This window comes from Hyperolius riggenbachi, chromosome 3, assembly GCF_040937935.1.
Source record: "Hyperolius riggenbachi isolate aHypRig1 chromosome 3, aHypRig1.pri, whole genome shotgun sequence".
Lineage (NCBI taxonomy): Eukaryota > Metazoa > Chordata > Amphibia > Anura > Hyperoliidae > Hyperolius > Hyperolius riggenbachi.
Genome location: NC_090648.1, coordinates 455,445,330 through 455,725,382, shown reverse-complemented (window position 1 = coordinate 455,725,382; position 280,053 = coordinate 455,445,330). Strand labels below are relative to the sequence as shown.

The window sequence follows — 280,053 nt, the reverse complement described above, 5'->3', positions numbered from 1 at the left end:
GTCTTAGGGTTAGGCACCATCAGGGGGGTCTTAGGGTTAGGCACCACCAGGGGGGGTGGTTAGGGTTAGGCACCACCAGGGGGGTGGTTAAGATTAGGCATCACCAGGGGGGTCTTAGGGTTAGGCACCACCAGGGGGGTGGTTAGGGTTAGGCACCACCAGGGGGGTGGTTAGGGTTAGGCACCCCCAGGGGGTCCTATGGTTAGGCACCACCAGGGGGGTCTTAGGGTTAGGCACTTCCAGGGGGGTTTTAGGGGTTAGGGATAGGTACAGAGAGGGTCTGTGTATTAACGCTAAATCACAATAAGGATTTAGCGTTAAATAACAATAAGGCTTTAAATAGCAATAAGCGGCAACCGTATTAGCGGCAACACCGTGCGCCATTATTCGCAGGCGCCATTTTCAGATGGATCCGCCCCAGTATGGGGAGTTTAGTTGGCCCAGTACAGGGAGTTTAGTTGGCCCAGTACAGGGAGTTTAGTTGCCCCAGTATAAGGAGTATAGTTGCCTCAGTATACCTAGTATAGTTACCCCGGTATAGGTAGTATAGTCGCCCTTAGTGCCCTCCCCCTGCAGCACTCGTGCTATCTTAGCACAAATTTTGGGAATGTTTTTAAAGGGGAACTGAAGAGAGAGGTAAATGGAGGCTGTCATGTTTATTTCCTTTTAAGCAATACCAGTTGCCTGGCAGCCCTGCTGATCCTCTGCCTCTAATACTATTAGCCATAGCCCTTGAACAAGCATGCAGCAGATCAGGTGTTTCAGTGGCTCAGACTTTAAAGTCAGATCTGACAAGACTAGCTGCATGCTTGTTTCTGGTTTTATTCAGATACTACTGCAGAGCAATAGACTAACAGGGCTGCCAGGCAACTAGTATTGCTTAAAAGGAAATAAACATGGCAGCCTCCATATACCTCTCTCTTCAGTTCCCCTTTAAGGCTGCCCTCTTACTGCGAATCTTCCGTGTAGAGCTAAGTCTCCCCAGCAGGCACTAGCCAGGAGTATTAATTCTTTTTTTTCTATAAAATAATCACATAAAGTTAGCAGAGGAACTCATCTCCAGGAAAATGCTGAGAGATGCCACGGCGGAATCGAGATCAGAATATCTGGCAGTCTGTATTGGGATTCTTGGAAGTCCTTCAGCGTGGACCTTTATTTTGCAGCCTCAGCAGGTGAATAGTTATTATCAGACTCCCAAGGTTAGGCACAGTCCTTTTCAGAGTCTTAAAGTAGACCTGAACAGGACAGAAGGAAATGTTTAGTCTGTCTAATTCCCCCTCATCTGTGACTAATCACAAGTTGTAATTCGATCTCTCAGTTGTGTCAGCTGGCTGCCTCAGCAGAGCAGCTAATTTGTAAACACAGGATGTTAACCCTATGTCTGCTTCCATGAAAGCAGGAAGTAGACAGACTGCTGATTTATTGCACGATTTGTATCTGCTGTAACAAATTAAATTGAAATAAATGTCATTTTTATTTAAAAAAAAATATTTAAATGAACAAAAAGAAAAAAGTCGCAGCAGCAATCAGATGCCACCAACAGAAAGCTCTGTTGGTGGCAAGAAAAGAAGGGCAGACTCATTTGTGTGCTTAGTTGTACGGCCCTGCATCAATCGGTTAAAGCTGCCGTGGCCTGCATTGTAAAAAATGGCCTGGTCACTAGGGGGGTGTAAGCCTGTGGTCTTCAAGTGGTTAAGTTATTTACTGTTTGTGAGGATTAATAACAGGTGCGCTTCAGCTGTAATGTAAATCCAGGCTGGCAGTCTGCACTACAACACCAATGAAACTCATCCAGATTCTGGACGCAAGAGCATCATTCAGTAAACAACAAAAATGTTTTGTTTCTTAAAGAGGAACTGTAGTGAAATTAACAAAACAAATAAAATTTCTTATTTTTTTTTTACAAAATTCACTTATAAATGATTTAGTTGGTGTTTGCCCATTATAAAATCTTTCCTATCCCTGATTTATGGTACATTTTGAAATGTATCACTTGTGGTGACGTATTTAGTTCTGCCAGATGATCTGTACGGAATGAGTCTACTGAGAGTTCTATGCACAGAAGGAGAGTGCTTGCTTGGCAGTTGGAAACAGATGTTATTTCCCACAATGCAACAAGTTCCACAGGCAGGAAACTGTCGGGACCATGGTCATGACATCACACTGTGGGAGGGGTTTTACCACAATATCAGCCACACAGACCCCTCTGATGATCTATCCGAGAAAAGGTAAAGATTTCTTGTGGGAAGGGGGGTGGTATTGGCTACTGATTGGAATGAAGTTCATACCTTGGTTAAAGTTCCTCTTTAACTCCTATAACTAGTTGCTTTATAAACCAAAGCAAAATGAAGACATACATGTAGACAGATGTGCAAACAGGGTCTCATTACTACCAGCCAAATATGTTCTTCATTGCGCCTGTTCTATTTGGTACAGTGCGCAGTCTCCCAATTACAGGGACTCTCTATCCAGATAGGCTTTAATGAACCCTGACCTTCCAAACTCCCAGTACTAGTGATATTTGTAAACCTTGCCTTTCTAAACTCACACAGGCATACCACATAATGTTAGTCTATGGAGCCCAGAAGCAATGGAAATAGTAGTACTGCAAAAGTGGCTTGCAAAAGTATTCGGCCCCCTTGAAGTTTTCCACATTTTGTCACATACTACCACAAACATGAATCAATTTTATTGGAATTTCACGTCAAAGACCAATACAAAGTGGTGTTCATGTGAGAAGGGGAACGAAAATCATCCAGGATTCCAAATTTTTTTTACATATCAATAACTGCAAAGTGGGGTGTGCGTAATTATTCAGCCCCCTTTGGTCTGAGTGCAGTCAGTTGCCCATAGACATTGCCTGATGAGTGCTAATGACTAAATAGAATAGAGTGCACCTGTGTGTAATCTAATGTCAGTACAAATACAGCTGCTCTGTGATGGCCTCAGAGGTTGTCTAAGAGAATCTTGGGAGCAACAACACCATGAAGTCCAAAGAACACCCCAGACAGGTCAGGGATCAAGTTATTGAGAAATTTAAAGCAGGCTTAGGCTACAAAAAGATTTCCAAAGCCTTTAACATCCCACGGAGCACTGTTCAAGCGATCATTCAGAAATGGAAGGAGTATGGCACAACTGTAAACCTACCAAGACAAGGCTGTCCACCTAAACTCACAGGCCAAACAAGGAGAGCGCTAATCAGAAATGCAGTCAAGAGGCCCATGGTGACTCTGGATGAGCTGCAGGTTGGCTGAATTTTGCTACTATTCTGAATACACTACCCTTATGTTGTAAGTACTTTATTATCTTACACCCATTTATGGAACTCTGGTTTCCTCTTCAGGGGGTCTATTTGGAACCTCTGTGGTCTATTGTACTAATTTTAACAAGGTACAAATCATTGTATCAGCTTACTTGAAATATAATCCAAATACCAGACGAGCTGCCAACTACAAGACACATTTCAACTAGTGTTGGGCGAACAGTGTTCGCCACTGTTCGGATTTGCACGGACATTTTGGTGTTCGGGCACCGTTCGGGCTCGGCCGAACACCTCATGGTGTTCGGGCAAAAGCTCGGCCATATTGCCGAACTGCGAGCGCATGGCCGAACGGTCCCCCGAACATTTGGCTAGCGCTGTGATTGGCCGAACGGGTCACGTGGTTCGGCCCGAACGCGCTCTGATTGGCCGAACGGGTCACGTGGGTCGGGTAAATAAATACCCGATCCGCGTCATTTCCCCGTCATTTGTCTGTGGGATTAGCTTTGGGTAGGCAGGCAGGTTAGATAGAGTCTCTCTCGCTCTCCAGCCAGGCTAGCCAGGGTCCCCCCCCAGTCAGTGTGTGTGCTGCTGCGTTCAGTAGTACACCGGCGCTCAGTCACCCCATTACTATTTAGCATTCTGTACTCTGCCAATCAGTGTTATATTGCTGCGATCTGTAGTACACCGGCGCTCAGTCACCCCATTGCTATTTAGCATTCTGTACTCTGCCAATCAGTGTATATATTGCTGCAATCTGTAGTGCACCAACGCTCAGTCACTCCATTACTATATAAAGCATTGTGTACGCTGCCAATCAGTGTATATATATTACTGGGATCTGTAGTACACCAGCGCTCAGTCACTCCATTACTATATAAAGCATTGTGTACGCTGCCAATCAGTGTATATATAGCTGAGATCTGTAATGCACCAACGCTCAGTCACTCCATTACTATATAAAGCATTGTGTACTCTGCCAATCAGTGTATATATTGCTGGGATCTGTAGTACACCAACGCTCAGTCACCCCATTACTATTTAGCATTGTGTACTCTGCCAATCAGTGTATATATTGCTGGGATCTGTAGTACACCAACGCTCAGTCACCCCATTGCTACTTAGCATTGTGTACTCTGCCACTCAGTGTATATAATATTGCTGGGATCGTTAGTACACCGGCGCTCAATCACCCCATTACTATATAGCATTGTGTACTCTGCCACTGAGTGTATATAATATTGCTGGGATCGTTAGTACACCGGCGCTCAGTCACCCCATTACTATATAGCATTGCGTACTCTGCCAATCAGTGTGTATAATATTGCTGGGATCAGTAGTACACTGCCGCTCACTCAGTCACCCCATTACTATATAGCATTGCTGGGATCTGTAGTACTCTGCTCACCCACCCATACCATTGTACTGCCAGTCACTGTGTATATTGCTGGGATCTGTAGTACTTCACTCACCGTCAACCACTATATAGCATTGCGTACTCTGCCAGTCAGTGTGTATATTGCTGGGATCAGTAATACTCCACTCACCATCAAGTTGGGGGGACCCACCTCCATACTGTCCGCTGCAAACTCCCGTCCTGGCTGCTACCCTCTCCAGCATGGTGGCCCCCTCTCTCCCCACAGGCAGGGCTGGGACACAGAAAACGGATCCGTTTCTGTGTCCAAAAATGCCTGTGTAGAGGGAGATCCATTTTACGATTCATTTTTACTACCCCTGCGTGTATCAGGATCCATATGCGGTCCGTGAAAATGCAGCAAATACGGACCTTCCATTCAGGTTTTGAAAACGGGTCCCCGCAAACGCAGACGGATCCGTTTTTGTTTGGGTAAAGACGGCTGTTATTATTAACATTGCTATCCGTGGCTCCGGTTTTCATCAGGTTTTAAAAATGGAGCCACGGATATGTTCCCGGACCTAGTGTGGACCTACTCTTATAGGGCAATCAGCATCAAAACCAGGAAACCCCTTAAAGAGAACCTGGACTGAAAATAAAAAGTAAAAATAATCATACACAGGTCATACTTACCTCCTGTGTAGTCTACTTCTCAATCTCTTTCTCCTCTCCTGCGTCCCATTTGTCCACTGTGATCAATGGATTTCTCCATCCTCCATTTTAAAAATGGCCATTACCCTCTAACAGCTTCCTGGTCAGCACACTGTTAAACTGTAATATCACCCACTTGAGCCATAGGAAAGCATGGACATTACCTTGCACATCCAATTGTAACTGACAGCTTCTGATGTATAACCGACAGCAATTGGTATATTTCAGTTCTGACAAAATATTGTCAGAACTGGAAGGGATCACTGTAAGAAGAAAACGGTGAGCTTCTGAGAGGAACTGCAGTGAGGTTAGTGTGTAATATTAATTTGCAGCTACAGCATATGTTTATTTTAAATAATTCTCCTCTCTTCAGGTTCCCTTTAAAGGAAGACTCGATCAATCTATTTTGGTACCATTGGAGCCAGAGCCGGGACAAGGTCCTCCAGCACCCAAGGCTGAGACAGCAAAGTGCGCCCCTCCATCCCTCCCACCCCAGCCATCTCACACTGAGGGCCCTTTTCCACTAGCGCGTTTGCGCTAGCTGAATCGCAAAACCGCAAACCGCTAGCGATTTTACAATCGCTACGGTTTGCTTTTTAACATAGGAATCGCGGTAGGTCATTTCCACTACCGCGATTCGTTTTTTACTTGATCGCGATCGCGCCGCGGAGCGACTTTTGCCGCGATTTTGCTATGCAGTGCATAGCATAGCAAAATCGCGGCCGCAAACGTCGGGAAAACGGCGGAATTGCGATTCAGCAATCGCTAGCGTTCAGCGCGAACGCTAGCGACTGCTAGTGGAAAAGGGCCCTGATTGCTATTAGACTAATAGGTGCCCCAGGGCCCCCAACCTCCCCAACACCTTAATCTCTAGTTATCTGGCTTGCAGTCACTGTCATGTATCCCCTTTTCTTATTTCTTTCTGCTTCAAACACAATTAGGAATGACAGCTGAATGAATTGTGCGCCCCCTCCTACACTGCGCCCTGAGGCTGGAGCCTCTCCAGCCTATGCCTCGGCCCGGCTCTGGTCAGAGCTGTCGGTAACTTGTTAAGACCTCACCAGAGGTGTCGGTAACTACCGCCAGGCTTACCGCATGTTGAAGGCTTTATGAATTGACATTTGCTGACAATTTACTGACATGTGTTGTCGGTAACTGCAGCCAAGTCGGTAATTTAGCTCCCTGGTCGGTAATGTCAGCTTTTCATGCAGTAACAGCCTTTATGAATTGACATTTTGCTAAATGGTCGGTAAAGTCTGCTGTTTTCAGCATTACCGCATGAGGTAATGCTTTATGAATCAAGGCCATGATGTGTATTTTCTTGAGAAAACCTGCACAATTATGTGAATTTTCTGGGGAAAGGGTCACCAAAACTTGGGCCCACTGTCTTTGCGTTGCACTTTTCAAGGGAACCTGAGGTGAGAATAATCTTGAGGCTGCCATATTTCTCTCCTTTTAAGCAATACCAGTTGCCTGGCTGCCGTGCTGGTCCTCTGCCTCTTATTCTTTCAACCATAGACCCTGAACAAGCATGCAGCAGGTCAGGGGTTTCTGACAATATTGTCAGAACTGAGAAGATTAGCTGCATGCTTGTTGCTGGTGTAATTCAGTTTATTACTGCAGCCAAATAGATCAGCAGGGCCTCCAGGCAACTAGTATTGTTTAAAAGGAAATAAACCCTCACCCCGGGTTCGCTTTAAGTTACAGTTAGCCCCGCCTTCATCCGGTCATTGCCACGCCCATTTGGTTCTATCCGCACCTGTTTTTTGCAGCGGCGCTGTAGCCACGCCCATATTTTGCCTCGGCGCGAGGAGGGAAGGGATGCGGGCGGGGACCGGAGCTATGGAGGAGGCGGGTAAGCTGCAGAGACTGACAGATGCAGAGGTAAACAGCTGGCTGCAACACACTGTGTATCGACAGCTCGGCGACTTATGGGAGGCAAGCAGAGCGCGGGGGGAGGGGTATGCAGAGAGGAGCAGTATAGCAACAGAGGCTGGGCAGTATATGCAGACCAGTGGCGTACCTAGGGCATTTGACACCCGGTGCTGGGTATTATAAGACACCCCCCCCCTCAAAAAAAAGTAAAGGAGCAAAAAACGGTTGGTGCTATAACAAGCGCGCCGCGGCAAAAAAATGGGCGTGGCCATGACCGGATAAGGGCGGAGCTAACTAATTTAACGTGAACCCGGGTGAGAGTGATATGGAGGCTGCCATATTTATTTCCTTTTAAACAATACTAGTTGCCTGCCAGCCCTGCTGATCTATTTGGCTGCAGTAGTGAACTGAATCACACCAGAAACAAGCATGCTTGTTCAGGGTCTATGGTTGAAAGAATAAGAGGCAGAGGACCAGCACGGCAGCCAGGCAACTGGTATTGCTTAAAAGGAGATAAATATGGCAGCCTCAATATTATTCTCACCTTGGGTTCCCTTTAAAAGTGCAACGCAAAGACAGTGGACCCAAGTTTTGGTGACTCTTTCCCCAGAAAATTCACATACTTGTGCATGTTTTCTTAAGAAAATACACGTAATGTGTGCAGATTTGCCCAGAGAATACATTCAATCATGTCGGCAGATTTGCCCAGAGAATACGTTCAATCATGTCGGCAGATTTGCCCAGAAAATACATGCAATCATGTCGGCAGATTTGCCCAGAAAATACATGCAATCATGTCGGCAGATTTGCCCAGAAAATACATGCAATCGTGTGGCAGACCTGTCCAGAACATAAACGCTACACCTGGCTGCTAATATAAATAATAAAAAAAAAAACATTTACTCACCTGCAGCAGAGCTCCTGATCCGGCCTCCATCCGGTGCGCAGCTCCCACGATCCTCTGCAGCCAGCAACTGAGACTCCCAAAGTCTCCAGAGCAGGGCTTCGGACATTTTACTATAGCCCTGCTCTGCCGCTGCGGTGAACTGACACGTCATCTATTAGATGTCTAAAGTCAGTTCACGCTGGGGGGTGCTTGGAGAATTTTAGGGGGTGTTTCACCACCCAAAGCACCCCCCCCCCCCCGGTGCCGCCACTGCCCCCAGTATAGGTAGCTAGCAGTTGCCCCCAGTATAGGTAGCTAGTTGCCCCCAGTGAAGGTAGTATAGTTGCCCCCAGGATAGGCAGCAGCTGCTGCCCCCAATGTAGGTAGTGTTGCTGCCCCCAGTGTAGCCAATATAGTGGCCCCCGTACAGCTGCCCTCCAGTATAGGTAGTATAGTGGCCCCCATAGTTGCCCCAGTATAGCTAGTATAGTGGCCCACAGTTTAGATAGTATAGTGGCCCCCAGTGTAGCTAGTATAGTGGCCTAAAGGTAGCTAGTAAAGTTGCCCCCAGTGTAGCTAGTATAGTGGCCTCCATTGTAGCTGGTATGGTGCCCCCCCCCAGTATAGGTAATATAGTGGCCCCCCATAGTTGCCCCCAGTATAGCTAGTATAGTGACCCCCCAGGCCCAGTGTAGCTAATATAGTGGCCCTCCGTATAGCTGCCTCCATATAGTGGCCCCCCAGGCCCAGTGTAGCTAGTATAGTGCCCCCCCCCGCATAGCTGCCTCCATATAGTGGCCCCCAGTATAGCTAGTATAGTGGCCCCCAATTTAGGTAGTATAGTGCCCCCCCCGTAGTGTAGCTAGAAGGAGGGGTGACAGCAGGGATAGCGGTGAAGAGGGGGGGACATACGTGAGTATTCCCCGCGCCCGCCTGCTCGCTGCCCACTGCCGCTGCCCGCATTTTGGGGGGGAGAAGAGAGGCAGAAGGAGGGGACCCAGGTAAGGGAGGGGGGGTATGTCCCCCCTCCCCGCCGCTATCCCTGCTGTCACCCGACCCCTCCTCCTAGTGCTGCTCTTCCCCTCCTGGCTCCTGTCAGTCCGGATCTATGGGGGGTCGTGGCGACACCCCCCTGGCTGTCTGGCACCCGGTGCACCACGCCCCCCTGCGCCCTGTGGTAGGAACGCCACTGATGCAGACCCAGCATCTGTGTGCTGATAGCATTCTTAGAACCCACCTCGGGTTCTCTTTAAAAGTGTAAGACCAGCCATAATGTCTAAAGTACCCCTGAACTGGAGGCAACCATAATTACTTACCTTTTAATAATACCAGTTTCCTGGCAGTCCAGCTGATCTCTTTGGCTGCAGCAGTGTCTTAATCACAAACCTGAAATAAGCATGTCAGCACGGCTGCCAGGCAATGGGTATTGCTTCAAAGAAAATAAATATGGCAGCCTCCATATCCCTCTATGCTCAGATGTGTGTTAATTTAAGTTGTGGATATAATTTGTAGGGCCGGATCCACACTATAAGCGCTTTTGTGAGTGCTTGCGTTTGATTAGCGCTTGCTAATAAAGAAAAAATCACTCACATTCACTTTCATTAAAATCGTGTTAAAAATCGCGTACAAATCGGCACGATGACTTGCGCATTTCAAATATATGTGATTGCGGCAATTGCGTAGATTTTTTTTTTTTTGCCGTGATTTTAATGAAAGTGAATGAGAGCAATTTTTTAAAAAAGCGCTCTGCAAGTGCTAATCAAACGCAAGCGCTCACAAAAGCGCTTACAGTGTGAATCCGGCCTCAGGGCTAGACCTGCAGTCAGGATTTTCTTAAAATGGTTTTACTTTCCCCCACGCTGGTATTTTATTGTATCTGTGTCACGACTGGTAAAGAGTTCTTTTCACTTCCCTTTCTTGATGGCTGTTACTGGGGAAACTGAACCAAGGTGGCAACAATAGTCTGACACCAGGTCTAAACTACACCTATGACTCTGAATCTAAAATGAAAAAAATTGGCTTGTGTTTCACTTTTGCAGTGACTACCAGACCCACAGTACCTGTAAATCCCCCAAGGAAGGCTCTCTGCTGGGTTTTCCCAACAATCTACTCTATACAAACAGTACATCAATACCCACCATCCAGTGCAGTCATTGGGGAGCTTCACTACTGGGGGTTTGATGAGAGGTCCACAAAGTGCAGACACAGTGTGTGGTGACCAAAATAATTTTTAGTGATAAGTCTCAGATAAAAGTTTGATGTACACCTGTACACACTTGGAATAGGCATCCAAAATTATTTTTGATGATCATTTCTGGTTCCCTAAGTTGCAAATGTGTTGAGGCTTTTAACACACTCTAACCACACAGGCAGGTATCCCCAGAGGAGACACACACGGCACACAATTTATCCCTAGACGCACCACAAGAGGAGGATTTACACATAGTTGACTTCAATGAAGACACAAACATTTAGGCCAATTCGTTCTAATTTTATTTTATACTGCCTGAATACAGGTAAAATTGTATTTACAATTGTCATGGGGTCATCTCACCCCGGGATCCAGAAGAAGGCGAAAAAACCCCCAGAGGCAAGTTAGGTCTGATTTGTGCCTCGGAGGGGAAAAAATTCCTTCTTGACTCCTATGTGGCAGTCGGCTTTTACCCTGGATCCCAGGAATCTCCCCAGATCATGCTGCCTCGCTGTCTCTGCTGGGCATCTTCTGTCTTCTCTTCTTATCTGGTTGGGAATCTTCTGTCACCTCTTGCAGGGACATCCACAGATGGTGGGGGGATTCTGGCTACATATACAAGGAGGGGGGAAGGATCAGCCTACCTATACAAGGGGGGGATTTGGCTACCTTTGCTGTGGGGGATTTGGTTACCTAGGGGGGACTCTGGGGAAACATAAGTGGCAGAATGCTACCTTTATTGGTGGGAATTTGGCTACTTATACTGAGGGTAGGAGGCACATAATGTTACTTTTACTGGGGGGGGGGGGAATACAGCTACCTATACTTAGGGGGGACTCTGGCTAACTATACAGGGAAAGGGAGGGGGAGGGGATCTGACTACCTATACAAGGGAGACTATGGCTGCCTGTACATACCTCTCGCTATTTTTAATGGAGTCTCTTGTTACTTATACATAGGAGCGGACTCCTACATATCGGAGGGGACTCAGACCTACCTACGCTAGGGTTGTTTTTGCCCAACTATACTGGGTGGGGGGGGGGGGGGTATAAGGCTCCTTAACTGGTGGAATATAAGGCTACCTATACTGGTAGGAGTCTGGCTACACATATGTGTATGATCAGAGCATCTTGGTCTGATCTAGACAAGAGGGGTCTGAGCCCCATAAAGTGTCTGCCACGGGGCTAAAAAGCCTCCTGTGGCCATGCGGTAAAAGAATGTCAAATCCGGTAATATGGAAATCCATGGAGGGAGACCCAGGTGCACTCGATATGAGCGGATGTTCCGCCATCTGCCCTAATCCAGGAAGCGCCCCTACGTCTTCATGCACCGGTTACATCACCTCAACAAGGAGATCCACTATGTGTCTGACCAGAGAGTCTAAATCTGATCTATACAAGAGGGGTCTGAGCCCCACAATGTGTCTGACCAGAGCGTATAGCTCTGATCTATACAAGAGGGGTCTGAGCCCCACAATACGTCTGCCACGGGGCTAAAAAGCCTCCCATGACCATGCGGTGAAAGAAAGTCAAATCCGGTAATATGGAAATCCATGGAGGGAGACCCAGGTGCACTCGATATGAGCGGATGTTCTGCCATCTGCCCTAATCCAGGAAGCGCCCCTATGTCTTCATGCACCGGTTACATCACCTCAACTAGGAGATCCACTATGTGTCATGTCCGATAATAAAGTGAATATTCGGTGTTTGAAGTGGCCTTGATGGAAATAAAGTTGCGAGAGCTCTCAGGATGTTTCTGGCCCTCCCACTAGCCACATAGCATTCTGATGGTTACCAAGGACTCGCCATGCTGCTGCTGCTGCTGCTGCAACCCCATTGGTGGAATAGGCTCTTCACCCAGAGAGTCCTGCACATCCCCCCACTGACCACCTGGGAAAGAGCTGTAACCCCCTGCTGGCCACTACACTCTACCTATCACTACCTACTGGCCATTATAATCCACCCATCATTACCTGCTGGCCACTACAAACCAACTATTACTACCTTCTGGTCAGTACAATCTACCTGTAACCCCCTACAGGCCACTACAATCCACCTATTACTTCCTGCTGGCCACTATAATCCACCTAATACTACATGCTGGCAACTACAATCTACCTACCATTACCTGCTGGCCTCTACAGTCCACCTATTACTACCTGCTGGTCACTACAATCTACCTGTCACTACCTGCTGGCCACTACAATCTACCTGTCACTACCTGCTGGTCAGTGCAATCTGCCTGCCACTACTTGCTGACCACTACAATCTACCTATCACTATCTGCTGGCCACTACAATCTACCTAATACTACCTGCTGACCACCACTACAATCTACCTATCAGTACCTGCTGTCCAGTACAATCTACCTGTCACTACCTGCTGGCCACTAAAATATACCTGTCACTACCTGCTGGCCACTGTAGTTTACCTATCAGTACCTGCTGTCCACTCTGCCTGTCACTACCTGCTGGCCACTACAATCTACCTGTCACTACCACCTGGCCACTACAATATACCTGTCACTACCTGCTGGCCACTGTAGTTTACCTATCAGTACCTGCTGTCCACTCTACCTGTCACTACCTGCTGGCCACTACAATCTACCTGTCACTACCACCTGGCCACTACAATCTACCTGTCACTACCTGCTGGCCACTGTAGTTTACCTATTACTACCTGCTGGTCAGTACAATCTACCTGTCACTACCTGCTGGCCACTATAACCCACTTATTACTACCTGCTGGCCACTACAATTTACCTATGACTACTTGCTGGCCACTATAATCCCCCTATGACTGCTTGCTGGCCACTACAATCTACCTGTCAATATCTGCTGGTCACTAAAATGTATCCATCACTACCTGCTGGCCACTGCAATCTACCAAGGTATAGATAAAACCTTGATGCTGCAACCACAATTTTTGTTTAGCACCAGGGAGTCAACCAGTCCACACCCGCATTCACCAAGGGTTTAACAACAGTCCAGAATAGAAAAAGACTGGGTCTCGACCTGGATTTTAGGCCGATTGGCCAATTTTATTATGCAGAAACCACAGTGCAAAAGCACAACGTTTCGACCTAGTGGTGTTTATCAAGTGCTTGATAAGTAAGCACTTGATAAAGACCACTAAGTCGCAGTGGCGTTCCTACCATAGGGCGGCATGGGGCGCCCCGCACCGGGTGTCGGGCGCCCCAGGGGGTGTCATCAAGGCCCCCACAGAGGCCTGTGCCGGCCGGACAGGAGGGGGAAAGCAACCCGGAAAGGAGGGGTGGCGGGGAAAGCGGCGGGGAGGGGGGCCGGACCCCCCACCTCCCTCACCTGGGTCCCCTCCTTCTGGCGCTTCACCCTCCTAATTAGCAGCAGCTTGATGAGCGGGCAGGAGCGGGCGGAGAAGACTTACTCACCTACTTCCTGCGTTCCAGGCGATGGCAAATAGCGTCATCGTCACCTGACGCTGGTCTCCACCTTCTCCACCGCCCACTGTGCTTCCTGATTTGCGGAAGCACAGTGAGCGACAGAGAGACCAGCGTCACGTGAGGATGACGTTATGCGCCATCGCCTGGAGCAGGTGAGTAAGTCCTCCCCGCCCGCTTCGCTAAGCTGCTGGCTGCTGCTAATTAGGAGGGGGAAGCGCCGGAAGGAGGGGACCCCGCCACCCCACCTTCCACGCTTCCCTCATACCGGGGGCCACTATGCTACACTGGGGGCACCTATGCTACACTGGGGGCCACTATGCTACACTGGGGGCCACTATGCTACACTGGGGGCCACTATGCTACACTGGGGGCACCTATGCTACACTGGCGGCCACTATGCTACACTGGGGGCCACTATGCTACACTGGGGGCCACCATGCTACACTGGGGGCCACCATGCTACACTGGGGGCCACTATGCTACACTGGGGGCACCTATGCTACACTGGGGGCCACTATGCTACACTGGGGGCCACTATGCTACACTGGCGGCCACTATGCTACACTGGCGGCCACTATGCTACACTGGGGGCCACTATGCTACACTGGGGGCCACTATGCTACACTGGGGGCACCTATGCTACACTGGGACCACTATGCTACACTGGGGCCACTATGCTACACTAAACTATACTGGGGCCACTATGCTATACTGGGGCAACTATACTAGCTATACTGGGGCAGTGGCGGTGCCAGGGGGGTGGTTTGGGTGCTGAAGCACCCCCTAATATTGTCCAAGCACCCCCAGCGTGAACTGATTTTCGGCGTCTAATAGACGCTGTGTCAGTTCACTGACAGCAGCAGCCCGCAGCTCCAACAGCGGCAGAGCAGGGCTACAGTAAAATGGCGTCCGAAGCCCTGCTCTGGAGACTGAGTCTGCAATGCAGGGCTTCGGGCGCCATTTTCCCGTAGCCCTGCTCTCACCGCGGGAGTTTCAGTTGCTGGCTGCAGAGGATCGTGAGAGCTGCGCGCCGGACGGAGGCCGGGACAGGAGGTCTGCTGCTGCTTCAGGTGAGTAAATTTTTATTTAATTTATATTAGCAGGTGTATCGACTGTTCTGGCCAGGTCTGCTACATGATTGAAGTGTTTTCTGGCCAGGTTGCCACATGATTGCATATATTTTCTGGGCAAATCTGCCGACATGATTGCATGTATTTTCTGGGCAAATCTGCCGACATGATTGCATGTATTTTCTGGGCAAATCTGCCGACATGATTGCATGTATTTTCTGGGCAAATCTGCCGACATGATTGCATGTATTTTCTGGGCAAATCTGCCGACATGATTGCATGTATTTTCTGGGCAAATCTGCCGACATGATTGCATGTATTTTCTGGGCAAATCTGCCGACATGATTGAACGTGTTTTTTGGGCAAATCTGCCGACATGATTGAACGTGTTTTTTGGGCAAATCTGCCGACATGATTGCATATATTTTCTGGGCAAATCTGCCGACATGATTGCATGTATTTTCTGGGCAAATCTGCCGACATGATTGCATGTATTTTCTGGGCAAATCTGCCGACATGATTGCATGTATTTTCTGGGCAAATCTGCCGACATGATTGCATGTATTTTCTGGGCAAATCTGCCGACATGATTGCATGTATTTTCTGGGCAAATCTGCCGACATGATTGAACGTGTTTTTTGGGCAAATCTGCCGACATGATTGAACGTGTTTTTTGGGCAAATCTGCCGACATGATTGAACTATTTTCTGGTCAAATCTGTTCACATTACGTGTATTTTCTTGAGAAAACCTGAACAATTATGTGAATTTTCTGGGGAAAGGCCCACTGTCTTTGTGTTGCACTTTTAAGGGGAACCCGAGGTGAGAATAATATTGGGCTGCAATATTTATCTCCTTTTAAGCAATACCAGCTGCCTGGCTGCTGTGCTGGTCCTCTGCATCTAATTCTTTAAACCATAGACCCTGAATAAGCAAGCAGCAGGTCAGGGGCTTCTGACAATATTGTCAGAACTGACAAGATTAGCTGCATGCTTGTTTCTGGTGTAATTCAGTTCACTACTGCAGCCAAATAGATCAGCAGGGCTGCCTATTGTTTAAAAGAAAATGAATATGGCAGCCTCCATATCACTCTTATCCCGGGTTCACTTTAAATTAGTTAGCTCTGCCCTCATCCGGTCATGGCCACGCCCATTTTTCGCCGCGGCGCGCAATGCGCGCCGCATGTTATAACCGCACCCATTTTTTGTTAGCTATACTGGTGCCACTATACTATACTAAGGACAACTTTAGGGGGGGGAGCGAGCCTACACCTGGCATTACCCGCCGTGTCACGTTTAGCATGCCACATTTGCTGTTTTTTTTTTTTTTTAATGGGGGGGGGGGTGTCTTTTTAATACCCAGCACCGGGTGTCAAATGCCCTAGGTACGCCACTGCTAAGTCGAAACGTTGTGCTTTTGCACTGTGGTTTCTGCATAATAAAATTGGCCATTCGGCCTAAAATCCAGGTCGAGACCCAGTCTTTTTCTATTCTGCACTGCAATCTACCAGTCACTACCTGCTGCCCATTACAATCTACCTATCACTATCTGCTGCCCACTACAATCTACCTATCACTATCTGTTGATCACTATATTTTACCTATCACTACTTGCCAGCCACTAGAATCTAACATTTGCCCCTTACTAGAATTTAATGATCAATATCTGACTGTCACTACGATCTGCCCATAACTACCTGCCGACATACCTATCTGCCCATACCTACCTGTCAGTAGAATCAGGTTTTGACTTTGTGTGTGGGGTGGACACAGGTTGCCTCTCCTGGGGAGCCAAGTAGGTCACACATGGTCTTGCAAGCTGGCAAGCCACAATCACTGAAAGAGATCAGAAAGACAACATGTTAGTTTAGTCCAACAACGAGATAAAATTAATATTTCAACATTCAGTTGCATATTATGCATACTATTATGCATGGTCAAACTGACCATCCCTACTGCTGATCTTAGTGAAGGTGGGGGGAATCAGACTCCAGGGAGGTCTTTCCTGGTTAGTGTAGTTAGGATCCCATTGAGCAATATGTACAGTGTGCTGTACTCATCCGCTGGATGTATATCTACAACCTTATATGGAGATCATATATTATTTATGTTGTGGATACTGTGCTGGAGTGGCAGAACTGTGAATTATGGGACAAACTGAAGACTTACCACCTCTATGTCACCAGTCCTCCAGGAACAGGCCCGCCCGGGAGAAGGGGCCGCCAAACGGTCGCGGAGTCTCTGTCAGGGGGGGAGAAAACATGTTGATTAGTCATACTGTTCACACAAAATAATGATCTCAAGATCAATTGAGATTACAATGAAATAGTTCTAGTTTTGTAAAGGAAAGTGTCTTTTTCCCCCCTAGTAGGGATGCTCATTCGGATTCCGCGGAAATGCAATTTCCGAAATTCCGATCGGAAATTGCATTTCCGTATCGGAATGCGGAAATCGGTAATGCTAGTGCTGTAGGCGGATTTCCGCCGGAAATCACGGAAATTTCCGCCGGAAATCGCGGAAAATCCACCCGACTTTAACATCGATTTTCTCAAAAACTATAAGGTCTTTTTGAAAACTTTTTTTTGCATCTTGTTCACAAGATTTGGTTTAATAAACGCTGAAAATTTGGTGTTTCTAGGACTTAAGGGAGCTTTTCTATTAACCACTAAATTCGGCGGTTTTTTACTGTAATGTAAAATGCAGAAAATCTGCATCTGCCTATTTTCTGCATTTTGCATTACAGTAAAAATCCGCCGACTTTAGCAGTTAATGGCAAAGCCCCTGTAAGTCCTAGAAACACTAAATTTTCAGGGTTTATTAAACAGAACCTTCTGAGCAAGATGCAAAAAAAAGTTTTTAAAAATACCTTATAGTTTTTGAGAAAATTGATGTTAAAGTCGGGCGGAATTTCCGCGATTTCCGGCGGAAATTCCGCCTTGGAATGCGGAAATTGGTAGCGGAAAGCGGAATCGGTAATCGGTACATGACGGAATGCGGAATTACCGCGGAATCGGAATTTGGCATTCCGACCATCCCTACCCCCTAGTTATTACAGTTCATATTTTGCATACAAAAGATGCTCAACTTTGCTCAAAGCTGCTCTAAAAGTCTCACTAAATGTTGCAGCTGCATGGTATAGTGCAGTCAGCATGAAATCTAAATCTATTGATATGCAGCTGTGACTGATTGATGCAGTGCAATGCTATGTGCCACTGATCTACCGCCACGCCTCCCCCACCTCTATTTGTTCAAGTAAAAATCCATAAAAATGATGATTGATGTGTCACATTGTGCTATAGATTCCCATGACAGGGAAATTTGATGTGTGTATGGCTCACTTTAGTATTGGTCTGTCAGAGGCAAAATACTAGACAATGTGACAGAAATCCCTATTTATCACTTTAGGGTAGGTATGATCCTAGCACCAATTAGATTCAGCTGTGGGGATAAAAATGTATGTTGCAGTTACCATTACTCCACTATATAAGCTTTGTAACACATTTTTCATGTGCAGTTTTTGCTCTCCTTCCCCATTGCTCAACTCAATCTGCTTAATCCTCTTACAGAGAGACCTAATTTCTCACACCTGACCCTAAACTCCCATCATAAGAGGTAACCTGTTTCCTGACAGCTAGGACTGACCTCTTTCCAACATTAACCCCTTCCTTATGGCTAATCCTAACCTGCCCCCCTAATATTAACGTCTTTCTGATGCCTAACCAGCCTAGCGTCTAAAACTTACTAAACCTAAATCCCCCCCCCCGCAGCACACACTACCTACCTAATGCCTAGACCCCCCCCCCCACACACACACATACAGTACCTGCCTAATGTCTAAACCTAAACTCCCCCCCCCCCGCACACACACTATCTACCTAATGCCTAGACCCCTCCCCCCACACATACAGTACCTGCCTAATGTCTAAATCTAAACTCCCCCCCCCCCGCACACACCTATCTACCTAATGCCTAGACCCCCCCACACACACACATACAGTACCTGCCTAATGTCTAAATCTAAACTCCCCCCCCCCCCCCCCCGCGCACACTATCTACCACACGTCTAACCCCTAACCCGTCTGCACAAACAACCTACCTAATGCCTAAACCTAAACTCTTCCCCTGCGCACACTGCCTACCTAATGCCTAGACCCCCCCTCCACACATACAGTACCTGCCTAATGTCTAAACCTAAACTCCCCCCCCCCCCCCCGCACACACACTATCTACCACACGTCTAACCCTTCACCCGTCTGCACAAACAACCTACCTAATGCCTAAACCTAAACTCTTCCCCTGCGCACACTGCCTACCTAATGCCTAGACCCCCCCTCCACACATACAGTACCTGCCTAATGTCTAAACCTAAACTCCTCCCCCCAGCACACACTACCTACCTAATGCCTAGACCCCCCCTCCACACATACAGTACCTGCCTAATGTCTAAACCTAAACTCCCCCCCCCCCCCCGCACACACTATCTACCACACGTCTAACCCTTCACCCGTCTGCACAAACAACCTACCTAATGCCTAAACCTAAACTCTTCCCCTGCGCACACTGCCTACCGAATGCCTAATCCTTTTTAACCCCCCCACACACTCAATCTACCTACCTACCTAATGCCTAACCCTTAACCCCCCCCCCCCCCCAAGCACACACACACTACCTGCCTAAACCCCCACACATTAACTACCAAAGTGCCCATTTCCACTAGCCGAGATACGATGCATTTGTGGAAAAAAAAAGCCAAACAAAATGCTAGTTCTCGGGCGCCACCATAGACACCTAAAAAGATCAGCATTTGGGAGCCTGCGGTGCCCGATATATAGCGGGTGCCGTAGCATCACCTGCTATTTACCGAGTGTCCATATTTCTGCTCCGCCGCGCAAATACTGATATATTTCACATTGCGCCTATTGTGGCCCCCCAATTAGTCCACTTGCCGCATGCGCCCTTTTTTATCCTTTACTTATGTGCAGGAAAGAAACTGACATCCTGCTGCATAATTCTGCACATTCTGTGCATCTTTTTTTATTACATTAGCGGCTGTGAAAAAAATGTGTGCGTTTTTCTGCATACAAACACACATGGTGTGAAGAAAATACACACAGAAAACTGAAAGCCAAGTGTCCCGTGCATTATAGTGGATGAAATACGGTATTCCCTTCACAAGTCTCTTACGTGTAGGAGCAGGTTCACTCAACCGGAAGAGTGGGTGCACTCTCCGGCCTGTCTTCTGATCCCAGGACTTCTGGATAGCCAGGGCAGTCGGCATGGCATTCCTGGTTCTTTCACGGTGCTGGAAAGAGAAATATATATTAAATGTTGAATGAACACAGAGAACAATAAATATTCTACCTGATTAGCACTAATTAAGGTTAATTAGCTGCAATAGGGAGGAATAATAATACTCACCAGAGATCTCTGCACTTCAATGAGCTGTGAGTACAGCAAGATGGCGTCAGGGCTGGGTGTGATGATGAGAGGTGGTCTGGAGAAGAGACGCCGCACTGCAGACAAAAAAACAAAACATCACATTAAGCACAAGAAAATGTAAATTCCTTATGGACTTTTGATGAGAGATATAATAAAGGCATGTTTCTTGCTAGTTTTGCCCTAAAAGGCATCCATCCCTCTTATTTGACAAAGTTGGGAGGTTTGCTACAGACACACTGCCAAGTGTTTTGCAAGTGTTTTTGATGCATTTGCATTTTGAAAAACGCATTCCAATTGACTTGAATGATACTTGCCGCAAAATCACCATGATTTTGAAATACCGCAGCAAAATCGATTTCAAAACACAAACACATTGCAAACGCTTGGCCGTGTCTCTCAGCCTAAACTACTATGGTACATTACCCTGAGGATGCAGTTGCTATGGCAACATAGAAAAGCCTCAGTGGCCTCCCAGGTGGTAAGGCCGACCTGAGCTCGGGCTGGGAGAGATGAGCTGCGAGCGGTAAGCCCGAGCTCAGGTCGGGCTAGGGAATTCTCTGCCATTTAGGAGTCCCGCGCACGATCGCTGCTGCGCAGCGGGACTCCAGCATCTCCCCCGGCTCTCCCCGGCCTTTCTGCGTACATCGCTGGCCGCCGGGCTCCCCATAGCCCTGCTCTTGTTCCAGGGGCCCGACGACCAATCAGAGCAGCGGCGTGATGTCACGGGGCGGGACAAAAATGTAAAGTGTCCCCAGGGCCGGTTTAAGCAACAATGGGGCCCCAGGGCAAAATAAACCTGGGGGGCGCCCCCAACAGATATCCCGGAAAAAAAGTCGGCATTAAGGGTCCTTTTTTGCAGCTGGTATAGTCAGGGTGTGAAGCCCCAATCGGTCGGGGCTCCACAATCTGGCTAACCCAGCCTGCATGGGGACAAGGGGTTAAAAAGTTTCAGGATGGGGACCCCACATAATTTAAAAAAAAAATTCCCGCACTCTAAAAATAAAAAAAAAATTGGGAAAATAGGAAAAAATGCCAGAGATCTTCATACAGCCATATTGCGGCTGTATAGCGATCCCTGGCCAAAGCGCTGCGGCTGCGTATGGACCCCTGGAAACACCGTCAGGAAATGTATTGCTCTTTCTTTTGATGCATGTAAAATTACACTATTGTTAGGTTTGCTACTAAAAGTGACATTTACCGCATTTAAAAGTATACTTTTTTCCTTCGAAACTTTAAAATCGATTTTCTCAAAAACTATAAGGTCTTTTTGAAAAATAGTTTTTTCCTCTTATTCCCAATGATCTCCTTAACATATCCTGCAAATTTAGGGTTTATAGCAGTTAAGGTGGATTTGCTATTAACCTTTAAAGTCGGCAGTTTTTTAAATGTGTATTTTTTTTCCTTTGAAACTTTAAAATCGATTTTCTCAAAAACTATAAGGACGATTTGAAATTTTTTTTCCTCTTGTAGCCACTGGGGGCCCCTACAAGCTCTGGGGCCCTGGGGGCAATTGCCCCCTTTGCCTCTATGGTAGCGCCGGCCCTGAGTGGCCCTGAAGAATCGCACAGGGCAGAAGAAGAAAAAACAGATCTGCATGTGTTTTTACATATATACTGTGTAGATATATATATACTGTGTGTGTGTGTGTGTATATATAGGTGTGTGTATATATATATATATATATATATATATATATATATATATATATATATATATATATAATATATACAGCGGCTTGCAAAAGTACTCGGCCCCCTTGAAGTTTTTCACATTTTGTCCCATTACTGCCACAAACATGAATACATTTTATTGACATTTTATTGGAATTCCACGTGAAAGACCAATACAAAGTGGTGTACACGTGAGAAGTGGAACGGAAATCATACATGATTCCAAACATTTTTTAGAAACAAGTAACTGCAAAGTGGCGTGTGCATAATTATTCAGCCCCCTTTGGTCTGAGTGCAGTCAGATGCCCATAGACATTGCCTGATGAGTGCTAATGACTAAATAGAGTGCACCTGTGTGTAATCTAATGTCAGTACAAATACAGCTGCTCTGTGACGGCCTCAGAGGTTGTCTAAGAGAATATTGGGAGCAACAACACCATGAAGTCCAAAGAACACACAAGACAGGTCAGGGATCAAGTTATTGTGAAATTTAAAGCAGGCATGGGCTACAAAAAGATTTCCAAAGCCTTGAACATCCCACGGAACACTGTTCAAGGGATCATTCAGAAATGGAAGGAGTATGGCACAACTGTAAACCTACCAAGACAAGGCCATCCACCTAAACTCACAGGCTGAACAAGGAGAGCGCTGATCAGAAATACAGTCAAGAGGCCCATGGTGACTCTGGACGAGCTGCAGAGATCTACAGCTCAGGTGGGGGAATCTGTTCATAGGACAACTATTAGTTGTACACTGCACAAAGTTGGCTCTTATGGAAGAGTGACAAGAAGAAAGCCATTGTTAACAGAAAGCATAAGAAGTCCTGTTTGCAGTTTGCCACAAGCCATGTGGGGGGACACAGCAAACATGTGGAAGAAGGTGCTCTGGTCAGAAAAGACCAAAATAGAACTTTGGCCAAAATGCAAAAATGCTATGTGTGGCAGAAAACTAACACTGCACATGACTCAGAACACACCATCCCAACTGTCAAATATGGTGGTGGCGGCATTATGCTCTGGGGGTGCTTCTCTTCAGCAGGGACAGGGAGGCTGGTCAGAGTTGATGGGAAGATGTATGGAGCCAAATACAGGGCAATCTTGGAAGAAAACCTCTTGGAGTCTGCAAAAGACTTAAGACTGGGGCGGAGGTTCACCTTCCAGCAGGACAACGACCCTAAACATAAAGCCAGGGCAACAATGGAATGGTTTAAAACAAAACATATCCCTGGCCCAGTCAAAGTCCAGATCTAAATCCAATCGAGAATCTGTGGCAAGATCTGAAAACTGCTGTTCACAAATGCTGTCCATCTAATCTGACTGAGCTGGAGCTGTTTTGCAAAGAAGAATGGGCAAGGATTTCAGTCTCTAGATGTGCAAAGCTGGTAGAGAAATACCCTAAAAGACTGTCAGCTGTAATTGCAGCAAAAGGTGGTTCTACAAAGTATTGACTCAGGGGGCTGAATAATTACTTGGTTTGATTTGGAAAAAAATGTTTGTAATCATGTATGATTTTCGTTCCACTTCTCACATGTACATCACTTTGTATTGGTCTTTCACGTAGAATTCCAATGAAATTGAATCATGTTTGTGGCAGTACTGTGAGAGAATGTGGAAAACTTCAAGGGGGCCGAATACATTTGCAAGCCACTGTATGTATATATATATATATATATATATATATATATATATTTATATATATATATATATATATATATATATATATATATATATATATATATATATATGTAGGCGCTTGTGGCAAGTGGTGGACAAGAAAGGAGCCGCCATTCACTCCCATAATAAATATAATTTGATGGGCGCCGAATAGGAAAAAAGGTCGCCGGAGATTATTAACGTTTTAAAACTGCGCTCATGATGATTTACGTTTACAGAATGCGCCTGTAATGAATAACATTTATAAAAATACTAAACATATCTATCGTATTTAACTAAAACGTTATTTAAAATTTTATCCCTTACTGTTTGTAAAACATTATTATACACATAATAAAGTGATCAGTAAATATATTGTAATATATTTTTTACAGTCACTATTTGTAAAACATTATTATCCACACAATAAAGTGATCACTAAGGGGGGTTTTAGGGTTAGGCACCACCAGGGGGGCACCACCAGGGGGGGTCTAAGGGTTAGGGATAGGTAGAGGGAGGGCTATAAACAATATTTTCCGATTTTATTGCATGAAGAAACGATAAATGAACATTACACACAATATTATACAATTATAATGATTATACATATATTATCGTTTTTTAACAAACGTAATTATAAGTTTTACTTTTAAAACAGGGAAAATTATCATTTTCACAATTTGCGATTTCATACACATTCTTAAATGTTTTATTAATTTGTAAAACATTATTGTAAACGAAATACAACACAATATTTGTATATGTTACCGCTTATCGTTTACCCCCCCCCCCCACCTTTTTCCCCGACGCCCTTTTTGCATGTATGCCTCAGTATCTATTATTTGACATAAGGGTGCAGTTGCCACAGTAATGGTAAAGTCCCTTGCACACATTTTACATCAGCAGGAGGATGTTGCTGTGGCAACATGGAAAGGCAGTGGCGTAGCTAAGGAGTTGTGGGCCCCAGTGCAAGTTTTCCATTCCCCCCCCCCCCCCCCAGCACTCTATACGTAACAATTGATACGGCACACCTAAACCTGCCAAGAACAAGCACAGTGTCAGAGGTGCAAGAAGGGGATAGGGAACAGTTTGATTACTGATGATGATTACTACTATTCAGAGCATCTATAGAAGTGATTATTACCGTCACAGGACCAATAAAGAGCTAATACTGTGGCTGAAAGTGGATCCCCTGGGGACCCTCTGGCCCAAGGGCCCTGGTGCGGTCGCTACCTCTGCATCTCCTATTGCTACGCCACTGTGGAAAGGCCTAGATTTAAAAAACAAATGGACCCTTGATAGATAGGGGTAGCCATTTATTATATAAACGCTAAATACTACTAATAAATCTCCTCCCTTGGAACCCCCCTATGGCTGATAATGTGAACATCTAGTGGAGATATGTGGAAACATAGTGTCATATTGTGTGTACTGCTGATACTTACAGTGTCCAGCCAGAGTCCAGATTCTGCCACAAATGATGAAAAACTGCCAGGCAAGGACTGGTGGCACTAGGCAGAGCCAAACGTAGCAGAGCAGTTGGAAAAACATGTTTTAGAAGTAAGATATAGCCAAATTCAGGGATCAGTTCAGAGAGAACACCAGGTATGCTGCTGCATCAAATGCTGCTAGGCCTGGAGTGACAGTTGAGGTGGCTCATGCAGCAGCTTGAGACTGTAACTGCCACTGCTGGAGGCTGGCTCATGCAGCAGTGTGAGACCATAACTGCACATGCAGCATCATGTGACCATAGCTAATGACAACAGATAGCACAGCAGTGATAATGATTAGAATGGTGCTTTTTATCTATTATAATGTGCAGAAAATAGAAGCAGTGAGTACAGTGCTCCTCAGAAGCACCTCTTTCAGGCTTTATATACAAGTCTGTGTAAATAAATGTATTATTTAAAGCCCAGTTTCAGGATTTTTAAATAATATTTTTTTGTATATTTTCCTGTATGTGAAAACACATTAGCTCTGACAGCACATGTTAATCAATAGGCTGGTTCACATAAAAAAAAATTTTTTGTATGCATGTCAAAAAAAGCCTTAGTAACGACTACTTTCCATGAGGATGCAGTTACTACAGCGATAGTAAAGGCCCTGGTACCACTACATCAGTAGGGTGTTGCTATAGCTTCTAGCTCAGGGTGCAGAGGCCTAACAATGGCGGGTAACACATTCCCTGGGGAATACAAGCCTGCATGGGGCACAAGTGGTTAGCAGTGGGAGGGGGGACTGTAGGCTGTCCATTTTCTTATTTATTGACAAATATGTTGAAATCTGGCATTTAAGGGGTTTATACATCACTTTTTCATGCCAAACTTTAAAATCTGTTTTCTCAAAAACTACAAAGGGCCTTTTTCCACTACAAAGCTGAATCGCAAAATCGCAAATCGCTAGTGATTTTTAAATCGCTAGGGTTGCTACTTTATCATAGAAATAATGAGAAGTATTTTCCAGTATAGTGATTCGATTTCTAAATCGCAAATCGCGATCACTTCCTGGACCGATTTTCAGGGATAGTGCAATGCAAATCGCAATCGCATAGCAAAATTAATGAAAAATCGCAATCGCTGGCGTTTGTGATTTGGGATTGCGATTGCTAGTGGAAATGGGCCCAAAGTGTTTTTTCTTTGCCATAAATAGTTAATTTGTGTCGGGGGCTTCGCAATTAACGTGGACAGTCAGCACCATAGGCTTCAATGCAAAATTCATGGAACTCTAAATGTAACTCTTGAAGGATACCAGAGCAGAATGAAAAAGTAAAAAATACCTCCGCTCCCCTCCATTATTGCGCAACCACCCCTCCCCCCGCAGCCAGGTCAAGCATTAGTGCGCAGGCGCTGGCACAGCTAAGTTCTGGGCATGCGCAGAGCCGGCTGCGGGTGCATGATTAATGATGCGTGCTTTCTGATTCCTCTAATCTCCCCCCACCCTAACTAAAACTTACCTCCCCCTACACTTCTCACTAAGCCTATAGCTCTTTGTTGCCTCTCCATGGGTCTGATTTGAATATAAGGTGTTCCCTATACCTCTATACTGTGAGTCAGACACACTTATTTTTGTGCACATTTTTTCTGCATTGAAAAACTGATTTAAACTGAACACTCATGTTAATCAACGGCCTAGTTTACAAATCTATCAAATAAAGGCGCCTGGAAATTTGGGCGTGTAGTAAGGCTGATGGTAAAATATTGGTATTAAACACCAACATTTTACTATGACTATGTCTACCCCCCCCCCCCCCCCCCCCCCCACCCCCAGCCCCGATGCCTATCCTTAAAGAGTAACTGCCAGGCATAAAATCAAAAATCAGTTCTTAATTTTTATCTGGTAAACAAGTAATAAGGATGCTAATCAGGCAATCCAATAGTTAGAATCACTATTACTTTTCTTGTTGATAAATTGTCATTCCCCAGTTTACATGACTTTTATTTGGTACACAGAAAATATGGTACACAAAAGAAAAGTTGCAGGGCATGCTGGGTTGTCTTTTTTTTGCTACTCTACTTCCCCTCAGACTTAACTAATGCAGCCTGATTGGCTGAAGCCTCTTTCCCTCCTGTTTTCCCCTCCCACACCTCTGTTCCTCTATGATTGGCCAAAATTTCTCAGGCTGAAACAATGCACTTTCTATAGTGAAGGGCGGGCAAATCAGGCAGAGGAGACTAAGGGCGGATATTACATCACAACTGGCTTCAAAATAGCCAGAGTAAATATGGAAACTGTCTAGAATAGGATTCTCTACTTTTCCTTTATAAAATTCACAGGAATCATAAAGGGGACAGTGCAATACATATGTTATGTAAGTAGAGCAAGTATTTATCTATTTATATCTTTAGTTTTTTTTCCCCTGAGATAGTATAGCTGACAGCTCCTCTTTAACCCGCCAACACACCTCTCACACATATTACGTGCCTAATGCCTAAACCTTAATCCCCCCCCCACACACACACACTACCTATGTAATGCCTAACCCTTAACCCCCCGGCACAAACTGCGTACCTAATGAGCCCCCCAGCACACACTTAACCCCCTTGGCATACACTACCTGCCTAATGCCTAAACTTAAACTCCCCCACCGCACACACTATCTACCTAATGCCTAACCCCTAACCCACCCACCTGTACAAAATACCTACCAAATGCCTAAACCTAAACTCTTCCCCGCGCACACTAACTGCCTAACCCTTAACCCTCACAACCACTCAAACTACCTCTACATAGCTAATGCCTAAAACACACACACACTGTACACACACGCACACACGCACACACACACACACACACACACACACACTGTACACACACACACTGTACACACACACACACACACCATTTGCAGCAAAAAAAAAAAAAAGCTAATCAGGCGCCCCCATAGGGGCCTAAAAATATCAGCATTTGGGAGCCTGCAGTGCCCGATATATAGCGGGTGCTGTACCATCACCTGCTATTTACCTGGGGGCCATATTTCCTCTCCGGTGCGCAAATACTGATATGTTTCACATTGGCGCCAATTGCGACACCCAATTAGTCCATTTGCCGCATGCACCCTTTTTTTCCTTTTTTACTCATGCGCAGGGAAGAAACTGACGTCCTGCTGCAAAATTCTGCACATTCTGTGCATCTTTTTTTTATTACATTAGCTGCTGTGAAATAACGTGTGGTTTTTTTGTGCATATAAACACACATGGGTCTTGATTCACAAAAGCGTGATAACTGATATCACGGTCATGCTATGCAGTTATCCCGCGATCTGCCGCGTGCGAAGGTTTGCACGCGTAAAGGATTACATTCATGTGTAAACATGTTTGCACCTGAAAGCGCGCGTCAGCGCATGCAAACCCTTGTTTAACATGCACACGTAATCCTTTAGGCTAGTGCACAGCAGGTTGCGTGATAACTGCATAGCACGGCCGTGATATTAGTTATTACGCTTTTGTGAATAAAGCCCCTGGTGTGAAGAAAACACACACAGAAAACTGAAAGACAAGTGTCCCGTGCATTATAGTGGATGATGTACCGCAGGGGTCCCAGCCTTTTTCGGCCCGGGGACTACTATCTAGACCAAACTTTTTTTTTTGGGGGGGGGGGGGGGGTTATAGGTAGCCAGGTAAAGTATGGGTAGCCAGTAGAGTTGCCCCAGTATAGGGAGTTTAGTTGCCCCAGTATAGGGAGTATAGCTGCCCCAGTATAGGCAGTATAGCTGCCCCAGTATAGGGATTATAGCTGCCCCAGTATAGGGAGTTTAGTTGCCCCAGTATAGGGAGTTTAGTTGCCCCAGTATAGGGGGTTTAGTTGCCCTAGTATAGGGAGTTTAGTTGCCCCAGTACAGGGAGTTTAGTTGCCCCAGTACAGGGAGTTTAGTTGCCCCAGTACAGGGAGTTTAGTTGCCTCAGTACAGGGAGTTTAGTTGCCTCAGTACAGGGAGTTTAGTTGCCCCAGTAGAGGGAGTTTAGTTTCCCCAGTATAAGCAGTTTAGTTGCCCCAGTCGGATCAATGAATAATGGCGCACAGCGCCTATGCATATAAATGGCGCCGCATTAAAAAGATACGCTTATCGCTATTTATCGTTAGTACTGCATAATAATGGCGCACAGGAAAAAGAAAAAAGAAAAACGGTACACACTAACGTTATTTATCAATAATGGCACACACTAACGTTATTTATCAATAGTGCTGTTCATTTGCCAAACAGCACACTTTATTGCCCACAGTAGCGTTATTTATCAATAGCACCCTACATAGGCCAAACTGCAGAAGTTATTTAACTGCAAAATGGTGAATGGATTTAATGTAACACTGTCAAGGTTAGGATAAGGCACCACTGGGGGGGTGGTTAGGGTTAGTCACCACCAGGGGGGTCTTAGGGTTAGGCACCACCAGGGGGGTGGTTAGGGTTAGGCACCACCAGGGGAGTGGTTAGGCACCACGAGGGGGGTCTTAGGGTTAGGCACCATCAGGGGGGTCTTAGGGTTAGGCACCACCAGGGGGGTGGTTAGGGTTAGGCACCACCAGGGGGGTGGTTAAGATTAGGCACCACCAGGGGGGTCTTAGGGTTAGGCACCACCAGGGGGGTCTTAGGGTTAGGCACCACCAGGGGGGTGGTTAGGGTTAGGCACCACCAGGGAGATGGTTAAGATTAGGCACCACCAGGGAGGGTCTTAGGGTTAGGCACCACCAGGGGGGTGGTTAGGGTTAGGCACCACCAGGGGAGTGGTTAGGCACCACCAGGGGGGTCTTAGGGTTAGGCACCACCAGGGGGGTGGTTAGGGTTAGGCACCACCAGGGGGGTGGTTAAGATTAGGCACCACCAGGGGGGGTCTTAGGGTTGGGCACCACCAGGGGGGTGGTTAGGGTTAGGCACCACCAGGGGGGTGGTTAGGGTTAGGCACCACCAGGGGGGTGGTTAGGGTTAGGCACCACCAGGGGGTGTTTAGGGGTTAGGGATAGGTACAGAGAGGGTCTGTGTGTTAACGCTAAATAACAGTAAGGCTTTTACGCTAAATAACAATAAGACTTTAACGTTAAATAACTATAAGGCTTTAACGTTAAATAGCGATAAGCGGCAACCGTATTAGCGGCAACACCGTGGGCCATTATTCGCAGGCGCCATTTTCAGATGGATCCCATGTCAGAGGCCTCAAACCTGATACAGTCAGTCATTGGGTAAGTGGGGTCCAAATTCACTAAAAGGGAGGAGACACAAACAGCCAATCAGATTTGTGAGATTGATTTCAGCCATTCTGTTATTGGCAGGGTTCTCAAACGTGACACAGTTGGCTACTGGGTGACTGGGACTAATATTCAGGAAAGTGGGTAGAGCCTACAGCAGCCAATCAAAATTCACTTGTTTATTTTCAAGGGGAATATTTACATTGCTGCCATTCATACACTCTTAATAGCAGAGGCCTTAAATCTGGGACAGTCAGTCACTGGGAGATTGGGGTTTAAATTCTGAAGGGGGCGGGCCAAAAACAGCCAATCAGATTTGTTTAATTTCAATGGTAAAATGCAACTTATTTTTGCCAAAGACCCCAAAGCTCATAAACTTGGTCATTGAGTGACTGTATGTCAAGGTTAGAAATAGTGGGCGGAGCCAAAAACAACTAACTTTTTACATGGGAAAATATAAACTGCAGCTATTCTTACACTGTTAATGGCAGGGTTCTCAAACTTGACACAGTTGGTCACAGGGTGACTAGGATTAATATTTGGAAAAGTAGGTGGAGCCTACAAGAGCCAATCAAAATTCACCTATTGATTTTTAAGGGGAATATTGAAACTGCAGCCATTCTTACACTGTTAACAGCAGAGACCTCAAACCTGCTACAGTCGGTCGTTAAGTGTCTGGGATTGTTATGTAGAAAAGTGGGTGGAGCCTGCAAAAGTGAATCAAACTTCACCTATTGCTTTTTAAGGGGAATATTTAATTGCTACCATTCTTGCACTGTTAATGGCACATGCCTCAAACCTGGTACAGTTGGTCACTGGATAACTGGGGTTCAAATTCAGAAAAGAGTGTGGAGCCACAAACAGCCAATCAGATTTTTTTCATTTCAATGCAAATTATTGATACCAAAGACCGCAAAGCTCACAAACTTGGTCATTGAGTAATTGTGTGTTAGGGTTAGAAAAAGTATGCGGAGCCAACACTAGCCAAATACATACCCGGGCAACGCCGGGCAATCAGCTAGTGGTAATATAAAAAAATGCATACAAAACGCATATGCGTTTTGTTTATGCGAACAGCAATCGCATTAAAACGCATGCAAAACCCATGAAAAACGCATCGCAAATGCACCAAAAACACAGTAAAAACGCTAATGAAAAGTTCACAACACTAACATAAAACATGACATAAAACGTAGCCATAAAACGCAAAGATATAGTTCCAAAGCGAGGGTGACGGAGGGGGGCGTGGGCTTTTTTGGGATGGTAGGTGGGAGGAGAAAAATGACAGTTACTGTTATAATAATATATTTTTTCTTAACCCTGAAATACATACTTGTGATAATGTCTATTCCTTTGACAACTACTGTTTACCTGCTAATGTTTGTGGGTGGAAATTTTCTGGAAAATTTTGAAATAAAATATGGTAAAAAAAAAAAAAAAAAAGATATTGTTCCGGATCGTCACCTTTATACCACCCTGCACCCTGTCTACAATTATGGAGAGCTTTGTTGTTATAGGACCACTCCAGCGAAAGAGGTAAGCAGTTTAAATCTGACAGAACCGACAGGTTTTGCACTGCTCCATATCCTCATGGGGGGATTCTCAGGGTTTTATTTGTTTTCAAAAGCATTTCCCGAACAGCAGTTTATCTGCCAAAATAGTAAGATACCAGCCAGCCTCACTTGCACACAATTTTGTCAGTTAGACTTAGCAACTGCCTGTGAGAGAACGCGGAAAAGCCGCCGCGTGTGCTGACAGCAAGGCGGCTGATTCCGCGTCTAGTGTGGCGGTTTGCACGCAGAAGCATGCGTCTGGTACTGTGAGTGAACGCGGAAAAGCCGCCGTGTGTACTGATAGCAAGGCGGCTGGTTCCGCGTCCAGCGCGGCGGGTTGCACGCAGCGGCATGTGTCTGGTGTGGCTGGGTCTGTTAGTTCACACAGATTCAGGAATACGCGTGCGCGCGCTGAGAGGCAGAACTTTTATGACGGCCAAGGGGGGATTAACTGACCAGGCTGGTCAGCTGACCACAGAGCAAGTGACTATTGGTCCATCACTTAGGGGTGGCGCCAGAGAGCGCTGCTCTATATATAGTTACCGCTGGCCAGTCTCAAGTTGTCTGCCGTTGCGATCACTACATGGAAGCACTCAGACCTTAGTCAGATCCAACAGTGTGTTTGAACCAGGAGGACCTGGGAATTCGCACTGAGCCAGATTACTACTGTGTTATTATTCTGTTATTCTTCAGACTAGTTCCAGGGTGAAGAGACCACGGACCTCACACCCAAGATTAGGGAACTTGTGTTATCATTCTGTTATACTTCAGACTAGTTCCAGGGTGTAGAGACCACGGACCTCACACCCAAGATTAGGGAACTTGTGTTATCATTCTGTTATACTTCAGACTAGTTCCAGGGTGTAGAGACCACGGACCTCACACCCAAGACTAGGCATTGTTTGATATCTGTTATGACCTATTGCTTTCCTGACTATCCCTCCGCTCTCTGATTCGGTACCACGCACATCTGATTATCCGTTGCCAACCCTGCCTGTCATGGATACCGAATCAGCCTTCTGTCTTTGTACTTTGTCTGTCCGTGTGTTACCGACCTGGCTTGCCCGACCTTGAGAGCTATCTCTCTCCTGTAAGAGACTCCAGACCAGCTAGTGACATCCACCTTCAGGTGTCACTCACTCACTGGCCCTTCCTATCTTCAGCCTGAGACTCCACTCCTTGGAAGGTCTCAGGCTGCTGGAAGGTTCTCGTGCTTCTCAAAAGAGCAGTATTGCCCATACTGCCAAGGACCACCTGCTCATCAGGTGGTTTACTCAAAGTTATTACTGTTGCACCAAACACTCAATATATATACAGGTGTCCAGAGGTTAGCGATATATCTGTATTATTAGTGATTCTGCAGATCATCCATAATCAGGTATATATCTGTATTCTTGGTGATACTGCAGATCACCAATAATCAGATTCTCTCTGTGTGCTGACACCGATCGTTACAGAATGGCAGACCAAAACCAAATGGATGCACTTAACAGCCGTCTGAATGTACTCACCACCTCGGTGGAGAATTTCATTCAAGTGCTGGACAGTCATCAGACCCAGATCAACGCCTTGTCTGGGTCTGCACGCGTCCTACAGACGGCTGTGGATACAGTGCGATCTCCTCCAGGGACAGACTTACGTATGCCTGTGCCCGAAAAGTTTTCTGGCCACAGATCTGACTTTCAGAACTTTAGAAATCGAGTGTTATCGTACTTTGAGTTGAGACCTAATTCTTCGGGAACCGTGGCACAGAGGATTACGTTCATTAAGACTCTGTTGTCAGGGGATTCCCAGACCTGGGCATATAATCTTCGGCCAGGGAATGAGGCTTTAGCCTCAGTTGAGGAATTTTTTAAAGCTATGGCTATAATTTATGATGTCCCGGACATTGCCTCTACCGCTGAGCGGAAGCTCAAGACGTTGTGGCAGGGCAAGGATCCGGTTGAAAATTACGCAGCTGAGTTCAGAAAATGGGCAGTTTCGGCTAGATGGGGCTCATTCGCACTTCTAGATGTTTTTTGTCAGGGCTGTCAGACGCGGTCTCAGAGCTAATGTTGGGTCATCCTGAGCCGAAGTCTATTGATCAGGCCATTTCGTTAGCAGTCAGGGTTGATCGTCGCCTACGTTACCAAAGACAGACTCGGAGTAGGAACAATGTGAGATATGTTTCCTACGCCTCACCTCCACCCGTTTCACCTCCACCAGAACCAATGCAGATTGGTCGGTCAAAATTGTCCCGGGTGGAGAGGAGTCGCAGAAAAACAGAGCAGCTCTGTCTATACTGTGCAGAGGAGAGTCACAGAGTGCAGAATTGTCCCAAGAAGTCGGGAAACGCTGCCGCCTAGGTGTAGACGGAGGTAATACCCTAGGCGCGCAATCGTTACCTCTAGATGATAAACGTTTGCTCCTCCCTTGTACTATAACTTGGAGGGATAAGACAAAGACCACTGAGGCCTTCATTGACTCTGGCTCAGCAGCCAATTTTATAGATTACGAATTTGCTAAGAGTAAACACCCCCTGTCTCAGACCCCAGAGTTAAGGGTTACGGTGGGGGTGTTACATAGAGAAAATCTACACTTTCTGGTCTTGCGGATGACAACCTCCACGATCATTCTTGGTATGCCCTGGTTACAACTTCACTCTCCTCAGATCAATTGGGCTTCAGGTCAGCTAACGAGCTGGTCTACCCATTGTTATCATCATTGTCTAGCGAAGGTAACATTGGGTAAAACCAAGATTCACATGGAGGGGTTGCCAGACCAGTATTCAGAATTTGCGGATGTGTTTTGTCCCAAATCAGCAGATAAACTTCCTCCGCATCGTCCTTTTGACTGTCCCATTGATCTCAGGTCTGGTTGTATGCCCCCTAGAGGTCATCTCTATAATTTATCTGGACCAGAGAAATTAGCTATGCAAGAATACTTCCGAGAAAATTTAGCTAAAGGCTTTATTCGTCCCTCTCGGTCACCAGCAGGGGCAGGATTCTTTTTTGTGAAAAAGAAGGATGGAGGCCTCCGTCCATGCATTGATTATCGGGTCTTAAATAAAATAACAGTAAAAAATCGTTATCCTCTGCCCTTAATAGACGATTTGTTTACCCAAGTCACCAATGCTAAGATTTTCTCGAAGCTGGATTTAAGGGGTGCATACAACCTTGTGCGTATCAGGGACGGTGATGAATGGAAGACGGCCTTTAACACACCCGACGGGCATTACGAGTACCTAGTGATGCCCTTCGGGTTGTGTAAAGCCCCGGCCGTCTTCCAAGAGCTAATTAACGAGGTTTTCAGAGAGGTATTGGGCAAATTCGTCTTAGTGTACTTAGACGACATACTAATTTTCTCATCCAACCTCTCAGAACACAGGAAACATGTTGGGTTTGTGTTGCGGAAGTTAAAGAGCACCCGAGGTGTGTTTTAAGAATGTTATCTGCATACAGAGGCTGGATCTGCCTATACAGCCCAGCCCCTGTTGCCATCCCAAACCCCACTAAGGTCCCCCTGCACTCAGCAATCCCTCATAAATCACAGCCGTGCTGTGAGCCTGTGTTTACATCTGTAGTGTCAGTCTCAGCTGCTCCCCCACCTCCTGCATAGCTCCGGTCCCTGCCCCCGTCTCTTCCCTTCAATCAGCAGGGAGGGAAGGGAGGCAGGCGGGGACCGGAGTTCTGCAGGAGGCGGGTAGAGCAGCAGACTGACACTATAGAGATAAACACAGCCAGCTCTGACAAGCTGTTTGTCAGCAGCGTGGCTGTGATTTATGAGGGATTGCAGAGTGCAGGGGGACCTTAGGGGGGTTTGGGATAGCAACAGAGGCTGGGCTGTATAGGCAAATCCAGCCTCTGTATGCAGATAATATTCTTCAAACCCACCTCGGGTTCTCTTTAAGACAAAATATGCTGTATGCTAAGTTGGAAAAGTGAATTTTCGAAGTGACCTCTGTCGCCTTTCTGGGGTACATTATCTCGACCTCTGGCCTCTCTATGGACCCTGGAAAGGTTTCAGTTGTCTTGGAGTGGCCCCAACCTGTAGGACTGAAAACTCTCCAGAGATTCCTGGGGTTTGCCAACTACTACAGGAGGTTCATAAAGGGGTACTCTACGGTGATTTCGCCTCTCACCAGTCTCACCAAGAAAGGGGCAGATACTCACCACTGGTCCCCAGAGGCCCATGCTGCTTTCTCCACTCTGAAGAAATTGTTCTGTTCTGCACCCATACTGAGACATGTTGACGTCACCTTTCCCTTTATTGTGGAGGTATATGCCTCAGAGGTAGGGGTTGGGGCTGTGCTGTCTCAGCGTTCCGGGTTGCAGGGGAAACCGCATCCTTGTGCCTATTTCTCTCGTAGGTTTTCACCCGCAGAGAGAAACTACGATATAGGCAATAGGGAACTTCTAGCCATCAAATTGGCCTTTGAGGAATGGCGACATTGGCTAGAAGGGGCAGAACATACCATTACTGTTTACACTGACCACAGGAATTTGGAGTACATTGAGGGCGCTAAGAGACTTAGCCCCCGACAGGCCCGGTGGTCGTTATTCTTCTCAAGATTCAGATTTGTAATCACGTATACCCCTGGTAGTAAGAACATCAAGGCTGATGCCTCATCCAGGTGTTTTGAGCCCGAGACAGCACAGCCCTCAGACCCAGAGACCATTGTCCCTCAGAAAGTGGTTCTGGCAGCCACTGAGACTTGGAAAGACTGGACTGTCACTTTAAGTCCATTCCAACAAGATGTTCCAGAGGGGAAGCCTGAGGGGGTCATGTTTGTACCATTGCCTTTTCGCCTACAACTGTTGCAGCTGTTTCATTCCCACAAGAATGCTGGGCATCCTGGGGCCACCAGAACTCAGGATCTCATTGCTAGATGTGCTTGGTGGCCGTCTTTGGCAACAGACTGTAAGGAGTATGTAAGAGAATGTGCAGTGTGTGCAAGGAGCAAACCCTCCCGTCAGGCACCTGTTGGAACATTGCAGCCTTTACCAGTTCCGAGTGAGCCGTGGACCCATTTGTCCATAGATTTTGTGGGCGAACTCCCCAGGTCTGAGGGCATGACGGTTATTTGGGTGGTAGTCGATCGATTCAGTAAGATGGCATATTTTGTCCCTCTGAAAGGACTCCCCTCGGCCCAGGAATTGGCTGATCTCTTCATCCAGCACATTTTCCGGCTGCATGGCATTCCGGAAAATATAGTGTCAGATCGGGGAGTCCAATTTGTATCCAAGTTTTGGAGAGCATTCTGCCATCAGTTAGACATGGAGCTTTCTTTTTCATCAGGCTACCACCCACAGACCAATGGCCAGACCGAAAGAGTCAATCAGTCCCTGGAACAGTTTCTGAGATGTTATGTTGCAGATGCTCAGACCGACTGTGTAAAATTTTTGCCTTTTGCAGAATTTGCACACAACAACCTGAAAAGTTCCTCTTCAGGATTTTCCCCATTTCAGGTGGTGATGGGAAGATCACCTAAGTTCACCCCATTGCCAGTGGCTTCTACTCCGTTTCCAGCCCTGGAGAATTGGCAGAGGTCTTTAAGACAGATTTGGGGAATGGTTAAAAGAAATCTGGGGAGGGCTTTTCAGAACCAGAAGAAACAGGCTGACAAGAGACGTTCCATAGAATGGGAATTTCTCCCAGGAGACTTGGTCTGGGTGTCCACACGACATTTGGCTCTAAAGCAACTGTCACCCAAATTAGGTCCCAGATTTGTGGGTCCCTTTCCAGTGACCCGAAAAATCAATAATGTCACTTATGCCATTGATCTCCCTACCAGCATGCGAGGTGTGAGATCATTTCATGTGTCCTTGCTCAAGCCGGCAGTGCACGTGGATTCCGCTCCCCCCCCCCCCCCCCCTGTGTTGATTGAGGACCAACCTGAGTATGAAATTGAGAAGATTTTGGACTCACGGCTTGTGCAGAACTCCGTGCAGTATTTGGTTCACTGGAAGGGGTATGGCATAGAGGAAAGAACTTGGGTGCCAGGCTGTTGTATGCACGCAGAGGAATTAAAGAAGGAATTCCATAACTTGCACCCTGGAAAGCCTGGTGGGAAGTGTCCGGAGTCCACTCCTCAGGGGGGGGGGGGGGGGTACTGTGAGAGAACGCGAAAAGCCGCCAGGTGTGCTGAGAGCAAGGCGGCTGATTCCGCGTCTAGTGCGGCGGTATGCACGCAGAAGCATGCGTCTGGTACTGTGAGTGAACGCGGAAAAGCCGCCGAGTGTACTGATAGCAATGCGGCTGGTTCCGCATCCAGCGCGGCGGGTTGCACGCAGCGGCATGCGTCTGGTGTGGCTGGGTCTGTTAGTTCACACAGATTCAGGAATACACGCGCGCGCGCTGAGAGGCAGAACTTTTATGACGGCCAAGGGGGGATCAGCTGACCAGGCTGGTCAGCTGACCACAGCGCAAGTGACTATTGGTCCATCACTTAGGGGTGGCGCCAGAGAGCGATGCTCTATATATAGTTACCGGCGGCCAGTCTTAAGTTGTCTGCCGTTGCGATCACTACGTGGAAGCACTCAGACCTTAGCAGGGGTGTAACTAAGCCCCACCGGGCCCCCCTGCAGAATTTCAGAGCGGGCCCACCCCCCCCGAGGGGGGGCCCGCTCGTGGCCGGTTTTTGGGGGCTGGAGGGGTGGCAGCATGAGGGGAAGGCCTTGCCCACAGTCGGTGGGGAGAGGGGAAGGTTCCTCCCTCTCCCTCACCTCGGGGCTCTCCCCTCTGCGCTCCTCTCCAGCTAGTTACCATGTGTGGGCAGCGGGCAGCAGCGGCGGCAAGATACATACCTTCTTCCTTGCGTTCCATCGCAGCCTTCTCGCTCTAGCGGCTGACGTCACTTCTGGAAGCAGGGGCGGCAGATCCTATTGTTACGCCCCTGGACCTTAGTCAGATCCAACAGTGTGTTTGAACCAGGAGGACCTGGGAATTCGCACTGAGCCAGATTACTACTGTGTTATTATTCTGTTATTCTTCAGACTAGTTCCAGGGTGCAGAGACCACGGACCTCACACCCAAGATTAGGGAACTTGTGTTATCATTCTGTTATACTTCAGACTAGTTCCAGGGTGTAGAGACCACGGACCTCACACCCAAGACTAGGCATTGTTTGATATCTGTTATGACCTATTGCTTTCCTGACTATCCCTCCGCTCTCTGATTCGGTACCACGCACATCTGATTATCCGTTGCCAACCCTGCCTGTCTTGGATACTGAATCAGCCTTCTGTCTTTGTACTTTGTCTGTCCGTGTGTTGCCGACCTGGCTTGCCCGACCTTGAGAGCTATCTCTCTCCTGTAAGAGATAGTCTCCAGACCAGCTAGTGACATCCACCTTCAGGTGTCACTCACTCACTGGCCCTTCCTATCTTCAGCCTGAGACTCCACCCCTTGGAAGGTCTCAGGCTGCTGGAAGGTTCTCATGCTTCTCAAAAGAGCAGTATTGTCCATACTGCCAAGGACCACCTGCTCTGTTGCACCAAACACTCAATATATATACAGGTGTCCAGAGGTTAGCGATATATCTGTATTATTGGTGATTCTGCAGATCATCCATAATCAGGTATATATCTGTATTCTTGGTGATACTGCAGATCACCAATAATCAGATTCTCTCTGTGTGCTGACACCGATCGTTACACTGCCATTTAGGAAATGCTTTTGAAAACAAAAGAGACCCTGAGAATCCACCATGAGGAGATGGACTAGTCCAAAACCTGTCGGTTCTGTTATATTTTAACTGTTCTCTTTTTCCGCTAGAGGACCACTATCGCGAAAATCGGAAAATTTAAAATGCAGATCAACACATACAAATAAGAAGTGCATTTCTTCCAGAGTAAAATGAGCCATAATTTACTTATCTCCCAAGTTGCTGTCACTTACAGTAGGGAGTGTAAATTTTACAGAACCGACAGATGTTGGACTAGCCCGTCTCAGGGTGTTCTTTATTTTCAAAAGCACTTAGTGAATGGCAGTTGCTCTGTTCAACTGCCAAAAAAGTGCGCAGTGAGCAGGGAGGCTGGCCAGCATCTTTCTATAAATTCTTTTCAGGGAGTGTTTTTATAAAGAATAAAGGCCAAAACCTGTCGGTAATGTCAGATTTCTACTTCCTGCTGTAAGTGACAATAACATAGGCGAAAAGTAATTTATGACTCATTTTACTATGGAAGAAATGTACTTCTAATTTGTATGTGTTTTGTTTACGTGTATTTCAAATTTTACCATTTTTCACCATAGTGGTCCTTTAACCACTTCTGTGCCAGGGGGTGGTTTTGCTGATCGGTGCTGCGTGGGCTCTCCAGCCCGCAGCACCGATCAGCTAGCAGCCAGGGCGATCGGACTTCCCCCCCTTTTTTCCCCACTAGGGGGATGTCCTGCTGGGGGGGTCTGATCGCCGCCGGCTGCTTGCGCTTGCGGGGGGGGCTCTTCAAAGCCCCCCTCCGCAGCGCTTCCTGGCCTCCTTCCCCTTCCCTCCCTCTCTCTCCCTCTGTGAGCGGCGCAGGACGGAATTCCGTCCTGCGCCGGATAGGATAGGCTTCAGCCTATCAGGTGCCGGCGGTCCCCGGCCAATCAGAGGCCGGGGATCGCCGATCTCCTCTACGGCGCTGCTGCGCAGCAGCGCCGTATATATGTAAACACCGGTGAAGATCTTCCCCGTGTGTTTACATTTACCCTGCGAGCCGCGATTGGCGGCTCGCAGGGTGTTCACGGAGACACGCTCCGTGAACTGACATGGAACGGCCGCTCATGCAATCCACTTCAGGATTCAGGGGCGTAGTTAAGCGTACGCCGAATCCTGAAGTGGTTAAACCACAACTGGTAAAATGGGTTAAAGTGGACCCGAACTCTTTCACAGGACAGAAGGAAAACAGAGAGAAATGCACCCTGTGTGTATTCAGAGAGTTTAGCCTGTCTAATTCCCCCTCATTTGTGTCTAATCTCAAGTTGTAATTTGATCCTCCCCCGTGTCACATGACTGGCTGCCTATGGCAGATAAGGCCATTTGAAGGCACAGGCTGTAAACAATATGTCTGCTTCCATGACTCAGGAAGTAGAAACTGTACAGGTTTATTTTAGGATTTGTATCAGCTGTAACAAATACATGTTTTTTGTTTAAATTATGCTGTTGTGCATCTTTTAGAGCAGAGAGGAGGTCTGAGTTCAGGTCCACTTTAAGACAAGGGTCAGCTATGGCCAGAAGGATCAACATTTATACTCTACAAAAGTACAATGCAACCCAAGATAAGTATCTGCGAGGCATTTGGCACAGTACAGCAATCAGGGCTGGCCTGACCAGGAAGCCACCTGAATCAAATATTCAGAGGGCAAGCTCTCAGCGCTGGAGACATCTGAATGGCATAGTGCACACTGCACAATTACCTAGTTCAAGGTTGGGTCCTTTTCTCTTCTTTACTACAGCCTATCATCATGCAGCAGTGTCTCTTTGTTGGCTCCCAGTGTCACATGACAAGCTTCAGGAGCCTACAGAGGGACGCTTCTGCACAGTGATAGGCTGCAGTGCAGAAGAAAAGAGGACCCGGCACTGGACTATTTTGGGTTTGCTTCAGGCGACAAATAGGCTAGAACCTGCCATGACATCAATAGTCTAGACATCAATAGTCTATCTATACATATGCAGGTTATCATAACTCATAAAACAGTGTACAGGTCCCAAAACAGATTTTAAGGGTTGGTTTATATAGTTTTCTGCAGGCGGCACATTTAACCGATGCTAAGCGCTTTTCTGCAATCTAGCAGAAAAGCATTTGAAATCAGTTCACATCGTTTCATTGGTAATCGCACTGGTATGAACACTCCCATTCATCTCAGTGTGGGGATTAGTTGATCCTAGCAGCCAACAACGTCGCAGAACACCAGAAGTCGCCCATCTGAACCCATACTCCCCAACCTTTGAGATAAGAAAGAGGGACATATATATATATATATATATATATATATATATATATATATATATATATATTTATAATTCAAACCATACTGGTCCTTTTTATGCTGGTTCATTTTCCTTCATGTTAACATTAGAAAATATAAAATTGTACACAAGAAAAATCCCGCTGCACCAATGAGTAAGGTGAAAAAATAGAAAATTCTTTATTCCAAATCCAGCATCTCAGAGTACAGGTAAAAGGCTCACGCGTATCGGAGCAAGAATGGCTCCTTAATCATTTGGAATAAGGAGCCATTCTTGCTCCGATACGCGTGCAGCGGGATTTTTCTTGTGTACAATTTGATGCTGGTCTGGACTTCCTGCTCCCATTGCTGGGTGAGTGTAAGTGCAGCAGCCCTTTTTCTACATGACAATATAAAACATATTAATTTAACCATCTTAGCGGTATGGACGAGCTCAGCTCGTCCATCACCGCCGATGGCTTCCGCTCAGGCCCTGCTGGGCCGATTTTGTTGAAATAAAAAGCAGCACACGCAGCCGGCACTTTGCCAGCCGCGTGTGCTGCCTGATCGCCGCCGCTCTGCGGCGATCCGCCGCTAGCAGCGGCGAAAGAGGGTCCCCCCAGCCGCCTGAGCCCTGCGCAGCCGGAACAAATAGTTCCGGCCAGCGCTAAGGGCTGGATCGGAGGCGGCTGACGTCATTGCGGCCTTCCGTGTTACTTCTGGCCGCCGGAGGCGATCAGAAGAACGCCTCCGGAGCGCCCTCTAGTGGGCTTTCATGCAGCCAACTTTCAGTTGGCTGCATGAAATAGTTTTTTTTTAATTTAAAAAAAACCCTCCCGCAGCCGCCCTGGCGATCTTAATAGAACGCCAGGGTGGTTAAAGGATGGGAATAAAGTTTAAAGTTAATTAAACACATTTTTTGAATAGAAAAATACATTTATTTACATAGATCTGTAAATCAGTCCTGTAAGATGGACAAATGAAGAAAAAAGAGGGACAGAGGGACAGGGTTCCCAAAGAGGGCCTGTCCCTCAAGAAGAGGGACAGTTAGGAGCTATGCTAAACCAACCAAACCGTAGATGAAGCCTGTATATACAGTATCTAGGCCATAGACTTGAACAAACGGAGGTTATATTACAAAGGCAAAACATTCCACAGGATATAACAAGAACCATGCTAAAGAAGTAAAAAGAGGTCAACACAAACTAAAGCTTTACACATAGCAAGGGCGAGCAAGAAAATGTCTACAAAAAGTGTAACAGAGATAAGTAAGGCACATCCTGGACTAGGATAAGACTCGGTTCACATTGAGCCTAAAATACCTTACGTTCCTCTCCGATGAGCGGAATGCAGCAGCGGAAGCAATGCTTTCCCGATGGGAAAGTTCACATTGCTACGTTGAGCTCAGTTCCGCTCCCTGCGTTCCGCTCGTCGGAGCGGACATTCCCAACCTGTACGAGCCTTCCGCTCCGCTTCACGGAGCGGAACGCAGCGCAGGAGCGTATACGTGGCTATGTGAACCTACCCTAAAGTGAATTGCATCAATACTTATGTGTTGTTGCTACTGATATAATCTCAGAAAGAAATTAAAGGTTTGGGTTAAAGAGGTGCAGTCAACAGGAGCACATGGCCACCAGCGGATATTGCCATTTTCTAGTGGTTATTAGGTTTATAGTTGTACTACTATTTTATATTGTACTACTGTATCGCTTACTTAGTTTAAAGGGACTCCGAGCAGTGCAGAAACTATAGAAAGATGCATACCATTTTGAAGCTCTCTTTCTCCTCTTTCCAACAATATATAAACCGCCGCCCTACGCCTTTTAGTTTTCGCTATTTTCACGATCGAAATCGCGGCAAACGAAAAAATAAACGAAAACTAAAAGGCGTAGGGTGGCGGTTTATGTGTCGTTGGAAAGAGGAGAAAGAGAGCTTCAAAATGGTATGCATCTTTCCATAGTTGCTTGTATTACACAGGACGACTTACATAAACCGCCGCCCTACGCCTTTTAGTTTTCGAAATATTTTTGTGATCAAAATCATGGCGGCCGCGATTTCGATCGCGAAAATAGCGAAAATTAAAAGGCGTAGGGCGGCAGTTTATGTGTCGTTGGAAAGAGGAGAAAGAGAGCTTGGTATGCATCTTTCCATAGTTTCTGCACTGCTCGGAGTTTCTTTAAAGTGAACCTTAACTGTATTAAAAAAAAAGTTTAACTTACCTGGGGCTTCTTCCAGCCCCCTGCAGCTGCCCTGTGCCCGCGCCGGGACAAACAGATCCTCTGGTCCCACGCAGCACCTTACCGTCGTTTCTATGTCTGGCCCTGGTCTGCGTGCCTCTGAGCAAGTGCAGTACGAAAAAATCTCTACTGCGCATGCGCAGAACGCTACTGGTGATGGGAGCGTGATCGAGGACGCCCCCGGCCCTGCATGCGCTGTAGCCCATCGACTCGCCAGTCGGCCGGCCGGAAGAGCATGGGGACTGGAGGGGCACTTAGTGACAGCGCGGGCACAGGGCAGCTGCAGGGGGATGGTAGAAGCCCCAGGTAAGTTAAAGCCATGTTTTTTTATTACAGTTAAAGTGTAACAGAGACGACGGATATTAAAGATTTTTTACTTCCTCCAGCCCCATAAGCACGGATGTGTCCCTCGCCATCCTCCTTAGTGCCTCCGTTAAGCGGCAATCAGCTCGGGTATTGGGCTCAGTGACATCAACAGGGGACCTGCTGCGCATGCGCGGACCTTTTGCGCAAGTGCAGAGGACTCCCTGCTGACGTCACTGAGTCAGACTGAGCCCGACTGAGCTGAATACCGGGAGCTGATCGCGGCCTAACGGAGGCAAGCGGGAGGATGACGAGGGACACATCCATGCTTATGGGGCTGGAGGAAGCCCCGGGTAAGTAAAAATATTTAATATCCATCGTCTCTGGGTCACTTAAGGTTCCCTTTAAACCTCATATATTGGCTTTATAAACAACATTGCTGGAATCATCCAGAAGATCATGGATACATTTCTCCTCTTTTAGATGCGGCAGTAGGATGTTGTGCCTCTTGTGCCTTCTCAGGTTCTTGCACAAGTAAAGGGAGCCACTTGTACCAGCATAAGACTTATTTAATTAGCTCTCATACTTAGAAAAGTGCTCTTTCTTCTAACACTTTCTTTAATATAGAACTTATTTTTAAAGGGCCTGAAGCTTTTTGAGATTCATTTTGATTCTTCTTCTTTGTTTAATTCTTGGAAGGTAAACGATTGCTATAAATATGGATCTGGGCTGCTGGGAGCTTTTTTATGAATGCTTTTTCTATCTGCACTCAATTTGCAAGTTCTGAAACTAGCAGTAAGCTTACTTTGCACTTCCTTGCAACCATAGCAAGGGCAGTGTGTTTAACTTAAAGAGGAACTCCAGTGAAAATAATGCAATAAAAAAAGTGCTTCATTTTTACAATAATTATGTATAAATTATTTACTCAGTGTTTGCTCATTGTAAAATCTTTCCTCCCCCCGATTTACATTCTGACATTTATTACATGGTGACATTTTTACTGTGGGCAGGTTATGCAGCTGCTGCTTGCTGTTTTGGCAGTTGGAAACAGCTGTAAACCGCTATTTCCTGTCTGTGAACCTTGGTACATTGTAACAAACTGCCAAAAGTACCGCGGTCCCAGAGCTTCTTGTGGGAGGGGTTTTAGCACAAAATCGGTCATACAGCGCCCCCTCATGCTCTGTTTGTGAAAAGCAATATATTTCTCATGTAAAAGAGGGTATCAGCTACTGATTGGGATAAAGTTCAATTCTTGGTTGGAGTTTCTCTTTAAGAGTACAAACTGCTTAGAAATGATCAGTTTCCTGCATTACCATTTAGCTGTAGAGAGCAGGAAGTTTTATTAACAGAGTGGTCCATTTGGAGTGGGCACATAAAATCGATGCTTGTCATCAGTGAATTACTGTCACTCTTTATGGGGGTTATAACACTTGTGGGCAACATCATCTTAAGTTCACATTGTTTATACAATGGTCAGAAATTCAGTGTATTAACAAGACATGAAGATAGAAAAAAGGGCTATAAACAAATCATCATGATGGCCATTTGAACTGCCAAATAGTGTTGTGTCTTTATTTCAGTTAAGATAGAAGGGTCATACGGTATTAACCATATCACTGCAAGGAACCTGTGGCCTAGCTGACTCTTCAGAGGACTGATGAGCTAGGGAGCGGAAGAAGACAAAATGAGAGTGAGATAGCTGTAGCATAGCTCCCAACATCCCTTGGGAGCCCTGTCCCTCTGTCCCTCTTTCCTGCTCATTTGTCCCTCTTTCAGGACTTTGTCCCTCTTTCTATGTAAATATATATATTTCTCTACCAAAAAATGTGTTTGATTGATTGACTCTAAACTTTATTCCCATCCTTTAAATTGACATATTACTAATTTTAAAACTGTTAATATGAAGGAAAATGAACCAGGATAGAAAGAACCAGTGTGGTTTGAATGATAAAACAACATATTTTTCTTATCAAATCTTTATGGTAACTGGGGTGTGACGAGGGCGTGATCAAGGGTGTGGCAGGGGCATGGTTTAAGTGTCCCTCTTTCTCATCTCAAAAAGTTGGGAGGTATGCTTCATGGAGTCGTGGCCAGCAGTGACAGCTTGTAGCCTAAAACAGGTCTTGAGATCTGTATATGCCACTCAGGCAGCGGCCCAGGGGAGCTGCTGTCCCAAAAAGTAGGCCATTGTATACTGAATAAGAGCTGTTATTTATGGGAGAGGGCTGCACACGGAAGTGCAGGGTGGCACTAGAACGTGTCTTTGGAATATTCTGAAATCTACTAATAAAAATATCTTAAAAATCCTACCTGAATCCTTGAAGATCGTATAGAGCGAGTTCAAAAAGTCTGAGACCCGTGGCTACAACTGATCAAACAGTAACACGCGTTGCTGGTGTGGGGCAGAGGGATGTTGCCAAGCAGACCAGGACATTCCTGCAATCTTCTTTTTCTTCTTTATATGGATGCTCGTTCGGATTTTGCGGAATTTACATTTCTACATTTCCGATTGGAAATCAGAAAACAGAACTGGGAAATCAGATTTCCTAAACGATTCAACAAGTCCCTAATTTTTTTCTGTGATTGCAATTGCAATTTTGCTATGCAATGCATAGCATAGCAAAATCGCAGTAAAAATCGTACCGCATCGCGATTGCGCTTTGGTAAAAATCGAATTGCGGTAGTGGAAATTACCTACCACGATTAATATGTTATTTAGCAAACCCTAGTGATTTGCGACTTTGCAATTCAGCACCTAGTGGAGAAGGGCCCTAACAGCAACTCAGTAATTTTAGACGAATAACAGAGCTTGGAAGCACTGGACCAATCAGAGAATGCAGTAAAAACTCGGAGCTATTTGGTCAGTTAGAGATTACAAAAATTACCCAAAAAAGGCAGCTCGGAAATCAGAAAATGAAAATCGGAAATCCGCAATCGGTAATTGGCATTGGTGGAAATTGGAATTTCCACAGATTCGGAAATAGGCATTTCCGACCATCCCTACTGCTTTCCTTCTTCCTGCCTCTGCTTTTTTCTTTGTGTTTCTCTAGTCTGATCCTTGATTACTCCTATTTCTTTCCTCTGATCCCACGGAGTCCAGGTTCTACCCGCGGTAGCGTCACTAGGGGGTGCGGTAGGTGCGGACCACACCATTGTGTGTCACCAGCATAGGGGGTGACAACAAGCTCCAAGATAAGGGAGTGTGGAGTAAGCTATGTAAATACTGACCAGGCTAGTGCCTAATGTACTTCTCCCTCCTGCTTTTCTCCCTTCTGGTTGCGCTACGATGAGATGATAACGGAGTTCAGATGTCACCAGGACCACATAGTGATCACCTTAACATTTTCCCATAACAAACAACGTTACTTCACTTTACATTAAAAGAAATAGCCAGCACATCAGCATTTAGAAGGACCGGGATAAACTTCCATTATATGGTCTCAAACATCGTGCCACCGCCAAAGCACAGTATCCTCATTTCTTAAAGGGAAGGTTCAGGGAGTGGGAAAAAATAATAAAAATCCATATCCACTTACCTGGGGCTTCCTCCAGCCCGTGGCAGGCAGGAGCTCTGCCCTCGCCGCCGCTCCGCAGGCTCCCGGTGGTCTCCGGTGGCCGACCTGACCTGGCCAGGCCAGCTGCCAGGTCGGGCTTTTCTGCGCTCCAACGACGGGCTCTTCTGCATTCCACGTGAGCGCGCTGACATCATTGGACGTCTCTGGGCTGTCCTGCGCAGGCGCAGAACGCCTGCGCAGTACAGCCCGGAGGACGTCCGATGACGTCAGCGCGCCCCCGTGAGGCACAGATTGGAGCGCAGAAGAGCCCGACCTGGCAGTCGGGCCTGGCCAGGTCGGGTCTGTCACAAGACCCCTGGTGGGCGGAACACAAATTGCCTTCCAATCGGTTTCAGCACACAAATCATGCAAGCTGTGGTCGCGATCAGTGGGCAGAAACCGACGGAATTTGGGCAGCATCCTGACTAGAAGGGAGCCTGTGGGTTACGGTAATTACAACTTACACACTATTTCAGGGTATAACTGCCACCACTTCTGCTTTCCTGGGCCAGAAGCACCCACTGACTAGCTATTTCTAGACCTGCAATTAAAACGGTTAAACACTCTATTCTGTCTAGCTAACAACAAAAGTAGCGTCTCTTCAGAAGTCTGGATTCTGTTTGTGTGGCTGAATAGCAGGGTAGCTGAATAAACAAAGGACGTTTGAACGTCGTTTATTAAGGCAATATAAATAATTAATATATACAGACAACCATTAAAATCAACAATTATTGAAACATTAATAGCCAGTATGAAATAAAAAGGGAGAAAATACTTAGGGTTTGTGGAAATATGTCCGTTCTGGGAAAGTTCTTGGTTCAGTTCAGTTAGTAACAAAGTTCTTTTGTTCCAGAGCAAGTCCAAACAAGATGGCTACCACTTGTTCTTCAAAGTGGCAGCAGCTTTCATGAAGGTGGAAAATGGAGGAATGAAGTCCGCCTGCCGGCCATTAGTGTTGGGCCGAACCTCCGATTTTCGGTTCGCGAACCGGGTTCGCGAACTTTCGCGAAAGGTTCGGTTCGCGTTAAAGTTGGCGAACCGCAATAGACTTCAATGGGGATGCGAACTTTGAAAAAAAAAATAATTATGCTGGCCACAAAAGTGATGGAAAAGATGTTTCAAGGGGTCTAACACCTGGAGGGGGGGATGGCGGAGTGGGATACATGCCAAAAGTCCCCGGGAAAAATCTGGATTTGACGCAAAGCAGCGTTTTAAGGGCAGAAATCACATTGAATGCTAAATGACAGGCCTAAAGTGCTTTCAAACATCTTGCATGTGTATACATCAATCAGGTAGTGTAATTAAGGTACTGCTTCACACTGACACACCAAACTCATCGTGTAACGCACCGCAAACAGCTGTTTGTGTAGTGACGGCCGTGCTTTACTGGTGCGCACCATGGCGAGAGTGCAGGTTTTGGTGGCTTTACAGCCCATATGGTCACCTGGCTGATGTAGCTGAATGACAGAACAGTGACTGTCCAGCTGATCAAATTTGGTCTGACCACAATGAGGCAACGACCTTATTATCGTGGGTGTGCCCCCCGAGACACTCATCTAGGCGCCGGTCATTGCTCCATTGTGATACGCAAGCCCCTTCACCACGGCAAGGTAATGATCACGAAGGGGAATGGGCGCATGTACATGCCTTTTCTTTTGTTGTTGCAGCTGCCCGCAGTGCAGCCAGAAAAATTAGGCAGTCATGTACACGCACCAGAAAAATTATTACAGCGGCCGCTGCTAGCAGCGGCCTAAAAAATTCAGCAATCCGCCTGGAGTCCCGGACCCTGTTGGTGGTGGCGGAGAAGGTAGTCAAGCGGCCTGCAGGCAGACATGCTGTGTGGAGGGACTGGGAGCGACTTAGTCTTCTTGGGGCAGGCCAGGCAGCCAGTCACACGGCTTGCAGGCAGAGATGCTGTATGTGCGGGGACTGACTTAGTCTTGGGGCGGGCAGCAGCCCTCCGGGATCCATGCCTCATTCATTTTGATAAAGGTGAGGTACTTAACACTTTTGTGACTTAGGCGACTTCTCTTCTCTGTGACAATGCCTCCAGCTGCGCTGAAGGTCCTTTCTGAGAGGACGCTTGCGGCAGGGCAGGAGAGAAGTTGGATGGCAAATTGGGACAGCTCTGGCCACAGGTCAAGCCTGCGCACCCAGTAGTTCAAGGGTTCCTCATCGCTGTTCACAGCAGTGTCTACATCCACACTTAAGGCCAGGTAGTCGGCTACCTGCCGTTCCAGGCGTTGGTGGAGGGTGGATCCGGAAGGGCTACGGCGAGGCGTTGGACTAAAGAACGTCCGCATGTCCGACATCACCATGAGATCGCTGGAGCGTCCTGTCTTTGACTGCGTGGACACGGGAGGAGGATTAGTGGCAGTGGTACCTTGCTGGCGTTGTGCCGTCACATCACCCTTAAAGGCATTGTAAAGCATAGTTGACAGCTGGTTCTGCATGTGCTGCATCCTTTCCACCTTCCGGTGAGTTGGTAACAGGTCCGCCACTTTGTGCCTGTACCGAGGGTCTAGTAGTGTGGCCACCCAGTACAGCTCATTCCCCTTGAGGTTTTTTATACGGGGGTCCCTCAACAGGCAGGACAGCATAAAAGACGACATCTGCACAAAGTCGGATCCAGTACCCTCCATCTCCTCTTGCTCTTCCTCAGTGACGTCAGGTAAGTCAACCTCCTCCCCCCAGCCGCGAACAATACCACGGGAAGGTTGAGCAGCACAAGCCCCTTGCGATGCCTGCTGAGGTTGTTCTCCTGCCGCTGTCCCCTCCTCCTCCTCCTCCTCCTCCCCCAAAGAAACACCTTGCTCATCATCCTCTGAGTCTGATTCGTCTTCTGCACACGACTTCTCTTCTTCCTCCTCCTCCCCCCTCTGTGCTGCCGCAGGTGTTGAGGAAACAGCTGGGTCTGATGAAAATTGGTCCCATGCCTGTTCCTGCCGTAACGGTTCCTGGTCACGCTCATTCACAGCTTCATCCGCCACTCTACGCACAGCACGCTCCAAGAAGTAAGCGTAGGGAATTAAGTCGCTGATGGTGCCCTCACTGCGGCTCACCAGGTTGGTCACCTCCTCAAACGGCCGCATGAGCCTGCATGCATTCTCCATCAGTGTCCAGTTGTCGGGCCAGAACATCCCCATCTTCCCAGACTGTTTCATTCTACTGTAGTTGTAGAGGTAGTGGGTCACGGCTTTCTTCTGTTCTAGCAGGCGGGAGAACATGAGCAGGGTCGAGTTCCAGCGAGTCGGGCTATCGCAAATGAGGCGTCTCACCGGCATGTTGTTTTTGCGCTGAATTTCCGCAAAGCGTGCCATGGCTGTGTAAGACCGCCTCAAATGCCCACAGAACTTCCTGGCCTGCTTCAGGACATTCGCTAAGCCAGGGTACTTTGCCACAAATCTTTGAACCACTAGATTCATGACATGTGCCATGCAGGGTATGTGTGTCAGCTTCCCCATATGCAAAGCGGCAAGCAGATTGCTGCCGTTGTCGCACACCACGTTGCCTATCTCCAGGTGGTGCGGGGTCAGCCACTCATCCACCTGTTTCTTAAGAGCAGCCAGGAGAGCTGCTCCAGTGTGACTCTCCGCTTTGAGACAAGCCATGTCTAAGATGGCGTGACACCGTCGTACCTGGCATGCAGCATAGGCCCTGCGGAGCTGGGGCTGTGTAGCTGGAGAGGAGAACTGCCACTCAGCCAAGGAGGAGGAGGACAGCGAAGAGCATGTAGCAGGAGGAGAGGAGGTGGCAGGAGGCCTGCCTGCAAGCCGTGGAGGTGTCACAATTTGGTCCGCTGCGCCCTGCTTGCCATCGTTCACCACCAGGTTCACCCAATGGGCTGTGTAGGTAATGTAGCGGCCCTGCCCGTGCTTGGCAGACCAGGCATCCGTGGTCAGGTGTACCCTTGACCCAACGCTCTTCGCAAGAGATGACACCACTTGCCTCTCAACTTCACGGTGCAGTTGGGGTATGGCCTTTCTCGAAAAATAAGTGCGGCCTGGCATCTTCCACTGCGGTGTTCCGATGGCCACAAATTTACGGAAGGCCTCAGAGTCCACCAGCCGGTATGGTAACAGCTGCCGAGCTAACAGTTCCGCCACGCCAGCTGTCAGACGCCGGGCAAGGGGGTGACTGGCCGAAATTGGCTTCTTCCGCTCAAACATTTCCTTCACGGACACCTGACTGCTGCTGTGGGCAGAGGAGCAGGAACCGCTCAAGGGCAGAGGCGGAGTGGAGGAGGGTGCCTGTGAAGGTGGAAGGGAGAAAGCGGCAGAAGCAGATAATGCACCTGATGGAGGAGGAAGAGGAGAAGGAGGGTGGCTTTGCTTTTGTGTGCTGCTGCTGCTTTTGCTCAGGTGGCCATCCCATTGCTGTTTGTGCCTTTTCTCCAGGTGCCTTCGTAAGGCACTTGTCCCTACGTGAGTGTTGGCCTTTCCACGGCTCAATTTTTGTTGGCAGAGCGAACAGATGGCTTTGGTCCGATCTGAGGCACACACATTAAAAAATTTCCACACCGCTGAGCCACCCTGGGTATCCAGTGGCGGTTCACTGAACAGAACAGGTATGCAGTGGCGGGTTCACTTAACTGCACAGGTATGCGCACTGATGCGGTGGGTTCACTGAACAGAACAGGTATGCAGTGGCAGGTTCACTAAACAGAACAGGTATACAGTGGCGGTTCACTAAACAGAACAGGTATGCAGTGGCGGGTCCACTGAACAGAACAGGTATGCAGTGGTGGGTTCACAGCACAGGTATGCAGTGGTGGGTTCACAGCACAGGTATGCAGTGGTGGGTTCACAGCACAGGTATGCAGTGGTGGGTTCACAGAACAGGTATGCAGCCAGACAGGAACAAGCTAAGCCTAACTAATCTTTCCCTGAGACACAGTCTGCAGCAGCTCGCCCTACTCTGACTAATGCAGGCACACGAGTGGCCGTAATGGCCGCCGCTGCCTGCCTTATATAAGGGGGGGTGGGGCTCCAGGGGCTAGTGTAGCCTAATTGGCTACACTGGGCCTGCTGACTGTGATGTAGAGGGTCAAAGTTGACCCTCCATGTGCATTATGGGGCGAACCGAACTTCCGCAAAGGTTCGCCTGCGGGACGCGAACGCGAACCACTGAAGTTCGCATGGAACCGTTCGCAGGCGAACCGTTCGGCCCAACTCTACCGGCCATGTGCTTTTGATGAAGCTGGTTCGGGGGTGTGGCAATGCCCGCCCCCTCTGAATTACCCACCAATGACAGTTCATTCCCTCTGAGAGTTTTTAGGTTTAAACTTATAAAATGCCGTAACTCATGAACGATACATGTCATATTTAGGTGGATAACACTAGTTTAAATATAATTGGGAGTGTTAAAGCTTTTACAGAGGGGAAAAGCAAAAAAACCATAAGTCCTTTTTGGGGTCATCCACTTCACCCTTCACAACCTTGGATTGTATAGAAAGGATTCTGAAAAAACTCGTACAAAATCTTCAAAGTACAAAAAAGTATCAAAAGATTTTATTGACATAAATTTCCAAAAAATTCCATTAAAATTCTCTGTGAGAAATTCCTTGCAGGTGCTTCAAGTCAAAAAGATATAGCACAGACATGTACTTCACTCATAAACTTAATGCAATATAAAAGGGCAACGACACGCTCGTTTCGGGCCCAGCAGGACCCTTCATCAGGCCAAGTTGCAGAAAGTATTGTCTATAGAAAAAACACATAACAATTACATATGAGTAATGTTACTGTGTAAAACAATATCCACCACCTCACAGAGAAAAAGAAAATCCAAAGAGTGATAAAAAGACACAGTGTACACACTGAAATCCATATACATGGTTTTCAACACTTGTCTAGAAAAAGTAGTGTCAATAAAGGAAAAGAACACATGAGAACATGAAGAGGAGGCAGTGTATGGACCTGGCGTATTGAGAACCATGCGGGCTAGTAAATATCAGTCCGCAAAAACGCCTAGGATCCAAAGACCAAAAGACACATAGCGAAGTATAGCATGGCAACAAACCCCAAAAGGTCTATAAATATCGACCTCGTTGTTGCCATAGAGACATAGTGCCTAGGATAGAAATTACAAATCATAAATATGTCTCTGCAAACCTGTTAGCCTTGTATGCAGTGCACGGTTGAAACATCAATGTCTCTATGGCAACAACGAGAACACTGCCTCCTCTTCATGTTCTCATGTGTTCTTTTCCTTTATTGACACTACTTTTTCTAGACAAGTGTTGAAAACCATGTATATGGATTTCAGTGTGTACACTGTGTCTTTTTATCACTCTTTGGATTTTCTTTTTCTCTGTGAGGTGGTGGATATTGTTTTACACAGTAACATTACTCATATGTAATTGTTATGTGTTTTTTCTATAGACAATACTTTCTGCAACTTGGCCTGATGAAGGGTCCTGCTGGGCCCGAAACGAGCGTGTCGTTGCCCTTTTATATTGCATTAAGTTTATGAGTGAAGTACATGTCTGTGCTATATCTTTTTGACTTGAAGCACCTGCAAGGAATTTCTCACAGAGAATTTTAATGGATTTTTTTGGAAATTTATGTCAATAAAATCTTTTGATACTTTTTTGTACTTTGAAGATTTTGTACGAGTTTTTTCAGAATCCTTTCTATACAATCCAATATTTAGGTGGATAACAGATTCATACTTGTCGGAAAATACAGATTAATATGATATCAGACGTGACTTGGGTAGCTTCTCAGGTTCCTGAGAAGATTCATACCGCAATAACTTGACGAGATATGGCCATGAATTTTATATCCGCACGTTGGGCAGACTTTAACGAATAAGACTATATGAATTTTATAGCTGTGTGATGTACGGTCTCCATATAATAGGTAAGAAACCATACATCCCATGCATTCATATCTGTCCTTATCAGTGCCTCCCTGGCTGGCTTCTCATGGCCCCCCTGGGGAGCACGTTTACTGGCTCTTTTCATGGAGCAATTTGGGCTGTGGGGGGAATGAGCTGGTCCCTCCGGTGAATCTGGCCAGGTGCGACATTCCTGAGGGGTGAGGAGATGCTTTACTCAGAGGGGGACAGATCTCTGGTTTTAAAAAGAATACAAAAATGTCATTTCCTGATCGCTTGCACGACTACACAACCAATCCAGATTCTAGCACGTCAATGGCAATCGGTGCAATAAACCAATTGCGATTGCGTTCTCGTTTCTCACGGCTGTTCCGTGACAGGGTCGGCCACCGGAGACGACTGGGAGCCTCCGGAGCAGCGGCGAGGGCAACTCCTGCCTGCCACGGGCTGGAGGAAGTAAGTGGAGTAAGTGGATATGGATTTTTATTTTTTTTTCCCACTCCCTGAACCTTCCCTTTAAGAAAAGAGAGAGGGCGGGCACCAATGTGTATGTACCATAAAACAAATTATTTCAGGCAGATGGATTAGCCAGAGGAGGCCCCCGATAGGAAGCGCTCCCCCCTACCTTACAGCTGTTTCACAACATAAGTTGTTTCCTCAGAGGCATCACAGAGGGTGCAGGGAGGCCGGTGACTGCGCCATTGTATTGCTCAGCTTTGTATAGAGCCGCTGCGTCTGACGTCACTGGCCGCCCCTCCCATCGTGCACAGCGTCCCATCCACTCCAATCAGATTGTTACTATTCTGCCCGCACATTACACTAGCAAACCACCCACGGCAGACACTGAGGTGGGCGGGACATGGGACGGTCAATCCCCACTCTCCATTCATGAGCGAAACACTGGGAGGCCGGCCCATGTATGCATCCCAAATCTCCCACCACGGCCAAGTGGATACAAACCTATGCGGGCATAAACATTGGGAGAAAAAGAGGAGAAGGAACGCAGTGCATAAAACACCAGACTGCAGGAGGCCAAAGTGAAAGTGGAGCAGATACTGCTGACACCAGCATATGCCTATCACTGCACATAATACCAGAAAGTGCGGAAGAAGAGTGCATAAAATTCCTTCAAGGGACCATAATACCAATATGTCACCGAAGGTATGTGGGAGAGAGGGGAAGGAGGATGCCAACTAGTCTAACTAGCGGTATACATGAACAGACATTTGAACAATGCGGTCCAGAGATACAATACACAAAGAATGTATATCCATGTATATATAAATACACACACCTGCCAAAGGGCAGAACGACCAGACCTATTTCAGTAGGGCTCCAGGAAGCAACTCAACTCATTCTTCTCATTAAGACCTAAGTTCCCCAATGCATGTGTCTCAGCAATAATTTTTGCTTCCCTTTGCAACAGTATTATTTCTCTATTCCCACCTCTGTGGAGAGTTTTCACAAAACACAGACCCACAATCTTCATTGCCGAGAAATCACCTCCATGCACATCATTAAAATGTTCAATCACCCTTGGACAGCTGTGTCCAGAATCAATCGATCTCTTGTGCTCCTGGAACCTTTCCCTCATCGGTCTGGTTGTCATGCCCACATAGAATCTACCACACGTACAATAGAGTGCATAGACAACAAACCCTGTACTACAGGTAATAAAGTCCTTGATTATAAAGAGTTTTCCACCCAATATGATATTCTTGCGTCTCTCAGTAAAGGAACAAGTAGAACAATGTCCACACGGAAAATTCCCACTTGGTACATATCCTGATAACCATGTTGTCTGTTTTTTCTTCTTAAACATACTTGCTGTAACCATGTCCCCAATCGTTCTACATCTTCTAAAGGAGACCACTGGTGGATCACATACCTTATCTTTCAAAAACGGGACATCTTTCATCATGGTCCAATTTTTATTGATAGTTTCCTTAATTTTCCCTGCCATTGGTGAAAAGTCAAAAGTAAAAAAGGGCCTACTTGGGGAGTCTTTCCTCTGATTTTGTATCGGTTTCCAATTCCTCGGTTTCATCCGAGCTTTCTGTAATGCATCATCCACAATTCTAACAGGGTAACCTCTCTGGATAAAATGATCCTTCAATTCATTTGCCTGCTCTAAAAAATCTTCCTCTCTTTTATTATTTCGCCTCAATCTCATGAATTGGCTAAACGGTATTGATTTCCTGGTGTGGTGAGGGTGATAGCTATTCCAATGGAGTACTGCATTTGTTGCAGTTTCCTTACGAAATCCTTTTGTGGAATAGCCCTGAGATGTTAGTCCCACCACCACATCCAGAAATGGTACCTCCTTCCCACCCCATTCACTTGTAAATTGCATATTCATATCATTTGTTTGTAAATACAACAGAAAAGCATAAAATTCATCCCTGGTGGATGACCAAACGACCAGGACGTCGTCTATATTCCTGGACCACACCCTAATCGAGGAGCGGAATGGATTGGTTTCGCTCAAGACATAACGCCTCCCCCATTCAGATAGGTACAAATTAGCGAACACACGTCCCCATCGCCGTCCCAGATATCTGTCGATATCAAGTACCCTCAAACTGGAAAGCGTTATGTTCAAGAATGAATTGTAGACCTCCACACACAAATGCAACCAAATCCTAACTCCAATCCGCCCGCTGCATAAGGCCCCGTATCGTCTGGACCCCCATCACCTGAGGGATCCGACTGTATAGACTTACCACATCGATACTGGCCACCGACCAATCTCTGTCGTATGGCCAATCATCAATTCTTTACAACAGATCCATAGTATCCCTCAGCAGCGATGGTACTCCGGACAACAGGGGCCTAAGGGTGTGGTCCAGGTATCGGGACAGAGGCTCCGTTAGAGACCCCCGTCCCGACACGATCGGCCTGCCCGGTGTCTCCACCAGGGATTTGTGTATCTTGGGAAGGGAGTACCACACTGGAGAGATAGTGTAACGATTGTGGAATTCTCTCCGTGATCAGCGCACAGGACGTGCGCTGACACTGCGGAAATCCTCCACAAGCGTATAATTTGAGGGAACCCATCAAAAGGTGCAACGCACCTGTAGAGGGAAATTCCTGTCGGCAGGTGGAGCTGTGGAGTGCAGAGGAACAGCTCCTCTGCCCTGCCACAGATGCCAGACAGGAATTGTACAAAGGGAAGAAACGCAGGGCAAGATAGCCCTGAAAGAGAGAGATCAAAGAGACAGAGGGTATGTGTGTCCACCAATCTAGTCGCCACCCTGCGACGATGAACACACAACCATGAAGACCAGGTGAGAAGGCAATCGCCAGAGATGGCGATTGCTAACAGCGACACAAGACCGAATAACCACAGATGAGGAATGTATGTATGTCCACCAATCTAGCCGCCAACCTGCGACGGTGGACACACAACAGAGGAAACCAAGTGAGAGCGCAATCGCAAGAGAAGCGATTGCGAAAAAGAATGAGCACAGGGACAGAATGTATGTATGAGCCCCAATCTAGTCGCCAACCCGCGACGGTGCAAATACAACAGCAGAAACCAAGTGAGAACGCAATCGCAAGAGAAGCGATTGCGAAAGAGAATGAGCACAGAGACAGAATGTATGTATGTGCCCCAATCTAGTCGCCAACCCACGACGGTGCACACACAACAGCAGAAACGAAGTAGGAACGCAATCGCGAGAGAGGCGATTGCCCAAGGTGACACAAGGCTTAAAGAGAGTCTGAAGCGAGAATAGATCTCGCTTCAGACCTCATAGCTAGCAGGGGCATGTGTGCCCCTGCTAAAACGCAGCTATCCCGCGGCTTAACGGGGGTCCCTGTCCCCCCAAATCCCCTCCGTAATGCGGGGGAGCACTTCCGCATTGTGGCAGGGCTAACCGCCGCAGCCCTGCCCCACACGCGTCTGTCAGCGCGTATCTCCACCTCTCCCCCGCCCCTCTCAGTCTTCCTTCACTGAGAGGGGCGGGGGAGAGGCGGCGATGCGCGTCTGATAGACGCGCTGTGAGGCAGGGCTGCAGCCGTTAGCCCTGCCTCTAGGAAGGGCTAATCTGCGACCAACTTGCGACCAAGGTATGCGGGGGGTGGGTTGGGGGGTCAGGGACCCTCGTTCAGCCGCGGGATAGCGGCGTTTTTGCAGGGGCACACATGCCCCTGCTATGTATGAGAGCTGAAGCGAGATTTAGTCTCGCTTCAGTGTCTCTTTAAGCAAGACAGGGCATGAGAGTACCAAAGGCACAGCAATAATACATTGAGAAGATAAGGAAAATAACAAACTCTAACTAAACGCGAACACCGCACTCACTCGCAACAACGAACGCGTTTACTGCGCGGTCTCCGCGTGTTAAGCACAACAGAGACAAGCACGCCTAACTAACCACCGACAGACAAACATGAAACAGAGGACGCGAGCGCTTGCTTAACGGTTACCTCACCGAGCCTCCAGCAAGCGTTCGTATCAGACAAGACAGATACACGAAAACAGGAATAAGTGAGAGATACGATCCACTGCTCTTTCCGCCAGAGCGAGTGCGACCCAAGTAAGGCAACAGGGCTAGCAGGATCCACTGCTCTTTCCGTCAGAGCAAGTGCGATCCCAGTATAGCAAGAGAGCTTAGCAGGATCCACTGCTCTTTCCGCCAGAGCGAGTGTGATCCAAGTATAGAAACAGAGCGAGCTGGATCCATTGCTCTTTCCGTCAGAGCAAGTGCGATCCAAGTACAGCAAGAGAGTTGTAGATCAGAAGGATGCACAGCCACTACTGCTAGAGGCTAGTGTGATCCAAGCACGACAGACAGACAGAACAGGCAATACAAATAATACAATCCTGACTGCTCTAGCAAGGATGCCTAACGCAGTCCCAGGAATTACTCTAAGTTAATCTTCAAACGATAAGCATGGCTGACACTCCAGGAGTGTTTCACAGGACAAACCCTTATGACCAGCGACGTACTGTGGAATCACATGGTATATATAGAGCAAGCCTACAAAGGATGTGGCTAGGCAATTTGCATGACAAACATATGCAAATTCCTCAGCAGCAGCAAGCTGCAAAACTGACAAAAGGTCTTCTTTCCAGAGACCTGCAGAATGCAGACCTGAACAGTGGTCAAAAAGCTGCCTGTCTGCGCAGGCAGCTGAGCGGATCATTACAGATAGGAAACAAAGGAAGTAGCCCTTCACCCATCGATTTAGAGATAACACGATGCTCTACACCTACTCTTAAAAAGGAACTTAACTGTCACTGGTAGGTCAGGGTTGGACTCAAGTTCAATTTAACGTAACAATTAGTATCGCTTAATTGGGGATTTGCCTCCTTTTTGTAATATTCTACACTCATAATAACAATGTTCCCACGTTTGTCCGCTTTTTTTTACAATCAAGTCCTCCTGTGACCCAAGCCAGGACAGAGCCCTCAGTTCAATTGATGTAGGAGTAGATCTCTCTTCTGGCTAATCCATCTGCCTGAAATAAATTGTTTTATGGTCCATACACATTGGTGCCCACCCTCTCTCTTTTCTTAAGACAAACAACGTTACTACCTGGTGAGGTTGGAGGCAGGGATGAGCTCGTGAGTAATCACGAGTGCTTACTCATGATTCAAACGAGCACTCCACTGAACCCGCCCGAAGCCCGGCAGGTCCAGTAGCTTCAAAGTATGATATTCCTGCACTTTAATTGGTCCAATAGCCTGACTGTCAAGTGACAGGAAGCCTACAAGGCCAATCAAAGTGCAGGAATATCGTACTTTGAAGCTACTGGACCCGCCGGGCTTCGTGCGGGTTCAGTGGAGCGCTCATTAACCCCCCTGGCGGTATGAAAAATTCCGCCAGGGGGCAGCGCAGCAGTTTTTTTAATCTATTTATTTTTTTAAATCATGTAGCGAGCCCAGGACTCGCTACATGATAGCCGCTGCTCAGCGGCATCCCCCCGCCCGCTTCGATCGCCTTCGGCGATCTCCGATCAGGAAATCCCATTCAAAGAACGGCATTTCCTGGAGGGGCGGGATGACGATTCCCGATTGTCATCGGTGGAGTCCCGATCCACCCCTCGGCGCTGCCTGACACTGATTGGCTAGACAGCGCATGGGGTCTGGGGGGGGGGGGGGGGGGGCGCGCGCTGCAACGGATAGCGGCGATTAGGCGTGGGCCGGCGGCGATCAGTGTGCTGGCGCAGCTAGCAAAGTGCTAGCTGCGTCCAGCAAAAAAATAATTATGTAAATCATCCCAGCAGGGCCTGAGCAGCACCCTCCGGCGGCTTACCCCGTGTCACACACGGGGTTACCGCTAAGGAGGTTAAGTAGAGCAAAGTGCTCTTTAAACTATCTGAGCCGAGCGTAATTTCACTGTGCACGCTATGGCTGCATATTGTGCGCAGGGCATTATAACACTATCTGCTCTCATTAAGCTGCACTGCTGTAGCAGTGCAGCTTAATGAATCATCCTCGTAGTGTTTAGTTAATTATTAGTGTGCGATTATCATATGATTATGATACGCAGTTGTTCCGCGACATTGTTATTTGAATCTTCATTTCAAAAAATTTCAATAAACATTTTTAAATAGAAAAATCCTACCTGAATAATGGCTTTAAAATGTTAAACCATTTGTACACAGTTCAAAGCGTACCTGAACTGACATGTGACATGATGAGATAAACACTACATGTAGTACTAGTCCTACTAAGAAATTATCTGAAGTCCCTTTCTGTTTTCCTGGACAGCAAGTGTTAAAAAATTAGCGCTGTTCTCTATGCAAAAGAGCTTGTGGAACAGCTTGTCAAAATCAGCCCAGTTTCCTGAAAAGTAAATAGAAGCCAAAACAGCTTTATCTTGCTGAAGAAACACTGCTGATAGGATGTTAGTGCTGAAAAGTTCAAACGGTCATTACTTTTGTTTGTTTTGCAGATTTTACATCTGTCACACCTGCTGTTTAGAATTCAGTATAACCAGAAGGAGCAGGACCGGGTACCCCATGATGCCACGTGATGCAGGTGTATCAGGCGGCATAGGCCCAGGGGCTGCAGGAAGTTTGTATATTGCCGCTACAGGAAGTTGCTCGCTATCCTGCTTCCTGTGCACACAGCATCTGCGGGTCACGATGCTGTGACTGCAGCTGACTGAGGAGAGGGAGTCAGCCGGGACTATGCTAGAGGAAGCGGCCGACAGCTCAGAAGGTAAGAGGAGCGGCGGGTGCAGGGAGGGAGGAGCAGGCACTGGGGCACCTATACTAGCTATAAAGCAGCAACTATACTAACTATACTGGGGCAACTATACTACCTACACTGGGGGCACCCATAATATCTATACTGTGGTAACTATACTAACTATACTGGGGCAACTAAACTACCTACACTGGGGGCAACTATACTAGCTATACTGCTGCAACTATACTAACTATACTGGGCAACTCTACTACCTACACTGGGGACAACTATACTACTTACACAGGGGGCAACTATACTAACTATACTGGGTAACTATACTACCTACACTGGGGGCAACTATACTAACTATACTGGGCAACTATACTACCTATACTGGGGCAACTATACTACCTATACTGGGGCAACTATACTAGCTATACTGGGGTCAACTATACTAACTGTACTGGGGCAACTATACCACCTACACTTGGGGCACCTATACTATCTATACTGTGGCAACTATACTAACTATACTGGGGCAACTATACTACCTACACTGGGGGCACCTATACTATCTATACTGTGGCAACTATACTAACTATACTGGGGCAACTATACTACCTACACTGGGGGCACCTATACTATCTATACTGTGGCAACTATACTAACTATACTGGGGCAACTATACTACCTACACTGGGGGCACCTATACTATCTACTATATACTATACTGACTACACTAGGGGCGACTATACTAGCTATACTGCTGCAATTATACTAACTATACTGGGCAACTATACTACCTATACTGGGGCAACTATACTACCTATACTGGAGCAACTATACTACCAATACTGGGGCAACTATACTAGCTATACTGGGGAACTATACTAACTATATTGTGGCAACTATATTACCTACACTGGGGGCACGTATACTATCTATACTGCGGCAACTATACTAACTATACTGGGGCAACTATACTACCTACACTTGGGACATCTATACTATCTATACTGGGGCAACTATACTACCTTCACTAGGGGCACCTATACTAGCTTTACTGCGGCAACTATACTAACTATACTGGGCTACTATACTACCTTCACTAGGGGCAACTATACTAGCTTTACTGCGGCAACTATACTAACTATACTGTGGCAACTATACTAACTATACTGGGGCAAACTATACTACCTACACTGGGGAAACTATACTAGCTATATTAGCTATTACTGTGGCAACTATACTAACTATACTGGAACAACTATACTACCTACACTGAAGCACCTATACTAGCTAGACTGCGGCAACTATACTAAACATACTGGGGCAACAATACTACACTGGCAAGCCACTATACTAGCTATACTGTGGCAGCTATACCACAGTTTTGGGTGCTGTGCGTGGGGGGGCAAACTATACTAACTATACTGGGGCAACTATACCACCTACACTGGGGGCAACTATACTAGCTATATTAGCTATACTGTGGCAACTATACTAACTATACTGTAACAACTATACTACCTACACTGAAGCACCTATACTAGCTAAACTGCGGCAACTATACTAAATATACTGGGGCAACTATACACTGGCGGCCACTATACTAGCTATACTGTGACAGCTATAGCACAGTTGTAGGTGCTGTGCGGGGGGACGCTTGGGTAGGCGCATATGCAGTTCTAGCCTTTCAGGCAGCGGAAAGGCTAGAACTGGTCCGGAGAAAGTTATATATTAGCTATATTGCTAAAATAAGTGTCATCTAGATACAGATAAGTACAAGTGATCTTGCAAAGAATATGAGGTATTTATGGCAAGTAGATAAGACCTTGGTTTACTCAACGCCTGCTTAGACTCAGGCCGAAATGGCAAGTTCTTTACAGACCCTATCCTGTTCACGGTGCTGCTGCTGGAGCATGGAAACATTTAACTGTATGTTAGTGAGCAGGGGGGGGGGGGACACTCGGGGGCTCAGTGATTCCCAGGGGGGCCAGAGCCCACAATGTGCCCCAGTGTAGTGCCGCCCATGTGCTGTGCGCTACTGCACAGGTGCAGCCATGCTTGCTCGGCCTCATTTTTCATTAGCATCCAGAGGCTATCCTCTCCTGAGGTAAGTGTGTTTCTGAACCATCTCAGGTTCTCTTTAAATTGAAAATAAAAATGTAAGACTAAGTTCTGTTACTAATTTTCTATCCCCCCATATGAATAATTATCTCTCATAAGTTTATTTTCAGTTCAGGTTTGCTTTAAATGTTTAAGTTCCCCACCCTCTTCAAGTGACTTTCTTTCCCCACATGGAATGATCGAGATAAGGGAGACTAGAGTACACCAAACTAAAGAAAAGTTTGCCAGTGATTGCTAGAGGTGACTTTTGTTGATTCAGCCAGTATTGGCAAGTCATCCCTTACTGGCGTATATGAATTATCCATGTTAGTAGGTGTAGCAGGGTGTAGTTAATAGCTGATTGTATATCAATAACATCATCGCCCTTTGGACTACAGTCCTAGGGGATGTAACAAGGTTGTTCTGTTCCGACGTATAATGACATGTTGTGCATTTTTTATGTCGTTATTTCTTTCTATAAATAAATAATCTTCACCAAAAATTACCTGATTCTATGTAACTAACCACAGAACCTGCCTCAATAAAGGTGGCTATACATTTGGCGATTTTGCGGCCCAATCGATGATCCAGTTCGATAACTGTGTCAGATCGGATGAAAATCAGTGCCGCAACATGTCGGCCCAAACATGGATCGGACATGCTAGATAATGTGCTCTGTCGGGTATGTGGAGGTAAATGGTGTCCGATATCGCGATGAATGATCTACTACTGGCAGACTACAGATTTACTACTGGCAGACATAAAAAATAAACAGACAGCACCAACTGCAATTATCTATAATTACACCCCCAAACAATGCAATAAACCATCACCAGACTAAAAGGGTGTATTTTTTTTATTGATATACATATGTACAGACAAAGATACTGGTTGCTTGGCAGTTGGAAACGTTGTTATTTCCCACAATGCAACATGGCTCACAGACAGGAAACTGTCCATGGTCACGACATCATACTGTGGGAGGGGTTTTACCACAATATCAGCCATACAGATCCCCCCCCCCCCCCCCCCCCCCCGATGATCTATTTGAGAAAAGGTAAAGATTTCTCCTGGAAAAAGAGGTATCTGCTATTGATTGGAATGAAGTTCATTCCTTGGTTACAGTTCCCTTTGTAAAGACACATTCGGTAAAAATGTCATGTTATTTTCCTCATGCAGTATTTTAGATTTTTTTTCCCAAACTCACTAAGATTTTCATGCTAGTGGTAATATTTCAGTCATTTACCAAAAAAAAACTGCATGACAATTCACAAAGATTTTTATCTCATGCAGTATTTCATTCTGTATTTGACAGATTATTGCAGTGCAGGGAAAATTAATGGAAGATGTTATACAGATAGCAATTTTAGGGCTGTTTCCATTGCATGTGGATTTGCATTGGGGAAATCTGTATGAGAAATTCGCTTAAAGATCTCTTTTTACTGGGCAGTCCTCTTCAGCAAGACCATAGCTGAAACGCTGCATCCCCACGGCAGAACGAGATATTCCACCTCACCTCTTTCCAGGTCATGGATTTTGTTGCCCGGGGGAGGCAGAGCTTTGTGCTGTAGCTCTGCCTCTGCTCGCGTCAATCTCTGCCGATCTCTGTCTTTTCCCGCTCCCGCCCCTCTCAGTGAAAGAAGACTGAGAGGGGCGGGAGGAGGCGGAGATCGGCGGAGATTGACGCGTGCAGAGGCAGAGCTACTGCACAAAGTTCTGCCTCTACCCGGAAGGAACCCCCGAATTTTTACCCCGGGGAATTTGGGGGTATTAATTAATCGTTCTGCCATGGGAATGCAGCGTTTCAGCAATGGTCTTACTGCTGAAGAGGACTGCCCAGTAAAAAAGAGGTATTTTTTTAGGCTTCAGACTCTTTTTAAGGTACCCATTGTGGGGGCCTACTGGATGTTGCTCCTCTGGCCTCCTGTCCGTATTCTTCTCCACAGACTGACCGCATGTGAGGCATTCTGTAGTTCTCTCTGCAGAGACTTCAGCAGGCGCCTACTGCAATGCATGCTGGAAAAGAGCCAATACAGATAGGAGGCCCGGAGAGTAGCAGCACCCGTAGGTAAGTAGTGTAGCTTTCTCTGGCACTCTTATAGGGAGGTTCCTCCCTTATAGGGAGGTTCATTTTAACCACTTGAGGACCACCCTTTACCCCCCCTTAACGACCAGCGCTGCTGTTGCTGATCTGTGCTGGGTGGGCTCTGCAGCCCCCAGCACAGATCAGCGTGCAGGCAGAGCGACCAGATCGCCCCCCTTTTTTCCCCACTAGGGGGATGATGTGCTGGGGGGGTCTGATCGCTCCTGCCTGCGGGTGTTGCGGGGGGGGGGGGGGGGCACCTCAAAAGCCCCCCTCCGCGGCGAAATCCTCCCCCCTCCCTCTCCTACCTGGCCCCCCCTGGTAAGCCGGGCTGCACAGGACGCTATCCGTCCTGTGCAGCCAGTGATAGGCTGTCTCCTCTCACATGGCGGCGATCCCCGGCCGCTGATTGGCCGGGGATCGCCGATCTGCCTTACGGCACTGCTGCGCAGCAGCGCCGTACAAATGTAAACAAAGCGGATTATTTCGCTTGTGTTTACATTTAGCCTGCGAGCCGCCATCTGCGGCCCGCAGGATATTCACGGAGCCCCCCGCCGTGAATTGACAGGAAGCAGCCGCTCGCACGAGCGGCTGCTTCCTGATTAATCAGCCTGCAGCTGGCGACGCATTACTGCGTCGCTGGTCCTGCAGCTGCCACTTTGCCGACGCGCGTTATGAGTGCGCGGTCGGCAAGTGGTTAAAACATTGTAATGGCAGGTGCCCAGTTCTCTTTAAGGTGCCCATTAACGGTACAATATTTTCCTCAGATGCGATCATTCAATCAGATTTGCGGGACTGTAGGCAATTGGAAGATAATTTTTCGATTGCTCTCATAAACAAGATGTTTAGGGCACTTTCTCTCTTTAGATACAATTGTAAAATCCAACATTCCGGTCAACAAAATTCTTTCTTTTCAAAACATTTTAATGTGGTTGTTCGTCAATTACATTGATACAACTCCTGTATGGAGCACTTAACATTTTACAAAAAACACGGTTTTCAAAAAAAATAAATATAAGGCACAGGGATTGACATCTGTAAAAAGAATTCAAACCATTGAACAGTTGGAAAGTACAAAAGTGCCTTTTTAAAATAAATAATACAAAGTTCTGTATTCCGTTCGACCATAGAATCGTTTCACGTTGATTTTTTTCCACATACTGTGTTGTTTTCTGTATTCATTGATGAGTCAGTAAGATATCATCAAAAAGTATTTCAAAGTTGCAACGCGTTTCGTGGGTCTCAGCCCACTTCTTCAGGCAATAAAACCAGGAGCAGCTGCTAAATACAAAGTTCTCAACAAAATTCCTGTATTCCGTTCGACCATAGAATCGTTTCACATTGATTTTTTTCCACATACTGCGTGGTTTTCTGTCCCATTCATTCCTAAATATCTGACTGAATGATCGCATCGGAGGAAAATATTGCACTGTTAATGGGAACTGAACAGTGTACCTGAGACGGTATAAATAGAAGAAAAAATGTGCAAAACAACACGTCAAATGCAATGCCATTGACTTACATTAGATGTGCGGCGAACATCTGAAGGGTGCCTTATGTTAATACTGCATATCATATTTTTTAGTTAATGTTTAATAGGCCTAGTGTTTGAGCTGCATCAGATATGTTTTCTCCAACAGCAGAGCAGCAGAATGTAATTCCTCCAAATGTTGTACGTCGTAGACACAGAGGCGCCATACAATGCATATATTGAAAAGGTAAAATGAGGGGAACTAACATTTACCTCCCCATTAAAGAGTCAGTGAGTGTAATGATCTGAGGTAGATTTCTAGAGTCAGCGCACGCCGTATGCGCTGAGCAGAAAAGAAACTCCACAATCAAGGAAGCAGCGGACCCAGTAGTAGATGTGTATATATATGTGGAGAGGAATTCCAACCAGCAGGTGGTGCTGTGGAGCACAGAGAAACAAAGTCTCTGCACATCCACAGATGACAGATTGGAATTGCACGACTTGAGACAGAACAGAGCAAACAGAAACAAGACAGCAAGACAGAAGAGAACTGGAACAGAAAGAGACTATGTGAATGTCTACCAATCTAGTCGCCGCCCAGCGACGGTAGACACTTCACATCAGAACAGGCCAGAGTGAGAACACCAATCGCAGGAGAGGCGATTGTAACAGAGACACAAGACTGAGTAAAGACAGAACATAGGTGTAGTAAGAAGGGACACAGCAAAAAATTACAATCAGAACGCCAAGGAAAATAACAAATGCACTAGCTGAACGCTGAGAAGCGCAACAGCGACAAAACACGTTAATGGCGCAGTCTCCGCACGAAAAGCGCAACAGAGAAAAAACGCGCCAACCCTGACTAACAAATGAACACAGAAAACACAAACAAACAAATAACAGAAACGCTTGCTAATCGGTTGCCTTACCCTCAGGCAACAGCAAGCGTTTGCTCCAGACCGACAGACAAACAGGCAACAGGAACAGGTCAGATAGGATCCACTACTCTTCCGCAAGAGCGAGTGCGATCCGTACACAGGAACAGGTCTGAAAGGATCCACTGCTCTTCCGCAAGAGCGAGTGCGATCTGTACACAGGAACAGGACTGAAAGGATCCACTGCTCTTCCGCAAGAGCGAGTGCGTTCCGCAAGACAGACAGAAGGAGTAACCAGTAGCAACCACAGGTAAGGTTATATTACAAGGTTCAGACAAGAAGACCCACCGCCTCTAACGCTAGGGGAATGTGATCTAAGACAGACAGAACGATTTACTAATAGCCACCGCTGGCAATAGTACAATCGCACAGACAAGACAGAATAGGCAGTACAAATTAACCATTTACCGCCATCCTAACGTATTAAAACGTAATTGCTTACCTCTATTAACGGCAACATGACGTTTTAATACGTCGCAATTTCCCGCCGCTGCTACCACCGTGTGAGCGCCGCTACCGCCGCCGATTCCGCCGGGATCCCGTGCTGAGTGATTGGGGAAGAGGACCGAACGGTCCTCTACCCAATCGCAGTGCCTGGAGTGAATGGATGTGACCGCGAACAGCGGCTACGTCCATTCACATAAACAGAAAATGTAACAATTAAATAAAGTGTGTTAAAAAAAAAAAAGAGTGTTCACTAGCGCCATCTTGTGGCCAAAAAGTATATTACATCTACAAAATACATACATTTTCAAGTACATACACCTCATTAATAAAATTACACTTCCAACCCTCCTCCTCCCCCCCCCCCCCCCCCAAAAAAAAAAAAACACTTGTAAAAAAAAAATCAGCTTAAAAAAATAAAAAAAATACTTACCTTAGGGACTCAGCTTTTTTAATCTATATTTTATGGGGGAAAATTAATTTTAATTTATTACATAGGGGCTTGTAATTATGGCCAGAACAAAAAAAAAACAGAACAGAAAACTAACACTTATATTTCAAAATAATATACTGTCGCCATACATAATTTAAACGGTTTAATAATCGGGAAAACTGGGCAAATAAAACGTGTTTGTTTTATCCACAGGAGAATGTTTAATTTTAAAACTATAATGGCTTAAAACTGAGAAATAATGATTTTTTTTCTTTTTTTTCAGTTTTTCTCATTAAAACTCATTTAGAATAAAAAAATTCTTAGCAAAATGTACTATCCACAGAAAGCCTAATTGGTGGCGAAAAAAACGAGGTATAGATCATTTTCTTGTGATAAGTAGTAATAAAGTTATTAGGGAATAAAAGGGAGGAGCACTGACAGGTGAAAATTGCTCTGGTCCGTTAGGATAAAAACCCTTGGGGGTGAACTGGTTAAACACAAACCTGACTGCACTAAATAGGAGTGCAAGGAGCACTCCCCAAGAATTAACTACACTAGAATGTAGTAACAAGATGCTGAGTCTCTAAGGTAAACTAACAAACAGTAGCCTGATGACGAGCAAGGAATTCTAGGAGGAAGTGACATTTATACTCAAAACCCTCCAAGGAAGCCAGCAAGCAATTTGCATGAGAAGTGGATGCAAATCCATCCACAGCAGCGAGCTGACAGAAAAGGCCTGTTTCCCCCGGACTTGCATTATGTAAGCTGCATAAGAAAACTATCCAAATGTCCAGGGAAACAAGGCCAGCAGAGCAGATCGTGACAGTAAGATATTATCATCAAAAAGTATTTCAAAGTTTCAACGCGTTTCGTGGGTCTCAGCCCACTTCTTCAAGCAGTAAAACCAGGAGCAGCTGCTTACTGTCTCGTAGCAAGCGTGGTGCCTCTGTCCACGGAGGAGGACGTGTTGCAACTTTGGAATACTTATTAAAACTTTTTGATGATAATATCTTACCGACTCTTCAAGGGGAGGTAAATGTTAATTCCCCTCCTTTAAATCTTTTAAATATATGCATTATATGGTTTATCCTTTGGCGCCTCTGTTGCTACCACATACAACAATTTGAGTTCACCATTGGTGGAGGGGTCTACCCCCGATTACTTCTTCCTACTGTATCTACAGAGAGCAACATCTTAAAGTGGACCCAAATTAAAAATACAAGATTTCAGAAATAAAATCTATTTTCTAAATTATGATAATAAATAGCATCCTTTTCTTCAGCTGCATCATGACACATATAAAATATTTTACATTTACTGGAGGAATCCCTCCCTTCCTTTCATGTTGCCGGGACAGAATCCGGCAGACTGGTGGAGTAGGTGGTGTCCGGCAAAGGAGGAATTGCTAATGGCTGCCACCTGTATAACCCTAGTTATGAAAAGAGAAGGGTGAAAAGCATGCACTGAAATGCTCATAGGTTTGAAGGAGTGTCTAATTATCTTTGTATGTGTCCGAGTGGTGCAACTAAATATTTTGAATAAAAAAATGTTTGGTTTGGGTCCTCTTTAAGCCCCTAAGGGGATGGGAATTGATTCCCCTCCTGCCTGTTACAGTGAATAGGAACCGCATTTAAAAAAAATGAAGCAAATACTTACCTAAGGAGAGGGAAGGCTCTGGGTCGTTTAGAGCCTTCCGTCTCCTCTCTCAGTGCTCTCTATCCTGTGCTGCACCCCCCATTTCAATCCCCTGTCGAAAGGGTATTTGGAAGTCTTCGGGAGCCGTGTCCTCCCAAAGACGTGCGGCTCCAAACTGCACAGGCGTGAGCGTGCAAGAGAGCGTGCTTGCGCAGGTACAGTACAGGGCCTTTCTTCAGGAGCACTTGGGCTCCCTGAAGACTTCTGAAGCCTCCTTCAGCCGGATAAAGCAGTATTTGACTAATTTAGTCAAATACTGCTACCGGGCGATCCAGCACAAGAACAAGGGGACCAGGAGAGGAGCGGGAAGGCTCTATATGACCCAAAACCTTCCCTCTCCTTGGGTAAGTACCTGTCTCATTTTTTTAATTGCGGTTCCCATTCACTTTAAGTGGTTGCCTACCTGGTAACCCAAATTTGTGAGTATAAAATCCGTATAATCTTCTATTTACCTTACCTGGTCTTAATATACTACACTACAGAGGGCTCACGTTCCCCTTTCCCTACTTTTCTGCCTATAATTCCTCCAGTTAGTGTGTGTAATTATGCCCGTGCGGCATAAGGAACTCAAGCAATGATGTTTACTGAACATTCTGTCCAGTCTCCACACACTTTACACCAAGGCTGTGGAGTCGGTACAAAAATTCACCGACTCCGACTTCTCAGGTTAGGATTCCACAGACTCCGACTCTGACTCGTCGACTCCGACTCCTCTAATTTGCATATTACAATTTTGTTGATTGAAAGTATGTACTGTAACATGAACTACTGCGCATGCGCAGTACAGCCCGGCGGACGTCCGATGACGTCAGAGCGCCGGCGTGGGACGCAGAAGTACCAGGACTTGGAGCGCAGAAGAGCCCGACCTGGCAGCCGGCCTGGCCAGGTCGGGTCGGCCACCGGAGACCACCGGGAGCCTGCGGAGCGGCGGCGAGGGCACCTCCTGCCTGCCACGGGCTGGAGGAAGCCCCAGGTAAGTGGAAATTGATTTTTATTTTTCCTCCACCCTCGATGAACCTTTCCTTTAACCGCTAACGCTTAGGAATTTTAAAAGACAACTGAAGTGAGAAGGATATGGAGGCTGCCATATTTATTTCCTTTTAAATAATACCAGCTACCTGGCTAGCAGGCTGATCTTCTGCCTCTAATACTTTTAGTCATAGACTAAAACTAGTCCTTGGTAAGAGTACTTGTAGAAGGTACAGACAGGAACAAAGAACATCTATCAGGCCCTAGGCAATGTAAGTGTGGGCACATGTAAGAGTGATGTGCAGGTACTCTGCAGGGGAATGAGGAGATTCTTCCTCTATTACACATTCTTCATGCACAATCTGAACATGGATCAGGTCCTAGGCAATGTGACTGTGGGTACATGTAAGAGTGATGTGCAGGTACTCTGCAAGGGAATGAGGGGATTCTTCCTCTATTACACATTCTTCATGCACAATCTATACATGGATCAGGTCCTATGCAATATACCTGTGAGTACATGTTGTGCAGGTACTCTGCAGGAGAATGAGGCGATTCTTCCTCTATTACACATTCTTCATGTGCAATCTATACCAGGTTTATGGGTGATAGACAACACCTCTCTGTTCAATGTGCAAAACATTCTCAGTGGATTCCCTGCAGCTCTGTGGGTAGTGCATATGTAGAGTATAGTACTACTGTGTAACAAAGTAAACCTGAGACAGATGAAATTAAAGTTTTATACATACACAGGGCTTCTTCTAGCCCCCTTCAGGCTAATCAGTCCCGCGCTGTCCTCCTCCGCCACCTGGATCTTCTGCTATGGGTCTAGGTACTTGAGCCAGTTGGGCGAAATGCGCATGTACACACTCTGCCGCCGGGAGCGTACTACACCTGCGCAGCACTACTGCACAGGTGCAGAATGCTCCTGGCTGTGGGAGCAGCACGTGGCCGGACTGCGCTGACTGGCTGAATTACTGGGACTCATAGCAGAAGATCCAGGTGGTGGAGGAGAACAGTGAGGGACGGATTAGCCTGAAGGGGCTGGAGGAAGCCCAAGGTAAGTATAAAACTTTTCTTTTCATCCTTCTCAGGTACCCTTTAATTCGTAGTCACCAAACCAAATTTTAACAACGCATCAAATTATTTGATTTCATGAGCAAAGAGTACATTTGCATAAATCAGCATCAATGCAGAATTATTTCCATCTCATTGACCATCTCTATTTGTGACACGGCTACACATCAGGCTTTATACTTACAGCATAGATGTTATTTAGATGTTATTTAGTATACAGTATATATATAAAAGATTCCTGTGTACACATCATATATACTGTACAGTCACAATCAGATTTGTATATCTGACTTTAAAAATACAGGGACTGCTTTATTGAAGCAGCACAAGTAACTATTTTTTGATTGGTTTATTTCATTTTTGTGGACTAAGCACAGCTATTACTGTATATATAAATTATTTATAACTATTATCTGAGAAATAGAATATTGTATCATATTTTCTATTTTAATTACAGTTTAAATTCATTAGGAGTCGGAGTCGGTGCACTCTTTCCTGACTCCGACTCCAGGTACCCAAAAATTGCTCCGACTTCACGACTACGACTCAGACTCCACAGCCCTGCTTTACACACCTATGACAAGGAGGCCTATGCATTAAAGTTCAGTAAATTTGCTGTGTGCCCCCTCCTCTCTTTACCCTCTTATCTTCTTTCCTTCCTTGTCTTTGACCTTTGTTTTCTCACCTTCTTTCTCTCTCTCTCTCTCTCTCTCTCTAGTATATGACACTGTTAATGCTAACCAATGATACAAAATGAGTTAAGGTGGCCATACATCAGACAATGGCCAGCAGATCGCCCATTAATTAGATCCCTCTCTGACCTAATCTGCTCAGAGAGGGATCTATTACACTGCAGACAGATTTTGGAAATCATCCTAAAGGCCCATACACACGTCGGACTTTTGCGAACGACGGGTCGTTTGAACGTCCCGTCGTTCAGTCGTCTGCACGCTAAATCGGACGTGTGTACAGACTGTCGTTCGAGTGATAAGACTGATTTTGAGCAATCCGCCCCGTGGATCGCTCAAGACCAGTCTTATCACCCGAACGACAGTCTGTACACACGCCCGATTTAGCGTGCGGACGACTGAACGACGGGACGTTCAAACGACCTGTCGTTTGCAAAAGTCCGACGTGTGTATGGGACTTAATGGTGCTGCCTCCTCCATCCAGAATACATGTAGTGACATCACTGCTGTAGTGTCACATGGTACAGGTGCTCACGGGTGCAATTCAAAAAGAGGTGAGAAGGTGTGCCGGCGTGACAGGTGAGCCTGCAACACTCACCACGGGCCCTGGCAGTACTCATACACTTGGGGAGACCTGTCGGAGGTTCATGTGTCATCCGGAAATCAAAGATTTTTCCAGCTTGCGAGATAGATTGTTTCTATCGACTTCAACGATTCAACAGGTGGCCATGATATGGCATCGATCTCTGCCAGATTTGATCATTATGAAAAAATTAGCTGGATACTGATGTCAAAAATCAAGTAATATATCAGAATCAGAATCAAGTTTAATGGCCAAGTACAAGGGTTTGTACATGGAATTGTTTTTAGCACGGACAAGCTCAAGTAGTACACAAGACAAGATATACAGTAATGTAGGCTAACATACATGCAATAGTAGTACAGGAAGACGATAGAGTGCATCGTAGGTTAATAGCAACATAGTAGGTCAAGACCGCCTAAGGAGATGTACCGTTGGCGGGTGTCTACCCAGGTGTGAACGCTGGAGCAAGGGAGTGTGATTGGGAGGGAAGGTTGAGGAGATCAATAGCTTGGGGGAAGAAGGTGTTTCTGTGTCTAGTGGTCCTGGTGAGTAAGGACCTGTAGTGACGGCCTAGGGGGAGAAGATTGAAGTAGCAGTTGCCAGGGTGAGTGGGGTCTCTTGCTATCCTGGCGGCCCTAGAGCGCAGTCTGGAGAAGTAGAGGAGGTCGAGTGGTGGAAGGGGAGTACCGATGATCCTTTCCGCAGACTTAATGACCCTTTGTAATCTGTACCTGACGTTCGCAGAGGCCCCTGCGTACCATACGATGATGGAAGAGCAGAGTATTGACTCAATTGCAGCAGAGTAAAAGCAGGTCATAATATCTTGTGACATTCCAAACTTTTTCAGCTGACGTAGGAAAAACAGCCTTTGTTGGGCCTTCTTCTGGATCATTGTGGCATTTGCCTCCCACCTAAGGTCACTGGATATGGTGGTGCCTAGGAAACGTGCGTACGGGACCCTGGCAACCTCAGTGCCTTCGATGAGAACTGGGGGGAGTACGGGATGGCCTTTCCTGAAATCGATGACCAGTTGTGTGGTTTTGGCTGTGTTCAGGACCAGCTTATTTTCCTTGCACCAGTTGCAGATATTCTCAATCTGTTGGCGATAGGCTCGTTCGTCACTCCCGTCTATGAGGCCAAGGATGGTGGTGTCGTCCGCAAACTTGATGACCTGGACGAGTTGTTTGTTGAGTTACAGAAATTCGTGTACAGTGAGAACAGCATAGGGGACAGGACACATCCCTGGGGGGCACCTGTATTGGTGACTCGTGTCTGCGAGGAGAAGGTGCCAAGTTTGACTGCCTGAGTCCTGTTTTTTAGAAAGTCCTTCACCCAGCCACAGAGGCTGGGATGCACATTGAGGAGGGCTAGCCTTTCACAGAGGATGTCGGGGCTGATGGTATTGAAGGCATATATGGGCACCCTCGGGGGCGTAACTATTAATCATGGGCCCCCCAATGTTCACCCCCTTTTCCTCGCCTTCCTCTGGTGACCCTCACAGTCTTGGGGTCCATCTTGCAAGGGTCATAAAACAAGGGTGGCCATCATAATCTTCACACCCACAACAAGTGTAGCCACCAAAACACCTGATTTAAAGAATAGATCCCTTTATCAATGGGAGTGAAGTAATAGTTGGGACCCTCTTACAGCTCTGGGCAGTCGCAGGGGCTGCTCCCCTCTAGTTATGCCCCTGGACCCTTACTTTTAAACCTGAGCTGCCACCTGAGCATTATCTATTATCTTTTTGAGGACATGGGTACCTTCCTAAAAGAAAGTTTCCTTCTATCCTTTTGCATTGTGCCGTCTCCAGGCAGGCGGATGTGTTCCCTCATATACGGTAGCCTATGTGGGAGCGCATCTGCCCCGGGCTCCAGCCGGACCTCAGCGAACCATTGGATCAGACACTACACTGTCCACTTCTGGTCCTGGAGCACATGGAAACCAAGCCTTAAACAATTGTTTGAGATAATTTACCAGTTAATGGAGTTGAAACAGATCATTGCCGCAAGCAAAGACAGGATTGAGAAGTTTATTTTCACCTGGTTATGGGTAGAGTTTCAAGCTAGTTATGAAGGTAAATGATAAATGAATGTCCTATTCTGATGGTTCATGCCTTAAAGTGTACCTGAGGCCAATCACGGGTACAGAAATAAATACTTACCTGAGAAGAGGGAAGCCTCTGGATCCTATTGAGGCCCCTGTTACCTAGTGCTGCCACTCTGAAGATTACTGTCAAAGGTTTATTGGGTAGGAACCTCAGGGACAAGTTTCCCTTCAGGCACGAGTGCGGCCATACTGCCAGAAGAGGTGTGCGGCCCCAGGGTTAAGGAGGGTCCAGGGTGGAGCAGCGGCGAAGCACCGGAGGATAGCGTGGGAAGCCTCTGGATGATCCAGACCGGCTTACCTCTCCTTAGGTAAGTATTTACTTTTTTGCAATGTTTTATGCTTCAGGTTCTCTTTAACCCTCCCTTTAGGAATTGGTCAATTACATTGCAGTGAGTTTACATTGACATGGTAGAATGAAACTAGCCTAAAACATTATTATGCCTACATCCCCCCCCCTTTTTTTCCCTCCCCACTCCCAACCCCCCTCCCTCCGCTGCCCTGCCGTTGGGGCCCTTCCTTCTTATCGCTCAGTAATGGCTGAGGAACAGAAGGGAATCGGATGACTTTCCTTGCTTTTTTCTAGCCTACTTCACAACTTGACTCATACCTCAGCTCTGTTTGCACAGCTCATTCCATGTGTCTCTGTACTCATTTTTGTCCTCTTTCTTGCCTATAGATGTTTTCATTTCTTAAGACAACCTGACTATTCTCTAGATAACCACAAATCAGATTAATGTTCCCTTGTTGTACCTGTTTTAACACACTGTGTTTGCAACATATGGCTTTCTTGAGCTCTTCATGTTTTGTGTTCTTTTTTTCTTTTCTCAATAATAGTTAATTGATACAGAATAAAAGGTAGTTTGCGGTTTGTTTTTTCTACTAGCGAATCTCTATTAATTTCTTCTGCTATAACACTAACCGTAGCAGCCAGCTGTCTTATAGTGGACCCAGTGGTGTACCTACCATAGGACTGCAGGTGCTCACAGCACCCGGTGTAGCCATGGCTACGGGTGCCGCCACTGTGTTCTTCCACCTGGGACCTTTTCTCATATTTTGGGCAACATTCGGGAAAATAGTAGCAGGCAGTGTCTGGTACTGTATTACATTCTGCACTAGATGTAGCACCCCTTCCCCTTCCTGTCCTGTTGGCAATGTGTTTTCTTGCTCTCTACACACAGCAGCAGGGTGAGTAGAGAGAATGATTGCTGTGCTGCAGCTGGGACATTAGCAGGGAGAGGTGGCAGGATGTGTTTAGTGCGTCAGAAGTGGCCTGTCATTAGTAGCCATGTGCACTAGCTGCAGTAATACCAGAGTCCCCTGGGCTACTGATTATTTATCCTGATTAGTAATTAATTAATAAGGCAGCACAGTCTGCTGTTGCAGAAGCCAGTGATACAGGTGCTGACAGACGATTTCTGTAGTGAGCAGTGAAGCAAGCTCCAGGCAATTTAGATTAGCTTGATTGCAGGTAATCTTATCTCTTTTTCCAGCTCCCCCTCCCACCGTTTTCTTCTTCCATGACCCTTTCCTCTTATCAGATTTTAGTGGCTTCTTTTACTCCATTCTCCTCTCCATTTCTCCTTTCCCACCAGGCTCTCTGTCTTGTGCCTCTACCACCCCCCCCCCCCCTCCTCCTATGCATGCCTCTCTTTTATATGCCCCCCTTCTGTCTCAGAGGAGCTCACAATCTAATCATACCATAGTCATAGTCTAATGTCCTACCATATTATTATTATGTATTTATATAGCACTGACATCTTTTGCAGCACTGTATAGAGTTTCATAATGGTTAGCTCACTCCAAATTTGCAGCGACACGCTCGGCGCCCCAACCCGACAACCATCCCATCAAAAAAATTGGTTGCTTTTTTTTTTGGGGGGGGGGGGGGGGGGGGGGGGAGGGGGGGGAGGGGGCGTTGTCTGTAAATAATCAGCACCTGGTGTCAAATTCCCTAGGTACGCCACTGAGTGGACCTGAACTCCTGCACAGGACAGAAGGAAAACACAGAGAAATGCACCCTGTATGTATTTAGAGAGTTTAGCCGGTTTGATTCCCCCTCATTTGTGCCTAATCAGAAGTTGTAATTTGATCTCTTCCCTGTGTCACATGACTGCCATGGCAGAGATGGCAGATAAGATAATTTGAAAGCACAGGATAACAGGTTAACAATATGTCTGCTTCCTTGAATCAGGAAGTAGACACACTGCAGATTTATTTTAGGATTTGTATCAGCTGTAACAAAGAAATGTTTTTTTTTAAAGGTTATTATGCTGTTGTGTATCTTATAGAACAAAGAGGACGTTCTGAATTCAGATCTGCTTTAATGAAGTGAGGGCTGAAGCATATGTTTTCTGCTGCCATTACCAATTTGAATTGGGGACGTGTGGTGTCTCCAAGTTGAGGTGAAGCTTGGCCTGTGAAGGTGGCCATTAACCTCTTTAGCGGTAACCACAAGCTAGACTCGGGGTGGAAAACCGCAGCTCAGTGCGGTAACCCCGAGCTACACTCGTGGTAGCCCCTGGGAGGTCCATGCAGAGCACTGCGCACAGCGGGTGATTTCATTCACCTCCCGTGGGGACCCAGAAGCCATTCCTCTTCCTGTCCACAGAGGCTCTGCATCTCCCTGGTGAGATCGCCGACTGTCATCATGACGACAGCCGGCAATCTCACTATAAGGTTACAGCGCCACCCGGAGGACAGAGGGAGAACTGCAGCGATGGATCCCAGGGAGGTGAGTAAGTGTTGGGCTGCTGCAGTCTCTCTCGTGGTATGATTTTTTTTTCTTGCTTTTAGGGTCTAAAAGCACATTATACCATTGTACCGCTTTTAGACCCTAAGATCCAGAAGGAATCATACTGCCAGGGAGGTTTATTTTATTTATTTATGTATTTATATAGCGCCGACATATTACGCAGTGCTGTACAGAGTATATATTGTCTTGTCACTAACTGTCCCTCAAAGGGGCTCACAAACTAATCCCTAGGTTAACGGTACAAGTTTAATAAACGATAACATTTGGAAAGTACTTTTCTCCCATAGGGATCAAAATGCATAGATATGAAGGGAGAAGTAATTCTGGGTCTTGCAATCACCAGCACCCGAATTACAGTGCTGCATGGCCATAGACATAATAACATGGCGGCACCCAGGTCAGGTGCAGTGTGGGGAAAAGCGCTCGCCAATATGACCTGCTTTGCTTCCCATGCCCTTCAGTAGTAGTCAGCAAGATACCCCCTCCCCCTTCCTCACTTAGTGGAGGTAGCTAGATGACACCCCTCTCCTCCTCCCCTTTCCCCCACACCCTTCAGTATAGTTAGCAAAAAAAATCCCCTCCCATATACTTATTTGTAAATGTCATGATGGCCACTCTTCTTTTATGACCCTTGTGAGATGGGCCCCAAGGCTGTGAAAGGCACCAAGGGAAAGTAAGGGAAGAGGTATGAACAGGGCCGGATTTTTTTTCTAAAGAATATTTTTATTGAAATTTTTACTGACAAACAGTGTCACAAAACAATAAACAAGTACAATACAATAATAATAATACAGTACAAGGTGCAGTCCAAGAGAACATGTTACTCGGTAGGGTGGGATTCTGAGGTCCCAGAGGGTCTGATCTAATCACATGTCTCTCCAGAAATCTATAATATCATCAAATTAGGTGACCATATCAACGTTAATCAGTTAATTCTAGATCATAATACGAAAGCCACTTGTTCCATGTTTTAGCAAATTCTTTAGGACATTTCCGCCTAATGTAAACTCTCCTAATGTATACCAAATCTTTATGAACATAAATTCTCCAGTGTTTTATGCGAGGGGGGATTTCTTGATTCCATTTCAGCACTATCATTTTCCGTGCATAGGCAACCAACGTTCTGTAAGCTGTCAGCTTGTGAGTTGACAGAATGTTTTCCTCTATGCTACCCAATGGTAAGGCCTCAGGAGTAAAGGGTATGGTAATGTTAAATATGTTTTGTAATTCTGCATGAATGTGTTTCCAATAAAGTGCTATGTGACGTGAGTACATTGCCAGAATATGTGGAAAAAAAATATGTGCGCATCGGTTACATGTTCCCGCTGAGGAGGGATACATTTTAAGTAGTTTTGCTGGGGATAGATAGCATCTATGTATAAATTTAAGGGCAATTAGCCTATCACGGGATGCAATAGAGACTGTAAAGAAGTAGTTAAGTATGACTTCCTACTTTTCCATGGTTAGGTCCGGTATATCCGATTGCCATTTTTTGACGAAATCCTCAGTGATCCCTCGAATAGTGCCGGATTTAGGCCAAGGCCAACAAGGCCATGGCCTAGGGCACCACAGGAGCAAGGGCACCAAAGCAGCAGGCTAAACTGGTACAGCATTTGCAAGCTTGAAAATGCTGCAATGCAGGGAGATCAGGCGAGCGCCTGGCCATGGTACTCTGCTGCTAGCCACCTGTGCAGCGGCCACCTTGCTCTCTGTGCACGTTTGCATTGTGGCCGGCGGCTATGGACTTGGGCAGCTTTGGAGATGGAAAGGAAGAGGAAGCTTCTGCACTGGAGATGAGTGAAACTGATGGCTGCTGTGGTGTGAAGGCGAGCTGGCTACCTATACTGAAAGGTGTGGGGGTAGGAAAAGGTGGGATTAAGGGAGTCATCTGGCTACCTATACTGGAGGGAAGGGGGGAGGGGTCATCTTGCTACCTATATGGGGGGGGTCATCAGGCCACCTATACTGGAGGGAAGGGGGAAGGGGTCATCTGGCTACCTATACAGGAGGGAAGGGTCATTTCCCTACCTATACTGAAGGGGGTGGCTAGTAACAGTGGCCTTGGGCGATAAAGAGTACAAATCCGGCCCTGGGTATGAACATTGGGGGGGGGGGGGGGCATCAAAGCTTTGATGGGGGGGGGGGGGGGGGCATAAATTGTAGTTATGCCTCTGCTTACAGCTGAATTATCGCAAATACCTTCTGTTTAAGAAGGCAACATTACATATAGCTGAACATATGGATTTTCAGTTTATATTTCACATCTGCTTTTAGTGGTTAAACAAATGCCTTTTCTGAGCTGAAAAAAGTACTGTTAGTTACACCCAGAACAGACCCTCTGGAATTCTGCAGACAGGAAGGACATGCTCTGTGTTGTGTCAGAAAAGACCTTGTACTATTTCCTCCATATGGCTGGGCTGCACAGTTTTGATTGGGGTTAAACTCCATGTAGTGCAGTTAAGCAGTTGTTTATGTTCTGAGACAGTCATGCCTGTGGACACTCACGTTCTGCTGAATGATGGCAACAAAATCCCTGTCATCGGATTTGGGACGTTTGCCCCTGAAAAGGTAAGCGAGGCAGTTCTCACTCTTTTCCATGGAATTAATGGATCTGTGGCAAGAATACAGTAAGAAGCAGTGTACAGTGAGCTATTTTGGCATCTGTTAATAAGATGATTCCACATCTGACTGTGCAGGAAGCAAGAATTCTTGAGGCTTGATTTACAAGGGAACCTTCAGAGATCTCCAAGATTCTACAGTGGGGATATCATAAAGACAGAGGCGTAGCAATAGTGGGTGCAGAGGTTGTGACCGCATCAGGGCCCTTGGGCCAGAGGGGCCCCGAGGGGCCCTCCCTCAACTGCAGTATTTGCTTTCTATTGGTCCTGTGCTGGTAATAATCACTTCTATAGACGTTTTGAATAGTAGAGATCATTAAAAAATTGTTCTCCATTCCCATCTTGCACCTCTGACGCTGTAGTTGCCATTGGCAGGTTTTGGTGCGCCGTATTGTTATCAATTGTTATGTATAGAATGCTTAAGGACCCCGATGTAAAACTTGCATCGGGGCCTGCAGCTCCTTAGCTACGCCACTGCATAAAGAGGAACTTCAGTGAAAATGATGTAATGAAAAAAGTGCTTAATTTTTGCAATAAATAATTAGAAATGATTTAGTCAGTGTTTGTCCATTGTAAAATCTTTCCTCTCCCTGAGGCCTGGAACCCACTAGGAACGCTTTTCTGAGCACTTTGTTTGTTTTTAAATCTTTTTATTGTGGCACATATACAAAAAAATCAGTCATACACATTAAGACCAATAGATTATTGGCCACATTTATCGATTAAAAGAACAGCAGATTTTACCAGTTTGTGACAATGCCAAACATATATATGTTTCTCAAAATATAAGTCTATAGTGCTACAGGAAATATAACATATCTAAGTTGACTCAACAGGTCAACATCTAGAAATAACAAGAAAAATGTAAAACGTAGTAAATTTTAAAAAGAAATATAAACATAGAGCAAATGTAGAACAAATTATTAATTTCTGAGCGCTTTGTGATTTGAAAAGCTCTTGCTAATGTAATGCTATGGGTGTGATCCCACTGGAGCGATGTGATTTTATAAAAATCCCCCATAGTATTGCTTTACCAAGAGCTTTTTCAAATCACCAGCACTTAGAAAATGCTGCTAGTGGGTTCAAAGGGAACTTGAACTGAGTAAAATTATTTAAAATAAACACATGACGTAGCTGCAAATGAATATATTTCCTCTCAGAAGCTCACCATTTTCCTCTTACAGAGATCCCTTCCAGTTCTGACAATATTTTGTCAGAACTGACATATACCAGTTGCCGTCAGTTATATATCAGCTGCTGTCAATTACAACTGAATGTGCAAGGTAATGTCCATGTTTCCCTATGGCTCAAGTGGGCGATATAACAGTTTAACAGTGTGCTGACCAGGAAGCTGTTATGGGGTAATGGCCATTTTCAAAATGAAGGACAGAGAATTCCAACGATCACAGTAGACAAACAGGTCACAGGAGAGGAGAAAGTGATTGATGAGCAGAGTACATGGGAGGTAAGTATGACTTGTGTATGTTTATTTTGACTTTTTATTTTCAGTTCAGGTTCTCTTTAAAGGAAACATCCAAGAAGAAATTTAAAAAATGATCCACTTACCTGGGGCTTCCTCCAGCCTGTGGCAGCCGTCCTGCGCCCTCGCCACAGCTCTGGAGGCTCCCTATCTTCTCCGCTGCAGAACCCGACCTCACCAGATCGTGTTCCAGGTCGGTGTCTTCTGCGCTCCACCGCGCGGGTCATGTGGTCCGGCCGACGTCATCAGGACGCTACTGCGCAGATGCAGAACTGCGCCTGCGCAATAGTGTCCTGATGGCGTCAGCCGGACCACATGACGCTTGCGGTGGAGCGCAGAAGACGCTGACCCGGAACTCGACCTGGCAAGGTCGAGTTCTGGAGCAGAGAAGACTGTGAGCCTGCGGAGCTGTGGCGAGGGCAAAGGACGGCTGCCACAGGCTGGAGGAAGCCCCAGGTTTTTTTTTTCCTTGGACACTTACTTTAAAACTGCATTTACATTCTGACATTTATCACATGGCGACATCTTTACTGCTGGCAGGAAAGAGTGGTCGAGTCCTGCGTGAACGCGGGTGAACGGCGTCCACCCACTTTTTCTTCAAAGTGAACGCCGTTCACCCTGGCTTGTGTGGAGGGGGGCAGAGCAGGGAAGGCGAGCTATAGGGACAGTGGGGATGGGCGGACATCTCCCCCCCCCATCCCTCACCTTTGTGCTCCCCTTCCTGCCTAATGGGCCGGCGGCGAAAGTGGGTGGAGACTTCCTGCGTTCCAGTCGCATGGGACGCTCCGCTCTGTGTGCGGCTAGTCTGGTCTTCTAGCCGCACACAGAGCGGAGCGTCCCATGCGACTGGAACGAGGTAAGTCTCCGCCCACTTTCGCCGCCGGGCCGACACTTAAAAACGCCGTAGGGGAGAGGCAGGAAGGGGAGCACAAAGGTGAGGGATGGGAGGGGGGAGATGTCCGCCCATCCCCACTGTCCCTATAGCTCGCCTTCCCTGTTCTGCTCCCTCCGGGTGGGGGGCTGGGGGCACACCTGGCTACCTGGGCACATATACACCTGCCTACATATACTGGGGACATATACACCTGCCTACATATACTGGGGACATATACACCTGCCTACATATACTGGGGACATATACACCTACCTACATATACTGGGGACATACCCCTGCCTACATATACTGGGGACATATACACCTGCCTACATATACTGGGGACATATACACCTGCCTACATATACTGGGGACATACCCCTGCCTACATATACTGGGGACATATACCCCTGCCTACATATACTGGGGACATATACACCTGCCTACATATACTGGGGACATATACACCTGCCTACATATACTGGGGACATATACACCTGCCTACATATACTGGGGACATACCCCTGCCTACATATACTGGGGACATATACCCCTGCCTACATATACTGGGGACATATACACCTGCCTACATATACTGGGGACATATACACCTGCCTACATATACTGAGCATATATACCCCTGCCTACATATACTGGGGACATATACACCTGCCTACATATACTGGGGACATATACACCTGCCTACATATACTGGGGACATATACACCTGCCTACATATACTGAGCATATATACCCCTGCCTACATATACTGGGGACATATACACCTGCCTACATATACTGAGGACATATACCCCTGCCTACATATACTGGGGACATATACCCCTGCCTACATATACTGGGGACATATACCCCTGCCTACATATACTGGGGACATATCCCACTGGCTACATATACTGGGCACATATACCCCTGGCTACATATACTAGGCAACTATACCTCTGGCTACATATACTGGGGATTACTATACTCATGGCTACTTATACTGGGGACACCTATAGACCTGGCTACCTGGGGGTACCTATTTTGGGGGAACTGCTGTCAGATTATGTGTATGTTAGGGGAACGGCTGCTGCCAGATTACGTGTATTTTGGGGAACTGCTGCCAGATTGTGTATGTTTGGGGGACCACTACTGCCAGATTATGTCTTTTGGGTGTTACGTGTATTTTGGGTGATCCGCTGCCAGGTTTCGCGTATTTTGGGAACTGCTTCCAAATTATGTGTATGTTGGTGGAACTGCTGCTGCCACATTGTCTATTTTGGGGGAACCACTTCCATATTATCTGTATTTTGGAGGAACTTCTACCAGATTATGTGTCTTTTTGGTGAAATGCTGTAAGATTACATCCATTTTTGGAGGATACACTACGGCAGAGCTCAAATTTCCTTGGCAGACCTTTTACATCACTGCTAAGGTCATGTATATTTGGCCCCACCCATGACCACGCCCACGGTGTGCTTGACCACGCCCATTTTTTGGCGCGCAGAGGTTCTCCAGGTGAGTCCACTCACTTCTTTTCCCAGGACTAGACCCCTGAAAGAGATGATACATTTTTTACCAGTTGGAAGCAGTTGTTATTTCCTACGATGCAACAAGGTTCCCACAGTGTAATGCCAGCAACCTGGTTCTGACATCACACTGTGGGATGGGTTTAACCACAACATCAGCCATACACAGCCTCGTGATGATCCGTTTGAGAAAAGAAAAATATTTCTCATGGAAACGGGGGTATCAGCTACTGATTGGGATGAAGTTCAATCCTTGGTTATGGTTTTCTGAAGTGATTTATCATACCTGAACTGGACTGATTAAAATCTGTATGCTATTAAAGGGCCACTCCAGCGAAAAAATGTAAGCAGGTAAAATTTCTGACAGAACTGTCAGGTTTTGGACTAGTCCATCTCCTCATGGGGGTTTCTCAGAGTTTTCTTTGTTTTCAAAAGCATTTTCCTGAATGTCAGTTTAAGTGCCAAAATAGTAAAATGCCAACCAGCTTCTCTACTCACTTGCACACTATTTTGGAAGTAATTAGACCTCTCGTGCCCTATGCTGTGGACGCCCATGAGTAGATCATTACCACCTGAAACAATCGAGCATGATCGTTTCTGGTAGCTGTCTATGTACAGATGCCTGCTAACATCAGATATCTTATGTTCTTTAGTCCCAGGGGCACACACTATTCTGTGCCCCCACTGTGGCTCACAGCAGGACGCCCCCTGTTCTTCTCCATTCACCTATTCGTAGGACAGAGATAGACAGACGATCTCCTTCTGTTGCATCCCTCAATGCTCTGTAACATGACATGACCCCAGATATGTTGACAAATAAATAGGATTATTTATTACCTAAACTGCAGTATAGTAAAACAACCACAAGATGTCGCTGTGTGTAAAATGTGATGATGATCTTTATAGCACTGTTATTTCCTGTGTTCTCTATGTTTCTCCCTGTTCTAAGTAAGCTGTATTTCCTGATGGTGGGGGGAATGATTTATCTCTGCATGTTTTTCTTCAGTAAAGAGTTCTAACTTGTTATACTGATTGCCTATTTGCGTATACAGACCACTCTGCTCCATCACGGTACACCTCCCACCCTATGTTTGTTTGGGGGTGGGGGGGACAGTGGATTCAGTAGTTATGAACCTAATAGATTAAAATGAGAGCTGGGGTAGCTTCATTGGCTGTAACAGCCACACCCCCATTCAATTACACACAAGAGTGGGGTTGATATGTGCCACGCCCCTCCCTAGCAGGTACTATTAGAGGCCAGGCTGCCCTGATGATGCAGTACCAAGCGCCTCCAGAGCCCAGAGGACCTCAGAAACCAGCCCAAAGGACACCAACTGAAGAATGATGTCACTGGGTGATACTTGAAGAAGGTTTTGTGATTTCATGAGGATTCCTGGGTGTAGTAGAGGGAAACCAAGCAACATAAAAAAAATCCTGACTGTCCTCTTTTGTGAGTGACCATCTCAGAGTGAGTATGAACATCAGGTGTTCTTGAGTCAAAGTGTGTTCATAGCAAAACAAAAGCGTTTTCTCCACTTGCTTGCAACTTGACCTTTTTCCTTTGGTGAGATGGAGGCAAAATTTGAAAGGAGGTGGCTGTCAGGCCCCTGAATAGTCACCAGGACCTTAGGCTACCATGTGATCAATTTAGCGTCATTGTTTGAAGTCCACAAGCTGCATGCATGTTTAAATGACTCAAACACCAGTGAAGCCAAGAGACCAACATGACAGCTGGGCAAATGGCATTTTGAAAAAGGAATAGAATTGACAGCCTCCATATAATTTAGTTTTCCTTTAATGGTAAACTGATGACATATGTGCAGAAAGTGCTTTATAAATCTATGTTTTCCCTCAGTATGCTAAGAACCTTGCAATAGAGGCAGTAAAGGTGGCCATTGACGTGGGGTACCGCCATATCGATGGCGCCTATATGTATCGCAATGAGGTTGAAGTTGGTGTTGGCGTGCGGGAGAAGATTGAAGATGGCACCATTAAAAGGGAGGACTTGTTCCACACTGGAAAGGTGGGTACATCAAATGTTTAAACTAAGAGAGTGTTTGCTATTTGGTGGAAAGTTAGTGAAGTCATTGGTGATGTTGTGACAAATATAGTTACAGAAAATAAAGCATTCAAATAAAAATACAGGCACTGAAATCTAGATTATCAATCAATGCCCTGCTCAAAAGTAAATGGGTTATTAAAATTTGCACTGCATCTTCTTTAAATTAGATGCATCTAGGACACGCCACTTCTGTGTGACAGTTAACTGTTTCAACTGGAAGTGTGAGGTACAAAAAATACAAAAAGTGCAGTCGGCCAGATTTATCAAAGCCTTACCGACAGTTTTTCTTCTTAACCACCCTGGCGTTCTGATTAAATCGCCAGGGTGGCTGCGGGAGGGTTTTTTTTAAATAAAAAAAAAACTATTTCATGCAGCCAACTGAAAGTTGGCTGCATGAAAGCCCACTAGAGGGCGCTCCGGAGGCGTTCTTCCGATCGCCTCCGGCGGCCAGAAGTAACACGGAAGGCCGCAATAAGCGGCCTTCCGTGTTTCGCTTACCTCGTCGCCATGGCGACGAGCGGAGTGACGTCATGGACGTCAGCCGACGTCCTGACGTCAGCCGCCTCCGATCCAGCCCTTAGTACGCTGGGCTCGGGCGGCTGGGGGGACCCTCTTTCGCCGCTGCACGCGGCGAATCGCCGCGCTGCAGCGGCGATCAGGCAGCACACGCGGCTGGCAAAGTGCCGGCTGCGTGTGCTGCTTTTTATTTCATTAAAATCGGCCCAGCAGGGCCTGAGCGGCAGCCTCTGGCGGTGTTGGACGAGCTGAGCTCGTCCAGACCGCTCAGCAGGTTAAACAGTTCTATCCAGCAGGGGGAACTGTTCTGCATAATAATAACAAAATTCTTAAATCCTACTTAATAGCGTCAATGTAGAATGAATTTCTAGAACTGCACCACAGTTAAGAAAAGTGCAAATCCATCCCTAAACTGCCACAGATTAAGAAGTGATTATTAGCACTTCTACATAGATTGTGCAGTGCAGCCTAGACATGATTTGTGAAGTGCTACCAATATTTTGTCCCAGATTGTGAGAAAACGCAGAAAAGCTGCCGCAAGTACTCAGAGTGAGGCGGCTGATTCCGCGTCTAACATGGCATCTGGAGTGTTTAGACACGCATCCACTAGCGGGGCGGAACGCGGAGAAACCGCCTCATGCCCAGCGGTCAAAGCGACGGAATCCGCGTCCGACGCAGCAGTCGGTACGCATAGGCCTACTACTGACACAGTGGCTGAGCGCGGGGAAACCGCCGCATGCTCGGTTGGCGGTGCGGCTGGCCCCGCGCTCGAACAGGCTGATACATTGCAAAACATGTCTGGTGTGGCTGGGACAGATAGTCCACACAGGTTCAGAAGGACGCGCGCGCGCTGAGAGGCAGAGCTTATATGACACCCAGAGGAGAGTCAGTTGACCAGGCTGGTCAGCTGACAAAACCATCTGTTCTCATTGGTCCAGCACTTAGGGGAGGCGCTGGGAAGCGCTTTGGGTATATATACTGGGTGCTGGTCATTCCTCTGGTGTCTGGCGTTGCGATCACTACGTGGTAGCACTCAGACCTTGTCAGTAGCTGTGTTTATTAGACCAGTTTCCAAGGTGTTGATGGCCAAGGATCTCACACCTTAGGGTGGCCACTAACGATCCAATCTTTTTCATCCAATCTTACCAAATCTATGTAGTAGAAGAGCAAACTGATGGAATATATTAATTGGATACAATAGGCAGTTCCCTTATATTAGATAGAAATGGTAAGATTGGATGAAAAAGATTGGATCATTAGTGGCCACCATAAGTCTAGGAAATCTGTTATTATCTGTATTGTATTCTAGATCAGTTTCCTAGGTGTTGACGACTAAGGAACTCACACCTTAGCTTAGGCATTGTGGATTATTTGTTATGACCTTCTGCTTCCCTGACCATTCTTCTGATCTCTGATTTTGTACCTTTGTCATTCGGATACTCTGTTGCCAAACTCTGCTTGCCTTAGACTCTGCATCTGCCTCCTGTCTCTGTACCTTATCTGTCTGTATGGTTACGACCTGGCCTGCCCGACCTCGAGAACTATCTCCCTGTTAGAGATAGTTCACAGATCTGTCAGTGACACTCCCTCATTGGTGTCACTCACGTTCTGTCCTTCCTACTCTCAGCCTGACTCCTCTCTAGGGAGAGTCCAGGCTAACGGAAGGAACTTGTATTTGTGCAGTACTCTTTACCGCTTCTGTACCTGCTCTAGGTGCAGTCCTCAAAGTATTACTGTTGCATCAAACACTCTCATTACTCAGGTGTCCAGAGGTTAGAGATATATCTGATTATCGGTGATACTGCAGATCATCAATAATCGGGTATATATCTGCATTCTCTGTGATACTGCAGATCACCGGTAATCAGATCCTCTCTGTGTTACACCGATCGTTACACAGATACTCTTGATAACTGTCCCCCACTGAGTCCTTGCTGCATTGTACATAGTGCTGGCATTACCAGTTGCTGGTCATTTGTGATTAACTAGCAGTCTAGCACAAAAGATGATCGATGCCTCTAAAAATATTAAATGACAGCCAAAATGATCATGCACAAATATATAAACTATTACAAATGTAATGTCTATATAAGGTGTGAACAGGGGCGTAACTAGAAATAATTGCCCCCCCCCTGCAAAACTTTGGATGGGGCCCCCTCTAGAGTTGGGCCGAACGGTTCGCCTGCGAACGGTTCCATGCGAACTTCCGTAGTTCGCGTTCGCGTCCCGCAGGCGAACGTTTGCGGAAGTTCGGTTCGCCCCATAATGCACCATGGAGGGTCAACTTTGACCCTCTACATCACAGTCAGCAGGCCCAGTGTAGCCAATTAGGCTACACTAGCCCCTGGAGCCCCACCCCCCTTATATAAGGCAGGCAGCGGCGGCCATTACGGTCACTCGTGTGCCTGCATTAGTGAGAGTAGGGCGAGCTGCTGCACTCTCTCTCTCATAGGGAAAGATTAGTTAGGCTTGGCTTGTTCCTGGCTGCATACCTGTTCTGTTCAGTGAGCCCACCATACCTGTCCAGTGAACCTGCCACTGCATACCTGTTCTGTGAACCCACCACTGCATACCTGTACTGTGAACCCACCACTGCATACCTGTTCAGTGAACCCACCACTGCATACCTGTTCAGTGAACCCACCACTGCATACCTGTTCAGTGAACCCACCACTGCATACCTGTTCAGTGAACCTGCCACTGCATACCTGTTCTGTGAACCCACCACTGCATACCTGTTCTGTGAACCCACCACTGCATACCTGTTCAGTGAACCCACCACTGCATACCTGTTGTGTTCAGTGAACCCGCCACTGCATACCTGTTCTGTTCAGTGGACCCGCCACTGTATACCTGTTCAGTGAACCTGCCACTGCATACCTGTTGTGTTCAGTGAACCCGCCACTGTATCCCTGTTCTGTTCAGTGAACCCGCCACTGCATACCTGTTGTGTTCAGTGAACCCGCCACTGTATACCTGTTGTGTTCAGTGAACCCGCCACTGCATACCTGTTGTGTTCAGTGAACCCGCCACTGTATACCTGTACTGTTCAGTGAACCCGCCACTGTATACCTGTACTGTTCAGTGAACCCGCCACTGTATACCTGTACTGTTCAGTGAACCTGCCACTGCATACCTGTTCTGTTCAGTGAACCCGCCACTGTATACCTGTTGTGTTCAGTGAACCCGCCACTGCATACCTGTTCTCGCCATGGTGTGCACCAGTCCAGCACGGCCGTCACTACACAAACAGCTGTTTGCGGTGCGTTACACGGTGAGTTTGGTGTGTCAGTGTGAAGCAGTACCTTAATTACACTACCTGATTGATGTATACACATGCAAGATGTTTTAAAGCACTTTAGGCCTGTCATTTAGCATTCAATGTGATTTCTGCCCTTAAAACGCTGCTTTGCGTCAAATCCAGATTTTTCCCGGGGACTTTTGGCGTGTATCCCACTCCGCCATGCCCCCCTCCAGGTGTTAGACCCCTTGAAACATCTTTTCCATCACTTTTGTGGCCAGCAGAATTTTTTTTTCCAAAGTTCGCCTCCCCATTGAAGTCTATTGCGGTTCGCGAACTTTTCCGCGAACCGAACGTTTCGCGGAAGTTCGCGAACCCGGTTCGCGAACCTAAAATCGGAGGTTCGGCCCAACTCTAGCCCCCTCCCGCCAAAACAAATCTACAATCTTTGTCTGCAAAACTTTGTATGATTCTTTATCAGCGTCTGAGCAGATGCAGTCATTAGAACAATTGTGCAGAGAGCAGAACGTTTTTTCTCTCCTTGCCCTTAGTTGTTAGTCTCTCAGGATTGGGCCCCCTGTGGCTTATGGGCCACCCTGCGGCTGCATCTCTTGCAGGGTCTATTGTTACGCCCCTGAGTGTGAAGCAAATTGCATGCATAGATCCTTTGCCACCTCAATAGTAGAGGCTATTGCCATGATTAAAGTTCTTCTTCTTCTATGTTCGGTGGATGTTCAAGCTTAAGATGTCCAGCCCAGCGATAGTCATGTCTAGGAGAACTCATGGAGAAGCATGTGATCAGTTAGGACAACTGATTGATATGCAAGTTTCTGATTTGCTAGTCATGATCATGTGCTAAAGTAGGATGTGATCACAGCAAATCAGAACTTTGTAAATCTATCAGCTAATCAAGCAAAACACGTGCTTCTCTATGAGTTCTCCTAGACATGACCATCACTAGTCCAGCCATGCTACCACCTGAACTATGGCCCTATCATGCCTTCCTTTCCAGCTTCCTGATGATATCAGCATCTGGCCTCTACACCAATACCTAGGTCATGCAGCTGGTCGGGAAGGGAGCTGGTAATCCATAATTGGTTTTACACCCAACTATAGGGCTTGCCAAGGTTCAGCAGAGGGCCCATGTGTGACATCAGCCAGGCAGTAAGGCTGACTAGTGTGCAGCTTGAATACCAGATAGGCCCGCACACACGCTTATATGTACCAGTGCTGCCTTTTTTTTCCTGGAAATAGAATGCTAAACTGTAATATATTTTTCAGCTCTGGAGTACTTTCCATGCTCCGGAATTGGTTCGCCCGGCTCTGGAGAGATCCCTGAAAGATCTTCAGGTGGATTACCTGGACCTCTTCCTCATTCACGTCCCAATAGATTTCCAGGTAACTAGCTTTCCTGTAAAAATATTTATACTACTTCACCTTCGCTCCAGAATAACTCCAGAAGAAAAGTTTGAAGTTAGAACCAGTTTTGAGTTTCAGAGGTTTTCCTTCAGTTCCCTGGAACTGCCCTGAGACCTCTGTAGCTCTAAACACAAACACTGGTGTTCATGACAGAAGGGGGCCCCGGAACCCACAAACCCACATGCAACACCTAGAGGGGGAGCGCAGGTGAACCCCGGTACTCCCACCCCCAAGGACTCCCCCACGCTGCCTCATTCTCTAAGCATGCAACACCTAGAGGGGGAGCGCAGGTGATCCCTGGTACTCTCACCACCAGGGGACTCACCCACGCCGCCTCATTCTCTAAGCATGCAACACCTAGAGGGGGAGCGCAGGTGATCCCTGGTACTCCCACCACCAGGGGACTCACCCACGCTGCCTCATTCTCTAAGGCAGCCTTTCTCAACTTTTCTACCCTGGAGGAACCCTGCAGATAACTTTTTGATCCCAAGGAACCCTTGCATTTATTTTGCAGGAGGCGTGGTCTTTAAAAGTATGTGTGGCTGTTTATTTCACTACCCCCTATTACACTGCCACTCATTATACTGTCTCCTGACCCCCCAAATTAGTGCTTCTTGTTACAGTACCACCTATTATAGTGTGCTCTATATACTTCCACCACGATGGGGGAAAATGTCAAGAAACCCCTGCTGAGTCCTCAAGGAACCCTGGTTGAGAAAGCCTGCTCTAAGGCATGCAACACCTAAAAGTGGGAGCGCAGGTGATCCCCGGTACTCCCACCACCAGGGGACTCACCCACGCCGCCTCATTCTCTAAGCATGCAACACCTAGAGGGGGAGCGCAGGTGATCCCTGTTACTCCCACCACCAGGGGACTCACCCATGCTGCCTTATCCTCTAAGCATGCAACACCTAGAGGGGGAGCGCAGGTGAACCCTGGTACTCCCACCAAAAAGGACTCACCCACGCTGCCTCATTCTCTAAGCATGCAACACCTAGAGGGGGAGCGCAGGTGATCCCTGGTACTCCCACCACCAGGGGACTTACCCACACTGCCTTATTCTCTAAGCATGCAACACCTAGAGGGGGAGGGCAGGTGATCCCTGGTACTCCCACCACCAGGGGACTCACCCACGCTGCCTTATTCTCTAAGGCATGCAACACCTAGAGGGGGAGCGCAGGTGATCCCTGGTACTCCCACCACCAAGGACTCACCCACGCTGCCTCATTCTCTAAGCATGTAACACCTAAAAGCGGGAGCGCAGGTGATCCCTGGTACTCCCACCACCAAGGACTCACCCACGCTGCCTTATTCTCTAAGGCATGCAACACCTAGAGGGGGAGCGCAGGTGATCCCTGGTACTCCCACCAAAAAGGACTCACCCACGCTGCCTCATTCTCTAAGCATGCAACACCTAGAGGGGGAGGGCAGGTGATCCCTGGTACTCCCACCACCAGGGGACTCACCCACCCTGCCTCATTCTCTAAGGCATGCAACACCTAGAGGGGGAGGGCAGGTGGTCCCTGGTACTCCCACCACCAGGGGACTCATCCACGCTGCCTCATTCTCTAAGCATGCAACACCTAGAGGGGGGCGCGCAGGTGATCCCTGGTACTCCCACCACCATGGGACTCACCCACGCTGCCTCATTCTCTAAGCATGCAACACCTAGAGGGGGAGCGCAGGTGAACCCCGGTACTCCCACCACCAGGGGACTCACCCACACTGCCTTATTCTCTAAGGCATGCAACACCTAGAGGGGGAGCGCAGGTGTTCCCTGGTACTCCCACCACCATGGGACTCACCCACGCTGCCTCATTCTCTAAGCATGCAACACCTAGAGGGGGAGCGCAGGTGAACCCCGGTACTCCCACCACCAGGGGACTCACCCACACTGCCTTATTCTCTAAGGCATGCAACACCTAGAGGGGGAGCGCAGGTGTTCCCTGGTACTCCCACCACCAGGGGACTCACCCACACTGCCTCATTATCTAAGGCATGCAACACCTAGAGGGGGAGCGCAGGTGATCCCTGGTACTCCCACCACCAGGGGACTCACCCACACTGCCTCATTCTCTAAGCATGCAACACCTAGAGGGGGAGCGCAGGTGAACCCCGGTACTCCCACCACCAGGGGACTCACCCACACTGCCTTATTCTCTAAGGCATGCAACACCTAGAGGGGGAGCGCAGGTGATCCCTGGTACTCCCACCACCAGGGGACTCACCCACACTGCCTTATTCTCTAAGGCATGCAACACCTAGAGGGGGAGCGCAGGTGATCCCTGGTACTCCCACCACCAGGGGACTCACCCACACTGCCTTATTCTCTAAGGCATGCAACACCTAGAGGGGGAGCGCAGGTGATCCCTGGTACTCCCACCACCAAGCACTCACCCACACTGCCTCATTCTGTAAGGCATGCAACACCTAGAGGGGGAGCGCAGGTGATCCCTGGTACTCCCACCACCAGGGGACTCACCCATGCTGCCTCATTCTCTAAGCATGCAACACCTAGAGGGGGAGCGCAGGTGTTCCCTGGTACTCCCACCACCAAGGACTCACCCACGCTGCCTTATTCTCTAAGGCATGCAACACCTAGAGGGGGAGTGCAGGTGATCCCCGGTACTCCCACCACCAGTGGACTCCCCCACGCTGCCTCATTCTCTAAGCATGCAACACCTAGAGGGGGAGCGCAGGTGATCCCTGGTACTCCCACCACCAAGGACTCACCCACGCTGCCTTATTCTCTAAGGCATGCAACACCTAGAGGGGGAGCGCAGGTGATCCCTGGTACTCCCACCACCAGGGGACTCCCCCACGCTGCCTCATTCTCTAAGCAGGCAACACCTAGAGGGGGAGCGCAGGTGATCTCTGGTACTCCCACCACCAGGGGACTCACCCACGCTGCCTCATTCTCTAAGACATGCAACACCTAGAGGGGGAGCGCAGGTGTTCCCTGGTACTCCCACCACCAAGGACTCACCCACACTGCCTCATTCTCTAAGGCGTGCAACACCTAGAGGGGGAGCGCAGGTGATCCCTGGTACTCCCACCACCAAGGACTCACCCACGCTGCCTTATTCTCTAAGGCATGCAACACCTAGAGGGGGAGCGCAGGTGATCCCTGGTACTCCCACCAAAAAGGACTCACCCATGCTGCCTCATTCTCTAAGCATGCAACACCTAGAGGGGGAGGGCAGGTGATCCCTGGTACTCCCACCACCAAGGGACTCACCCACCCTGCCTCATTCTCTAAGGCATGCAACACCTAGAGGGGAAGGGCAGGTGATCCCTGGTACTCCCACCACCAAGGACTCACCCATGCTGCCTTATTCTCTAAGGCATGCAACACCTAGAGGGGGAGCGCAGGTGATCCCCGGTACTCCCACCACCAGGGGACTCCTCCACGCTGCCTCATTCTCTAAGCATGCAACACCTAGAGGGGGAGCGCAGGTGATCCCTGGTACTCCCACCACCAGGTGACTCACCCACGCTGCCTCATTCTCTAAGGCATGCAACACCTAGAGGGGGAGCGCAGGTGTTCCCTGGTACTCCCACCACCAGGGGACTCACCCACGCTGCCTCATTCTCTAAGCATGCAACACCTAGAGGGGGAGCGCAGGTGATCCCTGGTACTCCCACCACCAGGGGGCTCACCCACGCTGCCTCATTCTCTAAGCATGCAACACCTAGAGGGGGAGCGCAGGTGATCCCTGGTACTCTCACCACCAGGGGACTCACCCACGCCGCATCATTCTCTAAGGCATGCAACACCTAGAGGGGGAGCGCAGGTGTTCCCTGGTACTCCCACCACCAGGGGACTCACCCACGCCGCATCATTCTCTAAGGCAGCCTTTCTCAACCTTTCTACCCTGAAGGAACCCTGCAGATAACTTTTTGATCCCAAGGAACCCCTGCAAACAACGTTTTGATCTCAAGGAACCCCTGCATTTATTTTGCAGGAGGCGTGGTGTTTAAAAGTATGTGTGGCTGTTTATTTCACTACCCCCTATTACACTGCCACTCATTATACTGTCTCCTGACCCCCCAAATTAGTGCTTCTTGTTACAGTACTACCTATTATAGTGTGCTCTATATACTTCCACCACGATGGGGGAAAATGCCAAGAAACCCCTGCAGAGTCCTCAAGGAACCCTGGTTGAGAAAGCCTGCTCTAAGGCATGCAACACCTACAAGTGGGAGCGCAGGTGATCCCCGGTACTCCCACCACCAGGGGAATCACCCACGCCGCCTCATTCTCTAAGCATGCAACACCTGGAGGGGGAGCGCAGGTGATCCCTGGTACTCCCACCACCAGGGGACTCACCCATGCTGCCTTATTCTCTAAGCATGCAACACCTAGAGGGGGAGCGCAGGTGAACCCCAGTACTCCCACCACCAGGGGACTCACCCACACTGCCTTATTCTCTAAGGCGTGCAACACCTAGAGGGGGAGCGCAGGTGTTCCCTGGTACTCCCACCACCAGGGGACTCACCCACGCTGCCTCGTTCTCTAAGGCGTGCAACACCTAGAGGGGGAGCGCAGGTGTTCCCTGGTACTCCCACCACCAGGGGACTCACCCACGCTGCCTCGTTCTCTAAGCATGCAACACCTAGAGGGGGAGCGCAGGTGTTCCCTGGTACTCCCACCACCAGGGGACTCACCCACGCTGCCTCGTTCTCTAAGCATGCAACACCTAGAGGGGGAGCGCAGGTGATCCCCGGTACTCCCACCACCAGGGGACTCACCCACGCCGCATCATTCTCTAAGCATGCAACACCTAGAGGGGGAGCGCAGGTGATCCCTGGTACTCCCACCACCAAGGACTCACCCACGCTGCCTTATTCTCTAAGGCATGCAACACCTAGAGGGGGAGCGCAGGTGATCCCCGGTACTCCCACCACCAGGGGACTCCCCCACGCTGCCTCATTCTCTAAGCATGCAACACCTAGAGGGGGAGCGCAGGTGATCCCTGGTACTCCCACCACCAGGGGACTCACCCACGCTGCCTCATTCTCTAAGACATGCAACACCTAGAGGGGGAGCGCAGGTGTTCCCTGGTACTCCCACCACCAAGGACTCACCCACGCTGCCTTATTCTCTAAGGCATGCAACACCTAGAGGGGGAGCGCAGGTGATCCCCGGTACTCCCACCACCAAGGACTCACCCACGCTGCCTTATTCTCTAAGGCGTGCAACACCTAGAGGGGGAGGGCAGGTGATCCCTGGTACTCCCACCACCAAGGACTCACCCACGCTGCCTTATTCTCTAAGGCATGCAACACCTAGAGGGGGAGCGCAGGTGATCCCTGGTACTCCCACCAAAAAGGACTCACCCACACTGCCTTATTCTCTAAGGCGTGCAACACCTAGAGGGGGAGGGCAGGTGATCCCTGGTACTCCCACCACCAAGGACTCACCCACGCTGCCTTATTCTCTAAGGCATGCAACACCTAGAGGGGGAGCGCAGGTGAACCCCAGTACTCCCACCACCAGGGGACTCACCCACACTGCCTTATTCTCTAAGGCATGCAACACCTAGAGGGGGAGTGCAGGTGATCCCTGGTACTCCCACCACCAGGGGACTCACCCACACTGCCTTATTCTCTAAGGCATGCAACACCTAGAGGGGGAGCGCAGGTGATCCCTGGTACTCCCACCACCAGGGGACTCACCCACACTGCCTTATTCTCTAAGGCATGCAACACCTAGAGGGGGAGCGCAGGTGATCCCTGGTACTCCCACCACCAGGGGACTCACCCATGCTGCCTCATTCTCTAAGCATGCAACACCTAGAGGGGGAGCGCAGGTGATCCCTGGTACTCCCACCACCAAGGACTCACCCACGCTGCCTTATTCTCTAAGGCATGAAACACCTAGAGAGGGAGCGCAGGTGATCCCCGGTACTCCCACCACCAGGGGACTCCCCCACGCTGCCTCATTCTCTAAGCATGCAACACCTAGAGGGGGAGCGCAGGTGATCCCTGGTACTCTCACCACCAAGGACTCACCCACGCTGCCTCATTCTCTAAGACATGCAACACCTAGAGGGGGAGCGCAGGTGTTCCCTGGTACTCCCAACACCAAGGACTCACCCACACTGCCTCATTCTCTAAGGCGTGCAACACCTAGAGGGGGAGCGCAGGTGATCCCTGGTACTCCCACCACCAAGGACTCACCCACACTGCCTCATTCTCTAAGCATGCAACACCTAGAGGGGGAGCGCAGGTGATCCCTGGTACTCCCACCACCAAGGACTTACCCACACTGCCTCATTCTCTAAGGCGTGCAACACCTAGAGGGGGAGCGCAGGTGAACCCCGGTACTCCCACCACCAGGGGACTCACCCACGCTGCCTCATTCTCTAAGGCATGCAACACCTAGAGGGGGAGCGCAGGTGATCCCTGGTACTCCCACCACCAGGGGGCTCACCCACGCTGCCTCTATCTAAATGCTGAATGCAAAACAAGTCAAGTGTAATGGTATACCCCCGTGTCTGTAGTACCAAATCTAGCAGGAGTTGCATAGATTAAGAGGTAAGCTGCAAAAAAACAAAACAAAACAAACAAAAAAACCAAACCAGATACTCACCTAAGGATAGGGAAGGTTCTGGGCCCTATAGAGCCTTTCCGTTCCTCTCACAGTCTGATCGTTCCGGTGCTGGCTCCCCCGTTCAAATCCCCCGCTGCGGCAGGCTTTGGAAGTCTTCTAAAGATGTGTGGCTTCATACTCTGCATGCGCAAATGTGCAAGAATGCGTGCTCGCGTCCCGTAAGGACCAATAGCGGAGGGAGCTCGGGAGGGATAGGAGTGTGCTACATTTCCCAAGCTGCCCCACGTGCCTACTAGCTTCCTACGGGAACCAAGAACAGTGGTAGCCTGGGAGTGAGTTAGCAGAACTACACTTCCCACACTGCCCCGCATGATCACACGTGACTTCCTCTGACCAATTGCTGCAGCACTGTGCAAGGCAAGCTAATGGGAGTGCGGGGAGATGCACAGCAGGGAGGAATGCTCTTGCAAAAACATTGTTATTGATGCCTTATGTGTGTGAGTCCTTGACTCAGTCTCCAATTACCTTTGACCGGTCAGGATTGGAGACTAGAGATGTGGCGAACGGTTCACCGGGCGAACATCTCTGGGGGGTTTACTACTTCCGGGTCGCTCTGACCCGGAGTAGTACGCCTGCGCTGCCCGGCGGAACGCGTCCTAGATCGCGCTCCTGTTGCCGGGCACTCTCTGCGCATGACGTCACGCACATGCGCAGAAAGTGCCTGGCAACAGGAGCACGATCTAGGACGAACTCCGCCGGGCAGCGCAGGCGTACTACTCCGGGTCAGAGCGACCCGGAAGTAGTAAACCCCCCAGGGATTCAGAGATGTTCGCCGGCGAACGGTTTGGGAACCGTTCCCCACATCTCTATTGGAGACTGGGCATCTGTTTCTACATGTTTTATGTAAAAAAAAATGTAAAAAAAATAAAACCAGTAGCCCTACCTTTGCTTATGAAAAAACTTTATTAATACAAAAATTTGCAGTCATGAGTGACTCGGTTTCCCCCAATATAAAACCACTTAAAAACACAATGGAATGGGAGGGAGCGCTCCTTCACAGTAAATTCCACCAATCACCATTAGGTAACTGCAGCAGGCGATCGCCCGGCCTTAGCCTATGCAGAGCGCCCCTGCCACCAATATGGTTTGATTGTCTGTGGACCCACCACCGAAGCACACCACAGAGGCCTCAAAAAGCAGCTGCAAGTACCGCCAAGTACACTCCAAAAAACACTGTGCTCCAACTCATCTTCTTAGTTGTTATTAACACATATGGTGAACTTGCTGACTTTCATTACGCTTGCTGATGTCTCTAATGTATTACAGTTCACTTCCCAATGTTGCCTCTAGTTGTATAACACTTGTGCTTTACATTCTGTGCTTACTTTACTGCAAGGAACATGCCCATGACAACGTGTGAACCAGTCCTGTTTCAACATAACAATCAACTTTTCTTTTCAGCGTTCAGCTTCCCCATAGGGCTGTGGCTGTTTACTCACGGCTCCTTATCCTTGACTGCGATAGTGTTCCCCTGCTGTGTTGACCTGTGATTCACGTGGCTCTATGGGTTTGTTAGCAGTGCTCCAGCTCGTAGGGCGAGCCTCTGCCTGTGTTGCCTCCGCTAGCCAACTTGATCGTCTCCACGCCGTGCACGGCGGCTTGCTGCGGCTTAGGATCCGTCTGTCCAGCGTCCGGGGGTCACATGAGCGCTCACTCCCATTCCGACTCCTCCCAGTAGTCTCTGGCCTTTTAAAGGACCACTATTGCGAAAATCACAAAATTTTAAATACATGTAAAAACATACAAATAAAAAGTACATTACTTCAAGAGTAAAATTAGCCATAAATTACTTTTCTCCTATGTTGCTGTCACTTGCAGTAGGTAGTGACAGGTTTTTGGACTAGCCCATCTCCTCATGGGTGATTCTCAGTGTTTTATTTATTTTCAAAAGCTCTTCCTGAATGGCAGTTGCACCACCCAACTGCCAAAAAAGTGTGTAGCGAGCAGGGAGGCTGGCCAGCATCTTTGTATAAATCTTTTTCAGGGAACATCTTTACAAAGAATAAAGGCCATGCTGAGAATCCCCCATGAAGAGATGGACTAGTCAAAATCTGTCAGAATTCTAATAACTACCGTAACCTTGAGCTCTAATGAATTATTTTGTAATACTCATTAACATTTATTTATGTGCATAACCAGCTGGTAAATTGCCACAAATGTTTCTTTTGGCTATTTGTTGTTAGTGAATCATCAGATAAAGGGAAGTCAATAAAATCCCTTAAAAAGTGAGGTGAAATTGGCATTTTAAAAACATCAAAGGAGTTCAGTGTAAAACCCCCATTGCTTTACATGATCTAACTAAAATGAACTAAGTTTGCTTCTTTGAGAAGAAGAATGTTATTTTATTTGAGCATCCCCACCAGGTTTTTTTTTCCTGTATACAAAAAGCTGTACAGAGGGGTAGCAATACAGGGTGCAGAGGTTGCAACCGCACCGGGGCCCTTGTGCTAGAGGGGCCCTCTATCAACCACAGTATTTGCTCTTTATTGGTCCTGTGCTGGTAATTATTGCTTCTATATATGCTTTGAATAGTAGTAATCATTAACAAACTATTCCCCCCATCCCCTTCTTTTACCTCTGGCACTGCAGCTGTCCTTGGCAGGTTTTGGTGCACTGTGTAAATTGTTATGTATACAGTGCTTGGGGGGAAGCCCAATGCAAAACTTGCACTGGGGCCCATTGCTCCTTAGCTACACCACTGAAGCTGTGTTTTAGTAAATATGCTTCCTATGTGTCCTCTGATTTTTCCTTTGTTGTCTAGGCCAGTGAAGATCTGGTTCCAGTGGATGAGAATGGAAAGTATCTGTACAAAAACACAGATCTCCGGGACACTTGGGAGGTGAGTGTGATGGAATCTGTCTCAAAGTGTGTTGTATTCAGTAATCACAGATGCAGAATAACTATAACTAGGTTTATTGACATTTTACAAGCTTCAGCAACTCTCTGCATAAAGCATACTTCCCTCCATGGCTCCAGCATGCATCCACAGAAACCAACAACACACAGCAGTACAGATCTTCTTTTAAGAAATGGCAGTAGCACAGTGCCATCTGATGGCCAGATGTATGAATCCCTAAAGGTGACCAGAAAGTCTCAGAGATAGAGAAGTGGAGAGCAGAGGCAGGGGCATGACATTAGCAGCCCAGACCCCCAAGCAAAATTATCCAGGTAAGGACACCCTGCACTTCCCAACATGACCACTACCCTCACAGCATCACGGTCTTTCGATCCATTCTCCATACTGGCCTACTGTACCGCTTCTCTCCCCCCCCCCCCCCCCCTTTCTGCAGCATAAGCACAGGGAGCGCTGTAATATTTACCTAGTCCACAATGTTTATGGCCTCCCAGGAGTGCTCTATGCTGCAATTCTGAATGTATGTGGGCAGGCAACGGATGTAGATTTTACCAGAGCCGGAACAAGGTCCTCCAGCACCCAAGGCTGAAACACCAAAGTGCGCCCCTCCACCCCTCCCACCCCAACCATCACACACTGATTGCTATTAGACTAAGAGGCGCCCCAGGACCCCCAACACCTTAATCTCTAGTTATCTGTCTTGCAGTCACTGCCATGTATTCCCTTTTCTTATTTCTCTCTTCTTCAAACACAGTAGGGGAATTATAGGTGAGTGAGTTGTGCGCCCCCTCCTACACTGCGCCCTGAGGCTGGAGCCTCTCTGCCTCTGCCTCGGCCCTGGATTTTACCAGGTGTTACGACAGCCACAAAACATGTTACGCAGTCTATGTAACTCGTGTTATGCACATCATTTGCATATCGCGCTTTACAGTAGCGACATATGCATTGTGTGTATAATGTGAGTTATGCAAACAGCGTCATTTGCATTACTTGCTGTGTGTGACGTCTGGTAAGATTTATGTGCACAAAAGGGAGAAATACATACAAAGAGCAGGAAAATACAGGGATGTAACAGAGATATAAAGGAACAAAGCAGGACAAGGAAGTGCAAATGACTGATCAATATAGGTGTAGGTCAAATGGAACTTGCTAGAGACAAAAAGGCAGCTAGGAGAGCCAGTGTATATGTGTACATTGGTCTGGCCTTCCTGCCTGATTGTTTACTAATCGGGATTTTGAATGGAAAGAACAATCGTTGAATCTTACCCAGGTCTGTTGGATTAGTAGTTAAACTGCATTATAGTAAAGCAACCACAAGATGTCACTGTAATGTGCTGTGATGATCTCTATGGTATTGTGATTTCCTGTATTCTTTCTGTGTTCCTCTCTGTTCTAAGTAAGCTGCATTACTTGATGGTGGTGTATGATATATCTCTGCATGTTTTTTTTTCAGTTAAGAGTTCTAACTTGTTATACTGGGTGCCTATCTGCATGTACAGAACACTCTGCTCCATCAAAGCCAACAATAGAAAAAATAATTAAAAGATGGACAAAACATTCAAGTGACAAATGTTCATTTTTAATAGCCACTCTGACTCCATAGCTCCCAACTTTCCCTCCTTTGGAGGGACAGTCCCTCTTTGGGAGCCCTGTCCCTCTTTCCTCTTCATTTGTCCCTCTTTCAGGACTTGTCCAGCTTTCTATGTAAATATATACAGTATATATTTCTCTACTAAAACATGTTATTCCCATCCTTTAAATTGATATATTACTAATTTTAAAATGTTAATTTGAATGGAAATGAACCAGGATAGAAAGAACCAGTGTGGTTTGCATTATAAAACAACATACAGGATTTTTCTTATGAAATCGTTATGGTATGCGTGACTAGGGGCGTAGCGGGGGCATGATCAGGGGTGTGGCAGGGGCGTGATCAGGGGTGTGGCTTAAAGGTAACCTTAAGTCTGCCAAAAAAAATGACATTTACTTACCTGGGGCTTCCCTCAGCCCACTGCAGCCGATCGGTGCCCTCGCTGTGTCTCGGAGATCCTCTCCTCCTCGCCGGCGACCACTTTTGGTTTGGCCGTCACCGGCCGACAGGCATGAGAACGCAAGTGATTCTTCGCGTTCCCAGCCATAATATCGCCCCCTATGCTGCTATTGCGGCCTCCTGGCCGCAATAGCAGCATAGGGGGCGATATTGTGGCTGGGAACGCGAAGAATCACTCGCGTTCCCATGCCTGTCGGGTCCTGACGGCGAAACCGGAAGTGGTCACCGGCGAGGAGAGGAGGATCTCCGAGACACAGCGAGGGCACCGATCGGCTGCAGGGGGCTGAGGGAAGCCCCAGGTGAGTAAATGTCATTTTTTTTTGGCAGACTTAAGGTTACCTTTAAGTGTCCCTCTTTCTCATCCCAAAAAGTTGGGAGGTATGCGACTCCAGTACCACATCACGGAGATCTTCTTTTTCAGAAATCTCTGGAGAATGTATTGTGCATTTCCTGTTGTATGTCAGATCTTAGTGCAAGTTATTTCACGTTATGCTGCATTGTTTTCAAGGCAATGGAGAGATGTAAAGATGCTGGATTGGTCAAATCCATCGGAGTGTCCAACTTTAACCGCCGGCAGTTGGAGTTAATCCTGAATAAACCAGGATTAAAATACAAGCCGGTCTGTAATCAGGTAATTTATACTATCTGAGATTCTCACATATGCAATAAGAAAACATCAATATATAAAGGCAGATTCCACTTTTGTTGAAAAAAAGTATAACATTTGTGTTTGTGAAGGTTTTTATATATTCAGGTCATGGTAAAAGAGGAACTTTAACCAAGAATTGAACTTTATTCCAATCAGTAGTTGGTACCCGCCTTTCCTACGAAAAAAAATCTTTATCTTTTCTCATCAGGGGGCTCTGTATGGTTGAAATTGTGGGTGAAACCCCTCCCACAGTGTGATGTCATGACTATAGTCCTGACCGTTTGCTGTCTGAGAACCACCTTGCATTGTGGGAAATAACAGATTTTTCCAACTGCCAAGCAAGCTGTATCTCGCTTTGTGCATAAAACTCTCAGTAACGAACATTCTGTACAAATCACCTGGCAGGATAGTGATAAATTTCAGAATGTAAATCAAGGAGAGGAAACATTTTACAATGGGCAAATACTGACTAAATAATCTATGAATGAATACTGTAAAAAATAAGAAATTGTATTCATTATGTTATTTTTTTATGTTACAGTTCCTCTAAGTATTTTAGTTCAACTAGACACCTTACTGAGCAATTAACTAATACCCATACTAGAGATGTCAATTGTTAATGTTCCCTAGCTGTTGTTGTGCATCGTTTTTAAAACATTTACATTAGGTAAGGGTAATTAAATAGCAATGTATGTTGAGGAACTATGAAGTCAAAGGCCCTCTCTACTGAGTCGGTGTATGGCCCAGCACAAGGGAGCTAACACTGTTGGGTAAGACGGAATGAGATTGAAATCTTGAAGAAAAAGGGCAAAAAAATTAGATGCTAACATTTATATTTTGCATTTCCCATTTCTTAGGGATTTTTTCCATTAGGTGCCACAGCTGTTTCCACTTCGGCCAAAAGTAAAATTAAAAAATGTTATCGTGTATGGCCATTGGCCACCTTAAAGAGAGTCTGAAGTGAATTAAATAAATAAAAAAAAACAGATACTTACCTAAGGAAAGGGGAGGCTCTGGGTACTATAGAGCCTTCCCATTCCTCTCCTGGTCCCCTGCTCCCCCGTTAGCATTCTCATTCTCTGTTGAGTCGGAGACTGCTCTCTCCCACAGCATGAGGCTTCAGAAATGTTCAGAAGACCGAATGCTCCCAAAGACGGGTAGCTCCCTACTGCGCATGCAAGAGCATGCTCTTCTGCTTCCGCACAGTACGGAGCCGCCTGTCTTTGGGAGCACTCGGGCTCCTGAAGGGTTCCCGAGCCTACTGCTGTGGGAGATTTAAATGGGGAGCCAGTGCTGGGACGCGTGGACCATGAGAGGAGCGGGAAGACTCATTAGAACCCAAAGCCTTCCCTCTCCTTAGGTAAGTATCTATTTTTTTATATTCACTTCAGGATTCTCTTTAGGGCTCTTTCACATCTAACAAGGAGCCGTTCTCCAGCACCCGTTGAATAGCCTGCGCCTGTCGTTGGGAGGCTGCGGTGCGATGCAGTCAGCGGCAGTAGCTATTTATTCACCAAAGGGGTAAATGCCGGCTCTGGCGATTAAAAGCTCCCGGGTGTGTCAAACCGCAACGCAGCGTCGCGTGTGAAAGGTAAAATAAAAGTCTATGGACTTTCATTTTACCTTGGTTAACGCAAAGTTTCGACTTTGCGTCAAAACGCAGGAAGCGGGCTCTAGTGTGGCAGAGCCCTCAAGGTAGATTTTGTTTACTTTCTTTTGTAAACATTACATTCCCTTGTTGTGTATTATCTTTAACACATTTATGTTTAGGTGGCCATACATCTAACACCTAACCGTACACTATTTATTTTTATTATTAGATTATGTTATCAAACCTACCATACACCATTCAATTTTCTAAGGAATCAACCTGATTTTTATTAAAAAAAAAACTGAATAATCGATCGTTTTTTATCGATCGAAATAAGATTACGGTATTTTCAATTTGCTCTCTGTTCGATCATTGTGGTCAAATAAATGGGGTCAAAGACCACAATGATAGAATTTCTGAAAGGTGTAAGGGCAGGCACTTGTGACATCACTTCCGATCGAAGTACAAACCCCACTGCTTTGATCGAACAAGAATTGAGAAGCGTCAGCAGGAATCAAAAGATAAAAAAAATTGATTTAAAAAGTATTCTCCATGAAAAATCGATAATACCATTTGACCTTCAAACTGATTCTTTATAAAACGATGCTGCCATTTTAAATCAAAATTATGCATTCATCGCTCTATTGATTGAACTGTTTTCGACAAGTGTATGGAAACCGTATGGTGGAATAGCTCCCCAGCAGCCGCGTAGGGCTAGATCATTAGATATGGACAATATGACCCATTAATGGCTCCTGTCTGTGCAGGTGGAGTGTCACTTGTACCTAAACCAGAGCGAGCTGCTGGATTTCTGCAAGTCACATGACATCGCGCTGGTGGCGTACAGCACCCTGGGATCCAGCCGAGATGAAACATGGGGGTAAATATATCCTTGCATATTCATTATCGTCTCTGTTTTTTGTACGGGGTATTGCAGAAGTTACTTAATGTATGTTGTCCTTAGATACCACATTTAAGCAGTTTAAAGAGACCCAAAGACGAGATATATTGCTATATTTTTACATACCTGGTGCTTCCTCCAGCCCCATATGCATGGATGTGTCCCTCGCCGTCCTCCTCAGCGCCGCTATTCTCCCACAGTCAACTCCCGGTAAGTGGCTCAGTCGGACTCATTCTGACTGATTGACGTCAGCTGGGCCTTCTGCGCTTGCGCATACGGTCCGCACACGTGCAGAAGGTCCGCTGCTGACGTCACTGAGCCACTTACCGGGAAAGATTGCGGCTGAACGGCGCTGAGGAGGATGGCGAGGGACACATCCATGCTTATGGGGCTGGATAAGTAAAAAGACAGCATTACAGTATATCTCATCTCTGGGTCTCTTTAAAGCAGACCCAAACCGAACATTTTTTAATTCAAAATATTTAGTTGCACCACTCTGACACATACAATGATAAATAAACACTCCTTCAAACCTATGAGCATTTCAGTGCATGCTTTTCACCCTTCTCTTTTCATAACTAGGGTTATACAGGTGGCAGCCATTACTTCTGAGCTTAGTAGGAGGTTTTAGATCATGGGTGTGTTTGTCATCAGCTACCCTCCCTCACAAGGGCGGTGTCTATGTGAAATCTCACACAAGCTGAGATCACCTCCCCTGTGACATCATCAGTAGCAGCCTGTGTTTTGTTTTTGTTTTTTATCTCCTCCACCAGTCTGCCGAATTCTGTCCCAGCAATATGAAAGGAAGGGAGGGGTTTCTCCAATAAATGTAAAACATTTTATATTTGTCATCATGCAGCTGAAAAAGGGCTGCTATTTATTATTATAAGTTAGATAATAGATTTCATTTCTGAAATCTTGTATTTTTAATTTGGGTCCACTTTAAGCAGCTGTTTTACCCAAATACCAGAATGTGTTATGTTCCTGGATGCATTAATTGGTCACATGGTCCCCTAGTTTTCAGAAACAAAAACCTCAAAATTAAACTAGCACAGAATTAAAAAATAGTCACATGTTTACAGATAAGAGCATTAAATAGTTTCATGCCTCCAGATAAAAGAATCAAGTAGTCACATGCCCTCAATAAAAATATTAAAGGGACACTTAAGTCAAACAAAAAAAATGAGTTTTACTCACCTGGGGCATCCAATAGCCCCCTGCAGCTGTCCGGTGCCCTCACCATCTCCCTCCGATCCTCCTGGCCCCGCCGGCAGCCACTTCCTGTTTCGGTGACAGGAGCTGACAGGCTGGGGACGCGAGTGATTCTTCGCGTTCCTGGCCACAATAGTGCCATCTATGCTGCTATAGCATATATCATATACCATATAGCAGCATAGAGGGTGCTAATGAGTCTGGGAACGCGAAGAATCACTCGCGTCCCCAGCCTGTCAGCTCCTGTCACCGAAACAGGAAGTGGCTGCCGGCGGGGCCAGGAGGATCGGAGGGGGACAGCGAGGGCACCGGACAGCTGCAGGGGGCTATTGGAAGCCCTAGGTGAGTAAAACTCATTTTTTTTGTTTGACTTAAGTGTCCCTTTAAGTAGTCACAAGCATTCAGATCGGGATGAACTATCACTGCCCAGAGTTCTAAAGCATTAGATCTGCTTTTGTATGTCCATTGTCACTCATTTAAAGTAATGCTTGTGTGTTTGTCTCCATTTAGGATCAATACAGCTACCCCTGTACTCCTGGAGGATCCTGTATTGAACGGTATAGCGGAGAGGATTGGACGGACCCCCGCTCAGGTGGCATTACGGTTTCTGCTGCAAAGAGGGATTGTGGTTCTGGCCAAAAGCTTCTCCCCAGCTAGGATCAAACAGAACCAGCAGGTACAGTCACAAAGAAGACACAAAACAACAGCGCCATCTAGAGTGCCTGCAGGCATAGACGTGGTACAGTGCAAAGTGCCTATACATCAGACAATGTATGGGCAGATCTACCAAGAGCATAGCTCTGAACTGTCTCTTTTGGAGGGACAGTCCATCTTTGGGAACGCAATCCCTTGGTCTCTCTTTCCTCCTCATTTGTCCCTCTTTCAGGAATCGTATTCAAATCTAAGTAAAAATATGTATATTCCTACTGGAAAATGTGTTTAATTGACTTTAAACTTCAGGGGTGCCTCTAGCCATTTTGTCACTCCAGGCGAGAAAAACCTGTGGCGACCCCCCATGAAAATAATCGTAATGTGGCAATATTTCACCAAATAATAATCGTAATGTGGCAGGGTTTCACCAGAAACTAATCATAATGCAGCAGCAGTTCACCAGAAAAAAATCGTAATGCGGCAGCGTTTCACCAGAAAATGATCGTAATGCGTCAGTGTTTCACCAGAAATTACAAGTATTGCTGCAGCGTTTCACAACAAAAATACATGTAGTGCAGTGTTTTACCAGAAAATACAGAATGCGAGCAGCGTTTCACCAAAAAATACACGTAATTTGTGCAGCCTTTCACCAGAAAATATTCATAGGCAGGGCTTCATTTTCATGAAGCACAAAGGGAGAGAGAAGGAAGGAGGCACAAAGGGACACAGAAGGAGGCAGAGGTGGCACAGGGGGACTGAAGGAGGCACATGGAGACAGAAGGAGGCACAAAGGGAGACAGGAGGCATAAAGGGAGAAAGAAGGACAAATAGGGGGTCAGACATGGCACAAGGGACTAAAGAAGGCACAAGGAGACAGAAGATGGCACAAGGAGATAGGAGGCACAAAGGGGGAGAAAAGGATGCACAAGGCACAGAGGGAAACAGTGGCAGCTGCCTGCAACTTACGCTAAGCAGATGCAGCAGAAGCAAGTAATAGAACACCCATGGGGGTGGGGCTTAGTCAGGGGTGGGGCTTAGCTCAGGGGGAGGGGCTAAATTCAGCAACATGGCGCCCCCAGGACCAATGGCTATCCAGGCAAAGGCATGTACTGCCTATGCCTAAAGGCGCCCCTGCTAAACTTTATTCCCATCCAGTGGCGTAGCTACAGACCTCAGGGACCCGATGCAGAATTTGGAACTAGAACCCCCACCCTACATTAAATAGCCAGGTATAGGCACCTCCAGTATAGGTAGCCAGGAATAGGTGCCCCAGTATAGGTAGCCAGGAATAGGAGCCCAGAGTATAGGTAGCCAGGAATAGGGGCCCTCAGTTTTAGTAGCCAGGTATAGGTGCTCCAGTAGGTAACCCGGGAATAGGTGCTTCCAGTATAGGTAGCCAGGAAGAGGTGCCTCAGTAAAAGTAGCTAGGCATAGGTGCCTCAGTATAGTTAGCCAGGAATAGATGCTCACAGTATAGATAGCAAGAAATAGGTGCCTTAGTAAAGGTAGCCAGGAATAGGTGCTCCTGGTATAGATAGCCAGGGATAAGTGCCTCAGTATAGATAGGCAGGAATAGGTGCCTCAGTATAAGTAGCCAGGGATAGGTGCCTCAATATAGATAGCCAGGGATAGGTGCCTCAGTATAGATAGCCAGGGATAGGTGCCTCAGTATAGATAGCCAGGGATAGGTGCCTCAGTATAGATAGCCAGGGATAGGTGCCTCAGTATAGATAGCCACGATAGGTGCCTCAGTTTAGATAGCCAGGAATAGCTACCTCAGTATAGATAGGCAGGAATAGGTGCCTCGGTATAGATAGCCAGGGATAGCTACCTCAGTATAGTTGGCCAGGGATAGGTGCCTCAGTATAGATAGCCAGGGATAGGTGCCTCAGTATAGGTAGCCAGGAATAGCTACCTCAGTATAGATAGGCAGGAATAGGTGCCTCGGTATAGATAGCTAGGGATAGATGCCTCAGTATAGATAGCCAGGGATAGGTGCCTCAGTATAGGTAGTTAGGAATAGGTACCTCAGTATAGATAGCCAGGAGTAGATGCCTCAGTACAGATAGCAAGAAATAAGTGCCTCAGTAAAGGTAGCCAGGAATAGGTGCTCCCAGTATAGATAGCCAGGGATAGGTGCCTCAGTATAGATAGGCAGGAATAGGTGCCTCAGTATAGATAGGCAGGAATAGGTGCCTCAGTATAAGTAGTCAGGAATAGGTGCCTCAATATACATAACCAGGGATAGGTGCCTCTGTATAGATAGCCAGGGATAGCTACCTCAGTATAGATAACCAGGGATAGGTGCCTCAGTATAGGTAGCCAGGGATAGGTGCCTCGGTATAGGTAGCCAGGAATAGCTACCTCAGTATAGATAGGCAGGAATATGTGCCTCAGTATAGGTAGCCAGGGATAGATGCCTCAGTATAGATAGCCAGGAATTGCTGCCTCAGTATAGATAGCCAGGAATAGCTACCTCAGTATAGATAGGCAGGAATATGTGCCTCAGTATAGGTAGCCAGGAATAGCTACCTCAGTATAGATAGGCAGGAATAGGTGCCTCGGTATAGATAGCCAGGGATAGATGCCTCAGTATAGATAGCCAGGGATAGGTGCCTCAGTATAGATAGCCAGGGATAGGTATAGATAGCCAGGAATAGCTACCTCAGTATAGATAGCCAGGGATAGGTGCCTCAGTATAGGTAGCCAGGAATAGCTACCTCAGTATAGATAGGCAGGAATATGTGCCTCAGTATAGGTAGCTAGGAATAGATGCCTCAGTATAGATAGCCAGGAATAGATGCCTCAGTATAGATAGCCAGGTATAGATGCCTCAGTATAGATAGCCAGGCATAGCTACCTCAGTATAGATAGGCAGGAATATGTGCCTCAGTATAGGTAGCCAGGCGGAAGGGGGATGCAGCGGCATACGCACCATCAGCGGCTGAGGAGTCATCGAATACTACCTTTACCGGGATCCATGCGCTGCATCTAATTGCTCCTTCCTGTTCGTTGTGTTCCATCTTACAGTAACAGCGCCCCCTATGGAAGGCTGTACTGTGAGCTGAAACACAGGACAGGAAGAAGTTCGTAGTACATGCGTCGCTGGCTTCCAGCAAAGTTAGTATTTGATGTCTCCTCAGCTGATGCTGGTGCGCGTGCTGCTGCGCTCCCCCCCCCCCACACACACAGTATGTGGGGAGGACGAGCGGGCCCCTCAAGGGCCCCAGGCCCGGCCGCACAGGTGACTGCTGCAACCATGGCCCCTACGCCCCTGTTCACATCCATTGATATATTTCTTATTTTTAAATGTTAATATGAAGGAAAATGAACCAGGACAGAAAGGACCATTGTAGTTTGATTTGTAAAGCAGCATATTTCTCTTATGATATCATTATATTATGCGTGAGTAGGGGGTGTGTTGGGGGCATGACTTTGGTGTGGCAGGGGTGTGGCTTAAGTGTCCCTCTTTCTGATCTCAAAAAGTTGGGAGGTATGCAAGAGACAGATCTCTCTCTGATCAAATCTGACCATACACCACAGGCCGATTCCCAATCAATTTCATGCTGAAATCGTTCTGGAATCGGCCTTGTGGTGCTGCATCCCCCACCTCGCTGGCCGACACTATCCCCCCCCCCCCAATATTCAATGTGCCCCCTCCCCCGCCCAATGCACTATACATTACCTGTCCGTGTATGTCGCTGACTACAGGCTCCTCCGTCCCTACATGCACCCGACTGACCATGACGACCCGACATCTTGCAGCATGTCCGACCGATTTAATGCTACCAATTTCTTCTTTTTTTTTTAATGTGGGCGTGGTAATGGGTGCGGCCAAATATACATGACCTTAGCAGTAGTGTAAAAGGTCTGCCAGGGAAGTTTGAGCTCTGCCATAGCGTTTCCCCCCAAAATACATGTAATCTGACAGCAGCAGTTCCCCCAAAATACAGTTAATCTGGCAGCAGTTCCCCCAAAATAGGTGCCCCCAGTATAGGTAACCAGGTCTATAGGTGTCCCCAGTGGAAGTAACCAAGCCTATAGATGTCCCCAGAATAGGTAGCCAGGTGTATATGTGTCCCCAGTATAGGTAGCCAGGTGTATTTATGTCCCCAGTATAAGTAGCCAAGGGTATATGTGCCCAGTATAAGTAGCCAGGTGTATACAGTATATGTCCCCAATATAAGTAGCCAGGAGTATATGTGCCCAGGATAAGTAGCCAGGTGTATATATGTTTCCAGTATAAGTAGCCAGGTGCATATATATGTCCCCAGTATAAGTAGCCAGGGGTATATGTGGCCAGTATATGTAGCCAGGTGCCCCCCCCCCCCCAGCGGGAGCGCAGAGAGGAGGTAGAGCTGTGGACACAGCGGTGGGGAAGTCTCTCCCCCTTCCCTCACCTTAGGGCTCACCCTCTCTCTCGCTCCCCCTGCAGATATGAGCAGCAGGCGGCAGAACACTTACTCCATTCGCGCGGAGAAGACAGATCTGTGCTCCTCTAATCTGGTCTAGTCTAGTCTAGACCAGATCAGCGGAGCACAGATCTGTCTTCTCTGCGCACATGGAGTAAGTGTTCTGCCGGCCGGCGCTCATATCTGCAGGGGGAGCAAGAGAAAGGGTGAGCCCTAAGGTGAGGGAAGGGGGGAGACTTCCCCCATTCCCCACCGCTGTGTTCACAGCTCTCCTTCTTCTCTGTGCTCCCGCTGGGTGGGGGGGGGGGGGGGGGTTAAATAAATTAAAAAACAAACAAAAAAACCCACAGGTCACAGCAGGGCGTCCCTAGAGACTCAGCGCCCGGGGGCACATGTCCTACCCCGCCCGCCCAAAGCTACACCCCTGATTACCTGCCACCCAGACATGTTTGCCAAGTGGTATGTCACAGTGGAATGTCCGCAGTAGAGGTGTACAAGAGAACTGATGCCACATTAATAGTGTCCACATGGTGACATAGTAGTGGCTGCTGCTCTTGTTTTGCAGAGCTAGAGCCCATCCCTAAGTTTGAATCTCATCCAGGGCAATGCGTTTCCCATATAGCCTATGGTGGAACTGAATCTGCTTCGGGCTCCAGCAAAGGACCATTGGTAAGGACACGCCACCTACAGGCTATTGGAGGTCTGGCTCAAGTGGGAATCTAGCCTTATAAAAGTAGCTTCCCCCCAAAAAAAAATTGGTCTTAGACTTTGGTAGAGGAATTACACTACAACTATGAAAAAATAAAATTGTGCGCGCCTTGGAGGGACACTTAGTGACATGACTATGTAGTGTGGAAAGTGCTGCGAAAGATGTAAGCGCATAATAAAAATTATAACTGTGGTACTGTAGGAGTGCAACTACCAAAGAAGCGTCCTCAAGTAGTAATAGACATAGGCATTAGCAATACATAAATAATAGATATAGGCATTCATAGGCATCAGTAATAGGCTTGCACTACTAAAGCTGCAATACTGCTGGTGGCCTTTGCTTATCTCCCAACAGAACAGAATGGGCAGCTCAAAAAAGACAATTTGGTATTCTGTCTGTATACTGTATATGAATTGGGGTAAATGTCCACCGACAACAATCATAAAATATTGTATAGGCAGTATTGAACCCCGGTCTGTGCATAGCATACATGCAACTGTGAAGACGGATGTCTCACTTTCATAAACAAAGATGTGAGCTGAGCAAGACGTGAATTGAGAGGAATATAGAAGGCTCCAAGGGAGTCTCCATAGACTTTCAGTGACTTAGTGGCCTTTTGCCATAAAATTATTTACCACAATACAGAGGCGTATAACTAGGCCCCACCGGGCCCCCCCTGCAGAATTTCAGATCGCCCCCCCCCCCTCCCTGGGGCCGTTTTGTGGGGGCTGGAGTGGTGGCAGCATGAGGGGAAAGCCTTGGCCACAGTCGGCGGGGCGAGGGGAAGTCCCCCCCCTCTCCCTCACCCCTCTGCGCTCCTCTCCAGCTTAAGTTACAGTGTGGGCAGCGGGCAGCGGCGGGCAGATACATACCTTCCGTGCGTTCCACCACATACTCCTCACTCTAGCGTCTGACGTCACTCCCGGAAGTGACAACAGACGCTAGAGCGAGGAGTATGCGGTGGAACATACAGAAGGTATGTATCTGCCCGCCGCTGCCCACACTGTAACTTAAGCTGGAGGGGAGCGCAGAGGGGAGAGCCTCGAGGTAAGAGAGAGGGGGGAAAGTTCCCCTCTCCCCGCCGACTGTGGCCAAGGCTTTCCCCTCATGTAGCCACCCCTCCAGCCCCCACAAAACGTCCCCGAGCGCGGGAGCAGGGGCTGCAGGCCCTATTGTTACGCCAGTGTCGCAATAACATAAAGTGAAAGAGGCCTAAATAGGATTTCATTTTCATTTATTGTTTGATTCTTTCCAGTTGTTTGACTTTGAGTTGCAAGAGGAAGACATGAAATCTCTGGAGGCCCTGAACAGAAACCTGCGCTATGATGATATGGCGATGTAAGTATCGGGGCTGTTTATTGTGCAAATTTGGGATAAGTCCAGCTCCAGGGCAAACTCTAAATCTTCTTTGACTGAAGGGTTTGCTTGGAGAGATCACTGTATGCAGATTTAGTGCACCTTCCCAAAATGATAACAGAATAAGTGCATCCCGTTATCTGGATTCTCTTCTACACGTAGATTCTCACTTTATAAGAATGACATAATTTATCATGTGACCAAACTGATCACATGCTTCTCCATGCTTCCTGTTACACATGAGCAGAACTATCCAGTGGTATATTTGGGTAATATAGAGCCTATGGCAAACACTGGCATTTTTAGTGACATTTATCGAACAAATAAATGGTATTAACACTAGTGAGGATTGGAGCATACAGATTGTCCTAGTACACAAATTAGTTTTAACTGAGATGGAGCTACTGAATAATCAGTAGACCTGTTAGTTAATGGAATCAGCTGCCACAAGCTATGATTTGCTAATCCCAAATGCTGCTTCCTGGGCGGGGCTAATTTGCTTATTGGTAATTTTTTTAAAGGATCACTTTTACCCCCAATAAAAATATATAATTTTTCCTTTTGCAGGTGGAAGGATCATCCCAAATACCCCTATCACGATGAATACTAGTGGAAACCTCTACTACAGGGGTCCCCAAACTTTTTCGGTCAAGGGCCAAGGTCAACAGACTTCAGACTGCTTGGAGGTTGGAACATACATAAAATGATGCTGAAAAACATTAAATTGAATCCCCCCAATCATGCCTGAAGGAGAACTCCCAGCAGCAGCCATTCAGTCATGGGGCTCCCGAAGAACGTCTTTGTGCACCAGACGGTGAACTATACTCTGGTGACAACCTGCCGTCCAGTTGGACAGCAGTGTCATCCAATGAACCTGATTGGAAGTCAGCGAACGACTGCTTGCTGGCTTCTAAAGTATGTGGATGGGTGTTACCAGCACTGCTGTTTTATATGCAGGCCACCGATATTTAAAGGTGCAGTGGGCAACATCTATAAGTTATACATTTTGTGTTTGGGGGCCAGTGAAAAAGCCTCAGCGGACTTTAGTTTGAGGACCACTGATCTACAAGATCCACAAACATACTATAGGGTTTGGAAGACATTGATATCCGTGGCAAACGTCTCTTTTGTTTATTTTGAAGTCACTTGGAGAATTAGTGGAGTATTGCACAAAAACAAACTTTATAAAATAATTGTTCCAATGTACAGAACAACTTATGATTTCCATAATAGAACCAAACTCTTGATCTGATTTTCTTTGTTGCCACTTTTTTTCTCTGTTGTCACTTTCTTTATGCATAGTTTTCTCAGCTAAAACACTGTTCCTCAAACATATGGTGGTCTATTCCAATATCATTTTGGCTACTGTAGATGCAGTGGATGTTGGGGCCACAGTGTGAGTTTTACATGGGGCCCCAAGCACACTTTTGATATGAAGCCCCAAAACCTATCAAGGACAGCTGTAGTGCCAGAGAGGTGTAATAAGCGCAAGGAAACCATTAGTTAAGGATTACTACTATTTAATGCACATATAGAGGTGTTCATTACCAGCAAAGCACCAATGCAAAGCTAATAAGATTGATGAAGGAGGGCCCTTAAAGGGGCACTATGGCGAAAAATTTTACCATTTTCTTTAATACCTTGACAAAAGGGACATGCCGTGGCCCCAAAACATTGGTTGGTTTTCTGAATGGACATCAGGCACGTTATGTGAATAAATAACCTCTACTGAGTGTGTGGACCTCTTGGATTATACTTTAGGGGATAGGATAGCAATAGGATAGATGTCATAGCTATGGGGTCAAGGTTAATATTATATTATATAGCTATAGTGGTTAGTGTGTGTGGGGATGTCGATAGTTGAATATCAGTAGCAATAAATATTCTAACTATCGGCATCATCTGGCACCCAAATACACATGCAGAGAATTGATGCGTACTATGATCACAACTTTTTTTTAAAACATCATTTTTATTGAAAATTTTGCATGATACAAAACAAAACATAACCAAACCAACTCCACCCGCCCCACCCCAAACCCCAACAAAACAAAAAGTCCCAAAGAGCCCGTACATATCAAAAAGATAAATGATCCAGTAGACAATCAATGTATATCAAAAAGACTAAGATCTGATTGACTATATATGACAGTGCCAGTGAACACAATGAGAGGATTTCCATATTACAAGTGTAGATCTGATACATTTACAGTAATATCAAGGTTAGGAACGACAGAGCTGCCATCCTCTATCCAACTACCCCATACTTTGTCAAACTTAGTAGGGTGACCTCTGGTCTGATAAGTTAAGCAATATAGAGGGAGGTTTTGATTGATTAAATTTTTGAAGTCGTCTACTGACGGTACCCCAGAAGATTTCCATTTGAAAAATAAACTTTTCTTTGCATAAAAGAAAGCTAATCTAAGGAATAACTGATTGTGTTTGCCGCAGGTGACATTATCAATTATACTCAGCATAGAAGCTTTAAAGGAGATATCAATTGGTCTATGCAAAATTTGAGCAAGCAAATGGGTAACCTGCTCCCAAAAACTATGAACCGGGTCACAATCCCATACGCAATGAATGAAGTCTGCTTCAGGACGTCCAAATTTATAACACCCGGAGCTTGTACCCTGTCCCATTTTAGACAGCTTGAGGGGGGTGTAATATATTTGATGTAGCCATTTGATTTTAATTAATTTGTCATTAGCGCTAATCACACTCGACATATAGTACCAGGGCCGGCCTTTGACCTGAGCGACCGGTGCGATCGCTCAGGGCGCCGGCTTCCAGGGGGCGCTTCTGCCGCATGGAAGCTCCGCCCCCTGGTGCCGTGATAAGGCGCAAACATGATGCCCGTGCAGCCAGCCACCGTGATGGAGGGGAAGCCGCGGGGAGGGTAGCCCGACCTCTCCCTCCCTTCCTCTCCGGGCACTCTCCCTGCTCTCCCCTCAGATGTACACTGCAGCAGAGCCAGACAGAACAACTCACCTCCCTGGTTTCGATCGCCGGCGCCTCTCACTTCCCGCTGGTCGCCTCTTCTACATTAGTTACTGATACACACTAAACTTCCTGTTAAGCAGGAAGTTTAGTGTGCATCAGTAACTAATGTAGAAGAGGCGACCAGCGGGAAGTGAGAGGCGCCGGCGATCGGAACCAGCGAGGGAGGTGAGTTGTTCTCTCTGGCTCTGCTGCAGTGTACATCTGAGGGGGGAGCACGGAGGGCGGCCCGGAGAGGAAGGGAGAGAGAGGTCGGGCTGCCCTCCCCGAGGCTCCCCCTCCAGTATGAGGGGGCACCTACCTACCTACCTACTCTATACTGGGGGCACCTACCTACCTACCTACTCTATACTGGGGGCACCTACCTATCTAACCAATACTGGGGGGGGGGGGGGGGCAGCTACCTATCTAATCTATACTGGGGGCACCTACCTATCTAACCTATACTGGGGGGGCAGCTACCTATCTAATCTATACTGGGGGCACCTACCTATCTAACCTATACTGGGGGGGGGGGCAGCTACCTATCTAATCTATACTGGGGGCACCTACCTATCTAACCTATACTGGGGGGGGCAGCTACCTATGTAATCTATACTGGGGGGCAGCTACCTATCTAATCTATACTGGGGGGCAGCTACCTATCTAATCTATACTGGGGGCAGCTACCTATCTAATCTATACTGGGGGCAGCTACCTATCTAACCTATACTGGGGGCAGCTACCTATCTAACCTATACTGGGGGCAGCTACCTATCTAACCTATACTGGGGGCAGCTACCTATCTAATTTATACTGCAGGCCACCTACCTATCTAATTTATACTGCGGGCCACCTACCTATCTAATCTATACTGCTTGCCACCTACCTATCTAATTTATACTGGGGGCAGCAACCTATCTAATCTATACTGGGGGCAGTTACCTATCTAATCTATACTGGTGGCAGCTACCTATCTAACCTATATTGCAGGTACCTACCTATCTAACCTATACACTGGGGCAGCTACCTATCTAACCTGTACTGTGGGCACCTACCTATCTAACCTATAGCTGGGACAAATGCCTATCTAGCCTATACTGGGGAAAGTATACTGGCTACCTATACTGGGGACACCTACCTGGCTAACCTATACTGGGAGGGATCTACAGCTGGCTACTTTTACTGGGTCACCTATGCCTGGCTACCTATACTGGGGGGGGGGGGGGACTTATAGCTATATGTCATGAATCAGGATGGACGGAGGCACGCCCACCCCCCCCCCCCCCCCCATTAGTGTATGTGTGTGGTGCACTGATACGCGAAGAGGATGAATTGGGGGGGGGGGCACCAAAATCTGGTTACGCTCAGGGCGCTGTGAAACCTAAGGCCGGCCCTGTATAGTACATTTCAAGTTCTGTCCAGTCTGCTGATGTAAACTCATAGCGTTCAGATTGCCATCTAGATTTAGCTAACTCAAATTTTTGAAGGCCCGATTTTTGTGACAGAACTAAATAGTAGCTTAAAATGTGTTTAGAAGTATCCTTATTCAGTACTAAAAGTTCCAGCTCAGAGGGTTTAATGAGGACGCCTGAAGTACCTAGTTGGGTTCTGATTGCCTCACGAAGCTGGAAATAGTGGAACATGGAGTGACGTGGAAGACTGCACTCCGATCTTAGGGTAGCAAAAGAGTTGAATACACCCTCCGTGTAGTGGCGTAGCTAAGGAGCTGTGGGCCCCGATGCAAGTTTTACATTGGGTCCCCCCAAAGCACTCTATACATGGCAATTGATACGGCACAACAAAACCTGCCAATGGCAATTACAGTGTGGGAGGTGCAAGACGGGGATGGGGAACAGTTTGCTAATGATTACCACTATTCAAAGTATCTATAGAAGTAATTATTATGAGCACAGGACCAACAGAGAGCTAACATTGTGCTTGAGGGAGGGTCCCTTGGGGCCCCTTTGGCCCAAGGGGCCCGATGCGGTCACAACCTCTGCAACGATGCAACCCCTATTGCTACGCCCCTGCCTCCGTGAAAATATGATTGATATATTTAACCCCGGATTTAATCCAAAATTGGCTATCTTCCACCTGGAGAAGTTCAGTCACATTACATTTTTAAATTTACTACAGGCTGCAACATTGAGTCTAAAAAAGATCTCCTATGTCAAGTCCATGATTATAAATCAGCATAACTAACTTTTGCACTGGTCCCATGCAGGCATTGCCCGGGCCATTTCAGGGCATAGCAGTATCTGGGTGAAAAAATGGTTAATGCACATATGTGATTGTACGGACACATTTTATTCCAGTAGCTAGTGTGAATGGAATTTTTGCATTGCAGTGGGTCATGTCTAGGAGAACTCACGGAGAAGCAGGTGATTTGTTTCATCAGCTGATAGATTGGCAAAGCTCTGATTTGCTGGCATCACATCCTGCTTTAGCACATGATCATGACTAGCAAATCAGAGACTTGCATACGTGTCTATCGCCTGTACAAACTAATCACATGCTTCTCCATGAGTTCTCCTAGACATGACTAGGGGTGCAGCTAGGCCTGGGCAAACCAAGCGATAGCTTTGGGCCTCACCCACAGCAGGGGCCTTCCATGCTGCCAGAGCCACCCTGTCTGTGACTTTAATGGCCACTGCTGCCTCCCTGTCACTCACACACAGACCTAAGATCAGCGGTCACGTGAAGAGAGGCGAGAGCGGCGCAGTGACCACGCAGTACACTTCAGATGGAGAAGTGCGGCTATTGCACATTTCTTGCATTAGAAGTGTGCCACACAGTTCCTGTGCACTGCTCTCCTCTCTTTGGGTCACCGCTGATCTGCAGGTCTGTGAGAGTGGTGGGGATAGGGAGGCCATACCCTTGTTGTTATATATTGTGGGTACTGTCCTTTAAAACTTAAAGGCAAAAAAGTACAGTCCACGTAGCGGGTGTTCCACTATACCCATATAATCTATGTGGCAATAAGTACTGGACTTTATGTAATATATCAAAAAAATTGTGCAAAAATGCAGTGTCTCAAAGATAGTACAAAAACTTTTTTGATACAAGACACACAACTTGACATGAAAAAATCTGTGTAACTTGAATAAAGAGGCTCAATAAAGGCTTATTCAAATTGTTTGGCCGGCAGAAAAAAAGACCATATTAGTAGAATTGGCATAATGGTTTAATTTTGCAACGACACTAGTCCGTTTCGGGCTGAGTATGCCCTTCGTCAGGCCAAATAAGCGAATTTACAATTTCTTCGAGGCAACAGCCAGCGTAAGGAGCCAAGAGAGCAAAGCACGGAGAAAGGCACCTGAGCCTAGCAGGTACACAATGTGCAAATCCACTGGTACTACATAGAGGAGGCAGCTAGATGTGGAGTATAACATCAGAGGAAATTTTCATGAAACCATCAAATATCATGGTCTGGCTTGACTTGGTGAACAATGCCTAACCTATGTTCAATGTTCACCAAGTCAAGCCAGAACATAATATTTGTCCTCTGCTGAGCCACGGGCCCCCTGTGACGTAGGGCTGCCGCGGGCCCCATAGCAACTGCTATGGTTGCTATACTGATTGCTATGCACCTATTCCCAAATATACATTACTTATGACTGGGGGAGGGGGAACCACAGATGATGTGCTGCTTGGAGCCACAAAAACCTTATCAGCACCTCTGGACATGACCATCACCACTTAGGATCATTGATCATCAGGGGTTTAGTAAATGAGTCTTGGTGGTCTCGTTTCTGGCAGGTTTGTCAAAGTCACAAAGCCAAGGATTAACTAAGCGGACAAAAGGGTTTTTCTGGAAGGCTGTAACTTGAGCAACTCTTTGAAAACACCTTTGGCTTTTTAGCCAGTATTCTTCTACAAACAAACCTTTACGTTCACAGTCACACAATACGGCTATAGATTTCTTTCGACCTTCGAACAAGCTCTGCCGGTCGGTGACATACAGACATGATAAATATTATTGCTTGACCGTTCCCTTTCAGATAAAGGCTTGGCATGTGATAAAATTGTGCACTGTTAAAATATTAACCGTATTTGTCTGTGCTGGAGATATGTATATGCTAAATAACAGTGACTAATCCGTGACAAAGTAATTTCAGGTATGTTGCACTTTGCAGCTGCTGGGAATTTGCTGTTTATAGTGTTGTTGTGCATTTGACTTTTGCTTTATGTTTAACTTCTGCATTCTGTAAGTTTGGTATCAGTAGCACACTGTGGGCCTGATTTAGGCCTCATTCACATGGGGGGCTGAAGGTCGGGATGCCAATTCGGATTCTGCAGAATTTAAATTTCCGCATTTCTGATTGGAAATCAGCATTTCCGTACGGAAATCGGAAATCCGATTTACAGAAACTCGGTAATTTTAGCCTAATCACAGAACTTGGAAGCATTGGACCCAGAGCCGGGACAAGGTCCTTCAGCACCCAAGGCTGAGACAGCAAAGTGCGCCCCTCCATCCCTCCCACCCCAGCCATCACACACTAATTGCTATTAGACTAAGAGGCGCCCCAGGGCCCCCAACATCCCCAACACCTTAATCTCTAGTTATCTGGCTTGCAGTCACTGCTATGTATGTCCTTTTCTTATTACTTTGTGCTTCAAACACAATTGGGAATGACAGCTGAATGAATTGTGTGCCCCCTCCTACACTGCACCCTGAGGCTGGAGCCTCTTCAGCCTCTGCCTCAGCCCGGCCCTGATTGGACCAATCAGAGTATACAGAATTTTTCTGCAAAAATCAGATCACCGTGGTCATTTTAGACCAATCACAAGACTGCTTTTCTGTTTTTTTGATATTCCTTTTTCTGATTTCTTTTTACATTTTTTGCATTCTCATATGCAAAAAATGACTAATAAAATAACTCGGAAATAATGGAAAAATGGAAATCGGAATTCCTGTGAAATCGGAAATGGGCATTTCTGACCCTAACTGAAGGTGGTGAATTCATTGCCTGTGAGCTGTTCCCTTGCACCGGCTGGAAGTATGCTTGTATTCGGCACAGGCAGTAGTCACATTTGAGTGCGGCCTGCTCAGATGCGACATTGCAGCGAAAGGCGCTTGTGGCTGGCAGATAGGAGGTTAAACTGCCTGTCAGTTCAGCCATCTGTCTGAAAGAGGCACCTACATTGTGCCATTCATTTTAAAACAAACTTTATTTGAAAATTTCTTTGACCAAACAGTGCTGAGATCATTTTACAGAAAAACAGAAGTTACGAACTTCAAATGAGAAATACAGGGTAACATAATCTCTCTTCCATATTATAAAGACATAGTACACATGTTGCAATAAAAAAAATTATGTTGACTTATTTTGTGCTACATCCCTTTTAGTTGGAACCCCGTCACGCTCCCGGGCACAAGAGCGTGACGGGGGATTGTGCAGACACTCTGAGCCTGTGCCAAATGGCCCTGACTGGAGGACTTTTTGGGGCCAGTTACAGAAGATCTAGGGAGGCGGAGGATGACAATGAGAGATCGATAAGTCTGGAGGGGGCTGATTTTTACCTTAGGCTTCTGATTTTTTACCTTAGGTACTCTTTAAAGTTAACCCGACCTGAAACTCAGTTTCAAAAACAGATACTTACCATGAAGAGAGGGAAGCCTCAGGATCCTATTGAAGCTTCCATCAGTGGTACGGTGGCCCCTTTGGTGAGAGCCCCCCTCCGCATCGTGGCCGCAAGGCTCCTCTTCCGCATTCATGGCCGTGCATTAAAAGCTTGAGCTCACCCGCGCATGCCCAGCAACACAGAGCCCACGGATCCAGCTTACTGCCCATGCGCGGGCGGGCTCAGTCGGCTACTGCACAGCCATGAATGCGGAAGAGGGGCTGCTCGGCCCCGATAGGATTAGTGACAATGCCTTGTCGCTAATGTTTGGGGGGCCGCGCTCAGCAATGGGGACAGCAGACCACCGAGGGAAGCCTCAGTAGGATTCTGTGGCTTCCCTCTCTTTAGATAAGTATTTGATTTTGTGTACCCGAGTTTCAGCTCTTTAACCACTTAACGACCAGCTAACGCCCATAGGCGTCGGCGGGTCATTAGTGGTATAGCATAGAAACGGCCACTCGATCGAGCGGCCTTTGCATGCCAGTTCACGGAGGCTGCCTCCGTGAACAGTGTGCGAGCCGCCGATCGCGGCTCGCACGCATAATGTAAACAGGCAGGGAAGAAATCCCCGCTGTTTACATCAAACGCCGCTACGCCGTGACGTAGATCGGCGATCCCCGGCCTCTGATTGGCCGGTGAGCGCCGGCATCTGATAGGCAGAAGCCTATCCTATGAGGCGCAGGACGGATATCCATCCTGCGCCGCTCAGAGGGGAAGGGAGAGGGAGGGAACGGGCGAGAGGGCGCAGAACGCTGCGGAGAGGGGCTTTGAAGAGGCCCCCCCCCCGCTAAGCAAATGTAGCCGGCGGCAATCAGACCCCCCCAGCAGGACATCCCCCTAGTGGGGAAAAAAGGGGGGTAGTCTGATCGCCCTGCTGCACTCCTGATCGGTACTGCGGGCTGCAGAGCCCACGCAGCACCGATCACTGAAAAATCCCCTGGTCCTTAAAGAGACACTGAAGCGAAAAAAAAATATATGATATAATGAATTGGTTGTGTACTATGAATAATTACTAGAAGATTAGCAGCAAAGAAAATATTCTCATACTTTTATTTTCAGGTATACAGTGTTTTTTCTAACATTGCATCATTCTATAATATGTGCAGATTACACAACACTCAGCATTCAAAATGAGTCTTTCAGAGCAGTCTGTGAAGTAATGACCTCTCCTCTAGCAGAGAAAAAGTAAACAGTTCACTTACAGTTGAGATAATAAAAGTCAGATAACAGCCCTCTCCACGACTAACTTAGTTGGAGAGCTTAATGGCTTGTTTGCATAGAGATAACAACTGGAGTTTCATAACTCTTCCTGTACTGGAAACAATTACACTGATGTATCTGATCTTAATGTTTTATTTCTTAGCTGTACTACACATACAAATCATAATATCATAATTTTTTTTTCGCTTCAGTGTCTCTTTAAGTGGTTAAGCGTGCCCATCAGACAGTGCAGTACTGATGTCCTTGCGTATCTCACACTGAAACTCAGGAGCGTAACACTGTGACCAGACCTCTAAAATAAATAGATCAGTCTCATTCTGCATTAAAGGATTTTACTGCATGGGGCGATAACAGGGATAAAAGAATGTTAGCATTTTCAATATTCAGGGCTTTGCTGAGCAGTTTGCTAATATATGGTATATGTCACGTAAGTCTATGTGCTGTAAAGAAGGAAGAAAGGTGGTTGGTGCGGAAGGGTTAATTAACTCAGTAATATGATATTTAGGTCTTGTGTGCAGGACAGCCTTGCCGAGAGAATGAGTAGCTCTGGGAGGAGGGGTCAGTGGTGTCCACACAAAGTCAAGTGCAATAGCAGGTGAGAAGTCATTGTGCATCGGGAGCCCAGAGGTAGCATTATAATGGCCCTGAGACCAGACTCCTACGTCGTGCTGAATGATGGGCACAAGATGCCAGTGCTGGGGTTTGGCACCTATGCCCCAGAGCAGGTAAGACACTCTAACTCTTAGCTGTGGAAGAATATGGGTCATTTAGTGGCTGGATTCTTCCTGTTCAGTAAGCCAGCACCTATTCAGTAGGAGACCTCCCTAACACTGCTGCTGCTGCCTATAGAGCGTGTCCTAGTGGCTGCAGCTCCACCAGGAGAAAAGCACAATATACAGTTAATGTTTTCTGTTTTGTCTTGTCTCCCCAAATGAAAAGAATAAAGTTACTAACTTCCATCTGTACCAAATGTGTGTGCCTTTGTTGCTTGGTGAAACGTTAGCCCAGCTGCAGGGTTTGCAAACAGCCATGGGTGGAGCAAAGGGGCCATTTTTTGGCATAAGCCAACCAGGAAGTGGTCTATGACGACCAGGGCCGGATTTAAGGCAAGGCCACATAGGCCATGGCCTAGGGCACCACAGGATCAAGGGCGGGACGGCAGCAGAATATACTGGGGTGGGGGGCAGGAAGGGTCACCTGGCTACCTATACTGGAGTGAGGGAGGGGTCATCAGGCTAGCTATACGTAAGGGGGAGTGTTATCTAGCTTCTTATATTAAAGGGAAGGGAGAGGGGTCATCAGTCTACCTATACTAGGGGGAAGGGGGGGGGGGGGGTCATCAAACTATCAAAACTAGAGGAGGGAGTGAAGAGTCATCGGGCTGCTTTACTAAAGGGAAGGGTCAATGGGCTACCCATACTACAGGAGGGCGGTAAAGAGTACAAATCCGCCCCTGAGGACGCCACCAGCAGTAGGGAATGCCATAGAACCATGCCAAGATTATTTGTGGAATTATTTCTCAATAAAGGTTTTATGGAATTATAAAACCCAACCGCTGGTTGTATAAAGAAATGGATGGGATGGTACTGGAATTTAAAGTTGACCTGAACTCTTGCACAGGACACAAGGAAAACAGAGAGAAGAGCCTGTCTAATTCCCCCTCATCTGTAAGTAGATAAGTGTAATTTGATCTCTCAGCTTTGTCAGCACAGAAATTCAGCAGACACAGCTAATCTGTTAGCTCAGGATGTTAACCCTTTGTCTGCTTCCATGAAAGCAGGAAGTAGACACACTGCAGATTTATTGCAAGAGTTCTGTAAACTGTAACAAAGAAATGTCTTTTGTTTAAAGGTTATTGTGCTGTTGCTTATCTTTTAGAGCAAAGAGGAAGTTCTGAGGGTCAAAAAGTATATTGCAATTCTGTCAGCCCAATAAATTCTTGAAGTTCTAGGACACTTTTTCTAGTACTACTCCTTTTGTTGGTCTGGCTTACTTTGGCTCTTCACAGCTGAAGACCATTGGGGAACATAACTAATTATGCTCGATGATATTACTGTATCTTCTCTTCTTTGGTTTTGTCTTGGATTTTTGTAGTACACCAAAGAGCAGGCTGGCGAGGCTGTGAAAGTGGCTATTGAAGTTGGATATCGCCACATTGATTGTGCTTTTATATACGGCAATGAGGTGGAAGTAGGTCGGGCCATCAATGAGAAGATTGCTGATGGGACAGTAAAAAGAGAAAACATCTTCTATACTGGAAAGGTAGGAGGACCCTCATATGGGATTTTTTTTGTCGTGTTCATCCACACTTCACAAAGAGAGATGAGGAAACCATTTATTGGTTAGCAGACAGATAACATAGCACAGTATACAGTAGTTAACAAAGTCTTCTTCAGTTAGGAAGAGCCAACCGAATTGTGGACAACCACTAATATGTGCAAAGGCATAGGGGGATGTTACACAAGATGGGGCAATGGGGAAGTTCAAGTAGTAGGAGAGCTGCCACCTATGAAGGGGAAGGAGAGCTGCAACACATGAGGTTAACTCTCCATAAAGTAATGCCAGTCATGTTTGATAAACTGCTGTAGTATTTGAGTAGCATACTACATTTGCTAATGGTAATCCCAACATGGGCAGACGGAATGCTTGCCAGCTTCTGATAACCGCCACAATAAACAAGACACAATGGTTGCTCAGTGCGACCGCAGCACTGAGCATTTGATGTTCACCACACTGAGCAACAAGGACAGACAACAGACAGACAGACGGAATGCTTGCCAATCTAATCGCTGCCCCAGCGATTAGCAAACATCCACACTGGCACGGACAAGACAAACAAGTAGGAGCGTAACTAATAGCAACCGCAGCCTATAGTTACGTCCACAGGAACAGGACTAGCAAGAATACTACCAGTACCAGTCTCCAAACTATCAGGATAGGAAAAGACTTCACTGTACCCCTGCGGGTGCAGTAAACGTCCAAGTAGGCAAGGCAAGGTAATGCAATACAATATTCAAACTTCACATAAGGAACCCAGCAATCAGCTAAGGCAAAGCTGAACGCTATGACGGGCAAGGTGTGAGAGGAGGAGCAGGCTTTTCTATGGATATCAGCCAATGAGAGCAGACATGCAAATTCCCACACAGCTTAATGATAATCACGCAATCCTGTGTTAGGCTGAGGGACAAAGTCCTGAAAGAGGGACAAATGAGGAGGAAAGAGGGACAGAGCTCCCAAAAGAGGAACCCCTGCTGTAGGTGATTGCTGATGTTCTATTTTTCTATGTCAGGTTCCAATTACTAATTTTGTTCTTCTTGTTTTGAACCCTCAGCTGTGGAGTAACAATCACGCCCCTGAAAGGGTCCGTCCGGCTCTTGAGAGCTCTTTGAAAGACTTACAGCTGGATTATATGGACTTGTTTCTAATACACACGCCTGTGGAATTTAAGGTATAGTCTTACATCATCACTACACTGGTTTACAAACTAATCCTGTAAAATAAAGCACAGAAAGCATCAGTAATCATCAGTTCTTCTTCCTTGCACCCTGAATCCGATTGGTTGCTGAGATCATAGCTGAAAAAGTTAGCTGTCTCTGAATTTTAGGCCCGGGCCCACTAGGGCACTTTCTGTTTTCTAAGAATCGATTGTGATTCCAAAACGTTACAAGCATTACAATCCTATACGGTATACGCTGATTCCACAGAAGTGATTGTGATTTGCCCAAATAGCGGTGGGATGTCATTCAAGGAATGCAATTCATGAAATTGTCCTGGAAAGCGCTGGTTGTTTAGTGTTAAAATCACTATCTAAAACACTAGTGTTTTTGAGAAACATTTTTGATTTCAAGTGGGCCCCAGCCCTACAATCTAGTCCTTAATATGGTTTCAGAATTGAATATAACAATCACTCTATTAACCACTTGCATACCAGCGTTCTCTGGCCCCTTAAAGGACTTCCGAGGCCTGTTTGCTCTAAATTTTTTTTAAAAAGTTAGATACCTGTGTCAGTTTGTGAGGCACGGAGGACGCCGTCCGCGCCCTCCGTGCCGTTCCGCCGGGTCCGCGCCACTCAGTATCCCCCCGACCGTCCCCTGACCGCACGGCCCGGGCTCTCCAGCCTTCACAAAGATGGCTGACGGAGCTGGCCGCAGCTGCGCAGTATGCATAGCCGCGAGTGCGGCTGCGCAGCTCTAAGGCCAACCCCCCGATCCACGCTACAGGAAACAGCCTGTTACGTGGATCGGGGGGTTAGCCTTAGAGCTGCGCAGCCGCACTCGCGGCTATGCGGACTGCGCAGCCGCGGCCAGCTCCGGTGGCCATCTTTGTGAAGGCTGAAGAGCCCGACCCGGGCCGTGCGGTCGGGGGACCTTCGGGGGGATACTGAGCGGCGGGGACCCGGTGGAATGGCACGGAGGGCGCGGATGGCGTCCTCCGTGCCCAGTGTCGGACTGGGAGGTGGAAAAACTGAGGAAATCCACCTGCTGGCCAAGCAGCAGTAATCAGGTGTTGCTGCTCACAGTGAAGACTTGCTGCAGGTTTCTGTTGGGAGTGATAACACAGGGTTTCTGCTGCTTGGCCAGCAGGTGGTTTTTCTCAGCTTTTCCACCTCCCAGTCCGACGCTGTCCGTGCCTCACAAACTGACACAGGTATCTAACTTTTTTTTATTTTTTTTTGAGCAAACAGGCCTCGTAAGTCCTTTAAGGACCAGAGACCACTGGTACCAAAAAATGGAAAAATCTCGCAGCTCACACATCGCTGCAGGCCACTCGCTCTGCAGTTGCTATGATGGCAGAGCTCTGTGAGCGAGTCAGGAGACAATTTCATTGGCTCCAGGGGCGTAACAATTGACCCTGCAAGGGATGCAGCCGCAGGGGGGCCCATGGGTGGAGAAGCCGCAGGGGGCCCTGTGGGGTGAGAAGTTTCTTTTCCCTTTCCTGAGAGACTGACAACTAAGGACAGGGAGAGAAAAAAAAACCTTTCTGCTCTCTGACCAATTGTTTTAATGACAGCATCTGCTCAGCCACTCATAAGGAATCGTACAAAGTTTTGTAGAGAAAGATTTGCAGACGATCCCTATTCAGTGTGCAGCAGACTCTTGTGTACAACTCCCAGCCCCCAGCCTCTCTACCCCTCCCCAAGGTCTCTGTACTGTAGTGATGCTGGAGGAGTCTACAGAGCCAGTTCTGCCCCCAGCCTCTCCACCCCCCCCCAAGTGCTGTGTACTGTAGTGATGTTGAATGAGTCTGCAGAGCCAGTTCTGTTCCATCAGAGATGGACAGAGTGAGTGTAATAAGCTGAGGATGGGAACACACTCGTCAGTTGGTTTTCTGTATGCACACCATGTGTGTCTGTACCTGTGAAAACATGCACGTTTTAGTACAGGAGCTAATGTACCGTAATTGATAAGAGAAAATGCATGCAGGAAAACACATTCAAGTGTGCACTAGCCAATTGATTAAAATTGGCTCTCAGTTTACCTGTGCAGAAAGCGAATGGTGGTGGTGGGGGGTAGGGGGTCTTCATTCAAAGTTTTGCATGGGGGCCCAGTGATTTCTGATTGGCTCCTGACTCTGTGATCACTGTAAGCCACAGAGATTGGCTCACAGTGATCACGGGATCGGTAGCCAATGAAATCGGTTCCTGACCAGCTTACAGAGCTCTGCCATCATAGCGACGGGAGAGCAGTGCGGTCAGTGGTAGTGGTGAATCTGTGCCACGCGGTAATTGAAATCTGCACCCTGGCAGGAATAAGAAACCATAAACAGGGCATAGATTTCAATTACTGCGGTTTGGAAGCAGTTAAAGACAGACTCTGGGATTTGCTAACTAAAAATATCAGACAATATGTACACATGAGGATGCACACCATATATGCAATTGATACTAGCTATATTAGTCTAGGGTGCTCTGTAACATATAACAAACTATATACATGAAAAAACACGCACACCATGTAGTTTCTAATGCAAATAGATATATTGAAAGACGCAGTGACGTAGCTAAGGGGCTGTGGGCCCCGATGCAAGTTTTATAATGGGGCCCCCTTAGCACTCTATACATAACAATTGATACGGCGCACCAAAACCTGCCAATAGTAACTACAGCATTAGAGGTGAAAGAAGTGGATGGGGAGCAGCTTGTTAATGATTACCACTATTCAAAGTATCTATAGAAGTGATTATTATGAGCACAGGACCAATAGAGAGCTAATACTGCAGTTGAGGGAGGGCCCTTCAGGGCCCCTCTGGCCCAAGGGCCCCGATGCGGCCGCTACCTCTGCAACCCCTATTGCTACGCCCCTGGAAAGACGTAGGCTGACAAAGTGCAATCAAATACATGCAAAGAGGCACAATGGAAAATGTATATACAAAAGTACACAACAGTAATCAGTAGACCTGATGGATACAGCATACAGGCAATAAATTAAGTGCAAACAAAATGCACACTAAAACGCAGAAATCCAATAACAAACTGTTATAACTGCTGACAGTAGGAGGTACTAACTGATACTGGTATCTAAAGCAATGGATAACAAACAGTCCAATGCAAATGCAATATACACAGAGTGAGGAAGCGAGGTACAAAACGCAGCTGCATTACCCAGACGCAGCGTTTCAGAAAGTTCCTTTGTCAATGGGACAGGCAGGTAAGCAACTGAAGCAGAGCGGCAGAGCGGTGATGTCCGCTAACTAAAAATATCACCTTAAAGTGTACCAGAGCTCTACAATTAAAAAGATTTTATACATACCTGGGGCTTCCTCCAGCCCCATCCGCTCGGATCACTCCCACACCTTCGTCCTCCGCTGCCCGCAGCTATGAGAACCGGGTCCGCGCACTTGCGTCAGTCCAAGCCAGTCTGGCGTATGAGAAGTGTGCCGCTGGAGAGATATGCAAAGAGTGCACTTCTCCTGCATAGCTGGCCGCGGGCATTGGAGGACCGGAGGATGGTAGCGTGGGAGCGATCGGAGCTGATGGGGCTAAAGGAAGCCCCAGGTATGTATAAAATCTTTTTTCATTTTAGAGCTCTGAGTACCTTTAAGGGCCTGTCTCCACTCGTCAGTTTTATGTGCATTTTCTGCACAGGAAAACTGCAATGTTCAATCAATGGTCTTGTTCCCACTTGAATGCATTCTTCACATGCAGAAAAACTATTGATAGCAATGCAAAACTGTTGGACAACTCATATAGAAAAAGTGACGCACAGAAAAACTGATGAGTGGAGTACTTTTTGTAATAGACTTTGAGGCCCCTTTGCATTACCTTGTTTTACCGCAGGGTAACACAATGACAATGGGGCCTGGCTAACACTCTGACCTCATCTTGTTGTGGTGGAAGTGCCTAATCCACCACTCAACCAAAGCAGGGATGCGTTACGGCCAAGTCAATGGGTCAACGCATACCTTTTAAAACGGTTGCTGGTGGTGTTGCAGAGCGCATGCGTGGAACAACGGGAATACAGCGGGGATTATCGGGAATCCCAGTGACGTACTTCCTGTCCAGCATAGAGTACATCACTGGTAGCAGGTTGCGAGGGGTGTTTGAGGGGGGGGGGTGACGGCTCTATGCATATGACCCTGTCAGCGCACTCTGCTGCTGGGTCATATGAACGACATTTTGTGTGTTGATGTGCGATGGTTGCTGAGCATTGCACCGCCAATGCACTGGTCAGGTGTAAAAACCCTCAAGTGTTGTATAGCGATGTTTCCTGGGGGAACCCTTTTTCAGGGTGAACGGCGTCTTTGTAACTCTCCAAACATGAGGAACTCCCTTCAAATCCCAGTGGAAGGCTGAGAAGGTAGAATCCTGTACTATTATTATTTATTTATAGAACACCTTCATCTCCATTGCACATAGTAAGATAGAACAATGGGAGCGGCACGCACAGGTAATAAACAGCATAAATGTTGCAGCTACTAATAAAGCAGTAGGAGAACAGAGGCGCCAGCAGGATAAAAGTGGATAAAAACTTTAAAATTTGCTGGGAGGAAGTGGTGGACTTACCTCCATAAAGCAGACACGAAAGACTGTCTGAATAGTAGTCACATTTATTAATTAGTACCCCAAAACAGTGCAACGCGTTTCGCAGGCCCAGCCCGCTTCATCAGGCAATAAAAATGGGGACAAGACAGAATTTCAGCAATAGCAGGTGTAGCGCCTCAGTGTGTGCCTATACAGTGGTTGCCTGTGTGGTAACCCATGTTTGTGAGTATAATTTTCTCACGATAACCTTTACTTCATTTATGCTTAACATACTACACTATATTGGGCTCTCGGTTTCTCTACTCTTTATCAGCTACTAATAAAGGCAGTGGCATAATGACAAGAAACAATGGGGGGCAGAGAAGACCTGCCCTTACCAGCTAGCATAGCCACAGAGGGAGGGGGAAGAGACAATGGAACACCACCAATTATATCCTTTAATTCACTAGGTAGATATAACCTTGGCTCACACTATTGTTTTAAACAAGCAAGCACGTGACAAAGGTCAATTGTGATTAAAGTGAACCGAGCACCTTTTTTATCATTCAGGACATTTCTATAGCACATGAAAAATGCATGCCGACAATCTGTTTCATTATTAAAATAAACTTTCATTTTACCTTGTATTTTACATTCAAAGTAGATTAATTACCCTGTTTCAGCAGGGCTGCCCGGGCCGTCCCCGGCCCGCAGAGCTTTCAGGTTCCTAATTGTTTTATTGGGCTAATTACCAAGAGGTAAACAATGCTATTAGACAACAAAGGGGGTTAGTAATTAGGAGTGTGTCTTCAAAGACTGAGTTTGTGTCAATGTGTCAAGATAGCATCTCTGACTTCTGTAAATAAGGAATGTGAGAAGGGGAGGGGGGAACATGGCAGCTTCTATGCCAGGAGAGATTCCATTGAAAGAGAATGTGCTCAGTTCCCTTTAACCTCCTGAGTGGTATGCAGGACACTGTGTCAGGCATGCCGCTTCAGAGGTTTTGCTAGCCTGAGTCCCCTGTTATAAAACTATTAGTTTCTAAGGATGAATAAGATGTTAGCTAGGCGTACGTACGAAAAGGGCGTCGGGAAAAAAGGGCGCGTGGTATAAACGATAAATGGAAAATATCGTTTATAGAAATATTGTGTAGAATTTCGTTTATAAATAGTGTTTTAAGAATTTATAAATCACTAAATAATGTGTATGAGATCGGCAATTCTTAAAACGTTAATCTTCCCTATTTGTAAAGTGAAACTTATATTTACGTTTATTAAAAACCCTCCCTGTACCTATCCCTAACCCCTAGACCCCCTGTTGGTGCCTAAACCTAAGACCCCCCTGTTGGTGCCTAAACCTAAGACCCCCCAGTTGGTGCCTAAACCTAAGACCCCCCAGTTGGTGCCTAAACCTAAGACCCCCCTGTTGGTGCCTAAACCTAAGACCCCCCAGTTGGTGCCTAAACCTAAGACCCCCCAGTTGGTGCCTAAACCTAAGACCCCCCTGTTGGTGCCTAAACCTAAGACCCCCCAGTTGGTGCCTAAACCTAAGACCCCCCAGTTGGTGCCTAAACCTAAGACCCCCCTGGTGGTGCCTAAACCTAAGACCCCCCAGTTGGTGCCTAAACCTAAGACCCCCCTGTTGGTGCCTAAACCTAAAACCCCCTATGGATAATAATGTTTTACAGACATTAATAAATAAAAAATGTAAAGAAAAAAATGTAAATTATTTTTTTGGGTGGATAATAATGTTTTAGAAATGTTTTAGAAATAGTGATTTAGTATCTTCATAAACGTTATTCGTCACGGGCTCATTTTGTAAACTTAAATCATCACAAACATAGTTATAAATCCTTAAAAATCTCCGGCGCCTTTTTTTCCCTGTTCAGCGCCCATTAAACGATATTTATAATGGAAGTGAATGGGGCGCCCTTTTTGTCCACTTGTCTCATGCGCCCAAATCTACTGCTTCCGTTAGCTAGCACTAGGCTAGCTAGTATAAGTGCGCACAACCCCCCGATTGCCCAGGATCCCCCCGATTCAGCCGCTTATACATTACCCAGCCTGATTCCAGCTTCACCGCACAGCTCCGGTCTTCTCTATGGGGAGAAGCGGGTGTGCGCATGATGTCATGTACGATCCCCCCCCCATAGAGAAGACTGGAGCTGTGCCGATTGCTGGAACCAGGCTGGGTAATATAAAAGCGGGTAAATCGGGGGTATCCTGGGCAATCGGGGGGTTGTGCACACTTAGCGGCGTAATGCTCAGTAACGGCGTAACGCTTAGGAGGTTAAGGAAATAAAAATGGCGTGGGGCCCCCCTCCCGAGCCTCTGTAACCCCTTGTCCCCCATGCAGGCTGGGATAGCAAAAATGCGGAGCCCCGGCTGACAACGTACCCCTTACCCATTTCCACAAAGGGTTAAAATGAAATAAAAACGCAACCACGAAAAAAGTATTTTATTAATCTAAATTAACCATAAATACTTACCTGTACCTTTAAAAAAATGTTCCCACGCCCATATCCTCGGTAATTGATCCAGCTAATACAGTATCCTTTATCTTGCAATCTTCTTTACTTTGATTGAAGATCTCCGACGCCACATACGCCTTGCATGCTGCCCCCACCGAACTGCTCTCAGCTATACAGTATAGCTGAGAGCGCATCTATACAGACGTATTACCGCCGGCTCCTGCTAGCCTCCCTGCCTCCCCGCACCTGTCACCCTCACCCATGCTGGCACCCAATGCACCCATGCGTGCCAGCATGGGTGAGGGTGACAGGTGTGAGAGAGGCAGGGAGGGCAGCGGGAGTCAGCGGTAATGCGTCTGTATAGACGCGCTCTCAGCTATACTGTATAGCTGAGAGCAAAAAGCATCTTTAAATTTTGGCTTCAAGGCTCCACATTGGTTCCTTATCAACCAATGGGGATCCTCCTGATCCCCATTGGTCTGTTAAGGAACCAATGGGAACCATTGGAGCCAAAATTTAAAGATGCTTTTTGCTCTCAGCTATACTGTATAGCTGAGAGCAGTTCGGCAGGGGGCTGCGTGTGTGGCGTCAGGTGCGCGCGGAGATCTTCAATCAACTGTATCTGAAGATCGCAAGACAGGATATTGCTGTGAGAAAATTGGCGTGGGAATTTTTTCTTAAAGATACAGGTAAGTATTTCTGAAGATCGCAAGATAGATTATAGCGTGGGACCTTTCCCGAGGATATTGGCATGGGAATTTTTTCTTAAAGGTACAGGTAAGTGTTTCTGCTTAATTAGGAACATTAAAAGGACTTTTCTCGTGGTTGCGTTTTTATTTCATTTAACCCTTTATGGAAATGGGTAAGGGGTCATTTAATCCACTATACTCATTTCTCCTGGGAGGGAGGCAGGCATCTAGGTTCCCCTTCTTAAAGGGGACTCCTAGATGCCACCATGAACCCCCCCAGGAAGTCATTGCCCCCACCTCCTCCTAAGGCACTGGAGGTGGGGAAGAGCCCCTTATCCATGGATTGGACAAGGGCTCGGGGGGAGAGGGGAAGGCTTGGCCGCCCCTCCCCCCCAGAGCCCCCCATACCATGGACCATGCGGGCTGGTATAGCTCAGGGTGCGAAGCCCCAGTCAGCCGGGGCTCCGCATTCTGGTTATCCCAGCCTGCATGGGGGACAAGGGGTTACAGAGGCTCAGGAGTGGGGACCCCACATCATTTTTTTTTTCCCCACACTCAGACAGAACATTGCCCAAAATTAAAAATGTTTACATTTTTTTTTAAATATTGTTTCCCACTATCTTTTTAACATATCCTGCAAATTTGGTGTTGCTAGAATGTAAGGGGCCTTTGTTATTAACTGCTGGGAAACATTTCCCACACTCTGTCTTTGACCGGCGGCATTTAAATGTATCCTTTTTTTTCTTTGAACTTTTAAAATCGATTTTCCCAAAAAGTATAAGGTCTTTTTGAAAAAAAAAAATTCCTCTTGTTCCCACTGTTCTTCTTAACATTCCCTGCAAATTTGGTGTTTCTGGCATTTGCTATTAACCGCTAAAGTTGGTGGGCGTTTAATTTTCCCACGGTCAGAAAGAGAATTTTAAAATCGATTTTCTCAAACACTATAAGGTCTTTTTGAAAAATGTTTTTTCCCTCTTGTTCCCAATTTTCTTCTTAACATAACCTGCAAATTTGGTGTGTTTATCTTTTAAGGGGGCTGTGCTATTAAACTTTAAAGTCGGCGGCTAGACATTTTCCAAACGGCAGCAAAGCAGGGCTTAAAACGATAAATATCGTTCAGGCAGGACAAAAAAAAACAGGTTTTAAAACAATAAATAACGTTTTGACGGTTGGCGCCATTTGTTTACTTTATAAAACGATAAATATCGTTTAATAATGATTTTCAATGATGCGCTATTTTTATAGCGCCCGTGCCTGGCGCCATTTTTCACTGCTCCCTAAAAAGTATGTGTCTGGACAAAACTATTAAAATCAACATCGCTGTTGCTCACAAGCTGTCACACACCATACCGTACCCGGGCAAACACCTTTACAGCCTCACACATGCATAAGGGCCCAATTGAACCAGCAACCACCTCATTAAGGCGGGCAGACAGTCTCTTGTTGTCCAGTGCATCATCCAGCAGCAATAGACTTCTAGCATAGCACAGCAAAGGCAAGTCCCAGCAAAGCATAGTTGCAGCAGTTTGTATACTTATGAGACCCAGATCATGTCTCTCAGATTAAAGGATAGATTGTGATTGGGGTGTTCCCGCATTAGCCCAGTGAGCCGCTTATCGCTCCACTCACAAATTATCCCAAGGTGACGATGAGTCCCTCCCTTACCAGCTACCAATCTAGAGGAGAGGAATACAAGACCAGGAATAATGCTTTCTAGCCTTCTGTCCCTGTGCCTCCACTGTGCCAACCTGTTTCTTCAGTGTTCCCCTGTGCCTCCACTATGCCATCCTGTGTCTCCAATGCCCTCTTCTGTCCCGACTGTGCCATACTGTGTCTCCAATGCCCTCCTCTGTCCTGACTGTGTCTCCAGTGTCCCTCTGTGCCATCCTGCATCTCCAGTGTCCCCCTGTGCCTCCACTGTGCCAACCTGTTTCTTCAGTGTTCCCCTGTGCCTCCACTGTGCCATTCTGTGTCTCCAGTGTCCCCCTCTGTCTCCCTGTGCTTCCACTATGCCATCCTGTGTCTCCAATGCCCTCTTCTGTCCCAACTGTGCCATACTGTGTCTCCAATGCCCTCCTCTGTCCTGACTGTGTCTCCAGTGTCCCTCTGTGCCATCCTGTGTTTTCAGTGTCCTCCTGTGTTCCCCTTTGCATCCACTGTGCCATCCTGTGTCTCCAGTGTTCCCCTGTGCCTCCACTGTGCCATCCTGTGTCTCCAGTGTTCCCCTGTGCCTCTATTGTGCCATCCTGTGTCTCCAGTGTTCCCCTGTGCCTCCACTGTGCCATCTTGTGTCTCCAGTGCCCCCCTCTGTTCTCCTGTGCCATCCTGTGTCTCCAGTTTTCCCCTGTGCCTCCACTGTGCCAACCTGTTTCTTCAGTGTTCCCCTGTGCCTCCACTGTGCCATCCTGTGTCTCCAATGTCCTCTTCTGTCCCAACTGTGCCATACTGTGTCTCCAATGCCCTCCTCTGTCCTGACTGTGTCTCCAGTGTCCCTCTGTGCCATCCTGCATCTCCAGTGTCCCCCCTGTGCCTCCACTGTGCCAACCTGTTTCTTCAGTGTCCCCCTGTGCCTCCACTGTGCCATCCTGTGTCTCCAGTGTCCCCCTCTGTCTCCCTGTGCTTCCACTATGCCATCCTGTGTCTCCAGTGCCTCCACTTTAACATCCTGTTAGGAGCTGGGAAGCTTTGTATCTTTGTGGGTGATTTGACTCTGATCAACACTTTGGCGTCAATTCACCAAGCATTACCGCATTCGGTAATGCTGAAAACAGCTGATTTTACTGATCACTTAGGAAACTGTCAATTCACCAAGGCTGTTACCGCATGAAAAGCTGAAATTACCGAGCAGTGAGGTAAAGTATTGAGTTGTCTGGTAAAAACCTCAACAAATGTCAGCAAATGTCAGTAAATGTCAATTCACCAAGGTTACAGCATGCAGTAAAACACAGTTCCATTACCGACAGATCTCTTCTGTGGAGATCAGTGCGAGACTCACAGAACTCACAGTAGCAGAGAGATTATGGAACAAAACAGGCTTCGCCTGCCTCCCTTCGGCAGTTTACCCTCTTAAGTTCCTGTTTGAAAATGTGAAGGAGCTAGTGGGGGAAATAAGAAGTAGTGGGAAAATAACCTATGTAGGGCATGTGTTAAGTCTCTTTGAGTTCATCTAAGCTGTGGCAAATAATTAGCGTACGTTAAAAAAGGGCGCCGGGAAAAAAGGGCGCAGGGTTTTAAACGATAAGCATGAATAACGTTTAAAAAAAATTGTGCTATATTTCGTTTAAAAATAATGTTTTATAAAGTTATAAATCATTAAATAATGTGTATGAAATCGGCAATTGTAAAAACGTTAATCTTCCGTTTAAAAAGTGAAATTTATAATAACGTTTTATAAAACATTAATAAGAATGTTACTAAAGCTATACCTAACCCTACTCTCACACAGAACCCTCCCTGTACCTACCCCTAACCCCTAGACCCCCCTGGTGGTGCCTAAACCTAAGACCCCCCTGGTGGTGCCTAAACCTAAGACCCCCCTGGTGGTGCCTAAACCTAAGACCCCCCCTGGTGGTGCCTAAACCTAAGACCCCCCTGATGGTGCCTAAACCTAAGACCCCCCTGGTGGTGCCTAAACCTAAGACCCCCCTGGTGGTGCCTAAACCTAAGACCCCCCTGTGATAAGCATTAATGACGTTTTAAAAAATATTGTGCGGTTTTTCGTTTAAAAATAATGTTTTTAAAAAAATGTACAATTTTTCGTTTAAAAATAATGTTTTAAAAAAGTATTGTACTGTTTTTCGTTTAAAAATAATGTTTAATGAGAAGCAGTTATAAAACATTAAAAGTCTCCGGGCGCCGCTTTTAAAACTTTATTTTTCTCCGGCGCCCTTTTTTCCTGTTGGGCGCCCATTAAAGAATATTTATTATGGGAGTGAATGGCGGCACCCTTTTTGTCCACCTCCCTCATGTGCCCAAATTTCCTGCTTCCAAATAATTAAAATGTTAAAAAAGACTAATACAGACTAGATTCAGAGCACCTGATGAAGGGTCAGAGTACCCGTAACATGTAGTGTGTGCTGTTGCTCGAATAAAGAAGTCAAACGCAAGTTTGGAGCCTGTGGAGTGCCTTCTTCTACATATTGGATACGTTGTTGCATTGCAGGGGTGGTGTACCTGCAGGAGAGGAGCACCGGCTGTTGCTACCTGGATAAGAGATAGCAGAGGTGAGACTCATAGGTGCCTAGATTGAAGTAGATTCAGAGCAAGCAGAGTCAGTATGACAAAACAAGTACATCTAAAGGGATGTCAGGATGCCTCTTACTATTGTAATGCTGTCTCTGCACCTAACAGCATGTAACAACACAACTTCTACCGCACCTGTGAAAATATTGGTAAATTAGCACATTAAAGTCTAAAATACAGAATGCATTATTTTCCCGACTATTTTTTTCTTATTGCACAGCCTTTGGTGAATTGGCACTCATGTAGAATGTAGAATGTATCTTAACACAGACTTGGAATGTCTTTAGTTCCAAATTGTTGATCGATCTTTGGTGCTATATATGAATACAATAAATGCTTTTTTTTTACTCCGGAAGAATAAGGACTGAGAATTTGATGTAAAAGAACACTACAGAACTGCAGCTACCTCTGAAATGAACGCTACATTATAAACAAACATTGTATGTTTTACGAAGTACAGATCATGTAATTTCCTCTCCTTCCACCCCAGCCTGGAGATGATCCTTCCCCCAAAGATGAGAATGAAAAGGTTATTTTTCACAACACAGACATTCGGGACACCTGGAAGGTACAGTTTCACATTTCCTCCCTACTTCTGTGCTAGGCTGTCTCTTATATGTCGAGGTTGACTCAGGCTAGGAGGAATGGCTCCACATTAAAATTGCTAAACGTACTACTTTCCTAATTCAGGATAACTTATTAAAGGGATTAATAGTGGCATTTTAAATACCTTTTATTTACTTCTTACATTCAACATTAAAATATGTTTATAAACAGGAAAGATGACCTATGAACATTTCATTTGTAGCATCTGTAGCCAGCAGGTGGAGCTGTTGCTCAGAAAAACATGGCACAGCCTTGCCTTATCATAATGCAACTCCTCTCCACAGGAATGAATGGGGCAGCTGGGAACTGCATTGAGATCTGCCAGTGCAAAGATTTACTGCACTCAACTAATCACTGTCCCTCAAAGGAGCTTCCAATGTTCCTAGTACATCTTCTAGTTTGAGTGGTGGTGGGGAAGCCAATTAATGTATTAGCATGTTTTTGAGGTGCAGGAGTATCTAGAGAAAACCCACACAGACACACTGAAAACACTAAAACTTATCTTAGTTTCTGGCCCTTAGATTACATTTCAGTGCACTGGAAAATCTATATGCAGGGTTAGGCTAAGGCTACATTCCCAATACGCCAGGCAGGGCCATGACAACGCTCTCCAGCACTAGAGGTGGAGACTCCAAAGTGGGCCCCCTCCCCACCAAGTAATCGCTGAGTATAAGATAGCAAATGGGCCCCCAATATTAGATAGCACCCTTCCCAGTATAGACAGATGTTCCCCAGGTTTTAGGTATCCCCCTCCTCAATATAGCCAGGTGTGCCGCCTGTATTAGGTAGACCCTTCTGTCACCAGTATAGCCAGATGTGCCTCCTGTATTATATATCCCCCCAGGTGTGCCCAGAGGCTACTTCCTCCCCAGCCTTGACACCAGGTTCCCTACATGGACAGTGACTGCGGATCCGGTGTATAATCCACTGTGTCCATCCATGATTTCATCCAGTTTGTGATGGAAATGTTTGACGAATTCATCTGTGCCAGATGCACCTATCGCATGAAAGTACGTACATAAGGCATGTTGCGGAATACCCCTTTAGGTTTTAGCTTAGCTTAAAAAAGAAGCCCAGGCTGTTTACATGTTTACATCTTCCTGTAGATAGGGCCATAAAGCAATAAGCCTTCTCTGCAGCCGAACCAGCACGTTCTTTGATTTTACATCCTTAGGGCACTGATAGTTAGCCAGAAATCAGATCCCAGTCATAAACTAATAACTGTTAAAGAGACATTAACCATGCTTGTCCACAGGCACGCAAGAACTATATTGTCCTGTGATTCAACTCTGCTATATACAGTATAATTCCCCACTGTGACATCATTTGAGGAATATTTTGAAGTAGCAGATCACCACTTACAGTAAATAATAGGCCAAGGTCGATACACCTTTGAAGAAGTTAATGATTCTTCTAGCTGGTCCACAGCCTAAGATATCAATCCCCTAGACAGGGAATCTGGTAGACCAGGCATGATTGGCATCCACATTTTCAGTACATTATAACAGAGCATAAACTATTGGTTATTATATCATCTGCCGAACGTCCATAGAGTTTTGGCATAATCTGAGAAAATGCCCAAACTCTCTTCCTGAGGCAAAGGGGCTGTACCCAGCATGAGGACAGTTTGCTAGAGGTGGGGATCATCTCTCCTTACAAGATCTACCCCTAGCAAATAGAGGGTTAAGTATGTGGACACAAAGGCTGTCGGGGGTCCTTCTATGCCAATCTATACCATCAAGGATTTTGTTAGCCCAAATTGGACCTGGGCCTTTATATTTGGACTATTACCCAGAGAACTTTCTATATTCTGTTTGGACTTACAATTTCCAAAGGACACAGTAATTTTATAGTCCAAAAGGTTACTTTGCCTGCAGTGCTTCAAAATTCCCTCAGGGTCTGAGGCTGAATAGTAATCTGAGGCAAAGGGAACAGGAATTGGAGGATGACGTCACATGTAGTGGATTGCATGCTATCTATGACATGCCTGTGTTCTGTGTAGTGTCCTGAAACGTTGTGCATTGTCAGGACGTTGCATTCCGTTACAATAGACACAACAGGCATGTACAGAATGGACATGTGTGAACGGATCCTTTTGTTTAGATAGGATCCGTCGACATTTGCTTCTTTGTAAAACTGAGCACATGTGATGAACCTTACCCGTGTTTGCAGCAGAACAGATTTCTTACAGTAATTGGTGATTTTGCAGGCCATGGAAGCTTGTAAAGATGCCGGACTCACGAAATCCATCGGAGTGTCCAACTTCAGCAGCAAACAACTGGAACTGATCCTCAGTATGCCAGGACTGAAGTACAAGCCTGTCTGTGACCAGGTAATGGTGAGCTCTGATTGGACAAAGAGAGGTTATGTTCCCACAGCTTATGATGTAAATGCAGTTTTTTACTTAGGTGCAAAATGATAGGCTTGGACTAGACCATTCATTAATTTACTAGCACCATACAAAATAAATGGCATACAGATGGGGACACCGAACTTGGAGAGGGACCTAAGCCTCGTACACAAGCCTGATCTAAGTTGGCTGAGGCGGCCGACAACAATGACCACCTCAGCCGACAATTAGGCATGTGTACGCCACCCTATGATCCCCGATGCACAACCCGTGAGCGATCCGCCGGACAGATCTACCCAACCCCAGCCGATCCCATTGTTCTCGTCTCTCCCCTGGCCGCCACCTGATGTCACGCATGCGCAGGGCCGGATTTGTACTCTTTACCGCCCTAGGCCGCTGTCACCAGCCGCCCCCCTCCAGTATAGGTAGGAGAGATGACATCTTCCCCTTCCCTCTAGTATAGGTAGCTTGATGACCCCCCCCCCTCCAGTATAGATAGCCAGATGACCCCTCCCCCCTTTCCCTCCAGTATAGGTAGCGAGATGACCCCTCCCCCTTCCCTACAGTTTATGTAGCCAGATGACCCCTCCCCCTTTCCCTCCAGTATAGGTAGCCATATGACTTCCTTAATCCCTCCTTTTCCCACCCCACCTTACAGTATAGGTAGCCAGCTCGCCTTCACACCGTAGCAGCCATCAGTGTCACTCATTTCTCTGCTCGTCTCCAGTGTAGAAGCTTCCTCTTCCTTTCCGTCTCCAATGCTGCCCAAGTCCATAGCCACTGGCCACAATGCAAACGTGCACAGAGAGCAAGGCGGCCGCTGCACAGACGGCTAGCAGCAGAGTACCCCGGTCAGGCGCTCGCCTGATCTCCCTACATTGCAGCATTTGCAAGCTTGCAAATGCTGCACCAGTTTATCCTGCTGCTTTGGTGCCCTTCCTCCTGTGGTGCCCTAGGCCATGGCCTAGGAGGCCTTGGCCTAAATCCGGCCCTGCGCATGCGTCACTCATTGTCCCAGCGCGCCATCAGGTACACAGGTGACATGCGTGTGTGCAGCAGGGCTCAGCGATGTCGCCCAAGGGGATCAGCTCCTGTCCCCTTAGAGGAGATCTAATTAAAGAGACTCTGAAGTCTCCTGAAAACGATCTTTTTATTTAAAAAATGTGCTTAACATCTTTGCCCTAACTAAACCGCTGCATTCCCGCCGCTGCACAGTGCACACTAACTAAATCCCCCCTAACTCGCCGGGGAGCAATCCGGGCAGCGCTTCTGTGAGAGGCAGAGCTATGAGCCACAGCTCTGCCTCTCAGCGCGTCTGTCAGCCCTGATCACCGCCTCTCCCCCGCCCCTCTCAGTCTTCCGCCCCTCTCAGTCTTCCTTCACTGAGAGGGGCAAGGGAGAGGTGGAGATCCGCCGCTGATAGACGCGAATGGAGGCAGAGCTGCGGCTCATAGCTCTGCCTCCAACAGCAGCAAAATCCATGACCAGAAAGTCATGGATTTTGCGGGGAGAGGGAGGGCGAGTTTGGGGGGATTTAGATGTGGCGGTTTAGTTAGGACAAAGATGTTAAGCACATTTTTTAAATAAAAAGATTGTTTTCAGGAGACTTCAGGCTGGTTTCACAGTGGGACGTTAAAGTCCCACGTTACAGCAGCCAGTAACGCAGCCTAACTCACAGCACTGTAAAATCAATGTTGCTGTTCACAGTAACACGTTGCGTTACATTGTAACGCAGCACGTTAAAAACAAAGTGCTGCATGCTGTACGTCATACTGAGCTAAGCCACGTTAGACTGTTTGCACATGCTCAGTAATGTTGGAGGAGGAGGTCTCCCCTCCTCCTCCATGGCCAGCCACATGGCTAATTAATATTCACTGCACTGCAGAGACTCTTGATGGGACTGTAGTGTTGTCCGGATCATGAACGAATCGTTCATTTGATCCGGATCTTTTTCATGAGTCGAATCATCCGGATCATCACAATGAAAGATTCGGTTTACAGGATGTCTGTCTGGAAGAAACAGGAACATATAGAATGTACTGTGCAGGGAAAGTCCTGTCCTGCTAGTCATTTCACCCCCAGTCTGCTTCCCTAGTAAAATGATTCAAATGATTTGGTTCAAAGATCCGGATCTTTTCAATGATCCGATTCAAATGATCCAAATCCTTAAAAAGATCCGGACTTCCTATCACTAACCTGGAGCGGCTGCTTTGAGAGCTGCATAACGCAGCTCAATCTGACGTCCAACTTCAACACCACCATGCGTTGCGTTAGGGGCACGTTATGCGACCATAACGTCCCCTAAAACGCAACGTCTTGGTGTGGAAGTAGCCTCAGAGTTACTTTAACATGTATAAGTACATCAAAGGACAATATAAAAGTTTGGCAGATTTGCTTATTGTCCCTAGGGTTGTGCAGAGGACTAGGGGACATGATCTGCGTATGGAGGTCCAAGCATTGTAAGGTTTTTCAGCCTACTCTGGAGTAACAGAGTATGTCAGATATGTGAGGGTGCAGGCTAGTCTGTATCCTATTTTCTGGTGGAACTCGATAGATGTATGTCTTTTTTCAACCCAAATAACTATGTAGCTAGTAGTAATGTTATTAAGTTACATCTAACCTACAATAAGTGGAGATTGTCCACAGCAGGCCCATGTTTCTCCTTGCCTTGCCACCTTGCTGCTGCAACACATTCCTTAGGGGAAAGCCAATGCCACAGGCCATAGTCTCTGCTCTAACCTTTTGTGCCTTCAGGTTTCAACTGGAAGGTTTGATGCGGCCCATATAGGGTATGGATACAAAGCCAGATTTCTGTATGGGTCATATAGGCTATGGCCTGGAGTTTATGCTGTGGAACATGTGGATTGAGTAAAAGAGGACTGGGCACTGGAACTCGGCTAACCCAATATGAGGGTTTGTAAAACAGTGTGAGAAAAGTAATACTGGTAGAGAGGTGCTCGATTGGCTAGTATGGCTACCCCAGAAGAATTCCAAAACAATCAAATGTAAGCATAGCATGGGGTTATGAGATATTGGGCTTGATTCACAAAGCGGTGCAAACTGTTTAGCACGGGTGTGCTAAACAGTTAGCACATGAAGTGCTTTTCGCAGACTTTTGCGCGGGCAAAGTGCCGCGATTCGCGCGCGCAAGAGTCCGCAATCGCGCGAAACGTGGCACTTTGCGCGCGCAAAAGTCTGCGAAAAGCACTTCACGTGCTAACTGTTTAGCACACCCGTGCTAAACAGTTTGCACCGCTTTGTGAATCAAGCCCATAGTCTAGCATAACTAAAGGCTCATATACACCTACCAACGATCTGCCCATCTTTCTTCCAAACTTGTCTGTTGGCAGATAAGTTGGGAGTGTGTACGGCTGGCAAACAACAAGATGGCCAACTGATAACAGGTTGTTTCCCAAATCCAACCAGAGGCTCAATCTGATCAACTATCTTGCAGGTTGGCCACGTGTGTCAGTCTTTTGAACAATTTTGTTGTTTTTGGCTGCAGACATGTTGTGCAGTTTGTCATTTACCTTGCACGCATAATACTTAAGTGAGTTGGTTGTTTAGTTGGTTGGCGTGTGTGTACGTACTTGTCATGTAAACAACTTGTTGTATGGTTGGTCATGTTGTGCGGTTGGTTGTGCAATAAGTTGGATGTGTGTAAGGAGGATTATGGTCATGATGGTCATAAAAAGAAGATGAATGAGTTCTCCTTTAACCAATGAACCTTTTCTCTCCATAGGTGGAGTGCCACATATTTCTCAATCAGAGCAAACTGCTGAGATTCTGCAAATCGAAAGACATTGCGCTGGTGGGGTACAGTGTCCTGGGGTCCAGCAGAGCCGAGGGCTGGTAAGAAGCAATCTCAGCACCTTTCTACACTATTACATTTTTAAGACTCCCCCCTCCCACTTTCTGGGGTGGTTATTGAGTGGGGGCCAGTAGAGACGCTGATTGCATTCAGAAGTGCTTCAGCTCCATGCAGTATCTGGCTGGTTGCTGGAGTCACACGACTCCAAAGATGTAGGTGAGTATAGGAGATGATGGGATAGTTTGGAGGGTAGAGGCCACAGCTTAGTTTGGAAGGCAGGGAGTGGGTAATCAATAATCAGCCCTGTATCAAAAATGTACTTAAAGGACAACCGAGGTGACATGTGACACGATAAGATAGATATGTGTATTTACAGTGCCAAGCACACAAATAACTACGCTGTGTTCCTTTTTTTACTTTCTCTGCCTGAAAGAGTTAAAAATCAGGTATGCAAGTGACAGTTTCTGCCCGGGTCGGACTGGGTCAGACTATAGCATAACCCTCAGTTATAAGTAATTAAAGCTAAAAAACATTTCCCTGCCAGAAAATGGCTTTTGAGGGCAGAAAATAGATTAAAAGGGTCAATAATTCATAGATTTGAGCTCTGGCATAATTCAAAGAAGGTGTCATTGAGCTGAGACAATGAAACAGTAAAACCTAAAAACTAGATTTCAATATAAAATAAAACTGGGATATCTTAAAAAGTCATTTTTAGGAGGAGGATAGATACAATTGTTTTTCTCATTAGTTTATTTTCACCTCGGATGTCCTTTAATATATTACATAATGTGCAGTTGTAATAAGTGATAATAAGAACTTGTCTGTTATCTGTTTTTCTCTTAAGGGCCTGTAGGTTTTCTAACTCAGATTTCAAAGCGGACCTGAACTCATAACTTAGTCTCTGCTCTAAAAGATAAGCAACAGCAACCTTTAGGCTGCTTTCACAGTAAGACGTTACAGGTGCACGTCAGTGCAGCCTTTAACGCAGCCCAACTCACAGTAATGAAAAATCAATGGGCTGTTCACAGTGCCCACGTTGTGTTACAGGGTAACGCTGCACGTTCTGGGAAAGTGCAGCATGCAGTACGTTATATGTGGCTTTAGCCGTACTAGACTGTTTGCACAAGCTCAGTACTGTTTTTTTTTTTTTATATATGCTGCCGGAGAGGAGGCGGGGAGAGTCCGCTAATGTAGCCAGGCACATGGCTACTTAATATTTACTGCACTTGCAGTGTTGTCTTCCTGGAGCGGCCGCTGATTGGCTGGCGGGACCATGTGATGCGGAGTGGAACACCCCGCATCACGTGGTCCCGCCACCCAATCAGCGCCACGGAGACCAGGTGATCGAAACGATCATGTGGTCTCTGAAGTCTGTACCGCGCAGTGCGCACAAAGAGCTGCATAACGCGGCTCACTCTGGCGTCCTCCTCCAACACCACCAGACTTTGCGTTAGGGGCACGTTGTGCGACCATAACGTCCCCTAAAACGCAACGTCCTGGTGGGAAAGAGGCCTTAAAGAAAAACATTTCTTTGTTATTGATACTACAAATCGGGCAATAAATCTGCAGTGCGTCTACTCCCTGCTTTCATGGAAGCAGACATAAGATTAATATCCTATGTTTACAAATTATTATTATTATTGATTTATAAAGCGGCATCAAATTCCGTGGCACTGTTAAGGCTGCTTTCACGGTGGGATGTTAAAGTCCCACATTACAGCAGCCTGTAACGCAGCCCAACTCACAGCAATAATAAATCAATGGGTTGTTCACAGTGCCCACGTTGCGTTGGAGTATAACGCAGCACGGTAAATGAAAGTGCAGCATGTGTGCGTTCTACTCGTATGTAGCTGTGTTCGGATGTTTGCACATGCTCAGTAATGTTTGTTTAAAAAAAAAATGTGCCGCATACGCCGTTTTTGTTTGATCCGCATACGTCAAAAAGTACGCATCAAGTACGCATCAAGAGACGCATAACGCAGATCAATGTAACGTCGGTCCAACTTCAAAGCTAACATGTGTTGTGTTAGGGGCACGTTATGCGACCTTAATGTCTTGGTGTGAAAGAGGCCTAAAAGTAAGAAACAAACATGGGGTACAAAATACAGACAATGGTATACACCAATATATAAAATACAGAGTTGGTACAAAATACCGAATGGTACAAAGTACAGAATTGGCAATAACAGTGACAGAATTAATTAGAATAAATGTGTAGCAAAATCCAAAGCAGAAAAGGGTGAGAGAGCCCTGACCTTGTGAGCTTACAATCTAAAGAATTAGCTGCTCTACAGAGGCAGTCAGCTGACACAGCTGAGCGATCACATCACAGTTGTGATTAGACACAGATGAGGGGGAATTAGACAGGCTAAACTCTCTAAATACACACAGGGTGCATTTCTCTGTTTCCCTTCTGTCCTGTGCAAGAGTTCGGGTCCACTTTAAAATGAACTTGTGTCCAAATCCTGGAAAACAGACCTCTGAAAATATGTATACATGCTGAAATCTTATAAGACGCCTGCCTGGCCCATCTGACATTATCAGTCCTCTTTAACCAGTTCAGGACCACAGGCTTACACCCTCCTAGTGACCAGGCTGTTTTTTTACAATTTAGTGCTCTGCGGCTTTAAAAGCTTGCTGCAGAGCCATACCACGCAGCACACAAATCACCTCCTCCCCCTTTTCTGCACACCAACAGAGCTTTCTGATAGTGGGCTTTGATAGCTGCTGTTATGCTTATTTATTTATTTGTTTGTTGTTTTTTTGTTTTTGTTTTTTTTTATAAAATGCCCTATTTTTGTTTACTATGGCCCCTTGTGAACCGAACCCAAATAACAACCAAATTTGTGATAAGTATCTATAGAAAAGAACATGTCTAAGTATCAGTAAAATCCTCCCTCCTACTCTGTCCTCTAAAGGATCGACCAAAACTCCCCACAAGTGTTGGAAGATCCGGTCCTTAACCAAATAGCGAAGAAGGTTGGCCGCAGTGCTGCGCAGGTGGCGATGCGATATCTGCTGCAGAGAGGGATTGTCGTCTTGGCAAAGAGCTTCACAGCTGAGAGGATCAAACAGAACTTCCAGGTGACTGTTAGTGGTCTGTATGCAGTGGAGTAGCCAGACATTATGGGGCCTAATAGCAAAACTTTCATGGAGCCATAATATGTTTGTATTCTTTAGAAATGCCACCTACCTCTATGCCATTGGATATGAGTTAACTGGGAGATTTGCATTCTCATGTGGTCTATACTGCATAGAGTTCATGGGCACTTAGATAAAATCACAGGGTGGAGGAACACAAGAAAGGTGGTGAATACATCGAGTACCACCTGGGCCCCCTCTACTCCAGGGCCCCAGAGCATCTGCTATGGCTATTGCTACGCCCTTGTCTGTTTGACACCAAAATGTGCCACAAAACTGTACAAAGAGGATGAAACATGCAAGGGCTGCACTAGTGACACACGAAAAGGTTACTCACTTTAACCACTTAAGTCCAACTGGACGAACATTCTCGACCAGTTGGGCTGCGTGCGCTCCCGCCGCCGGCCGTTAGCCCAGCGATCAATGAATGGATTATAGATCCCATTCATTGATCAAAGTCACCCCCCCCCCCCCCAAAAAACAAGAGGCTGCAGTTTTTCAAAGTGAAAAAAGGTTTTCCATCTTCATTCTTGTTCCTGGGAGCGAGATCGATTGCTCCCAGGACTTTTTGACTGTGGCCACCTTGTGGCCAAATAGTAAACCTAGACCCACATCTACTTTTTATTAAATAAATACATGTTTTAACATTTAAGGGGGAACTGAAGTAAGAGGTATACGGAGGCAATTGATCGAGTGGAATGGGCCGTGACTTCCTCTGGAGGAGTCAAACCCATAGCTCTATATGCGGTTTTGATAGCCCTCACTAGCCATGAGGCTATCGTTCTGGTAGTTGCCGGCTGTCCCTTTCTGTATCCTGCTGGGATTATGAATAATCTCCTAGTGGTACGAAAGTCCTTTGTACGTTAATGTAATCTCTCAGAATTACTGGAATATTAATGCATCCGGAAATTCGGCCGTGCTGTCAGAGAAGGATGGTAGATTCCATTCCTGGTTGAAGTGGAACCGAGTGGCTACTTTAGGAATAAATTGCTCGATAGGTCTTAAGGTTATACGATCTGGAAAAAATTGCGTGTTTGGAGGGTCGCAGCTGAGCGCCTGCAACTCCGACACCCTCCTAGCTGAGGTGATCGCCGTTAGGAATACTACTTTTATGGTGAGGTCAAACAGAGAACAGTCCTTTGCAGGTTCAAAGGGTGATTTGGATAGACCATTCAGTACCAGGGGTAAATCCCATTGGGGGTACCAGCTTTTCCTGGGTGGTCTCATTTTGGTCACAGCTTGCATGAATTGTATTATCAGCGGGTCAAATGCCCATTTGCGGCGCGTGAGTGCTGATATTGCTGATATCTGTGTTCTAATAGTGCTATGGCCGAGTCCCATGTCCAGGCCTTTCTGCAGGAAGTCCAGGACGTTATTGACCTGTACTATGGAGAGATTTAAGCCCTTTTCGCTCAGAAACGCTAAAAAACGTTTCCATGTTCTATGGTATGTATTATTAGTAGTGGGCTTTCTGGATTTTAGCAAAGTCTCGATTACCTCAGTTGAACAACCTAACTCCTGTAGTTTTCCCCTCTCAGTCTCCAGGCCATTAAATTGAGAATCTGCGGATGCGGGTGGAATATTTGATTCTGTGTCAGTAAATCTTTTGCACATGGCAGAGTGATCGGAGGTGCAGTAGATAACCTCTGGAGCAGCGGGAACCATGGCCTGCGAGTCCAATAAGGAGCCACCATAATCACCACCGCCTGTTCTTGTTGTATTTTCCTCAATACCCTGTGTATTAGTGGGATAGGGGGAAAGATGTATGCCATCTGGAAAGTCCATGGGAGTGAGAGAGCGTCCCATCCCGCCGCCTGCGGGTACCTGTACCTCGAAAAGAAATTGAGGCACTTGGTGTTCAATGGGGTGGCCATCAAATCGATCTGGGGTGATCCCCAAGTCTCGCAAATCATCTGAAAGATCTCCTCCTTGAGACTCCACTCCTTGTTGTCTATCCATTGACGACTGAGGCAATCTGCTACCCGATTCTTCACACCCGGTATATGCACTGCTTGAAGGTGAAGTAGATGCTTCTGGGCCCAGTACATCATCGGTTCCAGCTCCCTGAGAAGTGTCCGGCTGTGTGTACCTCCCTGATTTTGTACATACGCTACAGCCGTAGTGTTGTCCATTCGTAGTGTCACGCTCTTGCCCGTGACTGCTTTGGCAAAATACTTGAGTGCCTTGAATGCGGCCCTCATCTCTAGTATGTTGGCCGGGGTTCCTGCTACATTTTGGTGCCATGTGTCTTGCGCATACTCGTGTTGCATATGTGCTCCCCAGCCCCAAAGGCTGGCGTCCGTAGTTATCACTAACGAGGGATCCACACTCAGTTGGTGGTGTTTGGTCAGATTTTCTCTGCGTAACCACCAAGTAAGGCTCAACTTTACTTCTGGCAGGATTAATATCTGTTGTTGGTAGTCCAGTCCGGTCCATTGTTCTAGGAATGACTTCTGTAGGTGTCTCATGTTCCACCTCGCCCACTTCACCATGGGGATGACTGCTGCAAATTTCCCTAACACCTGTAAACACTGTCTTGTGCTTAGTGATGTTACTCCAGCCACGTCCCTCACCATTGATATAATTGCTGCTATCTTCTGTTCCGGGAGTGCCACTGCATTCCCCAGTGTATCTAACTCTGCTCCTAAGAATATTAACCTTTGTGTTGGTTGGAGCTGGCTCTTGCTCCAGTTCACTAACCAGCCGAACTGTTTGAGCATCTGTAGAAGAATCGCTCTGTGTTGACATAGCTCGATCCTCGATGGTGCTACTAACAGAATATCGTCCAGATAGTGGTGTACGTGGAGGTTCTGCTGTCGAAGTAGAGCAATCAACGTGACTAAGATCTTTGTAAAAGTCCTGGGAGCAGTGCAAATGCCAAACGGCAAAACCTGAAATTGGTAATGAACATCCTGAACAGCAAACCTCAAATATTTTTGGAATTTTTGATGAATTGGGATATGCAAGTATGCGTCGGCAAGATCTACCGACAACAACCAGTCGTTCAATTGTATCGTTGGTATTATTGACTGTAACGACTCCATCCTGAATTTGTCCTGAAGAATGTGGTCGTTCAGTAGCCGTAGGTCTAGAACAGGTCTCAGCTGGCCTGTTTTTTTCGTCACGAAAAAGAGGGGGGAATAAAGGCCTTTGAACGTCTCTGCTGAGGGTACCCGTATAATTGCCCTTTTCTGAATCAATTCTTGTACATATTGGAACAGTATTTCTGCCTTCTGAGGTGATCTTGGAACCGTTGTAGCAATAAATCGTGTTTCTGGGGGATGTTGTTTGAACTTCCATGTGTGTCCCCATGCCAAGGTAGTTGTGACCCAATTGTCTCCTATTTTCTCCGCCCATAGATCTACAAATCTCTGGAGACGTCCCCCTACAGTCTCCAGATGGGCGGGCATACATTCAGAATGACTTGGCAGTTGAGGTACTGGGGTTGGAATTTCGTTGCTTGTTGAATCTCGCCAGAGAGGATTGAGTTCCCTGCCAGTTCTTGCGAAAGGACTGGTTTCGTCTTGAATTCCGGAAGTCCCCTGTTCTATTTTGAAAGGACCTTTTCTCATTAGGCTTAAACCTCCTCTGCTTCCTATCCTGGGGAAGGAGACCTGACCTGCCTCCAGTGACTCGGGAAATGGCCGTGTCCATCTTAGGCCCGAATAAATTTTTGCCATCTAGAGGTATCTTGCACCAAGATGTCTTCGAGTTGGCGTCAGCCGACCACGGTCTCAGCCACATTGCCCTCTTTGCTGTAATTGCATGAATAATGCCTCTGGTATTATCTCTAATTATATCAAATGCCGCTTCACTGATAAAATCAGCGGCTATTCTAAATTCTTCTAGGGCGTTCGACAACGTCTTGCGATCCACGTTGGATTGGATTGCTCCATCTAGATTGTCCGTCCATGCCCTGATCGCCCGAGATACTGAGGTAAGGGCAATCGCGGGTTTGCATGCGCCTCCAACAGAAGAATAGAGTTTCTTTAAGTCAAAGTCTACTTTCCTCTCCAAGGGTTCTCTAAAAGATACAGCATCTTCCAGGGGCAAGGTTACGTGCTTCGCTAAGCGAATTACTGATGCGTCCACTGCTGGCGGGTTGTCTAATTGGGTAATGATCTCCCCTTCCATCGGATAAAGCTTTGAAAACTTATTGGACATTGACATTTTCCTGTCCACCTTCGCCCATTCCTCCTGAATCAACTCCGTAACCTCTTCCATCACGGGAAAGGATAACGGCCTTCTCTTTAGGTGTGGGTAGTATCGTCTTGTCTTCGCAGGTGGTTCCTCCGGCTCCTCCCATTGTATAGCCTCCCTTACTGATTTTACAAAGGGATCCACCAGGGAAAAATCGAAGCCGACCGCCATGCCCTCGGCCTCCTCCGGCACATCATAGCCTGAACTCTCAGCCCCCCTAGTGTCCTGCGGTGCACTATAAGAAGCGAACTGTTCCGCCAAGGATTGCTGGACGATGTCCCGCACTAATGAGGGCAAGTCCTGCAGAGGTTCTTCCTCCATGGGAATGGAATAGAAGCAGTCTGCGCATACAAGTTTCCCTGGCATACAAATTTCTCTGCACACCCAGCAAGGCTTGGTCTTCCCTGGCCGGGCTTCAGACTTAGATCTCTTATTGGGCTGTGATTTTGCTGATCTGCTAGACCGTGAGGATGAATCTCTTTTGTGTGTGGAAGAACCTTCTCCCAACTGTGCATGGCTGTGTAAGAGAAGAACAGAAATAAATATTTCTGTTATTTTCCTGTGCCTCGTTAACCTAAAATTATATAGGTGTAGTTTGCCAAAAAAATACAAAATAAAAACCGTGCCCACCTATCGTCGTGTGCCTGATCTGTTTCGCGGGCGGCAGCAGCACCTTCCATAGTCTTTCAGCAAAAGCTAAAAGAAAGGAGATATGCAGTGAGGAGCGTGACAAGTGAACTGCCATATGTAGGTAGTTGCATGAACACAAAAAGTAGCTGTACCTTAATAGATGTGGAATTTGCTTGATCTGTGGCTGAGCAATTGTCTGGTCCTGCAAGAGAGAATCCTGCATTTTAGGCCATCAGACATAATACTGGGGTCACAGTAAGAGAAAACCCTCTTCAGAGCAAATACACGAGTTTCACCTACCTGCTCTGAGCAGGGATGGTCGTGAAGCAGCTTCAGAGGTTGTAATCCGGAACAATCCGACTGCCAGTGCCTCTCCAACAGGCTGCGCCATGTCTGTGCGCTCTGCCGCTTTTGAACAGAACGCTGCACTGATCCGGAAGTCCTCCTGTGCCGGAAAGCGGAAACTGGAAGTTGTATGCACTCCATGCTGAGTCGCACGCCGACCTTCACTGCCGCCCGCTCGTTTTCGCGTCGGTTTACAGCGCCCTCCGCTCCCTCTCAGCCAATACATCCCCAGAAAGATCAGGCGAAAAAGAGGGGAATCCTGCCTCCTAGGTTTGTTTAAAACCAAACAGCGGAGGCATCGTGCAGCGAGGCTGACTGCACGGAAGCTGCTTTAACACAGCCAGGTAGGCAAAAATAAAAACGTTGTACATAAAATAAAGAAAAGAAATATTATGTTTAGGTGATAGTCCTGTAGGTAGGACGGGAAAAAAAAGCACTTTGGAGGGGGCAGGTCTAGAAATTTATACTGATAGGTCCTGTAGGGGTTAGGGGGCGGGACTAACCCCGTAGTAAGGCTGCCAGGGAGATGGGAAGGAAAAGGAGCTGCCTGACCCAGCTGGGAGGAGGGGGATATGGGCTGAGGAGAGCTGGCTGCAGGGCTCTGCACTTTACTTGTAGTTCGGAAGCAGAGCATTGAAGAGAAAGCAGTGCAGGGCAGGCTCAGTGACAGGCTGTCTGCAATGCTGTGTATTGCTTGTCTGCTTTGCAGGGCTCTTCAGTCACAAATCACATCACCTCTCCTTCTCAGTCCGTTCCTCCCCCAGCTGGATCAGGCTGGCAGCCCTGTTACCTAGCTGAGTGTGTCTCCTGCAAGCCCTGAGCTGCCCTTTTATCTGATCCCAACACACTGATAACTGGACACTCAGCAGTCAGCTAATGAGAAAAGAAGTCTGTAAAAAAAGAAATCTGTACTGAAAAACAGGGGCGTAGCAATAGGGGGTGCAGAGGTAGTGACCGCATCAGGGCCCTTGGGCTAGAGGGGCCCCGAAGGGCCCTCCCTCAACTACAGCATTAGTTCTCTATTGGTCCTGTGCTCATAATTGTCACTTCTATAGATACTTTGATTAGTGGTAATCATTAAAAACTGTTCCCCATCCCCTTCTTGCACCTCTGACACTGTATTTGCCATTGGCAGGATTTGGTGCGCCGTAGCAATTGTTATGTATAGAGTGCTTGGGGGGCCCCAATGTAAAACTTGCATTGGGGCCCATAGCTCCTTAGCTACCCCACTGCTGAAAAACAAGGATTTCTCCCAGAAAGGCAATGTTTGTGACTGCCAGTGCCAGGGAATGGAGCGTGTTGTGATGTTTTCCATGTAAAATGAAGGCTCTAGCCTAGTGCATCTGTATCTATTTTTTTTTAGTTGGGGGGGGTGGGGGGGGGGGCTGCTGGGGAGGGGGGGGGGGGGGTTGGGGTGGTCGTGGTTGGGGTGAGTCCACTCACCTCTTTTCCCAGGACTAGACCCCTGGTAGTATCTGAATAACACCAGAAACAAGCATGCAGCTAGTCTTGTCAGATCTGACTTTAAAGTCAGAAACACCTGATCTGCTGCATGCTTGTTCAGGGGCTATGGCTAATAGTATTAGAGGCAGAGGATCAGCAGGGCTGCCAGGCAACTGGTATTGCTTAAAAGGAAATAAACATGGCAGCCTCCATATACCTCTATCTTCAGTTGTCCTTTACCTCCCACATCAAAAAATACCCAAATAAATTTTAATAAAAAAAAAAATTACAATAAAAAAAACCAAAAACCATAAATAGTTACTTAAGGAAGGGTCTGAACTTTTTAAATATGCATGTCAAAGGAGTATATTAATACATTTTTTTTATTATGGGCTTGTAAATAGTGATGGGACGCAAATTGAAAAAATGCACCTTTATTTCCAAATAAAATATCGGTGCCATACATTGTGATAGGGACATAATTTAAATAGAGTAATAAGCGGGACAAATGGGCAAATAAAATATGTGGGTTTTAATTACGGTAGCATGTATTCATTTCAAACTATAATGGCCAAAAGCTGAGAAATAATGATTTTTTCCATTTCTTTCTTAATATTCTTGTTAAAATGGATTTAGAATAAATTCATTCTTAGCAAAATGTATCAACCAAAGAAAGCCTAATTGGTGGTGTAAAAAACAAGATATAGATCAATTCATTGTGATGAGTAGTGATAAAGTTATTGGCAAATGAATGGGAGGTGAAAGTCGCTAAGATGCAAAAAATAAACAACCCTTCGGGCTTAAGTGGTTAATACAAAATTATATCCTAAGTATATATATATTGGTAACTCTATGACACTAAATATTATCTTTCAGCTTCAATCTGCAGCTGTTGCAGTTGTTTAGGAAACTGTCTGGGAACCATGGCAACAGTATATGGCTTAAAGGGACTCCGAGCTCAGAAAAAAAAGGAAAGTTGTACTCACCAGGGGCTTTTTCCAGCCCAGTGCTGGTCGGGAGGTCCCACGCCGGCGTCCTGGCTCCTCTCCTTCTCCCCGCTCCGGAATGGCTGGCAGGCCGCAGCCCGGGCGACACTCTCCCGAGTGTCGGGCTGCTTCTTCCGCATATGACGCAGATTACGTCACACGCCGGCCGCCTCGCGTCATCTCGGCGGCCGGCGTGAAAGTACTGCGCATGCGCGAACAAAGCGCGCATGCGCAGTACTTTCACGCCGGCCGCCGTGATGACGCGAGGCGGCCGGCGTGTGACGTAATCCGCGTCATATGCGGAAGAAGCAGCCCGACACTCGGAAGAGTGTCGCCCGGGCTGCGGCCTGCCAGCCACCCGAGTGTGCTGCTTCTTCCGCATATGACGCGGATTACGTCACACGCCGGCCGCCTCGCGTCATCACGGCGGCCGGCGTGAAAGTACTGCGCATGCGCGCTTTGTTCGCGCATGCGCAGTACTTTCACGCCGGCCGCCGTGATGACGCGAGGCGGCCGGCGTGTGACGTAATCTGCGTCATATGCGGAAGAAGCAGCCCGACACTCGGGAGAGTGTCGCCCGGGCTGCGGCCTGCCAGCCATTCCGGAGCGGGGAGAAGGAGAGGAGCCAGGACGCCGGCGTGGGACCTCCCGACCAGCACTGGGCTGGAAAAAGCCCCTGGTGAGTACAACTTTCCTTTTTTTTCTGAGCTCGGAGTCCCTTTAACGTAAAAGATACTCAAGAGTTCTCCACTCCCGTGTTTACCTCATAGGCTCTCACTGAGTGACACCTATATTCCACAGGGAGGAGAGATCAATACATACATTGGAATGCTGACTAGGAACGATCAATGATATGCAAATTCTTCTGAAATTATGCACATTTTTATGCAAATGTATGCAGTTTGAAAATGGACCAATCAATTTAAACCCAGGTTTAAACTGATTGGTCCATTTTGAAGCTGCATATATTTGCATAAAAATGTGCATACATTTGCATCAACTTGGAAGAATTTGCATATCTTTGATCATCACTAATGCTGACATGTACATATAGCAGCTCCCATCTCACTATCAGCTGACAGCCAGCAAGACAGCTATTGTAGTGACTTAGCGATATCAGAGGAGAGACCAGAGAAATCATAGATAGCTCGTGTAATGCAGCTTGATAAAATACATGCAACATATAGGTCTCAATTCACCTAAAGTGAACCAGAGACAAAGCACCCTCATGTATTTTACCATTTATATCAATGGGAACATTAGAGAAAACACCTACCCTGCTCTCTGTTTCATCCTCCACTGCTCAGTCTGCTTCTAATCAGCCCTGATAAAATCCCTGACTGAGCATTCAGTTTGGCTTTGCTCAGGAATCATTATTGCTGAGTCTGTCTTCTCTGATGTCTTTTCAAGCCCAAGCCTGCCCCCTTCTGGCTCTGCTATAATGACTCAGCTATAATGATTCCTGAGCAAAGCCAGACTGGATGCTCAGTCGGAGATTTTATCAGGGCTGATAACAAGCAGGCTGAGCAGTGAAGGATAAGACAGAGAGCGGGGTAGGTGCTTTCTCTAATGTCCTCACTGATATATATGGTAAAATACATGAGGGTGCTTCGTCTGTGGTTCACTTTAAGGCAGTTTTTTAAAATCATTTAGGTCAGTAAAATAACGCATTTGGTATTGTACACTTTTTTTCCAAATTCATTAAAGATTTTCTGTATGAGGCAGAAGTTTGGTACAAACATGCTTCAATTCACTAAGCCCTGCTCGGTAAGTGTTACGTACCAGCCATGTAGCAGGTCAGCAGTGAGGCAGGAAGCTGTGTGTATTAGTCGGGGTTTTCTGTCTAGTGCATCTCCAACATCCCTTTAGATGTGCTGCAGCCACCAGGGGAGCTCTTCTCTATAACAGTATAACGATTTTCACATCTAAAGGGATGCAGAAAAGCCACATAAAATGTCACCTTCCTCTGATCTGCTACAGTGAAGTCCTGCCTTCTACCACGTTGGATCAAATCAGGATGAGAAGCAGGGCAGTGTGGCTTTCCCTATTGGCTACCTGGCTCTCTCTATTGGCTGTCTGTCAATGTAACTTACACATGGAGAGAGCATGGAGAGAGTGAGTTATTGCCTGGTAAGAGCTGGAGAAAAATATCGAACACTTTTCCTTGATTTACCGAATTCTAGTTTTCTGTGCAGTAATAGGTTGAGTAAATTGGAATTTGGGAAAGTGTTTCGTAAAATCAGCTGTTTTCAGCATTACTGAATGCAGTAATGCTAAAGGTGGGTACACACGTCAGATAAAAATCTTTGGAAAATGAAAGATCACAGACTAATTTTACCCCCTTTCATGTAGTATGAGAGCCATGCCTACACAGTCTATTCTATGGAGCTGAACTCCCCATCAGACAGAAAGCTTTGCAAGATGCTGCACACACAGATGCTGCACACATGCAACAGATCAGTATCTGCAAAAGATCTGTTCCTGCAAAAGATCCATTCCTGCAAAATGCATTCATAGTCTATGACATCTGCAGATCTCATACACACCTTGTTTAACGGACAATTATCTGTAGATCAGATCCACCAGGTTGGATCTTCAGATCGGCAGATAATTGTCTGATCTGCAGATGAATGTCCGTTAAACAAGGTGTTTATGAGGATCTGCAGATGTCATAGACTATAAAGGCATTTTGCAGGAATGGATCTTTTGCAGGAACAGATCTTTTGCAGATACTGATCTTTTGAATGTGTACATCATCTTTGTGTTCAGCATCTTGCAAAGATTTTTATCTGATGGGGAGTTCAGCTCCATAGAATAGACTGTGTAGAGTATGGCTCTCAAACTACATGGAAGGGGGTAAAATTGGTCTGTGATCTTTCATTTTCCAAAGACTTTTATCTGACGTGTGTACGCACCTTTAGTGAATTGAGGCCATAGTGGTGGTTTGATTTTCTTAGGGAAACCTGAGATAGGCTCTACAGTATAACTGTAGTCTCTGAAATAAGTCGATACTCGTGTGTGGGCTGTGTGGTATGAGTTTCAGGATTCTCCTGAATATAAGTCAGTGATGGTTCTCTCTGTATGATGTAACTTGCATTCCCCATGCTAACATCTCTTCTATGAGGATGATCTAGTTGTGGATAAGCCCTCGGTTTGTCTTTGATTAAGTTTTCGGGATGTTAGACATGACTGGGGTGGCAGGTGGGTACTCAGTCATTTGTTCTGAGATTTCTCATTTTGTTTGCATGTTCCACATTTTACTTTGAAGATTCATCTATAATGGTGTAACTCAATGTTGATATGAAATAGTTTTTTAATTTGCCTTTCACACTTACTCTTGTTATGGTATATGAGCTCCAATATGTCATATATGGGTACTTCTTCTACGCTATGGTACCCTGCCTGTATTTCAATGTTACCCTTTTGTTCTTAATAACATTTATTGAAACAGACATGAGTCGATTCTTTTTTAAGTTTGGCTGAAATGAAGTGGCATATTTATTATCAGAAATTGTTCTCATTAAATTTAGCAATTATAGGTGAGAAAACAATAGTTTATATAGAGTCCTAGGCTGCCTCACCTTGATTTTCATATCGATACATACTCAATGGAACATATCAGAGGAACAAACTCTTGATTGGTCTTTTTTTACTGTATTATCCAATGAGGTTTTGTTTTAGATAATAACCTTCTGCGCTCCTGCACTATAGACACACCAGGTTTAGCATTTTTCCCCTTGATTTTTGCCCTCTAAACCCAGGTGCATCTTATAGTCTGAAGCGTCTTATATTCCGAAAAATACGGTATGTGCAAATATTACAACCATCTATTTACAGGGTGCAAATATTTCCCAAGTAAAGTTGAACATGGTTGCTCAGCTTGAGACCATGGTGACTGAATTTGTTTTTCTTGTTTGTGCTCTTGTAGGTTTTTGGCTTTGAACTGAGTGCGGAGGATATGAAAAGGCTGGATGGAGTGAATAACGACATGCGGTATCTGAGTATTGACAGGTGTGTAGGGAAATCGGCAATCAATTATGCTGCAGTTTATAAAATGTATGGGGCCTAATTCAAAAAGCTGATGGATTACATATTGTGGTTCTTTGGCTCTGGTCAAAAGTAAACAGTACCTATCCTATATGTATATATTTTATATGTGCATGTCAGGGAACCTATAGGCACAGAACTTTGCGTGTCCTAATCTATGCCCTTCAATAAACCCCCGATGTAAAAGTGGGTTCTCTTTTGCACCACAAGTGTCCCGTGCTGGCTGCCCTGTTTCCTGGTTGACCTGGCCATTAAAGTGGAACTCAATATTAAAAAAAACAAAGTGTTTCACTTACCTGGGGCTTCTGCCAGTCCCTTGCAGCCTTTCTGTCCCGTGCCGGTCCTCCACGATCCTCCATTCCGAACACGGTAAATCCAGCGCTGGAGACTTGGGCGCAGCCGGCGCCACCATAGGTCGTAATAGAAATTACGGCTATAGCAGTGCACAGGGAGTAACTTTGGCGCCGTTGGAAGATGGCGCTGAAGTTACTTTTATAACACAATAATTTGCCTTTCAGCAATTGCTGGGAGCCGAATTATTTAATTCCCCACAATCCATGGCGGCCCGGAGGGGGGATAGTATTTAACACGGCCGGGAACTTGTGCAGCAGCAGGATCAGCCATATACCGGCTGTATGCTGCGCCCAAGTCTCCCGCGCCAATATCTCACGTACGCCTCCGTTCTCCCACCGACAGCTAGTTTCATTGCTGTCATACTGTCGACTTCTAAGTTGACGGCAACTGCGCCTGCGCGCCCCGAGCCACACATATCTTTCTCCACGTTCCAGTTGCCGTGTCGACGGTAACAAAACTGGAGAACGGATGATTGCATGGGACAGGAAGGCTGCAATGGGCTGGCAGAAGCCCCAGGTAAGTGAAAAACTTTTTTTTTTTTCCTTTTAATATATTCACAGTTCCGCTTTAACTCTCCCTTTTTCTGCCTAGAATACTCACCATCCTGCAGCTGCACTGATGTCACTGCGCATCCAGCTCTCTATGCTCTGCGGGTGTTGACTTCAGAATGTCTCAAGGATGGTGATTGCATGTTCCGCATCAGCACACTGATGCCTCTATTACGGGTCAGTGAAAAATGGCGCCCAGCACCGTTAGATAAAAATGCCCCATTCACTTACATTATTAAACGATATTTATCGTTTTAAAAGGTTAAAAAATGGCGCCGACCTTTTGAACGAAATTTATCGTTTTAAAACTTCTTTTTTTGTCCTGCCTGAACGATATTTATCGTTTTAACGCCTGCTTTGCTACCGTTTGGAAAATATCTGCCCGCTGGCTTTAATGTTTAATAGCAAAGGCCCCTTAAACGCTAAAAACACCAAATTTGCAGGGAATGTTAAGAAAAAAATTGTGAACAAGAGAATTTTTTTTTTTTTTCAAAAAGACCTTATAATTTTTGAGAAAATAGATTTTTAATATTCTCCTTCTGACCGTGGGAAAATTAAACGCCCGCCGATTTTAGCGGTTAATAGCAAAGCCCCTTTAAATGCCAGAAACACCAAATGTGTAGGGAAATGTTAAGAAGAACAGTGGGAACAAGAAGAAAAAACATTTTTTCAAAAAGACCTTATAGTTTTTGAGAAAATCGATTTTAAATCTTCAAAGAGAAAAATTATCTATTTAAATCACAATGACATTTCTGCGGAAACAATTCCCGCCGACTTTAGCAGTTAATAGCAAAGTCCCCTTAAATCCTAGCAACACCAAATTTGCAGGATATTTTAAACAGATACTGGGAAACAATATTTAAAAAAAAATTGAAATTTTTTATTTTTATTTTTTTTTTAATTAAAATTTTTAGGTTATGTTCTGAGTGTGGGAAATTTTTTGAAAAAAAATCCCCCCTCCCGAGCCTCTGTAACCCCTTGTCTCCCATGCAGGCTGGGATAGCCAGAATGTGGAGCCCCAGCCGCCTGGGGCTTCGCACCCTGAGCTATACCAGCCCGCATGGTCCATGGTATAGGGGGGCTCCGGGGGGGGGGGTGGGGAGGGGCGGCCAAGCCTTTCCCTCCCCCCCCCCCGGAGCCCTTGTCCAATCCATGGACAAGGGGCTCTTCCCTACCTCCGGTGCCCCAGGAGGAGGTGGGGGCGAAGACTCCCTGGGGGGGAGTTCATGGTGGCATCTGGGACCCCCAGATGCCCACCCCCCTCCCAGGAGAAATGAGTATAGGGGTACAAAGTACCCCTTACCCATTTCCACAAAGGGTTAAATGAAATAAAAACGCAACCACAAGAAAAGTCCTTTAATATTCTAAATTGACCACAAATACTTACCTGTACCTTTAAGAAAAAAAATCCCACGTCAATTAGGTCCCACAGACAGTATCCTCTATGTTGCGACCTTCTGATACATGTTGATTGAAGATCTCTGCCGCCCCGACGCCACACACAAACTGCTCTCAGCTATACTTAGTATAGCTAAGAGCAAAAAGCATCTTTAAATTTTAGCTCCAATAGTCCCCATTGGTTCCTTAACAGACCAATGGGGATCAGGAGGATCCCCATTGATCGATAAGTAACCAATGGGGAGCCTTAGAGCCAAAGTTTAAAGATGCTTTTTGTTCTCAGCTATACTAAGTATAGCTGAGAGTGCGTCTATACAGACGCATTACCGCTAACTCCCGCTGCCCTCCCTGCCTCTCTCACACCTGTCACCCTCACCCATGCTGGCACCCATGGGTGCATTGGATGCCAGCATGGGTGAGGGTGACAGGTGGGGGGAGGCAGGGAGGGCAGCCGGAGTTAGCGGTAATGCGCCTATACAGACGCACTCTCAGCTATACTTAGTATAGCTGAGAGCAGTGCGGCGGGGGCGGCGTGTGTGGCGTCGGGGCGGCGGAGATCTTCAATCAAGATGTATCAGAAGGTCGCAAGATGGAGGATACTGTCGTGGGATCTAATTGGCGTGGAGTTTTTTTCTTAAAGGTACAGGTAAGTATTTGTGGTTAATTTAGAACATTAAAGGACTTTTCTCGTTGTTGCGTTTTTATTTCATTTAACCCTTTGTGATTGTAAGTAATTGTGATGCACACCTTTGGTTGCCAGTATGGGATGTGCCAAGGCTCAGTCCAGCAGTACTCCAGACGATTCAAACTGTAAATGCAAAGAGGCCGGCACCATCCAACGTGATTTTCATGCTCTTTTATTGTCAATTCATCACAGCAAACATATAGCGACGTTTCGAGGATAACCTCTTTTTCAAGCTCTTGCTGCGAGTGAAGTACATTTAAACAACAGTAAACATCCTTATATACTATCCATGGAGTGCACCCAACCAATAAACTTCAAGTTTTGTTACCACCAATCATAATGGTCCTTGTATATAGCGGACCTGATGGGGAACTGCATTATCCTTTAACCATTGGTGCATTCAAATGTGAATCCCTCCCACTCCCATACACACCAACCTTCGACAACGTCCGCATCTCCTAAGTGTCAGCCCTCACCGATGCCCCTGCCTGGCTGCAATTGCAGACCTGACAGAGGACTGGCGTGATGACGCGTCCATGGCCGCACGCATGCGCAACCATGACGCGTCAGGCCGACACTTCATGACGAGTGCTGCGGGACCCGCCCGCAGACTCTCGTCACTAGGTGTTACTCGGAGACGCCGGCGTATCCAATGAGAGGAGACCAGGAAGTAAACACAGCGGCATGCGGCCAATGGCTCGCAATAGCTGCTGTGTTGCGTCACCATGTAAACACTTCGATGCGCGAGTCTGTCATCGCTCTCACTGCTACATTTATATACATGGCTACATGTTATAGCAAGTACCCATCTTGACCTAAAAAATAAAAAGTTCTAAATGTAACTCAGTTAAATCAAAATATACTAATAGATATACTGTAAATAGATACAAAATAAATACATGGTAGAAGAAAATAAATAAATAAATAAAGGAAAAAATAAATAAAATAAAAAATAAAATGAAAATAGATATGTGTATATATATATATGTTTATATATACTAGTATATCCAATTCTGTGAAGGGGGGAAGGAACTACTACATGTGCCAAATGGTATCACCAAATATCACCTATCACCTACATATACCCCTGGCTACATATACTGGGGACATATACCTCTGGCTACATATACTGGGCACATATACCTCTGCCTACATATACTGGGGACATATAACCCTGGCTACATATACTGGGCACATACACCCCCTGGCTACCTATTGTGGGCACATATACCTCTGGCTGCATATACTGAGCACATATAACCCTGACTACATATACTGGGACATATACCTGTGGCTACATATACTGGGCACATATACCCCTGGCTACATATACTGGGCACATATACCCCTGCCTACATATACTGGGGACATATACCTCTGGCTACATATACTGCGCACATATATCCCTGGCTACATATACTGAGGATGCTGGCTGTTTGCCATTATGTGCATTTACTGGTGAAAAGCTGTCTCTTATTATGTGCATTTACTGGTGAAAAGCTGTCTCTTATTATGTGCATATACTGGTGAAAAGCTGTCTCTTATTATGTGCATTTACTGGTGAAAAGCTATCTCTTATTACGTGCATTTACTGGTGAAAAGCTGTCTCTCATTACGTGCATTTACTGGTGAAAAGCGGTCTCTCATTACGTGCATTTACTGGTGAAAAGCTGTCTCTCATTACGTGCATTTACTGGTGAAAAGCTGTCTCTCATTACGTGCATTTACTGGTGAAAAGCTGTCTGTCATTACATGCATTTACTGGTGAAAGGCTGTCTCTAATGTGCATTTACTGGTGAAACGCTGTCTCTCATTATGTGCATTTACTTGCCATGCCCACAGTCGCCAAATTTCCTCGTGCATGTTGCCCCCTACCCATTTGGCTGCCCTCTCATATGTGCCAGTCTAGAACCGGCCCTGTACCCCTGCCTACATATACTGGGCACATATACCCCTGGCTACCTGTTCTGGGGACATCTATACCCCTGGCCACCTATTCTGGGGACACCTATAGACCTGGGGCTATCTATTTTTGGGGAATCACTGCTGTCAGATTAAATGTATTTTTGGGAACTGCTGCCAGATTATGTGTATGTTATATATTATCTGTATTTTGGAAGAACCTCTGCCAGTTTACGTGGATTTTTGGTGAACACTGAGTAAGTATTACATGGTAAGCATACAGTGTGGGGTATAGGACTGTTTTTTTTAGCAAGGCATATTTTTAACATTGACTCTCAAGCAGGGGCGTAGCAATAGGGGGTGCAGAGGTAGCGACCGCATCGGGGCCCTTGAGCCCCTACTAAAATCACTTCTATAGATACTTTGAATAGTGGTAATCATTAACAAGTTGTTCCCCATCCCCTTCTTGCACCTCTGACACTGTAGTTGCCATTGGCAGGTTTTGGTGCGTCATATCAATTGTTATGTATAGAGTGCTTGGGGGGCCCCATTGTAAAACTTGCATCGGGGCCCAAAGCGCCTTAGCTACGCCCCTGCTCTCAAGCAACCAGAAACGACATTTACACAGCATCAGCCGATCCCCGTTAATGTTTTGTTTTTTTTTACTACATATACGGTTTATATAGTGTTTATTTAGAATAAATATTAGTACGTGTTTATCTAGGAAAGGGGTGGATGCCTGACAATACACTTAAAATAATAATGAATGAACTTTTAAAAATATTTGGAGAGAAGGAGACACAAAGTATTATTTTCTCCTGATTTTGGAGTGCAATAGCTGTAAGAATCTAATCATCCTAGCTAATAAAATGCAAGTGTCCCTGCGTCCCATGTCCCTGTGTCAGTACTTTTGCGCTGCTGCGCACGTATTGCACTGACACAGCTGTTTGGACAGGATGCAGGGCAGGTGGGTGCGCGCTGTAGCTGCGGTGACAGACCTAGAGCCTGTTTTTAAACAGGCTTAGGTCACTAGTTTCATCATATTCTGCAAGCTTAGGGCTGAATTGCAAATACATTTAAGAAACTTTTCTTGTTTTGTCAATCATTTAGTTTACAGATTTTACAGAAATGAAATGTAAATGTACTTCTTTCTCTCTCTTTTTAGTTGGAAGGAGTCTCCAAAGTACCCCTATCATGATGAATATTAGGACAGCTGGGTACCTGGGATCCCTGCCTGACAGCCCGGTACCAAGCGCTCCACTGGAAGGTCATCTGCCATCAGAGGAAGGTGTCAGTTTCCCACAGCGAGGCCATGACTAAAGGTGTCCATACATATACCGATTTGGCGGCCGACTGACCAACCGATTTCATAATTCTTATTGAACCCAATGAAAATCGGTGCCGCTAAAAGCATACCCGATCGACTATGTATTGTTCGGACATGCTGCAAGATGTCGGGCCGACATGCTTGATCAGATGTGTAGCGGTAACAGCCTGCGATAATCGCAAACAGCAAATGTGACGGAAGCCCCCAGCCGTTGCCCCCCCTCTATTGTAACCGGTCCCCCCCTTCCCGAGCCCCTTCAATAATACTTTACCTCTTCGTTGCCCGCCTGACTCCTCCTCCAGGCTCTTCCGGGTTCTTGCCCCGTGTTGTTGCGTCGACGACCACATGCATGCGCCGGCAACCACGTGGGTCGCGAACCTGGAAGAGGAGTGGCGGAAAGGTAACGTATTTAATGCAGGAGCATGGGGGGTACATTTAGACTAGGGGGACAGTGATGGGGAGTCGAGGACAACAAGGCGACTTCACAAGGCTGATTGCCAAAAGATTTCATGCTGAAAGCGTTTGGGAATCTGTCTGATTCAAAGAGAGATCACTAGATGTATGGCCACCTTAAGTGTACTGAGATGTTGGACTATTGTGGAGTTGCTGTATAGAGTGAAGGTTGTATGTGAAGAATGAACAGAAGGTCTCATTACTGCATGTATTTTGCCTTTTGAAGTTACGCTGATGAATGTTTACCATTGGAATAAAGTTCTTCCTTACTGCCGGGCCTAAGTTCATTGAGTGTGATGTCCTATGCTGAGCCTGTGGTTATTCCTCCGTATCATCCAGATAGCAGCTTTACTAAAGCATACTATGATCGTCTTCAGTGCCTGAAACTTCCAAGATCCTAACAATGCTTTTGATGGCCCACGTGTAAAGCTTGGAAAAGTATATGGGAATGGACATTTGACCCTATATTTTGCAGCAAGGACTGTGCTTAAAGTTGTAGCGCGATATAAAGTGTATGTAGTAAAAGTTAGGACAGGTTAAAGTGAACCCGAGGCGAAAATAAACAATTAAATGTTTTATTGTCTCTGCTCAATGGCAGTCTATTAAGTGTCCCTGAGTGAAAATACATAAACGATTGACCTTTTTCTATCTCTCCCTGCAGTCAGAAGTTGTATTCTGCCAGGAAAACTTTTATGGCTGTAATTTGTTTATCAGTGATGTTTGCTATATACCCGACAAGCTACCGACAAGACAGAAGCTGTAACTTCCATGCCTTGTGCGGTTTTTTTTATAAAAATAAGTGTTTTTTTTTTAATACTTCGTCACAGGGCTGTCCCCAGTACAGCGCTGCTGCAGATCGCAGCACTGTACATGTAATTAGATGGCGGTTACGCCGTCTAACAGTCTCCCGAGCGGCAATCGCCGCTCGGAGACTGAAGGTGGAGCTCCGCTCCGCCCACGAAGCAGGAGATCTCCTGCGCGATCTCCTGCAAAACAGAGCCCCAGGACTTTACGTCGATCGGCGTTAGGCGGTCCTGGGGCAGCCGCCGCGGCCACGCCCATCGGCGTGACGGGGTCGGCTAGTAGTTAATCATTCCCCCAACACCCCCCAGTCACGCGTACAATAAAGATTTCATAGGAAAAATATGTTCAAACCACACTGGTCCTTTCGGTCCTCGTTCATTTTCTTTCATATTAACATTTGAAAATAAGAAATATATCAATTTAAACAATAGGAATAAAGTTTAGAGTCAATCAAACACGTTTTTCAGTAGAGAAATACATATATTTACATAAGAAAGAGGGACAAAGTCCTAAGAGGGACAAATGAGGAGGAAAGAGGAACAGAGGGTCAGGGCTCCCAAAGAGGTACTGTCCCTCCAAAAGAGGGACCGTTGAGCTATGCTAAAACATGCACATAAGCAGTGGCGTAACTTAGAAGCTGTGGGCCCCGATGCAAGTTTAGCATTGGGGCCCCCCAAGCATGATATAGATAACAGATGATGCAACACACAAAAAACAATCAAGGACAACTACAGTGTCAGAGGTGCAAGAAGGGGATGGGGAACAGTGTGCTAATGATCACTACTATTCAAATCAACTACAGAAGTGAATATTATCAGCACAGGACCAATAAAGAGCTAATACTGTGTTTGATGGGCGGGCCCTTCTAGCCCAAGGGCCCCGATGCGGTCGCTACCTCTGCACCCTCTATTGCTACGCCACTGCACATAAGCCAGTGTGTGTGAAAATACAGGGGATGCAACGAATTACAGGAAAGAGGTGGAGATGTAATAAAAGAACTCTCCTGAGAGAAAATTAAATGGAGATCTTGAAAACCTTTCATTCCTATGGAATAAACAGAGAAATATTCACTTGCTTTGTTTCATTAGTGATAGCAAGCAAACATATGTTTATCTATTTGTCTTATCTTAGCTAGCATCCATTTGAGACCCTCCTGATGTTGTTATTAAAGAGAACCTGAGATGCCATTGGAGAGAAAAATGATACATACCTGGGGCTTTCTCCAGCCCCCTCCAGGCTTATCGATCCCTCCCCATCCTCCCCCACCTCTCAGATCTTCTGTAATATGCCCCAGAATGGAATGTCCTGCAGTCCGTTGCATACTGCGCATGAGCAGCCAGGCCACGCGAGCCTTCCCAATACTACTGTGCAGGTGCAGAACGCTCCTAGCTACACCAGCGCGACACGGCTAGACTGCACCAGTGTCAATTGGCCCCGAATGGAGGACTTTTTGGGGCCAGACACAGAAGATTCAGGAGTTAGACGGCAAGGGAATGATAAGCCAGGAGGGGGCTGGAAGAAGCCCCGGGTACTGTATGTATAATTCCCCCCTCCCTGTCTCAGGTACACTTTAAAGAGAGTCTAAAGCGAGAATAAATCTCGCTTCAGACCTCATAGGCAGCAGGGGCGTGTGTGCCCCTGCTAAAACGCCGCTATCCCTCGGCTAAACGGGGGTCCCTTACCCCCCGAAATCCCCTCCGAGCAGCGCATCCCCTCTTCCGGATTGAGGCAGGGCTAACCGCCGCAGCCCTGCCTCTTGCGCGTCTGTCAGCGCGCAGGGGCGTAGCAATAGGGGGTGCAGAGGTAGCGACCGCATCGGGGCCCTTGGGCCAAAGGGGCCCCGAAGGGCCCTCTCAACTACAGTATTAGCTCTCTATTGGTCCTGTGCTCATAATAATCACTTCTATAGATACTTTGAATAGTGGTAATCTTTAATAAGCTATTCCCCATCCCCTTCTTACACCTCTGACACTGTTGTTGCCATTGGCAGGTTTTGGTGCGCCATATCAATTGTTATGTATAGAGTGCTTGGGGGGCCCCAATGTAAAACTTGCATCGGGGCCCACAGCTCCTTAGCTACGCCACTGTCAGCGCGTATCTATCTCCGCCTCTCCCCCGACCCTCTCAGTCTTCCTTCGCTGAGAGGGGCGGGGGAGAGGCGGCGATGCGCCGCTGATAGATGCCCTGAGAGGCAGGGCTGCAGCCATTAGCCCTGCCTCAAGAGCAGCAAAATCTACGACCAAGTTTGTCGTAGATTTTGCAGGGGGGGGGGGGGGGGGGGGGGTTGGGGGGTCAGGGACCCTCGTTTAGCCTTGGGATAGCGGCGTTTTAGCAGGGGCACACATGCCCCTGCTGACTATGAGACAAGAAGCGAGATTTATTCTCGCTTCAGTCTCTTTTTAAGGCATCCAATGACATTTATTTATGTTTGCTGAACAATGTATCTCATTTTATCTCATTTTAATGTCCAGTGTATATAAGCTGTGTGTTCTAAATTATGTCAGTCAAGTCTGATGAAGGCTTCATAGCCGAAAGCTTACTCCTTTTGTACTACGTTAGCCAATAAATTGTATCATCCTGATTCCAAACCTTTCTTCATTAGGGCCTGAGCCCACTAACGCAGTTGTGCGCAGTTGTGTCCGCTTCTGTCCGCTTTTCAGCATCTGTAACATTGATGTGTAACTGAAAAGCGGACACAACTGTGTTAGTGGTCTCAGGCCCTTAAGTGATGTATGATTTTGGCTCTGTACATATCAACAAGCTGACACATCATTGCATTCCAGCGGTTCTGGAGGTGTGTTTAGCTTCTAAGGGTACAATGGTTAATTTGCATATATTCAGCAGTGGTGCCTGGGAGACATCTCGAGCTCACTCCAACCTGAATTATCGCAAATTCTTTCTGTTTTAGGAAAGCAAACTTTTGATGTATGGAGGAATAGAATGATTTGGCTGTGTAGTGTATGGTAATACTGACCTCTTGTGTACAGATAGAGGTAATACATTTGTTTTGCATTTAATGCATTTCCATTTTAAATTTAAAGTGGTCTCAGCATTTCTTCTTTGCTCTAAAAGTTTCCTTATAGCTTTAAAACTACTATCACAATAAATAATTATAAATAAATAAATTGTAGCAGAACAGCATTCAGACAGTTAAACACACCACTTTGCTCTACACTGAAAAGCTCCTTCAGCTTAAGATCCGCATCCACAGAGGAGATAACATTATCTTTTGCTTACATTCCTCATTTATTATGCTAGGTACACACTATGAGATTTTCTGGCAGATTTACTGTCAGATCGATTATTTCCAACATGTCCGATCTGATTTCCGATTTTCGCCTCCATCGGAAATCGATCAGAAATCAGATTGGACATGTTGGAAATAATCAATCTGACAGTAAATCTCATAGTGTGTACCTAGCATTACATTGTGTGTAACAACTGAAAACAAGCTTTCTCTGCTTCAAGCATGCACACACTTCAGAAGAATTCACTAGAAGGGCTGATTCACATGGTTCTTTTTGCAGCGTTTAACACAACACTTTAGACGTGACTTTTTTGGGATTTACCGCCATCCCATTCAAGTGAATGGAAGCGTTTAGGACAAGCTTTTGCAGTCTTTCGTGAAAGCCTGGCAGTAGATCCCGGCGTCTCGTCTCAAAAGCAACATGTTGCTTTCAGAACCGTTAAACGCTGGCAAACCAGTGTAGGGACCCTAACCGCTAGCCTTTAAGGCTTCCCAAAAGCCTTCAAAAGCTAGCATTTAATCGCTGGTGTTTAAACACCAGCGTTTGAACGTGTTGCCGAGCAAAAGCTCGGCAGACACCTGTGTGAACCAGCCCGAAGATTTTAATATATAATAAAAAGCAGCTTAAATACAATGTAATGGCAGCTTTCAGAGCAGATAAACTGTATTTTGGGAACTTGTAATTTGTAAATAGACAATATTGCACAAAAGTACACATGCTAACTGAATGGGTAATACAAAGGAGTAATGCTGTGAATACACGGGTCAATTATGACGCTCGATTCTGCACCCGATAGTTTTGCCCGCTCGATACTCTTATCTTCCGTTCATTTTTCTCATCTTTTTTCAATTCACTTCAATGACAAATTGAGCGGCAAAACGATCGAACGGTGATCGGATATGTCGGAAATTAGCTATCTAACCATCTTATCACCTCAGAATCCAGCTGTGTATACCCAGCATTTTAGAGAAATAATTGCGGCCTGGCATCTTCCACTGTGGTGTCCCAAAGGCCACAAATTTACGGAAGGCCTCAGAGTCCACCAGCTGGTATGGTAACAGCTGGCGAGCTAACAGTTACGCCACGCCAGCTGTCGGATGCCGGGAAAGGGGGTGACTGGCAGAAATTGGCTTCTTCCGCTCAAAGATTTCCTTCACGGACACCTGGCTGCTGTGGGCAGAGGAGCAGGAACCGCTCAAGGGCAGAGGCGGAGTGGAGGAGGGTGGCTGTGAAGGTGCAAGGGAGAAAGCGGCTGAAGATGCTGCACCTGAAGGAGGAAGAGGAGAAGGAGGGTGGCTTTTCTTTTGTGTGCTGCTTTTGCTCAGGTGCTCTTCCCATTGCAGTTTGTGCCTTTTCACCATGTGCCTTCGTAAGGCACTTGTCCCTACGTGAGTGTTGGCCTTTCCATGGCTCAATTTTTGGAGGCAGAGAGAACAGATGGCATTGCTTCGATCTGAGACAGACACATTAAAAAATTTCCAAACCGCTGAGCCCCCCCCCCCCTGGGGTGATGGCACTATGGTGGCATCAGCAGCTGACGTTCAAGGGCATGTTGGCTGGCTGTCCATAGGTGGCGATACATGGCGCTGGACACTGCCAACAGCTGTTTCTGATGACAAGTTCCCCCTGCTTCTTTCAGGAACTCGTCTCCTCCTACTCCTCTCTGACTCCCCCTCTGAACTGTCCCCTTGGTCATCATGTCTCTTAGGAACCCATGTGGGATCCGTATCATCACAATCATCATAATCATCCTGCCCAGCTTCGCTTGCCTCAGACACCTACAAAAATGCACCAACAGCAGGTAATTCATCCTCCTCCTACGTTACGTCCATAGTGTCGCCGCCTAATTCAGACATATGAGGTGGTGTAAATTGCTTAGCGCTTTCATCTGGTTGTAACAATAATGGCTATGAATCAGTTAATTCCCCACCAATTAACTCCTGCGAAGTGTCAAATGCAGCGGATGTGGTGCTTGTAGTAGCGCTGGTGGCTGCGGAAGATGAGGTGTTCTGTGTTAAATAGTCAACCACGTCCTGACAATCTTTGGAGTTGATGGGATGTGCCTTCTTCTGAGCACTGTACTTTGGGCCAGGGCCGCACAAAATCACATCAACACGACCTCGCACAGACCTGCCAGGTGGCCTTCCTCTGGGTCTGCCTCTACCTCTGCCTCTACCTGTTTTGCCCGTTGTGTCCATATCGGGGGGGGGGGGTGAAGTGAAAGGTATGCACTGACTTGACTAATACAATGTGCAGTTACACAGGTGCAGTTAACAGGTATGCACGGAGTGGTATATCACACTGCGTGCACTCACGAAGGTAGGTGGGTGCACTGAACACAACAGGTGGGTATATGCAGTGAAGGGTATTACAATGTGCACCTGTCACACACAGACAGGTACCGTACGGGCACAGTGACACTGCGTGTGCTCATTCATGTAGGTAGGTGGGTGCATTGTGAACAACAGTAGGTATAGGCAGTAATGGGTATTACAATGTGCACCTGTCTAGAGTTGGGCCGAACGGTTCGCCTGCGAACGGTTCCATGCGAACTTCCGTGGTTCGCGTTTGCGTCCCGCAGGCGAACCTTTGCGGAAGTTCGGTTTGCCCCATAATGCACCATGGAGGGTCAACTTTGACCCTCTACATCACAGTCAGCAGGCCAAGTGTAGCCAATTAGGCTACACTAGCCCCTGGAGCAACTCCCCCCCTACTAAAAGGCAGGCAGCGGCGACCATTACGGTCACTCGTGTGCCTGCATTAGTGAGAGTAGGGCGAGCTGCTGCACACTCTCTCTCATAGGGAAAGATTAGTTAGGCTTAGCTTGTCCCTGGCTGCATACCTGTTCTGTGAACCCACCACTGCATACCTGTTCTGTGAACCCACCACTGCATACCTGTTCTGTGAACCCACCACTGCATACCTGTACTGTGAACCCACCACTGCATACCTGTTCAGTGAACCCACCACTGCATACCTGTTCTGTGAACCCACCACTGCATACCTGTTCTGTGAACCCACCACTGCATACCTGTTCAGTGAACCCGCCACTGCATACCTGTTCTGTGAACCCACCACTGCATACCTGTTCTGTGAACCCACCACTGCATACCTGTACTGTGAACCCACCACTGCATACCTGTTCTGTGAACCCACCACTGGATACCGGTACTGTGAACCCACCACTGCATACCTGTTCAGTGAACCTTCCACTGCATACCTGTACTGTTCAGTGAACCCGCCACTGTATACCTGTTCTGTTCAGTGAACCCGCCACTGCATACCTGTTCTGTTCAGTGAACCCGCCACTGTATACCTGTTCTGTTCAGTGAACCCGCCACTGCATACCTGTTCTGTTCAGTGAACCTGCCACTGTATACCTGTTCTGTTCAGTGAACCCGCCGCTGCATACCTGTTCTGTTCAGTGAACCCGGCACTGCATACCTGTTCTGTTCAGTGAACCCACCACTGTATACCTGTTCTGTTCAGTGAACCCGCCACTGCATACCTGTTCTGTTCAGTGAACAGTTTGGTGTGTCAGTGTGAAGCAGTACCTTAATTACATTACCTGATTGATGTATACACATGCAAGATGTTTTAAAGCACTTTAGGCCTGTCATTTAGCATTCAATATGATTTCTGCCCTTAAAACGCTGCTTTGCGTCAAATCCAGATTTTTCCCGGGGACTTTTGGCGTGTATCCCACTCCGCCATGCCCCCCTCCAGGTGTTAGACCCCTTGAAACATCTTTTCCATCACTTTTGTGGCCAGCATAAATTTTTTTTTTCAAAGTTCGCATCCCCATTGAAGTCTATTGCGGTTCGCGAACTTTAACGCGAACCGAACCTTCCGCGGAAGTTCGCGAACCCGGTTCGCGAACCTAAAATCGGAGGTTCGGCCCAACTCTACACCTGTCACACACAGACAGATAGCAGACAGGCACAGTGACACTGCGTTCGCTCATCTCATGTAGGTGGGTGGGTGCACTGTGAACAACAGGTAGGTAGGTATATGCAGTGATGGATATTACAATGTGCACCTGTGACACTGCGTGCGCTCACGCAGGTAGGTGGGTGCACTGTGAAAAACAGGTAAGTAGGTATGTGCAGTAATGGGTATTACAATGTGCACCTGTCACACACAGACAGGTAGCGGACAGGCATAGTGACACTGCGTGCGCTCAACGCACGTAGGTAGGTGGTTGCTCTGTGAACAACAGGTAGGTAGGTATGTGCAGTAATGGGTATTACAATATGCACCTGTCACACACAGACAGGTAGCGGACAGGCACAGTGACACTGCGTGCGCTCACGTAGGTAGGTGGGTGCACTGTGAACAACAGGTAGGTAGGTACATGCAGTGATGCGTATTATGTCACACACAGACAGGTAGCGGACAGGCACACAGTGACACTGCGTGCACTCAATTCACGTAGGTAGGTGGGTGCACTGTGAACAACAGGTAGGTAGGTATATGCAGTAATGGGTATTACAATGTGCACCTGTCACACACACAGGTAGTCACTGAATGTGCTGGGCCTGGCAGTGGCACACACACAGTATGAATTATCAAGGCTGAGTATTTTTTTGCTTGCTGGTGGTTAAAAACGCATTATATTGACAAATACTGGAAATATCACCTAGGGCAGGGGTCCCCAACCTTTTTGAGCCAGGGGCCTACTATCCCGACCAAAATTTTCTCCGGGGCGTGAGTGGGCGTGGCTAGTGTTGGCGGCAGCAGCCCCCCCTTTTTTCTTAGATTCCACAGTATAGCAAGTAAAGTTTCCACAGTATAGCAAGTACAGTTACCACAGTATAGCAAGTACAGTTAGCCTAGTATAGCAAGTACAGTTACCCCAGTATAGCAAGTACAGTTACCACAGTATAGCCAGTACAGTTAGCCTAGTATAGCAAGTATAGCTATCCCAGTATAGCAAGTACAGTTACCACAGTATAGCAAGTACAGTTAGCCTAGTATAGCAAGTACAGTTACCCCAGTATAGCAAGTACAGTTACCACAGTATAGCCAGTACAGTTAGCCTAGTATAGCAAATATAGTTACCCCAGTATAGCAAGTACAGTTACCACAGTATAGCAAGTACAGTTAGCCTAGTATAGCAAGTACAGTTACCACAGTATAGCAAGTACAGTTAGCCTAGTATAGCAAGTATAGTTACCACAGTATAGCAAGTACAGTTAGCCTAGTATAGCAAGTACAGTTACCACACTATAGCAAGTACAGTTAGCCTAGTATAGCAAGTACAGTTACCACAGTATAGCAAGTACAGTTAGCCTAGTATAGCAAGTACAGTTACCACAGTATAGCAAGTACAGTTAGCCTAGTATAGCAAGTACAGTTACCACAGTATAGCAAGTACAGTTAGCCTAGTATAGCAAGTACAGTTACCCCAGTATAGCAAGTACAGTTACCACAGTATAGCCAGTACAGTTAGCCTAGTATAGCAAGTATAGCTATCCCAGTATAGCAAGTACAGTTACCACAGTATAGCAAGTACAGTTAGCCTAGTATAGCAAGTACAGTTACCCCAGTATAGCAAGTACAGTTACCACAGTATAGCCAGTACAGTTAGCCTAGTATAGCAAATATAGTTACCCCAGTATAGCAAGTACAGTTACCACAGTATAGCAAGTACAGTTAGCCTAGTATAGCAAGTATAGTTACCACAGTATAGCAAGTACAGTTAGCCTAGTATAGCAAGTACAGTTACCACACTATAGCAAGTACAGTTAGCCTAGTATAGCAAGTACAGTTACCACAGTATAGCAAGTACAGTTAGCCTAGTATAGCAAGTACAGTTACCACAGTATAGCAAGTACAGTTAGCCTAGTATAGCAAGTACAGTTACCACAGTATAGCAAGTACAGTTAGCCTAGTATAGCAAGTATAGTTACCCCAGTATAGCAAGTACAGTTACCACAGTATAGCAAGTACAGTTAGCCTAGTAAAGCAAGTATAGTTACCCCAGTATAGCAAGTACAGTTACCACAGTATAGCAAGTACAGTTAGCCTAGTATAGCAAGTACAGTTACCACAGTATAGCAAGTACAGTTAGCCTAGTATAGCAAGTATAGTTACCCCAGTATAGCAAGTACAGTTACCACAGTATAGCAAGTACAGTTAGCCTAGTATAGCAAGTACAGTTACCACAGTATAGCAAGTACAGTTAGCCCAGTATAGCAAGTACAGTTACCACACTATAGCAAGTACAGTTAACCTAGTATAGCAAGTATAGCTACCCCAGTATAGCCAGTAGTTACCCCAGTATAGCAAGTACAGTTAGCCTAGTATAGCAAGTATAGTTACCCCAGTATAGCAAGTACAGTTAGCCTAGTATAGCAAGTATAGCTACCCCAGTATAGCCAGTAGTTACCCCAGTATAGCAAGTACAGTTAGCCTAGTATAGCAAGTATAGCTACCCCAGTATAGCAAGTACAGTTACCACAGTATAGCAAGTACAGTTAGCCTAGTATAGCAAGTATAGTTACCCCAGTATAGCAAGTATAGTTAGCCCAGTATAGCCAGTAGTTAGCCCAGTATAACAAGTATAGTTAGCCCAGAATAGCAAGTATAGTTAGCCCAGAATAGCAAGTATAGTTAGCCCAGAATAGCAAATAAAGTTAGCCCAGAATAGCAAGTATTGTTAGCCCAGAATAGCAAGTATAGTTAGCCCAGAATAGCAAGTATAGTTAGCCCAGAATAGCAAGTATAGTTAGCCCAGTATAGCAAGTATAGTTAGCCCAGTATAGCAAGTATAGTTAACCCAGTATAGCAAGTATAGTTAACCCAGAATAGCAAGTATAGTTAGCCCAGTATAGCGAGTATAGTTAGCCCAGTATAGCAAGTATAGTTAGCCCAGTATAGCAAGTATAGTTAGCCCAGTATAGCAAGTATAGTTAGCCCAGTATAGCAAGTATAGTTAGCCCAGTATAGCAAGTATAGTTAGCCCAGTATAGCAAGTATAGTTAGCCCAGTATAGCAAGTATAGTTAGCCCGCAAACAAGCCAGCAAGAGGTGGATCAAAAACTGCACATAACTATGATCACTGCATACTTGTTAAATTGCATGTGTAACAATCCCAGGCCTAAGGCCTGACCTATGCAGCACAGAAGTATCGGAACAGGTAGTGAGGCTAGATTCAAAAGTGGAAAAACGCTGGTATATAGACAGCCGCCTTACCGAGAAGAGAATGTATTTTGAATACGGTCCGCCGCGGCCACGCTATCACGGCACGCTATCCCCCTGTCTCGCTGCCTCACGCTGCCCGGGAAAAGCGCAGCTGCATAGGCTACACACGCTGACGCCGAGAAAGATGGGATGGGCTGGGCGTGACTTCCGGCTTCCGCGGCTGCGCTCTAATGCGTGCAGGCGGAGATATAGCCGCGTGCACTCGCGGCTAATGAAGGAGGGGCGGGACGGTAGTCACCAGCAAAAAAATCATTGTGAGGCAGGGGATTTGCCGAGGCCCGGTGCGAAACCTCCCGCGGCCCGGTATTGGGTCGCGGACCGGGGGTTGGGGACCCCTGACCTAGGGGAAAACTCAGAAGGAAAAAGTGAATTGCATATGGGCCCATATAATGAATCAGTCATAGGGTGGCCACTAACGATGAAATTTCGCTGAACGATCGCTTGTGAACAATTCTTCATATGAACGATCGGAAGTGATTGTATGATCACTAATGGAAAAAATCTTCTAACCAATCTAATCAGATTCATGAAATCAATCCGATTTTCAGTTCAATCTGGTCAATCTGATCAGATTGGTTAGGAGATTTCTATCCATTAGAGGTTCCAACTGATCATTTCCGATCGTTCATATGAAGAATCATTTGTAAACGATCATTCAGTAAATTGTATCGTTAGTGGGCAACTATAGTCAATCCACACCACACCAATGTCAAACCAGTCACCTGAATCCATGAAAGGGGCAGGTCAGGTCATCAGGCAGTGGCCCTGACCTAACAGTGAGAGGTTACAGAGGTGACCTCCTTGCAAACATACAACAATATGTGGGCCAAGGGAATGGTCCGGTCCAATGGAGGAGCGCCGGTGTCACTGATAAGGATGACAAATGGTGCTGGTGATTTTTGGATCTATCCCGTCAATCTGATTAGATTGGTTTGGAGATTTTTGTGCAATAGTGGGCCAAACAATTATTTCCAATCGTTCATACAAATAATCATATGTAAGCGATCGTTTGGCAAATTGTATCATAAGTGGTCAACTTAGCGGACAAAAATCTCCTGACCAATCAGATCAGATTGACGAAATTGATTCAAAAATTGAATCAATTTCATTAATCTGATTGGTTTGGTCAGATTGTTATCCGCTAGTGGTCCCAAATGATCATTTCCAATAGTTCATATGAATAATCGTTCATGAATGATCATTTGTAAACGATCATCGTTTGCTGAATTGTATTGTTAGTGGCCAAAATAAGCCAGAGCTAAACAACTTCCCTCTAGGCTGAAGCAGTCCTTCAACCCAGCCCAGAATTCACCTCCTCTGATACCGCCCACTGTGGCGTAGCAATAGGGGTTGCAGAGGTTGCGAGCGCATCGGGGCCCTTGGGCCAGACGGATCCCACAGGGCCTCCCTCAATCTCAGTATTAGCTCTTTATTGGTCCTGTGCTTGTAATAATCACGTCTATAGGTTCTTTAAATAGTAGCAAGCATTAACAAGCTGTTCCCCATCCCCTTCTCCCATCTCTGACACTGTGGTTGTCCTTGTCAGGTTTTGGTGCGTCATATCAATTGTTATGTATAGAGTGCTGTGGGGGGGGGGGCAATGTAAAACTCGCACCAGGGCCCAGAGCTCCTTAGCTACGCCACTGTATGAGGGAATATCATTGTTTGCAATAACGGATGAGCAGGCAAAATTTTCATACTTAATTTCGCAGTGGATCCAGCTAATTTTTTATAAGCACTGTGGCTGATGTTTTCTCTGCCTGAGAAAACAAGGACAAAAACAACTGACCAAATAGACACACAACCCTTTTACTGCCAAATATCTGCTTTCTCGATATTGACCACTAGAGGCCCTCGTAGCACAGCACAGCACAGCAACATACTGTACAGAAAACTCACTCCTGTTCTTGCAGCCCTTTGCCCTACATAAAGATGGCTGCTTTAGAGTTTCCTGCGGAAGTAGGAAGTTTTAGTGTTCTAAAATAGTTGTCCTACCGAAGCATTGATCTTGCTGGAAAAGCTGCAGTCATGTTACAGTTCGTGGTGAGTGTTTTGCTAATGTAGTTTTTGTTTCACAAATACAAGAGTGCATGGTTAATGTAGGTATTAGTATAATGAGTGTAATGTGCTTTACAGACTTCTCTGTATAGTTTGGAACTGTGAGTTTGCTTGGTGTCAGGAATATGATGTAATGGACTGTAAGGTTTGTACTCTCACAGAACACCCTTGGGCCACGGGTGTTGCCACTCCACTCCCTTCCGTGTATTTGGGGAAAGCATATAAATGGATATTGGACACGTGATCTTTAGTTTAACCACTTAACCACTGGTCACCCTCTGCCCCCGCCCCCCCCCCCCCCCCCCCCCTTAGTGACCAGGCCATTTTTTTTTTACTAAATAGGCTTTAAAGAGAATCTGAAGTGAATAAAATGTGCTATTTTTACCTTGTATTCCGCTTCAGAAGTCTCGGCATAGGTAAACCGCCGCATCCCCGCTGCAAAACGAGGGCTTTCGACCCCCCCACCAAATCCCTGGGGCGCAATCCGGGCAGCGCTTCCTAAAAGAGGCAGAGCTTTCTGCGGTAGCTCTGCCTCTACTGATGTCAATCGCTGCCTCTCCCCATCCCTCTCACTCTTCCTTCAGAAAGGGGCGGGGAGAGGCGGAGATCCGCACGGCGATTGACGTCAGGAGAGGCAGAGCTACAGCTCAAAGCTCTGACTCTCAGGGCAGCACAAGGTTTGGAAGTTGGAAGGTTTTGGAATAACTGGATTTTCCCACAAAACTATCCAGATTCAGACTCTATTGATTAATGAATAGACAGCTTGATTAGTAAATGAAGCTTCTGAGTAAATCCATTTGCTTAATCATTTGCTTCCTAACCTGAATGGCCCAATGCAAAGTTCCGGTTCAGACCCTTTGATGATTTTAGTTAACAGTGCTGTAAGTACTAGTATAGTCTATTGGAGGGGACCTATGCCCACGACTGCTTGCAACTATATGGTTGCAACCACTAGTTTGTAAGGAATAGGGGACCCAGCAGGGAAAATGATCCCCACTACCAGCTGAATAAAACCCGGTTCACACTGGTCGGATTAAAAACCGATCCGTGAAATGGATCGGGCATCAGTTTTCGATCCGTTCGGTTAGCGTGCGGGCAATGCAACTTGTCCGTCCCTCCTGAATTATCGCAGCCTTCCCAAACTTGTGGTCTGTTTGGTGGAACCTGCCAAACGGATCCACTCTAAGGCCTGGTGCACACCAAAACCCGCTAGCAGATCCGCAAAATGCTAGCAGATTTTGAAACGCTTTTTCTTCTTTTTCTGCAGCGTTTCAGCTAGCGTTTTGCGGTTTTGTCTAGCGGTTTTGGTGTAGTAGATTTCATGTATTGTTACAGTAAAGCTGTTACTGAACAGCTACTGTAACAAAAAACGCCTGGCAAACCGCTCTGAAGTGCCGTTTTTCAGAGCGGTTTGCGGTTTTCCTATACTTAACATTGAGGCAGAAACGCATCCGCAATCCAAAATCTGCAGCAGCCCGGGAGTATGCGTTTCTGCAAAACGCCTCCCGCTCTGGTGTGCTCCAGCCCATTGAAATACATTACCCAAGCAGATCCGCACCCGCAAGCAGATCGCAAACCGCAGCGGAAACGTTCCGGTGTGCACTAGGCCTAATAGAGCAATGTGAATGGATCCTATTGAGTAACATAGGATCTGTTCACCACTGTTAGGATCTGGCTCGTCTAGCGCTGCTAAATGGACTGTTTTTAGTGCCAAGTGAACCGGACCTTAGGGCAGAGACCTTGCAGTGACCTTTTCAATCCATTTTTAAAAACCTGCTCCCATTGACTTACATGAAAATTGTGGCAAAAATCATGATCGAGGCAATTTTACCACGATTTTTATACAAGTGAATGGGAACGTTTCTTTAAAAATGAAAACTGAACAAAGTGCTCTGCAGTGTGTCTCTGCCCTAAGTTTAGTAAAGTTGCACGAACGGAAGTGGTAGCCAAAGCAAGGGCCGTGCCTGAAGGCTGCGGGCGAGGGCCTGGTGTGCAATTTTAGCTTTAGTGTTTCCCCCCGGGTCCCCTATTTCTTACAAAATAGTGGACAGGACCAGACTGATGCAAACCGGAAGTGGCCGTTGGTCTATGAGGTTTCCCGCTGGGTCCCCTCAACTAAACTAGTGCCTAAGTGCCTGTTTATCCGTGACTGTAATAAAACAAATAGGGAAAAAAAAGTGATTTTTAGGCCTCCTCGATCTTGCACCCCTCCCCTCTTCATGCACATCAATATTGGGAGAGATGTATACACAGAAATGTTTGTCCTCTTTGCAGTGTATTTTTACGTGGCTGTGCAATTAATGACTCTCTCTCCTTTTCCATCAGTTGGGGTTTGCGCTTGGCAATGTGGTAGGGATGTACCTGGCACAGAACTATGACGTGAGTACAGCATGGAACAATAAGATTGTCTTGTCTTTGGTTTTTGTTTTTTTCCTCCCCAAAGGAGCCAAACTTTGCTAAGGGCTTGTTTCCACTGGGGGCAATTTTCTTTGTTTCCCTGCATGCGAATTTAACGGGGGGAAGCGCAGCCTGTTGAAAACAATAGGCTGCTGTCTGATTCACATGTGTGAGAAAAAACCCAAACAGCCATCAATGTCTAAAGCGCTGGCAACAAAAGTGAGTACACCCCTTAAGTGAAGAATGTCAAAATTGTGCCCACGGTATTAATATTTTGTGTGCCCTCCATTATGTTCCAGCACTGCCTTGTCTCTTGGGCATGGAGTTCAGTAGAGCTTCACTGGTTGCTACTGGAATCTTCCTCCACCACTCCATTACAAAGCTGGTGAATGTTAGAGACCTTGCACCCCCCTACCTTCCATCTGAGGGTGCTCCACTGAAGCTCAATAGGATTTAGGTCTGGGGAAATGCTTGGCCAGCCTCTTAACCCTCAGTTACTCAGTGCCCAGAGGAAACCTGCGCAGACACCGGAAGAACATACAACTCCTTGCAGATAGTGCCCTGGCTGGGATTCGACTCGGGGACCCAGCGCTGCAAGGCGAGAGTGCTAACCACTATGCCACCGTGCTGTGTCTGAGCACTGACAGGATGACACCCCCCAATCCTTCAACCTTTGCAGCACCGCTGTCAGCATTCATATGTCTATTTGCAAAAGACAATCTCAGGATATGACGCAGAGTGCACTTAACTATGTGGGTTGACCATTGTGAGGCCTGCTGTTAGTGGAACATGTCTTGTTAAACCACAGTATAATCTTGGCCACCGTGCTGCAGCTCTGTTTTTAGGTGTTGGCATTCTTCTTATAGCCTAGGTAAGTGATGGCTTGACAGCACTCCAGCTGTGACAAAACTACAAATCCCATCATGCCTCTGACTCTTCGATGTATGCTTAGAGCTGTCAGAGTATTGCATTGCCTCATGGGACTTGTAGTTGCACCACAGCTGGAGTGCCAAGGTTAGCCATCACTGGCCTAGGTTATCTTACTGTAGAGCAACAATTTAGTTTTTTATACACATTTGCCAATCAATGACCAATTTTACCATCTCCATGTAGTATGAGTACATTTGAAATCGGCGCCGGGAGACTTGGGCGCAGGATACAGCCGATACATGGCTTAGCCTGCTGCTGCACAAGTCCCGGCCGTGTTAATTACTATTCCCCCTCCAGGCCGCCATGGATAGTGGGGGAATGATATAATTCGGCTTCCAGCGATTGCTGGAGGCCGAATTACAGTGTTTTTTAAGTAACTTCAGCTCCGTCTTCTGACGGCCCCAACGTTACTCACTGAGCGCCGCTATAGACTAATTCCCATTATAGTCTATGGCTGTGCCGCTTGTCATTGCCAATTAGCAGGCATAAGTTCATAGCACTTGCTATGCTACACTGATAAGGCTGGAAAACTCTCCGGCAGCGTTAAATACTATTCCGAGTTGTCGCAACTTTGAGGGAGATGTAATTCGGGGTCACGCAACCGCTGGAGCCCTGAATTACCACTACGCGCCCCGAGCAGCATTACATTGCTGCTATGAGGCTCCCAGTCTTGGCACTCAGCGCGCCTGCTTCGGTCGGGAACTCCCTGCACTCCCCAGTGTCATCCTGCACTGTCCCTGTACAAATATAATTAGCGGTAGTCACTATCACTCACCTCCTCCTGGGAGCCTGTGCGTTCAGCTGCTGTCCTCCTCCTGTCCTAGGTGTTGTCCTGTGTGTGCACGGTGTCCTGCTCCGTGGTGTGTGTGGAGGGTTAGTGTGAGAGAGGTTAGCTCAGGCGATAGTAGAATATCTGTAATACTACTGATATTCTACTGTCTACTGGTGTAGGGATCATCGTAGCAGCCATAGCGGCTGCTATGGAACTCGTAGCCTGGGGGATGGGCATTGTATGTGGTTTTTGGCAATATGGGGGTCTGCTGTGGGCCTCATAAAGACCCCTCAGTCAGGCCTCATGAGGCACGGAGTAGTGCATTGAGTTACGTGACAAGAGGGGGACTGTAGTCATAGGGACAGGGGTGCACAGAGAAGATAGACCACTGGTGGAGCCTTCCTGCCCCTTAAAGTCTATCAGGTCCCACGCTTGCATAGAACACTCTCCGCCATGGGAGCGCAATTGTGGCATGCACAGAAGCTCTGGAACTGGCCTGGGTCAGCGAGCTTCCGATACTGAATGCAGCTTGCTGGAGGAGAACGCAGCATCAGCGTGGGGCCTGATGGACTTCAAGGGGCTGGAAGAAGCCCCAGGCGAGTAAAGATTTTTTTTTTTCTCTCCTACCTCGGAATTCAGTGGGAAATCAGTCTGATACTCTTCTATGGAGAGTGAAGGCTCTGGATCCTATAGAGCCTTCCCTCTCCCAGCGCTGTCCCTCCTGTTCCACCAGTTGGTCGAATGCGCCTTTGGGAACCCTCGGAAGAGGGACGGCTTTGTACTGCGCATGTGTGAGCATGTGCTTGCGCATGAGCCGTATGGAGACATCCCTCTTTGGGAACACTTGGACTCCGGAGAACTCTAAAAGGTGGCATAACTTCACCGGGGTACAGCACTGGAACAAAGGGACTGAGAAGGGACACGGAAGACTCAATAGGATCCAGAGCCTTCCCTCTCCATAGGTAAGTTTCAGACTTTTTGTTTTCTTTACGCTAAAGATTTGCTTTACTTGGAAAGAAAAAATGTACACGGCAGCTAGTCCAGACGTTTACACGCTGGTAATAACTTGTGGTGTTACTCAGCGCTGAGGGGACTGGGAATACATTTGTGCCTGGAGTAGAACATTAAAGGTCCTGTTAAGCCTTCCAATTTGTATAAATTAGCAATGCACCAACATTTTAAAAAAAGAAATAACTGCATAGTGGGGTGTGCGTAATTATTCAGCCCCCTGACTCAATACTTTGTAGAACCACCTTTTGCTGCAATTACAGCTGGCAGTCTGCCCATCTAGAGACTGAAATCTTTGCTCATTCTTCTTTGCAATACAGCTCCAGCTCAGTCAGATTAGATGGACAGCATTTGTGAACAGCAGTTTTCAGATCTTGCCACAGATTCTTGATTGGATTTAGATCTAGACTTTGACTGGGCCATTCTAACACATGGATATGTTTTGTTTTAAACCATTCCATTGTTGCCCTGGCTTTATGTTTAGGGTCGTTGTCCTGCTGGAAGGTGAACCTCCGCCCCAGTCTCAAGTCTTTTGGAGACTCCAAGAGGTTTTCTTCCAAGATTGTACTGTATTTGGCTCCATACATCTTCCCACCAACTCTGACCAGCTTCCCTGTCCCTGCTGAAGAGATCCACCCCCCGAGCATGATGCTGCCACCACCATATTTGACAGTGGGGATGGTATGTTCAGAGTGATGTGCAGTGTTAGTTTTCCGCCACACATAGCGTTTTGCAATTTGGCCAAAAAGTTCCATTTTGGTCTCGTCTGACCAGATCACCTTCTTCCACATGTTTGCTGTTTCCCCTACATGGCTTGTGGCAAACTGCAAAAGGGACTTCTTATGCTTTAACAATGCCTTTCTTCTTGCCACTCTTCCATAAAGGCCAACTTTTGTGCAGTGCGCGACTAATAGTTGTCCTATGGACAGATTCCCCCACCTGAGCTGTAGATCTCTGCAGCTCATCCAGAGTCACCATGACTGCATTTCTGACCTGCCCTCTCCTTGTTCGGCCTGTGAGTTTAGGTGGACCGCCTTGTCTTGGTAGGTTTACAGTTGTGCCTTACTCCTTCCATTTCTGAATGATCACTTGACCAGTGTTCCGTGGGATGTTCAAGGCTTTGGAAATATTTTTGTAGCCTAAGCCTGCTTTAAATTTCTCAATAACTTTATCCCTGACCTGTCTGGTGTGTTCTTTGGATTTCACGGTGTTGTTGCTCCCAATATTCTCTTAGACAACCTCTGAGGCCGTCACAGAGCAGCTGTATTTGTATTGACATTCGATTACACACAGGTGCACTTTATTTAGTCATTAGCACTCATCAGGCAATGCCTATGGGCAACTTTTGCAATTGCAAAGGGTGCTGAATAATTACGCACACCCCACTTTGTATTAATTTATTTGTAAAAAATGTTTGGAATCATGTATGATTTTCGTTCCACTTCTCACATGTACACAACTTTGTATTGATCTTTCACGTGGAATTCCAATAAAATTGATTCATGTTTGTGGCAGTAATATGACAAAATGTGGAAAACTTTAAGGGGGCCAAATACTTTTGCAAACCACTGTAGCAGGAACATGCCTCAGTTCTTACCTTAGATATGTTTGCCTCCGATCAGGGGTGCTTTAAAGTGAACCCGAGGCAACCCTAAGGCCACATACACACATCAGACCATAGTCTTTGGAAAATGAAAGATCACAGACCAATCTTACCACCCTTCATGTAGTATGAGAGCCATACCTTCACAGTCTTTTCTATGGAGCTGAACTCCACATCAGAAAAAAATCTTTGCAAGGTGCTGCACACACAGATGCTGTACAGACACAAAAGATCAGTATTTGCAAAAGATTTGTTCCTGCCAAAAATCCATTCCTGCAAATTGCAATGATAGTCTATGAGATCTGCAGATCATCATACACACATGATTTAACTGGCATTCATCTGCAGATCAGATCCACCAGGATGGATTTTCAGTTCTGCGGATGATTGCTTGATCTGCAGATGAATGTCAGTTAAATCGTGTGTGTATGATGATCTGCAGATCTCATAGACTATCATTGCAATTTGCAGGAATGGATTTTTGGCAGGAACAGATCTTTTGCAAATACTGATCTTTTGTGTCTGTACAGCATCTGTGTGTCCAGCATCTTGCAAAGATTTTTTTCTGATGTGGAGTTCAGCTCCATAGAAAAGACTGTGAAGGTATGGCTCTCATACTACATGAAGGGTGGTAAGATTGGTCTGTGATCTTTCATTTTCCAAAGACTATAGTCTGATGTGTGTATGAGCCTTAAGGCTAGGTTCACAGTGTTCAGTTGCGTTGCAGAAAAATTCTGCATGTCAACTTACTGCCCATACAATTCTATGGGCCTGTTCACAGTAACTGATTGCATTATTCTAAGTTGCTGCGTGCAGGCTTTGCATTAAAGTCTATGTCAAGTCTCCATTGCAGTTCACACACATTTTTAACTTGTGCGTTATGCAATTGACCACTGTGTATCCAGCCTTAGGTGAAAAAGAAGATACTTACCTAAGAAGGAAGTCTCTGGATCCTCTAAAGGCTTCCTGTGTCCTCCTGGAGACCACCGTGGCTGAGGATCGCGTGATTACTCGGGATTCAAATGTGGCTTAATTGGCACAGGTGTGCGGCGGGGATACAAGGGGTTATTTACCCATAATTCTGCCATCCGCCCTGCGTTCCAAACAGCTTGCATGCGTCCTATTGGTCGTTTTGCAAGCCTCACACCGGTGCCAATTAAGCCTCATTTAAATCACGAGTAATCACTCATGAGAGCAATGCTACGTACACACATGCGACAACGATCGTTCGTTGTCAACGACGAACGATCTTTTAATTGACGAACGACAGAAGTAAAGTTAGTTGTAAAAAGTGTGTAACGATCACATCGCTAGAACGAACGTTACACCACGTAAAAGCACTTAATGCGCCTGCGCATAAAATTGTAAAGTTCCTTGGAGAAAAAGTGAAATGCGCATGTCCAGCCTGGTACGAACGATCGTTTCCAACGATGTACCACTTTTGCTAACGATCGTCGGTGGTAAAAATCCGCCAAGACAGAACTTTGTTTTGTAGCGATTTGCCTCGTTCGTCGTTTGCCTTAATAGTCGTTGGTTCGTTTTTTTGTAACGATCGTCGTTGGTAAAGATCGGGGAACGATCGTTACAAACGACTATAGTCGCATGTGTGTACGCACCTCAACCCTGGTGGTGGTACTAGCACAGGCGCAGTATGGCTGTGCTGGTGCATGAAGAGGAGAGCGGTCGCGATCATAAACGTGTTTTTTTTTTTTTTTTTTTTTTTTTTTTTTTTTTTTCTTAAGCAAGTACTAGTAGTCCCTGACTTATGAATACCTGACTTATGAATGGCATGGATTCTGTGATTTCTGTGAAGACAAGTCCAAATTTTTTTTTTTTATTTTTTATTTTTTTAATAAGCCTTTAGTCTTGAGAAAATCGATTTTAAATTCTTTTTAAAGCAAAATAGCTTTTAAACTTGTATAAGCAGATACAGGCGGCAGAAGTGACTCAGAGAGGGACACTGGAGACACAGGGGAACTACAGGGGACTAAGATGGCACTGTGTCCCGACTTAAGAACAGATTCAGGTTAAGAACGAACCTACAGTCCCTATTTCGTTCATTAACCGGGGACTACCTGTATCTGTTTTTTGTTTTGTTTTGTTTTTTTACCTTGGGGTTGCCACAGGTTCACTTTTTAAAATTTCAGGATCCTAACAAAAATGATTTACAATAATGGGCTACAGGATTTTAGCATGGCCACATATAAAATATTACTGTCCTTTTTCTGTGACTGTAGATCACTGTAACTGATTACATTCAGATTTGCATAATACAATGTGAACTGGCTGAATACTCCTTTTCTTTCCCTTTTGCTGCGTAAGGTGCCTGACATTGGGAAAAAAGTGGAAGGCTTCAAGAAGGATTTAGAAGCCAAAAAGAAACCCCCGAGTGACAAGTGAATTCCTGTGTATCTATTAGGCGCCTCTGTATATTTAAAAGCTGACTGGTTGGAGATGGAAGGAGCGACATATCCACTACTGGAAGCTTTTGGTCAAATCTGATGAAGCTCTCTTCGGTAGAAACACATGTTGTGGGTCAGCCTGCTATTGGTGGCTTTCCAGACTCCTCCTAGATCCCTCGTCCAACATTGATGGAGCATATTTTGCAGATTCTGTTGTGTTGGGGTTCTTCCAAAGATCGCTTTTAGTGTTTACAGGTTCAATAAAGTATTATGTTTTATTATTATTACATGTTGGAAGTGCATACCATTGCCATATATTCTACAAGAAACCCAATGAATATTCATTTATTTGGTTACCATAAAAATATAATAATTCAATTTGTGTTGACCACTTTTTTCATTGCGTTGTTCCATTTGAAAGCTGAACATTTCAATTAAAGATAATCCCAGATACTACTGGCCAAAACAATAATCCCGGATGAGCCCCCAACACCCTCCGTTTGATACTGGCTCAGCTCACTGTTCAGTTTTAAAGTGTAACTGCAATGTGAAGAAACTGTTTGCAAATGTGTTCAAAATACCCTCTTTGTCAGTAATGTAATATTGTAATGCACTACTTAGTTTTGCTTCTGGAATGGGATATTAACCTGCAGCAGTTGGCATTGTTTACATACAGCATCTTCTGTTTGCCTTTTATCTGGTAACGTTTGTATTTGCACCTTCAGTATTCTTCCCTGCTCTTCTGCTTCTGCCCTGCTCCACTTTGCACCTTCTACTTACTCCGACTTAACCCTAAAATCTCTTCCTGGTCATTTCCTGCTCTATTCCTGCTACTCCAAACAGCTAATGAAATGACATTACATCTACTCTTGGCTCTTCTAGTGCAGTCTGCCTTCACATCCACACCTTGCTCTTCTAGCACAGTCTGCCTTCGCATCCACACCTTGCTCTTCTAGCACAGTCTGCCTTTGCATCCACACCTTGCTCTTCTAGCACAGTCTGCCTTTGCATCCACACCTTGCTCTTCTAGCACAGTCTGCCTTTGCATCCACACCTTGCTCTTCTAGCACAGTCTGCCTTTGCATCCACACCTTGCTCTTCTAGCACAGTCTGCCTTCGCATCCACACCTTGCTCTTCTAGCACAGTCTGCCTTCGCATCCACACCTTGCTCTTCTAGCACAGTCTTCCATTAAACTTGGGTATTCCCTCTCTAAAGTCAACTTCCTTTCTTTTAAATGCCACTTGCCTATATTTTTGAGGCACAAATATTTTTGTGATCGGGTGCTGTTAAAAAAAACAAAACAAAAAAACCTTTGTGTTTTAGTTGTCTGCCAGTTATGAGTTTTCAGACTGTTTGCACAAAATGGCAAGCTTCCCGCAATCTAAACTGTCTGAAGTGCAGACTGCCTAGAAATTTACATCTTCAAGCATCAGTAAAGCACTGCACGAGTCGGGAGCCATTGTTACTTATCAACACCTGGACTAATACAGTGGAGTGGTTGATAGCAGGATTTATGTTTATGCTGGCCACACACTGGCAGATGGAAATGGCAGATAACTGTCCGATCAACAGGTGCAGGTGGTCACTGCAGTGAATAGGAGGGATGTTTCACTTTAAAAATGCAGTTATGTGTCACAAACCTCCATTACTTTTCCCACCTCAGCACCTGGTTGGATGTTCAAAAACCACTTTGGTGAAGTTCCACTGCACTTTTTGCTTCAGTAACCCAAAATCACCATTAGTTCATCTGCATGATCTAAAGAAAATCGGTCAGGTCAATCTGCCAGTGTATGGCCAACATAAGAGACACTGCGGTATGGCTGTATTTTGTATGCCCAAATAGGGTAAGCAAGCTGATAAAAATCCTTACAATGTCCGAAGCTGAACTAAAGGGATTCATTTATTCCAACAAAAGCAAGGATTTATTTTAAGGTCAGAACTGCAATAGGCACATTTTTAAAGGATATAGGATATTAATTCCCTTTTTTAAAAGGGATACTTAAGTCAGGGGAAAAAAATGAGTTTAACTCACCTGGGGCTTCCCTTAGCCCCCTGCAGCTGCTCGGTGCCCTCGCAGCCCCGCTCTGATGCTCCTGGACCCGCCGGCGGCGACTTCTGGTTTTGCCGTCACCGACCAACATGCATGGGAACGTGAGTCATTCTTTGCGTTCCCAGCCACAATAGCACCCCCTATGCTGCTATTGCGGCAAGAAGGCTGCAATAGCAGTACAGGGGGGGTTATTGTGGCTGGGAACGCGAAGAATCACTCGTGTTCCCATGCCTGTCGGCCGGTGACGGCGAAACCAGAAGTCGCCGCCGGCGGGTCCAGGAGCATCGGAGCGGGGCTGTGAGGGCACCGAGCAGCTGCAGGGGGCTGAGGGAAGCCCCAGGTGAGTTAAACTCATTTTTTCCCCCTAATTTAAGTATCCCTTTTAAGGGGGAAAAAAATGTCAGTTGCCTGCCTGTTGTGTTCATTTTGGCCTGGAACAAGCATGGAGCAGCCAGTAGGGAGAATCTGGTCAGAATATCTCATCTGTATACATGTTCCGGGTTCAGCCAGAAACATGTGGGCTGTTGGCACAACAGCTGAGCAAGTAACATTTTTTTCAAAGGGGAATAAAAGATGGCAGCTCGAAGCCTCTATATTTCACTCACTACTAGCGATGGTCAGTGAGATGCAAATCATCCATACTGGATTATGCACATTTTTCATGGAAATATACACAGCTTCAAAATGGGCCAATAGAATCCTGCCAAGGTGGAATTAGATTGGCCCATTTTCAAGCTGAATAAATCTAATTTCACCTTGGCAGGATTCTACTGGTCCATTTTCAAGCTGCATAATTTTCCATACTGAATGTGCATGATTCTGCATGAACTCTGAGCCAATCGCATCTCAATGACCCTCGTTGAAAATTTCCTTTCAAAATGTAATACTTATTATGTGTATGGTTCCACTACTACTTCTTACAGTTTCCCTGGTTGTCATGCTCATCCTATGGCTTCTCGCCTTGGTGAATTAGCAACCTGGTTTCTTATTAGAGACAGTCAATAAGATGCTAACGATTCTGGGCTTGCATGCTGATTTAAAGACCAACTATTGTTGAAAAAACGTAAAATACAGCAACAGACCCCAGTATCCGGCACCGGCAGGGATCACCTTGAGCAACTGGCTAAAAAAAGCACAGATCTTCCCTTCCAAATACTTACCGAGCCTCCATGTCTGGCAACCTCCACGCGGGCTCCTAATGTCTCTCTGGCATCCTCTGTGTACGTAAGTCGGCGCGTCACATGACCCGCCGGGTTCCACGCACTGCCGTAAAGCCACTAGGAGCCCGCAAGGAGGTACAGGGAGGCTGCCAGTAATTGCTGGAGGCTCTTCCCAAAGCCCCCCCCCCCCTCCTCGTTGCCTGAGTTCCAGGTAACGGGGACGTAAATACATATGAGGTACATTTGCTCTAAAGTGGGATGTGTAGTAAATTAAAGCTGAGTTAAAGTCACAAATCCAATCATCTGCAGAGAAATTTCTGTTATAAAATTCTAGTGCATTTGATAGGAAGGCTGAAGTCAACACAACCTGACTTAAGTTTGCATCACTGTGCCATAGGATGAGCATAGCTAGCAGCTTCCAAACACACCAGCGCTGGCAGCCCCCAGAGTCCGGGTTCACTTATAACTCATAAAACAAGTCAGAAGCTGTCGGTGGTGATGGTGCTGGTTGGTACTTTGGTGTGCAGCTCTGTCCCAGGCCTGCTGAGAGGCCTCTGGTGCCTTCTCTCCGTTTCTGATGCAAGTCCTGGTCGCTCTGGGCCTCTGGCCTGCTCACAAATGCTCTGTGTTGTTGTGGATCATTGCCCAAACTGGAAATGTGTCCAGCTGGAAAAGACTGATCCCCCAGGTGTTGATGGCCACCATGATGATGCTCAAACCAATCAGGTTCACTCCGAGACCAGCCTTTACCTAGGAGAGAACAAGAGGATAAGGCACAAATACTGCGCTACACAATCTGCTATATTACAGTACATGTAAAGATAATGCAATTGAAGCACTAGCTGAGCCTAAGGTGAAAATAAACCGATGAGATAACCAATTATATTCATCCTCCTACTCCTAAAAATGACTGTGTTTAATTATCCCAGGGTTTTTTTTTTTAATATTTAAACATTTTTACAAACTTAATTGAATGTTTTACTGTCTCTAGTCAGTGGCAGCTTATTAAATGGAACCTAAACAGAACATATGAGAAAGAGTTTCACTTACCTGGAGCTTCTGCCAGCCCCCTGCAGCCGTCCTGTCCTGCGCCGGTCCTCAACAATCCTCCGGTCCCCCGCTGCGGCTTAGTTTCGCTTCTGCTGACGGCGGGCCACTGCACCTCACACTTCCTCTTTCGCACTCCTGTCAGCAAGAGTGTCCTGCGCAGGGGCAGTAATAGAAAACCTACAGCGCAGGATGCTCTCGCAGACGGGAGCATGAACAAGGGCGTGTGTGGCCAGGACTGCGCAGGCGCAGTGGCCCGAGTCGGCAGAAGCAAAACAGCCACGGCGGGGGACCCGAGGATCTTTGAGGACTGGCACGGGCACAGGACGGCTGCAGGGGGCTGGCAGAAGCTCCAGGTATGTGTAACTCTCACGCGTTCGGTTTCCTTTAAGTGTCCCAGAGTTAGGCAAAGGTCAATAGTTTGTGTATTTTATCTCTCCCAACCCTCAGAAGTTGTATTTTGCCAGGAAAACTTGTATGGCTGTAATTAGCTTATCAGTGAGGCTTACTATATTCCCAACAAGACAGAAGCTGTCACTTCCATGCCTAGAACCTAACTCTTTCATGCAGCAGAATAAATCAAGTAAAACAGCCTGGTTATTACCGGTAATATGTTTGGTACTGTACATACACACGTTTAGCTCATCATGTCACATCACCTCAACACTTTAACGTTAACCGATTTCATAATTGAGCTACCACGGTAGTTATCACATGTCCTATACTTTAGGCGTGTAGAGCCCTCCGAGTTCTTACCATGTCTTTGATCTGGCAGTGGCCATAGTTGTACACAATTGCGTTCGGTGGGTTCCCCACTGGCAGCATGACAGCGAACGAGATGCACATGGCGACCGGTATGAGCGTGTACAAAGGGTTAATGTGAAGAGCCTCCGACTGTGTGAAGAGCATAGAAAAAAATATTGGTTGTAGCCTCTGTAGATTACTTTGGGCTTGATTCACAAAAGAGTGCTAACTGTTAGCACGGCCGTTTTTGCGCGAATTTTCGCATTGCACGCGATTGTGAATTTTCGCGTGAAACGATAACGTTTTCGCGCGCAAACGCGAATTTTACAGCGAAATCGATATCGTTTTCGTGCGAAAATTTTCGTTTATGCGCGAAAACGTTACCGTTTCACGCGAAAATTCGCGATCGCTCGCAATTGAAAATTCGCGCGAAAATGGCCGTGCTAACAGTTAGCACTCTTTTGTGAATCAAGCCCCTTCTGTACAAAATGGCAGCAAATTTGGAGAAAAGATTGTTGGGAGTAAAGCTAGGGATACACGGTATGTTTCTGTACCGTGTATCGACCAGCTGATCCGGCCAGCTGGTAATAATCAGCTGGCCCAATCAAGCCGCTCGACTCTCGTCCGCTTGATCCCCGCCGGCAGACAATGGCAGGGAATCGAGCTCTGATAAGGAAGCGCCGGCGGGGGCGAGCGGTAATCGATCCGCGGGGGACGCGGCTGGGGTCGATCCAGCGACTAATTGAGCTGCCGGTCGACCCGTGTATTGCAGGCATTACAATAAATGGGCATCTGAAGTATGCCTGAGAGATACAACCTAAGAATAAGGAGAAGGGTACACAAATTAGTGTTGTTGCTAAAAGCATCCGGAGTCAGCCTCCCGGTGCCAGGTGGAATCTTCTGCTCAGTTCACATTGCATTTTCAAGACAAACGGATCCGGTAATGCGGATCCGGTTTCCGCTTCACCGGATCTGTAAGGCTTCGTTCACACTGGCTAAAGGATCCATGAAAACGGATCTGATCACCGGTTGATTGGATCCGTTTTTACTTTGATCTGTGCACCTGAGTGGGTGGGTGAGGGAGGGTTAGCTTACCAAGCTTCTGCCTTCCTCCTTGTATCTCGCATAGCGTCACATGACTATCACACTTCCTCCTTCAACCCGGAAGGAGGACGTTTGGTAGTCACATGATGCGACGGGACAATAAGGGAAGAGATGGAAGCCTGGTAAGAAACTATCCCTCATCCGCACGCTCTCAATGGTCGACCCCCACCCCCAGTTAAGTATCCCCCCCAGACCAACACCCCCAATGGAGCATCCCCACATCCTTCCCAGATCCCCACCCCAAGTGGATTAGCCCTCAGAACGGTCTGTTACTTCACTAGTGTGAAGAAACGTTCTGTTCTTCCATTGCCCCCAGTGCAGGGCTTCATCTTCTGTTTCCGGTCCGTTGGGCTTAGTGGCTGCAGCAAAGTTGTAATCCGTCCAGCGGAACGGACGGAATGGATCCGTTCGACCGGACAGATGTCAACGGTTTCATTGGTTAACATTGGATCCGTTCACCTCCGTTTCATGTGTACAGTATCCGTTCCACTTCCGATCCGCTGTTTAACACTGTGAACCGAGCCTTCCTCTTGACCTTTCAGGCCTCCCTATTGGTCCTTTAGACTCTGGGCCATTAAGGATCAACCCTTATTTTTCAAAGGTTTACTCTGATCACTGTGATTGGCTCACAGTGTTTACAGGAGTTTCTGATAGGTAGATGAAACTCATTGTGTCATTCCACATCTGAGTTTAGCAGAGGCACATGCAAGCAAGATGGGAGCACGCTAGCCGCTATAATGAAATCTAATGCCATGTCAGGTTACAGCAAGCTCGGCGTAGATTTAACTATGGGTGGTCCCCAGGTGGATTACGGTTTGGATGGCTTCACTGACCAATAGGGAAGCAATGTGTTTGATTATTCAGTTCTACTTTCCTCTCGTGTTCAAATCGCTGGAATTGCTGATAATCTGGACAAGTAGTTTTCACTGTAGGGAGCCTCTGCTATGATTTTATGGTCTAGGTGTGCTTTAGGGTTGTGCAAAGTCCCCATATTAGAGCTACATATCAGGTAAGCAAACAAGGAACACGAGGCCATCTTGCCTGAGGTTATTAAAGGACAATTGAAGTGAGAGGGATATGGAGGCTGCCATATTATATTTGCTTTTAAGCAATACTAGTTGCCTGGCTGTCCTGATCCTCTGCCTCTAATTTTAGCCATAGACCCCAAACAAGCATGCAGCAAATCAGGTGTTTCTGACATTATTTGTCATATCTAACAAGATTAGCTGCATGCTTGTTTCTGGTGTGATCCAGACACTACTGCAGCCAAATAGATCAGCATGGGTGCCAGGCAACTGGTATTGTTTAAATAGAAATAAATATGACAGCCTCCATATCCCTCTCACTTCAGGTGTCCTTTTTCAAGTGGACCTGAACTCAGAACTTTCTCTCTGCTCTATAAGATAAGCAGCAGCATAATAACCTTCAGGGCCTTTTCACACTGTGGCAGTGCAGTCGCTGCTACCGCAGCCTAATGAAAATCTATGGGGGAGTTCATACTCCCCACATTGCGGTACGCTGCGCTGGAAGTGCCTTATCTAACATGCTTCCATACCTCTGTTACTGAGTGGCTCCTGCGGTGATCTGCAGAAGTCATGTAAGTCTATGGTAACGCCCGCAATTTTTAAAAACCCGCTGCAATTATCTGCGTCACGCATGGGGGGGAAGTGTATTTCAGAAATAAGCTTCCGCGCACGTCATCCATTACCAAACAGGAAGTGAGCGTCACTTCCTGCTTGGCCGGAGGCCAGACGGGGAATACAGCAAAGTAACGTATTCTCCAAAGGCCTGTTTCACACGACGTGACTGCTGCACCGCACCGCTAATATGCAGTGTGAAAGGGGCCTGAAAGAAAAACATTACTTTGTTACAGCTTACAGAATTCCTGAAATAAATCTGCAGTGTGTCTACTTCTACAAAGGGTTAACATCCCGTGTTTACATATTAGCAGTGTCTGTGAAGGACTGGCAAATTTCTGTGCTGACACAGCTGAGAGATCAAATAACACTTGTGCATAGCTCCCAACTGTCCCTCTTTGGGAGCCCTGTCCCTCTTTCCTCCTCATTTGTCCCTCTTTCTATGTAAATATATATATTTCTCTACTAAAAATGTGTTAGACTGACTCTAAACTTTATTCCCATCCTTTAAATTGAAATATTACTAATTTTAAAATGTTAATATGAAGGAAAATGAACCAGGATAGAAAGGACCAGAGGGGTTTGAATTATAAAAAAAACATATTTTTCTTATGAAATATCTATGGTATGCGTGACTAGGGGTGTGGCAGGGGCATGGCTTAAGTGTCTTTCTCATCTCAAAAGTTGGGAGGTGTGCTTGTGATTACTTGAAGATGAGGGAGAATTAGACAGGCTCTTCTCTCTAAAAAAACAACAACAACAAAAAACGGTACATTTCTCTCTGCTTTCCTTGTGTCCTGTGCAAGAGTTCAGGTCCACTTTAATTGTTGAGAGGTCCTATATCTTATCATCCCTTGATGAAAGCTCCACCTAGTGGTTTCCAATAGCTTACCAGGCTGCAGAGTATGGGCAGGAAGATGGTGATAGTAGCCGGGTTACTGACAAATTCAGTCACTGCTGAGACCAGAACACAGGCCAGGAGGCTGACCGCCCAAGATGGAAGACTGCTCAGACACTCCATCTGCCGTCCAATCCAGCTAGACAGGCCAGAAGTCTGCAAAGAGTGTGAGGCAAATAAGTAGCTGAAAAAGTTGCAGCTATCTACTAATAAAGGATGAGCAATGCAAAGTATGACCTTATATTGCCCGAGGCCTGCAGTGACCAGTCTAAACTGAGAAGTTTCTATCTTCAAAAAGATTACATGCTCCTCTACTGAGATCTTCTGTGCTGCTGGAGGACTCTCTGCTCCTTCCACTATATAACTCACATCTGATATACAACCCTGTGTTGCTGGAGCACTACTCCTTCTACTAGCTAACACTCCTTTTCTAATATGCCAAACTCTGCTGCTGGAGGACTCTGCGCCTTCTATCTTACTCTCCTCTCCTGATACTCTCCTGTGCTGCTGGAGGACTCCTTCCAATAACTAACCCACCTCTCCTGATATAATGTGTGCTGCTGGAGGACTCTGCTCCTTTTTCTATCTCACTCTCCTCTCCTGATATGCTCTGTGCTGCTGGAGGACTCTGCTCCTTCCTCTAACTCTCCTCTCCTTATATACTGTGTGCTGCTGGAGGACTCTGCTCCTTCCTCTAATTCTCCTCTCCTTATATACTTTGTGCTGCTGGACGACTCTTCTCCTTCCTCTAACTCCCCTCTCCTTATATACTGTGTGCTGCTGGAGGACTCTGCTCCTTCCTCTAACTCTCCTCTCCTTATATACTGTGTGCTGCTGGACGACTCTTCTGCTCCTTCCTCTAACTCTCATCTCCTTATATACTATGTGCTGCTGGACGACTCTTCTCCTGCCTCTATCTAACTCTACTTTCATTTATACTATGTGCTACTGGAGGACTCTGCTTCTTCCTCTAACTCTCCTCTCCTTATACAGTATACTGTGTGCTGCTGGAGGACTCTGCTCCTTCCTCTAACTCTCCTCTCCTTAAATACTTTGTGCTGCTGGAGGACTCCTCACCTTCCTCTATCTAACTCTACTTTCATTTACACTCTGTGCTTCTGGAGGACACTGCTTCTTCCACTATCTAACTCTCCACTTCTGATATACTGTGTGCTGCTGGAGGACTCTGTTCCCCTCACTACTGAAGACCACTATCACAGCCTAGGACAGGCTAAATGGTGCTGGCTATGGTGGATCACTGAGGAAGGAACTTAGGCATTGTTTCCATCTGTCCGCTTCTGTTTACTTTTCAGCAAAATGTATCGATGTGTAACATTGATGGGCTGATAAAAAGCGTCCAGAAGCGCACTAAGTGGAAATGAGGCCTAAGGAATTTCTGTCAATGCCATCTCTGTGCCCGAAGTAATGGCGCCAGAGCCAACGCAGTATAAATTCCTCTATGTTACCTTACAGCCAGCAGCCAGGGCATAGCCACCTCCCACCAGCACTACGATCTCCCATGGCATGTGCGTCTGGAACTCTTGCCAGGTCAGCATGGGACCCCCCAGGTGGGGCTCGCTTTCCTCTTTCTCCTTTCTGTTCTCTAAAGAGAAAATATCCATTAAAAGAGTGCAGCTGAACACTGGAGACGGATAATAAATTTACATTAATACTTTAATTACGTGAACCTATGGTAATTCATAATTTATTGCATTATGTTCTTAAAACAAAAAAATGGATTATTTAATCAGGTAACCGTGAAATGTTGCATGTGAACATTTTTATGTGCCATTTGGAGCCTGTGGGTGGCACTGCTGAGTGAAATAGAATGATAGCGCTGACCTGACAACCTGCTGTGTGTTCAAATGACTTTACAGTTCAGCCTAATGAATCAGTGTATAAGTGCACAAAATACTGTATTTTTTTGGACTATAAGACTCACTTTTTCTCCCTCAAAAGTGGGGGGAAAAAAATCACTGCGTCTTATAGTCCAAATACAGGGAGTTCCTGACTTGTGAACGCCGGCCAATACCAACCTCCAACCCACCGCATAGTCGAGACTCCCTGTACTGTGCCTATGCAGAGAAGGACACATGGGGACACAAAGGGGCATAGAAAAGGACACAAAGGGGCATAGAGAAGGACACAAGGAAGACAGAGGATGACACAGGAGGATACAAGGGGGACAGAGGATAACACAGGGGGACACAAAGGGGCATAGAGGAGGACACAAGGGGGACAGAGGAGGACACAGGGAGACACAAGATGGGGCATGAGGTACAAAGGGGGCATAATCCACAAGATGCCCCTTCACCGTGGATGCACCAGGTTTAGTATATATATATTTTTTTCCCTTGGTTTTTGTCCTACCTAGGTGAGTCTTATGGTCCGGAATGTTTTATAATCCGAAAAATACGGTATCTAAAAAACAAACAAACAAAAAAAATCTAAAAACCTATCGATTTTGGCAGCCGATTGACCAAGAGGCTGATCTCTCTCTGATCGGAACTGATGGAAGAGAGATCTGTGGCCTCTACAAACTGCAGGCCGATTTGGAAATCGGTCTAGTGACGTCGCCTTGCCACCCTCAGTGTAAAATATGCCCCATCACACACGCGCCCATATTATGCCGGCAACCATGTGGGATGCGTGTGTGAGGAAGAGCACCCCCCCCTCTTTGCCTAGGGATTTTTTCACCAAGACTGAGTGACTCCATGCTACTGGGCATATGTTTGTGGCCTTTCCAGAAATCTGTCTCTGTGCCTGTGTATTTATGAAATGATCAGACAATCATTTCATAGCAGTGCATGATATACAGATAGAGGTCAACAGAAAACATCCAATGAGCATACTTTTTCAGACTGAAAGTATGGTAGTATTAGATTCTGAAAGTTTGGTAGGGATTAGTTGAGAGGGACAGTTAGCAACACAACTAGGTGTTAAAGCATTGAAGAAAAGGTTGGTGGTGTACAAATAAATCACAATAAAAATGCTTAGTTGATGAGAAAGATTATAAGAGAATGGCAACACTGGTTTGAGCTGACAGAAAGGCTACAGTAGCTACTCTACAACTGTGGTTGAGCAGAAAAACATCTCCAAACATTTTCACACACAGTTTCTAGAGTTTTCTCAGAATGGTACGTCAACCTGTCACGGAAGAGCCGTGAGACCAGAGAGCGCAATCGCAATCGGTTTGCTGCACCGATTGCCGTTGATGTGCCAGATCAGAATCTTATGTATATGGATACCAGGCAGTCAGCCTGGGGCCTTCTTTTGGAAATCTAGCTTTCATAGCTGCTAGAGGAAGTCTGTTCATGAAGCCTTTTGCTGTGACTTGTTAATTAGCCAGAGGTGTGAAATCCTAGCTGGAATCCTGGTGTAATGGCCCATACTCACGAGGGACTTTTGTCGCCTCAACACGCGGCGCGCGCGTGTTGCGGCGACAGGTCGCCCGTGAGTATGGGCCGTCGCACGCGCGCGCACCCCGAACTGTCGCCCGTCGCTCATGTCGCCATGCGATTGAAAGTTTCAATCGCATGGCGACAGTCGCCGCCGCACCTCCCCCGCAACTGTCGCTAGTCCGCGTGAGTACGCGGACTAGCGACAGCAACCTCCATTGTGGTAAATGGAGCTTCCGGCGGGGGGAGGAGGAACGTCGGCGACAGCTTCCGTCTCGCCGCTGGTCCCTCTTCCGCGTGTGTACGCGGAGGGACCTGGCGAGGAGATGTCGCCGGCCTGTCGCCCACACGCTCACGTGTGCTGGCGACAGGCCACTTCTGCAGCCCGTGAGTACGGGCCATAAAACTCAAAGGTTGTTCTAGCTGGTCACGCTTAGATGATAATTAACACACCAAAAGGTGGCTTTCATCCAGAGGAAGCCAAAGGAAGCTAGCTGCACAGGGGTCCACTGAAGAACTTGGACACAGAGGCACCGCTGGGGAACAGATTTAAATGCATGTGGGTTATGATTTCTGTCTGTTAAATGAAAACCGTATAGAGCACAGCTATGAAATTCATAAATGACATTTATCGTTTATAAGTTACAGTGTTTTACAATTTAAGCTAAGAATTCCCCTAGGAGGAGGTGGGCTGTCATTGGTGGGTAATTCAGAGGGGGCAGGCATTGCCACACCCCCAAACCAGCTTCATCAAAAGCACATTGCCAGCAGGCAGACTTCAGTCCTCCATCTTAACATCATCTGGATTACAACTAGACCTGCTGCTGGGCAGAGGACCACCCAGCAGCCATCTTGGAACTGTAACATCTGCTTGGATTAAAAAATATGCCTAAAAGCCTATGATTCTGAAACCAAGGACTTTACATTTCTTTTCCCAGAAAGGACATATTTCCACGAACTTAAGTATTTTCTTCCCTTATTTTTATTTTCCATACTGTGCTATTATTTGTCTCTATAATTGTTGATTTTAACGATTTTCTGTATATATTATTTATATTGCTTTTATAATAAACGACACTAACTTCATTTATTTGTTCGGCTACACCTATTATTCAGCAATACAAAACTGAACCCTGGCTTCTGAAGAGTCGCTACTATTGTGGATAGCTAAATAAAATAGAGTGGGTTTAACCATTTTCTATTTGCAGGTCTAGAGTCAGCCAGTCAGTGGGTTCCTCTGTCCCATTAGAACAGAGGTGGTAGCAGTTATACCCTGAAATAATGTGTAAGTGGTATTACCGTAACTCACGGGCTCCCTTCTAGTCGGTCTGCTTCCAAAATCCCAGCGGTTTCTGCGCACCGATTGTGACCACAGATTGCATGGTCTGTGTGCTGAAACCGATTGGAAGGCATCGTGCGGTCCGGCCACTAGGGGGCTTGTGACACAACCAACCAATACACTCAGGTTTGGAGACAGAAAGGCCTCGTTGTTCAATTGAAGCCAGAAAGCATGAATCTGTGCATCCAACCTGACTTGTGGATCTCAGTCAGTACCAATTTTCCATGATTCCTGTGAGTCAATCCCAGCAATCCCAGTATTTTTTACAATATTAATTTATAGATTATTTAGTTAGTGCTTGCCTATTGTAAAATCTTTCCTTTCCCTGATTTACATTCTGAAATGTATCACTGGGGGGGTGACAGCTTTAGGTCTGCCAGGAGATCTGTACAGGACGTTCGTTACTGAGAGTTCTATACACAGAGGGAGATATTGCTTTCATGGCAGTCGGAAACAGGCGTTATTTCTCACAACGCATTAAGGTTTACAGACAGCATACTGTCAGGACCATGGTCATGACATCACACTGTGGGAGGGGTTTCACTACAATATTAGCCATACAGACCCCTCCCTGATGATCTATTTGAGAAGAGGTAAAGATTTCTCATAGGAAAGGGGATATCAGCTACTGATTATGATGTTGTTCAATCCCATCTTGGGAAATTGGTGCCATGAAGAACTGAGGCTGCTCTGAGGGTAAAAGGAGGTCTTGCTAGGAGTTAACATACTGTTCCTAATAAGTGCTCAGTGAATACCGTATATTCCGGCGTATAAGACGACTGGGCGTATAAGACAACTGGGCGTTTCACACGACCCCCCAACTTTTCCTGTTAAAATATAGAGTTTGGGATATACTTGCCGTATAAGACTACCCCTCTTCCAACGTACACCAAATAAAAATTAAAAAAAATCATATACTGGTGCTATCTGTGTATGAACAGATACTGGTGCTGTACTGTATGTGGTACCCAGTATATAACAGTATACAGGGGATTGAGTGGTTGGATTGGGCAACTCTCCCTCTCCCTAAGCGGATTGGTCAGCTCTCCCTGTCTCCCTGTTTATCAGAGCGGTATGGAAGAATAGATCTCGCTGTGCCCATAAAACGCCTCTTTCACTTGTCTGGCCCACCCATGTATCCTATTTACCTCCTTCCCTGCCTCGCAGATCTCGCACAAGTGCACCTGCACCGCTTCACTACAGTCCTCATCAGAGATATCTGAGAGGTGGTAACGGGATAGGGCATATCACCCGGCATCAATGACATTCGGCGTATTAGATGACCCCTGACTTTTCAGAAGGTTTTCAAGGGTTAAAAAGTAGTCTTATACGCCTGAATATACAGTATATATTCTATAAATAGTCTTCACAGATGTTGTGGCTGATGTGGGCATTAGAGGTTAGCTTAATTCTTTTTGCATGGATGTTTATAGTTAATACTTATTGTTTAGTCTTTAGTTGTGGTGCACTACAAATATTTACATTCTGCAGCATTGTTTACAAAAAATGTTGCTGTTTTTATCCAGTGAGTGCAGCAAGAGTCTATACATCTGCAGTCATCAGCGTGTGGGGAGGTGGGAGGAGCCATCATTGGTTAAAATTAATTGTCTGCAGCTGCTTATTGGCTCGTAATGGTCCACATTGTTTGCATAACATCCTTACTGCCAGACGCACACAAGACAGACATAACACTGACTATGCTGTGCATTCATGTTTGTATGGTGTGGTTTGTTCAGACCTCATTTTTATCATCTTACGTTATGTCTGTGTGTCATCCAGCTACTCCGATTGTTTGGAGTGAAAACTCAATGCATTTCTGCGCATAATTGGGATTAATTAAAAGGAGACACTCTGTGAAACTAACAGCCATAGACATGTTCGCTGTGTGTAGACAGGCTGGCTATGTGACAAGACGTATTCTGAGGCTCACACGTTTCTCTACCGGTATATGGGCCCACAATATAGCTGTCAACATTACCCGGGAAAGCCATAAATTAGTAGTGACGTGTAATGCCGGTTGTAACCACTTGGTGGAGCAGAGTACTTCAGATCCAGTTCTGCAAGACCAGCACTATTAGTATCAGTATTCTTGAACATGAAGCAAGGTCTACATACTTTAGAGATTAGCAGGGCCGGCGCTACCATAGAGGCAATTGCCCCAGGGTCCCAGAGCCTTTAGGGGCCCCAGTGGCTACAAGAGGAAAACATTTTTTTCAAAAAGACCTTATAGTTTTTGAGAAAATTGATTTTAAAGTTTAAAAAAAAAAAAAATACACATTTAAAAACCCGCCGACTTTAACGGTTAATAGCAAATCCACCTTAAATGCTAAAAACCCTAAATTGCAGGATATGTTAAGGAGATCATTGGGAATAAGATGAAAAAACAATTTTTCAAAAAGACCTTATAGTTTTTGAGAAAATTGATTTTAAAGTTTCGAAGGAAAAAAGTATACTTTTAAATGCGGTAAATGTCACTTTTAGTAGCAAACCTAACAGTATTGTAATTTTACATGTATCAAAAGAAAGAGCAATACATTTCCTGACGGAGTTTCCAGAGGGTCCATACGCAGCCGCAGCGCTTTGGCCAGGGATCGCTATACAGCCGCAATATGGCTGTGTGAAGATTCCTGGCATTTTGTCCTATTTTCCCAAAAAAAATTTATGTTTAGAGTGTGGGAAATGTTTTTTTTAAATTATGTGGGGTCCCCCTCCTGAAACGTTTTAACCCCTTGTCCCCCATGCAGGCTGGGGTAGCCAGAATGTGGAGCTCCAACCGATTGGGGCTTCACACCCTGACTATACCAGCTGCAAAAAAGGTCCCTTAATGCCGATTTTTGTTCCGACGTATCTGTTGGGGGGCCCCCAGGTTGCTTGAACCGGCCCTGGAGATTAGAACACCATGCAGCATAGGCTTTAAAGTACATCTGCAAAAAAACAAACAAACAAAAAACAGCCCCTATGGGGTACTTACCTCAGGAGGAGAAAGACTCAGGGCAGGCTCCTAATGAGGCTTCCCTGTCCTCTGTAGCCTCAGGGATCCAGCGTGGGCTCCCCCGAAATTTCCCCCGACAAGCACTGTGTAGGCGGGAAATAGCAGCAGCTTTCCAATGGGGCCAGGTAGAAATAGCTGAGCCTGATTGGGTCTACTCTAAAACCCCTGTGTGGTGGTAAGGGTGCTGGGGGGGGGTAAGGGTGCTGGGAGTACCTGCTCTGCCCCCTGTGGTGTAGAACCCGGGTGGGGGTTTTGGGTGGGGGTAGCGCTTGGGACGCCACTTGTTCTGCTCTACTCTGTTTAAAATTTAGAGCATCCTACAGGTAGTGTTAGCTCCCAGATCACACAGCAGTGGTCGGTGAAGGCCTGGAGAATGACTGCATGCGCTGCACCTGCTGCCACGTAATTGCATAATTATCAGAAACTGCATGTCTCCTTCCAGGGCAGTAACCGGTTCAGCCACTGCTATATCTGGCTCCATGGCTCTATAAGTGTGGATGCACTTGCCGTGTCTTTAAATTTGCTGACAGTCTTCCCTGCAGGTGCTGTTTGAGAGTGAACACATCCCTTTCCCTGGCATACCTATAAAAACATCGCAGGGAAAAAAATAGCACCAGAGAATGCCATCAGATATCAGTAAAATTACAGATATTCTACTACTTAATTCTTATAGTAAAATATCAGTAATCTTTACCAATATTTTACTATTATCTAACCTAACCCTACTTTTAGCGGAAGCATTATTACACATTACCTGTTCCCGGTGATCGCGTCTCCTCCAATTCCTGGTAAGTTTGCAGGTGTCCTGCATCCAGCCAATGACCATGCGGGGACTGAAGCTGCATGGTGACTGTACAAAACCTGCAAACTAACCAGGAATTGGAGGAGACGTGATAGCCGGGAACAGGTAATGTATAAAAATGCCTATTCTCACACTGAACCTCCCTCTACCTATGCCTAACCCTAATGCTGGGCATACACGGGTCGATCCGGCGGCCAATTAGCCGCCGGATCGACTCCCGCCGTGTCCCCGCTCATCCGCACGTGCACCCGGATCGATTCCCGCTCGTCCCCGCCGGCGCTTCTTATCTTCCGCTCGATTCGCTGCTATTGTCCGCCCGCGGGTATCGTGCGCGGAATCAATCCCCGCGGTGATCGGACACGTCGGATATTATCAATCGAGCTATCGGCGGCTCGATTGATAGGCCTGTGTCGAGCCGTGTATGCCCCGTGTATGCCTCTTGTTCACTGCATGCATTTCCGATTCCGCATTTTAATCGGTTTTTACATCCGATTCCGATTTTTAATCTTTACTGCATGCTGCGTTTTTTGATCCGTTTTTCTGTTGAATGTATTCAGGGAAAATCGGAATTGAAAATCGGAATCGGAAACAGAATCAGAATCGGAAAACAAATTTGCAGTGTGCAGGGAGCCTAAGACTCCATCTGGTGCCTCACCTTAACCACCACCCCTGCCGAAACTTAAAGGAATACTATCGATACCCAAGTATTCTAAAATGACAATGTACAAATAATGTCTAAGTAGCTGTGTAAACATTTTCATGTTAAATATCAGAGGTAAAAGCTGTAATTTATTGAGGGTAGGATTTAGCTATATTGGGACAAATCAATTGCAGAAGGGGTGTCTGCTTCAATGCACAGCCAGAGTTGCATATCAGACTACAGAAAGAAAATATCAAACATATCAAACTCTGAAAGCAAAAACAGTATGAAAAAGCTGTGACAATTAGTTACATTTCCTCTGCTCTCTTCACACACTTCAGTCAGAAGAACAGGACACAAGAGCTGCAGCTGTTGGGAGCTCTCTTCTCTGTCACACACAGAGCTACACATAGAGTTAACTGATCAAGTGTGAGGGGAATTTCCCCTCTCCTCATGGCTCAGTCAGCCGTCAGTTTTGGTGTCAGTAAAGTTTGAATGTATTTTGATAACAGTAAACAAAGAAGTTGCTACTAAAATGTATACACCAGTACTTAGCAGCACTTCCCAAACAATTCCTGTGTCAATTGAAAAAAATATGTGAATCGATAGTATTCCTTTAACCTCCCTGCCGTTATAAAAAATTGCTGCGCACGGCAGGGAGGGTGTTTTTTGGCATTTTTTTTTCTTATAGCATGTAGCTAGCCTAGCGCTAGCTACATGCTTCCCCCCTCCCTGCGGCGTCCCCCCGAATGTGCCGATCGCCGCCGGCGCATATACCCATCCGGAAATCCCGTTCTGAACGGGATTTCCAGGAGGGCTTCCCACGTCGCCATGGCGACGGGCGCGATGACGTCACCGACGTCATCGACGTCAGAGGGAGTCCCGAACCACCCCTCGACGCTGCCTGGCACTGATTGGCCAGGCAGCGCACGGGTCTCGGGGGGGCACCCTCTGATGCGGCGGGTTGCGGCGAATCGGCGCGGAGCGGCGGCGATCGTAAGTTACACGCAGCTAGCAAAGTGCTAGCTGCGTGTAACAAAAAAAAAATTATGCAAATCGGCCCAGCAGGGCCTGAGGAATCCTCCGCGGCAGGTTACCCCGAGCTGAGCTCGGGATAACCGGCAGGGAGGTTAACTACCTTTGTGCCTAACCTCAATTCCCCTCCGCCTAACTCTAACCTTTAAATTACCTCACTGCTGCCATAGGCGATTAGGAGTCGCGATTAGGGGCACTGAACAGTAAATATGGCGCTCAATAGTAGGAGGTAGGCTCCATAATTACTGTTTGTTGCTAATAATGCTTTTAACTATTGCCGACTATGGCAGTGCCATGTTTTAGTGTTGCTCATCCTGCACAATTTTACTTGAGTTGTTTCCCTGTTTAGAATCTCATTTTGAGTTTTTCCAAACCTGGTTCTGCTTTTCCGGAGCGTGAAAACTGAGGCCTTCTGGATGGAATAAGAAAGAGAAGGAAGCCAAGGAACACTGAGACTGTGGCATCTGTTCTGTAACCATTTCTGAAATGAGAAAAGATATATAGTTAACAGAGATAGAAGGATGCTGCTAAACCACTGAGCCAGGTGGATGGGCAAGTTTTCTTATAGTTAGAGCTTTTTCACGGTACCCTTGCTGTTCACTTACTTCTCAAATAGAGATTCCCAGCCTGGCACAAAGCCTGGCTCCCGCGTGAACCACAGGACGGTCATCAGGATGAAGAAGAAGACCGTCACCTTTTCCGGGTAGCTGCAATACCAACACATACAGTGACAAGATTATTACATCAGGCATGGCAAAGAGCCATTCATCTGAACAAAATGCAGGAATCCACGGCAGCCAATGAGAAATCATCTCAGTTGATGCAATGGTAGTAGACACAAATGCTAGGGGTTAATTGGTCAGGCCTCTTTCCCACCAGGACGTTGCATTTTAGGGGACGTTATAGGTTGCATAACGTGCCCCTAACGCAACGCCTGGTGGTGTTGTAGGAGGTGCGCCTTTTTTATGCTATGGGATGCGGAGACCACGTGATCCGCATCACGTGGTCCCGCCGGCCAATCGCCGCACAGAGCGGCCGCTCCAGGAAGTAAACACTGCACGTCACTTAGTATTAATTAGCCATGTGGCTGGCCACGGAGGAGGAGGGGAGACTCCTCCTCCAACATTACTGAGCATGTGCAAACGCTAAATTTCATGCAAAGCACTTTTCACAGCGTGATAACAGTTATCACTGCTTTGTGAATCAAGCCAACTGTCATTAGCAACACCTGATTACTGCTGCTTGGCCAGCAAGTGTATCTCCTCAGCTTTTCCACCTCCCAGTCCGACACTGCAGGTACATGAGCAACAGCTGCTTAAAGGGGAGCAAAATAAATTATGATGAAAACTAGGCTGCTGAGATAACCCTAGTAACATGTACCTAATATAAAGAGCATCAGATACTAAGCAGTTTTTTTTAAAATGTCTGCTTGAAAGGTTAGAGAGCCTATGCAGAGATCCTGCCCGTCACATTTCAAACTATGCGTCATGCCTTCCTCCCTCTGCTGACTCAGGCTGTGCTGTGTAACAGTATTTCTCCCTGATGGAGCTGTATGGGAGATGCAGGCTGTTTAGCGAGTGCTGGGGAAGATCATAGCACTGGGAGAAGACAGAGCCGAGCCCAGTGTGAACAAGTCATTTATCTTGCTTATTTCTTTATTTTTCAGCAGGGAGAGCTGTCACATGGCACCAGAGGAGGAGGACACGCAGGATCTATGCATATGCTGCCTAAAACCTTTCAATAAGATATTTAAAAAAAAAAAAGATTCATAATGTTTGAATTTTTAAATATTAGGTACAGGTTACCAGGGTTATCCCAGTAGCCTAATTTTCACTATGGTGCCCCTTTAATGTTGTACTGCATTGGACAGTACAAAGCCAGTGGGGGCAGCAGCATTGACAATGGTCACAACTTCTGTGGAATGTGGTAGCTAAGTAAATGATGGGTTTCAGATATCGATTGTGTACCTGATCTGTCAGTGAACTAACAGTGTATGGTTAGCTTTAGATGAGAGAAAATAATAATTGCTATTTCAGGCAATACCTATTACTGGCTAATTATAGCTTACCTGTAGTGAAAAAGTGCCACTGGGGGGGGGGGGTACTTACCTTGAGAAGGGGAAGCTCCTGGATCCTAAAGAGGCTTCCCCGTCCTCCTCAGCACCCCAAATCCGCTGCAGGTGCGGTAGTCATTGGGCTCCAGAACAAGTATAACCCAATGACGTGCTGCGCAGACGCACTAGCTGCTTTACGGGAGAAATAGCCAATCCTGATCAGGTTTACTGTACTGCGCAGGTGCGAGTTGTCTGCACCTGCATAGTAGAACGGACACGATCAGGCTCGGCTATTATAGGGAAGAAGAAATTCATAGTGCATTTTATCCTGGTACAAATTCATTATTCATACACATGTATTTTAAATTTTACAATTGTTCACGATAATGGTCCATTAACAAAGCAATGTTTGATGATGAATGTAATTGGAGAAGACGATACACAGTTCACCAACCACCCTGGAGAGCAGAAATGAATATCTCCCAACTTTTTGAGATAAGAAAGAGGGACATGTAAGCCACGCCCCATGCCACACCCCTAATCACACCCCCAACACACCCCTAGTCATGTATACCATTTTCACAAGAAAAATATGTTGTTTTACATAATTCAAACCACACTGGTAATTTTTATCCTGGTTTACTTTCCTTCATCTTAACTTTTGAAAATATATATTGTTTTTTACATTTTAAGGATGGAAATACATTTTTTGAGTCAATTAAATACATTTTCCTGTAGAAAAATACATATATTTACATAGATCTGTACAGAAGTCCTGAAAAAGGGACAAACGAGGAAGAAAGACAGAGGGGTTGGGCTCCCAAAGATGGACTGTCCCTCCAAAAGAGGGACAGCTGGGATCAATGGAAATGCAAAGGAGGTAAAAGGTAGAACGGCCACTGGATTTAGCCAACAGCCATAAGGTCAGTTGTCTGAATGGACACCCATATTTTGGCAGCCATAGGCACTGTATGTATGCAGGAGGGGAGACGGGTACAGAGCATGAATGCCAGCGTGTAGTCATCACCCATCTATCACATATACCTCATTTTTCCCAGCTTTTTATACTCCTCCTGGATTCTCAGTTCTGACAGCTCCTCCTGCCTGGTCTTCTTCTTCTTGCTCATTGAACAGGTCTCCCTGAAACTGAACACACATCGGGTGAACAGCTAAGACTGACCACAAAGAAGCAGAGGTAGCCACACTGGCTAGCTAAGGAAAATAAAACAATACATGTAATTTAAAAGAACTTGTGGCAAAACGTTTTCTGAGTTGTGACTGACAGGGATTGCCTCAAAGTGGTATGTTTCACCTACAGCCTAAGTACCATAACTAGTCTGTTACCCAGTTCCACACGGCCCTCACTCTCCTTTAGATGGGCTTATGGGTGGCTATAGTGAGCTTAAAGTGAACCAGAGATGAAGCATCTTCATGTATTTTACCATATATATCAGTGGGAACATTAGAGAAAACACCTACCCTGCTCTCTGTAACGTTCTTTGCTGCTCAGGCTGCTTGTTATCAGCCCTGATAAAATCCCAGACTGAGCATTCAGTCTGGCTTTGCTCAGGAATCATTATAGCTGGGTCTGTCTTCTCTGATGTCTTTTCAAGCCCAAGACTGCCCCCTTCTGGCTCTGCTATAATGACTCAGCTATAATGATTCCTGAGCAAAGCCACACTGAATGCTCAGTCGGGGATTTTATCAGGGCTGATAATTAGCAGGTAGAGCAGGAGAGAAGCAGGGAATTTGGGCTGCGCTTAGCCGCATACCAATATTTACATTGTTTTATATCGTTTTTCTAATCTTTTTTGTGTGTGGCTGAATAGTGTGTGTGTGTGTGTGTGTGTGTGTGTGTGTGTGTGTGTGTGTGTGTGTGTGTGTGTGTGTGTGTGTGTGTGTGTGTGTGTGTGTGTGGTGGATTCGGGGGGGTGGGAGGTTAAGGTTAGGTGTCCGTGTGTAGAGTTTTAATGTGTACCCAAGACTATTAAAGAGTTAATTTCTAGGCATGGAATTGACAGCTTCTGTCTCATCGTCGGTACCTTGTCGGGAATATAGTAGACATCACTAATAAGCACATAAAAGTTTGGACAGGGGACAGCTCTGTCACTTAGCTGTCCTCAGGAGAGGCTCACAATCTTATCCCTCTCATAGGCTGATGACTATGAGAGGTGATGCTAGTGGTGGATCTCAGGGGGAGGGAGGAAAAAAATAGGCACATTTATAAAAAAATAAAAATAAAGTATAAAATTGATTAAAAAAAAAAAAAGACATCGCAGCAGCAATCAGATCCCACCAATAGAAAGCTCTGTTGGTGGAAAGAAAAGGAGGTAAGATTCCTTTGGGTGGTAAGTTGTATGGCCACGCAATAAGCTGTTAAAGCTGCGCAGTGCTGAATTGCAAAAAAATTGCCTGGTCACTAGGTAAGCGTGTGGTCCACAAGAGGTTACTATGGATAAGCAATTTTATTCATTACATTATTTTTACTTCATTTCTTCTTGAAAGGGACCCCGAGCAAAACAGTAAAATACCCAAATGAACTTACCTGGGGCTTCCTCCAGCCCCTCCTAGTCCGTGGGCTCCCTCGGCATCCTCAGTGCTCCCTCCATTCTTCCTCCGCCGGCTCCGTTAGAGCGGAGACATTGGCTGCACAAGTCATGCACAACTGTGCATACGCGGCCTCTCCACGCGCCCATCTTGCTCATGCACACCCATCGGCGTAAGCGTTCAGCGCATTCATGGTTTTTGAAGGAATGAACCGGCAATGGGTGCGTGAGCAAGACGGGGGTGCATAGGGGCTGCGCATGCGCAGTTGTGCACAACTTCAGCGAAAGTCGCCTCTCTAATGGAGCGGCCATGGTAAGAATGGAGGGAGCATGGAAGCATGGCCGGCCTTAGCTTTCACAGCGCCCTTAGCGAAACCTGATTTTTATGCCCCCTCCTTCATCCTCCTCGCATGCATGCGTGCGTGCACGTACGTACGCACACACACACACACACACGCAATTCCCCTTTTCCCCTGAGATATCTCCTAGGACAGTGGTTCCCAACCTTTTTGACGTCGTGGCACATCACGCAAAATGCTCAGATCTCCGTGACACGTCACATGTGTATAATAGAAAAAAATACTAATAATAACCATGAATGGATGGAAAGAGTGCATTATCCTGAATATACTTAAAAATAAAGGCTAGAACCTTTCAGGAATATTAATAAAAACAATCAGTGGGACAGTTAGCTGCCCCCCATTTAGAATGATAGCACAGCACTGACAATTTGCACCACGCGTTATAGCCGCAGTGTACCCCCCAAAGAAACGCCATCAGACTCAGTATAGGTAGGTAGCCAGGTATAGGTGCCCCCAGTATAGGAAGTCAGTTGAAGGTCTCCATCCCCCCCATAGGTAGCCAGGGGTAGTTGCCTCCAGTATAGGTAGCCAGGTGTTGGTGGCCTCAGTAAAGCTAGCCAGCTATAGGAGCCTCCAGTATAGGAAATCTGGTATAGGTGCCCTCAGTATAGGTAACCAGCTATAGGCGCCCCCTTGGAAGCCAGCGCCCTGAGTGACCGCTCCAGTCGCTCAGGTCAAAGACTGGCTATGCACGGAAGACAACGAAGGAGCCCACGGACTAGGAGGGGCTGGAAGAAGCCCCAGGTAATTTCATTTGGCCATTTCACTGTTCTGCTCAGGGTCCTTTAAGTCTTGTATTATATTTTGCACTCACTTGCAGCCAAGGAACAGCCAGTGCAGCCAAACCCAGGTCAGTAGCAGCACCACAACGGTAATAGGGAAGCTGAACACAAACCATGTGCCGAAATTAACCACCTCCGCCTCCGGGTAGCGGCTGCAGATTCATAGGACAAATACAAAGACAAAATGAACAGTTTTTATATGGAAAATGTTACAGATTCTTTAAACACTCATTTTACAGAAAGAAAAGAAAATCAAAAACAAAAGCTAGTATGATTGTGAATGGATCTACATTAACAATAAAAACATGGATAGCAAAACTGTGGTCACTAACAAGCAAACAGCTTGCAAACAATCATTAACCCTCTGCACTGAAGACAGTCATAGCAAACTGGAACACTAGCAGCAGAAAAAAATAGATTGCAATTTGTATTTGATTGCAGAAATAGAGGTTATTAGCTTCCAAAATGGACTGCATGCAACAGCATTCTCTACTAGATCCTTTCACCAGCGTTGAGGTTTCCTCTTGTGGAAAGGGTCCCTACTCTTTAGGGCCCGTTCACACTGCACGCGTTTCCAGCCGCGTTTTGGAAACGCGTGCAGGTGGCCAAAACGCACGACATCAGACATTGCATAGAGTGCAATGTCTGATGTTCACACTGCATGCGTTCCGGACCTGTGCGGTCCGGGAACGCATGCCGCACGCAGATTTTGCAAAAACGCGTGGCTGTCCCATTCACTTTTCAGTGATGGGATCAGCCACGCAACGCACACAAACGCGGATGGCCATGCGTTCGTACGCGTTGCGGTCCGCACGCGTTCCGCACGCATGGCCATCCGCATTTCTGATCTGAACGGGCCCTTACACTACAGTGGGATGCAAAAGTTTGGGCAACCTTGTTAATCGTCATGATTTTCCTGTATAAATCGTTGGTTGTTACGATAAAAAATGTCAGTTAAATATATCATATAGAAGATACACACAGTGATATTTGAGAAGTGAAATGAAGGTTATTGGATTTACAGGAAGTGTGTAATAATTGTTTAAACAAAATTAGGCAGGTGCATAAATTTGGGCACCACAAAAAAGAAATGAAATCAATATTTAGTAAATCATCCTTTGGCAGAAATTACAGCCTCTAAACACTCCCTGGAGGTTCCAATTTGAGTCTGGATTCTGGCTGAATGTATTTTGGACCATTCCTCTTAACAAAACATTTCTAGTTCATTCAGGTTTGATGACTTCCAAGCATGGACAGCTCTTTTTAACTCATACCACAGATTTTCAATTATATTCAGGTCTGGGGACTGAGATGGCCATTCCAGAACGTTGTACTTGTTCCTCTGCATGAATGCCTTAGTGGATTTTGAGCAGTGTTTAGGGTCATTTTCTTGTTGAAAGTTCCAGCCCTGGCGCAACTTCAGCTTTGTCACCGATTCCTGGACATTGGTCTCCAGAATCTGCTGATACTGAGTGTAATCCATGCATCCCTCAACTTTGACAAGATTCCCAGTCCCTGCACTGGCCACACAGCCCCACAGCATGATGGAACCACCACCATATTTTACTGTAGGTAGCAGGTGTTTTTCTTGGAATGCTGTATTATTTTTCCTCCATGCATAAAGCCCCTTGTTATGCCCAAATAACTCAATTTTAGTCTCATCAGTCCACAGCACCTTGAAGCTGGCTTGTCCAAATATGCTTTAGCATACCTCAAGTGGCTCTGTTTGTGCTGTAGGCAGAGGAAAGGCTCTGCATCACTCTTGCATAGAGGATCTCCTTGTGTAAAGTGCGCTGAATGGTTGAATGATACACAGTGACTCCATCTGCAGCAAGATGATGTTGTAAGTCTTTGGTGCTGGTCTGTGGGTTGACTCTGACTGTTCTCACAATTCGTCGATTCTGTTTATCCAAGATTTTTTTTGGTCTGCTCTGCTGCTTCGAGCCTTAACTTGAACTGAGCCTGTGGTCTTCCATTTCCTAAATATGTTCCTTAACTGTGGAAACAGACAGCTGAAATCTCCTTCCCCTAAAACATGATGGTGAACAATCTTTGTCTTCAGGTGATTTGAGAGTTGTTTTGAGACCCTTATGTTGCTACTCTTCAGAGAAAATTAAAAGAGGGAAACTTACAATTTATCCCCTTAAAGGACTTACGAGGCCAAATCCCCCCAAAAACTTGTGAAGTATCTGCATCATGTTTGAATGCATGGAGGATGCAATCCGCTCCCTCCGTGCAATTCCTCCGGGTCCCCGCAGTGCAATGCCCCCCCCCCCCCCCCCGGGTCGCTCTCGACCCACAGCCCGGGTCGGGTTCTCCAGCCTCTTGTAATATGGCTCCGTATAGACGTGAGTGCGGCTGCGCAGCTCTAGGCCCCCCCAATCCACGCTACAGGCTGTCTCCTGTGCGTGGATCGGGGGGGGGGGCCCTACGGACTGCGCAGCCGCGGCCAGCTCCAGCGGCCATAATACAAGAGCCAGGAGAGCCCGACCTTGGCTGTGGTGTCGAGAGCGGCCCGGGGGGGGGGGGGGGGGGGGCGATTGCACTGCGGGGACCCGGCGGAACTGCACGGAGGGCGTCCTCCGTGCATTTAAACATGATGCAGGTACTTCACTTTTTGGGGGGATTTGGCCTCGTAAGTCCTTTAAATACTCTTTCTCATAATTGGATTCACCTTTGTATGTAGGTCGTAGGTCACTGAGTTTACCAAGCCATTTTGAGTTCCAATAATTAGTTCTAAAGGTTTTCGAATCAATAAAATGACAACAGTGCCCAAATGTATACACCTGCCTAATTTTATTCAAAAAATTATTGCAAACTTTCTGTATATCCAATAAACTTAATTTCACTTTTCAAATATCACTGTGTGTGTCTCCTATATGATATATTTAACTCTATATTTTTTCGCCGCGGACCACGTGGCCATAATTGACTGAACCGTGCGGCGAAGGCGCGACAGCAGCAGGGAGCAGAGGTGACAGTGTGGGACAGTCGGCTACGAGGGGCTGGAGAAAGCCCCTGGTGAGTAAAGCTTTTTTTTTTTTTTTCTGCCTGATGACTCCTTTAAGGCCTGTTTCACATTGGAGGCTGAAGGAGGTGACTTCACCATCGGTCAGCTGCTCCCATGCACCAGCTGGGCGCTTGCTAGCACTCGGTATGGGTGATGGAGAAGCGATCCCCTAATGAATCAAATGTGAGTGCATTAGTGGCCATGCTTAAATGCAGCATGTGGCATTTATTTGCTCCTGAATAACTTCTCTGTGTGTCAAGTGCTGACACGAGTGAGGATAAAAATGCTACCACGTAGCTGAATGCAATTGCGATCGAAAGGTGCTTATGGCTGGTAGATGGAATGCTGAACTGCCCGACACACACAAACAGTTCAGCCATCGGTCTGAAAGAGGCCTGAGAGAGGCCTAATGGTCTGATTCCAGTGAACTAAAATGTGATTGACTGCTACAGGCTCCTGCAGTTTAGACATTTAAAGTGAACCTCCAAACTAAAAAATCTGCTCAGCAGCACTGGAAAAGGTTTGGTGTTTCTTTAAGAGTTTTTTAGCATCAGAACTTTGTTTTTCTTACATAAGCCTTATTTTTAGCTGCACAAAAGCTAAGCTCCGCCCCATCAAAGAAAACTACCCAGGCTTTTTTTCCCTGATGCTGTGCAAACCATGACGGGATTTCCTATTTTGTTATACACGTTGCCTAGCAACTGGGAAAGGTGATCAGCACAAAGGACAGTTGGAACTGTGTCTCATGCTTCCTGTCACCTCTTTTCAACCAAAAAGATGTCTGCCCTTATGAAATCAAACCTTTACCTGTTCTTTTAAAACAGGGTGGGTAAGAGATTATATAACCTATCTATTTTAATTAACATAACTAATGTAACTTAATGACAGTATGTTTGTTTAGGCTGAAGTTCCTCTTTAAGTCTCAGCAGTCGAGTAGTAGACAGCTGCCCTAGCCTTACATCTACGGTATCTGGATCACATAGGAGGGGAAGAACTGCCTACTTCTTGAAGTGCTCCAGGAAGATGAGGCTGGTGGAGGTCCCGATGATGGTGGTCAGACCCCCGATGGTTGCCGCATAGGAGATGCTGAGGGACAGACACTTGCAGATCATGTGGTCATGTTTAGATCTGTATTTGGCTTGTTCCTTGGCATCTTTGGTTTCAGATTCAGAAGATGGAAGAACCAGGATCTGGGTCTGTGGAAAATGATAAAGCATTGTGTTAGAAAGTTTCTGAAGTCCCAATGGCATAAGTTCCCTCAGCAAACCCAGACGTATTAAAGGTCAGAACTCTATGCTAATACCATATAGGAAAAAGACCAAATATCCAATGATGAGTTGTGGTCTCCTAGAAGTTTTCAACTCTTAGCTGTACTGTAGGGGGGTCGGGGGAAAATGAGTTGAACTTACCCGGAGCTTCTAACGGTCCCCCGCAGACATCCTGTGCCCGTGCAGCCACTCACCGATGCTCCGGCCCCGCCTCTGGTTCACTTCTAGAATTTCAGACTTTAAAGTCTGAAAACCACTGTGCCTGCATTGCTGTGTCCTTGTTCCCGCTGAGGTCACCAGGAGCGTACTGCGCAGACACAGACCATACTAGGCCTGCGTAGTACGCTCATGGTGACATCAGCGGGATCGAGGACACGGCAACGCAGGCGCAGTGGTTTTCAGACTTTAAAGTCTGAAATTCCAGAAGTGAACTGGAGGTGGGGCCGGAGCATTGGGGAGTGGCTGCACGGGCACAGGATGTCTGCGGGGGACCATTAGAAGCCCCGGGTAAGTTCAACTCCTTTTCCCCTGACCCCCCTACAGTATCCCTTTAAGTCAATAACGGCGTGATATAACTGCTCCTCACATGAAATTTAATAGGGTAGTGATTGATTTTACCACCTTGTCCACTTTATATTGATTAGATTTCAGAAGAATCTAATAGAAAATTGACTGAACTGCTAGTCTTGTACTACCCGGTATCCTCAAACCTAATACCTTGCCTGCATATTAGAGCTTTGCATTATAGTTTTTATGGATAAAAAAATCCCAAATCAAAAAGGAATTGATTGATAGAACACTTTAGGGGCAACAGATCCCTGCTCTATTACCTCAAAATGATTGAATTGGCCAGAAAAATAGATGTATTTATGGCAAAGCATACTGTAATGTTGTAGCATGACAACATGGAGCTGTTGAGACCGGTCACATCCCAGCATGCATCAGTGCATAGCTTAGTAAATCCAAGGAAGTATGGCAAACACTGCAGAAGTAGCTGTTACCTGGGGGAGAGACTGTCTGTTGGTTGCTGGCTTCCCAAACGTCATCGGATTGGCAATCATATGAATGCCGTTGAGATTCTGCCATGAAAAGACAAACTGCTGTAAAAGGCCAGTAAACACAATCATTTTTTACAACACAGCGCTGTGAGATCCTGTTCAAGAGCTCCACCAGTTCTTGAATCTAAAAGTTCAGATGTTGCTACCTTGCTTTGGATGAGCTTACTCAGGTCCTTGGCTGTTGCCCTAGAAGAAAAAAAAGATATTGGTTGGACTGGAATTCGTTCTCCTACTTTGTTAAAAGATACCAGAGCCGAAAAGGTTTGGAAAAACAGGGGGAGCTGGCATATATGGTGAGTTGTCCTGATGGCCACCGCTCCCCCCATTGTCGTCCATCCCTCTTCTTACATACCTAAAGCCCTCTTCCGGGTGGCTAGAGTTGGGCATCAGTATGCAGGGGCTAGTCTGGCTTCGTACATCCCTCAGCGCGCAACCACGGCTGGGGGTCATGACATCACCACAATTACATCACGCGCAGATCGCTCGGGGGCGTGGTTGTGCTCTAAGGGACGCACACAGCCAGGCTAGCCCCTGCATACTGATGCCCAACTCCAGCCACCAAGAAGAGGCTGCCGGAGAGGCTTTAGATATGTAAGTAGGGGGACAGAGGAGAACGGGGGGAGCGGTGGCCATCAGGATATCTCCCCATACATGCCTGCTCCCCATGTTTCTCCAAATTCTTCTCGGCTCTGGTATCCTTTAAGAAAGAGATACTATGTGTGCGTGTGTGTAACACACACACACATATATATATATATATACTGTTTATGTTTGTGCTTACTCTTCATTGATGAAAATAAGCTCAATGGAGGGCTGGTTCTGTTTTCCACCTGAAATGATAAAAACATTAGAATATTGAATTGTGCTACACATCAGCTGGTTGATAAAAGTAGACGGCTGGGTAAGTCTGAGAACAGTGGAATTGTCCACTGCTCTTTGTTTTACGGGCCAGTTGGATGGATTACTAAATGACGGGGGCAGCTGTACCCACCTCAGACTCTGGGCATAAGGCAGCACCCAATAACCATCTTATCCAACATTTCTAACCACTATGCAAGATTCTAACCACTACGCACAGTGGCATAGTGGTTAGAACTCTTGCCTTGCAGTGGAGGGTCTCCGGCACGAACTCCAGCCAAAGCACTAACTGCATGGAATTTGTAGGCTCTCCCTGTGTCTGCATGGGTTTCCTCCGGGCAATCAAACAGCTAAGTTAATTGGCATCCTCGAATTGGCCCTAGATATACCGGTACATACATACATGATACATACAAAGACATATGACTATGGTAGGGATTACATTGTGAACCCCTCTGAGGAGGGAGAAACAGTTAGATGACAATACAATATACTCTGTACAGCGCTGTGGAAGATATGGGCGCTATATAAATACTAAATAATAATAATAGGGGTTGTATGGGGCCTATGGCAGCGCGTATGCTTTGAGTTGGGTTTCAGGTTAATACCGTATATCAGAACATCACAATATTAATTTGCTTAATTGTCTTACTTGCGCCCCAACAGACTCTAGAAATACTCCATGCATCCAGTTGCCTGTACTATAGCGCTGCCTGTTACAGTATGATAACCGCAAATACAGCTATGGTTACGTGTAACGATCGGTTTCAGCACACTGAGAGAATCTGATTATTGGTGATCTGCAGTATCCCCAACAATACAGATATATACCCGATTATTGATGATCTGCAGAATCACCAATAATACAAGTATGACTAACCTCTGGACACCTGATAAAGTGTAAGTGTTTTGGTGCAACAGTAGGCTGTCTCCCGTGGGGCGGGAGACGCCGATAACAAAGAGCATGGACCACCTAAGGAGCAGGTGGTCCTTGGCTGTGTGTGAACTATCTCCTAGGAAAGGGGATAGAGATAACCTGCGAGCCAGTGATTCCCCTCAATACTGGGAATCAGACTATACTGCAGCCAAAGGACTCCTAAGGGATAGAGTCCCTGACTGCACTGCAGAGAGGCCTCTCTGAGGAACAGGAGGTCTCTGCAGCTACCTGACACTTGGCGGGGTAGTGTCACAGTTAGTACAGACAGACTTAACACTCAAGGTATGAGTGACAGCCAGAAGGGTCGGCCAGGCCAGGTCGGTAACACACGAGCAGATAAGGTACAGAGACAGAAGGCTGATTCGATAACCAGGTACAGGCAGGGTTTGGCAACAGGTAGGCAGATATGCATAGGTACCGAATCAGAAAGCAGGAGAAAGGTCGAGAGAGCAATTGGTCATAACAGATAAAGCAGAGGCCTAGTCTAGAGTGTGAGGTCCGTGGTCTCAACACCCAGGAACTGGTCTAAAGTATATCACAGCAATGACACAGTATTCCTAAGCTTGGGTGTGAGGTCCTTGGTCACAACACCCTGGAACTGGTCTAAAGTATATCACAGCAATGACACAGTATTCCTAAGCTTGGGTGTGAGGTCCTTGGTCACAACACCCTGGAACTGGTCTAAAGTATAACGCAGCAATGACACAGTATTCCTAAGCTTGGGTGTGAGGTCCTTGGTCACAACACCCTGGAACTGGTCTAAAGTATAACACAGCAATGACACAGTATTCCTAAGCTTGGGTGTGAGGTCCTTGGTCACAACACCCTGGAACTGGTCTAAAGTATAATACAGCAATAACACAAGCGTAATCTGGCTAAGTGTGAATTCCCAGGTCCACCTGGTTCTAACACACTGTGGGATCTGACTATGGTCTGAGTGCTCACACGTATGTATTCGCAACGGCAGACAACCTGAGACTGACCAGCGAGATCTATATATAGTGCAGCGCTCCTCAGCACCACCCAGCGCTACTCAGCCAATGACAGTCTGCGCTGGGATCAGCTGACCAACCTGATCAACTGATCCCTCTCCTCCTGGCATAAAGGTCCTGCCTCCCAGTTCGCGCGCGTAGCTCTCCATCTGTGTGCACTAGAAGGCTCAGACAAACCAGACGCATGCTGCTGTGCGGAAACCGCCGGTCTGAGCGCGGAGACAGCCGCCCCGCCGCCAGACCGCGCGGCAGCATCTCCGCAATCCTTTACAGTATCCCCCCCGAGGAGTGGACACTTCCCACCAGGCTTCCCAGGATGTGAGTCATGAAACTCTTTCTTTAATTCTTTCGCATGCATGCGACAATCTGGCACCCAAGTTCTTTCCTCCACACCATATCCCTCCAGTGAACCAGATACTGCACGGAATTCTGCACTAACCGAGAGTCCAGAATCTTTTCAATCTCATATTCAGGTTGGTCATCAACCAACACAGGGGGGGGGGAGAGGAATCCACGTGCACTGCCGGCTTTAACAGAGACACATGTAATGATCTCACGCCTCGCATGCTGGCTGGGAGATCAATAGCATAAGTGACGTTATTAATCTTTCTGGTCACTGGAAAAGGTCCTATGAATCTAGGGCCCAGTTTGGGTGACAGTTGCTTCAAGGCCAAATGCCGAGTGGACACCCACACCAAGTCCCCTGGAGAGAATTTCCACTCTACAGACCGCCTTTTGTCTGCCTGCTTTTTCTGGGTCTGGAAGGCTTTCCCCAAGTTTCTCTTAACCATTCCCCAAATCTCCTTCAAAGCCCTCTGCCAGTCCTCCAGGGCCGGGAATGGTGTAGATGCCACTGGCAATGGGGCAAACTTGGGTGATCTTCCCGACACTATCTGGAATGGGGAAAATCCTGAAGAGGAACTCTTCAGGTTGTTGTGCGCAAATTCTGCAAACGGCAAAAATTTTACCCAATCGGATTGCACATCTGCAACATAACATCTAAGAAATTGTTCCAGGGACTGGTTAATTCTCTCGGTCTGGCCATTGGTCTGTGGGTGGTAGCCTGATGAGAATGCAAGATCCATGTCCAGCTGATGGCAAAAAGCTCTCCAAAACTTAGATACCAATTGGACTCCCCGATCTGACACTACATTTTCCGGAATGCCATGCAGCCGGAAAATGTGCTGGATGAAGAGATCGGCCAATTCCTGGGCCGAGGGGAGTCCTTTCAAGGGGACAAAGTGAGCCATCTTACTGAATCTGTCTACTACCACCCAAATGACCGTCTTTCCCTCAGACCTGGGGAGCTCTCCCACAAAATCCATGGACAAGTGAGTCCAAGGTTCACTCGGGACTGGTAAAGGTTGTACCAACAGTACCAACAGGGGCCTGACGAGAAGGTTTACTCCTAGCACACACTGCACACTCTCTTACAAACTCCTTACAGTCTGTTGCTAATTTAGGCCACCAAGCACATCTGGCCAGCAAATCTTGAGTTCTGGTGGCCCCAGGGTGACCAGCATTTTTGTGAGAATGGAACAGCTGTAACAGTTGTAGACGGAAAGGTAGTGGCACAAACATAACCCCGTCAGGCTTCCCCTCTGGAACATCCTGTTGATAAGGGCTCAGAGTGACTGTCCAATCTTTCCAGGTCTCAGTGGCTGCCAAAACCACCTTCTGAGGTAGAATGGTCTCAGGGGCTGAGGGCTGTACTGTCTCGGGCTCGAAACACCTGGACAAGGCGTCGGCCTTGAAGTGTTTACTACCAGGGGTATACGTAATTACAAATCTGAATCTTGAGAAGAACAAAGACCATCGGGCCTGATCAGGGCCGGATTTCTGGCAAGGCCACATAGGCCATGGCCTAGGGCACCAGAAATTTAGGGGCGGCTCAGTGAGGGGCAGTAAAGCTGTTTTATGCAGCCATCCCTATCTACAAGGAAAGCTTTAACCTTTGAACTCTCTGTCCTGTACTTGTGTCATCCCTGCAAGTCCTGTAAGCTCTATCCTGCAGGTACACATCAGCCTAACTCACATGGAGACACAATAGGTCCATCATTAATGAAATGGCAAACATAACATAAGAGTTCTTAAGGAAAACATAACTTATAATCTATACACATATTACTGAAATAGCTATTGTCTGTAACATCCAATAATAGAAAGTAAGTAGATTTCTCATTGGGGCACACAGAGACAACAACCATACAGATGGTATACTGTATTTGGCCTTGGGCGGTAAAAAGTACAAATCCGGCCCTGGGCCTGATGGGGGCTAAGTCTCTTGGCACCCTCTATGTACTCAAAATTTTTATGATCTGTATAAAATGTCGCCATTCCTCAAAGGCCAACTTGATGGCTAAAAGCTCCCGGTTGCCTATATCGTAGTTTTTCTCTGCGAGTGAAAACCTACGAGAGAAGTAGGCACATGGGTGGAGTTTACCCTGTAAACCCGAACGCTGAGACAATACAGCCCCCACCTCTGAAGCATCCACCTCCACGATGAAGGGGAAGGTGACATCCACATGTCTTAATATGGGTGCAGAACAGAACAGTTTTTTCAGTGTGGAAAAAGCAGTATGTGCCTCTGCTGACCAGTGGTAAGTATCAGCCCCCTTTTTGGTGAGACTGGTGAGGGGCGAGACCACTGTAGAGTACCCCTTTATAAACCTCCTGTAGTAGTTGGCAAAGCCCAAAAACCTTTTGAGCGCCTTCAGTCCCACAGGCTGAGGCCACTCCAAGACAGCAGAAACCTTACCAGGATCCATAGAGAGGCCAGACGTAGAGATAATGTACCCCAGGAAGGCAACAGAGGTCACTTCGAAAAGACATTTCTCAAGTTTAGCGTAAAGCAGATTCTGTTTTAACTTCCCTAGGACAAACTTGACATGCTTTCGGTGTTCCGAGAGATTAGACGAAAAGATCAGAATATCGTCCAGATATACTAGGACAAACTTCCCCAACACCCCCCTGAACACCTCATTAATCAACTCCTGGAAGACGGCCGGGGCGTTACACAACCCGAAGGGCATCACCAGGTACTCGTAGTGCCCGTCGGGTGTGTTGAAGGCCGTCTTCCATTCGTCACCATCCCTGATACGAACTAGGTTGTATGCACCTCTTAAATCTAATTTAGAGAAAATCTTGGCGTTAGTAACCTGAGTGAACAAATCGTCAATCAAGGGCAGAGGATAACGATTTTTCACTGTAATCTTGTTTAAACCTCGGTAATCAATGCAACGACGAAGGCCTCCATCTTTTTTTTTTTTTACAAAAAAGAATCCTGCCCCTGCTGGTGAATGAGAGGGGCGGATGAACCCTTTAGCCAAATTTTCTTTGATATACTCCTGCATTGCCAGTTTCTCAGGCCCAGATAGATTATAGAGGTGACCTCTGGGAGGCATACAACCAGATCTTAAATCGATGGGACAGTCGAAGGTACGGTGGGTGGGGGGGAAGTTTATCAGCTGATTTGGGACAAAACACGTCTGCAAATTCTGCGTATTGGCTTGGCACACCTTTAACCTGAATCTTGGTGTTACCCACGGTTACTTTCACTAAACAGTGATGATAATAATGGGTAGACCAACTCGTTAGCTGACCTGAAACCCAGTCTATCTGAGGTGAGTGAAGCTGTAACCATGGCATGCCAAGAATAACGGTGGAGGTTGCCATACGCAAGACCAGAAACTGTAGACTCTCTTTATGTAGTACCCCAACACTGAACCCCAACTCTGGGGTCCGAGACAGGGGATGTCTACTTTGCAGAGGAGAGTAGAGATGTAGTGAACGGTTCCCCGGCGAACGGTTCCAGGCGAACTTAGGGGGTTCGCGTTTGCCTGCACCAGGCGAACTTTTGCGGAAGTTCGATTCGATGGTCACAACACCCTGGAACTAGTCTAAAGTATAACACAGCAATGGCACAGTATTCCTAAGCTTGGGTGTGAGGTCCTTGGTCACAACACCCTGGAACTAGTCTAAAGTATAACGCAGCAATGACACAGTATTCCTAAGCCTGGGTGTGAGGTCCTTGGTCACAACACTCTGGAACTGGTCTAAAGTATAACACAGCAATAACACAAGCGTAATCTGGCTAAGTGTGAATTCCCAGGTCCACCTGGTTCTAACACACTGTGGGATCTGACTATGGTCTGAGTGCTCACACGTATGTATTCGCAACGGCAGACAACCTGAGACTGACCAGCGAGATCTATATATAGTGCAGCGCTCCTCAGCACCACCCAGAGCTACTCAGCCAATGACAGTCTGCGCTGGGATCAACCTGATCAGCTGATCCCTCTCCTCCTGGCATAAAGGTCCTGCCTTCCAGCGTAGCTCTCCATCTGTGTGCACTAGAAGGCTCAGACAAACCAGACGCATGCTGCTGTGTGGAAACCGCCGGTCTGAACGCGAAGACAGCCGCCTCACCGCTAGACCGCGCGGCGGCATCTCCGCAATCCTTTACATTATGCAAATACCATATCCGCACCAGTGGCACTCTGTACACAAATATGGCAGCATCTACAGATTCAGTTGTGCCTTGCTTTCTCATAGCAACAAGAAGAAGCTGAACTTTCTCTTTTGAGCACAAGATATACGTCAAGAGCCTGCACAGGAGTAAACATACTGTACAATGATTAAAGTGGGATTATACTCTGTAGGGTATAATTTCAGTAACTACTCTTAGGTACATAAAAGAACATTTGAATTAATTATTAGGTATTCCGTGTGTAAAAATATTTATTTTCACTGTAGAGAGCAGTACAGACTTGCTTATCTCTGACAAATCAGCACTGCCTGTGTCTTGTTTCTGCTCCCTTCTCCCTCCCTCTGCTGAATAGACACATCTCCCTGGCAACAGCTGAGTCACTTCAGGAGAAAAGGAGGGTGGCAGAGTGAAGACAGAGGAGAGAGAGAGATTCTTGCTGGCAATGATTACATTTGCCAATTAGCCAGAGATAAGCAAACTTCTATTGGTATCTGCAGTGAAAATAAACATTTTTACACACAGGGAATGTTTAGAAATGCTTTCAAATGTTCTTTTAAGTAGAATAAAAAGTACCTTTTGGTTGTCCGTTGTCAGTTGGTGACGAGCCGTTGGCCACTGTCCCCTCATGCTCCTCATCTGCGTTGGTCAGCTGCTTCAGCACAGCATCAACAATTGGCATCACCATAGCAGTGGATGATGTATTGGAGAGCCACATGGAAAGCAAGGCCGTACAGCACATAAAGCACATTAGCAACCTACGCGGGAGACACATAAAGAAATGTCTGCACATTATGTTGAGTACTGAAAATGATACTTTATTTATTTGTACTAACAATTATTATTATTATAGGGTTAGCTGTCTTAACCACTTGAAGACCACGGTGTTAAACCCCCCTAGTGACCAGGCCATTTTTTACTAAATGGGCCACTGCAGCTTTAAGGCCAAGCTGCAGGGCCGCACAACTCAGCACACAAGTGATTCCCCCCTCCTTTTCTCCCCACCAACAGAGTTCTCTGTTGGTGGGGTCTGATCTCTCCCCAGATGTTTATTTATTTTTTCATAAATATTTATTTGTTTTGTAATATTTTTACCTATTTTTTTAATTTATTTTATATCCCTCCCTCCCCCCGCCAGCCAATCAGCGTGATCGACTGTCATAGGTTTCAGCCTATGACAGCTGATCACTTTTGTGCCTGCCAGAGGGACAGCCGTGTCACACGGCTGTCCCCAGTACAGCACTGCTGTAGATCACAGCACTGTACATGTAAATAGACGGCAGTTTCGCAGTCTAACAGTCTCCGAGCAGCGATCGCCGCTATGAGACTGAAGGCGGAGAGGAGCTCTGCCTTCCAAGCGGAGATGCGCGTGCATCAGCGCGCACAATCTCCTGCAGTCCGAATTCTAGGCCACTCACAAAATTCAGAGTTTTTTCACAAATTTGCCTTAGGCAGCAAAAAGTCTAGAACCTGTGGGCACAAATTTGTAACCTTCATCTGTGTCATATCAAAACATAGTGGGAGTTGCCGATAGGTTAGTAAATTTACTTGTTGGATGGTGCCTGTGACTGCAGTAGCACAACAAACTGGAATCTATTAACTTTTCGTTAAGCTCTGATATGACACAGGTCTGCAAAGTCTTGCCACCTAAAAATTCAGTATATCAGTTCCCCAAGTGAGTCCAGGGAGTGGTCATGTCGTGACATCATCACACTCTGCTCAGCCCCACATGCCTTCAAGGGGTGTGTCTGAGACCTGACTTGTTGCACATATCAGGCTTATACAATCGGCAGTCTCCTAGCTGACATGCAGAAGTTTCAGCAATACAATCCGCACTCGGTTTACAGAACTGCTTCAATACTAGTGGCAAGACTGCTGTTTTTATGCCAGAATAAATAATGATGTTTTCCTGCAGCTCTGCTTTAAATCTCAAATAGCCTTTGGAGTGGATTGACCCCTTTGCGCCTGAAAGCACTGATTTGGTTGGCAATGCCTAATTAGACTGCCTCATAATCCTAATCGCAGACTAACATAGTTGCAGAGCGGAAGTGATTCCACTCACATGCCAGGTTTGGCTCCAGACAGCATGACCATCCTCAGGGCAATCCTCTTATGGAGGTTCCATTTCTCCACTGACGCAGCCAGGCAGATCACCCCCATCAGCAGTAGCGTTGTATTCTTCACATATTCTGCCGCCACCTGTAGGAGAGCCATTTACAGTAAATTAAATAAATGCTTAAATCGGAATAAAACCCAGCATTTCTTCTTTGCGCCAAAAAAAATAAATATTTACAGCATATTATATATAATCAGCATTTTTTTTTTTTACTAGACCAGCATTCAAAGGGTTACACACAGGGCCGGAAAGTTCAGTGCAGAGAAATGTGGAAGCCTCTAAAGTGTAGATTATGTTATCTTGTGTTTACTTATTTGTATCAAGTGAGGAATGTGACACATTCTCTGACTGTGGAGAAGCTGCTGGAGACAGACAGAGACTCAAAGCATTTCTGAATTCAATAAGTAATGAATAAGTAATGAATAAAACCGGTTATGAATAAAATGCAAAGTCAGCTCTCAAAGCAAAAAACTGTACTTTTGGGAACTTGTAATTTCTAAATGAATAATAATACTTATGCATAAATGCAAATATGATAACCGTATGGCATATAAAAAGTAGGAAAACATGTTTTTATTGAATATTATGGCAGGGTTTTATATCACTTTAAAGTGGACCTGAACTCAACGTCCTCACTGCTCTAAAAGTTAAGCAAAAGCATAATAACCTTTAAAGAAAAACATATCTTTTGTTACAGACAGTTACAGTTTCAATAAATCTGCAGTGTGTCTACTTCCTGCTTTCATGGAAGCAGACATATGGTTAACAACCTGTGTTTACAAATTGGCTGCTCTGCCGAGAAAGTGGCTGCCTTTATTTTTGAGAAATTCTTTTGACCATCCCACTCTGACAGTTTTTGTTAGGATCATTGTGTTGAGAAAAGACTAGATTTTATATATGTGTAATGCATTCTGTATATAAATCAGACAATTGCTACCTGATAAACTTCCTGAAAGTGTTTTATCTTCACTACAGCAGGCAGCCCTTTGTGTGTTGTAGGGATTGTGAGATGGGCTAGCTGTGAAAGCCTGGCAGGAAGGGGTAACTGGAAGCAGCTGAACCAGAGACGTAACTTGAACATTCCAGACACCCCCGTCCCTCCTCCCCCCGCCAAAACCCTTCGCCGTATGTCACCAATCGCCGGCGATATAGATGGTCGTCCTGTACATATGCGTGCCAGCTAGAAGGGGGGGGGGGGGGGGTGTCTCTAAACTGTAGCATATCTAAACTGTTTGAAGTACAGCGTCCTATCTCCCCACCACCCCTACTGATGACAGCTTTTGTTTACTCATTACTATTGCTAATAACAGCAGTCCTTATCTGTCTGCTCCTTCTGCAGACTGAAGGCTGGGTAAGTTGGGCAATAAAAGTCTCTAACAAACAGGGAGAGGTAGAATGGAATTTTTCTAAGTAATGAGCCACATTGTTAGCATGTCTTTTTAATATGCTATTGAAATGCAAGCGTTTTTCACGCTTTTTTCCCCCCTCCCGGTGCTTCACTACACGCTGCGTTTCTGGTAAAAATGCTTTTCTAAGCGCTTTTCCAGAGCGGTTTTGTAATTCACTCCCTGACGCAAGTCAGGAAGTGAACTCTTTGACCAGGAAAATAATAAATATGATGTATTAATTCTTAAAAACGCTCACGCAATCGCTCCACCAAGCGATTTTGTGAGCGTTTTGATTTTGCCTATACCTTCCATTGATTCAAAATCATCTCAAAAATGGTGCAGGCAACGCTTTGCTGAGCGGATCGCAAACGGGCCGCTCATCTGTGAACTCTCTCATAGGAAATCATTGCACAAGCGTTTTTAGGGCGATTTTGAGCCCTGACTGTATGTATTGGACTAAAACATTGTGAATCCACTGTTCCAACCTGCTGGTGTATGCTGACACCAGGCAAAACAGTAGATCTGTGCCAAATCTTCAAAAATGTAGATGGGTATTTGGGGGCATCCTGTGCACTAAACAAGATACTGTTGCCCTGACAGCAAGAAGTGAAGCTTCCTAGAATGTTTTATTACACTGAAGCAGGCTGAAAATGAAATGAGAAGTTAATTTTGAATAACGTTTAAAAGGAACTGTAGTAAAAATAACATAATGAATACAACTTTTTTTTTCACAATATAAATTTATAATTTATTCACCTATCATTAAATTCATTTATTAGTGTTTGCACATTGTAAAATCTTTCCTCAACCTTATTTACATGCTGAAATGTATTACAGGTGGCGACATCATTAGTGCTGTCAGGTGCAGGATTATTTGCTTCTGAGCATTCCGAAGCCATTGAAAATAATGCCATGGCAGGAGAATACCGCCTAGCTAAACAGCCTAGGCAAAGCATCACTGTGAGGGAGGAGCTACAGACCAATATACAGTAATATATACAGAAGATATAGTAAGTGTTTCTGTAAAAGTGGGTATCCTGAATGATTTACTGCATTTTACTATATGTCACCACAGTGCCTCTTTAAAGGACCAGGGCCACTATCACAAAAAATTGTAACATTTAAAATACATGAAAACACATACATAAAAAGACATACATAAAACATTTCTTCCAGAGTTGAATATGTTTTACATTACTTTTCTCCTATGTTCCTGTCACTTACAGTATGTAGTAGAAATCTGACACAACTGACAGATCTTGGAGTAGTCCATCTCCTCATGGGGGATTCTCAGCGTTCTCTTTATTTTCAAAAGCATTTAGTGAATGGCAGTTGCTCAGTCCAGCTGCCAGAATAGTGTTCAAACAGGTGGGGCAGTGGCCATCATCTTTGAATAGATTCTTTCCAAGGAGTGCTTTTGTAAAGAATACATGGAATTCTGAGAATCCCCCATCAGGAGATAGACCTGTCAAAAACATGTCAGCACCGACAGATTTCTACCAACTACTGTAAGTGACCGCAACATAGGAAAAAAAAGTAATTTAAAGTGAACCCGAGGTGAAAATAAACTGATGAGATAAACAATTGTATTCATCCTCCTACTCCTAAAAATAACTTTTTAAGATATCTTATGGTTTTATTTTATATTTAAACATTTAAAAAAGTAGATGACAAATGTTTTGCTGTCTCTTCTCAGTGGCAGCCCATTAAAGGGAACCTAAACTGAGAGGGATATGGATGTTTCCTTTTAAACTATACCAGTTGCCTGGCAGTCCTGCTTATCTGTTTGGCTGCAGTAGTGGTTGAATCACACACCTGAAACAAGCATGCAGCTAATCCAGTCTGACTTCAGTCAGAGCACCTGATCTGCTTGCTTGTTCAGGGGCTGTGGCTGAAAGTATTAGAGACACAGGATCAGCAGGAGAGTCAGGCAACTGGTATTATTTGAAAAAGAAAAATCCATATCCTTCTCATTTTAGGTTCCCTTTATGTATCCCTAAATGAAAATACACGAACTATTGACCTTTCTCTATCTCTCTGCTCTCAGAAGTTGTATTCTGCCAGTAAAGCTGTTATGAATGTAATTTGCTTATCAGTGATGCTTACTATATTCCTGACAAGGTACCGACAAGACAGAAGCTGTCACTTGCATGCCTAAAAATTAACTCTTTCAGGCAGCAAAATAAAACAAGTAAAACAGCCAGGTTATTAATATGTTTTGCACTGTACATACACATGTTTATCTCATCATGTCACATGTCAACTTGGGTACCAAAATAATAAAAGGACTTGGCAAGTGCCATGTGACACTTGCTAAATGCCAATTGCCATGTGCCACGTCTGGCATGCTCCTGGCACACGTTACACCTGCTCCTGCTGCATTGCCCTGCTCCTGCTGCCTGTGCAGCTCCCACCGCCAGGCCAGGGTGCCACAGGCCACTGATACCACCTATATTTAACCCAAAACACAATTGCTGCGTAATTTTTTGGCTGAAAACTGTGCTGTCCTATGTCCAATGAACCTAGGCCTAAGGTTAATTGACAGCCATTTTTTTTTTGGGGGGGGGGGGGGGGGATTTTAAGTCCCCACATCATAAATTAGTGTTCCCCTTTAAAAAATAGTGATGCTACATGTTAACTTCTTCCTGAAGTCTTCGGACACTGTTGACCTTCCCACTGAAGGAAGAGGCGTTACCCAGTAGTGGATCTAAGCGACCACGGGTCTTCGCCCACACTCCCTTGAGGGGAGTGCAGGATTTAGCTGCCTAGTGCCCAGCCAGGTCACTACTGGGATAACCTCAGCAAGTGGTCAGGAGAACAGCGACGCTAATGTGTGATGAGAAGCAGACGTGGTCAGGCAGTTTCCAGAGGTCCAGGACAGGAGAGAGCAGCGTGGTTAGGTCACAGGCAAAGGTCGGGGCAGGCGGCAGGCAGGCAGAAACGAGGTCACAATCCAAGAGTCGGGGCAGGCGGCAGGCAGGCAGAAACGAGGTCACAATCCAAGAGTCGGGGCAGGCGGCAAATAGCAGGAGTCGGGGTCACAAGCCAAGGGTCAATTCCAGGAGTCAATCAGAGATCAGGGTAACAAAGTTCCTACGGACTACGCCAAGCTGTCAGAACGAGCAGCACTGGAGTAATGGCCAGTGCTGCTTTTATACAGGATCTTTGGCGCCAAATTACCGCCCTGCGCATGCGCAGTGCGCGGACAGCGCACCGCACCTGCGCGCGCATGCGCAGTGGCGCGCACAATCGCGGGCAGACGCGCGCGCGCACAAGACTCCGTGCACGCGCGCGCACCGCAACTTGCGCGCATGCGCGCACCGCCCAATGCCGCGCGCCGCCAACCAGGAAGCCCACACACCAGCCCTAAGGACCCCCTGTGCGTGCGCACCCCAGGACGGCCGCGGGAGCGTCGTAGGACCCCAGAATGGTGAGTGTGACATTGCCCCCCCCCTAAGGGCAACCTCCGGGTGCCCCTAGGAGCTGGCTTCTCAGGGAACCTCTGGTGGAACTGTCTGAGAAGTCTCGGTGCATGAATATTCTGGGCAGGTTCCCAAGTGTTTTCCTCCATACCGTACCCCTTCCATTTTACTAGGTACTGAACAGAATTCCTGATTCTTCTGCTGTCTAATATTCTTTCAACTTCAAATTCTTCGGCCCCATCCACTACAATTGGTAGGGGAGGAGCAACTGTACGGTCAGGGAAGTTGCTGGGAACTACCTTCTTCAGACAGGAAATATGAAATACAGGGTGAATTCGCAGTGAGGAAGGAAGGGAAAGCTTGAAGGCCACATGATTAATTCGGGTCAGTATGGAAAAAGGGCCAATGAATTTGGGCCCTAATTTCTTGGAAGGGCAGTGTAGTCTTAGGTTAGCAGTAGATAGCCAGACCAGATCTCCAGGATGTAGCTCAGGACCCTCACTTCTTAACCGGTCAGCGGCTCTCTTCCCCCTCTCCAAAGTCTGTTTGAGAATCCTCTGGACCGTGCTGAAGTTGTCCTTGATCGCCGTCACTCTCTCTTGTACTCCAGGAACAGTGACCATAAAGTTAATGCCAGGTAAAAAGGAGGGATGGAATCCATAATTCACAAAGAAGGGAGATTGGTGGGTAGCTGAATGGATAGAGTTGTTATAGGCAAACTCAGCCGTAGCCAACAGAGGGACCCAGTCATCTTGTGAGGCCGAGATGAAACACCTTAAGTACTGTTCGAGGGTCTGGTTGGTCCTCTCTGTCTGACCATTTGATTGAGGGTGATACCCAGAAGATAAGGAGGAATGAATTCCAAGACACTTGCAAAGTTCTTGCCAGAAGCGGGACGTGAATTGTACTCCACGATCAGAAACCACATCCAAGGGTAAGCCGTGTAGCCTTACAATCTCTCTGAGGAAAAGATCAGCGGTCTCAGCGGCAGATGGAACCCCCTTGCAAGGGAGGAAGTGAGCCATTTTTGAGAAGCGGTCTACGACCACTAGGATGGTGGTAAACCCCTGAGAGGCAGGCAACTCGACCACAAAGTCCATGGCAATGTTTTCCCAGGGCTTCTCAGGTATTGGCAAAGGGTTCAGGAGGCCCCAAGGTCTTGTACGAGGAGTCTTAGAGCGGGCACACACCTCACATGAGGCCACAAACTGTCTGCAGTCCTTGGAGATTTCAGGCCACCAGAAGTTCCTTCGGAGCAGGTCAAGGGTCCTGTCTCCACCAAAGTGACCTGCCAGTCTATTATCGTGACAGGACTGAAGAACAAGGAGGCGTTTCTCGGGAGGTACAAACAGCTTGCCTTGGAAATAGTACAGTCCATCTTGATTAGTTAAGTCTGGAAGCAGATCCTGGGGTACCTCGGACTGCTTTAGGGAGTTCAAGAAATCAGATTGGAGAACAAGAAAGTGCTGAGGCGACAGGATGTTATCTGTTTCGGGGCTAGGGGCTCTCTCTGAATGGAACATCCGTGACAAGGCATCAGGCTTGACATTCTTGGACCCCGGCCGGTAGGTTAGATGAAAATTAAAACGGGAGAAAAAGAGGGACCATCGTGCTTGTCGTGGTCTAAGTCTCTTTGCTGAACGAAGGTACTCAAGGTTCTTGTGATCGGTGAGTATGAGTATGGGATGCTCCGCCCCTTCCAGTAGATACCGCCATTCCTCCAGTGCAGCTTTGATGGCCAACAATTCCCTATCGGCCACATCATAGTTTCTCTCCGCTGAGTTCAGTTTCCTGGAGAAAAAGGCCACTGGATGAAGGATGGAGCTAGGGCCGAAACGCTGGGAAAGGATAGCCCCGATAGCTATCTCGGAAGCATCCACCTCTAAGATGAAAGACTTGGAAGGGTCAGCATGTTTGAGGATGGGTGCAGAAATGAAGCTGGTCTTAAGCCTCTCGAAAGCCTCTTGAGCCTGTGGAGTCCATCGGAATGCAGTGCGGGTACTCGTTAACCGGGTGATGGGAGCCACAATCAATGAGAAGTTCTTTATAAATCTTCTATAAAAGTTAGCGAACCCAACAAATCTCTGGATGGCCTTCCGATCAGTGGGTACTGGCCATTCCTGAATGGCAGAGACTTTCTGAGAGTCCATCTCTACACCAGCTGGAGAAATCTTCAAGCCTAGGAACTGAATGTTCTCTTTATTGAATTCACATTTTTCGGGTTTAGCATAAAGTCTGTGAGTACGTAGCCGGGCGAGGACTCTCCTCACATGCCCGTGATGTTCCTCCTCAGAGGCAGAGAAGATAAGGATATCATCAAGATACACTACTAGGAAGTCGTCAATGAAATCCCTGAAGATGTCGTTCACGAAGTGCTGGAACGTGGCAGGAGCGTTGCAGAGACCAAACGGCATGACCATATACTCGTAGTGGCCGAACCGGGAACGAAAAGCCGTTTTCCATTCATCTCCTTTCCGGATCCGGATCAGATTGTAAGCCCCTCGCAGATCCAACTTGGAGAAGATGCGGGCCGAACGGAGTCTGCGGAACAGGTCAGGCATGAGAGGAAGAGGATACCGGTTCTTCACGGTGATGTTGTTGAGTTCCCGATAGTCCACACAAGGGCGGAGAGACCCATCCTTCTTTTCCACAAAGAAAATCCCTGCTCCCGCAGGAGAAGTAGAAGGACGAATAAAGCCTTTTTGGAGGTTCTCTTCAATATACTCCTTTAGGGCCATAGTCTCCGGTTCCGAGAGAGGATAGGTCCGCCCAAAAGGAATGGGCGCCCCTGGCTGAAGATCAATGGGGCAGTCGTATGGCCGATGAGGTGGAAGAGAATCAGCCCCAGCTTTATCAAAGACATCCAAGAAGTCATGGTACACAGCAGGGATAATGTCCTTCTTGGGAGAACTCAAACAAAACAGAGCCCCGGCTCGGGGAAAACAATATTGTAGGCAGTATCTGGAGAGGAAGGATACTTTTCCAGTAGTCCAACTGATAGCAGGGTCATGGGTACGTAGCCAGGGCATGCCCAGAATTACAGGGAACAGAGGTGATGGGAGCAAATCGAAAGTTAGATACTCCTGATGCTCCCCTTGAATGGTCACGAGTAAGGGTAAGGTCTCAGAGATGATAGGACCAGACCCAAGACTGGATCCGTCGGCCAGTTGAATGGTAAGTGGTTGGCGTCTGGGACGCGTAGGGAGCTGGAGTCTTTGGGCCACAGACAAGTCCAGAAAGCAGGAGCAGGCACCAGAGTCAATGATGGCTCTAACTTCGATTGTCCTTCCTTTGGGACCCTGCAACGAGAGCATAAGGGGAACATGAGTAGATGCAGGTGGAAGACAGGGAACTCTGCTGATACAGACAGTAGAATCAGACTCACCCGAAGGACGAACAGGGCAGTTCAACCGGAAGTGGCCAGATGCTCCACAGTATAGACACAAGTTGGATGCCCTCCTTCGTTGTCTTTCCTCAGGAGAGATAGCGGGTCGGGCCAACCCCAATTGCATTGGTTCAGGCTCCTCGCTCGCGGAAGCGGAGTCAAAGACCGGACCAAAGGAACTAGGAGGAGTGGGAAGACTTCCTAAGGGACGAGTACCTCCGGACCTCTCTGCTCGTCTCTCTCTAAGACGTCTGTCTATTTGGATGGCAAGACGGATGAGTTCCTTTAGGGTGTCCGGAACTCCCACCCTGGCGAGTTCGTCCTTGATTGCCTCCGACAGGCCTTGCCGAAACCGGAACTTTAATGCAGAGTCATTCCATGAGACATCGGCTTCCCAACGTCTAAAATCCGTGACGTACTCCTCTACTGGCCTTCTTCCCTGCCGTAGGGTCTCCAGAACCAACTCCGCAGATGAGGCTCTTCCTGGGTCATCATATAGTTCCGCCATGGTAGTAAAGAAGGTATTCAAGTTGCTCAACGCAGGATGCTGCTGTTCCACCATACGAAGTGCCCAGGCCTGTGGTTCTCCTTGTAGCAGAGAGATGACGGCGCCCACCTTAATCTCCTCATTGGAATAGGTCCTTGGGAGTAAAGAGAAGTGAAGTCGGCAGGCACTCTGAAACCAGCGGAACTTCGTGCGGTCACCAGAAAACCGCTCAGGAAGAGGCAACCTTGGTTCGGGTGCCGGACCCACAGCACCTTGCGCTGGAACGGGATCAGGATTGACGGGAGGAGCAAGGGCAGGAGCAGCAGCAGGAACAAGCCCAGCGGGTCCTGCAGGCGGAGCAGCGGGAGGCCGTAGTTGGTCTCGGATCTCCATATAACCTTTTTGTACTTCATCCACCGATAAGCGTAGCTGTGTGACAAGTTCATAAAGAATCTCCACTGGTGAGCGACTATCACTAGCGTCCATACTGGCTGCTCGTTACTGTTAACTTCTTCCTGAAGTCTTCGGACACTGTTGACCTTCCCACTGAAGGAAGAGGCGTTACCCAGTAGTGGATCTAAGCGACCACGGGTCTTCGCCCACACTCCCTTGAGGGGAGTGCAGGATTTAGCTGCCTAGTGCCCAGCCAGGTCACTACTGGGATAACCTCAGCAAGTGGTCAGGAGAACAGCGACGCTAATGTGTGATGAGAAGCAGACGTGGTCAGGCAGTTTCCAGAGGTCCAGGACAGGAGAGAGCAGCGTGGTTAGGTCACAGGCAAAGGTCGGGGCAGGCGGCAGGCAGGCAGAAACGAGGTCACAATCCAAGAGTCGGGGCAGGCGGCAGGCAGGCAGAAACGAGGTCACAATCCAAGAGTCGGGGCAGGCGGCAAATAGCAGGAGTCGGGGTCACAAGCCAAGGGTCAATTCCAGGAGTCAATCAGAGATCAGGGTAACAAAGTTCCTACGGACTACGCCAAGCTGTCAGAACGAGCAGCACTGGAGTAATGGCCAGTGCTGCTTTTATACAGGATCTTTGGCGCCAAATTACCGCCCTGCACATGCGCAGTGCGCGGACAGCGCACCGCACCTGCGCGCGCATGCGCAGTGGCGCGCACAATCGCGGGCAGACGCGCGCGCGCACAAGACTCCGTGCACGCGCGCGCACCGCAACTTGCGCGCATGCGCGCACCGCCCAATGCCGCGCGCCGCCAACCAGGAAGCCCACACACCAGCCCTAAGGACCCCCTGTGCGTGCGCACCCCAGGACGGCCGCGGGAGCGTCGTAGGACCCCAGAATGGTGAGTGTGACACTACATGCCTCATTTACCCTAAAAAAACGTTTTTAATGCAATTTAAAGGGCACTTCCGGTTTTTCCATCCGGAATATCCGAATCCACCCGGATAGCCCGGATAATGCGTTCGGATATCCGCATGAGCGCGGATATCAGACCGTTCGGATTCGGATATCCGACTTGTTTAGCTATGATATAAAGTTATATTCACTTTTTAATGGGAGTTACACTTTTATATAGAAGAAGACAGATTTACACCACATCAGCCCCTTATTCCAGCTGAGCCTTGCTTGATAATTCTTTCCCGTTCCGTATACATCTTGCAGCTGAAAAATATCTAAAATTATTTAGTGGTTTGTATATTTATATGCACTCTCTCTGGCCTTTTTCCATCACATTTTTTCTCAAGCTATTACGTCTTTTTAGTCTTTCTGCAGAAATGATCCATGTAAGGGTTTATCACAAGACAGGCAGTGTTTGAGCAATGGTGTTATTTTATTGCATGTGATGTCGGCTGGAGGATACCTCTCTCTACACGAACAGCCTTATCCTGTTGCCAGAAAGACAGATCATGTTCCAGACATCAGAATATCATTACTTTCATGTGGCTGATGTGGCCAGGCAGGACAATAAACCGTTTCAGTGGCAACTTTCTGCTAAAATTCTGAGTAAACAGGAACAGAGGGAGGCGAAAGGAAAATTGCAAAAACATGTGTACTTAAAGGGTAACCGGAGTAATAAAAGACATTACTGCGCAGATGTGCTCAAACACCCATTCCTATCGGTAACACCATCATCATGTATTGTTGATTTTGCTTCTGAAACTGACACGTCACTTCACAGCTTTCCACTGTTTGTATGCAGCAATACACATACTTTATTATTATTTAGTACTTATGCAGGGTCGGATTTAGGCCAAGGCCGCCTAGGCCATGGCCTGGGGCACCACAGGAGCAAGGGCACCAAAGCAGCAGGATAAACTGGTACAGCATTTGCAAGCTTGCAAATGCTGCAATATAGGGAGATCAGGTGAGTGCCTGGCCGCGGTACTCTGCTGCTAGCCGCCTGTGCAGCAGCCACCTTGCTCTCTGTGCACATTTGCATTGTGGCTGACGGCCATGGCCTAGGGCACCACAGGAGCAAATGCACCAAAGCAGCAAGCTAATCTAGTGAAGCATTTGCCGCCTGTGCAGCAGCCACCTTGCTCTCTGTGCACGTTTGCATTGTGGCCGGTGGCTATGGACTTGGTCAGCATTGGAGACAGAAAGGAAGAGGAAGCTTCTGCACTGGAGATGATCGGTGTAATGAGTGACACTGATGGCTGCTGCAGTGTGATGGCGAGCTGGCTACCTATACTGAAAGGTATGGGGTTGGGATAAGGAGGGATTAAGGGAGTCATCTGGCTACCTATACTGGAGGGAAAGGGGGTGACTCATCTGGCTACCTATACTGGGGGGGGGGGTCATCAGGCTACCTATACTGGAGAGAAGGGGGGGATGGGTGATCTTGCTACCTATACTGAAGGGGGCGGCTGGTGACAGTGGCCTAGGGCAGTGAAGAGTACAAATCCGGCCCTGCACTTACATAGCGGCTTTCACAGCGATGTACAGAGTGTGTTGTCTTGCCAGTTGCGTCGAAATAGGGCATGCAGAGGTTGCGAACGTACCGGGGCTCCTGGATCAGAGGGGCCCACTTGATGCTATTCTGGTAATGAACACCTCTATATGTGCATTACATAGTGGTAATCCGTAACAAAACTGTGTCCTTACTTTAAATACACCTCTCTGACATTGCAGCTGTCCTTGGTAAGCTTTGAGGCTCCATATTGAAATAGTGCCTGGGGCCCCATGTAACACTTGCACTGGGCCCCCAAGCTCCTTAGTTATGCTATTGAGTCTTGCCACTAACTGATCCTCAACATCCGAAACATGGGGAGTCCCTGTCACTACCTAAACTGGGGGGCACCTGTGTTGGAGGTGCTCACAATCTAATCCCTACCATAGTTCTAGTCTTATGTCCCACTATTGCTAAGTTCATGTAAATTTGGCTCCACCCGTGACCACACCCACATCCTGGTCCATGGCCACACCCATAGCACGACACCCCCATTTTACCGCGCAGCGCGCTTCCCCCCGTTTCTGTGGACGTCCATGACCAGTAGTATTTAAATCAGAGCTGAAACAAGCATGCAGCTAATCTTGTCAGATTTTTGTCAGAAACATCTGTTCTGCATGCTTGTTCTGGGTCTTTAGCTAAAAGTATCAGCGGCAGAAGGTCAGCAGGACAGCAATGCAATTTGCACTTAAAGGAAATACATATGGCAGCCTCCATATCCCTCTCATTTCAGAGGTCCTTTAAAGGGAATCTGAAGTGAGAGGTATATGGAGGCTGCAATATGTATTTCCTTTTAAACAATACCAGTTGCCTGGCAACTTGCTGATCTATTTGACTGCAGTAGTGTCCGAATCACACACCTGAAACAAGCATGCAGCTAATAAGATTTTTGTCAGAAACATCTGATCTGCATGCTTGTTCAGGGTATATAGCTAAAAGTATTACAAGCAAAGGATCAGCAGGACAGCCAGATAACTGGTATCACTGAATAAATATGTCAGCCTCCATATACCTCTCACTTCAGTTTCCATTTAAATGCGTGTCAATACATCTTCCTTAGAGCAGGGTATTAGCAGCCAACAATCACCTCTTGGAATCATGGGAAGTGTAGTCCAATGCTAACCATCAGCTGGGGCAGAAAACAGCATTAATTCCTCCCCATAAAGCTGCTGCTAGGAAATAGATCTGAGGCTAGGATGGTGATGTCATAAGGGTATGCAAAACCATTTTAAGGTATATCCAACCTTTATGTGTTTATTTTTAGGTTTTAAAGTGGACTGGAACTCAGAATTCCCTCTTTGCTCTAAAAGATAAGCAAGAAATAAGCAAGAGGGATGTAGCTACTATGTCCCTTCCTGCCTTGCACCACTCCCGTACCGTTACCTCCCAATTCACATTCATTAATCTCTGTCCCCGTATGAATGGTTGCAGGCATCAAAGAGATGCGACGATAATTTGTTTACTTCTGACGGAACCCATGAACGCATTACTTCCTATTTAGCGTACTATAGAGAAGCAATAGGAAGTAATTGCACGAGGACATCTTGTGGCCAAATAGTAAAATTACACCTACACACATTTATTTTAAAAAAAGACCCATAAATAAATTTTAAATGAACACATTACCTCTTACACTAGCCCATAATTACCCTTTTTTGTATTAAAAAAAATTACAATTCAAAACAATTATATACAGTACAGACCAAAAGTTTGGACATACTTTCTCATTCAAAGAGTTTTCTTTATTTTCATGACTATGAACATTGTAGATTCACACTGAAGGCATCCAAACTATGAATTAACACATATGGAAGTATAGTACATAACCATAAGTGTGAAATAACTGAAAATATGTCATACTCTAGGTTCTTCAAAGTAGCCACCTTTTGCTTTGATTACTGCTTTGCACACTCTTGGCATTCTCTTGATGAGCTTCAAGATGTAGTCACCTGAAATGGTTTTCACTTCACAGGTGTGCCCCGTCAGGTTTAATAAGTGAGATTTCTTGCCTTATACATGGGGTTGGGAACATCAGTTGCGTTGTGGAGAAGTCAGGTGGATACACAGCTGATATTCCTACTGAATAGACTGTTAGAATTTGTATTATGGCAAGAAAAAAGCAGCTAAGTGAAGAAAAACGAGTGGCTATCATTACTTTAAGAAATGAAGGTCAATCAGTCCGAAAAATTGGGAAAACTTTGAAAGTGTCCCCAAGTGCAGTCTCAAAAACCATCAAACGCAACAAAGATACTGGCTCACATGCGGACCGCCCCAGGAAAGGAAGACCAAGAGTTCCTCATTATGACTAGATCATCTTTGTTACTTTTTCTTTTTTTCACATCTGAGTCACCAGCCGCAGAAATCACAGGTTAACAGCAGCTCAGATTAGAGACCAGGTCAATGCCACACAGAGTTCTAGCAGCAGACACATCTCTAGAACAACTGTTAAGAGGAGACTGTGTGAATCAGGCCTTCATGGTAGAATATCTGCTAGGAAATCACTGCTAAGGACAGGCAACAAGCAGAAGAGACTTGTTTGGGCTAAAGAACACAATGAATGGACATTAGACCAGTGGAAATCTGTGCTTTGGTCTGATGAGTCCAAATTTGAAATCTTTGGTTCCAACCACCGTGTCTTTGTGCGATGCAGAAAAGGTGAACGGATGGACTCTATATGCCTGGTTCTCACTGTGAAGCATGAAGGAGGAGGTGTGATGGTGTAGGGGTGCTTTGCTGTTGACACGGGTCGGTTGGGGATTTATTCAAAATTGAAGGCGTATTGAACCAGCATGGCTGCCACAGCATCTTGCAGCGGCATGCTATTCCATCCGGTTTGCGTTTAGTTGGACCATCATTTATTTTTCAACAGGACAGTGACCCCTGGTTGAAGGTATTTTGGACCATTCCTCTTTACAAAACGCTCTAGTTCATTCAGGTTTGATGTCTTCCGAGCATGGACAGCTCTCTTTAACTCACACCACAGATTTTACATTATATTCAGGTCTGGGGACTGAGATGGCCATTCCAGAACGTTGTACTTGTTCCTCTGCATGAATGCCTTAGTGTATTTTGAGCAGTGTTTAGGGTCGTTGTTAGAGTTGAGCCGAAATTTTCGTAATTTCGCATTACTATAATTACGCATGCGAAATTTGCGATTACGATGCGAAATTACGGTAGCGTAATTGCCATTAAAATCGTAATTGAAAATACCGTAAGCGTAATTTTCAACGCGTAATTTCGCGTTTCGTTCATGCCGTAATTTCGCATTAAACGCTACCGTAATTTCGCGTTAAAGGGGAACTGAAGAGAGAGGTATATGGAGGCTGTCATGTTTATTTCCTTTTAGACAATACCAGTTGCCTGGCTGCCCTGCTGATCCTCTGCCTCTAATACTATTAGCCATAGCCCCTAAACAAGCATGCAGCAGATCAGGTGTTTAAGTGGTTCAGACTTATAAATCTGATCTGACAAGACTAGCTGCATGCTTGTTTCTGGTTTTAATCAGATACTACTGCAGAGAAATAGACCAGCAGGGCTGCCAGGCAACTGGTATTGATTAAAAGGAAATAAACATGACAGCCTCCATATACCTCTCTCTTTAGTTCCCCTTTAAACCGTAACGCTCCGTATAATGTAAAAAAGCAGCCGACTTTAAGGGTTAATAGCAAAGCCCCCTTAAATGCCAAGAGCCTCAAATTTGGAGAATATATTAAGGAGATCAGAAGGAAAAAGAGGAAAAATTTTTTTTTCAAAAAGACCTTATAGTTTTTGAGAAAATCGATGTTAAAGTTTCAAAGGAAAAATGTAAACATTTAAAAACCCGCCGACTTTAACGGTTAATAGCAAAGCCTGCTTAAAGTTTAGGAACACCAAATTCCCAGGGTATATTAAGGGGATCAGTGGGAATAAGAGGAAATTTTTTTTTTTAAAAAGACCTTATAGTTTTTGAGAAAATCGATTTTTAAGTTTCAAGGGAAAAAATGTCTTTTAAATGCGGAAAATGTCAGTTTTTTTTGCACAGGTAACAATAGTGTATTATTTTCATAGATTCCCCCAAGTGGGAAGAGTTTTACTTACTTCGTTCTGAGTGTGGGAAATATAAAAAAAAACGACGTGGGGTCCCCCCTCCCAGACCTCTTTAACCCCTTGTCCCCCATGCAGGCTAGGATAGCCAGAATGCGGAGCACCGGCCGCGTGGGGCTCCGCACCCTGACTATACCAGCCCGCATGGTCCATGGATTGGGGGGTCTCGGAAGGGGAGGGGCAGCCAAGCTTTCCCCTCCCCCTCCGAGACCTTGTCCAATCCAAGGACAAGGGGCTCTTCTCCACCTCCGATGGGCGGTGGAGGTGGAGGCCGCGATTTCCTGGGGGGGGGGGGGTTCATGGTGGAATCTGGGAGTCCCCCAGATGCCCACCCCCCCTCCCAGGAGAAATGAGTATAGAGGTACTTGTACCCCTTACCCATTTCCTTTAAGAGTTAAAAGTAAATAAACACACAAACACTTAGAAAAAGTATTTTAATTGAACAAAAAACATAACCACGAAAAAAGTCCTTTAATATTCTTAATTAACCATTAATACTTACCTGTCCCTTTAAATAAATGATCCCTCGAAATAGCCTCGGAAATGTTCTAAAAGTGGATTCACCTGTGTATGTAGGTCAGGGGTCACTGAGCTTATCAAGCCAATTTGAGTTCCAATAATTAGTTCTAAAGGTTTTGGAATCAATAAAATGACAACAGTGCCCAAATGTATGCACCTGCCTAATTTTATTTAAACAATTATTGTGCACTTTCTGTAAATCCAATCAACTTCATTTCACTTATCAAATATCACTGTGTGTGTCTCCTATATATTTAACTAACATTTTTTATCGTAACAACCAACGATTTACGGTATACAGGAAAATCATGATAATTAACAAGGTTGCCCAAACTGTCGCATCCCACTGTACAGGGTGCTTTTATCTCTGTTTTCCTTCTGTCCTGTGCAAGAGTTCAGGTGTATTTCCAGGGCAGATTACTCAGATCTACATCTTTAAAAGGAACCCTAGGTGTGAGCCCTATGGAAGCTGCTATATTTATTTCCTTTTAAACAATACCAGTTGCCTGGCAGCCCTGCTGATCTTTCTGGTCAGGAGGGTCTAAATCACACACCTGAAACAAGCATGCAGCTAATCTTTTCAGATTTGTCATAGACATCTGATCTGCATGCTTGTTCAGGGTCTATGGCCAGTGTTGGACTGGGAGCTGGAAAAGCTGAGGAAATCCACTTGCTGGCCAAACAGCAGTATTTAGGTGTTGCTGCTCACAGTGAAAACTTGCTGCAAGCTTCTATTGGGATTGATAACACAGGGTTACTGCTGCTTGTCCAGCAGGTGGATTTCCTTAGTTTTTCTACCTCCCAGTCCAACACTGTCTATGGCTCGAAGTATTAGAGGCAGAGGACCAGCAGGGCTACCAGGGATTGTGCATTATTTAAAAGGAAATAAACATGTCAGCCACGGTATCCCTCTTAAAAGTCCTCAGTAACCTCTGGCATTTCCACCACCTTTGCCCCACTGGTGTGACCTCATTTACCGGCCTCCCCCGCAACTCCACCTCAGACTCACATGCAGCTATTTCTAATAAAAAACTGCTTATTTCGGTGGGCTGGGGTCCAGTGGCCGGGAGCTGAAAGGCTACATTGTGTTCCCTGATCCGTCAGACACCCCACTGAGGGAGCGAATGCTTCGCAAAGCAGCGTTCAGCCTTCTACTCGGAATCAGACATGTGCTGCTGGCAAATGAGGTACTGTGGCAGCCAGCTGGGGATAATATTACTGAGAAAACATGTTTAGAACTGTTTACACAAAGAAATTAAAGAGATAACATAGTGGCTTTCCGTCAGTTTTATTTTTGTAGCTCCTGGGATAACCCACTGCCCACATTCTCATCAACGACCGTCTGGACCAGCAGAGCAGAGGCCACATTCCAAACACAGTTGTAATGCTTATTAAGATGCTTTTAGATCTAGCGCGCGATATTGTGATGACCGTCGAATGGGAGGCACCCCCGGTGACCATGCATTGTAAATCTGGGGTGTGGCCAGAACCTAACTTGGTTCAACACGTTTTACAGTCTGAGATGCTTTTCTGCCCACCACAACTGTAAAGAGCAAGTTAGATTGACAGGGCCGAATGTAGGCCAAGGCCACCTAGGCCATGGCCTAGTGCACCACAAAAGCAAGGGCACCAAAGCAGCAGGCTGAACTTAGGCAGCATTTACAAGCTTGAAAATGCTGCAATGCAGGGAGATCAGGCACGCGCCTGACCGCAGAGGTGCAGCTGCCACCATGCTCTCTGTGCACATTTGCATTGTGGCCGGCAGCATTGGAGATGGAAAGGAAGAGGAAGCTTCAGCACTGGAGACTAGCTGAGAAATGAGTGACACTGATGGCTGCTGCGGTGTAAAGGCAAGCTGACTACCTATACTGAAAGGGGAGGGGGGAGTGGGAAAAGGTGGGATTAAGGGAGTCATCCGAGTCCGACTACCTATAATGGAAAGGGGGGGGGGGGGTCTTCTGGCTACCTATACTGGAGGGGGGTGGCTGTTGACAGTGGCCTTGGGCGGTAAAAAGTACAAATCCGTCCCTGAAGAGTGGGTCAGCTGGAGTCTGGGATCGCTCTAATCAGTGAGAAATTTCTGCCCACAGAAGTATTGTTCATTGGATAGTTTTCAATTTTTTCGCACCTGAGTAACCTCAGGGCCCGTTGCAAGCAAGACTCCCTGGAGATCAGCAATTACAGTAATTGTTAAAGAGTACCCAAAGTGGTATTAAAAAAAAAAAAAAAGATACCTAAGAAGAGGGAAGACTCTGAATCCTGTTGAGGCTTCCCGCATTCTTCTGCCCCCCCCCCCCCCCTGTTGCTGTGCACAGGAAAAAAAATCCTCCAGAGGCTCCCTGTGTCCTCCTCCAGACCACCGCCGCCGCTCGGGGCTTTCTTGGAGATTGCATTAGCGCTCCTTTTCATGCCCGAGCATGGCCGTGACTGTGCAGTAGCACAGAGCCACTCGTGGATGAGCACATATGGCAAGATATGCTATCTTGTCCCACTCCTCTTCGTGCACAAGTGCAGCAGTACTGCATCTTTGATACGAATATGCCTGCACAGTAAGGCAGAGCCGCTATTCCATGAGTGACTCTGTGCCACTCAGGGCCGGGCCGAGGCATAGGCTGGAGAGGCTCCAGCCTCAGGGCGCAGTGTAGGAAGGGGCGCACAATTCATTCAGCTGTCATTCCTAATTGTGTATGAAGCAGAGAGAAATAAGAAAAGGGGATACATGGCAGTGACTGTAAGCCAGATAACTAGATATTAAGGTGTTGGGGAGGTTGTGGGCCCTGTGGCCCTCTTAGTCTAATAGCAATCAGTGTGTGATGGCTGGGGTGGCAGGGATGGAGGGGCGCACTTTGGTGTCTCAGCCTTGGGTGCTAGAGGACCTTGTCCCAGCTCTTGTGCCACTGCACAGTCACGGCCATACTCGGACATGCAAAGGATTGCAAACACAAACTTCAAGAAGGTCCCTAGTGGCAGCTGTGGTCTTGGGGAAGACATGGGAGGTCTCTGGAGGATCTGAGTTTTTTGTTCATTGCCCCCTCGGGTTTACTTTAAAGAGAACCTGAACCGAAAATAAAAAGTCAAAATAACCATACGCAGGTCATACTTATCTCCTGCGTAGTCTACTCCTCAATCTCTTTCTCCTCTCCTGCGTCCCATTTGTCCACTGTGATCAATGGAATTCTCTGTCCTCCATTTTAAAAATGGCCACTACCCCACAACAGCTTCCTGGTCAGCACACTGTTAAACTGTAATATCACCCACTTGAGCCATAGGGAAACATGGACATTACCATGCACATTCAGTTGTAACTGGCAGCTGCTGATATAGAACTGACAGCAACTGGTATATTTCAGTTCTGACAAAATCTTGTCAGAACTGGAAGGGATCGCTGTAAGAAGAAAATGTTGAGCTTCTGAGAGGAACTGACAGTGATGTTAGTATGTAATATTCATTTACAGCTATGTCATGTGTTTATTTTAAATACTTTTACTCACTTCAGGTTCCCTTTAAGGTGCCTTTCACACTCATACACTGTGTCGCATTAGCCTTGCCACAAGTGCCATGTAAGCCTATGGAGACTTGCACATGTCATGCAATGTAACACGGTGGGCTGGAAGTATCAAATAAGGCACATTTCCTACGCAAAGTCTGTAGCGTGTTACTGCATGATCCGCGCACCGCACCGCATCACATCGCAAGCCACAAATGTATATGCCTCAATCAGCTCATTTGGCACCAACAATCAAGCCATTGTCAAAATCAGTGAGACCACGTTTTAAAGGACCACTATCGCGAAAAAGTAGGCAGTTAAAATCTGACAGAACCGACAGGTTTTGGGCCAGTCCATCTCCTCATCGGGGATTCTCTGGGTTTTCTTTGAACAGGGGTGCAGCTAAGGTTTTGGTGGCCCCAAGCAGTCCATAAGTTGAGGCTCCCCATCCATGAAAGAAGCGGTGCGCAAAATGCACCGCGGTGAAAAATGGATAGGCATACCTTCAAAAGTAGTGGCACGCAAAGCATGCCGTGATGAAGAATGGGCGTGGCCAGAACATGATATGGGTGGAGGCAAATACTAGCAGTTTCTAGCTAAATTGCACCCATGGCAAGGGCATAAAATGCGCCCCCAATGTGGAGACAGGTATAGGTGCCCTCAGTATAGGTAGCCAGCTATAGCCCCCCCCCCCCCCCCCAGTATAGGTAGCCCATATAGTTGCCCGCAGTATAGGTTAGATAGGTAGGTGCCCCTATATAGGTTAGATAGGTAGGTGCCCCCATATAGGTTAGATAGGTATATGCCCCCAGTATAGGTTAGATAAGTATATGTCCCCCAGTATAGGTTAGATAGGTATATGCCCCCAGTATAGATTATATTGGTAGATGCCCCCAGTATAGGCAGGAGGGTGTTTGCAGCGGCGGGGGAGCAGGCAGAGAGAAGTTTCCACTTACCTGCCTGGATCCTGCACACAGCTTCTTTAGTCTGTCGCCGGCGCACGTCGCATTGGTAAGAGCTAACCCTGGGATGACATGCGGTCACGTTATCTCAGGGGGCGCTGTTACCATAGCGACAGATGCTGCCCGCTGGGACAGGAAGTAGTTAGAAGCTGTGTCCAGGATCCAGGTGGGTAGGTGGAAACTTCTCTCTGCCCGCTCCTCCGCCGCTGCACACACCCTCCTTCCACTCTGCCTGCCGCACCCACCTGCACGCCTGCCACCAGCAGCAGAGCAAGGCCCCCCACAGTGTGAGGCCCCAAGCGGGAGCGTGCCTCGCCTGTATTACTTCCTGCATATGCGCCATTACCAGGGGAACCGCTCTCCCGCTTCCCTGACAGAGGGAGGCACCCTGGGGCTGATAAAGGCACAAGGATACAGAAAGAGACACAAAGGGGGACAGAAGGAGGCACAGAGGGACACGCATGGGGCAGAGGGGGCACTGGGGGACTGAAGGAAGCACAAGGAGACAGAAGGAGGCACAAAGGGGAACAGAAAGTGGCACAGCGGTACAGAAGGATGCAGGGGGGGCAGAGGCTAACACAGAGGGGGGGGGGGGGGGGGAGGGCAGAAGTGGCACAGGGGGGGCTGAAAGAAGCACAAGGGGACATAAGGAAGCACAAAGGGGGAAGAAGGAGGCACAGGGGGACAGAACAGAAGGAGGCACAGGGGGACAGTGGATTGCACAGTAGGGGAGAGCTGGCACTGGCACAGAACGACACAGTGGAGGCTGCCTACTACTTATACTATCCGAACCTTGTGATGTCAGCATGCCGCCCCCCCCACCAGCTATACATTACCTGCTCCGCCGACGCGTGTCCACGCCCTCTCCGCTGTCTTCTTCTCTGCACTGGGCTCTGAGTCCGGCTGGCTTCACTGAATTTCCTGTCCGGGGAACAGTAGAGGGCACTCTACTGTTTAAACTTCCTGTTGGGACAGGAAATTCAGTGAAGCCAGCCGGACTAAGAGCCCAGCACGGAGAAGAAGACCCCGGAGAGAGCGTGGACACGCACCGGCGGAACAGGAAATGTATTGCAGTTAGCGTCGGGTATTCGAACGCCACTATCGACGCACCCACCAGCGATCGAGCAAAATCTTCCGCATGGACGGATCGACGAGAATGATTGATTTCGGACGGAAACCGATCGTTCTGTCAGTGTTTGCGCAACGATTTCACAGCAGATTCAATCACAGTGATCGAATGTGCTGTATATCGGCGGGAAAATCGTTAGGTGTATGGGCCCCTTAAGAGTGAATCTTTCCTGTTGCCTAAGCCTGAGACTGGACGGTGGTCAGCTGCATAATGGATGCGCAGTGGCATAACTACCATTCATGGGACCCCCACACTGTTCACACGCCTTTCCTTGCCTCACCCTGGTGCCCTTCAGGGCCTATGAGCCCATCTCACAAGGCCCATAAAACAAGTGTGGCCATCAGAATCTTCACACTCATAACAAGTGTAGCCACAAATACACATGATCTGAAGTATAGTCTCCTGTATTGGAGGAAGGGAAGGTTAGCAGTTGGGGTCCCCACAGCTCTAGCCCCCCCCCCCCCCTGCAGTTGCAGTGGCTGCTCCCCTCTAGTTACACCCCTGAATATGTGTTAAAAGGTGTGTGAACTGCAATGGAGACTGGACATAGACATTAATACAAAGCCTGCATGCAGAGAGTTCATGTAACTTGACCTGTTACAACACAGAGATGTGAACAGCCCCATAGAAGTGTATGGGCAGCAAGTTGACATGCAGAATTATTCTGCAATGCAACTCATGCACAGAGCCAGGACAAGGTCCTCCAGTACTCAAGGCTGAGACACCAAAGTGCGCCCCTCCATCCCTCCCACCCCAGCCATCATACACTGATTGCTATTAGTATTACACTAAGAGGCGGCCCAGGGCCCCCAACACCTTAATCTCTAGTTATCTGGCTTGCAGTCACTGCCATGTATCCCCTTTTCTTATTTCTCTCTGCTGCAAACAGAATAGCGAAATGATAGCTGAGGGAGTTGTGCGCCCCCTCCTACACTGCGCCCTGAGGCTGGAGCCTCTCTTGCCTCTGCCCGGCCCTGCTCATGCAGTGAAAGGACCCTAAGCCCCCGTTAACATGATCCCCGGTCTTTCCTATCGTTGACCTTTTCTTAATGCCTAGCCCTCCCTTCCTCGTCCTCATATTGGCCCATATGCAATTAACTTTTTCACCCGAGTTATCACCTAGGTCCTAGGAGATCATTGTAATCTTCTCTTTAAAATAACTTTTCAGCACTTTACAATTGAAAAAGTATCGAAAAGTTGATGAAGTACTACCAAATTATTTTGAGTATTTTCTTGATCGCAGTTTGGTAAAATAATTTTGGTCGGTAAAATACCTCATTCTATATTTTACACTTTTTTTCCCCCAAATTCAAAGGTTTTCCCGCATGAGGCAAAAGTTTGGTAATTTACCGAACAAACATACCTCAATTCAGTAAGCCCTGCTCAGTAAGTGTGTCTTGCCAGCATGTACAGTAGCAGGTCAGCGGGCCGGCAGGGAGCTGTGTGTGTGAATCAGGATTTATGCCAAATGCATTGCAGTCAATGGGCATCATTTTTGCACACATGAGAATATTCACAAAAATATACAGTATGGTGATCCCAAAACACATTTTCTTACATATGAGAATGTTTGCAACATTGTATGAGCAAAAAACATATTTTTTCTACTTGCTTTACTTTCTCAATAGGAAGAATGCTCTCATTTTCTGAAATTGCGAATGTTCATTATATTTTTGCACATTTTTTAAATTCAGACAAAACCGTAAATTACGATGCGAAAATAGCTTTTGTGAGAATTCAGGGTCATTCCTAGTGGGACTGAAGCAAACATCACGTTCGGAGCACAGGACTGACCTCACTAGACTTGAGCACCCCGAAGAGCGGAAAGAGGAACGCTGGCACCAAAGCCGCGGCTCCCAAAGGCACCGCCTCCGACACCCAGTACACCGCTGTCACTATCAGTACGTAGGCACATGAGGATTCCTGCAAACAGGAGGATAAACACACAACATGTTCAGAAAGTAAACACAATTAAAGGACCAATTAAAAAAGTAAGCAGTTAACATCTGACAGAACTGACAGGTTTGGACTAGTCCATCTCCTCATGGGGGATTCCCAGGGTTTTCCTTGTTTTCAAAAGCAATTATTTTGGCAGTTTAATTGCCAAATTAGTAAGATACCAGCCAGGCTCCCTTTTTCCTTGCATGCTATTTTGGCAGTTAGACGTAACCTCCCTGGCTATACAAAAAATCCGCCAGGGGGCAGCGCAGCACCTTTTTAAAAAATTTTTTTTAAAAGCACGTAGCTAGCCTAGCACTAGCTACATGCTTCCCCCCTCCCTTCGCTATCCCTCCCACCCCTCCGATCGCCGCCGGCGCTTTTGCCCTGCAGGGAATCCCGTTCTGAACAGGATTCCCTGTATGGGCTTCCCCGTCGCCATGGCGACGATCACGATGACGTCACCGACGTCGTGACGTCGGCGGGTGCTCCGTTCCACCCCTCAGCGCTGCCTGGCACTGATTGGCCGGGCATCGCAAGGGGTCTGGGGGGGGGGGGGGCGATCAGACCAAACACGCAGCTAGCAAAAAAATCCGGGTCGGATATCCGAGTTCAAAATTTTCAGATCCGAATGCAAATCGGATATCCGACCACAGTATCCGGGCTATCCGGGCAAATTCAGATATCCGAATAGAAAAACCGGAAGTGGCCTTTAAATTGCTTTAAAAACGTTTTTAGGGTATATGAGGCATGCAGCATCATTATTTTGTAAAGGGGAACACTAATTCATGATGTGGGGACTTAAAATTCCCCACTTCCCAAAAAAAAATAGCTGTAAATTAACATCAGGCCTAGGTTCCAGACAGGAGTCGTGCAGCCCACATTGTGTCCAAAGTCCAACCGCACAACTGGGACATGACAGTTTTCACCCCAGACACCTCCAAAAAATTACGCAGCAATTGTGTTTTGGGTTAAATATATCAGTGGCTTGTGGCACCCTGGCGGTGGGAGCTGCACAGGCAGCAGGAGCAGGGCAATGCAGCAGCAGCAGCAGCAGGTGTAACGTGTGCCAGGAGCATGCCGGATGTGGCACAGGCCAAGTGCCAGTCAGACAGCAGAGGAGAAGACACTAGTGCACACTAACTGTCACACTGGCACTGCTCACAGCACAGCAGTTCTGTAGAAAGCTAACACAGTAGTACTACTACTCTAACAACTACTAGCACTGACTGCAGTACTACAGTACTAACTAAACAATAGAAGAATCTAGCTAAACAATAGAACAGGTGTGACTAGATTACAGAGAGCAGATACAGAACAGGTATAGCAGTAAAGCTGGGCCTGCTAACTACAAAATAGTACAATAATCTATCTAACACAGAAGTAGTACAGTAGAGTAGGACAGGTGAGAGCACAGGTAACTAGGGACTAGAGCACAGAGCAGGGCAGGCTGCCTTGCGTAGGCACAGGGCCTAGCTGCTGTCTGCAGCTGCAGCAGCATAGGGCCCAACCATCCCGTTTTCGTCGGGACTGTCACGATTTTGGGGGCTCTCCCACTGTCACGGTATGAGCCCCCCAAGTCCCGGGCAGCAGTGAGCAGTGAGGGTGGGAAAAAAATGATCGAGGCGCCAGCCGCGGGTAAGTGGGATGCGGGACGCGTGCATCCCATTACTACCTCCCGCCCTCCCTTGGAATCTGCCCCCCCTGTGTCTCCCCCCTGCTTGCAGAGTGCGCAGCTAAGCCGAGCTGGCTGTGAGCTTACCGGTATCCATGGACACGTACCAGCATCTGGCTTCCTGCTTCCTGTGACTTCACAGGAAGCAGATTGAAGCAGGACATCGGTACGCGTCCATGGATACCGGTAAGCTGACATCCCGCTCCGCTTAGCTGCGCACTCTGCAAGCAGGGGGGAGACACAGGGGGGGGGCAGATTCCAAGGGAGGGAGGGAGGTAGTAATGGGATGCACGCGTCCCGCATCCCACTTACCCGCGGCTGGCGCCTCGATCATTTTTTTCTTGCATTGGCACCCTCCTCCTCACCCACCCACCCACGGACACCCTCCTACTCATCATCTATGGGGGAGATATGTATCAAAAAATATTTGGGGATATTATTAATTGGAAAAAAAATTCAAATTTTTTTTATGGTAGGTGTGACCGGGGGGGCACTGTTCGTGGTAAGGGGTGTGGCCTAAGTGTCCTGATTCCTGGCTTTAAAATGTTGGGAGGTATGCAGCAGCACCAGTGACAGTCTCTCTCCCTAGTCCCTAATCACACAAACTAAACTGCTTAAAACACAATCTATCTACAATACAAAGCAATACAGGTGAATATCAAGTGTTGGAGTGTAAAAACGCTTGGTTTAGAACAATATAAATGCACTTGCACACAGACAAAAAGCACTGGAGCAATCTCTCAGTACAGTCAGTCAGTAAGTCGCAAGCAGGACGAGTGAGGCAACATGGCGCCCGCTATTTATAGAGGGGGGCTTGGCCAGGCTCCCCCTCTGTGATTGGCTGGGAGCCCTCTGATTTGCTTGTGAGGACTCGAGGTGACGTGACGATATTCGAGCCGAGTGCGCTCGGATAGCACAGCCCGGATAGCTAATACTTTTCGAGCTCGGTATTTGAGCTCGAAAAGTGAAAAAAGAGCTAGGCTATCCGAGTATCTCGGATATCCGAGCTCGGATGAGCATCACTAGTTACCGCTAAGGAGGTTAACAACTGAGAATACCCCATGAGGAGATGGAGTAGTCCAAAACTTGTCGGTTCTGTCAATTATTATCTGATTACTTTTTTTTTTCTCTTTTTTACTGTAGTGGTCCTTTAAAGGACACCATGACCAGGTTCAGAATTTTTAAAGTGGACTGAAACTCCATACTAATTGAAAAAAAAAAAACATTAAGAAATTACTGTCAACTGTCCACAGATTTAAGGTAGCCATACACTGGTTGATTTGCCATCAGATTCGACCAACAGATAGATCCCTCTCTGATCGAATCTGATCAGAGAGGGATCGTATGGCTACCTTTACTGTAAACAGATTGTGAATCGATTTCAGCCTGAAACCATTCACAATCTGTGGTGGTGGTGCCACCGCCGCCGCTCCCCGCCCGCCCGCATACATTACCTGCTCCGCCGGTGCGACTGCCCCCGGTCACCGCTGCTCCGTCTCCGCTCTGGTCTGGTCTCCGGCATGCTTCACTTCTTCCTGCCCGGCAGGAAGTTTAAACAGTAGAGCGCCCTCTACTGTTTAAACTTCCTGCCGGGCAGGAGGAAGTGAAGCATGCCGGAGACCAGAGCGGAGACGGAGCAGCGGTGACCGGGGGCAGTCGCGCAGGCAGAGCAGGTAATATATTGCAGCTCTATTGCGTCGGTCGTCGGGCACTCGAACGCCGCTAGCGACGCGCTCCCTACCCGCGGGCGATCGACGGTAATTTTCCGCACGGAGCGATCGACGGGATCGGATGAAATAGATCGAAATTCAGCATGTAGCGGGAACGATGTGACAGCAGATTCGATCCCAGTGATCGAATCTGCTGTCGATCGGTGGGGAATCGGCCTAGTGTATGGCCAGCTTTAGGAGTTCACTGTCAGATTTAGGAGAAATGTGACATGAAAAAGAAGAAAATAATATTTCTGCTGGTTTCCATCTTTACTGTTTCGCTGTGATGCCAAAAGTGAAAACACTTCCGCTCTTTCCTTTTTACTTCATTTTTTTTTCAACTCAGCTCAGTGTTAATTTTCTCTCTCTACTGCCACAGCTTACAGTAGCTTCTATAGGAAACATCACACAGGACAACAGACTTACATCTCTGTGTAAACTGGCCATAGTATCCTTATCTTATCCGAAACCAGAAGCTTTCTGTTATTTACATGCTGAGATAAGCTTGTTACTGTAACTAAAAAAATAAATAAATACATAAACTTTCTATGATCCTGCTGGCACTGAAAAGGCACCCAGACCAGGGAAAAAGAAAAAAAATGTCCAAAAAAACTCCCTTAGGGCCGGTTCACACTTGCTCTAAAAACATATCCGTGGCTACGTTTTTCAGTCCGGATCAAAACCGGAGCCACGAATAGCAATGTTAAAAATAGCAGCCGTCTTCACCCAACCGAAAAACAGCGGGACAGTTAAAAATGGCGCACAGCGCCAGATGAATAAGAAGGGCGCCCCATAGACTTGCATTATATAACGCTATTTAGCGTTATAAGTGTTAAAAAATGGCGCAGGCAGTGTGCCTTACACTTATAACGCTAAATAGCGTTTTAAAGCTTCAAAATTTCTGAGGACAGAGGGGTCGGGGGGAAGAGAGAGGCAGCGGACACTGAAGGGCATAGGCAGCGGACGAAGATGTGTTCAATATGCATACATTACCTTGTCCCGGGCCGCTGATCGCTCCTTCCCTCCGCTCCTTCACTTCCTCCATTCGTTTACTGTAGTCCTGCAGCCGGCCAATCACCATGCGGTTTCATTCTCCGCATGGTGATTGGCCGGCTGCAGGACTACAGCAAACAAACTAGGAAGTGAAGGAGCGGAGGGAAGGAGCGATCGGCGGCCCGGGACAAGGTAATGTATGCATATTGAACACATCTTCGTCCGCTGCCTATGCCCTTCAGTGTCCGCTGCCTCTCTCCCCCAACCCCCGCTGCCTATACTAGCGACCCGCAGCCCCCTGCTTGCTTTAATGGCGTACCGTGCTGAAATAAATGTAGCATAAAACGCTATTTACCGTTTTAATGTATTTTCGGTAAATAGCGTTTTATGATACATTTATCGGCAGAACGGTGCGCCATTTTTCTCCCTGCGCCATTTTTAGATGGACCCGAAAAACAGATCCATCTGCGTTCAGGGGGATCCGTTTTAAAAACCTGAACAGATAGTCCGGATTTGCAGCATTTTCCTGGACCGCACATTGATCCGGATACACGGAGGGGTAGTGGCAGGCAATAGAAAAATGGATCCCCCTCTTCACAGGCAATTTTGGACACAGAAACTGATCCGTTTCTGTGTCACAGCCTGTGGCTGGGGAGGGGGCTGCCATGCTGGAGGGGATAGCAGCCAGGATGGGGGTGACAGCAGTCGGCAGGGAGGGGGTAGCCCTCCTCCCTTACTTGAGTCCCCCCGTCCCCGCTCCTCCTCCAGCTATTTGTGCAAAATTTGTTAAAATGTAAAATATGCGGCAAATGGGAGCTTCCCTTCTCTCCACTTTCTCCGCTCGACACATCACTTTCTGCAATGCCGCCCTCCAAAGTATAGAGGGCGACATTGTAGGAAGTCAATTGGCAAGTGGTGGAACACAATAGAGGGAGGTAAGCGTCCCCGCTCGCCGCATACTTTACCCAACCGACCGCTGTCACTCCCGTCCTGGCTGCTTTCCCTCCAGTTCGGCAACACTCCCCCCCCCCCCCCCCCCGGCATACTTTTCCACTCCAAACATACAAAAAAGTTAAAAACGGAGGAAAAATAAATAAATAAATAAATTGGCAAACCGGATCCGTTTACAACGGATCTGATCTGTCATGGAAAAGTGTGGACCTAGCCTTACTCCAAGTTATAATGTGGATGCTGGGCACTGGTAAACCGTGCTGCAGCAAACTGCCATCTCTAATCACTATTAGTGTTCTCAGTAATCTTTCATAAGCAGCCCATACACTCAGCCGATTTTCTGGACGATCGATCGATCGCGGTCGATCGATCGATCGATCGATCGCAAATCGGTTGGCCGATCGACCGATCGACGGCCGATTTCGATCGATTTCGATGGATTTCCATCGAACTAGCAGGGTGGAAAATTTAGGTCGATCTGATGAGATTGCTTATCAGTTTGCATTGGCCTTAATGGAAATCTGATGGCAAAAAAATGCCATCAGATCGAATTTCAACAGATTTCAAACTGAAATCTGTTGGAATTCTATCCTGGTAAAAAATGTTCTAAAAACGCATCAGATAGATCATCAGATGCATTTCTTATCTGTCTGCTGCCAATCTGACGAGTGTATGGGCACCTATAGCGTTTTAGTAAAGGAAAATCAGTATTGAAAGTTTAAATATAGGAACTGATATATTTGGCAGATACTTTTTAACATATCTAAGGCTTTGTTCACATCTAAAATCAAAATCACTGACGGCCACATTTTTCGTTTTTTAGCACAATTTTTTCCCCTCTCGGCGCTCCAGTGCGCTCTACAATTTTGTTTTAATTGCTTTTCAAAGCGCTTTTCCAGAGCGTGAGTTTTTTCACTTCCTGACGCAAGTCAGGAAGTGAACTCTTTGACCCGGAAAATAATAAATACAATGGGCTTGATTCACAAAAGCGTGCTAACTGTTAGCACGCTTGTGAAAAGCCCGTTATCACGGCTAAACTCAAGTCCCGCGCGCAAAGTTTTGTGCGTGCACAGCAAAGTGCGCTGTGCGGTGCGCGCAAAGCGCCCATTCATCTCTTCATCATTTTGCGCGCCGGACTTTGCACACGATCAGGTGTACACAGCGGTGCTAACACAGGTAGTGCTATAGTTATCACGCCTAAAAGTTTTTAGACGTGCTAACTGGGTTAGCACACTTTTGTGAATCAAGCCCAATGTCGTTGTTCTTAAAAAGCCCCGAAAATGGGACATGTAGCGCTTTGCTGAGCAGAAAGTGGACGCAATGCAGTGATATGAACTATCCCGCTGCCGCCACCACCGCCGCACCCTGCATACATTACCTGATCCGGTCGGCGCGAGTCCCCCGCTCTCCGCTGTCTCTACTCAGCTCTAGGCTTCAGCTTCACTTTACTTCCTGTCGGGGGAAGTTTAAACAGCAAAGGGCGCTCTACTGTTAAACTTCCCCCGACAGGAAGTAAGTGAAGCCAGCCGAAGCCCAGCGCGGAGAAGGGACAGCGGGTACAGCGGGGTCATGCGCCGGCGGAACAGGTAATGTATTGCTGCTATCGTCGGTTGTCGGACATTCGAACGCCGCTATCGACGCTATCCCGACCCACCGGCAATCGAGCGAAATTTTCCGCACAGACAGATTGGACGGAAATCGGTCGATCGGTCAGTGTTGCCGCAGCGATTTCACACCAGATTCCATCACAGTGATCGAATTGCTGTCTATTGGCGGGAAATCTAGTAAGTGAATGGGCACCTTTAGTATTACAAGGTATCAGGTGTGAATGGGGAGAACAAGGTTTGTTAAATTTGGTGTTATCACTCTCACACTGACTGGTCAGTGGAAGTTCAACATGGCACCTCATGGCAGAGATCTCTCTGAAGGTCTCAAAATTATTGTTGCTCTACATAAAGATGGTCTAGGCTATACAAAGATTGCCAATGATCTGAAACTGAGCTGCAGCATGGTGGTCAAGGCCAAACAGTGGTTTAACAGGTCAGGTTCCACTCAGAACAGACCTCGCCATGGTTGACCAAAGAAGCTGAGGGCACATGCTCAGCATTATATCTAGAGGCTGTCTTTTCCAAATAGACATATGAGTGCTGACAGCATTGCTGCAGAGGTTGAAGGGGTTGGGGGTTCAGCCTGTCAGTGCTCAGACTATATGCTACGCACTGCATCAAATTGGTCTACATAGCTGTCGTCCCCGAACAAAACCGCTTTTAACCTTTTGTGGACTGACGCAGTTGAAATCTACGTCCTGCATATGGCAACACGGATCTGACAGGACGTAGATTTCAATCAACCCGCCGCGCAGTCACTCTGCTCCTGCCGATTGCTTCGTGTTCTCCCCACCACAATGCATTTGCCCTGCCGTCTCTATGACGGCAGAGTTCTGTGAGACGGTCAGGAGCAGTTTTCATTGGCTCCTGGCCCTGTCATCACTGTAAGTCAATCTTATTGGCTTACATTGATTGACATGGTCAGGAGCCAATGAAAGTGGCTCCTGACCGGCGCACAGCGCTGTGCCATCATAGAGAGGGACAGAATGGCGTGACCGGTGGGAGCAGCGGATAATTGCGGCGATTCTTCGGGAGGCGGCGTTTACCGTACCAGCAGTCTCTCAAACTTGGGGCTTAATTCACTAAAGCGTGATAACTGCTGTGATAGCAGTTATTACACTTTAGTGAATCAAGCACATGATATCAAAGGGGTTGTTGCACGAAGTAGCGGTAATATTGGGGTGTGCAGGCAGCGCATGGCAATATTATCATCAATTATCATGGCAATATTGTTCCACCAACAGTGTACCATGAGTTCTGCAAGGCAATTAGCACGACACACGGTACTTATACATTACTGAGGGATAGGGGGTGGCATAAATAATTTTATTACTGGGGTAGAGAGATGGGATATGGGATTGTGCAAAATTCGTTGTACTTGTAGGCCATTTTTAACTGCGTCACCACTGGCCCCATTATAGATAAAACAAAGATCCCAATATCATAATTTGAAGGGGAAAGCCATAAATTGTAATTGGATTGAGCAGTGATTAAAAATAACCTTTGTAATGCATTCCTTTGTAAAATGCCTTGTCCTTTAAAAGTTGTGACATTTTTTTAAAATTTCCCAAAGTGCTCTATTAGTGTTATCTGGCCACTTCTCCAGGAAGTCACCAGGTACTCACAATAGAACAGGTTTATACTAGAATGGGTGTGTCAGGAAGTAGATCAGGTGGGGATAGCCAAAGAAGAAACTGGTGATCATTGCTGATGACATGGCTGCCTGGAGTAGAAGGTGCTAGCCCATCCTCCACCAACTCAGGAAATCGGATTTAACAAACAGCTTGTCAGAGCTGGCTGTGTTTATCTCTATAGTGTCAGTCTGCTGCTCTCCCCGCCTCCTGCAGAACTCCAGTCACCGCCTGCATCCCTTCCCTCCCTGCTGATTGGAGGGAAGGAACGGGGGCAGGGACCGGAGCTATGCAGGAGGCGGGGGAGCAGCTGAGACTGACACTACAGATGTAAACACAGCCTCACAGCGCGGCTGTGATTTATGAGGGATTGCAGAGTGCAGAGGGACCTTAGTGGGGTTTGGGATAGCAACAGAGGCTGGGCTGTATAGGCAGATCCAGCCTCTGTATGCAGATAACATTCTTCAAACCCACCTCGGGTTCTCTTTAAGGGCTCTTTCACAATGGGACGGTGCGTTTGATGCGACGTTAAGGTCGCATAACGTGCCATTGAAAGACTATAACTTGGACATTATAGTACATTCTTTAGCCCTGCGTTTGGTGCACCGTTTTCGTCATACAGTGATGGAACGAAAATGGCACATGCGTTACATTTTTTGTTTTTAAAACCTTACTGAGCATGTGCAACACACATAACGCAGCAAATGTATTGCTAAATGCACAGCATGCAGCACTTTATAAATATTGCTACACGTGACGTTACACACAACGCAACGTGTGCACTGCGAATGTCGCACAGACTTTGTATTGCTGTGCGTTAGTCTGCGTTATAAAATTTTCTAACGTGCGACTTTAACGTCGCACTGTGAAAGAGGCCTTAATATCTGATCCAAGTACACAGGAATGGGACAAGGTTCTCCAGCATTAGAGGCAGAGATTCCAAAGTGCCCACCCACGTATAGGTGGCAGGTGTGGCCCCAGTACTCTCCAGTTTAGATAGCCAGATGTTCCCCCAGTATTAGGCAGCCACCCCTCCCCAGTTTAGAATGCCAGATGAGCTGTGAATTGTGCCCACCCAAATGTAGGTAGCAGATGTGGTCCCAGTATTAGGTATGTTCCCCCTAGTAGAGGTAGCCAGATGTGTACCCCAGTATTAGGCAGCCTACCTACACAGGTTAGCAGAACCGGGACAAGGTCCTCCAGCACCCAAGGCTGAGACACCAAAGTGCGCCCCTCCATCCCTCCCACCCCAGCCGTCACACACTTATTGCTATTAGACTAAGAGGCGCCACAGGGCCCACAACCTCCCCAACACCTTAATCTCTAGTTATCTGGCTTGCAGTCACTGTCATGTATCCCCTTTTCCTTCTTCTTTCTGCTTCAAACACAATTAGGAATGACAGCTGAATGAATTCTGCGCCCCCTCTTACACTGCGCCCTGAGGCTGGAGCCTCTCCAGCCTATGCCTCGGCCCGGCCCTGCAGGTTAGATATCCAGATGTAACCCAGAATTCTACAGCCTTCCTCCTCAAGTTAGATAGCCAGATGTGCCCCCCAGTATCAGGCAGCCCCCCAACATGCAAACTTGAGATTGGAACGATGTGAAAGTGCTTCTTACTTCTGTCTCTGTACTCTTCAGCCTCTTCTGGCTCTTATCTATCTCTACTGGTGACGCACATAATGAGAAATGCCACCAGACAAGAACAAAGAGTAGATGCTGCGAGCCTGTGACATTGCTAAAGACCCCAGAGCAGAGAAGTGAGATGCACTCTTACAGCTCCACTCATGACTCCACAACTCTGCATATGGCCGGGCAAGGGGAGGGGGCATTCAAGGGGGCGGACCGGCACACCCTAACAGCTGTGCACCAATGCACCCAGAGGCTTTTGCCTGCCCTGCCTCGGCCTGGCCCTGTTGATGGAGTTCTGGTTTATAGTGAACCTGTATCAAATTTGACAGAGACCTATACTAGGTCCTGGTGCAGACTGTACATAAGCACTACCATCCTTGTGATCCTAGCCACATCCTCCACCAACCCTGTCCATACATCAGCCCCTGCATTGGTGCGGAGGCAGGCTTTCAGGTAGATAGGAAGGTAGAAGTTGTAGCCACACCTCCAAAGCCATTTCCTCTCCTGCACATATTATTAGGCCCCATTCACACCTGCAAAACGCTAGCGCTTTTGCGAGCATTTTGCTTAGGCGATTTTTGGTGATTAACGGGAAAAAAAATCGCCTTTCACACTTGCCGATTTTTTTGCATTCACGTTAAGCGCTACTATAGCACTAAACGCGATCGCTAGAAAATCGCCTGAAAATGGTGCAGGCTACACGGTTGCGTTTGGCGATTTGCGTTAATCGCCGTCGATTACGGTAATGCAAATCGCCCAAGTTACAACGGGCCCATAGGGTATTATTGCACTAGTGCTTTAAAAAGCGTTAGTGCGTGAGTGTTTTGCCAAAATCGCAGGCAAAACGCTCTAATGGGAATGGGCCCTCAGTCATCATTCTCTGCACTGTAGTGGAGACTAATGTGCAAATCTGCTCACTGACAGGCAACCTGCAGCATCCTTGCACCCCCCCTCCTCCCTTGCACTGGGTAGGCTGTTAGTCCAGGAGAGGCGTGGTGTTGTCAGGGAAGAGAACCACAAGTGGCCCCACTCCCTATGACATTGACTACTCCTAGGTTCTCAACATGCGGTACGCGTACCCCAAGTAGAGTTGGGCCGAACCTCCGATTTTAGGTTCGCGAACCGGGTTCGCGAACTTTCGCGGAACGTTCGGTTCGCGTTAAAGTTCGCGAACCGCAATAGACTTCAATGGGGATGCGAACTTTGAAAAAAAAAAATAATTATGCTGGCCACAAAAGTGATGGAAAAGATGTTTCAAGGGGTCTAACACCTGGAGGGGGGCATGGCGGAGTGGGATACACGCCAAAAGTCCCCGGGAAAAATCTGGATTTGACGCAAAGCAGCGTTTTAAGGGCAGAAATCACATTGAATGCTAAATGACAGGCCTAAAGTGCTTTAAAACATCTTGCATGTGTATACATCAATCAGGTAGTGTAATTAAGGTACTGCTTCACACTGACACACCAAACTCACCGTGTAACGCAGCGCAAACAGCTGTTTGTGTAGTGACGGCCGTGCTGGACTGGTGCGCACCATGGCGAGAGTGCAGGTTTTGGTGGCTTTACAGCCCATATGGTCGGCCTGGCTGATGTAGCTGAATGACAGAACAGTGACTGTCCAGCTGATCAAATTTGGTCTGACCACAATGAAGCAACAACCTTATTATCTTTTGTGTGCCCCCCGAGACACTCATCTAGGCGCCGGTCATTGCTTCATTGTGATACGCAAGCCCCTTCACCACGGCAAGGTAATGATCACGAAGGGGAATGGGCGCATGTACATGCCTTTTCTTTTGTTGTTGCAGCTGCCCTCAGTGCAGCCAGAAAAATTAGGCAGTCATGTACACGCACCATAAAAATTATTACAGCGGCCGCTGCTAGCAGCGGCCTAAAAAATTCAGCAATCCGCCTGGAGTCCCGGACCCTGTTGGTGGTGGCGGAGAAGGTAGTGAAGCGGCCTGCAGGCAGACATGCTGTGTGGAGGGACTGGGAGCGACTTAGTCTTTTTGGGGCAGGCCAGGCAGCCAGTCACACGGCGTGCAGGCAGAGATGCTGTGTGTGCGGGGACTGACTTAGTCTTGGGGCGGGCAGCAGCCCTCCGGGATCCATGCCTCATTCATTTTGATAAAGGTGAGGTACTTAACACTTTTGTGACTTAGGCGACTTCTCTTCTCTGTGACAATGCCTCCAGCTGCGCTGAAGGTCCTTTCTGAGAGGACGCTTGCGGCAGGGCAGGAGAGAAGTTGGATGGCAAATTGGGACAGCTCTGGCCACAGGTCAAGCCTGCGCACCCAGTAGTTCAAGGGTTCCTCATCGCTGTTCACAGCAGTGTCTACATCCACACTTAAGGCCAGGTAGTCGGCTACCTGCCGGTCGAGGCGTTGGTGGAGGGTGGATCCGGAAGGGCTACGGCGAGGCGTTGGACTAAAGAACGTCCGCATGTCCGACATCACTATGAGATCGCTGGAGCGTCCTGTCTTTGACTGCGTGGACACGGGAGGAGGATTAGTGGCAGTGGTACCTTGCTGGCGTTGTGCTGTCACATCACCCTTAAAGGCATTGTAAAGCATAGTTGACAGCTGGTTCTGCATGTGCTGCATCCTTTCCACCTTCCGGTGAGTTGGTAACAGGTCCGCCACTTTGTGCCTGTACCGAGGGTCTAGTAGTGTGGCCACCCAGTACAGCTCATTCCCCTTGAGGTTTTTTATACGGGGGTCCCTCAACAGGCAGGACAGCATAAAAGACGACATCTGCACAAAGTCGGATCCAGTACCCTCCATCTCCTCTTGCTCTTCCTCAGTGACGTCAGGTAAGTCAACCTCCTCCCCCCAGCCGCGAACAATACCACGGGAAGGTTGAGCAGCACAAGCCCCCTGCGACGCCTGCTGCGGTTGTTTTCCTGCCGCTGTCCCCTCCTCCTCCTCCTCCTCCTCCCCCAAAGAAACACCTTGCTCATCATCCTCTGAGTCTGACTCGTCTTCTGCACACGACCTCTCTTCTTCCTCCTCCTCCCCCCTCTGTGCTGCCGCAGGTGTTGAGGAAACAGCTGGGTCTGATGAAAATTGGTCCCATGCCTGTTCCTGCTGTAACGGTTCCTGGTCACGCTCATTCGCAGCTTCATCCGCCACTCTACGCACAGCACGCTCCAAGAAGTACGCGTAGGGAATTAAGTCGCTGATGGTGCCCTCACTGCGGCTCACCAGGTTGGTCACCTCCTCAAACGGCCGCATGAGCCTGCATGCATTTTTCATCAGTGTCCAGTTGTCGGGCCAGAACATCCCCATCTTCCCAGACTGTTTCGTTCTACTCCAGTTGTAGAGGTACTGGGTGACGGCTTTCTTCTGTTCTAGCAGGCGGGAGAACATGAGCAGGGTCGAGTTCCAGCGAGTGGGGCTATCGCAAATGAGGCGTCTCACCGGCATGTTGTTTTTACGCTGAATTTCTGCAAATCGTGCCATGGCTGTGTAAGAGCGCCTCAAATGCCCACAGAACTTCCTGGCCTGCTTCAGGACATCCGCTAAGCCAGGGTACTTTGCCACAAATCTTTGAACCACTAGATTCATGACATGTGCCATGCAGGGTATGTGTGTCAGCTTCCCCATATGCAAAGCGGCAAGCAGATTGCTGCCGTTGTCGCACACCACGTTGCCTATCTCCAGGTGGTGCGGGGTCAGCCACTCATCCACCTGTTTCTTAAGAGCAGCCAGGAGAGCTGCTCCAGTGTGACTCTCCGCTTTGAGACAAGCCATGTCTAAGATGGCGTGACACCGTCGTACCTGGCATGCAGCATAGGCCCTGCGGAGCTGGGGCTGTGTAGCTGGAGAGGAGAACTGCCACTCAGCCAAGGAGGAGGAGGAGGACAGCGAAGAGCATGTAGCAGGAGGAGAGGAGGTGGCAGGAGGCCTGCCTGCAAGCCGTGGAGGTGTCACAATTTGGTCCGCCGCTTTCTGCTTGCCATCGTTCACCACCAGGTTCACCCAATGGGCTGTGTAGGTAATGTAGCGGCCCTGCCCGTGCTTGGCAGACCAGCCATCCGTGGTCAGGTGTACCCTTGACCCAACGCTCTTCGCAAGAGATGACACCACTTGCCTCTCAACTTCACGGTGCAGTTGGGGTATGGCCTTTCTAGAAAAATAAGTGCGGCCTGGCATCTTCCACTGCGGTGTTCCGATGGCCACAAATTTACGGAAGGCCTCAGAGTCCACCAGCCGGTATGGTAACAGCTGGCGAGCTAACAGTTCCGCCACGCCAGCTGTCAGACGCCGGGCAAGGGGGTGACTGGCCAAAAGTGGCTTCTTCCGCTCAAACATTTCCTTCACGGACACCTGACTGCTGCTGTGGGCAGAGGAGCAGGAACCGCTCAAGGGCAGAGGCGGAGTGGAGGAGGGTGCCTGTGAAGGTGCAAGGGAGAAAGCGGCAGAAGCAGATGATGCACCTGAAGGAGGAAGAGGAGAAGGAGGGTGACTTTTCTTTTGTGTGCTGCTGCTGCTTTTGCTCCTGTGGCCATCCCATTGCTGTTTGTGCCTTTTCTCCAGGTGCCTTCGTAAGGCACTTGTCCCTACGTGAGTGTTGGCCTTTCCACGACAATTTTTGTTGGCAGAGCGAACAGATGGCTTTGGTCCGATCTGAGGCACACACATTAAAAAATTTCCACACCGCTGAGCCACCCTGGGATGTGGGCACTATGGGGACCTCAGCAGCTGATGCTGAAGGGCAAGTTGGCTGGCTGTACATAGGTGGCGATACATGGTGCCGGACTCTGCCACCAGCTGTTTCTGACGAAGAGCTGCCCCAGCTTCTTTCAGCAACTTCTCTCCTCCTACTACTCTCTGACTCCCCCTCTGAACTGTCCCCCTCTTCATCTCCTCTATTGGGAACATACAGAGGATCCCTATTACCGTCATCATCGTAGTCATCCTGCCCAGCTTCGCTTGCCTCAGACAAATCCAAACTTGCACCATCAGTAGGTCCTTCATCCTCCTGACACGTTACATCCATAGTGTTGCCGCGTAACTCAGACATATTAGCTGGTGAAAATTAATCTGGCTGTAACAACAATGGCTGTGCATCAGTGATTTCAACACTAAATAATTCTTGCGAAGTGTCAAATGCAGCGGAAGTGGTGCTAGTAGTAGCGTTGGTGGCTGAGCAAGATGAGGTGTTCTGTGTCGCTAAATACTCAACCACGTCCTGACAATCTTGGGAGGTGATGGGACGTGCCTTCTTCCGAGCACTGTACTGTGGGCCAGGTCCACACGAAATTACATTTACACGACCTCGCGCAGACCTGCCGGGTGGCCTTCCTCTGCCTCTGCCACTACCTCTTCCTCTTCCTCTACCTGTTTTGTCCATATTGGGTATGCACGGAGTGGTATATCACACTGCGTGCACTCACGTAGGTAGGTGGGTTCACTTAACTGCACAGGTATGCGCACTGATGCGGTGGGTTTACTGAACAGTACAGATATACAGTGGCAGGTTCACTGAACACAACAGGTATGCAGTGGCGGGTTCACTGAACAGGTATACAGTGGCGGGTCCACTGAACAGAACAGGTATACAGTGGCGGGTCCACTGAACAGAACAGGTATACAGTGGCGGGTCCACTGAACAGAACAGGTATACAGTGGCGGGTCCACTGAACAGAACAGGTATACAGTGGCGGGTCCACTGAACAGAACAGGTATACAGTGGCGGGTCCACTGAACAGAACAGGTATACAGTGGCGGGTTCACAGAACAGGTATGCAGTGGCAGGATCACTGAACACAATAGGTATGCAGTGGCGTGTTCACTAAACAGGTATACAGTGGCGGGTCCACTGAACAGAACAGGTATACAGTGGCGGGTCCACTGAACAGGTATACAGTGGCGGGTCCACTGAACAGAACAGGTATACAGTGCCGGGTCCACTGAACAGAACAGGTATACAGTGGCGGGTTCACAGAACAGGTATGCAGTGGCAGGATCACTGAACACAATAGGTATGCAGTGGCGTGTTCACTAAACAGGTATACAGTGGCGGGTCCACTGAACAGAACAGGTATACAGTGGCGGGTTCACAGAACAGGTATACAGTGGCGGGTCCACTGAACAGAACAGGTATACAGTGGCGGGTCCACTGAACAGAACAGGTATACAGTGGCGGGTCCACTGAACAGAACAGGTTGCAGTGGCAGGATCACTGAACACAATAGGTATGCAGTGGCGTGTTCACTAAACAGGTATACAGTGGCGGGTCCACTGAACAGAACAGGTATACAGTGGCGGGTCCACTGAACAGGTATACAGTGGCGGGTCCACTGAACAGAACAGGTATACAGTGGCGGGTCCACTGAACAGAACAGGTATACAGTGGCGGGTCCACTGAACAGAACAGGTATACAGTGGCGGGTTCACAGAACAGGTATGCAGTGGCAGGTTCACTGAACACAACAGGTATGCAGTGGCGGGTTCACTGAACAGGTATACAGTGGCGGGTCCACTGAACAGAACAGGTATACAGTGGCGGGTCCACTGAACAGAACAGGTATACAGTGGCGGGTCCACTGAACAGAACAGGTATACAGTGGCGGGTTCACAGAACAGGTATACAGTGGCGGGTCCACTGAACAGAACAGGTATACAGTGGCGGGTTCACAGAACAGGTATGCAGTGGCAGGATCACTGAACAGGTATGCAGTGGCAGGATCACTGAACAGGTATGGAGTGGCAGGATCACAGTACAGGTATGCAGTGGGCTGAGGGCTCACTGAACAGAACAGGTATGCAGTGGCAGGATCACTGAACAGGTATGGAGTGGCAGGATCACAGTACAGGTATGCAGTGGGCTGAGGGCTCACTGAACAGAACAGGTATGCAGTGGCAGGATCACTGAACAGGTATGCAGTGGCAGGATCACTGAACAGGTATGCAGTGGCAGGATCACAGTACAGGTATGCAGTGGGCTGAGGGCTCACTGAACAGAACAGGTATGCAGCCAGGAAGAAGTTAAGCCTAACTAATCTTTCCCTATATGAGAGACTGCAGCAGCTCGCCCTACTCTCACTAATGCAGGCACACGAGTGGCCGTAATGGCCGCCGCTGCCTGCCTTATATAAGGGGGGGTGGGGCTCCAGGGGCTAGTGTAGCCTAATTGGCTACACTGGGCCTGCTGACTGTGATGTAGAGGGTCAAAGTTGACCCTCAGTGCATTATGGGGCGAACCGAACTTCTTCCGCAAAAGGTTCGCGTGCGGTACCCGCACGCGAACCACCTACGTTCGCGCGAACCACGTTCGCCGGCGAACCGTTCGGCCCAACTCTAACCCCAAGGGGTACTTCTGATGGTTCCAGGGGGTACTCATGCTTGATATACTTAACCAAGTATAACAAATTTAGAGTTTTTAGAAAATGATAAATCCTACATAAACAACACCAAATTAGTATTTTAGCTAATTAAAAGCGATAGTAAATGCTTGGAAACTGTTTAGAACCAATTATTATGTACTACGACTAAATATTTATTTGTCAAGGGGTACTTGTGATAAGGTTTACTATGCTAGGGGGTACTTGGCGAGTACAAGCTTTTATAAGGGGTACATACCAATAAAATGTTGAGAAACACTGGACTACATCACTATGGGTATCATGTGACCAGTGGGGGTGGGATTAACTTTTGGCTGCCGAATAGAGTGGTCTATGGTGAGGACCTGGCCTCCTGTGGTCTGTTAAAACAGGTAGTTTACAGCACTATATTGTAAAACCTAAATGTTGTTTTGGGCCTTGTTCGCATTGCACTCCGCTCACGTTAGCGTTGGGCTTTTTTTTACGCAATTTTTTTTTCCGATTCCCGGCGCTTGGGTGGGCGTTGCGTTTTTGTGAAAAGCGCTCTTCTAAGCGCTTTTCCAGAGCGTTTTTTTAATTCACTCCCTGAGGCAAGTCAGGAAGTGAACTCTTTGACCTGGAAAAGAATAAAAACAATGTATTTATTCTTAAAAACGCTCACGCAATTGCTGCACAAAGCGTTTTGCATTTTTCCTATACCTTCCATTGAGGCAGAATCGCCCCAAAAATGGTACAGACAGCGCTTTTCTGAGCAGATCGGAAACGAACCACTCAGATGTGAACTCTCTCATAGAGAATCATTGCACAAACGCTTTCAGGGCGATTTTGAAAAATCGCCAGCGCTTAAAAAAAATCACAAAGTGCCTCTAGTGTGAGTGAGCCCTTAAAAAATGATTTCAATACACATTTTTTATTTTTTTACTTTGAATGATTGCATTTCTATTAAAAGCTGAGGGTAACCTAGATCTTTAACTAAACCCATAAATCCTTCTTAAAAACTGCCTGTGATGCCCTGGAAGACTGCCCAGATTCAAAGCTTCAGATTGCAGGTGTCTGGACTGCAAACAAATCTGGTTTGTTGAGAGACGTGATCAGTCTTCCCCAAAAAGTGTGTAAAGAAACTGTAAGCTGCATACACACATCCAATTTTTATTGGCCAATCGGTGACCAATTTTACTACCTCCATGTAGATTGTGCATACTATCAACAGATAGTATAGATAAGCTCTCGTGCTACATGGAAGCAGTAAAATTGGCAAGTGATTGGCCAATCAAAATTGCATGCTTTTACCAAGTTTTATTCTGACTATATTAAGAGGGCAATCAAATGGACAACAAAACAATGACATGACTATGAATAAGGTCCAAATGTCTTATTTTGTAGCATTTCCAATGAGCTGGAAATGTATCTGAAATAACGGCGTGTGAATTGATTAGCGTATTAATCTTAGCTCATCTAATGGTGCCCATACATGGTACAATTTTTTTCGATTAGATAATTCAGTTTGATTATTCCCTTAGATCGAATATAAAGATTTTTCCAACATGGCCGATCAGATTTTTATTGAATAAAAACCAGGATAATCATTTGTTTTTCTTGATTAAAAAAAATAAAATAAATCTTACTTTCATTCGATTCGATTGTTTTGCACGAATAAACAGGAGAAACAATTTTTTTTTATTGTACCGTGTATGGGCATAATAACAGAGACACGAGCGCATACAACTCTTGATCTGTTCACAAGTATCTCTCATAGCAGTGTTTGCTTAGAGTATCCAGGTACACAAGCACTAGGAATCCCTCTGAGGCCCCATTCACACTTAGAAACGCAAAACGCCGGCGATTTTTGCCTGCGTTTGCAGGAGTGATTTTTCCACAATTTCACGCGGAAAAATCACTGAACACTGTGGCGATTTTGCCGCGATCGCGTTTAGCACTTCTATAGCACTGAAACGCAATCGCAGGGAAATCGTCTGAAAATGGTGCAGGTGACGCGTTTGCGTTTCGCATTTTGGCCGTTTTTGGACGATTTGCGTCGATTAGCGCAAATCACGCAAGTAAGAACGGGCCCATAGGGTTTCATTACACTAGTGCTTTTAAAAAGCGCTAGCGTTTGAGCGTTTTGCCGAAATCGCAGCAAAACGCTCAAGTGTGAATGGGGCCTTAGTGCTGTTTCACACTAGCTGTAAATGCGTCATTTTTTCCAGCCGCCGAAAGCGGATGGCGTTGTTCATGTAAATGACGTTGTAGATTACCCCACATTTTCTTGTCTCCCCTTGGATGCTATGTGTAGCATCTAGAAGTCAGTTGCTTTTGCTAGCATTGTGGTTGAACACCAGCAAAAGCCAAGAAACAATGGCAAACGATTGCTGTCGAATGCCGTTTGACGGGGGTGAACAAGAAGAAGACCCACAATCCTGTTTTACAGGAAATTACACAAGATCAGCAAATAAAATGCTTTCAAACAAAATTGTTGAATGAACTCTTTAAAGCGGAACTGTAAATTCGTTTAATCCAAACAGTTTCACTTACCTGGGGCTTCCCCAAGCCCCCAGCAATCGTCCTGTGCCCCAGCCAGTCCTGCTTCCGTTCTCCCGCGGGAGCTACTTTCACTACCGCCGACTTGCAACTGCGCCTGCGCGCCCCGGGCAATGGGACACTTTCTTTGCGTTCCCGCCTGCCATAGCTGCTCTAGCGGGTGGGAACGCGAAGAAAGCGTCGCATTGCCTCGGGGAGCGCAGGCGCAGTTGCCGTCGACTTGTAAGTCAGCGGTAATGAAAGTAGCTCGGCGGGAGAACGGAGGCTCGGGCAGGACCGGCAAGGGCACAGGACGGCTGTTGGGGGCTTAGGGAAGCCCCAGGTAAGTGAAACTGTTTGGTTTAAACAAATTTACAGTTCCGCTTTAAGGTGGCTACTAACGGTTCAATTTCTAGCGAAAAATCATTTGAGTGATCAGATAATTCTGGATTTTCGTCGAACCATAATTTGGATTTTCTTGTTGGTTGAGATAGATAGGAAGCAAAGATTGGTTCGTTGATGGTGAAGTGAAGGACGTATTACGATATTTCACTTGCGATCAGAATTATCTGATCGCTCAAACAACTTTTAGAAATTGCTAGAAATGGAATCGTTCGTGGCCACCTTAAAACTAAAAGCTTCACCGAAAATGACGACGTTCAAACGAGACACTCGAGCAGGCACCGTCTGAACCAACCCTAAAGTTTGTACAGACTTTCAATATGGTAAATTATAACAGAATGATACTTACACTGCTAGGGTGCAGTAAGGGCAGAGGAAGCAGGAGGAGAGGGATGGAGACAACCAGAAGGAGGTTCTTGGATCGCAAGAGTTCAGTCCAAACCGCCATCCTGCTCCGTAGGAATGGCCTGAAAGGTCCCCACACACCAAACTCTCACTGCAAGTTTGACGGATTACTCATAAATCTCCTACAATGCCGGTTAATCCTCCATTGCCCCCCCTTCAGTTTCCCTGGCTGGGGAGGGACCGGCCACTAGGTTAGATACAGTATATTTCCAAGGTGACTATGACTATGCACCAGGATTAAAACGTACCCCTTTGAGTTTCCTAATCCACAGTTAACTGTTGACTAACTTATATAAGAGGCCGTCAATCTTTCTAAGAATGTGAACCGCAGTCCGCAGTGGAATAACAACGCAGCAGCAGCCAACATTATAGGTGGCCACACACAATACAATTTTGTATATTTCTTTCAATTTGAGAACAGAAGTAGACAAGAGAAGTCACGGAACATTTATATTGCACTTTTCTCCTTTTTAAGGGGAACCTTAAAGTGAACCCGAGGTGAGAGTGATATGGAGGCTGCCATATTTATTTGCTTTTAAACAATACTAGTTGCCTGGCAGCTCTGATGATCTATTTGGCTGCAGTAGTGAACTGAATTACACCAGAAACAAGCATGCAGCTAATCTTGTCAGTTCTGACAAAATTGTCAGAAACCCCTGACCTGCTGCATGCTTGTTCAGGGTCTATGGTTGAAAGAATTAAAAGCAGAGGACCAGCACGGCAGCCAGGCAACTGGTATTGCTAAAAAGGAGATAAATATGGCAGCCTCAATATTATTCTCACCTCGGGTTCCCTTTAACTGAGAGGGATATGGATGTTTCCTTTTAAACAATACCAGTTGCTTGTCAGTCCTGCTGATCTCTTTGGCTGCAGTAGTGGCTGAATCACACACCTGAAACAAGCAAGCAGCTAATCCAGTCTGACTTCAGTCAGAGCACCTGATCTGCAATCTTATTGAGGGGCTGTGGCTAAAAGTATAAGAGACACAGGATCAGCAGTGGAGTCAGGCAAATGATATTATTTTAAAAGGAAAATCCATATCCTTCTCAGTTTAGGTTCACTTTAAGATCCTCAGAGAGTTCTCTGCCATGAAGTGTCATGTTCAGCTACCGGTGACCAGTATTGAAGAGACCAGGGAAGTAACTAGAAATCACCCCCCCCCCCCCCTGCAAAACATTGGATGGGGCCCCATCCCCCAACACACTGAATTGGATCTGTCTATGAATCTTTGTCTACAAAACTTTGTATGATTTGTTATCAGTGCCTGAACAATTGTGCAGAGAGCAGAAAGTTTTTTCTCTACTTGTCCTTAGTTGTCAGTCACTTAGGACGGGGCCCCCTGTGGCTTCGGGGCCTCCCTGCAGCTGCTTTCCTTGCAGGGTCTATTGTTACGCCCCTGTGTGAGACTAAGAACACCAAATCTAACAATCTTGCTCCCCATTCACACCTGAGACCTTGTAACACTGAGGAGTAACATGACCCTGAGGAGGCAAAATACCTAATTGCGAAGAACTTTGACATTCTTCACTCCAAGACCAAAAAGCCCTCTTACTAAAAGCAATGTTTGAAAGTGTACCTAAGATGGGTTGTATTGGTATATTTATACTTACCTGAAGCTTCCTCCAGCCCCATGAGGAACGTGGGCTCCCTCTCTGACAGCCTTCTCCTCTGCTCTCTATCAATTCCTTGTTAAAGCAGACCACAACTTAGAGAACTTCCACTTTGCTCTAAAAGATAAGCAACAGTAAGTACAATAACCTTTAAAAAATGCTCTGTTTCCTAACTACAATATATTCACGTTGTTGTAAGTGGCTCTTGAAAGCCACAGGACGTGACTATAAGTAACTTCCATTCAATGAGCACAGCGCACGTGGAAGCATATGCATGGACTCATTAACTTCCCTCCCCCTAACTGCACTAATCAAAGATCCCCTCCCTGGGGACCAATACCCCCAACCCCCGCTCAATCCCCTGTGATTAACCCCTCTGCCTTCCCCATGCTGCAATCCGGCAGTATGGAGGATTACAAAGTAATGTTCTCTAACCTGCCCTTGTTCTATCGACGATCAGGCTCCCCTCTATACAGTACCACTGTCAGCCTCACTATGCCGAATGGATTGGGTCCCGGCTTGATGACGTCATCAAGCTTGGGCCTAATCCATTTGGCACTGTGAATCTTAGTGGTACTGCAGGGAGGGGACCGCGATCGCCACTAGAATCAGGTCAGGTTAGAGATCGTTACCTTATAACGCTTTGCTGCGCTCTGCATGGGAGGAGGGGAGAAAACACTTGGCATGTGTGCAGGGCCGGATTTACCATAAGGCACTGTAGGCACATGCCTACAGGTGCCTGATGATTGAGAGGCGGCCCACTCCCTTCCCCAAGTGCCTCCCTCCCTCCTATGCAGAATTCCGAGGGGAGTAGCTACCTATGATGGGCAAGGGAATTAAGGGAGAAGTGACAGCTGGGACACCCAGCAAACTTACGGTGCGGTTCAGTGGGGGTTTGTAGGCTCATGGATGGTGAAGTCTAAGGTGTCAGGGCATCTGTGCCTATAGGCTCCTGTGATGTAAATCCGGGCCTGCATGTGTGTAGGGGGACCATAAAGGGGTACACACCTGGCTAGCTATAGGGGGGGATCAAAGAGGCACATCTGGCTAACTATTGGGGGAGGGGGAAATACAGAGGCACATCTGGCGAAATGGGGTTGGGGGTACAAAGGCACATCTGGCTAACTAAGGGGGGGGGGGTGTGATAAAGAGGTGCATGCATCTGGCTTACTATGGCGGGGGAGGGGTGACTTAAAGGAGCACATCTGACTAACAACTAAACAGAGGGGGGGGGGGGGGGGAATAATAAAGAGGCACATAAAGTACAATAAATACCAAAGACACAAAATGGAAAAAAATGCACCTTTATTTATTTCCAAATATAATATTATCACCATACATTGTACTAGGAACATAATTTAAATGTTGTAGTAACTTGGACAAATGGGTGAATAAAATGTGTAGGTTTAATCTACAGTAGCACTTTGTATTTTTACTTATTGTATTTATAAAGCGCCAACATATTACGCAGCGCTACATTTTTAAACTACAATGGCTGGAAACTGATAAATAGTTACTTTATTAGTTTTTTCCCATTATACCCTTTAAAATACATACAAAATAAAATAATTATTAGCAAAAAGCACCACCCATAGAAAGCCTAATTGGTGGTGAAAACAAGCAAGGTATAGATCATTTCAGTGTGATATGTAGTGAAAAAGTTATCGGCAATTGAATGGGAGGAGTGTGAAATGTAAAAAAAATACTCCAGTTTTTAAGGGAAAATAACCTAGGGTAGTGATGAGGTTAAGAAAAACATTTCTTTGTTACAGCTTACAGAACTCCTGCAATACATCTGCAATGTGTCTACTTCCTGCTTTAATGGATTGAAGTTGACAAAGGGTTAACCTCCTCTGTTTACATATTAACTGTCTGATGATATTCTGTGCTGAGACAGCTGAGATATCAAATTATACTTGTGATTACTTACAGATGAGGGGGAATTAGACAGGCTCTTCTCTCTAAAAATGCATAGGGTGCATTTCTCTCTGTTTTCCTTGTGTTCTGTGCAAGAGTTTAGGCCTAAGGAGAACAATAAAAAACTAGGCTGTGTCTGATGATGTCACAGGGGAGCTGATCTGTGTGGGAGGAGAGTTGATGACGAACACATCCATGATTTAGAACCTTCTACTGACCTCATAAATTGTGGCTGAAGCCTAGATAAGCCTAGCTAAGAATAAAGAAGTTGGAGAGCCCTTCACTGTAATGCTCATGGATTTGGAGGAGTGTGTGTTGAACTTTTTGTCATGGCCAGATTTCTAGAAAGGCCACACAGGCCCAGGCCTTGGGGGGGATGAAGGCCAAGGGGCATCAGGACGTAAAAGAGGGGCTTCTACATATGAAAGAGGAGGGGGGAAACAATACATAAAAAGGAAACTGATGCTCAAGGTAGCAGTTCATGAAAGAACGAGGGGCTGGTGTACATGGATGATACCCATAGTAGAGGGGGCTGCACATGGAGTGGGAGGGGCGCTGTAGCAAAAGAAAGGGGAATCACAAGGGGGGGATGATCAATGAGATGCACATTTTTCCAAAAGTATGCAAATTTTATGCAAATGTATGCAGTACCCAAGTTTAAACTGATTGGTCCATTTTCAAGCTGCATATATTTGCATAAAAATTGCATAAATTTGCATCAACTCACAAACATTTGCATATCTGTGATCATGCCTAGTCACAACATACTTGACCTAGGGGCACATAAAGTATAAATCCAGCCTTGCATTTTATATGTCACGGTGGTAAAACTATATATTTCAAAGTAAAAAGAAATTGGTTTGGGATCTTGTTAACCTCTTGCCGACCGCGTCACGCCGCTGGGCGTGGCCTCGGCGGGAGCCCCAGGTCCGCCTAACGCCGATTGGCGTAAAGTCCTGGGGCTCTGTTTTGCAGGAGATCGCGCGCAGGCTGT

The 280,053-nt window shown here is 46.7% G+C and overlaps 4 protein-coding genes across 4 annotated transcripts; 3 read left to right on the top strand and 1 right to left on the bottom strand.

Moving 5' to 3' along the window:
• Positions 1–81,528: 81,528 nt before the first annotated feature.
• LOC137564256 (aldo-keto reductase family 1 member C15-like) lies at positions 81,529–117,075 on the top strand. Its single transcript, XM_068277906.1, has 9 exons — positions 81,529–81,651; positions 87,440–87,607; positions 92,685–92,801; positions 102,200–102,277; positions 104,851–104,973; positions 107,350–107,462; positions 109,206–109,371; positions 115,723–115,805; positions 116,391–117,075. The coding sequence occupies exons 1-9, from the start codon at positions 81,571–81,573 to the stop codon at positions 116,431–116,433; spliced, it is 972 nt and encodes a 323-aa protein (XP_068134007.1). The 5' UTR covers positions 81,529–81,570; the 3' UTR covers positions 116,434–117,075.
• A 9,163-nt stretch (positions 117,076–126,238) lies between these two features.
• Positions 126,239–169,508, top strand: LOC137564255 (aldo-keto reductase family 1 member C1-like). Its single transcript, XM_068277905.1, has 9 exons — positions 126,239–126,376; positions 127,746–127,913; positions 128,983–129,099; positions 141,503–141,580; positions 143,828–143,950; positions 147,711–147,820; positions 150,698–150,863; positions 162,453–162,535; positions 168,624–169,508. Exons 1-9 carry the CDS (start codon positions 126,290–126,292, stop codon positions 168,664–168,666), a joined length of 975 nt encoding a protein of 324 aa, XP_068134006.1. The 5' UTR covers positions 126,239–126,289; the 3' UTR covers positions 168,667–169,508.
• A 12,922-nt stretch (positions 169,509–182,430) lies between these two features.
• On the top strand, positions 182,431–191,950 carry STMP1 (short transmembrane mitochondrial protein 1). The gene is made up of 3 exons (XM_068273001.1): positions 182,431–182,539; positions 184,880–184,933; positions 191,587–191,950. Exons 1-3 carry the CDS (start codon positions 182,525–182,527, stop codon positions 191,662–191,664), a joined length of 147 nt encoding a protein of 48 aa, XP_068129102.1. The 5' UTR covers positions 182,431–182,524; the 3' UTR covers positions 191,665–191,950.
• Positions 191,951–195,192: 3,242 nt separating this feature from the next.
• SLC13A4 (solute carrier family 13 member 4) lies at positions 195,193–275,579 on the bottom strand. The gene is made up of 16 exons (XM_068277896.1): positions 275,477–275,579; positions 254,547–254,675; positions 230,929–231,065; positions 229,443–229,624; positions 222,375–222,423; positions 221,740–221,779; positions 221,537–221,614; positions 220,270–220,463; positions 216,290–216,409; positions 213,612–213,713; positions 211,120–211,221; positions 210,889–210,995; positions 201,775–201,911; positions 200,303–200,464; positions 196,682–196,819; positions 195,193–195,628 (listed from the first exon to the last, which is right to left on the bottom strand). The coding sequence occupies exons 1-16, from the start codon at positions 275,573–275,575 to the stop codon at positions 195,491–195,493; spliced, it is 1,914 nt and encodes a 637-aa protein (XP_068133997.1). The 5' UTR covers positions 275,576–275,579; the 3' UTR covers positions 195,193–195,490.
• Positions 275,580–280,053: the final 4,474 nt, after the last annotated feature.

Bases quoted from the DNA above. Each gene is read 5' to 3' on its own strand.
- LOC137564256 (XM_068277906.1), top strand. From the start codon at position 81,571: ATGCCTGTGGACACTCACGTTCTGCTGAATGATGGCAACAAAATCCCT. The intron at 87,608-92,684 runs GTGGGTACATCA...TATATTTTTCAG, and splicing joins ACTTGTTCCACACTGGAAAG to CTCTGGAGTACTTTCCATGC. The intron at 107,463-109,205 runs GTAAATATATCC...GTCTCCATTTAG, and splicing joins AGCCGAGATGAAACATGGGG to GATCAATACAGCTACCCCTG.
- LOC137564255 (XM_068277905.1), top strand. From the start codon at position 126,290: ATGGCCCTGAGACCAGACTCCTACGTCGTGCTGAATGATGGGCACAAG. The intron at 127,914-128,982 runs GTAGGAGGACCC...TTGAACCCTCAG, and splicing joins ACATCTTCTATACTGGAAAG to CTGTGGAGTAACAATCACGC. The intron at 143,951-147,710 runs GTAATGGTGAGC...TTCTCTCCATAG, and splicing joins ACAAGCCTGTCTGTGACCAG to GTGGAGTGCCACATATTTCT.
- STMP1 (XM_068273001.1), top strand. The intron at 184,934-191,586 runs GTGAGTACAGCA...TTGCTGCGTAAG, and splicing joins ACCTGGCACAGAACTATGAC to GTGCCTGACATTGGGAAAAA.
- SLC13A4 (XM_068277896.1), bottom strand. From the start codon at position 275,575: ATGGCGGTTTGGACTGAACTCTTGCGATCCAAGAACCTCCTTCTGGTT. The intron at 221,615-221,739 runs GTAGCAACATCT...TTTTCATGGCAG, and splicing joins GTAAGCTCATCCAAAGCAAG to AATCTCAACGGCATTCATAT. The intron at 220,464-221,536 runs GTAACAGCTACT...CATTTTCCACAG, and splicing joins ACAGACAGTCTCTCCCCCAG to ACCCAGATCCTGGTTCTTCC.